This window comes from Ambystoma mexicanum, chromosome 9 (assembly GCF_040938575.1).
Source record: "Ambystoma mexicanum isolate Mex_15411 chromosome 9, UKY_AmexF1_1, whole genome shotgun sequence".
Lineage (NCBI taxonomy): Eukaryota > Metazoa > Chordata > Amphibia > Caudata > Ambystomatidae > Ambystoma > Ambystoma mexicanum.
This window is the reverse complement of record NC_090931.1, coordinates 666102932-666391289: the sequence shown is the minus strand read 5'-3', so window position 1 is coordinate 666391289 and position 288358 is coordinate 666102932. Positions and strand designations below refer to the sequence as shown.

Genomic DNA, 288358 nt, shown 5'->3' with positions numbered 1-288358 from the left:
CGTACAGTGCGCTGGGGTCTCTTTTTCATACTTAAGGCCCTAGACACCCTCAAAGGATTTTTGGTGAATGTACACGTGTGCACAGGATGGGACTGGAGGCAGCAGTTACTTTTTAAATCATTTTGACTCTTTTCAATAGTCCAAACCGCGTTTACTGCATTTGGCACAGGACAGTGGCCAGTACCTAAAATGGCCATGCCACTAAGTCAGTTGTTCTGTCCTTTGGCCATGTTGTCCCTTAGCCTTTCCCAGGTTGAGCCGACCCGGGAAATTCCTTATTTGGTCATGCAGGCTCCCGCACAAACCAAGGCTTTCGCTGGCTTCTGCATGCCTTGTGTGTGTGCGACCAGGATGTGGGCTGGAACTGTCTAGTTCTAATATACATCCTGGGTGCAAGGATGTCTGGTGTGCTAGGATGACTGGGACCACTGTGGTGCATGATTGGTCCACGTCTGGGACGGTTGAATGAGAGCAGATCTCCCATTGGTTGCCCTCCGGTTTGGTGCAAAGCAAACTTTGGATAAGAGAAGGCACTCTACACCCATTCTAGGTTGATCTTCTGAGTTCTCACCGAACTCAGTAAAGGAGCAAAGTATCCTGGACCAAAGAAGATCTGTGGACCCGCTTGAGACCCGCTAGAAGGTTCAACACCCTGACCCCGCTGTTGTCCCGTCAGAGCCCCTGTTTCTCATTGATCACAGAAGGCCTGCAAGGGCGCTTCGACCCTTTGGAGTAGTGGGACCAACTACTCTCGGCACCTCCTGCTTAACCTGCAAACGAGCCCCTTCGGAAGTGTTCCTGGACCCCCAAGTGAACTGACCAGCTTGTGTGGGACCTTTGCTCTGGAATCGCCTCCGTCTCGAGTCTTAACTTGAGACTTTGGGAACCGTAAGCTCTTGGTTGAAGACACTCTCCCGCCAACGTTCATACACCTAGCATTCCTAGGTCAGGAACTAAGAGAGTCTGCCCAAACCCTGAGCCTACACGGTACCCGTGTTGCCCCGCTTTGGTGACGAGCTTTGTGGGTGCCTTGCTGTTGTGCCCTTCTGTGCCCGGAGATTAACTGCAGTGGAACTGACCCAATCCTTTACCTAGAAGTGGAGAAAAGACCATTGTCTCACCACAGACTGAAGTCCCGGAATGTAGCCCCTGAAATCCGGAGAGACTCACAACTGCAGGACACGAACCTGCGAGTGAACTGGACTGGACAGACGAAGTTTGGTCCAGACTGCTTCATGGGTTGGTGAGTACTTGCATCACTTACCGGTGGCCCCTAGGTGCATTCATAGACTTTTACGCACAAGTGTCCCTCAAGGGCCACTCACCTTAGTTAGGGTAGCCTGAGCTACCACCCTGTTCCCGATTCCTGGAAATCACTCTGCCTTCTTGTGGAGACCCTCCTTGAATAGTGGAACTCTATTCTTCATCGCCTCACCCCTGTTCCTGAGACACCACAGCCCCTTGAAGAAGACCCCAGTTTTGTACTTTAATGCACGATCGAGACTGCCGCGCTAAACGTACTTTTGAGCACAAGGCTCCACACTTCATGGGGATTGGACTGCCTACTCGTTAGGGTTTTGGTTCCTGAAGAATTGCCTAAAGTATATTTGCACTGTCTGGCCCTCTTCTGTTACAGGTTGCAGATCCATACTTGCTTAAAATACAGTTAATGTATATATGTTCCCTACTATACGGTTGTGTGAGAATTGTTAATATTACTGGAGTATCATCTTGTGTTTGATTTAAAGGGCCTTTAATAAATGTATATGTATTTTTGATATATACACCTGACTGAGCGTAATTTGTCTTGTCGTTTACAGTGTGTGCTCATTGTGGGCCCTCGATCACTCTCGCCCCTCCTGAGACCTAATCTTGACCGCCTCCAATGCTCCCTTGATTGGTCTGGCTTGTCTAGAAGGTTACCCTGTTCCAAGAAACTAGGCTGGCCTTCTGAAGCTATGCCCATCAGCCCAGAGTTCAGAAATCCATCTTAACAATCATCAACAATCTTCTGTTATTTGTTAGGTCATAACCGGAGTATTTTGCAAAAGGAAAGGTACAGGGTGAAAACATGCCCTACTAAGTCCCGCCCATCTTCCTGTCTGTTGTGGATCAAAGGGTCTATCTGGCTAATTGAGCTCTCTCTGGTTCCTGATTAAAGGCAGGGCCCCCTTAAGGTTGTGACAAGAACAGACTTTCTGTCTCCATCAAATCACTTACTCCTACCCTCTGAAAGGGGTCCCCCTGTGGGGGTTGCCTACTGTAAACACATGTACCAGACATGATACTTCACTGCCCTTGATACTGAGGGGCGGGAGCTGGCTTCGGGTTGACACAGTGCATATGAAAGGTTGTTGGGGGTTTCCTGTCTTTTGTTAGCCTCTACAGCTAGGTCCCATGTGGGCCTGTTTGAAGTATACTCTTTTAGTATGCTAATTATTTTAATTGATGCCAACATTCTATCGGGCCAATAAAGGATAGGGCGGATCCATGGAGCCTTTGTTATTTAATTAGGCTGGCCATGGCAGGAGGAAGGTTTTGTCCTCCCCCTTTTGAGATGCCTTGATGTACTCCTGGGTGTCACATCCCAACTAAATGTGACAGGGAGGACTGCGCCTGTAGGCTGTGTCCACCCAGAGTACAGAGGTCTATGTGTATGTCGTGCGATGAGCGTAGGAAAATGTGTGCTGATTAGCCCCACCCATTTTCCAGAGGTTGATCTACCATCATTCAGTTTCATATAAAATTTCAAGAAGCCCAGGTGAGCGCACACCCACCGGCCGATGATCGAATTCCTCACAGCAGATTGGTCTTCTGCAACCACCATGGTCACATTATTTTCATCCCTCCTGGAACTGGGATGATTTTATCACAGTCTCGGGATTCCTCCTTCCAGTGCATGTACAGATGGGACAATAGGGGACTAATATGCAGTCGAGCCTATAGAACCAGGAACACCTAAGAAGCCATATGGCCTTAGATCTGTAGAAATTCCCCGAAGTGAAACCTGTGTCAGAGCCAAGAAATCAGATAGGGCCCTCAGGTGTTTGACTGACCTGTCCTCTTGTAACATCACATTATCCCCTGCTCTCCAGAAAATGCCCCAATGAATTTGAGATTGTGGGAGCTAAGTGGGGTATATCCCTGTTGATGATGAACCACAATGATTCCAGCATTCTGCATGTGACCTCCACTCGATGCTGATGTTGTTCCCGGGGAAATAGTCTGTGTAACCAGTTGTTCCGATACAGAAATGTTTGAATGCATTGCTGGTAAAGAAATGCTACACTTCACCCCAGGTTATTCGTGAAGATCGGAAGAGAGGAGTTCAGCCCAATTAGCAGGGCCCTGAACTGAAAATGGCACTTGCAGGGTTTGGAGCCTGTAATTACAAAATAAAAGATGTGGGCGCATCACAAGAAATGATAGCCATGTGCCCGCCTCTCCTTTTTTTCTTCACGAGATGCGTTAACCCCCTTAGGCATCCCTCTAACTCAACATAGTTGTGTAGTTAAATGGCTGCTTGACGGTTTGGCACTGACAGAAAAACAAGAGAAGTGGGCACACTGCTATTCCTCGACTGGGCAGGTGAAAACAGCAGATTTCATTTTGGGTGGGCGAGAGCCCATAAAAGTGAATGGACGCGCAAGGAGCTTGGTGGGTGAAAGAACTGATTCCATGTTGGGTGACACCCGCCAAAAGCGTGACAGTTGAGAGCTATGACCTTTTGGTGCTTCTGCTGCTCCATTTAAAAAAAATCTAAAACGCTGACCTGATTAGGCAGCCCTTCAACCATGCGGCTCTGTTGAGTGAAAGGGCTGTTTGACGGGGCTGGTTCCTCTAGGGTTACATGCTTCTTAACTCACACGCTTTTTGGCTGGTATCAAACACCAGGAAATAAGTTCACTCACCAGCCAAGCCCCTTTTCTGGCCATGCACTGCAATGGACTCTCACCCGCCAAAAACAAAATAGTGTATTTTCACCAGCTCACGGGTCTGAAAAGGTTGAGAAGTATGGGGCTAGCCAGGGGAGCCCAGCAGAGCCCCGGCTGGGGATCACTTTTGTAGTCGACCAGGGAACTGCCCTAGCTAGCCCCGGCTCACTTGAAGCTATGGGTTACTGATTTGGAGGTAAGACCCGCATAATTAAGTAGTAGGATGAGGAAAAGGTACATGACGATGGCGAGGCTACATCCAGCAAGAAAAAAAACTCAAACCTGTTGCCTTTTATTTTCAGAGACGTCGATCTCGCGAATGAACACCAGCTAATTGCTCGTTTTAAAAGTTTTTTTAAATGGCGGTGCTAGCACCAACAATCGTCAGGTATTTTGTGTGTATAACAGAAATCCCTGTCCTAGATGGCTCACACATTTAACGCATTTAGCCTCTGCAAGTGGAGCAAACAGATGCAGTAAAAGGCTAATTATTCAATGTAAGTGCAGTAATTATGCCAAAGACACGGTGTGGGAGAATAACAATATTCTGCTGACTGTTTAATTGAAGGAAAACACGTGGTAATTAGTTGACATTCTCATAGCTCTCAACCATTTGTCTTGCAAAGGCGGGTGAAATCACTCGATTTTGTTTTTGTCGGGTGAGACGCCCATTGGAATGAATGGGCGTGCAGGAGGCTTGGCGGGTGAGTCAGCCCTTTGCAAGGTGGGTGACACCCGCCAAAAGCGGGTGAGTTGAGAGCTATGCATTCTCTAGCTCAGCGGTATATTCCCACTCGGTGATGGCTGGCAAGGTAGAAGGTCCCTCGAGAGTCGAGACGAGAGGAGCGGCTGTTCACTTTCTAGAAGACATAGAAGAAGGACGTTATAGGCTAGATTTCGAATTGTCACTTTGCGCTGCGAAGACACAGCGGCCATGTTAACAGTGCGAATAGTAAATGTTTTAGTGCGAAGCAAATTGAATTATGCACGTTGATTAGTAGTCGTCTTTTGTAATATTATCAGATTTAAATAAATCGTAATATTTAGAAATCTATAACTTACTGATGAAGTAATTATAGGCTGAGAGCTATACATTATCTCTTGCTTATTCATGCTGTTAATATTTTGTATTGACATCTAATTTTTAAAGATGTCTTTTTAGTTCTATCAGTTCAAACATACGTTCCTAAAATTCGTCGACAAATCATTGCGAACTTTCATAACCTGCAACTCTGCAACATGGCGCATTATTAGTCACACAGAGAGCTAGCGCTTGGATCTTCGCCTCCTTGGAAATGGTTGGTTGCGTCCTGGATACCGGATTCAAAACATGGAGGCGCTGGAGAGAAAGCAGGTAAGTGCTGTAACGGTGCTGTTATTAACGCCACCCATCTCCTTTTAGAGTGTTTGTGATGCTACTAGAGTTTAAGTTTGAAAACAGCAATTTCCATTCTGTCATGATGACATATTCGTCGTTGTATCGGTAGTTGTGTGCGTTTTTATAAGATGTACATCTGCTGGGCACACTAGTGAATTGGACATTTGAACACTCAGTCGTACTGTATGTTCATGTTTTTGACATAACACCGAGGTTTGTTGTATGGATATTGCTCGGTGGTACACGTTTTTTATCTGATATTTAATTAGTGCTATTAGGTGGCGCTCTAGTGTATTAGAATACAGATAGGGAGAATATCATATGAGGAGGGACACATAGCATGTATGTGTTGTTTGGTTATTTGCCCACCCATTGACTGCCCCTGGCCATGCTAATTGCTATGGCCATTACCAGCCAGTTCCTGCTCATCCCCGCCCAAAACACCTCCTCATGGGAACTATTTAAACTCACTTTGATCAAGCCTTGCCATCAAACGTTGCACTCGAAGTGCCTGCAGGTTTTTTTTTAAATCAGTCTTCTGAGAGTTAATGACTTAATTGGAGCTGCAAATATGATAGGGTAGTAATAAAAATGTCTTAACCAGGTCTGCCTTCAGCCACTCAATGTATAAGCGTTACTATGTGTGTTCTTCACTGAAGTACTGTTAAAAATAAGCATTGGCAAAGTCAACAGTTTTGGCTTGTAAGTATTAGGCATCTGCCTAGCACTGCTATTAGATGCCCAAGTACTCGCACCGTTTTGCAGCTGCTACCGTCAGTGTCAATTAATACCTGCTGATTGTCACGAGTGACGTCCTTAGAGCACCAGCAAAGGCAGCATGTTACATGTGCACTGCACACTTTTAATGTCCAAATGAAAGGAGTATGTTTTGTGTCATAAGAATGCCAAATTGGGGCAGCTGCTCGGGCCCGTTCAACAAAAAAATGTGGAAAGGCCCCAATGCCATCCATGAGGAGGAAGACTTTACTGATTTTAAACTTCCCTTGTAAAAAAAAAAACTTGATGTAACCATGGAAACTAGGTATGTCTATTGAAATGTATTTGTGTGACCAACGGTCATAATGTCAACCACCAACTGTCCCCACCATTTTTGAACCGGTTCCACACATCTAGCGGGGACTTTGAATGCTAGCATGCCCGCCCTCAGATAGAATTATGAATATTAGCATGCCTACATTTAGATAGAATTGAGAATATTAGCCTGCATCGCATCTAGATAGGACCATGAATGTTTGCATGCCCGCACCTAGGTGAAACCTGAATGCCAACATGCCCACACCTAGATAGATTTCTGAATATTAGCCTGCGTCGCATCTAGATAGGACTTCGAACGTTAGCATGCCCGCACCTATGCGAAACTTGAAGACTAGCACAGGCCACACCTAGAGTTGTGGACATTGGCCTGTGTCGCATCTAGATGAGATTGATTGAAGGATAGCAAGCCCGCGCCCAGATGAAACTTGAATGTTGGCGTGTGCCACACTTGGAATTGTGAACACCAGCCTGCATAGCATCCAGATAGGGTTGCTAGTGATAGCATGCCCACACCTGGACAGATTTCTGGACGCTAGCTTGCGCCGCATCTGGATGGGACTGTGAATGCTGGCTTGCCCACATCCGGATAGAATTCTAAACATTGGCCCGCGCCGCATCCAGATAGAGTTGTGGGGGTCAACGGGTGCCACACTGGGACAGAACTGCAAATGCCAACATGCCAAAGGTCAGGTAACCCACTAACCAATATAAGCTCAAACTCTGCATACTTATCTCACTCAAAAACTCACACAACCATCTCTCGCACAACAAGCCGCACGCACTTCACAACACAGCAACAACACATAAGCCGGACCAACAGCACACGCGGCCTGTCACCGATCCAATACCCGCACCAAAGCTCAGCATCTGGTGTATACCGAGTTGAAGCTGCCAACAGAACACAACTCCTCTCGCTATCCCACTCCCTCTTCAACTTACTAACCCACCCCACCTTACCTTATCATTTGCAGATCCGCCAGAGCGCCTGGTGACCAATTCCGTTGGTGACGGTGCGCGATACAAATACCTTTAACATTTAACATAAAATCCCCGCAAAAATGTCGCCATACTAGAATGGCACTGTTTTTTTGCGGCAATATTACCATATGCAGAGCCCTGCAAACCCCATATTTTGTTAAAGGGAGCGGGGGATACCCCGCTCCCATTTACCCCGTATATTGTCCCTTTAAATAATGTTGCCTATGCCGTTTCCCGGCGAGACTATGTATGGCGACATTATTTATGGGGATAATATTACCTGATACCTCTTGAACCCTGCATCGGGGATAAGGTGTTTGTTTTAAAACTACTTAAGCTGGTTCTCATGGATAACTCTTTTTAAAGTTTGGAGAGAAATTGTATCTACAGGTATCGGGCACCAGTATGGGAGCCGCCATGGCACCTAGCCATGCCAACACATTTATGTTACACCTGGAAACAATGCATGTGCTCAACTCACCCAGATGGCTGCAACATCTCTGTGTATGTGAGGTACACTGATGATGTCTTTGGTATATGGACAGGCCCAGTAGATGAATTACATGCATTTTTTGAGATGATGAATGGGATGCATCCACGCATCAAATTTACGACTCAAATCAGTGACAGAACAATCAACTTTTTAGATGTGGAGGTGTACTACAAAGGGCAGGGCCCGAGTATGAGAATTTTCACTAAAACGATGGATAGAAATAGTTTGCTTTTGGCCACTAGTTTTCATCCGAAAAGTACTATCGATAGTGTCCCGTTGAGCCAGTTTCTACGGTACAGGAGGAACATCTCTGATGCAGAGGAATACAGTAGGCAAGCTGTGTCGTTGAAAAACAAGGTCCTAGAAAGGGGCAACGATGCAGCTGTCCTGACAGATATAGAAGAAAGAGTCAAGGCGACTACGCGGGAGACCTTGTTGATACCCAAACCTTTGAAGCCTGTTGGTGTATGTGGCGACACATTCAATGCAAAGCAACAGGATAAAAAAAAAGGTGATAAAGCGGAATTGGTCTATGTTGCAACTAGATCCCCAGCTACAGAGCCACATCTACCTACCTTTTGCGTACAGGAATAGCCAGGCTCTACGCAACACCATGGTAAGAGCAGAATTGCCCAGGAAACAAGGAGACAGAACACCACACAAGGGCACGATACCCTGTTACAAATGCCAACATCGCAGTAACATTAATAAAAAGGTACAAGCATTACTCATTCACATTCTGGAAAAGCTATTGATTTAAAACATTTATGTAGGTGTGACTCAACAAATGTAGTGTACGCACTTAAGTGCCCATGCAACCTTTATTATGTGGGCATGACGATGCGTAAAGCCAAAACCAGGTGGACGAAACATAAATCTAACATCTGTACAAGAAATCTGAAGTCCCCTGTAGCTACACATTTTATTGAAGCCAGGCACACTGTGGCTCACCTTAAATGTGTCATTTTAGAACAGGTGAGCTTGGGCTTTAGAGGGTGTGACCTACACAAGAAGTTGCTCCAGAGGGAGATTGTATGAATTCTTTGAGTCCACGGGGGATGAGTCACGACTATGACCTGATGTGCTTTGTATAAGAAGGGGGATACTTTCTTTTGACTCTCATTATCCCTATGTTTTCAATACTGAGTACTCAGTACTCTGTAATGTGTCTTGTTCTTTTTTTTCTGGGCTTAATTTGGTTCTATGCCCTGTTTGAGAGCGTGAGCTGGTGGTACGAGCCAGACAGTGGGTCAAGATGTACTAAGCTATGAATGTTTTGTATGTACTTGGTTTTGCAAAAAGTGGATATGAGTGCCTTGAGCATTAAAGTTGTTCGTATGTAGAATGGTCCATTCCTTTCTGAAGACTGTGAGCTGGTGACAGGTAAATCCAGACAGTAGCTACAGGGATGCCATGCACCTAATAATTCCCATCTCACCGTGAATGATGGTTCCCCCCAAAGGGCTTTGGAACACTTGGTTCCATACAGTGAGTGCCTTGGATGCAGTTTGTCTTTTAGATACAGATCTGGCCTCTGTGAGCAATAAGAGCTACATTCTCTCATGGACAGCGGTCCATACAGTTTTGGCGAGTGTGAGTTGGCAATGAGTTAAGCCAGACAAGTACAATAGGTATCTTTAAGCTCAGAGGAATGGCGATATCACTGTGCAGGGTTCATAACTCCAGGGGTTCTTAATATTAAGTTTCTTTTTTGCATTGGCATCTCAACTTAAGTCAACAGCTTCTTGCCTGGGTTGTTGCAGGGAGGGTCCTTACTGTCGCTATGCTCTGGCACCTTGAAACCAGTAAACTATCTATGATTATAGAGCCTTCTGCTCTTGGTTACTTTAAGGAGTTGAGCGACACTAGTAGCGTAGGTTTCCTGAAAGGAGTGGAGCCACACAAGTAGCATAGGTTTCCCGAATTGACCGCCCCTTCTAATGGGAGGGTGTTAGTGTGATCATCATTGCCATCTCTGTGATTGTGATTGCCATCTCTGTTATTTCTCACAGTTGGTTAGGCACCATGTGCCAGACTCCGTTGACTAGATGCAGGAGTGGGGTGCCAAGCTGGATGCCCGGCGTCCCGCATCACCCCAACCTGTCTTTATCCCCGCTCTGGGGACTGTTATACCGTCTAATAGTGGGGGTGACGATGGAAAGGGCCTTGACACAGGCGCCATGCTTCGCTCGCCCACGCTTTTTATACTTGGCTGGCCCATCGTGGGCCTGTGTACTTACCCACAACTTTGTTCCTCCATGCATAGATACAGACACTGCATGATTGCTGTATCTTTCAGAATCGAAGTGGGGTAAATATCCCACACCAACATGGTGGGCGCCGATGCTAACATGCGACTGCCCATGTATTGGAGTGTCCTAGCAACGGAATATAAACAACCGACCCATCCGCGCGCTGTATAGACGACCGGCACAGTGACTGATATGGGCATGGGAGAGACGCGGATGCAGTGCGTTGGGCATACCAGTGGACACTCGTCTTGGTAAGAACAATAAATATTTTCGGGGAATGTTGAGCTGTTTCCTCACGAAGCGAATATGTGACACAGCGGATACATCTGCCTACCGTATAGTTTGGAAGTGACTTACGAAACTCCTCCGCTTGCGAGGACTTTAGGCGATGGATGGTTGGTTCGGCGGGGACAGTCCACATGGGGTCCCCTTCCCCCCACCCCCTGTAGTAACCATTCACGAAATAAGGAAGACCTGGGGAACAGTAGCTTTCAGCGATTTAGTGAGGGACGGCCCAATCGCTTACATGCTATCTCTCAAGGTGGCTCTCTGATTTCTGTTCACAGAACGAGAAAGAGCCACAACAAGCAACAATCTAGCAAGCCTGTTGGTCGTCTGACTCAGTTAATTTTTACCATATAGGTTTCTCATTCTACTGAGCATCTTCACATGCGTATGCAGGTTAGTTTAATTATGTATGTTTACAAAGATTGCAAGTCATTTGTTGCTGATTACATGTGCTTAGTTATTTTTTGGTTGCATTATAGGTGCACACATGAATTTGTAATGAAATTGGAAAGGAATTTGTAATGACCTCAAAAAGGAAATGATATGAACTTGAGCTTCGAGCCCTGAAGATGGATTTGTGAATCTGAAACGCGTTGGCAAACTTTGCATATAAAATCAAAGCTTTTTTGTTGTATTATATTGTGAATCAACAATATGGATTGTAGTGTGTTAACCCTGATGTTTAATGAGTTGTTGGTGTTTAAACAATGCCACAATACAAAAAATGCCACATTAAATATGTTTAAGGGAGAGGAGTACTGGTTGACATCTCCTCTGGATTTGTATGAAAACTGTGTTTATTAGTAATATATATTTTGAGGTTCCCATCAGGGTTTATTCTGCTATGAGTGTGTTGTTCCATAGGGTTTGGACCTAGACAACACTCATACATTGTGCCGAATTTCCCTCCAGAAGTTAGTTCTTCAAAACAGTGTGATGTTTATTCTATTTGAGCGTATCTTTTGAAGATTGGCTGGTTGGTTGTACACTTCGTGATATCACCAACTGGAAATAACAACATCGTATGTAGGACCTTGGGTCCACCAGGAGTGCAACAGGGTTACCTGTTGGCCACAACGGGCTGGGTGTGTTTTCTCTATTTGACTGAGTCTCCATCGGTCTGGAGACAACACCCTGCTGCACCAAAAGTTACTTTACCCGCTTAAAGACATACTATACAGTACCCTCGGGTACCTGCAGAATTTATGTACATTGATTACACTTGTAGTGCCCCTTTCACGTGCAATTTCTAACCTCTTGAACCCTCAACATGTTCTCTGGTGACATCACCATAATTTCACCCCACCATTACAACATAACCCAGCTACCTAATTTACACAGCAAAACAGGCACCAACTGACACTATGGAACTCCATGCTGCCTATGGTTCTGAGACTTCTACCTTCCAAGAGAAACACAAAAGAGAGGAAGGGAAAGGGGAAATAACAGGGTTGCTGGATAAGTATGCCAAAACTCTTCACTGGCTCCTGTTTGCTTCAGGGATCAAATTCAAATCCCTCTGCATCATCCACAAGGATGTCTGGGGACCACACTATCTACAACTTGCTCTTACTAAATACTCTCCCTCGAGATCTCTACGTTCCTCTGGTACCAACTCTGTGTGTCAAGCGCTTCGCTAAACCGAGGGCTGGTGGCCGATCTTGCTCCTCCGCTGGCTCCCTCCTATGGAACAGCCTCCCCCTTCCTCTTTGTCTTGAGCCAGATCTCCTCAAATTCCAGAAGCCCCTCAAGACTTCCTTACACACCACCTCCCGCCTCTGCTAATCCCACAGTTGCTGAGATTGGTGACCAGGGTCCTTACGTGTTGTCCCTGGCCTCCCACACCCAATCACCTTCAGCCACCGCTCTCTCTCAGCACTTACTTGGCACCCACTGGCCTATGCCAGTGTGTGCCTGCACTTACTACTTACTTATTGTCCTGCACCTACCTATTTATTGGCAGAAGACCACTCGTTAGCACTTACTCCACTGGGAACCTACACCTGATGCTTACTCACAGGCATTTGCACCCCTAGCACTTACCCCCACTCCCTCGCCTCCCTCTTCCCCTCCCCTCTCCTCACTCTTCCCCTCTCCTCACTCTGCACTTGCATGTTCTGAATGCTCACAAGGACTCATAGGTCCGTCTTTATACTTCAGTGATTTTAATTGTTTTTTTTCAATCTCATGTTCCCTCCCTGTTGCCCTGTGGGCGCTTTGAAACACAATTTACTTGCTGTATAAGCGCCTTACAAATACCAAGGCACAGGCCACAGTCGACAGATTGGTCTTAGATAGGTAAGGCCTGATCTGCCAAAGCAGTTCAGTGATATAGGCGCATGAAGATCATACATGCGCCACGTGTTTCTTCATAGAAAGATTTGAGTCCAAATAGATTCCTAAGGTTTTAACAGATGACAAACACTTGAATGGAGCAGCCGGCAATCATATACTGCCCATATTTCTCATCCAGTTTTGTTAGACGTTGAGCTCAGCCCACAATGAAAAACTCAATTTTGCCGTCATTGGGTGCTAGGGAATTCATGGCCATCCAAGTTTGAATTAAAGCATAGGTTTGTGGCACCGAAATCATAACTCCCTGTCACCTTAAAGATTACCTGAGTGCCACCTGCGTAGCTTGTATATTTCACTCCAACACTGTCCAAGAGATCAAAGAGTGGACCAGTATAGATAGTAAAGAGTGTAGCAGATGGGCAAGAGCCCTTGGCACACCGCAGCAGAATTGCATAGCAGGTGCCTTACAATTACTGATCAAAATCCTTGAGGATCGAGGGCCCAGGAATGACCGGATCAAAGCCGTAGCTGTCGCAAAGCAGTTAAAAATCTTGGCCAGCCTTTCAATCATCAAAGAATAGTCAACAAGATTAAAAGCTGCTGAGAGGTCGAGCAGCATAAGCATGGCCAGCTTGCCTCTATCAACAATTTTGACAAGATTGCTTTTTAGATCAAGTATGGTGGATTCGGTTCCGTGCACGAAACCCAGATTCACGATTTCCAGGCAGAAGATGGTTATTATCAATATGCTCCTGAAGCTGCAGGTACGCAGTCGTGTCCATCATTTTCAATTAGAAAGGGACGTCCGTTGTAGGGCAATAATTACCCACAGCTTCAGGAACCAAAGTCTCCTTTTTAATAAAACGGACTTCCAAGTGTCTGTCAATTTTGGGTAGACCAGGTGGAAGTTTCAGAAGTGTATGAAGTGGTGTTCAAGAATCATCCTGACACACTTTCATTGCTAAAGAAGTGTTGTATACACTGCTGCAGAAGTGTATAATTGTTTCTAAACAAATATGTGGTTGAAGAATCATTTTGACAATGCCAATTTGTTAATTCCACTGAATTCAGAAATTGTTCTGATTTTAAGCAAAGAAGATTGTTTTCCATAATACTACAAGTGGAAGAGAAAGAAACCTTGTTGAACGATGCTGAACTGTTGGAACATTTTGTTGCAAAAGAACTGCATTGGAAATGTAATACAAGTCAGGATTTCCTTATTCTTTTGGAACTGTTAAACCAAACCCTGCTTGAATCTGAGGAAGGGGAATTCACCCAGATTATAAGGAGAGACCATTGTCTTATGGTGAATCTAACTGTTATATTTGTTGCTTTTGAATTGCCATACATATTACCAAATTGATTTAATGTATGTATAAGTGTGAGGGACAGAAGCCATTTGTTAGAGTGTTTTCCTTGGTTTATTATAGGCAGCGAAATCCTCGGCAAGGTAGGGATAGTGAGGCGTTTATCCAAACTTCTAAGTTAAATAAATGGCATTTTTTGAAAAACCTTCACAAAGTGGTCTGCCTCACATTTCTGACCCCTCATTTATGGTGTCAGAGGTGGGCTGCAACTCAGTTTATTCAATCTAGGAATCCACAAGAAAGTAAGTATAAGATTTCCTTATGAAATTAATAATACGCCCTATAGAGGCAGAGGACTTACTTTATTTTACATTTCAAACCACAAGACCCCATTTTCCAAATAAAACAAATAGTAACCAAAACTGGATTCCCTTTAGACCAGCATAACCTTTTTTTCCCCAAGAAGCCATTGTGTAATATTTTTTTTTTATTTTTTTTATTTCATTTAGTTTTTACAAACTTTTTGAAAACTTTTACTTTTACCATTCTTAATTCCTAATTTCCATAGTGACAGAAAAAGAACAGAGAAAGACGCTCAAATAACTTAAAAGCGACTGATTGGTCGTGAACTTGCACTTGACTCATCTCATTTAGTTCCTGTCTTATGGCAGTTGAGAAAGTTCATTTGCACACTTTCTTTAGTTGCAGTATTATTTGTTTGCTGAGTGTGTCTTTTCTGGCTTACTGGATGTGGCATCTATTGGGGTCACTCATTCTCCCCATAGGGTGTTGTCGCCTCTAGTCGTGTTTGCATTTGGTCAAGGAATCTCGTTGTTGCAATCACCAGTGATCGGCTCTCACCAATGTGAAGGTGCTTCCACCATTCCTCTAGATCATAAGTTTGAACTCTGCATCTTTCCTTTCCGAGGCATTTTTCGCGTTGGTCTTTAAATTTGGTGCACTGCAAGACCAGATGTTTTAGATCTTCTGTTTCAATTGCACAAAACCTGCATTTCGAATTGTTCATAGGAATCTTCCTGCGATGAATTAGGATTTCCTTGGTTTCGTAGATGTTCAAACGAAATTTCAGGTATAGCCTTCTTAGGCGTTTACAGGGTGACAATATTAAATAGGACGGAAGCGTATTGCGTCTTTTAGCTTCTGGAGGGGTATTCTTCATAGCTTTTTGTGATGACCTTTTGTCATTGATTTCAATCCAGTCCCAGTCGAGCAGTTTCCTCTTGACCAGGTCTGGATTCCACCACAAAGTTTTTTCGTCTGTGCCCAATTGTGCTAGCATCTCTCTGCACTGATGTTTCCAAATATGCAAAGCAGATTTTTCATGTCCTTTTTCTTCCGACAAGAATTTTACAGATGGGAGGTTTGCCTCCACGTATGTCTTCCTGAATAACGCCAGCTTATTCCAGGTGATTCTTGAATTGAGGGTAGAGACTCCAACTTCATACAATACACAGGCTGTAGGTGTACTTAAGGGAATCTGGAGAATCTTTTTCCAAAAGAGACTTTCACATCGGGCCCATACTTTATAATCACTCCCGAACATGTTCTCGGCACCGTAGACGAGAATTGGGGTCACTTTACCTTGATAAAATCTCCTTATCGGCTCGATGGAAAATTTGCCGTATCTTTGCTGTAAAATGGTACCTTGAGCTATCAGTAATTTACAGCTATTCAGGAGTTTTCTTTACCATTGGGGTGTCGTTAATGCTAGAGTTGATCGTGATCCCTAGATATCTTGTATTGTGTAATATAAAAAGAGTGTCAGATTATAATTTAAAATCTTATAGTAAACTTACTCTGCCTAGACACTCGTGCCTAGAACCAGAACTTCATTCTCCTTTTCCAAACCCCTATCTGAGCTTGTTGAAAATTAACCTTTATCCACCAAGTTAGCAGGATTAACAGAGGACATAGAAATAGATTCAACATCTGAACCAGAGGGCAGTGAGGAATTTCAAACCCCTCTGGACAAAGAAGTGAACCCTAACAGACAAGTTGAGATTTCAAACAGGAGTTACAATAGCTACTTTAGAAGTCCTTTTAACAAAATTACCAGGCTGAAAAATGTTTTCAAGAAGGGTTGGAAAGGATAGCAGCATCCTCTCAAAGACCAGCAATTCCAAAGGGAATATTTAAACCGTATAAAGAGGGGAAGGATCTGGGGAATTTCTTCCTGAACTTTGAAAGATTAGCTCACCAGCTGAATTCAAGCCCCAAATGTAAAACCTGCTTTAAAATTCATATCGTCTTCTGAATCCCAAAGGTATAACCCCCTTTTCTGAAATCAAAAAGGGATTATTGAAGAACGTGGGACACACAGAAAATGTCTTTAAACAAAAACTGAGAAGTATTAAATTGAGTCTGGAAGAAACTCCTATAGAATTAGCTGATAGAATACAAAAGACATAAGGAAAAGACCACTCGAGGAACTACTAGAGATGCTAACGATTGAACATTTCATACATTCGGTGCCCCTTTATTTGCAAAAAGCCATACTGCAGATTAATAAACCTAACTTAATTTTGGTTGTTGAGACCGCCCAACATTTTGTAGAACCTAACAGACATGTTAAACATTTCCAAAGAGGAGAGGGGGTTAAAAGAGAGCCTACAACTATACATCACCACCACCCCCAGGTAATGGTTAAACCCCAAAACTATTAACCATTTTCGAAATCAATATCCAAAGAAAATATAGGACGACATAGGAGAGGCAATTTCTAGAAGTAAAGAGATGAATCTAAATTGGAAGAAAATCGAAGTCAAAAGTCTACCTCATTATTATGCTTTTCATGTGGGCAGGCAGGACATTTGGCATGCCATTGTCCCTGCAACAAGAAAGAAGAACCCATGGAGATAGGATAAATGATGTGAAATAATTGGGAGGAAGAGGAAGGCCAAGAAAAAGTAGAAAGCATAAATCATTTATTTTTGACAAAGGGAAACTTTAAATCCCATGATACACCCCCAGTAAATGGATTCCCAGTTAATGCTTTGATCGATTCAGATAGTAAACAGCTACACGACCACAATCATAGTAATTTGTTTTACATGGGGACGAAGAAGTTTATTATAGAACCCCTGTTACTACCCCTGTTACTATTGTGATTCAGGGAAATACCACTAGAATAAACTTTGCCGTCATTCCCGGGTTACCAGAAGAAATAATTATACGGACAGATTTCCCACATTTTTAAATATTAAAAAAGAATATGAATCAGCCTTTATATTCTTTATATTGCCCTCAAAATTCTTTGGTCTTGGAAGAAATGTTTTCAGAGGACCACGTCTGGGAATGGAAAACATGTTAAACCACTATAAATGTGGGGAGGCTAGTAGTGGAGGAGGGAGAAAGGAACCTGGACCGGGAAGTCAGGTCTTTAGAGGAAGGGTATGTGGTGAATCCTGTGGATTATTCACTAAGACCTTACCTAAAGTCTCCTCCCAGGTGACCAGAGAAAGGCAGATGTTGTCTGATCCTGACCTTGTGGGTGGTGTTCTGCGGGTGGATCACCTGGGAGGAGAAAGGCCCCAGAGTAATAATAGGACTCAGCAGGTGCGACACAGTATTTATCTTCTTCCAGGGAAGATATGTTGGTATATCGCCCTTTCATCGACACCTGTTTTTACGATGGGTGTTTTGCCGCATCATTTTTGCCCAAAGAAACTTAAATTTTTTGCTGGGGTTTGGGGGGTGGGCAAGGACATATACAGAGTTGGAGGGCTTGGGAAATAAAAAGATATAGGTAAATGACAGGGGGTCGGGGGAACCCCCCAAAAATAATGTAAAAACGAATTTCAAAATGTTTTTCGGAAAAGATTCTGCTGCAAAACACCTGTCGTACAAAACCGGTGTCGATGTAATGACATAGTACCGATATGTCAATGATACCACAGTCGGTAATGGCTTGTTGCCAGAGAGAGCTTTTCAATTCCCCAATTGAACATCTGAATGGGGGTGAAAATATTAATTGACCCTTAGCCATTGGAAGAAATGAAAACCATTTTAAAAACAAAAAGACTCATAACATGAAATGCTTCCCTACACCCCAAAGGAATGGTAAGGAAAAGTCTGAAAACACTACCAATTTAGACTTTAAAAATCTTTATTCCTCTGTAAAGTCAAGTCTGTTAAATTATCCTTGTGATATTCCTTTAAGGAATATCAGTAGGAAAAGAAATAAGCATGAAAACAACATTTCACTTAGAAAAAACTGATTTTTGCATTATGGACTCTATAGCCCCCATGGCACTGAGACGAACAAGAGGGTCAAAGAGGAACAGAACTGCAAAGAGCAGCTTGTTAAGGAAAATGACCCACACGTGACAGAGGCTGGGAGGCTTAAAAGGCCCCCCTCAGGTGCAGGCCATGGGAAAGAAGGAGTAGAGCAGTAGTCGTAGGTGGAGGAGTTGTGAACTCTCCATGTTGCAGCAGAAGTAGAAACTGGAGGAGAAGGAAGACACCAGGACCACTGTCGCGTGCCGAGCAGTAGCTGGTCCTGAGAGGTTCTTCCCCTACAAAGGTTGAATTGCAGAGGTTGTGCAGCAAGGAGCTTTGGAGAGGGAAGCTTGCCGCATGGGGACCTGAATTGCATAGGCTGCGGAGCGTGAAGTGACGGTTTGAAGTTCTTTCCCCATGTTAAGGCTGTTTCCGGTGTCAGTCAAGCACCAGAGAGCCTTTGGAGTGGAGGAAGCTCTGTGTGAAAGTGGCATGGGCAGCGGTAGACAGGATGTTGCAGATTGCCAGACCAAGAGAAGCGCTGAGGAGGACCTGGGAGCAGCGAGGGAAACGGACGCGCACGCCATACCCGATGAGTTCACTAGGCAATTGTGACCCTGGAGTACTCTGTAACTGCTTGCATGCTCAGAACAGGTACTTGAACTATAAAAAGCAACCGCGTAGAGAGGAAACCGCAAAAGAAGGCAATTTTGAATACCAAACTGATGAAAAGCAGAGAAAAAATTAAATTATTTTGTAAAACAAACTGAATGTGTCTTTGAACAATACTGAGATTTCAATAATCACATATGCCGACAATCTGCTAATACTAGATCGGGCCCAGATAGGCTTACAGCGTCTAGTAGAGAAAATGCAAGAGTGCATGGCGCGGAATGACCTGACCATAAACAGTGAAAAAACAAAAATGATGGTGCTGGGAAAGAACAAAGGGGCCAGATCAAAAGGATTTGAATGGAGGATTTATGAGGAAATATTGGGAAAAGTAAACATAATACAGTATCTGGGCGTCATTTTCAACACCTCAATAGCTGAAAAGGCTTGGCAGGGCGAACTAAATCTAAAATTCGCCTAGTTAGCTTCCCAAAGGGCAATCCCGCACGCCCGTTTTGGGAAATTTTCACTATCACAGCTATGGACCTTTTACGTAAGCAAGGTAATTCCGATTTTGAACTACGGTGGAGAGGCTGTATTAAATTTATCATGGAAAGTGGGGGATGTCTTAGAAGGAACATTTTGGAAAAGAATACTAAGACTCCCTAAAAGCCTACCCATAACAGTGATTCGGGCAGAACTAGGGCTACAGTCCTTTCATTCAATAGTGGTATGGAATTCATTAAATCTACTGCGGAAATTGTCAGATGATCAGCCGGCGCTGGGGTACCTCCTTCTAAAACAATATGGGAAAGGTAAAAGCTCAAAGACTCTTGGAGAGTGGAAAATATTGTGTGGAAAACATCTGAAATCGATAGACGCCTCCCTATTGCAGTTGATTCAAAATCCAGATAAGGTAAAAGAAAAATTAAAGAGAATGGACTGGATTAAGACTTTAGAAGCAAAATCGACTCTTGCTTTGCAGAGAGAGGTACCCCTAAGCATAGAAACACTTTCCCAAGGTACTTGTATAAGTTCAAAGCAAAAAACATTGTGACTTATTGATGAAAATAAGAATAAACGTGTATTCAACTAACGAATATCACCACAGGACAGGACAACGTGGAATAAATAACAGGCTTTGTAGATTGTGTAATAATGAAAAAAGTCCAGAGACAGTAAAGCATTTATTAATGTTTTGTCTAGAAGCATCAGACAAGCGCTTACGCTTTTTAGCAGCATATGGAGAACTGTTCAATGCTTACCTCTGAAAAAAAGTGGCTGACATTTCTGGGTGGTCATAAGCAAGCAATGGTATCTGCAGGGATTGACTTTCTAGAGAAACTTAAAATTGACTTTGACACTCAGTAAAGAAATACAATACAATTCCTAAATAGTGACCGCTGAACATGGAGGAACAAAGTAATAGTTCAAAATAATCACTAGACCGTGATTTTAAGTGGAAGAAGACCACTGTGAAAATGGAAATTTGATTGGTTTTAATTGTAACAAGATGATGAAATGGAATAATGTGTATAACATTTATAGTAAACTAAACACAATAAAACATAAATAAAACTGAATGTATCTTTAAGCATACAGGGTTGTGTGAGAGCCAGCAGCAAGAGGTGACAATAATCATAGAACCCAATACAAAGGTTCATTGCCCAAGCTAAAAGAAAGTTAAAGCAAGGCACTTCAAAATTAAACCATATTGCCAAAGTCAAGAGAGGGCAAATAGGAATTCAAATGTATGTACAATTTTTGCCCATGTTTAAATAAGTGCATGAACAAAGCTGGTGAAAACCCACATTGCCAAAGAAGAGATAAAGCGAGAACATAGTATTGTCAGTATTCGGTTACTGAGAAGTGGGAAAGCAAGAGTGGCATGAAGGGTGCCATTCTGGTAAAGGAGATTCAGAAGGAATGGAGCATAGCTTGCCTAGGTCTTAGAAATTACAGAAGTGTAATAATGAGCACCAATATGAATCTTGTCTTCCCTGAAGAAATTCTCAAATGCTGTGTTATGGAACAAGAGACATTGTGAAGTTATTGTAAGCTGACCTTAACCACAGACGCCCTTTGTTATTCATAATTTTCTGACCTGGCAGGGCAGTATACCAGGTCAGAGGTTGAAGTTGTATCCTTTTCGGGCAGGCGATTATACCCAAACAAAGAACTTTGAAATAGGAGGCCTGGCATTGGAGTAAACCAGGTGTTATTGAAGTGGAAGTCCTGTTATGGAAGTAGACCAGGTGGAAGTTGCAGAAGTTCATGAAGTGGTGTTCACCAATCATCCTGACAAACATTCATTGCTTAAGAAGTGTTGTATAAACTGCTGCAGAAGTGTATAATTGTTTCTAAACAAATATGTGGTTGAATAATGATTTTTACAAAGACAATTTATGTTCATTCCACTGAATTCTGGAATTGTTCTGGGTTTATGCAAAGAAGATGGTTTTCTATAATACCACAAGTTGAAGAGAAAGAAATCTTGTTGAACAATCCTGAACTGTTAGAACCCTTTGTTGCAAAAGAACGGCATTGAAACTTTAATACAAGACAAGATTTCCTTTTTCTTTTGGCGCTGTTAAACTTAATCCTGCTTGAATCTGGGAAGGGGAATTCACCCAGATTATAAGGAGAGCCAGTGTCATATGGTGAATGGAAATGTTATAGTTGTTGCTTTTGAATTGCCATATATATTACCTTGTTGAGTTCATGTATGTATAAGTGTGAGCGTCCCTACAGATAAGGGGTGCATCGACCACATTTACTCCCAAAAAATAGGGAAATACTCCCAACAAAAAATGGGAAACAGACACATTTCACCTTGTGCCCCTCCATTCACCTTGCACAGCTTTAGGGATATATTTGTACCAGAAGTGCACGTAGTACCAAAGGAAGAAATTGCTATTGTTACTGCCTGATCAGAAGAATTAAACATGTATCTTTTATTGTGTATGAATAACTAGGTACAAAGAAATAATGATTACAGAAACATTTCCGTTTCCCATTGAAAACATTTTTACTTCCTCATAAAATACTCTCATTGTTGATTGAACTTACATTTTTACTCCCTAAAAAATCATTTTACTCCCAATGGGGAGTAACATACTTCCACTCCAAAATCTTATCTGGAGCATTTAGTGTGAGGGAAAGAAACCATTTGTTAGAGTGTTTTCCTTAGTTTATTTTAGGCAGGAAAATCCTTGTCAGTGTAGGGATAGTGAGGCGTTTTTCCAACCTTATAAATTAAATAAACAGCATCTTTTGAAAAACCTTCGCAAACTTGTCTGCCTCACATTTCTGACCCCTCACAGTAGTTGCAGAGGTTTATAGTGATAATTTCGAAAACAATAATGTCGAAAGTCATTATTTTGGAAAAAATGTCAAAAAGAAATGTCGAATTATTTTTTCAATAGGTTTTTTTTCGAAATGGGGGGTTCCCCTCCTCAACCCCCCTTTTTATGTTTTTTTTTTGTTTTACCCATTTTTTTTTTACTCCCGGACCCCAAAATAAATATATAATTTAAAAAAACGGAATTCGACTTTTTTTTCTACATTTCTTTTTCTACATTTTTGTCATTCGACATTATTTTTTCGAAATTATGACTGACCACCGTTGTAGCCACTGCTGGTGAGGTTGCAGACATTGTTCAGTCAGTAAAGAAGGCGATAAGGAAGAGTAGGACTCGGTGTAATGAAGATTACCTCACATAATCCGGGCATTGCCAATGTTCAGTAGACATAGGAACTACATGTGAACCATGGCACCCACGAGATGGAGGATCTTTACTTATTTGTCTGTATCCTCGTGACACAAAGGTGGTTGGCGAGGGGGCCTAACCACATGATCCAGCATGGTCCTTCCAATGAAGGTTCATCTTGGGTGTTGAATGGAGGGATCTGGGCAAGATGCTATCCATGAGTCCTTGTTGACTTCTTCATGAAGTGAAGCAAATGTCAGTCAAATGACAGAAGCAGAAATAGATTATGTTCTGGTTTTTTCTATTGTATTGTCTATTTAGCTTTTTGTGTATTTTTGATCTGTTTTGACCGGTTTGGAGTGGATGCACGATATCCGGTTCCTAGATCCTCCTCCGTGTCAGTTATGAATGGTGCATGAAACACAGCGTAGGCACAGGATGCATCTTTGTTTTACTTTCTTGCTCTTTCTTGTAGGGGTGGTACTTTTATTTTCTAGTCATTACGTCGCACACTGTGACTCTTGTTTGCATGTCTGAATTGACGAGGGCCAAGAGTGTGTATGAAGTGCGCTATACACACATAGTTTGTGGGTTAATTGAACTACTCTTCACATTTACTTGATAAAATGCTATTACCTAATAATTAAAATAAAAAGTCTTCATACATTTTACACATATACTGGAAAGTAGTTCTCTATTATCGCTGGCCTCTAAACAAGGGCAAATAACATTCTGGGGTGCTGACCACTTCTTTCAACTTAAATTCCTCAATAGGATTTTCCCATCTGCACACAAGAAAAAACAATTCATAGTTGTAGGCTCCAATATGAAAATGGCTAGTGCTTGCAGGATTTCTACTCCTTGAAATATTTGGACTGTTGCCTGAGCCAAGTGGCAATGTGTGCCCGCTGTCTACATCAGCCTGGCTAAGATTATTGTCCACCTAACTATTCTAAAGTAGCCGAGCCAGTCCCCCCTCCCCCTGCTCATATGCGATATAGCCTTCTAAATGGTTACCAGTACAGGACCTAGGTATTACTGCATTTACCTGGTAGCCCCCTGGGGGTTACAGGGCTATCTGCATCCTAGCAACACACAACCCGTCGTGTGCCTACCACAGCTAATTCTGGGCAACACGAGGGACATGAAAGCCTGCCTCATTTCTTAAACTGGCAGTGCTCAAATCTGCATTCACTATGGCGGCATGCCAACAAGGAGTAAAACAGGGGTACATATTTCAAGTGGCAAACTACTAGCCATTCATAAAAAGTCATTTGCTCCCTCAGTTCTCCACATGCACACAACACAACATTTCCTAATTGCCAGGAGTCAGTGATCACTCGCCAGTGGCTGGTGGGACAGTTTGAGGCCTGGTAAAAACATATGCCTAAATAATTACAAAATAGTAGAAGCCAAAACTACAAGCTCAAACCCCGAAGTCTGATAAAAGAAAACTAGCACCACCTGACGGTTAGCAAGGAATAGATACTTGGGCAAGATTATTATTTATTTTATTTGAATTTTTGTTTAGTGCTGGACCTAGCCAGAGGGTCTCGGAGCACCTTACATGGTTCAAAGTTTGAAAAGGTGGGAAAGGAAAAAGAAGTTACAAAATGTTTTCAGGCTAGGATAGGAAGATCAGGATAGACAAGGGGTAGCAGTGGAGGAGGTCAGAAATGATGTGTGGCAAAACAGTATGTTTTGAGACTCTTTCTGATAGTGGTGATTGAATGTGCAGTGCAGATGTGAAGGTAGGGTGTTCCAACGGCTGGGTGCCCAGTGGGTAAATGCTCGTTTTTGTGTCCATGTTTGTTTGCAGAGTGGAATGTGTAGATGGTGTTGGCTGACTTGACTGGTGTTTCTGTGGGTGATGGGTATGAGTTTTTTTAACGGTAAAATGGGGTTTTGTAGGTGTGTGGCTCTGAATATAATGCAGAGTCCTTTGAAGGAAATTCTCTGAGGTACACGGAGCCAGTGGAGCTGAACGAGAGCGGTGTGATGTGTGAATGTTTGGGTAGGTGGAGAATGAGGCTGGCTGCTGCTGTCACAGAGTTCCTCCCTTCTCACCTGAGACCGATCCTTGCTGGACTCCGTGGGCGGTGTCTTCTTGCGGACAGACCTGGACTTGAATAAGGCTGAGCGAGTCTCTTCCGACTCCAGCGTGCGTTTAAGATTCCGGGATGCAGCAATCCGGGGATCCGGGAAACGAAGAAGGCGTGCTGATGGCGCACGAGTCCAGGAAGCAAGAGGAACAGAGAAAGGGGCAAGGAAATGGATTAGAAAAGCTATGAACCAGGAAAGCAATACAGTGAACTACGGAGCACACGTCTGATCTCTACTTGGCAAAAACATTGAGACGCGCGGAGCCGCGGGGGTGCGGTCTATTAGTAGAATATGTTACGTCCAACGTATAGACCGCGGAAGGCGTGTCACGCTGGACGGCCATGTTGGGAGTGTCAGGGAATGCAAGGCCTGTTGCGATAAGGCCCAGGAAGACCAAAAGGGGCGCGTCCTGTGGATCATGACAGCATGCCTCCTCCGAAAACCTGTTCCTCCAGGTTTGCCTGGGTGTATGAGGGGGTATCTTCTGAGCAGTCGAGGGGTATTCAGATTAGAAAGTGGTTCCCAAGTTCTTTCACTGGGGGGATATCCTTTCCATTCAACCAGATATTGAAGCTGACCCCGTTTATACCTGGAGTCGCATATCCGGGACACTTCATATTCCAGTTGATTGTCCACCACCACAGGAGTGGGTCTGCAGGATTTCCGGGAGGATTGAATGTAAGGTTTCAATAAGGAGGTGTGAAAAACTGGGTGAATCTTTTTCCAGGATTCTGGTAGCTTGAGCCGGTATGAGACTGGGTTTATAATTTCCTTGATGGAAAATGGACCATAATACCGGGGGGCCAATTTGTTTGGTTATAGATGTCGGGGTAGTAATTTCGAGGACAACCAGACTTGATCTCCAATTGAATAAGAAGGCCCGGGTCTTCTTTTGGAATCCGCATATCTCTTGGTCTGTGTTCTGGCCTTCTCGTGCTCTTTGGTCTCCTTATGTATGTTGATGAGTGTTTCAATCCAGGAGTCGACAGTAGGTACCGGTGTGGGTTGTGGAAGAACTGAGGGCAGAACTGATGGATGGAATCCTTGGCTGCAATAAAAGGGACTGGTCTTAACTGCTGAATGATTGGAATTGTTATAGGCGAATTCAGCCATGGGTATCTGGAGCGACCAGTCATCCTGAACCTTAGTGGCAAAACATCGAAGATATTGTTCAAGAGTCTGATTAGCACGTTCTGTGGCCCCGTTGGTTTGAGGGTGATAACCTGATGAAAGAGCGCGTTGGATTCCTAATATTTGACAGAGGTGTTTCCAGAATTGTGAGACGTAGTGAGGTCCTCCATCGGAAATGTACTTGGAAGGAAGTCCATGAAGGCGGAATATGTGCTCCAGGAAGATTCCAGCCAGTTCAGATGAGGATGGTAGCTTACTGAGGGGTGTGAAATGAGCCATATGAGTGAACAAGTCAATGGTGACCATGATGGTGGTTTACCCTCTGGAAGGCGGTAATTCGACAATGAAGTCTGTCGCGATAAATTCCCATGGCCTTGTTGGCAGTGCGGGTTGTAGCAGAAGACCCGCCGGCCTCTTGTTGTCATTTTTATTCTGACTACAGATTGCACAGGCTCTGACGTATAGTTGTACGTCAGTCTTCAATTTAGGCCACCAAAATTGTCTGTATGAGGTGGAGGGTGTTGGTGATGCCACAATGTCAGGAGTGAAGGGTATCATGACAGAGGTTTATTATCCTTTGTTGTCATTTTTGTGTAGGAATGAGCAAAGCGTTGTCCTTGAACAAATATCCTTCCTTGACTCTCAGGTTCCATTGATTCTTTCTTGAAATATTCTTCCAGAGTTCAGAGGATTGGGTTTGTACTTGGATTTCTTCCAGGAGATTGACTGCTTGAGCTAAAAAAATTGTGTGGGGAAACATCTTAGGATAGGCCTTATCTTTGGTAGTTTCATAGTCAGGCCATCGAGATAAGGCGTCAGCAATCAAGTTTTGTGATCCAGGAACATGAGTGATGTGGAACTGGTACTGGGCAAAGAAGAAGGCCCAACGAGCCTGACGACTGTTCCGACACTCTAATGACTGTAGAATTTGAGGATTTCGGTGGTCCGTGCGGACCTGGACTGGATATCGGCTCCCAGGAGTAGATGTCGCCACTCAGTGAAGGCTTGGCGGATGGCTAAAAGTTCTTTTTCCAGGATGGAGTAGTGTGTCTCACTAGGAGTCAGGGTTCGTGAAAGGTAAGCAATGGGGTGTTCTAGTTTATCCTCAAATTCTTGCTTCAACACCGCTCCAATGGCGTAGTTAGAGGCATCCGTTTCCACAAGGAATGGTCGATCAATGTCGGGTTGGGCCAGAATGGGGGCTTGAGTAAATCTTGTCTTCAAGAGTTGGAATGCCTTATCCTGCGGAATAGACCAGACAAAGGGGGTGTCTTTCTTCAGGAGAGCCACAATCGGTTGATCAATCTCAGAGAAGGTGGGTATAAACTTCCGGTAAAAATTGGCAAGCCCCAGGAAGGATTGAACTTGTTTCACGGACGTGGGAGCAGGCCAGGATAATATAGCCTTTGAAGGGTCCATGCCAATTCCCTCTGGAGTAAGGATAAATCCTAGGTAATGAACAGAAGCTACGTGAAACAGACATTTCTCGGGTTTGGCCAAGAGTTTATGTTCACGGAGTCGTTGTAGTACTGCCTTTACATGCTCTTCATGCTTTAGAAGGTCCTTGGAGTAGATCAAAATGTCGTCCAGGTAGACGATGACGAAGAGGAATAGCATGTCAGAGAACACCCTGTCCATAAAACGTTGAGACTGCTGGGGCATTAGCTAATCCAAAGGGCATGACCAGATATTCAAAGTGACCAAAGAGTGTTCTGAATGCTGTTTTCCATTTGTCTCCTTCCCGGATACGAATCAAATGATAGGCACCCCGGAGGTCCAGTTTCGTGAAAATCACAGCGCCTCTGACCGCTTCCAGGATATGCGAGATTAAGGGTAAAGGGTACCGGTCCTTGAGGGTGCATTGATTTAATCCACGATAATCGAGGCAGGGTCTGAGTTCCTTAGTGTCCTTCTTAGGAACAAAGAACAATGAAGCTCCGGCTGGAGATTCTGAAGGTCTTATGGTGCCATTCTCAAGGTTGGTATCCAAGTATTCTCAGAGGGCCTTTTTTCAGGTTCGGAAAGGATGAACATCCTGCCAAAGGGAATCACTGCTGAGGGATCCGTGTCTATGGCACAGTCTTCAGGCCTGTGAGGGGATAAGGCCTGGACTATGGCAGTTGAGAACACATCAACAAATCCCTGATAGGCCCTAGGAACCTGCACGATATTGGAAACCATGAGAGGTGCTTGGTCTATTGGTGGTTCTTTGGAAGGGGTCAAGGAGGGATCCAGGATTAGACAGTGAGACATACAAAACTCTGAGCCGATGAATAGTGATCCTGCTGTCCAATTGATATACGGATTGTGTTTCTGTAACCAGGGCATGCCCAGTACCATGGGGTAATGAGCTGACTTGATAATGTCGAATCGAATCTGCTCTTGGTGGTGGTTAATTGAAAGCTGGATCTCTTTGGTCTGCAGGCTTATGGGCCCCGAAGTGAGTGGTCTTCCATCGATCGCTTCCACCGGCTGCATGATGCTTCGTGTTTCGTATGGGATGTGGTGACTAAAAACCCAATCTTGATCAATGAATATTCCCATAGCCCCGCAGTCTACCAAGGCCAAAACAGGATAGGTCTTATTCCCGGAGGTTGATACGAAGGCCTGTAGTATCACTAGATTGTTTTGTCCAGGAGAGTTCAAGGATGGAATTGATGTGGAGCAAACATCTCTCTCCCGAAGCCCTGCTCCATCTAGGATCGAGAGTTGGCGTTTCTCCGAGGAGGGGCCAGAGGGCATTCTCTAACCAAGTGTTTGTCTGAGGCACAATACATGCACAACCCCGTATTAATCCTTCTCATCCTTTCTTGCGGGGATATGGGTCCACGGAAGGCTCCTATCTGCATGGGTTCTGGTTCGGTGACTGATCCTGGGTTTGTGTCGGATTTGGAGGTACTCTCAAAGGACACCTTCGGAGGGTTTCCTCTAGATTTTTTTCTTCTCTGCCTTCCTTTCCTGGATGCGAAAGTCTATTTGCATGGCAAGGTCCATAAGAGCCTGGAATGAGTTCGGTCGGGCCACTCTGGCTAACTCATCTTTAATCTCCTCATTTAGTCCTCTCCTGAAAAGGGTAAAACTTGCCTCCAGAGACCAATCAGCTTCCTTGACCAATTGCTTGAATCGGGTTACATACGTGAGCACATCCTGGGATCCCTGCTGAAAGTGCAAGAGGTGTTCCTGGGCACTAAAGACCTGCTCTGGGCGATCAAACATGGTCTTTAGGGCTCGTATGAAACCATTGTATTCATCTAGGAAAGCTTCGCCGGAGTTAACTAGGGGTGTAGCCCAGGTTAAAGCATTTCCGGAAAGGTGAGAGATTATGAAACCCACCTTAGCCCTGGGAGTGGAAAAGTTATAGGGCTTAAATGTAAAGTGAACCAAACATGAGTCCAGGAATCCACAAAGGGGTTTTGTTGACCCATCGTATTTGTCAACAATGCTGCCCAATAACACACTTTCTTTTGCGGCTGAATCACGGGATAGAACTAATTGCTTGAGAGCTGCGTTTTCCGCCTTTAGATTCTGCACCTCAGTGGTTAATTCTTGCATACCTCGCATCAGGTCCTGGACGGCCGCTTCCATGCCGACTTTGAGTGCGGTCGGTAGGCGTCTCAAACTGTCACGGAGTTCCCCCCCCCCTTCTCACCTGAGAGCGATCCTTGCTGGACTCCGTGGGCGGTGTCTTCTTGCGGACAGACCTGGACTTGAATAAGGCTGAGAGAGTCTCTTCCGACTCCAGCGTGCGTTTAAGATTCCAGGATGCAGCAATCCGGGGATCCGGGAAACGAAGAAGGCGTGCTGATGGCGCCCGAGTCCAGGAAGCAAGAGGAACAGAGAAAGGGCCAAGGAAAGGGAGTAGAAAAGCTAGGAACCAGGAAAGTAATAAAGCGAACTACGGAGCACACGTCGGATCGCTACTTGGCAATAGCATTGAGACACGCGGAGCTGCGGGGGTGCGGTCTATTAGAATACGTTACGTCCAACGTATAGACCGAGTAAGGCGTGTCACGCTGGACGGCCATGTTGGGAGTGTCAGGGAATGCAAGGCCCGTTGCGATAAGGACCAGGAAGACCAAAAGGGGCGCGTCCTGTGGGTCATGACAGCTGCAGTTTGTATGGTTTACTGGGTGGAAAGTGTGCTGCTGAGGAGCCTGTGAGGAGAGCATTGCTATAGTACAGCTTGGAGAGAGCCAGTGCTTGGACTGCAGTGTGGAAGTTGTCCGGGGGAAGGATGTGTCTGATCTGGCGTCAGAGGTGTAGTTGTAGATTCCATGTTTTGTTGGCAGAAGCTATGTGGTGCATGAAGGAAAATGTAGGGGGGATGGTGAAGACAAGTGATTTGACAGAGGCAGGAAATGAGGCTGGGTTTGTGCATGGGGCAGATGAGGGGGTATCCAAATTGGATGGGTTGAGTTTGAGGACGTGGCTGGCCATCCAGGTGGTCATTGTGGAGAAGCCGCTTCTGAGGGTGTGGTGTTGTGAAGGGGATGTGATTTGGAAGTATATTTGTGTGTCATCTGCATATTGGTGGAAATGGATGTTATTTGCTAAGGGTCTGTCCACGGGAATCAACATATGAGTTGAAGAAGAGTTGACCCCATACTTGAATGGGGTGGGGTCTGCTTGACAAGGGGGCATGGAAACAAAATTTATTCTGCGACTGAGGAAGGAGGTGAACCAGTGGTTTCATGTAATAATGTCCCTGCAAAAATGTGGCCTGGCAAAGATGTCACCAAAAAATGGCTGTTTTTTGCAGGGACATTATTACATCGAACATGCGGGGGGACACCCCTGCAACACCCAAAACCTTTTTTTCCCCAAGGGGAGCGGGGGACACCCCCGCAACACCCACTCCCTGTGACCCCATATATATGATCTCCATATATAATGTCACCACAACCTTTTCCCAGCAACATTATATATGGCGGCTATATATGGGGAAAATATTTCTGGATACCGAACTAGTCTAGTAGGGATTTTTTAAAAAATTTTTTGGGAGAAGCAAGATTTGTCCAGTGTAGAGGGGATAGTACCATGATGATGTGAGAGATAGGATTTCATGATGTTGGGCTAGTGGGGACTGAGGGTGGTGATGTCATTGGATGCAGCATCAGGTGGGCATGCATTATCCATATAGTGTGCAGGTTTTGTTTTGAAAGCGTGGGTGATGAGGATGTCTGTGTCGATGGGGTGTAAGATGTCCCATGTGTTGAAATGTTTGGGATTGGGAGGTGGCAGTGAGGGAGTAGAGGGGAGGGCTTGACTGAGGTATATTCTAGAGTTGAAGTAGTCCATGAGGGAGTTACATACTGAAGTTGGTAGAGATGCAGAAGATGTGGGTGGTGGTTTGGGGAGGGACTTGACGATGTTGAATAGTTTCTGTTTACGGTTAGCAGTGGATTGGAGTTCTTGGCGGTAATGGGTGTCTTTGGCATTGCATATGGCTGTTTTGTATTTGTTGTGGCAGTGTCTGAGGGGTGTCCTGGCTGTGAGGTGGGGTTCTTTTTCAAGGGTCCTTTTAGGCGTCAGACTTCCAAGCTTGATAGCGCGGTGGGAAATGTTGAAGCATGGTTTGTAGTGGTTGCTGTGGGGTTTTTGTAATGTGAGAGGTGCAATTTTGTTGAGTGCCTGTGTGATGATGGTGTTGCATTTGTTGAGTTGACTGGAGGGATATGCGTGTGGGGGAGGCGGGCAGTGATAAGAGTGGTGCTAAGGCTATGTCTATAATATGCATGAGCGAATGGACGCCCAAAGGAAAGTGTTTAGATCAGGGCACAAAATGTGCACTGCACACTACCCATTGGCTGTGATAATTGTCTCTTGGCGAGTAGGAAATTGCGTTCTGTCTGTATAGAATTGTGGTGGCGAGTGACTTTTTATGGCTGGCTTGTAACTTGAAATTATGCACCCTGCGTAAATACCCAAAATACCCAAAGTAAATCAGATGTACTCCAACAGGAAATAGTTATAAACAGGAAATCAGTCTTCAAAAGAAGTGGAAAATCATAGAGCACCAGGAACATTTATGTATTAACACCCTTTTTAGAATGCTCAGTGATTCCGGCCACTTTTAATCGGTAGTTGCCCAGAATGCTTTCATGCATAACCCACTAAACATTCAGTTCTTTGCCGCTCAGACTACATTCACCTCATTGTCCTCAATCGCCACTGCCTCTCACTGCCAACCCTGGCTCTATTGTGATCACTTCTCTTTCTCATTCTCTGTGGGCCATGCACTGCTGCCACGCCGCTCCGCTGTCCTTGCCAGAGACTGGCAGATCGCTTTTTCATCATCCTCAGTTTGGCGCCATCGCATCCTCTACCTTTTATTTGCATGGTGCTAAATCACCCTGACAATGTTGAACCCAACATCCCGCCCATCACATATGGGTGCTTAATTCCTTCGCATCAGAGGGGACGGTGTTACTGGCCTTTGGGAGCACTCCACCCTCCTTAACAGCCCTTGCTCCTTATAGTTAGGAATGCTCCCCCCCCTGGGAGTGCTAATGCTTAATTCACACCCGAGAAGGGCCATAAACCAATCAGGTGGCTGGAACAGCCAGCGAAAATATACATTCTCCGCAAACTGTTACAGCCACCCAAGGCCCTTCCCCGGGTGGCGCCATTTTTGTTTTTTTTTATGTGGGGAGGCAACATGGAGCATCTCCCCCACCCTCCCAACTAAACCCAAATCTCTTCCTCACCCCCACCATCCCTTCCCACTTACCTGCAGGACCAGAGCTTTATGCTCTGGTCCGACGCACATCCCGCTCGAGCGGGTGCCATGGAAATGGACATAGTTCCTTTTCCCTATGGCAGCGACCATCTTGGTTTATATATATATATATTTTTTTTTTTTTTCGAGATTGGCTGGAGGAACAAAAAGAAAGCCATTTCCACCCTGGATGAATGCCGGGGTGCGAATGGCTTTCAGTCACAGGCGGCGGGTGGCGAACATGGCCAGTAATGCCCCAAAGCCCATTCCCGGCCAGGCTGCCCCCCCCCCCTCCCGCTGGGGCGCGAATTCCATATTAGAACATTGGAATGTCGTCTGCATCATTCCAGACAATGCACTGGTAGAAGGAATAAAACCTGGAATGTCCTCTGTCCTGACTTTTCAAAGTTTACTCTTTGTCTTTTTTTGTTTGAAACAAAACCTTGTAACCTCATTGCATCAAATGTTCAAGAACCAATCATTACCCTCCTCCTTGGGCCATTAACAGGTGGTAAAGTCCCTTGGCCCTCGTTAAAGGCCCGATCGACTTGGGCTGAATGTTACCACCTGTTAATAGTCCTCCTGAATGTGGCTTTATTGCTTCATTGCAGACATTCTAACTTTTGAATTCCAAATTGTTAATTCTGTTAATTAGTGGCATTGTGCTGTTAAAGAGAGTAAAGGAATAGCATATTGGTGTGTTATTCGATATTGAGTCCTTTGTGTGCTGTTTGGGGGTCTGTGTGGTTGTTGTTGCTGTGTGGTGAAGTGCGTGTGGGTTTCTGCGGCTTTAAGGGGTGTGGTTGTGTTTGGTTAGAGTGTGAGAGGTGTGTGAGGAATGGTGAGGTTTTTAGTATTTTAATTTTTAATTTTTTTGGGTTGGTTTGTATCCTTGTTGTTAGGAGTGATGCATATTTCTATTGTGTCTCATTCATGGTTTAGAGAAGGTTGTTTCCTTTCGGTGATTTGAGTTTCAGCGCGACAAGGCTGTCTCGTCTCTCTGTCATTATGCTAAGTTAGCGACTTTCGTCTTTCCATCTTTGTATTAGGTCAGCCCTTTTATCCCAGTTTGTCTTTGCTGTAACATAGTTTTTTGGATTGATTTACTTGCGAACTACACCCGTATCCTATGTCCTTCCTGAGTGGGTAAGGTTGTTGGTAGTGTTGGGCATGTATGCTAATTTCTGTCCTCATGGGGTTGTGCTTGTGTTCTATGCCACTTAGCGTCGTCCCTCTTGTTCTTGTAGGGGTTTACCTTAGTCGGTTCTGGGTGTTCTCTGTGCCATCGTATATTCTGTCAATCTGTTCTTTGTGTTTCCTGTTTGATTGTTTTAGTTGTTTCAATTTGGTTCTGAGGTGTTGAAGAGCCAAGTTTTCTAAAGTTTAGGTGGTCTTTGGTGTTTCTTATTTCTTTCGGGAGGTTGTTCCAGGTTTTTTCGGCTAGGTGGGAGAAAGAGGAGTCCCTAGTTTTTTCTTGACGCATGGTTTTGGTTCCAGGCGGATTTCATTGCTTGATCTGAGGAGTCTCGTTGGCTTGTAGATTATTTTCTTTTGTAGGAATTCTGCTCCCTGTCCGCTGATTGCCCTGTGTGTTATGCACATTGTTTTGAACGTGATACAATGTTTGATTGGGAGCCAATGTAGTATTTTTAGTGTGGGTTGATGTGGTCTCTTCTGGATAGTTTGAGGAGCAGACTGGCTGCTGTATTTTGGATCAGTTGTAGTTTCTTCAGGAGGTATTCTGGCATCCCGAGATAGAGGCTGTTTGCATAGTCAATTCTTGACATGATGAGGGCGACGATTGCGAGTGTTTTGTGGGTGAAGGAGAGGAAAGGTAAGATTCTTCTTGTTGTGTAAAGGAGGAAGAAGCATTTCTTAATTATTGCATTTACTTGTGATTCTAAGGTTAAGGCGTTGTCCATCTGGACTCCCATGTTTTTTACTACTTTTAGATGGTGTGGGCGCGGTTCCCACTTCCGTCGGCCAGGGAATGTAGGTGTTGTTCTCTTGGTTTTTGGATATACTCATGATTTCTGTCTTTCCTGGGTTGATTTTCAAGTTGTTGACGTTCATCCAGTCAAGGATTTATTTTGGGGAAATAGTAGGAACTTTCAGATTCCTAAAAGGCATACACACACAACAAGAAGCGTGTGAGATGCTAGTGTTTTTCTTCGAACAAGTACGCCTACAACTGGAGGTTACTATATTACTTCAGGGATTGGGGTGACATGGCTCAGGACGATTTCTTTGCAGAAAGGGTAATGAAGTATTATTACATTTTGGGAATGGTTATGCCTGTTGTCTACAGCCGGGGGCAACATTTCAGGTTGCAAGCTACTAACCTGGCATAAAAGGTCACTTACCACCTGAATTCTCTGCGTACACGCAGCACACCACTTCTTACTCACCAAGTGTCAATTATCACTAGCCAATGGCTAGAGGGGAGTGTAAATTTGAGCCCTGGTGTACAGAATTATGAATGGCACTACTGCAGCAACACGCTCTATATAAATGACTTGGTGTTGCTGTGATATAAATATTGTAGGGGCAGAGCCTGCAGAGCAACTTAGCGAATGTGCCCCATCTGTGTCTGGTGTACTCCACAGCAATCGGGAGTGTGGGTTATACACGCCCACAGCCGGACTTGCAGTTTATGATGACCTGAGTGGCCCACCATGCTGAGACTTTGGAAAAGAGTTGTCTCACTTGACCTGGCAGATTGCAAGACGGCTCTGTGCTCTTCTTAATGGCAGTTTCTTACTGGAGCAGGTGGCAACGATGCACAAATGAAAAAACATCGGAGAGTAGAGACTGCAGGATATTTGATCTGGTGAGCTGCAGTGTATCGGCAGCTTTCAACTGGGCTCGGGATGACACATACAGGACAGTAGGTGAGAACACTGTGCAACCTTGAGTGTCCCACTGGAAGCCAGCTGCCGGACCCCCCACTCGCTGGCCACTGGTGAAATCCATCTAATCTCTTCAACAAGAGGTTTATCGGCTTTCCATGCTGCATCACATTGATCAATTTTCCTGCTGTCTCCCCCTTTTGATAAACTTGCCGCCTAAAGAGAAACTGCTTGAACAGAAGAGGTGATCCCTTTTCCAGCTGCGATCTGCTGATGGGCAGGATAGGTGCTCCTAGGATGGCGACTGTCCACAGGAGAAAACCCAACTAAGCATGCATTTATCCTGATGGCAGTGTTTAGAGTGCTTGAGAGGTCCTCCAACATTGTAGAGAAGAAGCTCGCCACCCTGGCCTCTCATTTGGAATTTAATCGGGCACATGTTACGGCACTGAGAAAATGTGAAGGACCTCAAAGGTACTACTAGATCACTTGGACTGACTATACAATCGCACTGTGTGGACCTAAATCCATTGAAAGAGCTTCAAGAATGTGCTCTATCATGAATTTAGTGACACCTGTGGAACAATTAAAAAATGTAACTCCAGCTGCTAGACTCAGAAATAAAGATAAGAAAAGTCTATGAGGTTCAACACAATTAAGCAGTCCCTTCCCTGGATACATCCATTTTCCTGTTACTCCACAGACTACAGTTCTGCTGTTCAAGTGATCTCTGCAGAGGTTTATAGGCTCTCTGGGTTGTATATTTAGCTCCTCTGCTTCTTGTCCTCAACTCCTGGGAGACTCATTTCATCTGGATCTTAGGGCCCCGCATGCGCTGTTTGCTAATCTCATATATGTGCAGAAGCTAGGTCTGGACCCCACCAGGACAGGAACTGGCCAGGTTAGGTTTTTGCAAAATGGATGGGTTAGAGCTGAAGGGTACACGAACAGACCCCAAAAGCTCCTGCTAGAGGCTAGCCAGTGAAACTTCTCTGCAAACTGGATCAGGTGTCCCTCTCTTCCTCCCTGTGTAAGGGTACATATTCTAGTTCCCAAAACCCCAACCTCGCCGACTTCCTAGAACACTTGCAATGGTCTCATTCCTAAGAGGACCACATATTCTCCTTTCCTCCCCTTATAACTATGCTCCTGTATCTTCTTGATGATCCATCACATGCTGTGCCTCCACTTCTTAACTCTCTCCTTTCAGGGTTTTAGCGGAACTGTTTCTGCGCCTTCGCTCCTCCAATCTTCTCTCTGTTTCTCTTTTCTGTTTTTCTTTTCTTTTCTCTTATCTTCTGCCCCGTTTTAGTTGCCTTTTCTGATTGCCCCTGTTATATTCTCTGCCTTCTTTCTCCCAAAGTAATTTTGGGGCTCTCCTTAGCCGGCTTCACCTCTCCCCCGCAGATATCAACTCTCTCCACCTCCTTCATGCACTCCAATTTTCTCCTCAATGTACGTCTTCTCCCCCTCCTCAATGTTGCTTCCTCCTTCTCCAACTTTCTTAAATTCTTCTCCAGCCACCTCCTCCCTTATCTCTGAAACACAAATGCCTACTTTTTTCTATAAACGCCACTGGACTGGGCTGGATTTTCACCAACCTTTGGAGGCCCCTATATAATCCCTGCATAAACCTTTACAAAAAATGAAGCATTGGATTTATTGTTTTTGGAATTTCTTGTGTAGTTTTGTTGAATGGTGCCGAAGTTATTAGTATCTCAAGAGCCCAAAGTATGCATGACTACACAGTAACTGTCGATCACTCTAATTGTATAATTCATCATGGCTCGAAAAGTAGTTTTTATATATGCTAAAATGTTAAGCAGTTTTTATATATTCCTAAGAAAGAAAGATTACCAAAATGTGAACGGAATAACAATTTAAGTGTTTTTAAGTCTCTGCACCAAGCACAATATCCCACTGTGTTACCTTAGATTGAATAAAAATAACAATGGCTTCCTTGTTTTTGCCCTCAGGAGAAAAACTGTATTTGTGTTTTGAAATTGCAGTTGTATCATTATTCTTGTGTTAGGCGAGGGATTGAAATAAAGATTTGATGAGCCGAAGCTAAACACAACTCCTGTATTTTGGTCTTCAATCAGTGAGCCGGAGTTCCCTCTGGAGAACCACAAGCTAATAGATAGCATGCCCCAAATCTTATTTCCACATGAGAATTAAAACCGTTTTTTCAATATATATACTCCCCATTAGCACTTGTGGGAAAGGCACCAGCCAATCAGGTGCCATCTGTGCCTCTCCCACAGGTCAGCCATTTTCTCTTTTGGCAAGGGCCCTGTTACTTAATGTTTCACTTTCCCCCTTACCCTGCTCACACCACCTCCTCGCACTCATTGTACCTCACCCTCCCACCAGTCTTTACTTACCTGTCCTCCTGCTCATTCATTATCTTGATCTACGTTGTGGCCATTCGCCGCATGCCAATGGAAATAGTTAAGGGACTATCTCTCTATACTATTTTTTTTTTGTTGCCATCACTGTAGTTTTTTAAATGGGAATCTACGTGTTTCATTCGTGCAAAGCCAATTTCCTAGGATGCTATAATGTCATGCGTTCAGGGGCCTACGTTGCCGGACAAGAGTTGATGGCACATAGGCATGTCCAGTTGGCATCGGGTTGCCTGTGGAATATCGAACATAGCTCCTGCTAGTTTGTGTCAAACTGACAAGACTCTTCTAGGCTACAGGCGCGCCTCTGTCTTTCCTCCCTTGCTTGCAGCTACCTGTGGCGAGGACAGCAATGGCGAGGTAACGTTTAACATTCAACTTGAAGACGGGCGCTCACAGCACTAGGCTTTAAGTTAAGCTAACTGTGACATGAGTGAGTGTAATCTGTCAAAATGTTGACACAAAAAGTTGTAAGATGTCTTCATACAGGAGGTATTGAAAAATAATGTTTAAATAATTGAATATTTCATATTATTGCCTGTACTTTAGGCAGGGATACAAATGTCAGATTGCAAGCTACTAGCCAGTCATGAAAACTCATTTGCCCTCTCAATTCTCCACATACACACAGTACAACATTTCTTACTCGCTATAATTCAATCATCACTAGCCAATGGATAGTGGCGAGTGCACATTTGAGGCCGGCATGACCCCTGTCGACCTCAAGGCAGAACTTACAATGTATTGCTTTCATGTCATAAACATGCAGCTAGTCTTTCACTTAGGAAACCGCTTTAGTTAATAATATAACAAAGTACAATTTGACTGTTGTGCTTGTGAGAGGATTTTAGATGGAAAGGGAAATAGGTTGACAGTTGGTAAAAACAGCAGGGTGTGCGGGTGTATATACATGATGAGCGTGTTTAAAAGTGCGCAACATGTCTGCTCAGTGCTGTATGTGTTTAAGAAGCAAAGAGGGGATTACTGGAGGCTGTGCTTTCCAGAAAGGCTTCCAACTGCTTCACTTCTCTCTCAAGGGATCAGAAGGATATGTTCGTGGTAGCATTAGAGGCGCTCAGATAGGAAACCGTTCGGCCTTACGCCCTGCGCTCGGCTCTGGCGATGGGGAAGAAGCAAGTGGTGAGTGAGAATCTTCATTGACTCTGTAATCATGATGTGTGCGTTGCGATGTCGGCTCCTCTGTGTCGGGGCGCTAGATGGTTAGTGTAGCAGTTGCCGATTCACCCGGTCTTTGGGATTTTACAATTTGCAAAAGTGCAAGTATATTTGCTGTAAGACGCAGGGCTACTAGCATAAATATTATATAGGAGCTGGCATCATTAGCTGAGCCGATCACCTTTTTTGATACACACCCTGAGCAACCAGCACTAGCTCACAGCTGCTCAGAGCTCACACGGATCAAGTCCTCAAAAAGAAAAGCGGGGAACTCATTAACATGCTAATTGAATGTGACGTCAGCAGAAATTAGCCTATCAAGGTGCCCTCAGAAAAAAGTGGGGGAGACTTCGTCCATCCGCGTGTACCCTCGACTTGTGCCCTGAGTGCTCCCGTGTAGGTTCAACCGCAGCGTGCACCTGCACCGCCGGCCTGACGTCTGCGTGGGCTTTGCACGTTCTTTCCACATTTATTCTCCAGACACCACTACTGTCAAGGCTGTAGGCTTTGCGCACCTTTAGCTTGAACTGCGCACACACCCTCCAAAAACTAATGAGCAACTCCTCTGCACTTCAGAGAGGCATGCCATTTCTGCTATGGGAAGGACGGTTGAACATGAACACAAACTAACACCCGGGAGACACCCACAAAGGGAGTGTAAGCAGGGCGGCCTTAGCGGCGCAGCGCCCTGGGCGGCAAAACAAAAATGTGGCACCCCCTCCGCTCAAATGTGCCCCTGGTCATGTGGGGGGAGGGGGTGTGGCACCAAATTGTTCAATAGGCGCTGATCAGCTCCCTAGTGTTATTCTCCCTAGTTTTATTAAACGTCCTCTGCTCCCGAGCGGAGAGCATTTAATTTCAATAGGGCCTGCCACGACTTCTCCCACCAAGCCTGCTTGGGGGAGACCTTGAAAGACTCCTCCGAACTGGTGTGGCAGGGATCTAATGGCAGGGCGCCCCCAGGCGGCCCACCCCTAAGACTGGTTCTGAGCATAAGGGACCTGTTGGCGGCAGGGGCGTTGCTGGGGGGTGAGGGGGCTATAGCCCTGGATCTTTTGGTAGCAGCCCCGGATAGAAGCTCATGGGCTACAGCCAAAAGGCTACCCAGCCCCGAGCCCCAACAGCCTGGACATTAGCGTAGCCCCAGATCTTTTCCAGACCTAGCAACACCCCTGGTTCGCGGTATCAAGGAGGTGAGGGGGCTTTGGACAGTCACAAAAAAATGAAAACACACTCATAATTTCCTGCTCAGGGGAAGAGTCTGTTGGCAGTGAGAGATAGATTACAAAGGATGCTTTCCCGGTTAGACCCCATCCCCCGCTCACACAGAGATTAAGGGATCGGTGCAAGGATAAGTGTGCAGTACCCAGCCGCAGAAGTTTGACCTGAGTCTCGCCCGGGAGTGCTTTCAGCGCCAATCAACCCTGATAACTGGGAACAGCAAGCATAATCAAAACCAGTGTGTTTTGGCCGTTGTGTTTCAAGGGCACCATCAAAAGCTCCAATAAACATTATGCCATAACTGAACATCAATACAGTTTTCACCATTGAGTGAAAACACCCAATAAATCCTTAATACAAAGGAGCACACATTTCAAACGAAAAAGTACAAGTAAACAGACACTGTTCGGTCAAGCTTCAGACATTTGGGACTCTTTCCATTGAATTAGCAGCAGAGCAAATAATTCAATGGAAAGCACAAAGTTCAATTTTCTGCAAATCACAATTCTAGAAACATAGAAAAGGAGGCAATGATGACACATCAACAAGGCATATGTGTATTCATTCAGATGTTCCAGCTACCACTCCCCATATAGCTTTTGCTCCACTCGGTTTGGCTCCGATCCTAAACCCACAAAGCACCATGCCAGGTTACTTGCAGAGGTACCCGTAACTCTGAAGCATAAGGCTTTGGAACTGCTGGAACTTTCACTAGTGGCAAATCTTTAATTTTGGCTTAAATGAGGTAGATATTATGATTTTTTTTTTAGAGTGAAGGTATAGGACAGACATCTTTCTGGGAGTATATTGCTGTAAAGCTGGAGAACCTATTGCAGGTAAGCACTGACTTGCTAATTAGTGGATCCAATGCTGCACGTGAGGCATCACTAACAAGGAGACACAATAATCAAGAAGAGGTTTCACCAACCTGTCAGTTCAATACTTCCTGTGATGTGGTTCAGTGTTCTAGATGAGCCCTCGGTGATCATTGGACACAGTGCTCCAAGTGAATTCTCAGTAATGGTAGATACTATACTACAGATGAGGTGTCACTAATAATTGGACACAATACCTCAGGTGAGTTCAAACTATTTAATGGATAAAATGGTATCTGGTCTTTACATCTAATGCCATTGCATCTAATGCCATTCCAACGAATTTTTTCCATCTAAAAACTTTGCATCTAATGCATTTTTTGGGGGGTAAAGGGTTAATTTTTGTTTAGGTGCATTATAAAGGGTAAAAAACGTGGGTTCGGAGGGGACCCCCCCACCAAAAATAAAAATAAATAAATAAAACAATGCATTAGATGCAAAGTTTTTAGATGGAAAACATTTGATGGAATGGCATTAGATGGAAAGACCATAAACCGATAAAATGCTCCAGGCAAGCTCTCGGTTATGCGAAGAAGCCAGGTGTTCAATAACGAGTGCGCACAATACTCCCAGTGGAGGTCTCGCCTTAACATAGAACTGGACACCATACTCTAGGGCCCTCATGTTAGATCCAACAGATTATCCGTCAGAAGACGCGCCACCAGTACCGCTTCTGTGGTGTGGGTTTCTTCCAATGTATAATTGCCATTCAGCGCATGATGCAGTTGTAGACACTGCAACCCTGGCGTTTGCGCAGTGAACGTGCACTGATCACCTGTGCATGGCAGTGCTCAGTAATGGTGGCCACCATTGCTGCGGATCACCATGAGACAGCCTTTTCTTTTCGATTGTAAAATAGCAGTCAAAATCTGGAGGTATCCAAGTCTCTGCGTAAATTAAAATTGTGATTCAGGAAATTACGTGTGGATTCCCTGCATGGAACAGGGAACATTACGGGGCGGATTTACTGCTCCATACTCTTGGTGAGATTATACCATAATAAGTGGACACAATACTGAAGTGAGGTCTCGCTAATGTGTGTCTCCAGTACACTGCTCTTCTGAAGTGGGCCCACCAATGGGCTTGTAGAGAGGCTTCATCCGTTCCTCCAGGTATTTATGCAGCTAGCTAATTATTTAACAAAAAAACGTGAACACAAGTTAACTGAGACCTCACCATTTAAAATTCTGCAAAAATGTTTTTCAAGGGTAGACCAGCTAGTCCATCTATCTGGAGCTGATCATCTTTCCAGAAAGGGCAGAGTAGGCATGAATTGATTTATTTTTAGACATCAATCGCCTAGTGTGCAAAATCACCTGCATATCTCCCATTGAGGGGGGGTAGGAAACTCTGAGGTCATGGGAAGCCACCAGCCTAAGTATTGCAACCCCTTATGTGGGTCTATGGGCATCTCCCAGAACTCTCCCGGCCCTCCCTCAGGTGCCCCATGTGGGGAACAGGTAGCTCAGGAAACCCCCCTGATGTAATTAAGGGAGAAACAGGTATGTTATGTTATATTATGTTACTTGGCATTTATATAGCATCTTATATATCATTGGTATGACCTCAAAGCGCTGGTAGATTGAACGCCCTCGGGAACCGTAGTTCAGGTCAGTGGAGAGAGATAGTGTCGTATGGTGCGTGGGTGCACCGAGTATGTGTGCAGCTGTTGTAGTAGACGGATGATAGCTGCTTCCTAGCGATAGGTGAGTGCCGAGGATATCAGTTGGATGTGTGCAGTCTGGTGGGTGGACACCCAGGCTAGGTTCTGGCTGCGTTAGGCCTGAGGAACGCCTGTCTGAGCAGCTAGGCCGGAATGTGCTCAGCTAGCTGCATTTTATTAGGGTGATGAGGGGTCGTATTCGTATGTGAACAACTAGGCCGAATTATCAGGGGTATAGCTGTGTTCTAGTTGAATGATGATGTATAATAGAGAGTATGTGTAGTGTTGTGATATGGTGGTTATCAGTAAAGTGCCTGAGACCAGGCACATGAACAGGACGGTGGGGATGTACATAGCGACATACAGATATATAGCGATAGGGGTCGATACAGGTATTAATGGGGATACAGATATACAGATATATAGCATATAAAGGGTATATACATATATGGCAGCAGCACAGGGAACAGGTGCACAGTGATAGACTTTTAGTGCAAATTCATAGTCGCTTTGCCATATTATTTAGGGGTGATACCGTTTCAACACAGTGAAGCTTTTAGGGCACACTCAATAGCGCTTGAACCACAATATCTAGATGCAGAATGCAACACACTGAGATTTTTGGAGGATGCTCAATGTTGTTTGGGCATAATATCTAGATGCAGAATGGAACAGAGTGAAACTTTGGAGGATGCTCGGTGTTGTGTGGCCCCACTGATTGGAGGCGGGGATCTATACAGTAAACTTTTAGGGCACACTCAATAGCGCTTGACCATAATATTGTGAGTAAGGAGGCAGAGCACCCAGTATCGTGTCAAGAGGTCAGTCACAGGGGTAAGAAATCCAGAGAAAATCACCCTCAGCAAAGGTTTGGCAGTCTTATAACCTAAGAGGGTGATCTGCCAGGTGCTACAGGGCCTGTTCCTGGTTCCACGTGCAGAGAGGGACTTAGTAAATGAACATTGAGCATGAACTGGAGCCAAATGAAAATCCATGGCAACAAGTGAAAACAGACGATTGAGTGTCCATGTGCAGTGTGCTAGGATGCGGACTGTAGAGAAGCCAACGCACACATTGGGTAGCCGGAACATGGGGTCTGGTGGCCGCCATGACACTGCTTCCTGATCCCAACATGACCGGATCACTCATTGGGACAATTACTCCTAGAACCTAGTTATAAAAAGGGGCAAAAGCCTTCCGTTCTTGAGGGTTTTAGGACAGTGTTCCAAAGTGTTGGTTATTTTGCGTTGAGAGTAGTAGAAGACGAGCTAGGGAGCCAGAATATGCTTTGGTCTAGCCAAATAGACCAGATAGCAAGCAAGATACAGAAAAAGGGACAGCTAAACCAAGTGAGCGAGATTGTAGAACAGGCCAGGTTTTGGGGAAGGCTAGACTAGAGAACTTGCCATGAGCCTGGTCGCAACCTCTGTAGGTCGCCAAGCTTTGAGAAGAGAAGCTGGAGGGAGCCTGCCCATGGCTTTAGCTTGGATCCTGGTGGTAGCTGCAAAGCCACCAGAGCCAACTAAATAGGTTTGAATCACTGGGGAAACCCTTAGCTGGAGGTGGGGCAGTCATAATTACTGCAGCCTGCCAAATACTAGGTAGTTGCGAAGAGTATCCCATACATAAGAACCTCTAGGGCTTGTGGGGAAGCTGCACCTCTTTTCATCGGAAAGCATTCAAGCACCCCCGGGGCAAGAGTGGTACCATACAGGATTTTCCCAGATAGGTATTTCAAATATGCAGCATCCCAGGAAACTACATGATGCCAAGATTGCAGACAAGCCCAAGACAAATATGAGAAGTGTGCTGGGGTACTTAAAACTACCAACGAGACCGTGAGTTACCTGAAGCATACTTTTCCGTGACGGACACCACAGGGGCTTGTGATTTAGTTAGGCACTGAACATTGGACTCCATCACTAGGCCATTTTAGGCTATGCTCTACACTAAGCCTAATTTAGCCATTCTTCCTCCAACTGCTTCTGACTTAGAATCTCCATTTTGTAATGGTTCCCCGTAGGCGTTTCTCCAACCTCCTGTGAATGTGGAAAGCCATGTCTCAAAGTAATGAGTCCCGAACCTCATCACAATGCCTCCCTTTGTGTTCTGTGGGGTATAGGGATATAACTTAAATCTTTTCAGTTTGAGCTGCACAAGCAGGTTTATTCCAACTGCAGCCTCCTCCTCATCATACTCAGGGATGCTTGGAATTTGTAAGGACAGTGTTCTTGGTTTGTCAAGCTAAAAGTATATTGGGATCACACAAGCTAGGGTTATTCTGAGTTCGTGCAAACAGAATATACTACTGGGAATTACCTGAGATTTTGCAATCTGAGAACTCATATTATACTGGAATTGTGTAGACTGTGACATTGAACAAAATGGGGGAAATGCCATGACTGTATATTTGGAATGTACTGGCATAGGCCAAACTGGGTGTATACTGACACCTATAGAACAGGGAGTTTACTAACTATGTGTATCATGGGATTATCAGACTGGTTGTATCCTGGTGTTGACCAGATTAGGTTTATACTGGATTTTGCAAATTGTGAGCGATTATCCAAACTTCAGTGTAAAGTAGGAATATACTGGAATTGTACAGAACTGGACATGTAATGAAATTATAGAACTGGGAATATACTCTGGGTTTAAATACTGCTTTATACTGGGGTTCTTAAACTGGAAATACTCTTCAGTTGATAAACTGGCAGGCTACTGGAATTGCAACATTTGCAATATGCTTGTGCAAATTGTGAATGAACAGGCATTGTAAAAAAGTATTCTGAGATTGTCATAGTGGGATTGCCCTGCTGATAGTATACTGGTATTATGCAAACTGGGAATATGTTGGTATTTTGAAAACTGGATGTATGCGCTGATTGTCATATTGGAAGCATACTGAGATTGTCAAACTGCGAGTATGGATAGATTGGTAAAACTGTAAATATATTGAGATTTTGGAAACTAAGTATTGTGATTTTGCAAACTGGACTGCACTGTAATTTTCCAAACTGGAAATATAGAGTGATATTATAGTAGAACTCTGCAAACTGGACATTTACTTGAGTAATCAAACTCAAAGTACACAGAGAATGCAAAATCTAAAATACACATAAAATGAATATTCACAATCTCGCAATATACTTGGATTGTGCAAACTTGGAATACATACTAAGGCTCTAAAACTGGAAATGTACTAGTGTTCTAAAAACTGGGATTGACAACTTCAGAATATCCTGGAATTGTACAAATTGGGAGTGTACTGGAATTGATTAACTTGCAGTGTGTTCAGATTGTGCACAGAAGAAAAATACTGGGTTTTGTCAACATGGAAGTATGCAAGTATTGCCAAACTAGGACTAGGTGTAAAGTGTATTTGACGGACAGGAAATATACTGCAATTTCGCAGAGTTTCTGGTGTTGTCAAACTAGGACAATGTTTGGGTTGGTAAACTGGGAGAATAATGGGGTTAGCACATTGGGAACAGTGGGAAATGTCGCTAGGATCTGGGCAGGGAAGCCTCACACTGTGTTCCATCTGGTTTGACATGCTGCAGGAACACTGGTTATCACTGCTGGTCCAGTAAAAGGCCACTTGTCTGCACCGTGGGAAATGTCGGTAGGATCTGGACAGGGAAGCCTCACCCTGGGTTCCCTAGCATCCTGAAGGCACCTTCTGGATGATTGAAAGGAGTGGCTTGGAGGTAGCTGTGAAGACACTTCCTATGCCCTGTTTGGGAACAATGTCTGCACTTCCTTGAGTAATACTGAAACCTGTAGTTTTTAGTGGTGCAGTAGCCTGTACAGGGCTCCTGCCATAGTGCCCTCGAGAGGACTGTTGCAAGGTCCTTTGAGCCTCAGGCAGGACTGCTATATGAGCAAAACCCGGAAGAAGGTGCCTCAGCACCCTTTATCTCCAGGGCAAATAGCTAAGAATTTAAGCCCAACAAGACTGCCTAGAGAAGAACCCTACCCAAGAGATGGTGGGCGTATGGAACGTAGTTGCACAAAACCTTATGGAGTTGAAGACCTAGATGGCTATCATGGAGGACCGTGCGACTACATCAGAAAAAGCCTTGGGTGGCATTTCAGTTATGGTTGCAAAGGTTTCAGAAGAACTCCACTCCCTTCAGGAGTTAGCAGCCGACCTTTCCCACAGATGTATAGAGCTAGATAAATGCTTGCATGTGGGCAATGTACGCCTGAAATTTCTTATAGAGTAGAATGAGATGGATGACTTGCAAACTGCACTTCAGGAAATATTGCTGGATATGTCAGAAGATGATCTGGAATTGGGCAGAGCTCACAGAGTTGGTCCCATTAGGCAGAGCGAGGATAGCTGCCCCAAAGCCATCTTGTTTAAGCCACATCTAGATTCCTTTAAGTAGGCTCTTCAAAGTCCTTAGGTGCCATTGGATGCTGGAGTTATTAGGCTCACATATAAAGCTATTCCTTTGCCTCTCCACAACCACAGAACAGAAGAGGCTGCGTTTTTAGACCCTGGCAGATACATTAATGAAGGATCTCATAGGGTACCGCTGGATGTTGTTCCCCAACCGTTTGCAGTTTTCAATACAGGGCCAAAAGAAACATGTCACATTCTTGGACCAGTGGTTCACTCTGTTGGGTATCTCGCTCCCCAAAGATACAGCGGCTAATCAAACTGAGCATTAGAAATCAAGACGAAGAAAGCTGTGGGTGCCAGTGAAGACCAGGAGAAGAGTTTGAGTGTTGGGTTGGAAGGATAATCATAAATCAGTGAGATGGTCAAAGGAATGCGAATTGTGAATTTGGAACCACTGGAAGCCACAGGAGCTGATGCCTCTTAGGAGTAGGTTTTTGATATAGAGAGGTTTGCCTTGTCTGGCATTGTAAATTGGGACTGCATGCAGAACTACTACAGTTTGTGAGGATGGGGCATGGTTTGGGAAGTCAGGGCTCAGGACACTAAACAACTCTCTATGTATTGCCACAGGGATGGGGACTGGCCCTCGACTCTAAGGAGACCATCTCATATTTCACTCATAGTACCTAACTCTTGAAATGGTTGTTGAGTTACTGCTGGAATGGGTACAAAGGAGTCCATGCCCTGATGAGACGAATCTGTTATGAGTCCGAAATCCAAATTGGATCCTGGAGTTATGTAATATTTTGGGACCCACCCTAAACAAATGTACTCAGGTTTAAGGTTTGATTGCTTCCTCAATCCTAGTTCTGATATGTGAGGCATGACTTAAGTGGCTACTCTTAGTCTTCGTTTATAAATGTTGTGATTTGATAGTATGTGGGAATGAAATAAGGCTGTGAAGTTGGCTCCAGTGTCTGCTTTGAGAGTAGATGACTTTTTAGGGCATATTTTTGAAGCATACTAATTGACTTCCTATTGCTTGCTAATGAAGTGGGAGCTGACCCACACTCAAGGGGATATGAATTCAGTTGTCCCTCATGGACTCTGATGACATGAATCTGTGATGTGTGCAACATCCAAATTGCCTTCAGGAGTTATGCAGCCCTTTAGGACCCAATCTAAACAAATGCTCTCTAGTATACGATTTCACTATTTTCTAGACTGGGATTAGTAATGGCATCTGAGGGAGGATTAGCATAAGGGATGGTTGTGGTTTCTTCTTTCCTAATATTGTGATCTGTTGCAGGAATGGGCTATGAGTGGGAGGTGGCGAGCTCTGGCAATTATGCTACAGGACATAATCAATGCTATTGGAGCCCATGACTTTGTTATGGGTTTGGGGCTATTGAGGGGGTGAATTGTGTTGAAGGGAAAAGAGTGGGGTAGAGGGTAGGTTGTCTGTAGGGGGAGATCTGAGACCCTGTCTGGCCCTGTTGGCTATGGTTAATATCTCCTTAAATATTTGGGAGGGACAGCATAACTTGCCCGATAAATGGTCAAGGTTGATTTGTTCAGGCTGCCGGAAAGTTAGGTCACAGGGATGTTACCATGGTTTGTTACCATGTACACCAATTGTAAACAGGAAGTTGAATCCATCGAGTAATATGTTGCTGTGTTGTGCATGTTCACCATTACCTTCAAATTTGGACCTTTCCTCAATGAAATGACGAGGAACTAACTCATGATGCATCTCTCGGACAAACAGATATATGGGAAACCTTCCCACTGTAGTAACTCCATATTGGACCAAGCAATTATTCTACCAAGAACTGTGGAGCAGAGGAGGTGGAGAAAGGCAACACTTGTTCCATGTGGTCTAAGGTCCACGTGTAGTGGACGGTAAAGTAGCCACTGTAGCCGCACTCGGGAATAACAACTTTCCATGTAAAACGTTGGAGTAGCTCCATGTAGTAGGGGCAAAAACTTTGCCAGGGTGTACAAGACAGGACATCAAGAAGCCTGACCAGAGCAAGTACAGTTTTATCCGTAATCCGAATTACCATCCTAGTGTTGCCCTCTGTATGAGTTGAACAGTTTATGCAATTTTTGCCAGGCTGGTAAAACCAGACAAGATAGAACAGCCTTGTATTTACACATTTTCCAGGGTTGGGGGAGATGGATAAGGTGGTCCCTTTAACCAGTCGGGCCTCCTCCTGCCAGTGCATCTGTTCTATTTATTTTATTTATTTACTTATTGAACTTTAAACAAGGTCACAGCATTGGTGGGGAAGTCGGACTAAAGGTGCCCCTTTAGACAGTTGAACGTTCTTCTGCCATGTGTTAGTTGGAATTGAAATGTTTGTATTGAACAGGTGAAATTGTTTTCCAGTTTAACAGTATGACTAAGTGTAACGCTCCAGTTGTGTTGTCTCCAGCCAACACAGTGGAAAAAATCAACAGATCTACACTCTGTCATGAATCCTGCAGAGCCATTACTGATTCCCAGCTTAACGTCTCCTCCCATGTGGCAAGGGGAAGGCAGCTAGTACCTGATCCTGATCCTGACCCTGGGAGTGGTATTCTGAGGTTGGATCACGTGGGAGGATATGGCCGGCGGGGGAGCTGATGGCTCTGACAGGAAAGACGCAGTATTCTTCCCTTGACTGTGAAGAAGAAACCCTAATCGCAAAGTTTCTAATAGCCTGCTGTCATCATTCAGAAACCTTTAATTGTAAGGACTTGAAACCTTTTTCTGTTAAACATCTTAACCAGAGCTGTATTCATTCTTCATGTGTGCATAACCTCTCTAAAACTCATTTAACATCTTATGTTCATGATAATTGTTATGTAGACCAAAGTGTTCAACAAAATAACTTAAAACACTATGAAAATACTTTGCACTTCAATTCCCAGCAAGCTTTAGTACCGGGATGAAGAAGAGGAGTAAAGAGCCAATGAGGATCAACAGCAACACCAAGAGTAACACGCTGTTTAGTTTTTAGTCATTCAATCAACTATGCGGGACATTTAAATCTAAAAATCACTTGCAGAAGGAAAATGGTAAAGGAGAAGTCGGAGTGGGCTGTGGAGTACAGAGAGCTGGAAGCGGAGCCGCAGAGATGCAGACGCGTAGGAGTGCAACTGGCTGAAGGAGAGAGGTGCTCCAGGACTGCCTCTGCTCCTACCGACGCACTGGAGTAGTGGTAACCCAACGGAAACTGACGTGCTCCAGGGAAGTGCAGCAAAGGAACCGACAACCGCAGACAGGTTGTACACAGCTCTGTCAGACCAGAAAACAGCAACCATATCAGTGAGGAACCACAAAGTCGGCAGAGGACCTGAAAGGGGGTTTGACAAGTGGTGGATGTCACACCCGAGGCAGGGCTCTTCCATTACAGTGAACCATGAGTCGGAGATGCCTGGAGATACCGGTGAGTTGGACCCTTTGGTAGTGGTGACACTGGGGCTTTCCTACAGGCACATGGACAATTAAGTGGACGTTTTGAATACTGATCAAAAAGATTTACACAGAGAACAAGGGGGCAAACATGATTCAGTTGTCCTGATAAGAGATGTCTGTTGGGGGAAACCTGGAACCAGCATTGCTGTAAGCCAAAAGACATTGGGCCTCATTACAAGTATGGCGGTAAGGCAACAACGGCGCCGGTATTGCTACTGGCAACGTTGCTACCGTACCGCCATACTAGGAGTTCTGCTCGCGGGTGCCCTTGCAGTCACCAGGTCTGACCTGGTGGCCGTACTAGCACCCACGAGCAGAACATAGCACCGTTACCGTTGTTAATGGTACCGGTGCTACCACCCTCCCCATTCCCATTGAGCCCTATGAGGCTCAATTGGGAATTGGGATGTACCGGGCCCGGCACCCGCAAAAGGGCAATTACCGGGTCCGGCTGGGCCAGAATAGCCCAGTAATTGCCCATTCGCAGGTGTTGGACCCGGATGCGAATTTGGAGGTAGCCTTGCCGGTTTTACCGGCAAGGCTACCTCTAACCTCATAATGAGGCCCATTGTAAGAGAAATAACGAGGCACAGGCTGTACAATGCTCATGACATGACATGTCATTTTGGGGAATCCTGGAACAAGCATTGTCAAGAACCAAGAGACATTGGGCCTCATTACGACCCTGCCGGTCCGGAAAGAACGGTGGTGGTAAAACCACTGCCACCGTTCTTTCCGGACCGGCTGATTCAAAGTCCTGCAGGCGGGAGGTGTCACTCCCGCCAGGTCTGACCTGGCGGTTTTAACACCACCCGCCTGCAGGCGGAAATGGAAACACTGGCTCCGTCATAGACGGAACCAGTGTTTCCATTGTCCTCATCCCCATGGAGTCCTATAGGACTCCATGGAAATGTGGACTTAGAGAATTCTGCCTCCGGAATTACCGGGTCACCCGGGTCGTAATGCCCTGGTGATTCCGAGACTCATGGAGGCGGAATGGTAATACGGGTCCGGCAGTATCCTGCCGTTTTTCCGACACGGCTACCGCCGGACTCGTAATGAGGCCCATGGTAAGAACGGTTGACAGAGGGAGCTTGAACAAACCTTCATACAGGAGATGTCATTATGTGGGAAATAGGTGCAGGCGATTACACCAGAAAGTTCAGTGTTGTGTAAAAAAGAAGTTGTGTCCTATTAAGGCTTTGGTGAAATTGGATATTTCACTAGAGGAGTTCTTAGCAGGGGAGAACACCAGGAAATCCAATGTGTTGTTCAAAAGAAACTTTCTTATGTTAAGTCTTCTATTGAAAGTGAAAATGTTGCTTTGTCTTTCAATGTTTCAAACTGTATTGTAGAAAGAACATTGGCCTTGTCATCTTAAGGAGAAATACCCATAACAGAGACATTTTCATCACCTTTAATGGAACTTTGGTGAAACAGAGTATTTCAAATCCCTTTTCCTGAAACAGTTCAGGGAAAGGGAAGCTAAACCCTGGTGACAAGGATTGTTTTGCTGAACATTTTATATATTTTTTTTGCACAACCTGGTTGAAGTGACAACAGAAATAATATTGTGGAAAGGGTGGGTTTGGAAGGTTACTTGCTAGCAAGTATTCTCAAAATAAAACCAAAGCGGTCATATGTTGAGTGGTTTTTATTAGTTAAATACCAAAGATATTCTTTTTAGATGAAAAGGCGCCAACATACTCCTTTTCTAGACACGTTCATTTGTTTTGCCCTTAACCGGGCTTTCTTAGGGCACAGTTGTGAGTTGTACTGTGTGTTCTATCAGTATCGTTTTGTACAAACTTTACATACAGTATACATTTCACACATAGATCAATGTAGTCACATAATTGTCAGACATGGGTCATTCATGAATACAATTTGCATGAAAATCAGAGCAATTGTTTGCTAAGTAGACAAGCTTAGTGGCTCTGTAGTGAGATATGAGGGGAGGTAGGGTAGAGTAGTGTTAGTAAGGTATGAAGTCGGGGTTATAGGTATTTAATTAAAGAGTCAGTAACCAATTTTGTCCTGATGGGTCTTACCTATGAGTTTCGGATTGATTTCTATTCAATCTTCTTGGGTTTCATTTCCCTAGTCCTGATACAGTTAGTTAGGCTAATCCGCTGTGTTATTTAGTGTATCCCAATGAGTTAATGTATCTGAGTCCAAAGTCTATCGAAGTGAAAGGTGATTTTTTTGAATTGATTAAAGAATTCATACAGACAAAGCATATATTTATTTAGTGCACACACTGGTTCCGTGGTTTCCCAGTTTTTACCTTATTAAACTTTCAGGTCAGGATTTTTCAATGGGTTGGGGTCTGACTTTAATTGTTCCTTAGTATGTTTAATCTATAAGTGAGAAAGGGCCATGTCACTATAGCGTAAATGGCTTAATTTAGTTTAGTCGAGAGTTTAAGCCCTGCACAACCTATCAATGTCTACCTTAAGAAGGTAAGTTGCTTCCTGTTGGGTTCTGTTCCTTTCAAATCATTCAATTGAAAAGTAGTGAAGTCTGAAAAATAGAAAAATTCAGAATTACTAAGGGCTGTCCATTATTAGCCCCGGTATCATCTATATCAAGCCTCCCATCATCAGGTTGTTCAAATGTACCTGTTCAAGCATGTGATTGCACTGCTGGGGCTGGAATCTTTCAGGATGGTGGCGTTCCGTGTTTGTCACGGTCGCCGACATCCAGAATGTGAGTTAATAATGTCCACCAGCACGGCTCTGCCTTCTGAAAATGCATCATGACGTCATCCACGCTGGTCGGCATTTCCATTCTGACTGCGATTGTGACCGCATTGTATGGTAATACAATTGCGTTTGAAGTTGTCCTATTAAAGTCCTTGTTGGTCTAGATTCATCTATAATTATGAAATTTCTTAAGAATGAGAACAGTGTTAATTTACTAATTCTAATTCAACATGTGCAAAGTAACTTACTGTTCCTTATTTGAGTTTTATCAATAGCTTGATCCAATATGTCCATGTGTAAGTCAATTTAATATTCTTCTCGCAGGTGCATTACCAAGGTGCCATAAATGTACTTATGGTCGCATTATGGGGTATTCATTGGTCCTGTTTCATCAGTTTCCACAGTAATAATTTCATAATGGCCATACCGTCATTAGTTAGTTTAGGAATTTGCAAAAGTTACACATATTAAGTCACTGTTCTTGCAATGGCATAATTAGGAGTGGATTGATCCATTTTCTTGAATTGTTGTTGCCTTGTGACACATTCCTTAGAAAGTCTAGTTTTTCACGAGGTCTTGAAAATATAAGACTATTGCGGAAGCTGCAATATTATGTCAGTGTTTGATCATTTAAAAAAAAGGTTGAATCAATTATAAAGTCGGATTGAGCCAAGTTCTCAATTTGAAATTGCATTACAACATTTTGTTTTTTGATAGTCTGGTATTTCTAATTAGGAATCTTACTGAATATTCATGATCATCTTGAACTGTTAAGGTGTATATTTCAGAGGGAAACTTAGTTATATAATTCCTTAAGCTTTCTGTAGTCCTATTTGGAGATAACAGTCCAGTGGTTACAATTTTCCACACCGATTTGTGCTGTCATTAATGAATTGTCCTATGGTTTTTGTCAGGTATACTGGACAGTAACCAGTATGCTTATTAACTGAACATTCATATCTTGATTTTTACAGAAAGTAATGCATCTCATTATCTGTGTTGAGGCACTCTGTGACTGGTCTTGGTACACATATTAATTTGTATTCTTTCTGGCGCAAAGCTTTCTCTTGGTCACCCAATCTTGTATCCAGACTGATATCTTTTGCTCCGAAGAACTTGATGTGCTCCTTTCCGCCTTTAGTGTGCTCCTTTCGCCAATGTTCTGCTAGGCTATATTTGCATCCTGGTGCCGTCAGGTTTCCAAGGTGTTCCCTGATTCTTATTCTCAATTCGTGTATTGTGCTGCCAACATATATATTTTGTTACATACACATATAATCATGTAAATCACAAATGTTGTTCTACAATTTATGAATTAGTGTATTTTAATGGTTCTGCCATTGGTGGGTTTGTATGTCTGCATATCGTTTAGAGCATGTCTGCACATGCTTCAGTTACTGCATTTGTAAAAGCCCTTAATGGGATTTCCATTTAAGAAGTTAGTTTGGTGTTTGTGTTTAGTCATGTCGATGAAGCTGGGGCTCAATTTGGTCCTTAGTGTTGGCGCTTTAGTGTAGATTATGTCTGGTCTTTCGGAGACGTAGTTTCCTAAGTAAGGGTCCAGTTGTAGCAGATGCCTGTTTTTGGGGAAGCTCTTACAGACTATTTGGTTGTCCCTAGAGCATTGAGTAATCATTCTCACTATGTCTCTGTCCTCAGTCCTGTCTTTGTTTCAGGGCTTAGGTATTCCAACCGTTGCCTTTTATTGATTTTAGTTCTTGCTTTATTGATGCATTTTCTAGGGCAACCTTGCGATAGGAATCTATCCTCAATGATTTTACATTCTGTCTCGTATATGGTACCTTGCTGCAGTTCCTTCTTTCTCTAGTGAATTCCCCTATGGGGATATTCTGGATGATGCTCTTCAAATGGCAGCAGTCTGCGTGCAATGTAGCATTTACTTCGGGTCTCTTTGCGGTATGTCCTGATCTATAGGACCCCATTATCTACATAGATGTGTAGGTCAAGGAATGTCTTGCCGTGGCCCTTTCCCCATATGGTTCACTCCTGAGTTGAAGACCACTAAACGAATTTACAAATACCTAGAACGCAAATGGCAGACAGAGAAAACTCACGAGAGCAGGATCACCCTGGCCCGACACCTATATCAATACAAGGCCGAAATCCGGAAAGCAAAGAAAAAAGCTTGCGCTGGGTAAAATGGAGTACTTGCGCGAGAAGGGCAGGAGTGCACGCGTATAGAATACTTGAGAACACACGTGGAGCACACTAGCGAATGAAGGATAGACTAGAGCACGCATGGTGAACCAGAGCGCATGAGTGTGTAGTGCAACCATGAACGCCTGAAATGACCAAAAATGCATAGAACGAACCTGACCGCTCAGAATTGCACGACGTTCGTATTATGCCTTGGAATGCATTGGACCTCTGAAAGAGCATACCTCATATCACACCCCACGCTTACTCTCTCCTTACACCACCACTCAACTAGAACACAGAGATACTATGACACCATTCGGTATAACTATTCTCATATCAACATCTGCCGCTCACTCCCCATCACTCTAAGTAAACATTGCTGGTCTCAAACCCCCAGCCAGGCGTTCTCCTTGGGCTTAACGCTGTCACACTCGCTCTGGATAATTCCGGCCAGATCGAACACATACTCCTGATCTCCCAGCCACCACACCTACCGCTGGGAAGCAGCTTCCACAGGAATTCCACACCAGCTGCACACATACCTGGTGCGCACACGCACCTTTGGACTCTCTCTATTCTCTCTACTGACCCGAACTTCGGTTCCCAAGGGCGTTCCACCTACCAGCGCCTTCAGACCATACCAATGGTATATAAGGCGCTATATAAGTGCAAAATAACATAACATAACATTTCCATTGTGAATTGGAACCCAAAAGTGTTGTTATTTAGGTAATTGCAGAATTCATACATCTCTTCCTCATTTCCATTCCATACAATAAAGATGTCATCTATATATCTTTGCAAATTCACATTATTGGGTGTACAAATGCATGTTTACTCTCAAAGAGATTGGCCATAGATGGTGCGAAGCACGTGCCCATTGCTATGCCTTTTGTCTGTTTCTATAGTATATCATTAAACAAAACTAAAACATTTCGAAAGAATTGCTGGCAGATCTTTTAACACACCTATAAATAGGTAGTGTGAGGCTGAGACATTTTGCTTCGTGAAATCTACGGTTATAAGTGCCAGTGTGTGGTTTATAGAGTTATACAGGGCTTTCACATTCATGGTGGCTAGTATATATTGTTTTTTCCATTCCACTTTGCTAAGGTTTTGTAATACATGCATCGTGTCCCTAGTATATGATCCTAGTTTGTATACCTCTGGCCTTATAATGTTGGCAATATATTTTGATATGTTTTCAGTAGCCCAGCCGATGCTACTGACAATCGGTCTTGCCTCCGGGAGGTCAGTGTAATCTTTGTGTATCTTTGGCAGGAAATAGTCAGTATTCTAGGTTTGTTAATTACTAAGAATGATTTTACATCATCACTAAGCAGTTGGTTAGCATGCCATTTTTGTACTAGTCTCTGTAGTTCTTGTATAGTGTTTGGTACAACACTTTTGTGTACTTCTTTATAGCACTCTGGTGTTGAAAAGTGATCATTTGCCATCTTTATGTAATCACATCTATTGAGGATCACAATATTGCCCCCCTTGTCTGCCTCCTTGATTATTATTTCCCTGTCTGATTTTAAACTGTCGAGAGCTAATCTTTCTCTGGCATTGAGGTTGTTGGCATGCTCCCTGTGAGCATTGTGGGACTTGTCCATCCTTCTCTCTATATCTTTGGTCACTGCTTTGTGGAAAGCATTGATACAATTCCCTTGTTGTATGATGGGAATACATTTCAATTTGGGTTTGAGTTTACTCTCTCTCAATACACAACTGTGTATTCCCAGTTGGTTGATCACGTCTGTCTCAGGTATGTCCAGATTGTCTTCTAAGGATAGAAGTACTCTAGTGTTAGTCAAATTCTTAATAGATAGCATACTTATTGAAGTTTCACGTGCTTCTTCTTCCTTGATGAGTTCTAAGTTATGTAAGAATTATTAAAAGTTTTGTTTGCGTACACATTTAAAAGTATCAATCTGTAGGTTAATATTGCCTGGATCACCATTAGGTGCAAATGAAAGGCACCTGTTAAGTCCACTGATGTCTGTATCATTCAAGACTTTATTTAATAGGTTAAGAACAAAATTTACCTCCGTTCTACACCTTCGCTCCTGTATTCAGATCGTGTTCTCATCCCGGGTTTGGTCCCTCCTACTCCTCTTTCCTCTTCTTCCTCTCCCCGTACAGCCTATGGTGTGGGTCTTGTGGTTGAAATATTTTGAACCAATGGTTCCTGGAATCGTACATATTTCAAATTTGTTTGCCTGTTGCTGCAGTGGTATCTTTTTATTTGCTCTAATAATCTCGATTTAGCTGGTCTACAGTTGTCCATTTGGTTCCTATTTATTGCCGAGGTATTTTCACTTTCACTGTCTACAGCTGAGCTTGTTGGTGATGCCACTGGGGTGATAGAACAGGATGATGATTTATTTTTATCGTCATATTTCTATTGAAAAGTGTAGACTCTATCCTGTCGGTAGTCTCTGTGATTTCTGGATGTTTCACATGTTTTCCCCAGTTTCACTTCATCTTGATGGCATTTTAGAATTGCATCCATTGTTTTATAGTTTTTCTTTTTGGTCGCCTCTGGTACATATATTTCATGGATCTTTTTCAATTTTCTCGAAGAAATAATATCATACCGATTGATTTTGTATATTAGTGTGAGGGTCCGATAGGTTTCATAGGTATTTCCTTTGAATAGGGTGAGATGGGCCTTTTTCTAAACCCATTTTCTTTAATAAATATGGCATATGTTGAGAACATTGCAATTCCGTGTCCGCCTCTCATTGCTGACCCTTCACAACTCATATTGGGGACGCCAATACACTAAGTTCAGAAGTAGGAACTCTTACAGGACATACAATGGGGCCCTAATCATATGGAGCAGCAGGAATTCGATTCTTCCAAGGAAGGGCCTCTTAAGAGTGTCCATACACACCAATGCCATTCTATCACTACACCAAAAATAAAACAATGGTTCCCTGATTCAAACATCACTCAAATACATTGGTAAAAATAACCAGCCTTAGTGTAAGCCACTAGCAAATTAATGTAGTAAAGAGAATTCAACCAGAGACCCAAACCAAGCTGGGGATGAAATGATATTGTTACAACAGAGATACATAATGGAAGTACGGTTGATACAGTCAGGAAAGAGGGGCTTGCTGAGTCATTTATCGTGATCGATGTGGAGACCTCAAACATGTTCCATCCCTTACTTACATTAGCTGATGACAACCAACCCGTATTTAAGATTGCAGGGAACAACACAATAGAATTACCTTAGTAGGCTGTAATGCAAGCACAACAGTCGATCCTTTCCCAATAATTGGTACAACAGATACAAACCGCCTCCGGTTACCTACTACAAAATGAGAACTACAGGAAACCTTTGTTACTGTCTCTAATGCGGCACTGTAAAAATTTCGTGCAAAGAAAGGCCTGACTATAATCTGTGCAAATAAGCTTTCTAAATGTCCGGATTGCTCAATTCCAAGCACTTATATATTAACCGCAGGGCTTCAAAGCAAAATGATAAAAAGGTGAGATTTTAAATCTAGGCATTAAAAGAACTGAACCCCAAGCTGACCAAAACAGCGGGGAAGCTGAATCTCAAGGTAACGTCTGGGCCCAACGATGGTAAAATCAGGGTAACTCTGGAGAATACATTTCCTTCAGGAAAAGATCTTGAGCTCTCCGCAATAAAAATGGTTATAGCTAAACATAAATGAAACAACCTGCCATTAACTTGCAAATGCTTGAAGTGTCAGCTGTTAATGTACTAGAATTCAGAAAACTGGAAACGTACCCGGATTGTGAAACTAAAAATCTACCAACAGTGAAAAAAGGAAGCATACTGGAATTGTCAAACTTAGATAATATCAGTGTTGTAACTAATGGGGTTTTATTGAAGTTGTCAAACGCAGAATATGATGGGATATTGGAAACTAGGAACATGCTAGATTTGTCAAACGGGACATCCTGGGATTGTTCAAACTGAGAAGGTACTAGGATTGTCAAACTATGGATGTACACTTGATTTCACAAAACTGAGAGTTTACTAGATTTGTTTAACTGGTGTAAGGGGGGCATGGTATCAAAAGTAGACACTGACACAAGTGCTGGAAGTTTCAAAACCTTTATTGATGGTTTAAAAGGGGTTGGGAAACTCCTATCTTGCTCTGTAACTAAGCTGGGCGTATTATCGACAATCAAACTAAAAGAAAATATAGTGCTAGTCAGTCCTTAGTCAAAATAAAATGGCATGTACTAATAAACCAAATGCCTGCCCTCTTTCTAAATGTGTAAGGGGAATGTGTAATGCAAAAAAAGAAAATCAGTGTTCAAAAGAAATGTCAGTATGGTTGAGTGAACTCCCTTCCCCACGTTTTGTAGCCCAGGGTAAGGTGGGACACTTGGACCTTGCCACACACTCTGCCTCCAGACACAAGGATGAAGTTTGTTTCGTGGAGCAGGGCCCACTTGGCCTTCCACAAAAAGCCACTAGTGCATCCACTGGACCTCTTGGCTTTCTCTTCCTCCAGCCCAGTTCACCTTTTAGCATATTATACAGTTAAACAAAGTTTGTTTCCTTCTGGTTACCACAATTCAGTACAGGTTTCCCTCTGCTGGGCTCACACCTTCCAATCACAATGTGTGGGGGTTCCCTTCCCCAAATTTCAATCACACCTTCATAGGCTTCCCTCCGTCGGACTCCAGCCTCCTTTCACTTTCCTTCCACCTTTGAAGACTTTTGAAACTGCTAGGCTTTTGCTCTTCCCTCAGCATGATCACTTCCTTACTTTTTCTCTCCTACACCAAGGCCTCTTGGTAAATGTAGTTTTGAGCACAATACTTATTTCAAAGTTCAAAGATATTTCTCACATCCAGGTTTCCCTCTGCTGGGATCAAACCTAACAGTTCCAAGACATTTCTCACACCCGGGATCAAACCTAACCATTCCAAGACAGTTCTCACGTCCAGGTTTCCCTCTGCCGGATCAAACCTAACAGTTTAAATCTTGAATCTCAGTTTCTTTCTCTTCCCGTCGCTTATACGGCGTCAGACATTTCACAGAGACTTTCGACTGGGCAATCTTCTTCCGCTGGACGGCTCTGTTACTTTGTAACTTTAATTTACAGTTCTTTACAATGTTTTGCTTTCTCTCGTGTCTTCTCGGAACACGCGCAAACTTAATTAGTAGGATACTGTTGCGTTTAAGTTTCATTTAACACAGACCAGACTTTCATTGCTCTCATCAACTTACCGGCTCTGTTATTTCATATTCGTCTTTCGCAGCTTTGATCCTGAAGTCAAGACTGATACCACAACTGCTGCTGCACCTCCCCAACTCTTTGTTCACCCTTGGAGGGTGGCTGGTATCCTTGAAACACAAGAGGTTTATGCCTTCTCTTCAGCTAGGCTTCCTTGCGTCACCTTCAGGGCCCTTCAGAGCTAACAATCTCTCAAAGGGGTATCCAAGGTTTCTCCGTACCTTGGCCCGTCACCCTGCTCCGCTTGGTTCACCGTCACCCTGGAAGAACTGCTCCTTCTCGTGCATCGCCTTGCTCAGAGTGTGTCTCAGTGTTCCACCTTTTAACCATGTGGGGAAAGTTTATAGGTACCAGGTGTTTGCAATTAAGGTCAAGTGCCCGACACTGCCTGATCTTATTAGTGGGGCATGTCCAATGAATTACATGGGTGGTACTCCTTTCATCCTCAGATCTACTCTTCCTCGGCTCAGTGTTTGTGTAGAAAAGGGGGTGGGGGGGGGGTCTGGGAAGTTGTAATGTCCTATAAAATAGGACGGGACAGGGGTATTTGGAAAGGAGGGATACCATGTCTCGCCATCGGGCGTTACCCCCACTCCCTGAGGACCCCTCACCCAGGTGATTCTCCCGCACTTGTCCACCCCCAGGGTCTGGATCCAAAGACGATGGCTGTGCCCTGGCAACCTGAGTAAGGGATCCAAGGGGTCTAGGCAGTGAAACACCCTCTGGATTTTCACACTGGAAATATATTAAGTTTGTCAAACTGGAAATCTGCTGGGATCATCACGCTGGGGATATGATAGGATTGGGTAAAGTGGGAATATACTGGGGATTGTGCTCAGAAATTACTGGGGTTTAAGAAACTGCATTGTCAAACTGGGACTATATCTGGGCTTCAAATTGTGAATATTATATGGTTTTCGAATAGGAGCATACTTGGGTTATTAAACTCAGAACATATTGGGTTGTCAAACTGCGAATAAACCGATCGTCAAATTGGGAATATACTGGATTTGTGCAGATTAGTAATAAACTGTGGTGATCAAACTGAAGCATACTGGGGTTGTCACACTAGGATTGTACTAAGGCCGTCAGACTTGGACAAACTGTGAATAGATATTAAAGAGGACAAACTAAAACAAATGCAAAAGCATGGAAGTACAACAATTGAACAAACTCGTTAATTACTGCTAATGTGAACACTGTGAGTATGGCTGTATACTGTGTAAAATACAGGTATTCTCAAACTGTGAATGTACTTTGAGTTTACAATCTTAGAAAATGCCATGGTTGTCCAAATAGGAATATAGTAGCACAGTGAGGATATTCTAACTGGATTTAAAATGGCATGGCCAACCTCAAAATATACTGTTATTTCCAAACTGCGATTATAAAGAGATTGTTCAACTGGGTATATATTGTGCATATTAGAAATATACAGAGGTTGTCAAGCTGAGAAAGGCCTTGCAAATTCTTTAAAATCCTACTAGACCTGCAGGTCAAGTAACTTAGTTTACCTACTCCACCTAAGAGAAATGCACTCGACTCATGGCGACGGGGGACAAATATATCAGCAGTGCTTTTTGTAAAATGGAGCATCTCACCATAAGCCCAATTTATGTTTGGTGCACTGCTGCCACACAGAGTCCAGCCACTCACATTAAAACTGTTATTTGACATGTACTGCAAACAAAGTTTATTTACAGTAAATGTCAAATAAAAGTCTCAAACATGCCAGAATCTCATTGTATTTGCCAGCAAAGTCGTGCACTTAACCTTCATTAAAACTACTCGACTATGCAAGTGGTTGATTACATTTTGTAAGGCCTATGGGAGTTTGATCCAATAGGCCAACCTGTCAGTGTTCTAAAAATATATATATATATATACACAGTTCAGAGGGTCTGGGAAGTCATGACTCAGCCTCCCCCATTATGCCATTTTGAATGTCATTGTGAATAACTTCTGTGATATCGGGGTTCGTAATTGAGGGAAGCTTGGAGGTATTTAGCTCCTGGTGTAGCCCAGGAGAACCTGGTTGGCCACAAACCAACAGCTACCAGGATCTACATTTGGATCCACAGGCCAACTGGTGGCATACATATATATACATATGACATTAATCCTGTGCATTTAGGATTGTGCATAAATCAGGACTATGGCACATCCAGAAGACGTTTAAAGCATAATGGGTGATATTTAATTGAGACAAAGTTATAGTTTGCATTTTGGAGTTAAATTTGCAGCACACTATATAATTGCTCCTGGTTTCTAGAGGAATACCCTACTTATCCAGTGATGCTAGATACCCAGGAGCCTTAGCTCATGCTAATCCAATCCTTATTTCGATCCCTGATCATGTATGTGCTCAAGGGCTTTGCAATGGGGGAGGGAGGTGCCAAGTTAAAATGGTCATTACTTGCCAGACCCGCTGTTTTTCAAGGGTTTTGTTGCAACAAATCAGCTCATGTTAACTCTTTTAACTAAAGTTATTTTCAATGAAGTTGAGGGTTTTATGCTATATTTTCTTCAGGACTCCTTAGGCATGGTCTTCGGCAATGACCAGTGGCCCCGGCCTACTGACGAGACACATACCACCCTCCCTAGTACTTAACCAGATACCACAAACCATGTCCTACATCCATGGCCAGCGGCCTCATGCTCCACTAGCCTTTGCCCACTGTCAGTGTCCACTAACAATGTTGATCCCATCAGTGTAGGTTTAAAAGACTATGGCTTCGCCCGGCATCTATAGGCATAGGCTATTGGTTAGACCGCATCCATTTTTTTAAATTTCAGTGATTAATTTATTGCACTAACAATGAATTACCTCTTTGATGATTTCCTTTCTTCCTGCGGAAATAATTCCTGCGATAATACAGTCCACATTAAGGTAACGTTTATGGATTACAGCGGTAATGGGAACACACTTGAAAATGTAAGTCTTCCCTATCCTCACTGGCCCTCATAATGTGCCCCCTGCTCTTTCCTAGGTCCTCTCCCTCTGCTTCCATGTGTATTTTGCCCTGACCCTCTGCCATTAACCCCTTTCACTGTCTGGCTTGTGTGACAATTTTCTTTTATTCCGATTGCGAGATTCCCCCTATAAGCCGTACACATTCTCCCCCAAACAGACTCCCCAGCTCACCCTAGGTACCCCGCTGCTCATGTGCTCCTCATTCCCCCTCCCACCTGTAGCCTGAAATTAATACACACTATTTCCTTCTCCAAATATCATTTTAAGTACTTTCTTTTTTAAGTTTCACTCAATATTACCACAGGAATCAAAGATTTTCCATTGAATGGTTTAAAAAACGACTGGACGGATTTACCCCAAACTAGGAAAAAGGTACATCTGTGGTGCTTTGCGCACAGTTTCTTATTTGGTACAAATCCACCCAGTAGTATTAACGCTACAGGTATTCAACCAAAGCACTCTTTCTCTATTGGAAAATGAATGGGGCCAGGCCGAAAACATTGTTTTTTTGGTTTTCTTAATAACCTTCCCACACACATCTTCCCTTAAATGTCCAGTTTCTAAGTAAACGGGTTTCACCCTAACTATAGAATGTATATAAACACACACTGGGGATGGATGAACTCAAAATGTACTGGGATAGTGAAACTGGTAATATACTAGGATTGGGACTTAAAATGTCACAGTTACTCATTGTGTGGCCCTTCAGATGTTTTTCACTTCAACTCCTGTAATCCCTACACAGCATAGCTGGAGGTGAATGATCATGGGAATTGTGGTCCAAAACATCTTGTTGGCTACATAATAACATTGTTGGCACTTTGTAAACTGGTATTATACATGAATTATCAAACTGAACTGGCAATAATATGAACATGGAATATACTGGGGTTGTCAAACTTGAGCATACTGGAGCATGCACACTCCAATATACTTGAGTTAACAAACTAGCAGTATATAGGTTTTGATAAACTGAGAGTGTCAGTATGGGATGTACTGGGACTGGAAAACTGGGAATATACAGCAGTTGTTCTAATTTACATCTTGGACCAGTTCTAATGAAGACCCAATTTGTGGGTTTTAATGATGCCAGTACAATGACCAGATTTACACGTCCTTTGTCATTGTTGCGCTGAAAGGATTTACACAGGTGTATGGCACAGTGATCACCTATGCACTGGAGTAGGCAGTGTGCTAATTCTGGTAGAAATGTTGTTGTCATAAAGTTGGGGCTAGCCGCAGCCATAATCCAATTTGTGCAGTCTCTGAGTTGGAGTGAAGGTCGTAACTGTGAAGGTGTTAGGGAGGGGTCAATGAACAGTTTTGTGTTGCTAGCCCGTATAGCATCCACTAAGTTTAGGCCCTCTTAGGGTCATTGTCAATAGCTCTCAGTATTTTCTGCTTTTTAATTGAAGCTGTTTTCGTTTGTTTTGTTGTAGCTAATTGTGTTTGGAATGTCTGTGTGCCAAGGAGTGCACTGGATATAATTCCACTGTTAACTGTGTTGCTGAATCCTGATGAAGGCCTGTGCATAGAGATTTGGGAGACACCTTGGATGAGTGGATTCCATTGTAGTAGACCGAAACACATAGTGCTGACATTGCTTTCTGCCTTTTCAGTGGATTTTCATCAATGGGTGAATAAAGATGCGCCCCTCGGGGGTAATATGGGCACCCACCACCCTGAAAATGACGGGTCGTGGGTTTTCCTTAGTGTTCAGCTGGTATGCAGTGATAAAATCGCGGCAAAAATGTCACCTGTACAAAATATCACGGCAAAAATACTGTGGTTTGACCCGTTAAAGGTGTACCCCATTACACCATTTAAGGGGAGCAGTGGTTGTGGGGGTGTTCCACGCTCCCCTTACATGGTATAAAGGGTCCAGGGGTTGCGGGGGTGTCCCCCGCATCCTTTACATGGATTGCGGCAGCAAAACCACAGCCTTTTTGTCGCAATATTTTGTATCCACAGCCATTTTTGCCACGATTTTAACACATGGAACCAACCGTTCAGCCAGACTAATACTCAAATTTGATAATTGGCTTCCATCGGATACTCATTTATCCAGCAAATTCATCAGAGGTAGTGAAATTAAGATACATCCAAGGATGTCTGGCTACTTTTTCCATGACCCTTTTTCAAATTGTTGGATGTATGTGGTTGTAAAGCAATATGAAGCATGTGCACTCTCTGGTTCTAATGCACACTACTGCACTGTAGTTACTTGTTGAAATTAATTTTTGCTGTGATAATATGCATCGTTTTAAAATTGAATTATGAAATTAACTAAATTATTATCAACCTGTACTTGATTAAAAAAGCTTGGTGTTTGGAGAATTTATTGAAACAACAAGGAGTGTTCTGGCCTGATTAAATTCATGCTGTAAGAAACAATGGGAGAATGAGAGGCTCCCTGTTGCCTCCCCACAATCAAGAAGGAGCCACCCGGGGAAGGTGCTCGGGTGGCTGGGAAATGCAGGTGGTGCACTGTATAGTGTTTTGTCGCCCTCATTTTCAACCACCTGATTGGCTGAGCGCCCTTTCCTGGGTGCGAATGGGCATGAAACAGAAGTGAATGTGCTTTAAAATGGAATCACAGGCAAGAGAAATTATGGTCTTGACAGCTTATTAAACAGCTGGACCTGTTTAATAACAGAAGTCAGGAGTGGTATGTCAGAAATGCTTGTTTGCCATTTCCGCGACTCCCTGAAAAATTAGCAAGATATCTAACTTTCATTTTGGCAAAATGTTCTAGTTTTCTTCTTCTTTGTCATATTACAAACATTTTATGCTGTGCCAAATCCCCACTATAGTAGTCTCGGAGCACCTAGCCTTGTGCGTTTGTATAAAATGTTTAAGAACATGAGCATGTTTTTGGCTCAGTAGTGGTCAGGTCTATAAGCCTTTCACAGTGCCAGAGTATCGGGGTAAGCCTGGGCATGTTGAAACCATGCCCTAGAAAACAGGATTGCAATGTCTGTGTACTTACCCTTCCACTTTACACTGATCTAGGGCCCAAAGGCCAGGTTCTGTAGACAGTAAAGCGGGAGGATATATGGGCATTTGTAAATGAGTGTGGGAGCAAAACCCTACATCAGGCCTTCTCGTTTAGGCCTGCTAGGAACTTTAATGGGATAGTTATGCTGGTGTGTGAGTAAGGACTCCTCTTGGGCCGAGGCTGGGCTCTGCTGGGAGTTCATATGCATAATCCAGCTTTGTCTATCCTTCTTGACTAGGTCAGCAGTTACCTTGTCCTGTTAATTGAGGGTAGCATGGAGATCTGAGGTCCAAACACGAGTGTAGCGTCTGCTTTCCAGCTTACATTTACAAGTCTACTTCGGACGTTATAGCCCGTTAAAACACGTAGTGACGCTTCTGTATTTTGTTTTGTGGATGTTTTAGAGAGTGCTACCTGCCACCTTATGGCTGCTTCCAAACACTTGGCATTAAACTTTAATTTGAAATGACATAATGAAACAGAACATATTATGACCTGACATAACATGGCCTAACCAGCTAGTACAACAAAGGCAGCATCATGCCCCAACAAATTAAAGAACAAATACATACAAAATGAAAATGTGTTCAAATCCCTTGAAAACCGGAAATTTAAATTGAGTTACAGTATCCAATTGGAAAAAAGGAAAAAACAAGGGAATTACAGGGTTAGGTTTAGAAGCGGTGAGGCAGGAAGTGGAAGTTCAAACAGTGGTGTGTTGGGGGGGGGGGTTAGTGTGAGGTGTATGGGGAGGCTAAGTGTGAGGGGGCACCCCCTAAAAGGAAAAGTAAGGTGCACATCAAAAGCATACATTAAATTTACAAACATTGCAGAAGATGCCCTGCTAAAATTCTTTTGATGTACTGTGGATCATAGTTTTTAATCACAGGTTTATCTATGTTTTACATTTCAGTTTCCTCCACGAGCTCTTCCTCCATTGGAAAGGTATGTATTGCTGAACACAGTGAAGCATTCCGATAAGTACGGTCGGACGGGAACACGCGCACCCGCACTTTAGACCCCCCCCCCCCACACACACACACTTAGACACACACTTTAGACACACACCCCACTTTGGTAATTTCACAATGTTTGAATGTATTGCTTTTTCTGCATGGGCATTCCCTGTTCTAATCGTCTTTCCATACTTCACACGGGGTACTGGGGAGGCTTGTGTGAAAAGGCCACAAGCGCATAAACAATCCCCCCCCTCACTCTCTTTTCCCCTTCTTTCACACACCCTCACTCTCTTTCCCCTTCTATCACCCACATATCTATGTGCATTCTTCTTTTATGAAAGTATGCTTTAGTGCACCACTGCCATTCCCTATGATAAATATGATGCACCCATAGTACACGCCATAAGATCTAAAAATGTGGGGTTGCATTAGAAAATGGTTAGTAAAAATAAAACTAGGAGCCAGGCATAACAATTCTATTCCTCCGTTTATGGTTCATAGATATGGGTGATGGCTCTCATCCTACTTCAGTTTCTCTTATCTGTTAATCAGGCTCTGGTTCTGGGTAGTAAGTCAATGTATGGAACTGTTGTTCTGCACCAATTGTAAAGGAAAATAACAGGCGCTTAATCAGCAGAGGAAGATAGCACAGAGGATTTGTTAAGTTTCTTGTAGAAGTTACCAGGAGCTTACAGAAGAGGCTTCATCAACCACAAAAAAACGCTACAGATTCATGTGGTGGTGTATTCCGTTGCAGTGGTTCTAGTTCTTTAATTTCTATGGCTCAAGTGTGTGGACTAACACCAGCACACATACCCTTTGAGTCAGACACCTGCGCTATAGATCTGGAACCATAACTCAAGAGTTTGCATCTACAGCTGTCGAGAACGGGTCTAGTGCCATTGCCCTCACCCTGAAAAATAATTAGTCAGAACCCACAGCTCAGATCCACAGAAGCAGGGCTAGTCCGCACTCACAGCCCAATGCCATACATATTGGACCAAAGCCAGCACCTACACTACTGGTCATAAAAATAGACACATCACTCACAGACCAGTGCACAAGAATTATAACTAAAATCACCATCCCAAGTTCTTTGCCATATAAACAAGACTTAAGACAGTGTCCAAAGCCCGGAGCCATAGAAGATAGATATTTGCCAGCATCTGCAGTCCCATGTTTTGAAAACCAAGACTGCTTGGCTGTAGATCTAGGATTAGGGCACATGCAATTGATTAATAGAAAAGGGACTAAAGCCAGCTCATATAGTGCTTGATCGTTAACATAGGACCAGTGTCTGCACTGACCAGCCACAAAAAATGGAATTGGTGGCATATGCAGCTCTGAATTACCTAAAGAGGCAAGAGTCACCAGCACCCACACCCACAGTCATGAATAGTCTGAGTAGGACTGACACCAGAATCTTACATTGAGCAATAGAAATAGGACTAAAGTCACCACTGGGAATGCTGATCTGTTCAAACAGGACTGGACACAACACCCTTAGTTACTAACCATTGACTAATGTAGGCACCCACCTACTTGAGCCAAAAAAAAGAACTGGGAGGAGTAATATCAGCCCTGATATATAATTGTTCTTTTAATTTTGATCGTCTGAACTGCATCGACCAATAATAAGATTAATATTGAAGTGCTGGACTGTGCTCTAATGGTTATTTTATCTTTCTGTTGTGTTTTTCTTTTCTTTATCTTTCTATAACCTACACTTGGATTTGCTTGGCTGTGAAGTCCAATTCAAGGTGAGTCCGTGTTTCCTTGCTACATGTTTCTTTTCCATAACAACATTGTATTGGTTTTTCAAAAGCAATACAATCATTACAACAATGCAATAAATTATGTGTTGTGTTGTTTCAAAGTGGAGTGTCTCTCAAAATGTTTATAGGTTGAGGGGACCATTGCTGGCTGTTCCGTCATTGTCTGTGGTCCGTACTTCTCATAAATGGTTGCGAGCCCTGTCTTTGGTGTGCTTTGGGTAAGGTCCAATGTTCAGTAAAGTGGGCTGCATTGGAGCCATCTGATGAGTGGGGGTCTCTTTGTGAGGGCTGGGAACTTAGCCGCGTAGTCCAGGAATGGGTCCCATATGTTCGGGGTCCCACTTAGGGAACCTGATCGTATTGCCGTGATTTTCTCGGCCACTGCTATGTCCCAACCTTTGGACCACCATAACACTATCGAAGGGCCGCCTTCATCTTTCCACAGTCGGCCATTGCTATTTTTGCTGCTAGCAGTAGATGCGTGCATAGACGGGGTATTTGCCCTGAGATCGGAAGGGCGCCGTCTCATGTACCGCCCAATAGAACAATTCCCGGGTCCCAAGGTATGGAGCGACCGGAGATTTCTTTGATGTGTTTTAAGATTTCTCTCCAGTATGCCTCTGCTTTTGGACAAGACCATATCATGTGAAATAAAGATCCGGGGACTGGACAACCGTGCCAGCAAGTTCCGGGAATATCCGGGTTAGACTTATGAATTTGGACTGGAGTGATATAGTATCTATAGCAACGTTTATAGCCCCCTTCTCTATTAGTGATGCATTGCGAACTTTTGTGCAATCTGGCCCATATTTTCCCCCATTCTTCCCCCTCTATTTCTCGCCCTAGGTCCTTTTCCCATTCTAGCATATATCTTTCTTTTTTCCCGGGGTCTGATCTGTCTAGAAGGCGGTAGATGGTCGAGATCCTGCCCCTTCTGGTTGGTGTAGTTAGTGAGAGTTCCAGCGCTGTCAGTTCTCTAGAGCATTTTTTCCCGGGTTGTCCTGTGGGAATCCAGTGCGCCTAATTTGTGCGTAGCAGAATTTTTCGCGTTCCCCAACTCCCAATTTCGTTTTGCATCTCTCGAACAAGATGGGGGCATCCTCTTCTAGAAAATCGCTGGTTTTACCCAGGCCACCCTCTATCCATGGTTGGAAGTCAAGCGGGGGCTTACCCGGTGAGAAGTCGGGGTTGTTCCAGACAGGGGTCAGGGGGCCTAAGGCGCTACGTATGCCCCACTTCCGAGCTGCGGCTTTCCAGCAAAGGACCGTAACCGTCGTGGCTGACAGGGGACCACTATTTACCTGTGGCTTTATATTTGGTAGGTGTGGGAGATCAGATAATGGGACCGGACACCAGAATTCTTCAATTTGTTTCCATTTCGGGGGGTCTGTTTCTTGCACCCAGGAGAATGCGTGTGATTTTTGTGCAGCTAGGGTGTATCTGGCTATGTCTGGGACTCCCAGCCCCCCTCTCTTCCCTCTCAGCATAATTATTTTGGTGATTCAGGGTTTTTTCCATCACCAGACAAATTCTAATATTTTCTTTTGTAGAGCTTTTAGGGCCGGTCCAGGAATATGTATTGCTAGTGCTGTGCAGTGATACAGCCATCTGGGTATAAGGTTCATTTTAATGGCAGTAATTCGCCCGAACCAAGAGATTTCATGTTGTTTCCACCTTATAAGGTCATTTTGTAGGTCCCGGATTAGTTTCGGGATGTTGCTTGAGTACAGCCTTGTTGGGTCTTTTGGAATTTGGACCCCGAGATATTCGATTGAGCCCTGCGCCCAGGAGACGGGTGATAGGGGGCCTAAGGAGTCTCTTGCTTGTGCAGAAAGGTTGATGGCTAAAGCTGAGGATTTGGATAGGTTCACCTTAAATCCTGATAGGGCCCCAAATTCATTGATTTCTTCCCATAATACTCCTAGGGACGTTTCTAAGTTCGATGCTGTTATTAATACATCATCTGCGTATAACGCAATTTTGTATTCTTGGTCTCCCACCATTATCCCCTTTATATTCCCGTTCTGTCTGTTTCTAGCCGCAAAGGGTTCCATAGGCAAGGCGAAAACCAGGGGTGAGGGTGGACATCCCTGTCTAGTGCCCCTGGATATCTGTATATGTTCCGACCTGGTGCCATTGACCCGCAGTTGTTTTGTGGGGATTTGGTAATTGGCCATCACCCAAGTGGTAAAATTGGGACCAAAGCCAAAGTGCTTAAGAACCGCTTGAATGTATCCCCAGTCTACTCGGTCGAAGGCTTTGTGGGCATCTAATGATATCACGGCCATCCCTACCTTCATTTTGTGTGAGCTTTCAATTATATTTATTGTTCGCCTAATATTGTCGTGGGTCCCTCTTCCCGGAATAAGTCCTGTTTGGTCTTGGTTAATTAATAGCGGGAGAACCGAGCCCAGCCTTCTGGCTAGTATTTTGGAAAAGATCTTGCCGTCGTTGTTCAGGAGCGAGATTGGGCGATAGGAGACGGGTAGTTCGGGATCCTTCTCGGGTTTATAGATCAAGACTGTGATCGATTCGGCCATTGATCTAGTGACCGATCTTCCGGATAGGAAGGAGTTAAATTTAAGGCGGCCATTTGGGGTGCTAAGATTCTGGCATATTTTTTGTAAAAGTTTGCGGAGAGACCATCTGGTCCAGGGGCGGCAGATTTGAGGGCTTTGATGGAGTCTATAATTTCTTCAGTATTGATGGGGGCTTCCAGGGATTCCAGCTGGGTTGGGCTTTGGGGGGATGTTGCGCTCAAGTATTCCGGCAGCCTAGGATGTCCGGACATTATGGCTCTGTGATGCCCCATCAGTTTGTTGATTTTATCTGTCTCGGAGTAGTGCAGCTTTCCATCTTCTCCTCGCAGCTTAAGGATGTTGTTTCGGCTGTGGATCTTTTTTAGCTTCTGCGCTAGTACTTTATTTGCTTTGTTCCCTTTGCTGTGATAGAATTGTCTCGTATATGCTAATGATTTAGCTGTTCGGTCGGCGCAATGCATTTCAAGTGCTGTTTTGGCCTTTCTCAGGGATCTCTCCACTTTTCTGGTGTAACGTACTTTCAGAACTGCTTCTAGTTGGGCCACTTCTTTTTCCAGTTCAGTTGTTGCAATACCTACACCAATCAGTGTGCCTCTGACTACTGCTTTCATTGCGTCCCAAATGACATTGATAGGAGAGGACTCTGTGGTGTTCTCTTTGAAATAGTTGGTTATCGTGGTTTCTACTTCTATTCTGATGATTTCATCGAGTAGTAGGGAATCATTTAATTTCCAGTAACTCCGAATAGGGTTTCTTTGTCCTGATATGGCCAAATTCACGGAAACTGGAGCGTGGTCGGAGATCATGCAGATATGGATTTCTGCATTGTTTAGACATGGGAACAGCACTCCGGGGATTAGAATAAAGTCTGTACTTGAGTATCCTTTGTGGACATTGGAATAGTGCGTGTATTCTCGTGAGTTATCACTAAATAGCCTCCAGGCGTCGACGGTCTCTGTTTCCATAAATAGTTTAGCAAGGGATAGAGCCTGTGTGAAGTCCGCGTTTGTGGAGGGGGCGGGGGGAAATCTTGTCCATCTGTGGATTCGGCATGGCGTTTAAGTCCCCACCAATGATCAAGTGCCCTTCTCGGAAGGCTAAGATGGTTGGAATAAGATTAGCGATGAAGTTGGCTTGGGCCATATTGGGACCATAGATTGTGGAGATTGTGATAGGAAGCTCTTCGAAGAGGCCTTTGAGCAAGAGAAAGAGACCCTCTGGATCTCTTCTTATTGTGATCTTCATTAGTGGGATTTTGTCGCTTAGTAATATTGCTACCCCCCTTTTTTTCTTCCCAGCCGTGGCGAAATAGGCTATCTTATATCTCTTGAATCTTACGCAGTGTTCATCGCTTTCTAGTAGGTGGGTTTCTTGGATTAGCACTGATCTTCGCTTTCTTGGTGAGTTCATCCCTTGGATATTCCAGGATAGGATTCTTATCTCATTTGTTTCAGATATCACTTGTTGTTTGATGTTGGGTATGCCTCATATTCCCCCCCCCCCACCTGGGTCTATGAGAGCGCTAGGCAGATTCTGTAGCCGTGTTGGAGTGGTACGTTTCTCGTTTTTGTTGTGATTGCATGTTGTAATGCTGCTTGAGCTAACGTAACTTGCGATGGATAAAGTCCAGAACTTTAAATTTGTTCTTTTAAAACCCCCTTCCCCTCCCCCTGCCTCCACCCTCTCCCAATGTTGAGTTGGTAGGAGAAACGTCGTCCTACTGCCACTGGGGAACTGGTGGCACCAATGCGCTTGATGGTGGCCAACTGGGCTGCCGAAATGAGGTTTGGTGAAGCTTAGTATGTGCTCTCGCTTTATTCATATGCTGTGTGTAGCTTACTCTCTTAGTTTTTGCCTCATTCTTGGTCATGGGTGGCTATTGTTTGAGGATTGAGAGCCAGGGTTTCCTTGCGCCTTTGAAGGGTGTTCAACCCATGTCTCTGTCTTTCTTGGGGGGGGGTCCCCGGAGTCTGCGTCGTCTGCCAGCTTTTCACCATTCTTCCCCCAGGGTTTTGTTTTGGAGGAGGTGGGATGTGTCCTCGGATTCCGATTCCTCTTCTGCTCTACTTTGGCCCATGACCTTCTCCGCTTCTTTAATTGATTGAATTTGTCTTTGGGATCCCGCCCATCTGAATCTTACTGAAGTGGGGAATCCCCACTGGTATGGGATTTTCCTTTCACGTAACCAGACTGTTAATGGCGCATACTTTTCAGTTTTTGGAGAATTGAGTTTGCTAAATCCTGGTATAATAAAATTGTGGATCCTTGGAAGGTGATTTGTCCCAGCTGTCTTGCTTCACGCATTATATCCTCCTTTATTTGGAAAAAATGTATTCTTGCCAACCTTGCTACATTTTTTACCAAAATAAGGCACATCAGAGGGAGAAAAGGACAAGGGAAAGGAAGGAATGAGAAGCTGAGTGAAAGAGAAGAGGGGAGAAGGGAGTAAATGAAAAAGAAAATGAATTGTAAATAATTATGTAATGAAGAAGATAAAGAAGGTATCCTTGCAGGTTGGGTGGGGGCAGGGTGTGGGTTTAGGGTGGGTTAGGGGATGAAGGCAAGACGGCACCTGGAATGGTTCTATGCAGGATAGGAAAAGCGGGGATGTGTGCGGGAGGGGCATTCCTCCACCTAGCAGTGAGCAGGGCTGTTGAGAATAAATAGACACAACATATTAAAAATAATAATAACAACAACAACATATGGTAATATCTCACAGAACAGCACACACGAAGGAAAGGGAATAAGAGCAGTAACAAAATAAAATCAACAAGATGGGAATAGACGTGCAGAGAAAATTTAGAAATAGAAGGGAACGTAAAGATGACCAAAATTGATAAAGGATATGGCAGTGGCCTACAGATTATCATTAATCACAGAATACCTTCCTGGATATGATTTGTCATTGTAAAAGCGAGGCCAGACATCAGTCTGACTGGCTACTCCCAGATAGCTGCTTTGCCTATTATTCAGCACCACACCATCACTATGCTGCCTCTGTTACCTGGTACTATATGAAACTTGCTGCCACTTTTCCTAGGCCTACATCCATCCATTCACAATCTCAGACTGCCATTGTGACATTAGAAATGAAAGACATTTGACAAGGTGCTATACCACCATGATACAAGTTGGATAGATCCTGATTATCTATTTAACTCTTTGTTGAGGATGTTAAAACCTGTTAAAAGCTGCATTGAAGCTTTCGGGCAACTAACAAAGACATAATCTAGATGTTAGTTGTCTGGGATTCTCTCGAAGTAGTCGGTAGTAATCAGAGGTACAATAACAAGATTTCCGGTAGACTGTTTTTGAGGCTTATTCAGAGTTAGCGACCACAACGATTATGTCAGTATAAACCCGGGAGGGTGTTGAGTTATACACTCAACTGTAGATTTTTATAGGACCTTGTACACAGAAGGCTCACAGGCCGGGGGCTGGGGGTGGATGGCAGATGACACGTTTAGCCTGATTGATATGCCAAGCCTCACTAGGACACAGGTGGAGGAGCTGGATGGACACATCACTCTGATGGAAATTGAGACTGTTATACTGTGGCTCACCTGGGGGAAGACTCCTGTTGTAGCGGCAGGGGCTCTATAGCAGTCACCCCAATTACCAATAGAGAGACACTTGGGCCCATCAAAAACTGCCCACCGAAAAATGGAAGACTCAGCCATGGGGCAAAGTTTACTGTCTTTATTATCTAACAAAATGACAGGGATCACACTAGAATAACATGAATTCTCCAGGGTTCTCATCTTATGAGCGTGTGTCACCCAGTTTTATCCAGGTGTGACGTCACAAAACCAAGCTCCGTTCCGAAACCTATTGGGCATTCACATTGGTCTGTTTGGGCGACCTAGATATATGTCCTATAGGGGTTAATTATACTATTGGATAGCAATATCTGGTGGCTCCTCCTGGGACCACCTCTGCATGTTTCAATCTACAATGTTGCAGACTCGTAGGGAGACCATTGGCTCCTGCAACATATTATATCTTCACGTGAAAGGTGACTCTGGATTGGGTAGAGTGGATCATTCCGGCCCTGGGGCTCTGGACGATTTCCAGGCGGAGTGTACCTTCTCAAGGCAATGAGAATGAACATGGAGGGGCTGTGTGTTCCCTAATGTTGCCATCTCTGATCTTTTCAACCAATACCTGGCAACTCTCGCCCACTGCATTGCCATTTTCTGCTCAAATTTCCAGTGCTACGCTGACGACAATCATCTAATTTTCAGGCTGCCTTCGGCCACCTCCTCTCCCTCTCTCATCTCTGATTGCCTAACTGCCATTCAAGATTGGTGTGCCGCCAATGATCTTTGTCTGAATGCCAGCAATGCGGAGATCTTCCTCATCGGCACACCTTCACCATCCTTTCCCCTCACTCTCTGGCTGGCCCCCCTTGGCACTCCTCCTAACCCCAGCTGCGAGGCTAAGAACCTCAGGGTCATCTTTGACTCCACACTTTCCTTCTGCGCCCACAGCTCTGATATCTCTAAAAAGTGAAACCTTCTACTCCACCTCCTCAGAGGTATTCTGCCCTTCCTCTCCTTCCCCCAGAAGCTCATAGTCTCCCAAGCTCTGGTTCTCTCTAGGTTGGACTATTGTAACAGCCTCTTTTTAAATCTACCTGTCTCTACTCTCCGCCCTCTGCCACTAATCCAGAACAGGACTGCAAGACTTGTCCTTGGCCTCAAGCCCTGGGATTGTATCTCTCCAGCTCCGAAATCTCTCCATTGGCTCCCAGTGGATGCAAGGATTAAATTCAAAACCCTCTGGATTGTCCACAAGGCTTTCTGGGGCCTCGGTTCAAAATACCTTCCGCTATCCCTCTGCAAATACCACCCCTCTCGAGCTCTTCGCTCCTTTACCTCTAACTCCTTCAGGGTCAGTCGTTTTTTAAAGAAACAAGCTGAAGGTAGATCTGTCTTCGGCTGGGGCCTCCCTCTGGAACAGCCTCCCTACCACTCTAAAACCTGAGAAGAGCCTTCTCTGATTCCTGAAGCACCTCAAGATCTTCCTCTTTGCTTCTGCCTTCGCTCCCCCTCTCCCCTGCTGATCTGTTCTCTCTTGGCACCATGCACCTGGCCACCCTCTGTCCTCCGGGCCCAGGTACCTGCTGACCCTGCCACCCTCCCACACTGTTTCCAGGCCACCCCTTGCACTGGGGTCTGTATCTGTAGCCATACAGTCCCCCTCTTTTTCTTCCTGCACTTATCAGACCTACCGTGTCTGCTGCTTTAAACACAGCACTACCACTGTTTGTTGCCTTTATTATTTATTTATTTATTATTATTTATCTGTTTCTTCTTTGCTCAGCACTTTCCACTTCTCCCCCCTTCCATACACTTTTCCCCTCCCCCTCTCCCATGCACTTGCTTGTTCTCAGTGTCACTGGGCCTAGTAAGATAGTTGTTTTATTCTCCCCTGTTCCCCTCCCTTGCCTTGTCACGCTCTGAAACCCTTGTGTACGAACGCGCTAGAAATAAAATATCAATATCAACACTTGTATCTTTCCACCTCAGATTTGGTGGGAACAGCTTCTCTCCGTCCACCTCGATTGAATGGGCATTGTCTTGTTCTGCTCGGTCACGTGTGGTGAGACCACGGAATGGAGCTCTTTTGCCTGTAATTATGAGGATTTTAGTCTGAATTTCTCGCAGGTGGCTTATCATCTTGGTAACCAGGAACTTTCCATCTTCACTCGTCCTTGTCTGGGTGCATCATTTCTACTTGCCTCTGGCTGCAGCCATCATGCAAGCCCTTCCATGTACTCGAAGCTTATCTCCACTTCCTCATTCATTTCAGTGGGCCTCTAGCCTCCATATTTGTCCTTATGGCTTTTCCATGTTAGTGGCAGTCAAGCATGTGCAAGCTTGGTATAAGTATATTTTGGTGTCTTGCAGTTCAGTTTTGGCAAAGAATGTGACTATACATAGAGATATGTATGTGTGTCTGTCATCTACCTGCATGAGTCATAAGCATGTGTTTCGTGTCTATATGCAATAAGCTAATGCATGTTCGTGTAACTTCGTGAATGGATGGCTATGTACTTCGGTTTACTGTGAAATGATCGAAAAAAATTACCTACTGAAAAATGACTGCATTTCTTTTGATCACATTTTTAGAAAAATAATGCGGGGGGGACCCCCAAACCCACCTGCACTTCCCCCTACCTTAACCTATCCCCTAACCTCACCCGACATCTATTTTTAATAAAAATACCTAACGAATTCGACCAAAAATATTCAGTCATTTCTCATTAGGTATTTTTGTATTCAATCATTTCTGCAGATACCATGTACTTCATGTCTTAGTGCGGCTACGTTGTGATGTCAGTGATGATGTAATTGATTTCTTGATTTGCAGTCAGTCGACTTGTTCGATTGATGGCATCTCCATCTCCTCGACTGGATATGGCCTGAACGGCTGTCTGAGAGAGTAACGCTTCTCACATCTGAGATACATCGATGATGGCGGTGAAGGGCCCAAGAGGTGCATCTGTCGTGTCTCAGTCTTCGGCCTGAGAGTCGGGTGGAGGTCCATACTTGACCCCTGTCTTCACTCGGGGCCCGGATGGTCTTCTGTCCGAATTCTTCAAGTCATTTCAAGCAACGCTGTGTGGTACATTGTTGAAGGTCGTTATGTACGCTTTTGAGATCGCTACCTTACCCACATTGACGCGGAAGACCCTGGTGGTGCTGGTCTCCAAACAGGGAAATGGGTTTGTATTGCCTTTTGTCGATGTTGAATACGGATGTGAAGATTCTCAGTGCACTGGTAGTAGCTACATTGCAGAAAGTAGTGACGAGTTTAGTGTACCCGGATCAGGCTAGTTTTATGCCGCGGAGGAATACGTCACATAACCTGAGGCGATTACATCATGTTACAGCATTTATGCAGGATCGTGATATTCAATGTGCGGTGGTATCACTGGATGCCGAAAACCCCTTCAACACTGTGCGCTGGGAATGGATGTAGTCTGTGTTATGGAAGTTCCAATATGGTCCCAGCATTTTAAGATGGATTGATTTGCTGTATTCCTCTGTCAGGCAAGAGTGCGGCAGGGAAAGTGATCATGGAAGTTGGAGAATAGGAAAGGGAACGAGACAGGGGTGCCTCCTGTTCCCCATCTTGTTTGCGCTGGCTTTGGAACCACTGGCATGTATGCATAGGCGGGACAAGGCGGAGGCGGGTATTTTGATAGACAGCGCGGCACATGTAGTGTCTATGTATGTGGATGACATGCTTATGTACGTATAAAACCCAGGGACGAATGTACCCATATTGCTGGAGGTCTTAGACAACTTTGGGGGACTCACAAAAATAAAGATTAACAACTCTAAATTGTGTATATTCCCGTTGGGTTCTACGGTGTCTCTCTCTCCCACAGACCTACCTGCTTTATTGCTTAGATGGGACCAGGAAACATTCACGTATCTGGGTACTAAAATACATAAGGATTTTAGTGAGACACATTTGGATAATACTATAGGCACCATTGCAGGGATAGAAATGTTTATAGAATTCTGGAAGAAACTGCCTCTGTCGCTTATGGACAGGGTGGCAGTGGTGAGGATGGTAGTACTTCCCAGACTGTTATACTAATCAATTAATTAATTAATTATGATGTGCTAAATACTGGAAACCAGTCTCTAAGCGCGGGACGGTATTCAAACCTGTGTTGCTCTGCATTATCTTGCTTCCAAGGCAAGCACATAGCCCCTGAGCTATGCTCCCGGCCCTACTATTGAAGGGCTCTGACTCTGATAAATTCCCAATGTCTGGTGCAGGGACGTCATTTGGGGGTTGCCAGAGGTCGCAAATGCGACCTCTGAGGTCTCCCTTGAGACCTCTAAAAAAAAAAAAAAAAAAAAATGTTTTTTTGTTTGTAATGCAAGCTCATGGGTTGTGGCTCTTTTCTTCTGGGGTGGCTGGCTTACTTGTTCAGGCCCCTTAAAAAAAATAAGAACAGGAGTGCCACAAGTCTAACACTTTCAGCACTGACCCTAAATAAGAAAGAATAGAAATACCAAATAATGTGTCTTTCTGGAATTCTATACAATAATTGCTGGGCTCATTAAATGTTTATTTCGGGCACACTTCAGGGGGTGAGTCACTGATTTAGTCTGTTCTTAAATGCCTCACTCAGCCTTTCATCCTTATGAGGTTGATAAATGAGTACCAACACAGGTTGGGTGTTATTGGGTGTATATTTTTTTTATATAAAGCGCTTAAGCTAAAGCGTAAGTGCTATATAATAACAAATCATTATCATTTGGTCATGGACGTCTGCTTGCATACACAGTAATTTGGTAATATGGGCCTATACACACTGATTTTAAGGATAGATATGGCGATCCATTCTTGTCATTTTTTGTCAATGGGTGAAATGTCGTGTTCCATCGCTACACGCGATATCACTTTGGGCGGGGTCAAATGACAACACTTCCTGTTACACTTGGCTTTGGGCTTCAGGCGGATTCTCGTGACAGGGGCAAGGATATCCAGAGTATCAGATATAGAAGAGTGGAGTGTGGAGAGGGCTGTGTCAGGGTGAGAGTCATCCGGGGGGGAGACGGGGGTGAGAAGGTTGAGGCGAAAGCCTTAACTGACAAGCGCTTCATGGGTCGGATGACAGAGAAGGTGGGTGGCAGTGACGGAGGTGGCTTGGCCTACAGGGTAGGGAGGGTGAGGTGGGAGGATAGGAGAAAGTGGTCACTCCAGGAGAGAGGAGTGGAGAGAGGGACAGAGAGGTGAGGTCTGAAGAGACAGAAGGAAGTGGTGGGAATTAAGGAGCTGAAAGAGGAGGTGGCAAAGCAGGAAGTTAAAGGAGGTGTTGGCCATAATGGAGAGGGAGAACAGACAGGAGGAGGAGGTGAGTGTAAATGAGGCGGCAGGTGAGTTGGTAATATCACAGTAAGGGCAGATCCAGGAGGAGGTGATAAAAAACAAGACACATGCCTGGAGAGATGGTTTTAGGACACAGAGTTCAGGAGTAGGTGAACATATCGAAGTGTGGAAGTAACAATGACGAGAAGAACAGCAGAAGTTTGAGGTGGAAATATAGGTAGCAGTATAAGTGATAGGGAGATCACAGGCATGAATAAGGGAGAGAAGGAGATGCCCCAGAGAAGAGAGCATCATTGTAGGTGGAAGAAAAGATAAGAAAAGCAAGAGGTGAAGGAGAGAATGGGGAAGCCCAGTACCTAGATAGCCCGAGCAGGAAAGTTCGACAGTGGGAGAAGGAACAAGACTGGGACAGGGAGACTGTGGTCATTTCAGAGAGGCTAAGGGAGATGAATTGCAACAAATTCTCTGACATACTCAAGAGATCCGTCTGTAGCGTTCCATGCTGGCTACTTGCACTGACCTGTCTCACTGAACTTTTTACTAGAATTAGTAATCGAGTATGAGACCCGGAAAGCCTACAACTAGTTCAGATTGAGGAAATGGGTTTGGGCCACCCTAAAGCCCAAAACACCAAAAAGCTAGCGGGTGATGGAACCCCACCCCTTTGCTATTTGGGGAGCTTTGAACCTTCCTAAGAATAGACCAGAATCAACATCAGCTACCCTCCTCACTCTTCAGTGTAGCAACCTCTTTTAGGAGTGTCTGCCTTTTTCCATGTTATCTTGATGGGGATTGCAGAACGTCATACCTCCCGCACTCTATATGTATTGACCACCAGATTGGGTCACGTTGAGTACACATTGGCTAACTCAAAAATCTACTTGCAAGCTTGTTGGATAGGGTATAGCTCAATATTGCCATTTGCAGGGAAGATGTTTTAGGTCTTTCAGACATGCACAGTTCTCCTCAATTATGGGAAGAATGTGATTCCAACGAGTCTGACATTGAATAGGCCTCAAGTCAAAAAGAGGTAAACCTGACTGCCATTTCTATTAATGAACTCCTGAATCTGCCACTTAGGCCAGTGTGGATACTTTGTCTAGGGATACTTCTTCTGAGAAAGACTGCCCTACAGTCTGGTTGGCGTCCAGAGTGCCTCCATGATGACTGGGAATCATAAATAGGGAGTGGAAAATCAATACTTCCCCCTTTACAGACTGCTAGTGCACTTGCTTCCCTGCAAGGACTCTTAATCTGGAAACGCACACCAAGGCTAGGCCCGCGCTGTGCTGACAACCATTACCTTCTGCCAGGCTGCTGCTCAGAAGTGGTTCCTCTGAGGACAAACATTCCTTGGGCTCCTACAGACTTCATTGTGTGCTGCCATATAGTCGGCATAATACATTAAGGTTTGCGGTCTGCAGAACTGTAAAATCCACACCCTCCTTCCATTTTAATACTAGGCACAGCCTTGAGCGAATGGGGGCATTGGCCCTTGAAGTCCTGCTCAGATTTGTTGGTAAATTCTCTCATGTACAACCTGCAACAGCTGAGTATTTCTTGTTCAACAGGAAACTAAGTCTACCAATAGACTGACAACCTTGAAAGGAATCAATACATTCCAAGCCCAGTAGAGGGTGTGGGGCCTAAGGAGGGACAGAGGTTTAGAACTAGGTTTAAAGCATGTGAAGTAGGGTTCAATGATCATCAGGTCTGGTAAAATCTCAATATTTGAGTATTGTAATGTGGAAAAGCGACCAAAGGGTAGTGGGATTTCTCTCTGGTGTAGTGGATTATGTTATAACATGCTATGATATCTAATCCCTTTGTGGGGGCTACACTAGCTAGGAATCATACATTTGAATGTGTGTATGCTGAGTAACCTTGTTCTTTTTGTGATTTGCAGATGAAGCTCCACCGGGCCGTGCCAAAAGGAAGAAACTCAAAGCAAGCAACACGTTAGGTGAGATTCAGGGGCAGTTTGTGGCTTCATAAGAGGTGTAAATCTTGTTTTTAAAGAATGTTTAGATTACTCAAATTATATTATTATTTAACTCTTTGCATGTAAAATAAAGTTCACAGGTAAACACATTTAGATATTATCCTTGTCACGTGTCTTCACTGGATTCAAACACAGACGGTTTTTGTGCACATTTTATCAAACTGACTTTTAAGTGTCTTGCAACTTCATTACATTGATTCTGTCAGCACAATTGCTTCATATTTTCTGCAGATGTTGTGAAACCAAAAGTTCCACCCTAACCCTCTTGCACTAGTACCTGAAAGTTATTTTTTCCTGACTGGTGTAAAGGTGAGCCCTCATCTGTAGCCTAAGCAAGGACACAAATAGTGATTGCGTTCCTACGAGACCATAAAACCCCCAAGGGTCCGGGTGTCTCATAGGCACTGTTAATCTGTGCAGTTATCTTCACAGAGCATCATGTATGGACATCATTGGATGTGGCAGCCATTGTTTTATTCTAGTGTGGCTCTTTGCTGTGTGCCTACATGGCCCCTGACCGAGTCCAGAGGACAAACACTGTCCCTTAGAGAGTGGGTACGATAAGAATGTTGCCATGTATTGTTATAGCTACTGCCTGTGTCTGGAAATGATGCCAACATTTCCCAAAACATGATGTGGCCTGCTTGTGATTGGTGTCTGATTTCAAATCTGAGTCCACACCTGAGAGAGATCTGAGGAAAAAGCCTCAAGAGTTGATTGTGGCAGCTAACTAGTGCTTGGATGCCCACAAATAAAGTGAGACTGAGACCCTGTGATTGGGTGCTGAGGTCCCCCCCCTAACCCACATGCTCTAATCTCCCATATTACCTGAGGGACTGCATCCTTAATGTGCTGAACCAGGCGAGTTCCAAAGCACAGAAGAAGATACCAACCCAAAGAGGAATTGTGAGAACGCTCTTCTGGTCCCTGCACTATTCTAAAAATTGTGCTCACGGTCAGAGTTCTTCTTGGTATCTGCGGACACCAGTCTTGTAATGACCACAGAGAATCTCAATCTGGCAGTATCTTACCTTGACCCAACGTGCAAAACTATGTTGCAAATTCACTATTAACCACTGCTTTAAGGAAAGCTATTCTCCCAGGGCAGATCTGACATTGAGGTCCTCACTACAGCTTTAGGAGACTTCTTTGTACCTATTACCACCAGCAGTAACTGCAGTTACCAAAATAAGTATGGCTGGAGAGGAGAAGGAATTCGGAGGCAGGGAAGATTCCAAACACAGGAGGGTCAGAGAGGATAAAGGCATGGACAGAGAGGTCCAAAACAGACCCAGTATTTGCAAAGCAGGCCAATGGCTAAAGGAGGTGTTGGGAGGCAATTGGTGAGACCAGTGCGGCCACGGTGGAAGCCCTAGAGAAATGAATAGCTAAGCCAGAAAGGCTCATTCATAATCTGTGCAGGGGGCTCACTGGGAGCATGAGCCAGTAGAGTTGTGTGAGAACCAGGCCAATAGGGCTCACCAAGAAGCTAGAGCCTATGGTGGGTTCTTGATTGACCTGAGCCAGTGACTAGCTCAGATCTCTCCACACTGCCCTTGGCTGAGGTGCCATAACAATGACTGCAGCCTGAAAATCCACTCTGGGAGGTCATTGACTATTATCTGGAAGCCAAGCGACCACCGCCCAGTATAAGGAACTCATAGTGGCAACAGTAAAGACAGACACAAGTAATCACAGTTCCAGGGTGTTTATTAAACTGTAAAGGTAGGTTGGAAAAACGCCTAATCTAAACCTAAATCTAAGATGGGAGCAAGCTTCGACCATCAAACAAAAATAAGGCAGTCCTTGTGGCGTCTTGTCAAATTAAAGAGCCTATACGAAGAAAAACCTATTGCCAATCCTTACGCTAAATACAAAAAGAAGTGTGGGATGTAATGTTCATAAGAAAGAAGGGAGTGTTCACAAATGATAAGTCAGGATGCTGTAGTCTGGTCTCCCTTCCCCACATTTTAAGCACGGGTTAAGGTAGGATTCCATGGCACAGAGCACGCTCGAGTTTTCCCAGCACGAGCTAACAGTTCCGTTCTCTGCAATTGGTTGTCTCTTTTCTACGAAAAAGTCTCTTGCCGCCGTGGACATGATGTATTCAGAAATAATAAACAAAAGTACCTTTCTACTTGCACAGTGGGTGATGTCTTTCACCCTTGCATCCACCTCTTCCGGGTGCAGATCCCTTCTTGAATCTCAATATCCTTTTGAACAGATCACTGTGGACATCCCTCAGCCGGGTTTACTCTTGTCAACACACTGTACTTCGGGGCTTTAGTCTTCAGCCCCTCCTTATTGGCATCCCTCGTTCGAGTTCACTCTTGCCAATCTTGTCAATCGTACCTTTTCTTATTCAACTCTTACGATGCAGAATTCACTTCCCCTAGATTCGCAATCATTTGTCAGTCAAAGACTTTCGACTTTACTGAGGATTTTACAAGGCCCCTGTATGACCACTTTGACCCCTTCTCGCCTATCCCAAGCCTTCTGTTAATGGTAATGGTAGTTTCAACAATCTGGTAATTGCCCAGAGTTTCAAGGGCCATGGTCGGCATGGTCGCTTCTGTCCTTGTCACCCTCTCGGTATGCGCCATCTTTCTCCTCCTTTTGAACTGCCATGCTGAATTAGCTTTCACATCGTGCGGTCTGCCTTGCTCGTATTGCGCTCTTGTGGTCCACTTTTTATCTCAGTGGGGAAGGGAAAGGGTTGTCAGGTGTGTGTTGCTGGTCAATTGCCTGACTTTGCCTGACCCTGGTGTTGGGACATGTCAGGTAAATAGCTTGAGTTTTAGTCCGTCGTCCTTTGTGATATGCGGAAGTGTTCCCGTCGGAAGTGGGGGGGGCGGGTTAAAATTTTTGAGTATCTTACGTAGTAGGTTGGAGAAAATGTTATAAGAAGGGGAATACTGTGTCTCACACATCAGTGTCCCACTTCAACTCCCCAAGGGCCTCCCATCCAGGTGATCCTCCCTCATGGTCCACCCCCAGGAACTGGACCCAATAGCGATGGCTGTGCCCTAGCCACCTGGATGACAGACCCCCGGAAACTAGTCAGGGAGACACCTTCAGGTTTCTCACACCACCCAGGAGGGACAACATTGGCTAGCAACCTCTGTGGAAGGGTATGGGGCCTTGAAGACCCCACAATAACTGAGTGACTGCATTACTCAAGAACTGTAAATTACTTTGTGTGAAGCATTTAGGGCCTTGGAACCATGAATTTGAACTGAGTTGAACAAGAAAACTTGGATCCGGACCATGGTCCTACCTTAGACCAGGTTTTTAATATGCCTCAAAATGAAGTGTGCTTTCCTTGGACCTTGTACTATTATACAGAAATATATTAGTGTCTTGGTTAACCCTGTTGCGGGTCTCCTTGCTCCAACTCCAATGTTTTTAAATTGAGTAAAGTATTTTTGTTGCAACCTATATGTTTCTCAAGTTGATCCCTCGGCCAGCGACAGTCCCTGTGCAGACATTGTTCTCATGTAGTGAAGGGCAGTGCTAGTGTTTTCATTTACTACAGGAAAAATCTTTTAAAACTTCAAGGAATGTTTTTTAACATTTGACCTCAATGTCTTGGGACGTGGTAAACATTTGAGGTATTACATGGCAGTATTCCACATTTTCTTCAGATTGTGTTTACCCCCTGTGGTAGTCTCCCTGTAAATACCCTGACCTGGTGATGTGGTGGGTGGTATTTGTTCAGTTTCACCTGTTTTAACATTGGCACTCTTCGTGTATTGAAGCCCATAGAGGACATCAACAGCAGCGGCACTCGAAAGAGCCTGATGTCTGTGGGCGATACTCGAAATTGAGATCAAACTGCAATCCTGAAGAAATCCAAAAGCAATTTAGGGACGCTGAGGAATTCATCCCCTACCTGAGTGGACTCCACTGGACAACCACTGCATGGACCCAGCACCGGGCCTGCATCTCCAGCTAACCAGATAATTGCTTGGCACAGCAGCATCACCAATGGCTCTGCTGCAGCGTTTCTTGCTTGAAGACCATCAACTGCACTGAAACTGCCACTGGACCAATGGAAAACAGGAAAGGCTACTGTGAACCTTGCCAGGAGCTGAACATTGACAGGCAGCAGTTAGAACTTGCCAAAGATACCCAACTGCAGATTGCTGTCGCAAGAGCATCCAAGACACAGTCTTGTCTATAACATTGATCCTATTTCTAACATGGGGTCTTGAATACTACTGGGGATTGTGCAGTATTGGGGCCAGTATCCTGCACATGCAATCAGAAGTCTGTTATTCTACTATTTCCTATAGGAAACTGAATTCTGGTTAATCCAATACAAGTCCTAAAATACACTCATTGGTGAAGCTAAGGAAGTGCCTGGGGTGGTCGAAGTAGTGAAATGGTATTGAAGGTTGCCTAATGAGGAGCCCTTTACCCCCACTTGAACCAAAACATGTCCCTGCCACTCGGTATGCCTGGGGTACAAGCTGTAAAACTTGGTATCCCAAGGTCCCAGGTGGCCTTTGACTTTACAGTAGACATTAACAACTAGGGTTCTGTTCCAAGAACGCTCCCAGCTTTTTTCTGCATTTGAATTACTTAGCCTGTACCCTGCACCAACACCTTTCTTAACTTTGACACGTTATAAAGCATGTACTGTTATGTGGACAATCCGTTACTTAGAGCAATACTATGGTATGTGACGAGGCCTCACCCCAGGCCTTGTTAGGTGAGGTAGAGAGCTGACCCCCAACAACACTGTTGGTGCCGGAATGGGTGCCGGATCCTCTCCCAACCCCTCCTTACCTGGGGAGAAGGCAATTTGTGCCCCAAGACAAGAAGCAGAGGCAGGACTGATGGAGAGGCTAGAAACCAATGAGTAACATGCGACTCTGACTCTGCAGCGGGAGATACTGGCCGCTAAAGCCAGCTGGCACCACAGCAACCTGCTGGACGCTGCCGAGGAAGCCAGCGTGGACACTCCTTCAGCGGAAGGAGAGGAGGGGGCATAGCCAGCCCCAATGAGGCCACCACCAGAGGGTGCCAAAACAGGGCAGCAGGAGAGCTGCATCCCAATGCAATAACTAGCTCAGGAGTGCAGCTCCAGTAGACCGAGTCCGCTGGAGCCCACGCACCAAGAAACCCCACTAAACCATGAGGGAGGTGTCTTAGACAACGGCCTCAAGGGAGCCCACAGCTAAAAGGACACCACTAGGCCACCAGGGACACTAAAGGAAATAACCTGTGGGCACGACAGTCTCCGGGGGTCCAGCACAGTTATAGAAGCCCTACTACATCACGAGAAATGTTTTTTAATAAAGGCCTGCACGAAAGTCCTTCATGGCAGGGAGCAACAGTTCCCAATGGGCCATAACGTTGCCCATGTCAGAAATACGGCAGGACTGTGTAGAAAGGGGATAGGGCTTACAAGCCCTAATCAGTCCTCCCCAAGCCCTTCCCCATCGCACCCCCTCAAGCAAGTAAGTGATTGGCTAGGGTAAATTGGCCAATCCTGGGAGGGGTGGGATATTTAAGGGTGCGTGTGGGGATAGATATGGTGGGTTGTAGTTGGATCTCTGTGTGACCATTGGAGGAGAGCGTGGAAGGAGTGTGGACGTTATTGGAGAGGTGGTCTGTGGAGTGGTTGTGCGTGGGAGTGAGAAGTGAGTGTAGTAGTGGTATAGTAGGAGTAGAGAGAGGAAGTGGTAGTAGTTGTAAGTGGAGGTAGTGTTAGCAGTAGTGGTAGAAGTAGTAAGAGGTAGTCTAAGAGTGAATAGGGTGTGGTAGTAGATTGTGATAGTGAGAGTACAGAGAGGAGAAGTGGTAGTAGTGGTATAGAGGTAGTTTAAGTAGTAGTAGTAGAGGAGACAGATGTAGTGAGAAGCAGTGGTGGAGTAAAGGTAGTTGTAGAAGTGATAGCAGTAGTGGAAAGGCAGAAGTGCCAAGGAGGTGAGGTAGGAGAAGAGAGGGAAGAAAGGTAACATCGTAAATTAATAGTAGGAGGTAGTAGTGAGTGGAGAAATTGAAAAGCAGGATGGGAAGTAGCATCAGAGGGTGGAGGTAAGAAGGCTGAGTGTAAGATCAGAGGGAAAGTAACGTGGAGGGGAATAGAACATCTTGGGACCCATTGTGGGAGAGGCTCATGCGAGAGACTGCGTGCGCAGAGCAAGTGACACCGGAAAAAGAGAGAGAGAAAGAGAGATGGAAAGATACACACACACATATATATATATCTATATATAACACCTTGTACCTTAGCTAAGCCATAGGAATTATATTCAACTAGCGGTACCACCCAGCGTTGCATGGGTCTCTAGCTTACATTCACGTGGGGGTCAGCTATAGCCTTGCTTATGTTTTATTGTGTCATAACTTCCTATTTTAGAGAAATCGCAAAATCAGCAATCTCCCGAAATCGCCTATACTGATAGCACAGGGCCAGACTCTGCTCCCCCCCTGTGCAGGGCAAATGGGTGGGGTTGGTCAAATGTCACTATTGCCAGTACACCCCAGACTGGTATGCTGACCTTGGGCCACAATTTCAGCCCCCCAACTGTTATGGGGCTGGAGCCAACCCTGAGCATACAAACACATTTTCACAAATATATATATATATATATATATATATATATATATATATATATATATATATATATATATATATATATATTATATTATATTATATTATATATTACACGGCCACGGTAGTGGCCGTATAGTTCTGGTTAAGTTGCTGTTTCCATAGGAAGAGCACTTTTTGGGCGGCTTATAACTACGCTCCCCCTGGGCGAATCCACACCAAACTTTGCAAAAAAAGTGTGTGGGCCACTGTGAATTTTTTGTGATGTTTGGTCCAGGGGGGGGAAATTTATAGGGGAGTGGGTCCCAAAACGTCTTTTTTTCCTATAGAGTGAATGGGGGAAAAACTGTGCACTTCTACTGCCCAAACGGCTGGACGGATTTTCACAAAATTTGCGGCAGGAGCTTGGTCCCGAAAGCGTGCTTTTGTAAATTTGGTGCCATCCGTCCAGTAGTTTTCTTTAAAACGACCAAAAAGTACATCTGAAAAAATTAGTAATATATATGTCCACGCACACACTTCCCTGTTCGCTCCATGGACAAGATACCGATTGGCTAATCCGTAGCGTCATGTTCGCGGACATCAATGTCATTTCTGATGTCATCTTTGATGTCCTGGGTGTTAGTGTTAGCAGTGCACAGTGGTGGCGCGAGTTATGGTTGCTTAGCTTACCATAACTGGTGAATTTCAAGGGTTTTTCAGTTTTACTTCGAACCATAACATCCTGTTAACAAAGTTTTTTTAGTGAATTTCATAGGTTTTTAGTAGCGCAACTTAAGCATAACGTCGCTTTAACAAAGTTTTTTTTACTGATATATATACCCTTGACTCATCAATCCAAGTCCGAGGGGGTTCTTGAAGGTGACGTCCCATCACAGTTAACCCTTATTCTTGTCTGCCCCTCTCCCATAATAAGAGTTGGCCTTAACTGCTGTACCACAGCCACCACCGGGTGAGCCAAGGAAAACTTAAGGGTTGCCTCAGTCTGAGATGGTAACCACTCGACAGCCCGCAGGCATCTGGGCGCACGTAAACACAAAAGACATAGAGCACGGGACAACAAGGACCAACAACCGAATCAATGTTAGCCAAGCTTGACCAAGGCAAGCTATATCAGGAAAGCATCCCTGGTAGGGAAAACGATAGGGTGAGTTTATTCAATGAGGAGCATCATCAGCCTTTTTTGAAAAGCGACCAGGTGTTTTTCCAGCTGCAGCTCCGAAGGTAAGGCATTCCAGGCATGTGCTGTTAAAATAAGGAAGGAGCGCCCATTTCGTCTTGCTTGCGTACTACGTGGGATGACAAGGTACCCACAATTACTTGAGCGGAGGGATCTTGGGGGGGTCATACACTGTGCCACCGTAAATGCATTTGTGGGCCAGGGAGAGGGCCTTAAAGCATATTCTCTCCTTGACTGCCAGCCAGTGGAGATTCTTCCTAGCAACAGAGACATGGGGCCTCATTACAGGTCTGGCGGTAACCCTACCAGTGATACTGGCAGGTTGCCGCCAGACCTGAATAAAATCACTGCCGCCTGATCTCCCGGTAACACTGGGGGAATTACAACCCCAGCATTCAGGGAAGTCAGGCGCCGGTAATTTGTAAACGCCCATTCCCATAGAGTCCGTTAGGACTCTATGGGAATGGGGAACACGGAAGCACAGGCATCGTTATTAACGGTGCCGGTGCTTCCGTAAAGGTCTAGCTACTGTGGCCGCTGTGCCCGGCAGGGTCAGTCCTGCCGGGCACAGCAACTCCGGCAGGCAGACCCATAGTGTGCCGGTCTGGTAACAATGGTGCCGGCAGGCTTACCAGCACTGTTGTTACCGGACTGGCACACAGGTAATGAGGCCCATGGTCTTTTCTTGGACTATAACAGACCATGCAAACTGCTTCATTTTGAAGGACCTGGAGTCTGTTTACACAGTTTATGTTGCCACCAATCAACAACGTGTTACAGTAGTCCAAGCGGGACATGATAATGGCTCTAAGATCTTACAGTTGTTTGGTGATAAGAAAGGTTTGATATGCCATAACTCTCTGAGGTGGTATTGAGAGTTGAACACAATTCCGTCCACATGCGTTTCCGCACTTAGGGATGCTTCCAAATGGACTCCTAAAGTTTTAAATTTTTTTACAACTTTTATACAGTTCCCTTCAATTGCCATACTGGCATATTCAGGAGCAAGTTTGTCTCTGACCTGTGGAGAATTGAAAATCATCAGTTCGTTTTTTTACAGTTCAAACACATCCAGTGTTTTGACATCCAGGCTTTGACTAGCCCGTAGATGTGTTCTAGCCTGCCGGAATCATCTTTGTTCTAAGTGTTGTCAGCAAAGTTTGTAAAATGGATTCCCCCAGATGTCAACAGATTGCAGAGAGGTCTGATGTATAGGTTGAACAGTGACTGGGATAAGCATTCCCCCTGAGGGACGCCACAGTGTATTTAATTCTGGTTCTGAGCTAGGTTCACCCCAGCACGCTCTAGGCCACCTGTCTTGCAGAAAGGAACAGATCCAGTCTGAGGCATAGACTGAGCAATTTACCAGGGTGGCTAGCGATGCCAGCAGGCATGCATGGTGTAGCAGGTTGAAGGCGGCCGACAGATTCAGTAAAATCAACAGCCCTGAACCACTTTTCTCCAGCACATCCAACATATTGGTCTGACGATCTAGGAGAGCGCTTTCCGTTCCGTGGTTCCTCCTAAACACTGATTGATTTGGGTGGAGAATACCTGAAACGTCCACATGTTTTAGAAGTTGGGATGTAGCTATTTTATCCACGATTTTCAACAGAAAGTGAGTGAGTGTGATGGGGCGTAGATTACCTGGATCTGTCAGACATATGCCTGGTTTCTTGACCAATGGTGTGATAGCGTCAGGTACTAAATTCTATCTAAATGATGCGTTTACAAAACGCACCAAGAACGGGACAAAGATTTTGAAGTTAGCCAGGATCAGTTTCGAGGGAACAATAACACCCATACATGAGGTTGGGCGCATATTTCTCGTGAAGATTTCCATCTCTGTTTCTGTTATAGTGTTGAAAATGAAGGGAGAGCCTTCCATTTGTATAGACATCTGATATTCCAGCCAATTCTCGATATTGGCATTAGAGCTTATTTTGCCTGGTGCCTCGTCAATTTTGTCCCAGAAAGCAGATTGGATTTCCCTGCAATCTTCATCAGATGCCTTCTCGAGATTTCTATATATATCTCCCAAGAGTTTTCTGGAGTTCTTAATGTTGTAACTGATTCCAGGCTAGTTTATTCTCTTCTGATCTGTTCTTTTCTCAAACTTGCTCTGCCTGTCTTTTCTCCCTCTTCAGTGTGGTGAGGGTCGAGTTGAACCATCTCTGATGTTTCAAATTGTCTATAACTGCCTTAGATTTCATAGGGGACACTTTGTCCAGGACAGAGTTCAATTGTGAACTATAGTCCTGTACCAGTACGTCGGGGGAATCAGTGTCTGCAGTTCAGGCCATGATTCATTTAATACATTGGTCTAAGGGTTCTGGGTTGATTCTGTTCAGGTTACGACTAACTATTCTGTTGAGTGGATTATGTGTCCTCTCTATTTTACCAGGAAGCTCACTCAAACACTTTTTACAAAAGAGTGATCGGACCATATACATGCCTTGGTATCAGTGATTCCATTGCAATGTTTCTTGATACCACCCAATCTAGGATTTTTCCTCCTGAGTCAGTGACCTCAGTGTTATGTATGGTGAAGGCCATGTTTTTAAGTTGTTTTTCAAAGTCAAGAGCCTCTTTGTCAAGGTCGTCTTTTGACCAGCGATTTAGATCGGCCAACAGAATGGTAGCACTGTTAGGTTTGTTAAAGGGCGCTATGAGGCGGGCTCGGTCCTCATAAAACTCTGGCATACTGGACGGTGGACCATAGACCAAGACAATATTTATACAACTGTTGGCGTGAGGGGCAAGCTTTAGCAATAAGGTCTCACATCTTAGACAGTTTATGGGGGCTTCAAAGAGTTGTAGGTGTTTTTGTAGCCAAAATTGCAACGCCCCCTCCCTTACCCTGTTCCCAATGTTTGTAGAAGAGGTTATACCTTGGTGGAGTAGCTAAGCATATTTTGGGGCCACAGGATTCACTTAGCCAGGTTTCTGTTAAACACAACACGTCGACATCCTCTTCCATGATGTGGTCATGAATGTTACAAGCATCTTTGCAAAGTGAATGAGTGTTCAGGAGTACCAGTTTAAGTATAGATGCGTTATGAGGAGCTGTAATAGGACTTGCGTTATCGGGGACCTTTGTGAGGGGGATCGCTGCGACTTGCTAAAATGGTTGGAGTCGTAAAGTGTGGGATGGCGTGATTAGATAAGCTCTCAGACACCAAGCAGGGAATGTCAGCATGTCCATTTTCAGATTCATCCAAGAGGGTGTGTAAACAATAGTTAGTTTCAGAGCACTCCAGCGGCTCCAGATTCCCTGCCTCTGACTCCCTATGAATCTTAGTTGAATAATCGAGAGGTAAAGTATGAGATGGAGGGATTGTGGCTCTCATGGTAACGGTCTCAATGTTGCGGCCACTATTTTCCCTGACTCTAGTTAGTTTGTTGTTGGTGATAGAGGCCAGTGTATCGGAGATGTATGTTTGTACAATCGTTTTGCAGCCCAGTTTTCGGGCCGCAGGAAGCAGGCTCAGTTCTGTGGGAAATCCCATTATTCAACACAGAGATGAAGGTCTACTTGTAAGGAAAGAAAGTAGATGTAGAACCAAGAAACCTGTAAAATGTAGCTAGGAGCAGGCTCAATGTCAATATATGTAACTTTCCCTCGGACTGAGGAGAGAATGGGCACAGTATCAATTGGTCTGGTGGACGCGTTGGCGCAACGACGTGGACCGGTTTGGCCCAGAAGCGGCGTTGAAGCGCCTGATATTTCTTTGAGCAGCCAAGGGGAGCCTGGGAAATGTAGTTTTGAACGGAGCGTTCTGCTCTAGTACAAGAAGAAAAACAAAAACGAGAATGCTTTTTTCTCCACGTATGTCTTAGTCAATTTCAGGCAGTTCACAATAAGAGCATTTGGAACGAGAGGTACGTTAGTTTTAATCACACAGCATAAATTCTTTCATACAATGCAAGTACCTGGAAGCAATCAGGGCTAGGATACCATTCCTGAAAGTTGTACTGCTTTATGATGTGTATTTAATGTATTTCAGTGTCACAAAATGATGTTATCTTTCAGTATTAGTGAAACATTACCTGTAGTATATTGTCAGCAAGACTCCTACCCACTTAAACATGTATTATACAGCCATGGTTTTCAAGAGGTCTACCTGATAACTGCATTATTCTCTTTTATTTTGCTGCTGTTTTGCTCACCTTTTGTAATTGTGTCTTGTGGATACCATTCCCATGATTCGAATGTTACAAACTCAATATCAAAGACAAACTGCACATATAAAAGTTAAACAATAAGCTTTATTTTTTAGATTTCTGCTATTGTGACATGTGTCGCTCGTCTTTGAGCTGAGTCTTCACTGGCCTGAGTTTTCAATGTTCTAGGTTTTCATCTGGGAGCATACTCAGTACCAGGCATACAGTGTTTCAAACAATGACCAGTTTCTCGATTTTTTTCTAGAGTTTAAGACTTTGCTTAACCGTATGCAGTATTTCAATTAATGGAACGCTTTGCAGATTCCTCTAGACTTCTTGGCTCAGTTTCCAAGTATACAGTACTTAAGGAAATAATAGTTTCTCTGTTCTAAATGGGCTCTAAGACTTCCTTCTCCCAGCAGGCAGCGTTTTAAACAATCAGTAATATTTCCATTTACTCTGAGCTTAAGGACTCCCTTTCCCAGCATGCAGCGTTTTGAGCAATGAATTGTGGTTCAATTAGCTCTGGCCTTTACCACTCGCTTTCCCAGCATGCAGCGCTTCAAGCAATGATTATGGCCCAGTTCGGTCTGGGTTTTAGGACTCCCTTTCCCAGCATGCCGCACAGTTTCATAAAGACTTACGGATTTTTCTTTGACAAGGTGCTTCAGGTAATTTCTCCCACCGCAATATGCAGTATTCCACCTGGGCTCTGCTGACTCATTCTTGCTCTACTGGCTTTGCTCAAGTCTTCCCCATAACTTTGATTTCGGTCTGCATGCTCCTCCCTGCAATTCCTGCTGGTCAGTGATTAGCACCCAGGCACTCAGCCGCCTCCCTTACTATGTCTTCCAATAGGACTGGGGTACCATTTTTGGCTCTATGGTGCGCAGGGGTCAAGTCGTAAAAAAAAGATAGTGGGGTGCTCATTAGCATACCAATGGAATGTGGTGTCACAAGAAATTAGCATATCCAGGCGAAAAAATGTCATTCAATTGGCTTTGCATAACCATCCAAATTGCACAGGACGGATGGCATTTGCCTTCCATAAAATCAACATGCACAAAAAACTGAGGGAGGCTATTTGTCTTCTAATAGTGCTTTGAAAACGTTAAAAGGTGTGCATGTATTAAACTCCAAGAACCAATACCAATGTTTTCCCTGGAACAGGCATTTCACCTTTAGTTGTGTAGTGTATTTCATCAGGTTAGATGGTGCAGTGGTGAAGTACCTGGCCTGCGGACCTGGCGACAGTGGTGCGAGTCCTGAGTTTGGTGTAAAAAAGACAGTCAATCAATGTTTCTTGTTTTTTTTTTTTTTTTTTTTTTTTTTATTTGTGTCTGTTCAATTTGAACTTTACAAAAGACGAGAAATTTTTCTAGCGCTGAGAGACAAAAACCAAAGACCCGTGGCTGCACAAGGGTGGGACCGTCAGCCCTCAAATCTCTGCAGAGTGTGTTGCAGTATTTTGATTCTTGTTTTACACACGCCTCTAAAATACCTGGGTGAACTGCGTCAGCCCTCTGAAAAAAGTGGGCGGGGGGCTCCGTCCACCCGCATGTACCTTCGACTTGAGCCCTGATTGGAGCCTAATTCCTGCGGTGTTTGGCATGCTTGCTCAGGTAATGCTGTCACCCTCTTGAGTGTCCTTCGGGTTGTTCTCTGCTTGACCAGGTTAGTCACTTCGTCTTCCCCATCACTTGGATTTCATTCAGCAGGGTCAACCCTTTAATTACGGCTGGTCAGTGATTAGTACTCAGGTCCTCAGCCTCCTCTCACACTAGATCTTTCAAGTGGGAGTAACATTTTGGGCTTTAGGTTGCTTGACTCCTGCAGTGTTCTGGAAGCTGTTCCCCTGGTTCAATGTCCTTTGGGTTGTTCTCCGCTTGTCCAGGTTAGTCACTTTGTCTTCCCCAGAACGAATGCCCCGTATATCTGACATCAATGACTTGTCTGCCGTAGGCCTCGCTTCACGAATTACGTCTGCTCTTCCAGGAACCAGAATAACTGGGTTTGCACATATTGTCTGCACGCAGATGCTGTTGATGGCGCTCCTCTCCTGAGCTGGCGGATAAACAAATACCCCACCATCACTTCACTATAGGCTTTTTGTGGTGGCCTCAGTGCTGCTCACTGCACCAGCTTACTAACATCACAGGAATAAATAAACCCTTCTCCAGGTCTTCTTGTCGGCCATCTTGTTCCCATGATTTTTCACGGCATGAGTAGCCTGAACACGCCGCCCCCTCCATCCTACAACCTATCTACCCTGCATTGCCTTTCACCTCCAGCAGTACATGTTGGAAGGAAGCCTTGTCTTGACTGGGGATTGCTGCCAGTACTTGGTGATGTATGCCTGGTGGTCTCAGCCCAGATTGCATTGGGTATGCTCAGCCTGCTCATTAATGCATTAGTAAGCCCCCAGTTTACAGAACCACCTCCCTATATTAGTACATCTGGAAAGAAAAGTGGCGTGTTTTATGGAAAGAGCTACTAATACTGGGTCTGGGGGAATCCACATTCTTGCAGCCTCGTATCATAGGATGTTAAGAGAGAAGTCGGTAGTGCAACAGTAGCACACGTTAGACCCTACACCCTTTTGGGAAGGTTATTGGTTATTGGGTCCCAAGCTGCACAATTTGAAACCTCTGGTGTGAAAACAACACTCACACATTCTATTTGATGTGTGGTTTCCTAAAAAGCGGAGCTGGGACACACTTTTCTCACTTCAGGTTGTTGTGCACCCCTAAAAAGCATGGCAGAATCCTACAGCAGAGTGCTGCTACCTCTGCCACTTCCTTACTTTGGAGATCTAATACTACTTTCTCTGAAGCGGGTCTTTTAAGGTCATAATATTTTTTAATTACGCTCATTGCTAGCTGCCTATAAAATATGGGGAAAAGTACCCTCGTTTTATATTGGCCTTAAATGTGTTTGTAGGAGAAGGCAGTTAAATGCTTCAATGTGTAGGCCTGATAGATAAGTTGATTTTCATTTAGATCCCTGTAACACATTTCGGCTTGAGAATACATGCAATAGTCCTTTTACATTCATTGTTGCCCTTCCTGCCACGAGGGAGGAGGGGACAGAACACGGGGCACGCGATAAGTGGGGATGACACAGCTTCCTTCAGAGTTCAACACAAACTTGACCCCGGGTAATACGAACTGGTAGTCCTACAGTAAAGCAAAGGATGTGGCAGTAGTGGTGAATACATCATGGTTCTGAGGGGCGAAACAATGCGGGAGCTGATCCCTTCCTTACATATCCGACGATCAAGATTCGGGTGAGAGAACTCCTATCTTATATGATAACCCGCCAACAGGCGTGGGTGGAGAGACTGCCTCTTCAGCTGAGAGGACACATTGGGCCTCATTAGGACCCAGGCGGTAAGGGGTTTACGGCAGCGTAAACAGCGCCGACCCTTACCGCCTGATTCCGAGGTCCCTTAGCGCCATGGAGGATTTAACACCTGCTTTTAGCAGGTGTTAAAATCCATGGCGCTAAGGGACCATGTTGTTAATTACGCCACCGTAATTTACAGTGGCGTAATTAACGCCTTCCCCACTCCCATTATGCCCTATGGGGCAAAAATGGGAATGGGGAAGGGTAAATGGGGATTGGGGACTTACCGCCCCGCCAACCTCGGAATGGGGCGGTAAGTCCGCCAACCACCATGGCGTAAACGTAGTTTACGCCATGGTGGTAAAGGTACGACCCAGGCGGTAACTTACCGCCTGGGTCGTAATGAGGGCCATAGTGTTTGCACTGTTTTAGGTTAATGTCGATTCATCATAGGAAACGCGTTTTTACTGCCTTAAAGTGTTTGGAATATGTCCTCTTGTAACCTTGCTGTTCCTAGCTATTTAAGCTGATTTGTTTTCTAGAAAGTTGTGGCTCTTTTTATCAACTCCCATTAGCCAACTGTGTACCCCACCCATCCTTGCACCCACTGGTGTACCCTTCCCTCCCTTCTTTGCTTTATGCGTTGAGAAATTACTTGCTTGGATTTGTGCACTGTACAAAATACCAATCAATTACAATTCAAATAAACCAAAATGAAACCAGGGAACATCACAGCCAATTGGAGAATGCGAAACATCTGAATTCAGCAATGGAGTGAACGAAAATACATAGGAAGACAGTGGGCCCACATAACATTAACCACTACCGTGGCTTTCATCAACATCTTCAGGCTGCTTGTTTTCCTCAAGCAGGAGGCCCATGATTAGGGCTTTAGATGGGGCTGTAATGACATAACGTGTATGCCAAGATTGGATTCTTGTTCGTCCTGCACGAGAGAAGCCAACTAATGCTCCTGTACACGCAGAGGCGATGATTACAAATAAATTCGACCATGTGCACGCTCTTGTCTCATTTAGTGTAAACTAACTACTCAAGTACAATAGTTGCAGCTTATAGGTGGCACTTTAGAAGAGAGAACACTGAAAACAAATATGTAAAAGAAATAATAAGACCCCAATCGGTATGCTCAAATAAAAATAATGTAACTAACTAAGGAATTTCTTATATAGCGCAATCACTCACCCAAAGGTCTCAGGGTGCTTACATTAACATATACAAACACATAATACTTAAGCGCCAGAGAGGAGAGAAGAAAGTAGACGGCATGAATCATGAAGACTAACAGGTCCTGAGGGGTAGCCAGTGATCTTAAGGCACCATGTGGAGATTAGACATCAAAAAGAAAGGTCTTAAGGCGTTTTCTGAATTGTTGCAGTGTAGTGGACTGTTTGAGATGAAGAGGGATTGTGTTCCTGTTCTTTGGACCCCAGGCCACAAAACTTGCTTCACCCAATTTCTTCAGGAGGGTATGTGGTTGTGCCAGTAGTAGAAGACTGTTTGAGCCTAGCGTACGCTTAGGAAGCGCTATCTGGAGCCTAGTTTTTAGATATTTCGGGGCTTTGCCTGAGAGGCATTTAAAAACTATTACTAATCCTTTGAATTTAAGCCGCTGCTCAATAGAGAGCCAGTGTACCTTTTTTCTATGCTCTGTAATGTGAGTTTGACGACTTAAGCCGCATACAGCTCGGACAGCTCCGTTCTGTTTAGTTTGGAGACTCCTTATGTTTCTTTTAGAAGCTTCCTATCAGGAGGCTATTGCAGTAGTCTAACTTGGTATTAACTATAGCTGCTGCAATGGATGCTCTATTGGCTTCGGACAAATATGGTCGTATTTGCCATAGGAGATGTGTGAAGAAGCTGCATGATGACTTGAGGTAAGATACATGCTTCTGAAATGTCAGATGAGTATCAAAGTAGACTCCCAGCGTCTTTGCGTAGTCTGATACATGAATGTTGTTACCGCCAATTACGAAAGCTTTGTAATCTGAGTCCATATTTTTATGCCTAAACGGTGTACTGATAACCAGCAACTCTGTTTTTTTTTGTCATTTAAGGCGAGAGATTTAAGAGCCATCCATTTTTTAATAGTATCATAGATTTCATTTACAGTAGCCAATTCGTCCTTGTAGACCCCAGATAGTTTAATCACTATCTGCGTGTCGTCGGTGTAGTTAGCAAATTGTATGCTCATTGATTTTAACAAGTCACATAGGCATTTGATGTAAATATTAAAAAGTAATGGAGATAAACAAGATCCCTGAGGGGCACCACGTGTCACAGGAATTTTTAGAGATGTAAAAGATCCCTTCGCGACACACGCATTTCTGGGGCCCAGGAATGATTTTAGCCAGCGTACTGCTTCGGGAGAGCCTAGGCCGGTTTTTTGGAGTCTTTCAGCTAGTAATTCATGGTCGACCAGGTCGAACGCAGAGGAAAGATCCAGCAAGAGCAGTAGAGCAGAATTGCCCTCCTCAAGTATTTCTGTTATATTGGCCTTAAGGTCTAATAGCGCCGTCTCCATTCCATGATTGGCTCTAAAACCGGACTGTTCCCTGGCCAGAATGTTATTATTTTCGACAGATTTCTCCAGCTGGGCATAGGCTATTTTGTCCAATATTTTAAGTATAAAGGGAACGTTAGTAATGGGACGATAATTCTCAGGTATCAGAGGATTAAGGTTATCCTTCTTAAGTAGAGGGGTGATCCATGCCTCTGTTATGCTGATGGGAACAACAGCCTCCTGAAAAGAGCGGTTAACTGTTACCCACGGAGTAAGGGTGTTTGTTAGCAAATTCCTTAAAAAGTGTGGTAGGAAAGATAGGAATTTTTCAATTCTGTCATTGAGAGACAGTTGTTTAGCCTCCAGCACAAGACGTTTGTATTCTCTGGCTGCGACTTGATAGGTCAGTAGGGCTGAAGGGGATGGGTGGTTGTGCCACTGGCATTCACATCTCCGTTTATTTTTCCTGGCAGAGATTATATCGGGTGTGAGCTGAAGTTTAAAACCTTGCTTCTTCTTACTTCTTTCCTGTCGGAGAGGGGCAAGGATATCAAAGGCCTTGTTACTTGCATTTCTAAAGGCGATGGTAAAGTCTTCCAAGGATAGATTACCTCCTAGGGGGGTAACAGAGGCTGTATAGTATTTTTAAATGTATCAGCTGTAATATTTTTTACATTACTTGATTCAGTTATACTACTGGTTTTTATCGAAGTAAGGTTAAATTTTAGTGCTAGTGCAAAGTGCACCAGGAGGTGGTCGGACCATGGGCATGGATCTATGTTAGTTACACTGGGTGTAATAGAGGGCTAGCAGTTGTTCCTCAAAAAGAGGAGTTTCTCTTGGGGGTCTATAGATAATTATTAGGCTCAGAGAGTGAGTTGAGTCCGTATTAAGTTTAAGTTGGATTGCTCCGCATGAATGAATTTGAGGGGAGGATAAGATATAAAAATCTAGAGAAGATTTAAAAATAATCGCAACCCTACCTCCATGTCCAGACTTGCGGTCAACATGTAGGCACTTATATCCTGCTGGAGTAGCAAGAGCTATAGCATGCAAAGCTGTATCATGAAGCCATGTCTCGGTTAGGACAAGAAGATCATAGTTATTATCTATGATGTTGTCAGCAATCTCTGTTGCGTGCAGTACCATGGAAAGTGTGTTCAAGAGGCCGCATTTGAGAGTAGTATCATTTGTATGAGTTGGGGGATGTTGATTATTTACACTTGTTGGTGTGTGTTCCCCTTGTAGTGTGGCTGTGTTGGCACAGTCAGCTAAGTCAGTAATATGGTGCTCATGTGTTGTACTAGAGAGCGCATGATTGTTTACTCCGCAAAGTGTGGTGTGAGAGAAGTTTTCCATTTTGAAAAGGCAATTGGCTTCTGCCTGTAGCCGTAGTCTACGATTCCTTTGAATCATAGATACAAGTTCTATTTGAGTGTAGTGTTTTACGGGCATGACTAATATCACATAGAGGAAAGAGAGAACAGGGATATTGCTAGGCTAGGCACTCGCCTGTAGCGAACCGGAGCAAACCGGCCCCTACGCGCCGGCGCTTATGCGCCTGACATGAAGTTAAATACACGTCAGAACTACAAAAGAGATGGGATTTGTAGTTCTTTGCAGTTTCCTCTCTAAATACGAGTGGAAGCTGCTAACGCGTTTAGCAAAGATGCTAGGCGTGCTTACACGGCGAAAGGCACACGGAGCAGAACAAATTACAAACTTATTTCAATTTCACATCTAATTTTCAAAAGCACAGTTGAATTACTCAATTCCTAGAATTACTGAAGCATACACAGGTAAAAAGGGGTATTTTAAGAAAGGTTAAAACGATATAAAATTAGCAGCACTTCTCATCAGCCTAACAGATAAAATAAAGAGAATCTATGAACTGGTGATTGGAATCACAGTTTAAATACTGGAGCAAACTGGCCCCTTTTGATGTATGAATCAAAATGAAGTACCTAAGAAAGTGAAGTAAATTAGGCATCAGCAAATGAAAGCCAAAACTAGGAAGTCTCACATGCAGATGTAAAAGGTCTCAGAGTTCTAGCTCTTCTGTGTGGGAAAGTCTCAAAGTTCTGTTTCCATGATTCCCTGGTCAAGCTGGTGACCGGGAACTAGGTCCTTTCCAGTCCCACACAAGAACAGCCCATCAACAACTTCACACTAATCTGCAATGGAAAAAAGGCTTCTTCAGACAGTGCTTAGGCGCTTTCATAAGTGGAGTGCCACGCATGTTTTACCTGCACTGCCTCTGAAGCCTTGCCCCCAGAGAGAGATTGAAATTATTAATGTTACCTCTGGTGCAGTGGCTGCCCCTGAGGTAGTGAGGGCTGCGCTCCCGCTGTTCACTGTTGCCTAGAGCCTAAGGAGACACGTTTTCATTGTTCCCAGGTGCATGGTTCTTGAAACACCAATTACTGGGTGATTGGTCCCACTGGGGAAGCAGAGGATGCTTCTCTGTTTCTCCTTCAATGACTCGGAGGGTTGCGTTGGATCTTCTCTTCTGGTGCGTAGGGGGACAAGTCGTAGTCCTGCGACACCACACCAGAGGCTGACCAACTTCTCTCCTGAGTGCTGTTCCTGCTCCGATCAACAGCCTAGTACAGAAAATATAAGGCAGACCAATTCCACTTTGATCACTGTTGAAGCTGTCACTTGATGACTACCTGGGAACGACTTCCTTAAAGCTAGAAAGGTGGCTAGTTCCATGTGCAAAGATCGACATTCAAAAGTGAAATAGCCTGAAATGAGACTGCTAAAAGTCTGTCTTCCCAACGTCGACTTCCTATATTGTGTAAAGTTTTAGGCTTATGGTCGACTTCCAAGCCCATCTTGCCCTCTTTCTGACATCACCTTTTCCCTGTTTTTTGTTGTTGTGGAATGTATGCACTTTTCTTGATGGATTCCCTCGCTTAATCTTTTTTATGCGTCGTTTACCGTTTATGTCGACATTTGGACCTGAACAAGTTTTGGCAGGCTGTCTTTTGGCCTAATCATCATTTTATAGTCTCCTTTCAGGTTAACTCACTTTTGGATGTCAACTGTTGATCCTGCCACCGGAAGGTCAAACCATTGGCTGATTATCCAGTGGCTTGCTTGGGTGTCCTATGGATCTGGTATGGTTTCATTTGCCAGTTCTTAATGCATCTTCTGGTTGAAGTCCTTATCATTGTATCTCCACTGTGCAATACAAGAGTACAAGAGCTCAGTGAATACTATGGAAACTCAACCGGAACCTGCATTTTAATGGGACCTTTGGACACATGACCCACTGCCAGCAGCTCTGCAAGGAGTGTAGGAAAAGAGGTTCTGAATTGTTGATTTCAAAGTGGCCCCATATTACATCGTGCAAACAAAAATAGCATCTGAATTGTATGTTCTCCATACAGCAATGTATTTTTTTTTTTTAGTGATATCAGATAGTGGCCCACTGGGAAATCTCCAGACTTCCCTGTAGGCCAGTCCATCACTGGGAGAGAGGCAGTTGGGTGTGCCTAGGAAGGAACGATGCAGTGGAGGCACAGATGTCCATTATTATCTGCAATGCATAGCTCTGACACTGCTCCTGTCACTCACTGGCATTCATTGCATAGACAAGGTGACGTGCAGCGCTAGGCTAGCTCTCATAGAACATGGCGTCTCCTATAGACCTGTGCCACAGGTGCGAAAATATACATGCCCTCCAACCAAACTTACCAAGCCTTCCTGAGATGTATAAGCCCTAGGTTGCGGTGGTGTGCCACTTATCTAGGGGTAGGGGACAGACAAAAGAGACTAGCCCTATCTATTCTGGGCATGTGATAAGTTTCTAGTAGCACAATAAAAAACACACATCACAGGAGCACTAAATATTATACCCCAACGTGTGATGGAGGCCATACAGGAAGGTCATTCCTTTTAATACTCTTGTTTAGCGACACCACAAAAACTCTAAAACAACAGAAAATGAGCAAAAAACTAAACTTGATGCTAAAGTCACCACAGGAACCTCAAAGGCCTACCGGTTTCAGTGGCTTACATAAATCTACCACATTCTACAAGGCCTTTGTACCATATTGGGCATCGAAAAATGGCGAGCTCGGCTGAGAATGTTCACTACATCTGTAGATGGAGAGAGCGTGGTGGGGCATGGAGGGATAGAGAGACAGTATGTTCATTATATATCCTCTAGGTACTTCACAATGTGTTGTTTTGCCTTCTGGTACATTTTGTAGTAGCTTCTTACCCTACTCTTTCATGTTGTGCCAAGCTCCAACTCTATGGGCGTGTTTTTGCCTCTTTTGTATTAGGGACTCATTCGTAGACCCAGGTACCTGCAATTCAAACAATATATGTGATGCAGGCATATGTGGATGGGGAGATACTTTTCAAACATTCATCTTATTTAAATAGTGCTATACACAACATAGGTGTGCAGGTTTCAGGTGCGGCACAAGTGGGAGCCGAGGAAACCCTCCTGCTCCACTCTGCCTTTCTAGTCTTACTTTTGGAAATGTTCGAAGTCCAAAGGAACAGGAATCGTCGCAGAAATACATTTTGATTACTGCTGCACTGTTTTGTTTGTTCTTATCCCTTATGTGATCAAATTCCCGTTGCGCATGTGCGTAATTGACGGACAACGTGGCAGTCAATGGATCAGCCATCTTGAAGTGTGCAAATGTTGTGAATGATGAATGTCATTCTTGTGTTTTACCAGGTTTAGTCCTACCCCATATTGATGTAATTATTGTCTGTGGAGGATGAAAGCTGTTGTTTCCACCGTTGGACACATCTATGGGTGCACATGCATGTATAGTGCCCAAAGAAGTATTGTTGTACACACTGGCACTCCACTGTCTGCCAAAGTGTGTCTTGTTCGGATGTGTTTCTAAATGGGTTCCTAAAATAGTCACTGCAAAACGGGCATAAAATGCTGGTCTTCTTGGTGAACCCAGTGTTGAGCCAATTTGTTGGTGCCATTCACACACGCCTGCGTGCATGGGACTCCAGGGATGTTGTGGTGTGAGAATTTCTCACTTCCACACGTGTCTATTCTGGAAATCCACAGCAAATTTATGTGGCCTGCCTCATGTCAGACTATTGTACACAATAAATGTGCCTTTCTAAATGGATTCTCTGGCTTTTAAACGGTGTGCAGTACTGTTCGTAATGCAATATGGGGTGATATTTGCTGCTGTGGATTGAGTTTAAGTTTCACACTAATGCATACTTGCTCTAAATAGTTTTTTTTTATTTTTACTTATTATAGGGTTGCCAGAGTTTGCCAGCTTGTGTGTTGATTCAGGCCAATTTTGTCAATTCCCAATGGGAAAATCCATAGCTGCTCTCTTCTAAAGAGGATCTCATACAGGTTGGGTACCAGGACTTTTTCCACTATAGTCCAGGTGAAATCTGATAGAGCATTTCATATATAAAGGCCATGATCCAACAGAGGGGCTGCCACATTTTTATTTCTGATACAGGACTGGTGTTTACCCAGGCGAATTTTCACTGGGCGAGTAGTCATGCCCACATATCTTAAATTGCATCAGCAAGAGATAAAATAAATAACATTGCTACTATTGCAGTTCGTGAAATATTTCTGCGACCAGGGGTGCCGCCAACCTATATCTATGTAGGTCGACTGTTTAGTAAATGGGCAAACACTGCATTGTCCCCACGGGGTATGGCCGACTGGACCTTGTTGGTTCCACAGAGTATTTAGAGCCTGTTCTGTGGGCTGTTTGTGTGTATGAGTCTCGTAGATTGAACCACCTTTTTATTGCAAATCTTGGAGTGTCGATGTTTGACTTACCTACGTTCAGCAGTGGGCATCATTTTGTCACCTCTTTTTTGATTTTATTCACCAAAGGGGAGAAGCTTAACACTGCTGTGATTATGTCAGGAGCATCAGATCTCCGTTGGTGGTGTTCGAAAGTGATGTCTCTAGGGATGTTTCTTGCTCTCTTTCTTACATGTTTGGCTGTATGTTTGGGTTAGCCCTGATTAATTAGCTTGGTTGCTAAATTTGTAGATTGCTGGTCATAATCGCTTAGGGTGGTACAGTTCCTCCCTTATCTCAGAAACTGTTCAAACAGTAAGTTCTTTCTCAGTATTGGACAATTAAAAATGCGGAAAGCCTATGCAAGGGGGCATTAGCAAGTCTTTAGAGGACAAGAGGAGTAATGACACCCAGTGCAATTGAATCAAATAGCAGTAAATAGAAGGTCGAGATGGACACATTGGTGGTCTCCTCAGACGTGATTCAGAAGTCGAAAACAAGGGATATTCATTAAGCTTCAGATGAATATAATTGTGTGCCTACAGCCCTTAAAAGTCCCAGAATAAAGAGCAGGCTGCAAGGTCAACGATAAAGCAGAAGCCTTGGCTTAGGGCCGGACCGATGAGAGATGATGGATTAATTGGGAAAGTGGGGGAGTAGTCTAATGTTGTTCTCGGCACCTGGGTTTCATTTTGTTTACTTGCGGCTAACAAGCCGAATGCTTAAGGTTGGGAAAGCATGCCAACCAATCAGAGGGTACCAGCATGCTATACAATGTTGCAAAGGCCAACCTGCTTCCATTTTTCTTGCTATAATCAGTATTGTACGTATATGGAGGTAGTTCGAGGTATGCCTAACAGATAAGGGGCAGCCAATGGTGTCACTAACACTTATACATACTATAGGTATATATGTTCCGTTAACCAATCCCTCTCTTCCATAGATTTTACAGTTTGCCACGTAGTATGACTTGATAGTGGAAGTACAGTGAGGTATAAAATCTTTGTATAATCAAGTTTGGGTGTGAGCGTTGTTTGCCAGATTGCCCTACTTTATTTTATGTTAATAATAAAGTAGTACATATTCTTTGAGTCTGTCCAGTTATTTGGGTCCGAGATCTTTATTGGTAAGTCAATCCAGCACATGAGACGCTTCAAGGTGGTAGAGCACAAACATACCACTCTTTTTCAAGGCACATGTTTGGAGGACTGCCAAATCTGCTATGCATTACTCTCCATTGGTTTCTAATCCAAACATCCTGCCCTCAATAAACGCATAACCGACACCCCTGTTGATTGTTAGATGGTGGTCTCAACCAGGACCAGCCACAAGAGCCACAAATAGAAACTGCAGGTGTGCACATTTTCATCCATGACACAGTGGTTCCATGTAAAAGGGCAGAATCATTTCATAAGGTGAAGAGGATCTCGGGTTCCGGTCCATCCCTTGAAAACACGGTATTGTGTGGATCTGCTATTAGTCGCTCTTTCAAACGATTAAACCACCTACATTAGAAAAGAGTCTTTGTGGTAAATTGACAAAACGTTCCCACCTTCGGCCCGAGCCGACGCTAGTCAAGTACCACGCATGGTTTTCAGAGAGTAAATAATCTAACGCTCTCCGTGAATGAAATGTTATGTTATTGAGTATTTATACTGTGCCCATCGAATATGGTGATTTTATTAACATCCAATCATTCCCTATACGTTTGTTTTAGAACATTATGTCCCTAGAAAATATGCAACTTGTTTCAAGGAGTTTTTCCTCTTTCTCAAGTGCTATGACATGTTGCTCTCCCTATTGCCACAAGGTCTTGGACATGCTCACTGCACTGTGCAGTTCCCCAAGCCCCCACTAGCAGCAGCTGTCCTATGTATATAATATAGAACTTGCATGTAGGCGGGAGGCTCTTTTCTAGTTTGGGCTATTAGTCTGCACTTTAGCACCACCTATGGTTAGTTTGGGCTATTGGGGGCCTCCTATGAGCCGAAACTATTGCATTAGAGTACAGATGGGGAGAAAGGGCATATGATGGTGTGCCATCTTTCGGTGCAGGTGTTTTGGCGCTGGCCATTTCGACACAGCAGCGCTACCCTTTTAGCACACCCTGTTCAAAGCCAACAGGGTGCAGGGACCTAAGAGCGCTGTATTTCCCCTTAAGTCTCGGAGGATAGCTTAGGGGCAACGTGCTCGTCTTGGAAGCAAGACGACACAGAGTAACAGATGTGCGATCCCTGTGTCCGTGATTAGAAACCTCTGGGCATTAAGCGCGTTATAAATAACCTATCATAGCATATCATATCAAATATGGTGATATCCCGGACACTAAACGTAGTGGTTGGGATGACAATATATTTACAGAATGCTCAGCATTCTCTGCAAATAGAGCAACATTTTAAATGAAAACTCCATTCACACAGGTTGCTGTGTCTCGCATGTTATGTATGACATGCAAGACACAGCAACCCATCTATGTGTAAACGGAGTGCCCACTTAACATGTAGTGCTGATTTGCTGAGAGTACCGTGCATTCCTTAAATATACTGTCATCCTAACCACTACAGTTGGTGTTCAGGCTGACAATGTATTTAAGGCAACATATGGCTCTCTAAAGTCCTTGCGCCCTGTTGGCACAGGGCGCTCCAAAAGGGTAACTGTGCCAAAGGCGCCGTCTCCAAAACGTCCGGCACCCACATACCTGCTGCCAAATGTCCTACTTCAGACATATGAGGAGGCACACAAAGCTTGTCTGTGTGTTCGGTTATTTGCCCACCCATTGGCTGCTCGTGGCCATGCTAATCCCTATGGTGATTCTCACCCAGTGCCTGCACCTCCCTACACAAAACACTTACTCATGGGAACTCTGAGTTGCTTTATTCAAGCCTTGCCATCAAACTTTGCACTCAAAGGCCCTGCCGGTGTTTTCTTAAAACAGTCTTCTGAGAGTTAATGACTTAATTGGAGCTGTAAAACGCACTACAGATGTAATACAATGTCTTATCCAGGTCAGCCTTCAGCCACTCGATTTATAAACCCTATGCATGTCCTTCACGGAAGTCCTGTGTAAAGCAAGCATTGGCAAAACCAACTATTTTGACTTGTGTATAAGTATTAGGCATTTGCTAGGCACTGCTGTTAGATGCCCAGGTGCTCGCAACATTTGCAGCTAGACCATCAATGGGCAGTTAATACTAGATCTATTAGGCTTCACTGTGCTGATTTGTTTTTCCTTCAGATTTTATCTCTTTTTTTTTTTTACGACAGAAAGCGGGGGAGGCCCGCCGCAACCAACCCCTTCAACCCTCTGTGAGAAACCTGAGGGTATTCTCCCAGGTAGAGCCTGGGAATCCCGTATCCAGGTGGCCAGGACACGGCCATCGCTGTTGGATCCATTTCCTGGGGGTGGACCAGTGGGGGAGGATCACCTGGGTGAGGGAGACCGGGGTTATGCTAGGGGGAATATCCAAGGTGAGGCACAGTATTATACAGAGGAGGAAGGTGAGGGGGACAAAGTCCCTGAGGTTTTCCTTGGTTATTCCACTTCTACCTCCCATCCACCCAAAGAAGCTCCTTTAATAAAATCCAATCACCCCTATACCTTTGGTAAACTAACTAGGAGCCCAAATCCCGATACACCAGGAAACAATCTCTCTCTCAGAACCCCTTGTTCTCCTACATCCTACCCGAATACTACCAGTAATTTTTCTTCCTGTCCCTCTGATTATTTCCCGCACTCCCAACCTGCTCAGATAAAACACTACAGTTCCCACAATCCCCCTTGGTTATTTTATGAGGAAAGTCACGATCATTCCCATTCACTTCACAAACCCTACCAATCTCCCCCTTCCAAGGTCATCAAACCTCCTGACATGAGGGTTGTAATTCCTTATAACACCTCTTCCCCATCCTACCCCGCAGGATACTTTGACACCCCAAACCGCCCTCCCCCTTTCAACTAGGACACTTTTCCCTGACATGAAAACCAAAGAACTAACCCTAGAGTTGTGTACCTGACATGTCCCGACACAAGACTCAGGCAAAGTCAGGCAATTGACGAGAATCACACCATCTGACAGCCCTTTCCCTTCCCCACAGGGATAAAAGGTGGAGCAAGAGAGCACAGTACGAGCAAGGCAGACCACACAACGAGACAGCTATCCAGACCCGGCAGTTCAAGAGGAGGTGAAAGGCGGCGAATATCGAGAGGCTGATGAGGGGAGAGACAACCTTTTTCGACAAAACCCGGCAAACCCTCCGCTGAAAGAATTGTATGGCCGAGGACAATAGCCCAAGTGTGCTGCAGCAGATGTCAACGGTACACAGAGTGTATCGACACTGATAAGCCAGAGCGAGGGAGACTCCTGCTTCTGTGGTACCAGCCATGACTCCAGTAAAGAGGAATGCCAACCGGTACATCACAGAGGTGAGTCGAGGGGAGAGCCGATAAAAACCGGGCTGTGGTGAATGAAAGTCACAAAGTGAGAACTGTAACATTGTCAAGGGGAGACCAGCTGGAAAAGGGGACCGGTACCACGTGCGTGCTGCTTCGAGAAACCTTGGTCAATCCCCGTCTGAGTGAAACTACAGATACCAGAAGGCTGTAGGAGAGCTGCCAAGATAGGTCAAAATGGTCATACAGGAGGTCGAGCAAAATCACTGTACAATCGAAAGCCTTTTACCTAAGAACTGTAAAGAAAGCAAGGGAAGTGAATCCCGCAAACATTGAAAGTAAAACGGTATGTGAAGTTGGCAAGAGTGAACCCGGAAGAAGGATGCGGGCGAGAAGGGGGCAAGTCTAAAGTCCCAAGAAGCCGTGTGTTGATAAAGGTGAACCCGGCCGAGGGATGTCCACTGGAACTGTTTAAAAAGACATTAAGATTTTGAGTGAAGGAAATGCCATAGTGAACCCGGTGGACGGAGGCTGAAAGCAAAGAGGAGTCTGTGCCTGGAAGAGGGGGACCCAGTGGAGAGTCCATCATCTGAGAAATACATAAAACAGAACTTTGTATTTGTTTGTTGTTTTGTTATTTGAAAACCTATCAGTCCCTTGGAACCAGGAGACACAACCACTGAGGCCCTGATATCGATAGAAACTGTTTTAGGTTCCAAGCCTGGAACAGAGGTCAGTGTCCGGAAGAGGGGGACCCAGGGGTGAAGACACCTCACCCTAAGTAAACCAAAGGAAACAAACTTTAATTTTATTGAAGGAACTTTGATTTGTTATTTGAATACGTCAGACCCTCGAAGGCAAGAGACTTTTGAAAGTAAAAGAGACTTGGCCATCGAGGGGCCTGTTAAACTGGAACAGAACTGTCGACTTGTGCTGGGAAAGCTCGAGTGTGTGCTGTGCTCCAAGATCCCATCCTACCCTGTGCTCAAAACGTGGGGAAGGGAGACCCAAGCTACCGCATCCTGACATGTTATTTGTGAACACTTCTTTCTTTTCTTGAAAACTATCCCGCACCCTTTTTGTATTCGTTGTAAGGTTTGGCAGTAGGTTTCTTAGTGTAGGCCCTTTTTATTTGACACAACGTCACTAGGACTGCCTTATTTTCATTTTATGGTCGACGCTTACTCCCATCTTAGATTTAGGTATAGATTAGGCCTTTTTCCAACCTGCTTACAGTTTAATAAACACCCTTGAACTGTGATCACTTGTGTCGGTCTTCACTGTTGCCACCATGAGTTCCTTACACCTACCAACCCTTTATATACATTCCCATACTTACCATCTGTGCTAAAAAAAGAGGTACACAATTAATCTAAAAACCATTCGGTAAAGTTGCCACTCGGTAAAAGTCAGGTACGCCTTAATACCAATACGGCAGTGCCTTTCCCATACCTACACAAAAGCCCAAAATGTTGGCATTGCCTATGCTTGTTGCTTCGTTTTGTCCCCAGCAATGCCGTGCTGTCGCTCTCCACCTCCAGTGAGGCCCTGAAGGAAACTCCTCTCCACCCTCTTCCCTCGAGGACGAGCAGACTCAGCACTGCAGTTCCACCGGGGCCTCACGCACACTTTACTATTTAACGCTCTCTTTGTTTTGGCAGAGTGTTAAGTGGAAAGTGATTTTTAAGTGATGGTTCATTTGAGCAGCCATTGTTTTTGACAGTACCTTAATATGTTTTAACGTTTCTGTAATGTGAACTGTACAGGTATAAAGCTACAGTTAGCTATGCAAATCTGGGCATTCCTTCTAGAAACAATGTCACACAACACACACTTTTTAAACAAGTGTCCCTTATTTCCACATGTGCTTATTTGGTACTCAAAAGTGTTTTCTTTTTTGAGGAATGACAAATTTTCTTCACATCATATAGCAATATGCCTTTGTCAAACAATGACAACCGGTGACCTTATCACACAAAATCAAGGCAGGTTAAAGTAGATGCACTTGTTTTTGGCTAGAGAACGCCCTTTGAAGTCTACAGAGGGGACAGAACTTTCTATTCAGGGAACAGTGTCCAGTTCGGCTCGCATTAGATGTCTATCTTGAAAGTACATTTACCAAACTGAGAGACAATTTTTTAGTCTTACACCTGTGATGCTGGTGCCTTAAGGGCACACGCACGCGTGGAGTGACGTTGCACTCTGCCACGTGCACTACAAATAAAACGGGCGTTCCCGGCCGCGACAGTGTGACCGGGGAGCCCGAAACAGAAACAGTGTGTCTGTGTCCGCTGGGGGAAGGGGCTCACGCTACTCCGTGAGCAGAGACATCCAACAGTGGTGACGCGGATGCGATCACGGACCCGGGCCAGACGGTGAAAGCGGGAAAATTCCTTTCATAATTTTGATGCAAATTTCTCCGTCTTACATGCAGCGGAGAGGGAACGTAACACACAGTTTGGCCACCATCTTGGTATTGAAGCTCGGGATGGTCGCGGCTCTTTTGTAGAGTGCATGTGCACCATCCGGGCTACATTTTTGGACGAATTGTTGGCGGAAGAGCTAATGAAGCATGTGCTGTACCTTTGAAGTTCTTTTCTTCACTTTTACACCGAGTATGAGGTGAGGAGCTGGGGGAGGCCCACAAGTTCTTTTGATTGTTCCCCCTGGGCCCGCCCTGCTCAATTTCTGGAGCCACTGGAGTGGCTGGTTGGTCCTTACATCTGCCCCATCTGTGCACTGTTGCACTGGATGCATGCCTGGTGCCCCAATTTGATCCTTTTTGGATGCTTTTGGGGGCATGAGGGCAGCGCAGGTCTGCTGATTGCAAGGAAGAGTCACCAGAAGACCTCGGGAGCAGAGGCTCACCAACAGTGTCACACTCATCCGGTGTGCGACATCGTCAGTGCCTGGCGAACTGCGTCACACTCATTGGCTGAGTTTTGGGCGGTGAGTTGTGGCTCCATCTTATAGTGGGTGGGGTGCCAGTGTGCCGCCATTATGAACGATGAAGCAGTGGCACCACCTCTAGTGCCTCTCGCTCCAGCACCTCTAGCACTGCTTGTGATGAGACAGCAAGGGGTGCTCCAACCAATGCCCGAATTCGACATCTCAGGTGCCCATCCAGTCTGGGGCCACGCTGGAAAATGTGGATTGACAGGCTGGATATGTATTTCATAGCTACGGGGGAGAACAACGATGACAGCAAGGTGGCAACACTGCTATATTCTGCCGGGCCTCCATTACATGAGGTATTCCAGTCCCTACAACCTCCCAATGCATCCTATGATGCGGCAAAGACTGCTTTGAAGGACTACTTTCTGCTCCTCGCAAACACAGACTGTGAACGTTTTGTCATGACCTTCGCTCACCAGAAAGACAACGAGACCTTGGACACGTTCTATGGCAGGCTGCGCCTGTGTGGAACAAGCCTGACACGATGATCCGAAACCAGCTCATCCAAGGATGTGCGTCGGGAAAGCTGCGCACACAGGTGCTGCGTGAACTAGGAATCACACTGCCCCGCATCCTGGAGCTAGAACGGTGCTAGGAAGTGTCCAAAGTGAGGGCATCCCGAATGGAGGCAGGGGTACGCCCAGGGAAGTCGGAAGAAGTCTATGCAGTTGGCTGTGGCCAGGGTGGCAGAGGTGCTAGACGTCAAGATGGGAACCAACGTGACAAGGGCACAAGACAAATGGACTCATGCATGAAATGTGGGTCTGACCTCCCACATCCAGCGCAGTGTCCTGTGCAAGGGAAGTCATGTGGCCGCTATGCGGCATCAGACCATTATGCCCGAATGTGTAGAGCTCCACTGCCAGTTGTGATCCCCAGGGGACTTATGAGAGCGGGATTCTTCCAGCAACAACGCCCACCCAACATCGCCCAAGTCTAGCAAGGGGAGGAAGGTGCCCATCTGGATGATGATGACGTCATCTTCGTATCAAGCGTGGGCATCTCGCGGTCCAAGAACAGGAGGCAGCCACGGTGCCTGGTGCAGCTGAATGGATCATCGGTCCTGGTGCTGGTGGACACAGGGGCGTCAGTAAATGTCATGGCGTGGGAACACTGATGCTATGGAATGCCCGCCGAAGCTGATGAGTCCCAAAGCACGCGTTTTTACATTCGGTGGGACACAACCTATCCTGCGCGATGGGGCATTCATAGCCAATGTAGGACACGGTGAGGCAGCAATCAGAGCCTGCTTCTACGTCACTACTGTCAGCAGCAACACCTTGCTGAGTTGTGCGGTGGCAGAGGCGCTTGGCATTGTCAGTTCCGCCTACTCAGTATACGTGAGGATGTCCAGGAGCTGTTGGCGAAGTACAGTCGTCTGTTTGACAGTATTGGGCGCTTGGCAGGTGATCCAGTGAGGCTCTGCATCGATGAGTCCGTCCAACCGATTGCGTTGAAACATCGTTCGGTTCCGTTCCATCTGAGGGACTCGGTTGACAAAGAGCTGGACAATCTTGTCAAGCTGGACATCCTGGAAAAGGTGGACGGCCCAAGACCTTGGGTCTCTCCTATTGTTGTTGCCCGAAAACCGAAGCAGCCAGATTCGGTACGAATATGTGTGGACATGCGGCTGCCAAATAAAACCATCAAGAGGGAACGCCATCTTACCCCCACCATAGATGACGTCATTGCTGAGCTGCAAGGAGCCCTGTTCTTCTCAAAACTGGACTTGAGGGCTGGGTACCATCAGGTCGTGCTGCACCAGGAGTCACGATACATCACCACGTTTACAACCCACTGTGGTCTATACTTCTACAAGAGACTGAGCTTTGGGGTGTCATCAGTGGCTGAGGTGTTCCAGAACATTATCCGTGGGGCCCTTGCTGATCTGGATGGGCATGTTAAACATCAATGATGACATATTGGTGTTTGCGTGGTCAGAGCTGGAACACCTGGGCAGGCTGTCGATGACATTTGAGCGACTCCAATCTCTTGGTCTGATGCTACACCGAGACAAATGCGAGTTCCTGAAAACCAAGATAGAGTTCTTCGGTTTTGTCTTCAAAGAAGGGGGTGTGACACCAGACCCCCGGAAGGTGAACGATATCATTGAAGCGCGACCTCCGGAGAACATTTCTGAAGTTCGAAGTTTTCTGGGAATGGTCACGTATTGTGGCCAATTCATCAAGAACCTTTCGTCCCGGTCAGAACCGCTGCGAGCCCTGAGGAAGAAGGAAGTCGCCTGGCAGTGGGGGCCGCTGGAACAAGCTGCTTTCGAGGACGTAAAGGGAGCCTTGATGGCGGAGGATACAATGGCAGTCTTTGATCCACCCCTCCAATCTGAGATCGTGGTGGACGCCAGCCCATTTGGCCTCGGCCAGTGCTCACTCAGATCTGCGCCAACTCGGAGGTCCGGCCTGTCGCGTATGCCAGCAAAGTCCTGTCTGAAACGGAGCAGAGGTACTCGCAGATCGAGAGAGAGGCCTTGGCGGTCCTGTGGGGCTCTCAAACTTCCAGCTGTACCTTCTGGGGAGGCCCGTAACGGTGGTCACTCATCACAAGCCCCTGCTAACCATACTGGCGGGGTCATCCTCTAAGCCGCCGGCAAGAATTGAGCGATGGATGCTGGCCCTGCTGGAATACAGTGTCTCCCATGTCTATCGGCCTGGCACCAACAACGCGGCCGACTACCTGTCGAGGCACCCAAAAGGACAACTGGAGGGGCACCCAAACATATGTGCAGAAGAGGCGGATGAGCACGTTCGGTTGGTGCTGGAGGCTGCCACTCCAAACGTGGTGCCAATCTGGCGGCTGCTGCGGCAGATGAGTGCTCCATCATCCTGAGAGCGGCTCTCCAGCAGGGCTTGTGGAGGTCTGTGGCTGAAACATTGGCGGTGAGGACCCAGAAGGCGAAAGTCACGCTGGAGCAGTTGTTGAGGGTCAGAGATGAGCTAACGTTCTGAGTCTGGACTGCTGCTCAGGGGTGACCGGATTGTGATCCCGCAAGCGAGGGTCTCACAGGTGATCGAGCTTGCACACCAGGGACATCAGAGCACCGCCAAGACGAAGGTCCATCTTCAACAAAAAGTGTGGTTTACGGATTTGGAGAAGCGGGTCGAGGAGTTTGTGGCAGCGTGTGTGTGGTGTCAGGCGGCGTCCCCGGCTCAAAAGGAACCCATCATAGAGACTATGCAGTGAGGCACCAAACCATGGGAAGTTGTTCGCACTGACTTTGGGTACACTGGCCGGGACACACACTTTCTTGTGGTTGTGGACAAGTGGTCCAGATAGCCGGAGGTAGAGTTTGCAGAGTCGGTGGCTTTTGAAAATGTTGCCATAGCGATGGAGAAGATCTTTGCCACACATGGACTGCCTCAGGTACTGTGTTCAGACAATGGTCCGCCCCTTCCAAGGGTAGAGCTTTGCCAACATGATGGAAGAATATTGGGTCAATCATCGGAAGATCACCCCGGTCTGGCCCAGGGCAAACGGCGAGGCGGAGCGCCTAATGAGGACCCTGAACAAGGTCTTTCGCATTGATCAGGGGCAGGGTCACAGTCTGCAGAGGGCTCTCTACAAATTTCTAAGAGAGTACTGCGCTACCTCACACACCTCCATGGAGGTTGCGCCTGCTGAAGCACTGTTCAGGTGATGTCCAAGCGGTCTCATTCCTGAAGTGGGCGAGTGTGAGCCAGCAGTCATCAATGATGAGCAGGTGGAAAAGGAGAGGAAAGTAAGGACTGAGCGGGAGAACATCTGAAGAGGACTTCGGCCCCAGCCATTCGTTCCAGGCGATTAAGTGCTTGTCAGAAACCGTCATCCACAGGGCAAACTGTCGCTGAATTATGAGCCTGCTCCACTGGATGTCATAGAGGTGCATGGCTCGATCAGAACGGCATCGGATGGGACTTGCTTCGGTGACTCGCAACACTAGCTTCTTTAAGAAGCTGGGTGAATACAGGCCGGAGACAGTGCAGAGAAGGGACATGGCTGATATACCGGATGAGGGCGGTGGCCTGGTTCATTCCCCAAGCGCCCCAGATTGAGGGAGCTCCAGTGAGGAGGGCCTGATGCGGGAGGCGGGCAGGAGGTATCCCCAGAGGATAGGGAGGGGGAAGCCTGCTCACCTGAAGGACTATGGGCCTCATTACAGGTCGGGCAGTCCGGAAATAACAGTGGCGGTAAACCCGAGTCCTATAGGCGGGAGGTGGCGTTCCCGCCAGGTCTGACCTGGCAGGTTTACCACCGCCCGCCGGCAGGCGTACGAGGAAACACCGGCACCATCACGAGATGGTGCCGGTGTTTCCATGATCCCCATTCCCATTGAGTCCAATAGGACTCAATGGGAATGGGGATTTACACCATTCCGTCTCCGGAATTCCCGGGACACTGGGGTTGGAATGCCCCGGTAATTCCAGGAATCACGGAGGCAGAATGGTAATACGAGTCTGGCGGTAACCAGGTGGTTTTACCGCCTCGGTTACCGCCTGACTCGTAATGAGGCCCTATGTTTTGGACCCCTGAACTGGTGGGATCACCCCGTGAACTGGAAGTGATATGTGGGCCGGGGGTGGCTGTGATTAAAGGGGTCCGTTATGTTGTGTGCATTGTGTTCTTATGTTCTGTAGGTAGCCATCCTTTGTTCTTTGTTGTGTTATGAAAAAGGAGGAGTGTGGTGCTGGCCCATTAAGGGCACGAGCACGCGGCAGTGTGACGTTGCACTCAGCCGCGTGCACTATAAATAAAAGGGGCGTTCCCAGCCACAACAGTGTGACTGAGGAGCCCGAACAAGAAACAACGTGTCGTTGGGGGTGAGGCACTCATGGTACTCCGTGAGCGGAGACATCCAACAACACCTAAATGCAATCTGTTATAGCTTGATTGACAAGACCCTTATTAAGAATTAGCCAGAATTCCGAGTCCCATCTCATAAGGGGAGTACTTAACATGCACTGGCTATGCGTAATTAACATGAGGTGTTTGTGCGATTTAACTCAGTTCCTGTAACGTTGATTTAGGTTAGAAGCACAGCGAATATATAATCATTGGCTGCTTTACCAGTTCTTTTTAGCTGCAGTATTTCTGCTCTTTTTTTTCGACCAGGGCATCACGACAATGCATCTTATGTTTTTTTTCTGATAGTTGTTTTTTTATAAAATGTATTGGCACTTGTAGACATTGCATCTAATGAACCCATTAAAATTAAATGGGAGAAGATCATCGGCTATATCCAGCTGGTTGAAATGCAATTTTATGGAGCAAAATATGCATACCGCATGAGAAGTTGTAATCTATAGGTTTAAAGTGTATATCTGCAGGAGACACCTTTAACTTCCTGAGGTGTCCTACAGTAATCGTAACCTCGGTTGATCTATTTGTATTGGCTTTTTTTCTATTTGACTTTTTTTTTACTTTCGTAGATTTCTCTTGACTGGTGATTAATTTTGTTATATTTTACACAACATTTTTATACCCTTTTTTTCTCTGGTTAATGCAGGTATATTTTGTAATGAATCAAAAACTCGGCCACATCTGATGGGCACTATTTTCGTTACCAGGGTCACACGCCTTTGAAAGGTTCCTTATTTACTTGTGTGACTCGTTAAGAACCACTCCTTGATTTCTCATGCCATTTAGAGCACTGTTAAGATATGATAATAAAACTCAAAAAATGATATCCGAAGTGTGCTTCTGTGAACTGAAGCCAGCCTTTTTTAAAAAACTTTTATATTTCAGAAGATATTGTGCAGTCAGCTGTCCGTCGACCTTCGGAGAGCAGAGAGCCTCTGACCCCTGATACAGGCGATGCTCCTCTTCAAAAGAAAAAGAAGAAAAAGAGATTACCCCCTGGTATGTTATGTTATGTTAAAGGTACTTATATAGCGCACCATCACCATCGGAATTGGTCCCCAGCCGCTCTGGCGGATCTGTAAACAGGAAGGACAGGTAGGGTTAGTCGGGAGGAGGAGAGGAGGGGAGGAGGAGAGTGGGAGAAGTGATGTACTGTTGGCAGTTTCAGCTCGGTATACACCGAGTGCTGGGCTTTGGTGCTAGTATCGGATCGGGCGAGACCTCGAGTGCTGTAGGTGATGTTTATGTGTTGTTGATGCGCTGTGGTAAAGTGCGTGCAGATTGCTGGGAGAGAGATGGTTGTGTGGCTTTGTGTGGTTTAATTATGCAGAAGATTGAGTGTTGAGTTAGTGGGCTCTGTATCCTGATTCAGGTACTTCTGATTCCATTAGAGTTGTGTCCCTGTGGGTTGGTTTGATGCTGGTTCCTCGTGGGCTGGCTCGCTTTGTTGGTGCTGCGCTGACCTCGCTGTATCATAATGAGTATTGTTTGGATTGATAGGTGCGTCTGAACCTTTTCTTCGGGTCTGGGACTGGGTCGGTAATATCTGTTCGCTTGTTATCTAGTGTGACACTGGTGGGTTGAGGTTTTGAATGGTTCAGGGTCGGAGTGGTGTTGATTTATGAGACAAAAAAGTAATATGGCTGTGTGTTCCCATTTATTTTATTAATGAATGTGTTTTATCAAGCACGGCACGGCACCTTACAGTCACCAATTACATCAAATAATATTTCAGTGGATGAGTCCGGTACACCCCATTTCGGCACTGGCCTGTTTGGCGTGGCCTGGTAGCCGCAACCAGTCCGGCGCTGGGATATTTTGGTGCCAGCAAGCCTCACCACGGCAGCTCCATTTTTTAAATAAAATAAAAAAAATGAAAGATTGATGCTGTCTCGAACCCTGGCCTGCAGGGATGCTAGAACGAAGAGCTAACCACTGGGCTATCGAGATCTTAGCAATTTTAGATGCACCAGTTACTTATATTAACATGGTTCGTTAAGAACGCTCCTAAAGCTTTATATACGTTGCTGGTCCAGAAAAAATCGATAAGAGCTTTATCGCCTTGCAGTTAACTCTTCAGTCGCCCAGCTATGCAGGCCAGGGTTCGCAATGGCCCTAATTGTATATTTATTTTTTGATTTTATTAAAAGTGCACTGTTAAAAGTGCAATGTTATTAAAATTGCGACAAAGTGCCCGCACCGAACAGGTCGCGCCAAACTGGTTCCTGCGGTGAAAAGTCCACACCAAATCGGGCCTCGCCAAACTGGCGGTGCCAAAATGTCCTGCTCTGATTGAGTCTGAAACGTGTGTAAATGCTTTCCATAGCCCGCCATTTAGTGATTGATCCGAAGCATTACAAGATGTTTACTTCAAGAGTGAAAGGGCATAGACCAGAGGTCCTCAAACTTTGGGGCGCACCCCCCCAGTGGGGCTAGCCCGCATCCCCAGGGGGATGTGAGAGTCCAGCATGAAATGTAAAATCTTTTATTTTTTTTAGATTGGAGGAAATGGGGTCGGCCAGTTGACGTGGTCGGACTGGAGCATAAAACTGTCACGGGCACCAATGAAAAAGTGTCCCGACTGTTTGAATAGTACCCAAGGGGGGGGGGGGGGTTTGTTAAAATGTAAGCAAATTGTGATATTTAAATAATATTTATTCAGCAACAATGGTCAAAACTATTAGCTGCATAGTGAAGTAACTCATCAAACTGGCCCACATTGGCCAAAAAAGTGGCCCATTTTGACTGGCCCACACTAGCATTTTGCATTTTTGGTACGGGCATTGCCCTATTGCCCTATAGGCCAGCCCGAGCTTGGTGGCTCATCCATAATGGCCGAGGGGGCGTCCACCAGTTTTCCAACTGAGGGTGTTGTGTGCTCCTGGGCTGGCTCAACTGTCAAAGGGAAACAGCGTTTCCCTTTGACAGTTCAATTCAGTTCCCCAGCCGCACATGCTCACTGAGCCATGCAAGTCTGTGGGCGTTTTGCTTCGCCAGCCTTGCATAGCTCATTGGAAATTCTGGCTGGGGAACTGCATGTCTGGATGTGAGAGGGGAGCTCCTGCGCCTCCTTGCACATACGGACAGCACAGCCTGGAGTGGGGTGTTTCAGCACCCGTTTGTAGGCCCCTGCAGAAGGTACGTTTATGCTCATTTATGTTTTAATTAAATATGTGTATGGATGCGTGTATGCTTGTGTTATGAGTGAGTGTATGGTGATGGGTGCTCATGTGAAAGATAGTAATTGCTGTGTGTGTGTTTGTTTTGGTCCGTTGAGCTGATTTTGGCGAATGGCGGGTAGATGGGGGTAGGAGGGTTGTACAACAAAGGCATTTTAAAAATGCTTTTGTTGCGCAATCCCCCCCCACCCACCTGCCAAAATCGGCTCTCCTTCTGAGGTGCTGTGGAGCCCAGGGGACAGGGATGGTATTTTTATTATTGGATATCTATCATAGATGTCCAGTCAAAAATACCATGCTTTCCCCCTTGGACCCAGCGCCTTGCAAACTGTTTGGCTTTTTACCAATTTTTTTGAAAAAGTATGCTCTAAAATTCAACATTTTAACTCATTATTTTAAAATAAATCACGGGGGAAACCCCCCAAACTCCCCTATTTGTGGCTCCCTGATTGATTCGGGAGCAGGGTGGGGAAGCCCAGGGACTGTGGTGGGAGCAGGATGGACGGGAGCCATGGATAGTGGTGGGAGCAGGGTTTGGAGAGCCCATTGTCTTGATGGGGTGCGGAGAGCACAGGGACTGGGCTAGGTTGTATTGTTGCTGAACTGTCCTGCTCCCCTTCCCGCGTCCAATACCTGACATTAACTATATAAGCGCATGCAGACTATACCGGTACTGAACTGTTCCTACTGCCCATTTTGTAGGTATCACTGTAACCAAGTTCTCCAGTATCCTTGTAATGTTTGCGCCCGGCTACCTTCGGGTTTGGTTTTGCGCTATATAAAATAAACAAACAAACAAACAAACAAACAGGAGTGGGATGAGGGAGGCCAGAGACTGTGATGGGAGCAGGTGGGGGAGCCCAGGGACTATACTGGGAGTAGGTTGCGGTGATGGCGTGCAATAGTTCATAGCCATTTGGCATTTTGAGGGGGGGGGGGGCGGCCTGCCTACATTTTGCTTGGCGGGGGTGGGGGGAGAAGTCCCAGGCCTAAAAAGTTTGAAGACCACTGGCATAGACAGAGGTGTTCCTGTCACACTCATGCAGGCTCACTGGAACTAGGGGCCGACAGCAAGGGTGTGCCTGTGGTATGCTCATCAAAAGGATGATCTGGGGTTGAATTGTCCTCTTGACCTAGCTCCTCAACTTCTATAACCTTCTCGGTCTATCACTACCATACTTGTACTGGTACCCATGATCCTCCATGTGTTGACGTCCTTAGATAGTTTTTTTCCACCATCAGTTAATCATGCGAGAAAAGGTAGAGAATGAAAACTCATAATCTAACAGTTTGCTATTCTGAATGGCACTGAAGCTCGGCATCGGCAACAATTCTTGACTCCAGCAGACATTGACCGCAGCATGGCATGCAGTTAGGTCAGTGCGTGGGTTGAGAGCTCGGCATTACACAACATCGATAATGACTTCCCTTCCCCATACTTTTACATTTGTATTTTATTTATTTATTTATTGGACGTTTATAATGTGCCTATGCACAAGGGTTTGGAGGTGCAACAAGGCAAGAAGGATGGGGGGACAGGGAGGACAAAAAGGTAGTGATCCTAATAGGCCTTGTGACATTCAAATTGTGCAAGTGCAGTAACGAGAAGTGCAGTGGGGATGGAGGGGTGCAGGAACAGGGTGGAAGGGCCCATGAGAGGAGAGTGCCAAGGGAGGCCAGGTGGACAGGGCCAGGGGAAACAAGAGAGTCGGGGGAAGGGGGATCCACAAGCTACATGCGAGGTAAGGGGAATGGCTAGCCAGCCAAGTGCAGGTGGGGGGCCCTGTGAGGGCAAGTGCAGGATGAAGGCGGTGGGGGTCACGGGAGACTAAGTTCAAAAGTAGGCTGGGAAAGGGCAGGAGTGGTGCTCTGTATGACTCTGAAGGAACCGGGCCATCAGTCTAGGGCCACCTCCCCTGCTAATGTACTCACATTAGCTGGGAAGATGGAGAGGAAGGAAGAAGAGAAAGAGAAGGTCTTGAGGAGCTTCCGGAACTTAAGGCGATCTGGCTCAAGTCTGAGAGGGGCAGGGAGGCTATTCCAGAGGGAGGCTCCTGCAGAGGAGAGAGATCTACCCCCACTCTCTGCTTGGAAAAGCATCTAATCTGAAGAGAGTTAGAGCTAGACGAGCGAAGGGCTCTAGAAGGGAGGAATTTAGGGAGAGAGAGTTGGATGTAACGGGATCCCAAGCCCCAGAAAGCCTTGTGGATGATGCAGAGGGTCTTGAATTTGATCCTCACAGCAACCGGGAGCCAGTGGAGAGATTTAAGGGCTGGAGAGATGCGGTCCCTGGGCTTCATGCCAAGAATAAGTCTCAGTCCTAATCTTGATTAGTTGAAGGGGGCAAAGGGAGGAATGAGGCAGTTTGAGGAAGAGGCTGTTGCAGTAGTCCAACCTGGAAAGAACCAGAGCTCTGGAGATATTGGGCCTCATTACAAGTTGGGCGATATCCCGGCAGTAAATCTGATGGAATACCGGCCAACTGAATTACTTCTACTGCCACTTTGTCCGGCAGAATTACCGCTGGATTACAAATGGCGGTGGTGGTGTAATTCCCCATTATTTTTATGTCCATTGCACTCAATGTAGCTTTTTTGACGGAATTACTGCGGCCGAAATTCCACTGCGGTAATTCCGTAGATTCTGCTGATTTTTCGGCAGTGAGTGGCAGAATTTACCTCCAGAATTTTCCTGGATGTACATCCTCCACTCCAGGCCCAATCTTATAATTTGTCATAGTAGTAAAATTGGCAGTAACACAGTTAGCGCCAATTTGACCTCTTACCGCCATACTCATAATGAGGCCCATTGAGTTTCTGGGGGAGGGAAGATGAGGAAAGGGAGAATGCCTCTGAGGAGGTGCAGTTGAAAGTGGGCCTTCCTGGCCAGGTCTGTGATGTGAGGAGAGAGGGAGAGAGGGGACTCAAAGATGACACCAAGGTTTTTTGCTTCACAGGAGGGTGAGGGGACAGGGTCCATGGAGGGTGGCCAGAGTGAAGGAGGGAAAGAGGGAGCAGGTGTACCGATGATAAGGATCTCCTTCTTACTGGCATTAAGGCAGCGATCATTAGTAGTGCACCATGCCTGAATAGCAGACAGGCAATCAGGAATAAGTGAGGAAGAGGAGGAAGCAGAGGAGGGAAGCTTGAAAGAGAGCTGCATGTCATCTGCATAACACTGGGAGTTAGGAGAGACAGTGGAGGTCAAATGGGTTAGGGGGGCCAGGTAGATATTGAAAAGCCAGGGCGAGAGGATAGACACAGGTGGAGAGTGAATAGGTGGAGTCAAAAGTGCCCAGTTGAACCTAGGAAGGTCGGTCCGAGAGGAAGGAGGTCAACCAGTCCAGAATCAGGTCTGTGATGCCAAGGGTGTCTCGGAGCCGCTTTATCAGGGTGACATGATTGACCATATCAAATGCAGAGGAATGGTCAAAAAGGATGAGAATGGAAGGAGAGCTGAAGTCGAAATTAGTGAGCAAGTCATCACAGGTGTTCAGTAGAGCAGTTTTCCTGCCTCTGGCAGCTCTGAAGCCGTGAAGGCAACCAACAGTATCAGTGTGGTGGATAAGCTGGGAGATGGCCAGCTTCTCCAAGAGTTTGCCCAAGAAAGGGGTAATTGAGATAGGGCGGTAGTTTGCCTGACAGGAACGGTCGGCAGAGGGTTTTATGAGGAGAGGGTGCACAAGGGAGTGCTTGAGGAGTTAGAGGAACGATCCAGTGGCAAAGGAGTGATTGCAGAAATCGGCCAAAGCTGGAGCAAAGGAGACAATATTGTCCTTGATAGTTCTGGAGGAGCAGAGGAGCACCTGTTTGGACGAGACGTTCATAGAGCGGATTTGTCAAGAAACCTCATTAGGTGTTCTGGGAGGAAAAGTAGTGAGTAGGAGGGGAAAGGTGGGCCGAGGGAGGCCTGAGAGAAGGTGAGGGATAAGGGTGTGGGGTAGAGGAGAGTGAGGAGAGGATGTCCAATGGGTTTTGTAAGGAAAGTGAGAGGCCAGAGAAGTGCAGAGGGCCAGGGAAGGCAGGGGAGAAGTGGAGACTACACTAGGGTTGGCAAGTTCTTTACATGAAAAGTTCTGCAGTGTTGTTAGTGGCCCATGAGATGCAGGCTTGGATATAGGGCCCCTTCTTAGAGCAGATGGAGAGTCTGTATTGCCTTTGGAGCAGGCGGCAGGCCAGTTTGTCAGAGGATGTGCGAGAAGCCAACTACTTCCGCTCAGCCACTCTGCACTTGCGTTTCAGAGTGGCCAGGTCGGAGTCATAACAGGAGTTGCACTTAGAGGCAGGTTTCATGCGGATCCTCATAACAGGGGCAAGGATGTCCAGAGTGTTGGAGATGGAGAGTTGAAGGTTAGTAAGGGCTGTGTCAGAGTCAGAGTCGGTGGCAGGAGTAGGAGGGGGAGTGAAGGTGGCGGCAAAAGAGGTTGAATAAAGGAGAAGGAGGCGGGCAGAGGCTTAGCCGGAGGACCAAGGAGGTCCAGGTTAGAGGACAGGATAGTATGATCAGACCAGGAGAGAGGAGTAATGAGAGGGTTGGAAATGGGGAAGTCTGAGGAGATGAGTGCTTCCAAGGTGTGTCTGGCAGAGTGCGTCGGACCGGAGAGAAGAATGAAAAGGATGAGCGAGTCACAGAGTTTGCATAAGAGACCAGTGGCTGCATCGGGGGAGTCGACGTGAATGTTGAAGTCTCAGAGGAGGAGAGGCTTGGAGGAGGAGGTTCGGAGAGAAGAGGTGAGGTCAGCCCATTCAGAGAGGAAGTGGGAGACCTGGCCAGGGGGCCTGTAGATGTTAGCCAGAGTTAGAGAGAGAGTATGTATTGTGTAGTGCATGTGCACACCCTCCTATTAAAATAGTTAGAGTAACAAATAGTCATACATTTTTAGATAATTTGGGTGCAGAGGAGATAGCACAACCTTGACACAATGATGGATAGATACAATCATTGATAATGTATAGATGAATACCTGAATCGGAAGGAGGCACTCAAATAATGGTGCTGTGACCCAAGAAAATAACAAAAAAAGAATTTGACAAAATATAAGTAAGCAAGCCAAGTTGTAGCATGGACTAATATTGATGTTTAGTTTTCACCAAAAAATAAGGTCAACAGTACCTGCTTAATGGGGGTCAAATTCGGAACCATGTAAAGATTCTCATAAGACGATCGGGATCCCAGGGTAACATTGTCTAAATAGATGTGCGCGCCAGGCAGCATGGAATGTGTGGTTTATCTGTTCCGGCGATGATAGTTCTCCATGGAGCTGATCGGCGTTAGACGGCAAGAAGCCTGTTTCGCGCCTCCGGTTTATATGGTAGTCTTGGTAACAAATGTAGAAATAGAGGCCAGACACTATTGCGTCCCCTCATATGGCGTAAATCTGGTTACAATGGTTGCCATAGTAACCAGTAACAGAAAAGAATGACAGACTGACATAAATAATGTACGTACGTGCAGAGATGTTCCCAGCCCTGTAAAGGAACTTGCAGAAGATCATTGTAAAAAGGATGCAGTCATGGGGTTGTGATACATAGGCACACCTTGTTTGTCGTCATCAGATGGATGATGGTTGTGCGAGTAATAAAAAGTCGACGTTGCTGGTGTATACGAGGACCCGCTAGGGATTATGGGAACTGTAGTCTACGGGAACAAACAAATAAATAAGACAGCGAAAGTGTGAAGAGAATGAGAAAAGAGGGCGAGTAACCTAAAAGGCACCTAATAGTTGGAAAGGTACAGAAAAAGAAGCAGAGGGTGCCCATTCAGTATAACAAGAACAATTGTTTGATGATATTTATAGAACAACATACTATGGAAGTACTTGTTTGTTTGAAAAATGGGTCAGTCAATAATAGGCTATCAACTCGGCGAGTCTGTATTGTTTTTAATAGTTTGTCGTCGGAAGGGAAAGTACCAATATTGATGACTGTCCAATATCCTCAATGATCCAAAGATCAACCTCCGTTATCTTTCTCAGTGCACCAACTTATTTCAAAATTGTTAATGTCACAGGGTGTGCCAATTTCATTCCTATTTCTTTTATTGTTTAACTTTGCTTCCTCTTTAGGAAGATCAATAGACACAATTCCGCAAGAGGGTTAAGGCAACAAATGCAACAAAATGCAGTGAAGAGAAACGAAGAAGGGTAGATGGAGGCAGTGTCAGGGACTCTGCTGCAGCGCGGAGGACATGCAAGGCTGCATCAAGGGGGAGCGCTCTTCAGGGGGGAGTCAGGCAGACCAACTAAGGGGACCCTGTGCAGACGCTCACAAGAGTCAATTATATGATATAGCATTTATAACACGCCTGTACACAAGTGTTTCAAGGTGCGACGAGGCAATGTAGGGGGAACAGAGGGAAGACAGACAACGATCCTACTAGGCCAGGTGTCATTCAGATTGCGCAAGTGCTTGGGAAGGGGAAGGAGGAAAGTGCGGGGGAAGGGGGAGGGGACAGTGCAGTACATGGGGATAATAAAATAAATAACAAAGATAAAGTACGGCCAGCAGGTGGCAAAGCAAGTGGAAGTGCAGACATCAGGTGACAAGTGCTGGTAGTGGGACTGTAGGGATACAGAAAAACAGTCCCAAACTGCGGGGGTTGCCAGGAAGGTAGTGCAGGAGTGCGACTGGCGGGGGAGGGGACCTGGGCCCGAGATCAGAGGGTGACCAGGTAACCACTGCAGTTTCAGCCAGGAAGTCAGCAGGGAAGAGGAGGAGAAAAAGCAGAAGCAAAGAGAAGGCTTTGAGGTGCTTCCGGAACCGGAGATGATTCTCCTCAAGTTTCAGGGAGGCAGTGAGACTGTTCCAGAGGGAGGCCCCAGCCGAAGATAGAGATCTACCACCAACACGTTGCTTGGAGAAGCGACTGACCCTGAGGGAGTTGGAGACGGATGAGCGAAGAGCTCGAGAGGGAGGATATTTAGGAAGAGAGGGTTGAAGGTATTTAGGCCCCAGGCCCCAGAAGGCCTTGTGGACAATGCAGAGGGTTTTGAACTTAATCATCGCAGCCACTGGGTGCCAGTGCAGAGATTTCAGTCCTGGAGAGATACGATACCTGGGCTTGAGGCCAAGGACAAGTCTTGCAGTCCTGTTCTGGATGAGTTGCAAAGGGCGGAGAGTAAAGGCAGGTAGATTTAGAAAGAGGGTCTTGCAATAGTCCAGCCTAGAGAGAACCAGAGCTCTGGAGACAGTGAGCTTCTGGGGGAAGGAGAGGAAAGGAAGAATACCTCTGAGGAAGTGCAGCTGGTAGTGTGTCTTATTAGAGACTTCACACTGACAATGAAGTGGGTCAGAAGGAGGGCGGGGAGGAATGTTTTACCAGCTCTGAGCGGCGTGCTGGGGATCGCCGCGGATATGTAATAGATAGGGATTGGCGGGCAGAAGGTTAGGGACCCCTCCAGAGCCTGGACAGGCCCTGACAGGGCAAACAAAGGCCCTTATAAGTGGCCTTTCGTGGCCCAAGCTGGCTCCTATTTTGCCCACCCTTATGCCAAGGCCGGTCCTGACCACAATGGCACAGACTATTGAAGCAGAAGGAGCTGACTTCATCAATTGCTGCTTTGGGCAGACATGGGCCGCAATCCGGCAGCAGCGGGGGAGGGGGAATTGATTGTAGAGGGATGCAACCAGTTGCTCCCAGCCGCCTGATGTAACTACTTCCTCCGGCAGTAGCGCAGCACTCACCCTTATCCCAATGGGATGTCAGAGCCCTGATAGTTGCTTATGGCCTGCTCCACGCTGCCAGCCTCATGTGCCCACTATCTCCATTCCACCTCCCGCTCCATCGGGCCTGCATGGGTCCTTATCATGGGACTCGTCGGCACCATCACTGGTCTGCCGTCATGCAGAGACTCTGCCATTATGAGGAAACCACAGTGCTCCAGTCTCCTAACCGTGGTAGCAGCCTGCAAATATCTTGAGTAGCATTGGGGCTGCCTACAGCACTCAGATGGGTTGCCACAAGGTCCCAAAGTGATCTGCCCGTGGGTCTGCACCGTACACCCCCACTATGTGCTAGGAGTGCCTTTCCTGCACCGTGCACTGTGCCGCTCCTCCTGGATGGGGTTGCCGTCCCGCAATCCGACCAAGCAATTCACCCGGCCCAGCTTCCAATTCAGACTGTGTTCTCCCCCTGTCCAGATGTTCTCGCCAACCTTGTGAGTCCCGCTTTCCAGTCCTCCGGGTATCCTGCCACGGATCGGAAAGGCTCCTCGGCCCTACTCCGCCCTTTAAAGCCGCCTCCACCGGGGTCCGGTTCGGAGCAGTCACCCCTGCTCGTTCATGTCACCACCACCCGGGTCCTGCACTGGCGCCCTCGATTATCCTACACGTAGAGCCGGGTCCGCTGTTTCTGCACAATGGCCATCTCTGATTCCGCCTCCTGCAGCGCACTCCTCTTCGAGGAAAGCAGACAAACTTCACAATAGTGGCACCAGTTGTCTACCCTGTGTTGCTATCTCCTAATGGAGAGCCCTATCTCTAATGCAGCATTTCCCTGGATTGACACTCATTGGGCAGGGATACAAATTTCAAATTGCAATTTACTAGCCAGTCATAAAAAGTCTCTCTTCACCTCAATTCTACACAAACACAGAGCACACCATTTCTTACTCGCCAAATAATCAAACCCAAGACCCTTTAAGATTGCAATATAAAGCACTGTGCACCCTGCGTCATGGAGACTGAGCCGTCAGAGAATGGAGGTCATAGAAGTTGAAAAATTGGGGCAAAAGGACGATTCAAACACAGAACAACCTTTTCATTAGGATCCTGCAGGCACACCCTCAAAGGCAGCCAACATCTCCATTGTGCCCGCCTGAAGCCGGCTTAAGAAGACCTCCTCTGGTGTCCATGAGACTGCAACATTTACACATCTAAAGACATCTTCTAAATCTAAGACTCATGGCAAGGTCTCAAAGAATGGCACAGAGAGGCCAAACAGCAAGTTAAGTTCTGAAGACACGGGGTCCATACCAAAACGTGGAGTTGATCAGCCCATACATCTTCTAAGCACAGTGTTAAAACACTATTGCAGACTCTGGAAAAGGCCAAAGAGCGCTCAGACTACGCAACACACTCCTCAAAGGTCTCTCACACGTCAAAGGGGGTTGCATGTTCATGGCACACAAGTGTTAATATTCAATCCCAAGGGTCTAAGGCAATTCAAAAAACACATACACTCTAGTCTGGTGAAAACAGGCCCGTCCCACTGTGAGTCACCAATGCACATCTCTTCAATTCTAGTAGCTTCAACACCTCGAGTTATAGGCTCCAACAGCCTCGGTTTTCACAGACTTGACAAACTCTTACTTCGGCTCTACAGGTGCTATGTCTTTTCCCCTTCATAGTGCTACATGGCTCTACTGGAGAACGGGGATGCAGCTTGAGTCCTTAACTGCTCCTCTCTACAGGTGAATATTTCTCAGGACTATGCTGTTCCCTTAGATGTATGTTTTGTGTTTAAATACTCTGTGCCTCCACCTATTCATTGAGCCTGGCTCATACCCTGCTACATTGTCTAAGGTGTGTTAGATTTCCTCTTGTGGGCTCCCCTCCTTCACTTTATACTGGCACCTGTTGGGATATACAGGATTTCTCTAATAGAGACTGGATAAGTGGGTTAATCATCCTTACTAACATGGGGAACACTCCTTACTCTCTCACCTTTTGGGATGAGGGCTAAAACGAATCTGTTATGGTTCCATCTTTGATGCCTGTGGGGCACCACACCCCTCCACTCAATGGTGAAACACAGCACAGATGCCCATTCAAGGAAAGTTATTAGCTCCCACAAAACTCTCCTTTCCCCCAACTCACCACAGATGATCCTGTACTTAGTTTACTCTGGGAGGTAATTAAAGCCCTTAGTTACAGGGTGCCTGTCGTCCAACATGTCCTTTCTCCACAACTGTTAGAGATCTTTATTGTGTACAACATGCTCTACTTGTCGTTCTGCCATCAATCCATAATGATGTCCAATATCTTTCTTGGGAGCCTCACTCAAGCTTAAGCATGTGGGCTAGCCCCTCTCGAGGGACCACTGTCAGTATGGATTGGTCCACATAGTGACAGTTTTGCTGTCACTATGTGTTTGGATTCACCCTCTCCTAGGGGAGAGGATAATCCGACAACATCCTACATGGGTATCCTCTGAGTTAGGGAATCTGTTCACCGCACTACTCACTGAAAACAGTCTGTTCCCTTTCACTGCCTCACACATTCTCCCCACAGAGAGCTCTTGCTTCCCTGTCATGAGTCCTCATGGTCAATGGCCTAGTCATCTGTCAGTCATGCAGTCACTTTGATAGAACAACTCCATGCCAACATCCTTGGAGACAGCATTGTGCCACCTAATGTCAGATACCTGCCACTGCAGTGCAGAGCCACCCAAACAAAGAAGAATCAGCATGTCAGCACACCAGGAACCACTGATCTCAAAGCGTAACCCCTAATATAAAACAGATAACATTTTCCCAAGAGGTACAAGAGATGTCCTCCTCCGAGAAGGATCATGATATTGATTGAGCAGAGAAAATGCAAGAAGATGTTGATGATGTCGTTGGTGGTCTTTATATGCCTCATGGTTATACATAAAGAAACCGAATTTGTAAACACAAGGGGCCTCATCACGAGTTGGGCGGTATCCCGGCGGTATTACAGCCGGGATACCGCCCGTGCTAATAGCGTTACCGCCACCTGGCTCAAGGGTTGGGCGGTAATGGGTATTCCCCATTGGATGAGCATTTTCGGCACAATTACCACCAGCGGTATTACCGCGCAGTAATTGCGCCGATAATCAGCAATTTTCCTGCGCATTTACCCCCAGTTTACAGCTGTAGGTAAATGCTGCCAGACTCGAGATTGGGCGGACCCTTAAATATGGCGGTAATAGCGTTACCACCGCATTTAAGGGCTGCCGCCCAACTCATGATGAGGCCCAATGACCACAATCGTAGATGTTCAGCAACAAAGGCAGGATAGACTGCAAAGGAAGTGGCTTGTTCCAATAGAGGAACCTGCAGCAACCCCTTCTACAGTTCCTAGAAAAGATTTCCTACACCCTGACAATTTAGAAGAGGAAGAGGAGGACACTGAAGGTGGCATACCTTAAGAAGAAGAGCATCTTGAAGATCCCTCAGATCATCCATTGGACCATACAGCAGACAATGTGCATCCTATCACTAACTCCCCACCAATGATCAGTGCGTTGACACCGCCCTATTGAAGGGAGCTGTGACTAGATTTTCTATAAAGAACCAAGAAGATGAGGAGGTGACAGATCTTATAGAGGACACTTGGCAGAGCAGAAGCCAATTGCTCACTGTGTTTTTGGTCTTAATTTGATAACAAAACAAATGTCCACGTTCTTGCAGAAGCAAGCCTCCAAATGGCAGTTAATATGAGAATAGCGAAAAAATATAAACCTGTGCCATCTGACCCTGGTAATAGTCAGAGGCATCTCACGCTGGATTCCCTGATAGTCACAAGCACAAGAAACCGAGCTGCTGCCTCACTTTCCTATTCAAAACCTCCTTCAGAGAAGTAAAGCAAGAAGGTTTAAGCCATGGGCTGCAAAATAGCAACTTCGGCCGCCTATACTATACGTATGGCTAACATCATCACATTAGTAGCTTACTACAAACTGGCACATTGTTAGAACCTTAGTTAACTTATCAAGAACATGACTGCCGCTATACAGGAAAAGGATTAGTCTCTTGTTCATGAAGGACAGCTCTATGCTAACGCTCTAATCAAGAATGCTCTAGATACTGCAGAAATGGTAGGATGACAGGTTGCATGGGCAGTGGTTAGAAAAAGGCATGCTTATCTAATGGTACAGGGTTTAGCCCTGAAACCCAGACCTTTCTGATCGATAAACACTGGAAGACTCCCTCCTTTTTGACAAAGCAGTCGATGTGGCCCTTGAAACAGCAAAAAAAACACACAACTTTAGGGCAGATCTCAGGGTGACAATATCAATGTCGCAGAGCAAATTATGCTCATGCCTTTTTCATGGCCAATAATTCCATTCTTACGGTGCACAATGGTTCTCACATCAGACCTTTGAAAGTTGGGACTGCAGTGCAACAGGGGAACAATTAACAGTCCCAGTACAGATCACAGCATCATGGTAGAGCCCCTGTCATGAGAATCCGTCTGAAGCCTAATTACAAGTGCAACTCTTGGTATGACTCCGACCCCTGAAACGCAAGAGCAGAGTGGCTGAGAGGAAGTAGAGGACTTTGAGCACATCCTCTGCCAAACTGGCCTGCCGATTGCTCCAAATGCAATACAGACTCTGTCCTGTCCAAGAAGAGAGTCCACATCCAAGCCTGCGCCGCTGCGGCCTCTAACAACACAGCCAAACTCTTTAACATCTGCAAGGAGCTGGCCAATCCTTATGCAGTTCCTACCTCTCCTGTTCCCTCCCAGGCCCTCTGTACAGCTCTGGCTTCTCACTTCACCACTAAACCACTAAAACTCAGGACATCCTGTCCTCTCTCTCCTCTTCCTCTCCCTCGGCCCCCCTCTGATTGCCTCTCCCTCTCCTTTCTCCTCTTTTTCTTCCGATAACACCTGATGATGTTTCTAGACAAGTCCGATCTATGAAAGTGTCATCCAAACAGGTGCTTCCCTGCTCCTCCAGAACTATCAAGGACCACATTGACCTCCCTCGCTTCAGCCTTGGCTGATTTCTGCAATCACTCTTTTGCCACTGGATCCTTCCCCTCTTGCCTCAAGCACTTCCTTGTGCACACCCTCCTTAAAAAGCCTACTACCGATCCTACCTGTCCGGCAAACTATCGCCCGATCTCTATCACTTCTTTCCTGGGCAAACCCTTTGAAAAGGTGGCCATCTCCCAGCTTACACTCCACACTGAATCTGTAGGTCATCTCCATGACCATCAGTCTGGCTTCAGAGCTGCCAGAGGCACGGAAACTGCTCTCCTGAACACCTGTGAAGATCTGCTCACTAACCTTGACTCTAGCCTTCCTTCTGTCATCATCCTCCTTGACCTTTCCTCTGCCTTTGACACAGTCAATCACACCATCCTGATCAAACGATTCTGTGAGAACCTGGGCATCAAGGATCAGGCCCTGGAGTGGTTGACCTCCTTCCTCCTGGACCGACCCTCCCAGGTCCAACTTGGGTCCCTTCTCTCCACCACCTCTCTCTCCACATGTGGTGTTCCCCAGGGCTCTATCCTCTCACCCTGGCTCTTCAATGTCTACTTGGCCCCTTTGGCCCACCTGATCTCTACCTTCTGCTCTAACTTCCAGTGGATGACACTCGGCTCTCTTTCAGGCTCCCCTCAGCCTCCTGTTCTCTCTCGCTAATTCCTGACTGTCTATCCATGATTCAGGATTGGGGCACCTGCAATGATCTCTGCCTTAATGCCAGTAAGATTGATATCCTTCTCATTGGGACCCCTGTTCCCGCTTTCCCTCTCTCACCACCCTCCTTGGGCCCTCTTCCTTTGCCTTCCTGTGAGGCTAAAAACATTGATGTCATTTTCGACTCCACTCTCTCCTTCTCTCCTCACATCACAGACCTTGCCAAGAAGGCCCACTACCAGCTGCACCTCCTCAGAAGTATTCATCCTTTTCTCACTTTCCCCCAGAAGCTCATGGCCTCCAGATCTCTGGTTCTCGCTAGGCTGGACTACTGCAACAGCCTCTTTCTCAATCTGCCTTCCTCTACTCTCCGCCCTCTACAACTAATCCAGAAAAGGACTGCAAGACTTGTTCTTGGCCTCAAGCCCAGGGACTGTATCTCTCCAGCCCTGAAATCTCTCCACTGGCTCCCGGTGGCTGCAAGGATCAAGTTCAAGACCCTCTGCATCGTCCACAAGGCTTTCTGGGGCTGAGGCCCGAGGCCCGTACTACATCCAACTTTGTCTTCCAAAATACCTTCCTTCTTGAGCCCTTGGCTCAGCTACTTGAAACTTCCTGAGGGTCAGATGCTTCTCCAGGCAGAGAGTCGGGGGTAGATCTTTCTCCTCTGCAGGTGCCTTCCACTGGAATGGCCTCCCTGCCCCTCTCAAACTTGAGCCGGACCACCTGAAGTTACAGAAGCAGCTCAAGACCTTCCCTTTCTCCTCTGTTTTATCTCTATCCCCCTTGTGTCCTGCGCCGACTGGTTGCCTGTTTACCCTCAGAGTCTACTGGGTACCAGGTTCCTCCATGATCAGTCTCCCATGCACTGCCTCTGTGCCTACCGCGCACTTAGGGGCTGTAACTGTTACCCCCAGTCCTCTACCTCTTTGCACTTACCCAGAGCAATGCTGCCCTGACTGACCTCCCCCCCTTCCCTCTCCCTGGCACTCCCCCCTCCTCTCTTCCCCCTGTTCTTTACGTCGTAGCACTTGCACAATCTTAATGATACAAGTGGCTGTTCCGATGTCACCCTGGTAGTGGGAAGGATAACCTCATTCACCCACGCATAGGAGTGGATCACCACAGACAAGTGGGTGTTGAGCACAGTGAGAGAAGCTTACTGTATCAAGCCTGTTGCAAAACATCACCATCTAGTAACAGAGCTTTGACATGTACCCTCAGAATATCTCCAAATCCTTCATGCAAAATTGAACATGTTGCTACGAAAGGGGGCCATTGTGGAGGTACCATGTCAAGAGAGAAAGACGTCTATTTAATCAGTGTTTTGTTCTTGTTCCAAAAAAGATCTATGACACACGTATTAGAACTACGGCCAGCAAACACGTTTCACAAACCTCAAAAGTCCAGAATGACCACCTTGCAAGAGTTAATATTACTTTTTAAACAAGGGGATTGTATGCCGAGTCTGAACATGAAAGATTCACACTTTCATATTCCCAGTCTATCATCATTATCTCAGATTCAAGGTAGACGAATTATAGTTTCAGTTCAGGATTCTCCCTTTTGGGATAGCCTCAGCACCTCATGTGTTCATGTATATGCAAGCTGTGGTAATTATGCGCCTTCGGGGGATACAAACCCCTATCTAGACGACTGGCTTATAACAAGGAACAGCACTGATCAGTGTCTTCTAAACATACAAATGACCAATCTCCTTCAGAAATTAGGATTCTTGATACATGCGCAAAAGTGAAGTCTGTCTTGCATGCACATAAAAAAGTTCCTCAGGGCAATAGTAGACACTGCTGAATCAATGGCCTACCCATCGCAGGAAAGAGAACATGCTCTTCAGTTGCAAATTCCTTTTTATCAGCCAAGCAAGCACATAGCAGCGCACAGAGTGATGAATTTTATTGGGGTGATGGTGTCCTGCATTTACCTCATCCTGTTCGCTCATCTGCACATGCATCCCCCCTCCCCCAGGAGTGGCCCGCAGGTCAGTCGTCACGGGCAGTTGGGACGGTCTAGTGGTCATTTCATGAAATGTGGTACAGGCCCTAAAGTGGAGGTTACCCGCAAATATGTTAAAGGGACGTCATTTTGTGTACCTACAAATGCAAGTGACATGAATCAATGTTGGGACTGGTAGCTCCCTCCCTTCGCCCAGAACCGGGGCAGATGGACCCCTCAACAAGCATCCCCACATAAAGGTCCCAGGTCTACTAGCTGTCCAGCTAAATAAACCACACACACACACACACACACACACACACATGCGCGCGCACTGGAACCACAGGTTTTCAGCCCATGGCTCTCCCGATGTTTTGGACTACAACCCCCATTATTCCTAGCCCGCAAAGTAAATAGTGAGAAATCATGAGCAACTTAGTTCAAATCATCTAGAGAGGCACAGGCTGCAGACCCCTGCTAAGACTACACCTGGAGTGTGTGTGTATATATACATATATGCATATATACACACACACACTTACAATATATTTGTAATGCAAGTAATCACAATGCACTTTGTATTTTGTGATGTGCCATGCTAAAGTTGAGTTTAAAGTTCAGAGGATGTATTCAGTCAGAAACGTCCATTCATAAGTTTAGTTTAGTTTACTTGCTCCTCATGCTCCTTTAGATACAACTGCATAACATGAATTTAGGATTATTAGATAAAATGAGGCAAAAATATACACAGTTCTTTATTGTAATCCAAGATTGAGTTTACTGTCAAGAAAATTCATAGAGATTTCATCAGTGTTCTGCAGTTATATATGTGTGTTAGTTTTACAACATAAAAACGGCCAACACTTGTTTCACTCAGATAATGAGGTGGTTCACATTTCGACGAGACACTAACTCACAGCCAGAGGGGGGAACCAAGAGGTTCCTTTGGGTAACAGCCCTTAACTATTGATTCAGAGTTCCCAGAGAAGAACCATCATACACAAGACCATAGACCATAGACCACACACGATTCAAATATAAAATATGGGATAGGGCCAAGCAACATCCAGCATAACTGATCGATAGCTGGCACAACATTCTACTAGCTGAAAAATCGCCTAACAGAAATGAAGGTAGCAAAAGACCTATAGAATCACAAATGCCTTAAAAAAGAAACTATCACTGAGCTAAAAAGTGAACTCCAAACGAGAAAACAATTCCAGATTTAAGTGGCCACATTTTAAAACATTTGATCAATATTGATGTGTTAGGGATCAAAACATATTTGTTAAGCAGCAAAATGAAACATGTAAATGTTAGGGAGTTTTACTAAAGTCCACCTATGGTAGGACTGAAGAAGACTCACTCTTAGGAGTACAGGGCTTCAGTTCCTAGGTTTGACCTGAACTACCCAAAAGGTTTGGTAGCCATGGCTGAGCAGCCAGGCTTAGTCTAGGAGGGAGAAGGGCTGAAGGTAAGTACAAAGACCTCCTGGCACAGCTATCTATCTATCTATATAAAACGCTTGGATACGTTTCCCTACTCAGCTGATGTAATTTATCAGTGTTAGGTTGCCCTCTGCTGTCCAAATGGCAAAGTGCACCTCCTTGTGACCCTCCACTTCAACAACAGCTATCAGTTTAACAAACAGAATGAGCACGGTTCTACACGGTCACCGCCACCTTCCACTATCGCAAACATTCACAAACATGACTTCTTAAGGCCCCCTCCAGCCCCACTTCTCTTCACACAGGGCGCGGCGGTTCCAGTGTCAATGAACAGTTCATTACCAGCGCAACGTTTCAGTCTCTAAAGAGCGAAATGCTGTAGGATGAATGCCTCCTCACAAGCTAAAACTGAAAGTATGTGCTGTTATTATGCAACTATGCAATCTTATCCCATCACGGGGACTCTGCACTGGAACAAGCTTGACAATTACGCTTCTAGAAAGACACATCATAGAGGCCCGTGTAATCGATGGATTGAGCTTAGATACTGTTCTTATACTGTGCATACCTCTCATTCCATTTAATACAAATATGCCTTTCAAATTCAAAACAAGACAGTTTCCTATACGTTTAGCCTTTCCAACGTTTAGCCTTTTCAATGACCATTAATAAGTCACAGGGAGCTGCGCCCCCTTCCTGGAAGCTGTCAGTGTTAATTTGGATATTTAAGAAAGGGGGCAGAAGTGACCCTATAAATTACCGACCGATATTGACCTTTAAGATATAGTAGAACAGAGTATGTTACACCGGGAACAGCTAGTAGTCAAGAATACACTTATACACATTAGATTTATAAAAAAATATGGTTATTTGTTATAAATACTAAGGCAACTAACACAATATTAGAATCACAGGTAAGTAAACCTATTCACATTTATACAGTAAGATGTTTAAGCATTACTCAAGGCAATAGTAGACTTTAGATGAATACAGGTAAGTAGTCAGAGTAGTATTCAAGTTTAGCAAATCAGTTCTTGTCACCAACATTAAGTAACCCAACACAGATACTGGTAAGTACTTTTAGGCAGCCTACACTTTAAAACGTCCAACCCTATCTGGGGACAAGAGTCTCGGAGTCAGAGGAGGGACTGGGGAACCACGGCCCCTGGATGGCAAAAAAAACAAAGGGAGACACTGTCAAAATAGCATGTTTCTTCTGTGTTGCAGGTAAGTGAAATTTTTAGTTATAAAGTGGTTCAGGGAGGTCAGGTAGACCCTCTGAATAATTGTAGACCAGAGGACCAGTGGCCTTAGGCCTGGTGGAACACAGTTGGATTTCCCACCGCAAAGTGTGTCAGAAAGCTCAGGAAGAGTCTGATTCAACACAGCAAGCACCCAGGTGAGTACCTAGGAGCGGGCTAGTACCTTTTAATGAAGAAAGAAGACAATGCCACCAGCGGGACCCCAGGAGAGGCAACAGCAGCTCTTGTTCGGATTCTTTGCCTCGAGGCTGAAGAAGGAACTTTTGGCGGGAGCAGATGGTCAGCTTCTTGTGAAGTGACGCCCAGCAAATGATCTTCACGATGCTGGCTTGTTGGGAATCAACACAGGCTTTGGTTCAGCGACGGTTGCAGATGGCAGGCTTCTCTCCATTTCTCGGTCCCTGACTTGGAAGGGGAGATGTCGCCGAGCGGGAAAGAGTCACTGTAGGTCCACCAGGATGCCCACGAAGTTCCAGCCAAAACCGTGCTTCAGGAGACGATGCACTTCAAATTGGTCCAGGTCCCAGGGTATTGGAGAATTGCAGCCCAGGACGGTTGCAGCTCTTCAAGGGGTGCCTCAAAATGCAGATGGTCTGGTGACTGGTTAGGCCCACTAGTACAGGGGAGGAAGTCATCCGGTCTGAATCTTCTCTGTCAATCAGAAGAGGAGATTGGAGTAGCAACGATCACTCAGCAGCCCTTGGCGGTCGCTGGCTGCAGACGTCCTGCTTCTTCCTGCAATTCTTCATTCCATGGGTCAACTCTCCCTTGCTGCTCCAGGACCCTCGCCCTTATGCAGGAAAAACGGCTGGAGCATCCAATGACCATTCAAGCCTTACAAGTACATCTGGGGGCTGGCTTGTCCAAAAGGACATCCAGTCTCCCAGTTCGAACTGGATCCAGGCAGCCAGACTGCAGGACAACAACCAGGGGGTTTTGGTCACCTCCTCCACTTCCTGTCCTTTCAGGCACTCAGAGAGCCTTGGCAGGCTTTTGTAAGGAAGCCCACCAAAGACAAAAGAACTATCAAGACCTCCCCCACCCAGCTAGGTAGAACAACGCTCAAGAAAGGATAAGTCATCAAGAGTTGGTGAAAAAAGAAGACCGGTACCATTTTTGTTCAATGGTGATACATGTCCCTTTACTGCAGCTATGATAGCAGCCTGCGTGTAAGTTTCACTAAAAATCGGTAGAAAACTTCCACTGCCACCAGCCACTCAGATGAACATGTCACTGTATCTAGAAATTGTGTCCCCTCAGCACTCCACATAAGATGGGGTGTGCTGATTGCACAAAATAATAGTAAGGCAGGATAAAAAGTTTCCCCATATCCTTGGAAACAGTAGTTATCACATTGAAAATAAAAGGGCAGCTCAAAGAGATGCCTTAAAAGGTGGAGGAAAGCATTACTCCAAAAAGATACAACCAAAAGGGTTGAAAAAGATTCCCTGGAGAACTGATCAAATATCAAAGAGTCCAGCAAAAAGTGCTGGGGGAGTCACAAGTGGGTAGAATATTTCACCGGAATTAAATTCTACTCAACAGTAAAAAAAAAACACACGTATGTGAGTCATAATATAACTGTTTTCAGGCCCTGAGGAAGGTCATTGTTTGAGTGAAACGCATGTTGGCCCTTAATGATTAATTTGTTGGCCTACATACAGCTATGCTCCTGTTGAAACTCTATTCCTGTGAGTTTCAGGCAATCTGGCATTCCTAATTGCACTATTGAGTCTCTGGATCTGCCCCAGCAATTCCTTCATTTGTCGCCTTCTGCTATCAGAGAGGAAGTTCAACGTGCTCCTTTTTAATACCACCCACCACAGAAGACCCTAAGGAGGCAAGCCATTAAACAACTCTTTCCACTTTTTTATGCCTTTTGCTGAATTATATGTGTCTGTAGGTGTTTTGATTTTCCTTCTCTTTTCTGATATGGGAGTTCTTTCTTCTCTTTCTTTTGTTCTCCAGATGCTGAAACCTCGTTTGTACAGTCGAAAGCTCTTGGGGCATCTCAGTTCCCCAATGGCAACGTCGAAGATGAGTTGCCCACTGAGGAAGGAGCAATTCGTAAGCCACGCAAGAGAACTAAGTGAGTTACAACCACTGGGCTGTATGGTTGTGCTCTTGTCGAAGACCGTCACTGCATGTATTGATCTACCTGTGGTGGAGGGGAATCCGTTGCATATTTATTCTAATTCTAAAATGTGTTAGGGTAACTCAGCATCGTGGGTTTTTGGAAGTGATAATGCATTTTTGATTGATTACTTTTGCTTGTCAAGTTAGCATAAATCAACATATCGAAAGTAATTATACAAACTCTTTCTCTCACTAGGCCGTTGTCCTCAACGTTGTCCTTACTCTGAGTAAAACCATCGTAAATATTGTGGAGAAACCATGGAAAACCAAGGATAGTCAATTATCATATAAATCGAGTAGGGCCGTAATCATAGGCTCTGCGCTCCTGCCCTGCACGTGTACAGGCTCGACTGGTCTTTAGGGCAATAGTGGAATGCCTGTATAGCCGGTCCAACAAGCAAGTGTGGGCTTATTTTCCTGACCAATTAGGGCCAGCTACATGACTTGGCACAGTTGATATTTTTGACTACTGTTACTGGTAAATCTGCTTTGAAATGGACAATTGCCCACCATATTTGCCAATACCTAGCCCCCATGTACTACTTGAAAAGTAAACCCATGAAAAGTTGTGACCTGCAGTACACAAATGTGGTTCACATTTTTCGGTGCCCGGCAGACTTTCTTGACCCAGTCCAACCATGTTTGCACAGAAACAATGTTCCCCAGATGTCCGTTTTCTTGCTTTCTCTGCCATCACTATAAGGCACTGCAGACAGTGATTGGCTGTCTCATTGTTCTGAAATGAGGGGATGCAAGCTCTGAGCCTGGTAGGCACCAACACTATGTTGGACAGGTTTATAGTGCTTATTGGGAAATCTGCCCCTGGCCTGCATAGACAACAATGTTACTGTCTCAAAAACATCCTCTTCTACAAGTTGAACTAAAAGCAAGGAGATCTGTAGGTAGCAGTGACCTCTACAGAAAGGGTGGATGTGTTGGAAACCCTAATTTTTCACCATATTCTTTGTATCTTTCACAACAATAGAAAGACACGACCATCAGATCTGCAGTATCCCAATGAACTGGGAGTTGAGGAGGAAGACATCATTGCTGAAGGGCACATAGAGTCGCCTGAACCATATTCTGGGTTCAATGCGCCATCTGCAACTAGCCAGCCTATGGGCAAGTTGTTTGTTGAAAAGAATCGTAAGTGAGGATTCTCTTTTCTTGTTCATTTCTATGTTTTGTTTTTTCAAAAAGGTTTTTGTGATTTGTATGATTGTTCCTTTCATCAACTGCACCTTTGGGTGTTTCCCTTTTGGCATAAAATGGGCATCCTTGTTCTCTCTATATGCATCATTGGTATGTGTTTTTTGTGCTGCTATCACAGGGTAATAAAAAACGACACACAGAAACTAAAAAAGCAACAAACATAACATCAGATATTTGGGGTTGAAAAGGATGTCTTTATTTAGTATTCTGTCAGGCAAGGGTTTGGACCAAACTGGTACAGGAACTAGAGACATAGCTACAAATAATAAGGGTGTTCCTAAAGCGAACAGTGTCAAGTATGTCACTACACAAAATGGTGTTATCTCCAAGTGTCCAACATCTCCAAGAATGAGTGTACAGATCATAACGTTCTAAACCTGTTTTAAGATTTCTTGTCTCACCTGGGACACCATGCGCTCCAAAACAAGGTACAAAAGATTTGGTCAACAGAAATTTCCTATTCTGAATTTCAACAAGCCTTCGTTGTACGCTGTGCTCGAACAGAAATGTTTGCAAATCCTACTCTCAAATGTACAAACAAAACAAACATTCTCCTGCAATGGCTCTTCCATCATTTACTCGGTCTGAGCCATTCTCTGTTCTTCCTGCTTTCACCACACCGCTCAAGACCTTTCCCAGGTGTCAGGCTTCTTGGATTCCCCATCTCAGGTTTCAGCACAGCCTGTGGTTTCTCCAGCGTGAACATGGTTTCTCACAGCACTCCTTGCGGAAACCGTTTCTCTTCCCCAACCTTTGACACTTCAGATTATCAGAAGGTCTCTCCCTGACCTTGGGGCTCTCAGCATCCGCTTTAGTTCTCTCCCAGACCTTAGGTTACGCAGACTTCAATTGAGGTTTCAACCCAGACCATGAGTTTCTTCTGCATTCATTTTACGTCTTTCCCAGACCATGGGTTTCTCAGCATTCACTTATGTCACTGGTAAACGTTGTGTTTCTCAACATTCGTGTTTCACAGTGACAAGTATCCAAATAAAACGTATACTATAGCTTTCTAGATTAAACAATTTTTTATTTATTTAACAGTCAGTTTGAATAAGCCTTGTTTGGAAGGGAGCAAACATGTAACACTTAAATATTATTCAAAGATACACACTCAGTTTCAGTAAATCAGTAGGTATCCATTTGAGATGGCACACACACTTCCTACACCCTTAGGTGACTTCAAAGCTAGGACACTGTAGGCATTGATATATCACTGGTACATTTAGAGAAATACTGAGTTTGGTGTCAAAAGGAAAAAGGTAGGGGAAGAAACAATGGTTAACAAGTTTCACAAACAGGTAAGTACTTTTGAACCCTCCAATGCAATGTAGATTAACCCTTTCCCAGCTATACAAGTAAAAAAGGTAATACTATTTGAATGGACTGATTAAACATAAAGTCAGAGAATAGAAGAGTCTTCAGGGAGCCAGGGCAGCCAATGTCAATTGAGCAAAGTCTATTGGAGCTGAAGTTCTTCTTGAAGGTAAGTAAAAAGTCTTGCACAATGTTATAGAGAGTTTTTGTTGAAAAAGAAATCACTGTTGGGCCACAAGCTAGGAGGCTTGTGATGGGCAAAGCTGCAAGCAACTCTGCAAAGGGCAGCCAATGCAAGTCTCAACTGAGACCTAGCAAGCTATACCACAAGAGTTAGTTACTGCTTAGCCTACAGTACCTTAGGTCTGAGGAAATTGGTTCCAGCTGGCTTCTGTTCCTGTTGTAGGTCCTGCAGATCCTTTGTTCCTGTGCCTCAATCGTGGAGACAAGAGGGAGGATATCTGGGGACTCCTGCACTACGATTCAGACGTTGGCAACAGTAATGGGCAAAGTTCAGATCAGCGGCACTTCGCGGTTTCAGCTACTCAGCAATAGCACCACTGTGGTTCTCGGACACCTTCTGGGCTTTCCTTGCTTCTAGGGTCCAGCCCTCTGTCAAGGTGGCTCAGGCTTGGTCAGTCCTGCTTCGAGGGAGTCTGAAGATCTTCCTGGACGACTTAAAAACGATGCACTCTTTTCTGATGTTCCTCTCCCTGGTACTCGGTTCCTGCAGTAGCAGCAAGCGTCTCTTCCAAATTCTTCTTTGGATTCTTTTGTCCAGTGGTCGACTCGGCCTTCTTTGCAAGAAGCCTCTCCTTTTATGCAGGTTCCTCCGATTCATTCGCAGCCTAGCTGTCACTCACATAGCAGGGTGGCCGGCCAATCACCTTTGGGTGCATTCCTGTAACCAAGGAGACTAAGCACAGGGAGTTTCGGTATCCCCCCTTGCTTCCTGCCCTGCCAGACACGCTGGAGCCAGAGGCGGGCTTCACCAGTGAATCCTGCCAAAGACAAAAACGAACAAAGGGACCAAACCTGGTTTGGCGCACAGAGTAAATCTCAAGCAGGACCTTTCTAATAAGAAATGGTGAAAAAAGAAGACTGGGGCCATTTTGACAAAATGGGCACCCATTTTTTTATTTTTTTTTTATTTTTTTTATTTCATTTAGTTTGTACAAAACTTTTTGAAAAGAGATTTCCCATGGCCCACCCACAGTGTGGGGAGAAGTTCCGTGGTGTCAGCAAGCCACAAAGAGCAGCTGGTCTCTGGGGCTACTTAAAACCAGTTAGCAGCCGCTTCTGGACTCCCAGATCCCATTCGATCGGCAATGTTCCAAGATGCTTTTTTTTATCCTATTTCGCCTCACAACTTCTCCGGTACACCATCGTCTTAGGGCCCACTGTTTATCGTCTTTCTTATCCAACTTTGAGTAGTATTTCCAGTTTTTGTAGAAAATTTGTTAACCCAAAGATTTCTTTTTCCCTGGGATTGTGGAATTTGCGCCATAAGTCCTCTCCACATAATGTGTCATACTGTAGTACCAGGCTTCCTAAGTGAACAGATCTGAGATCTTTCAGACTTTCTCACAATACAGTGTGAGGTGTTTGAGAGTCTCATTTTGTTTCTCGCAAAAGCGACATTTAAGCATTGCTGTTGCTTTTCGTGCTCTTGTCGCTTGACTCACTCTTGTGTTGAATAAGCTTAAACGAAATTTCATGTAGGTCATTCTGTGTCGAGCATTGGGTGTCTTTATCAGGTATTGCAGCAACTGTTTACGGTCTTTGGCTTCAGTGGGTGCATCATCAAAAAGTTTATGACGATTTCGCGCGTCCACTGTTAGACACCAGTCCTGTTCCCATAGTTTTTTCTTAACATGGGTTGGGTTATTTTGCAGTGTAAGTTGGACCGTGCCAAGTTGCCTTAGCTGATTTTTACAGCCAGCTGCCCATCTGCACAGCACGGTTTCAGAGTTGCCTTTGAGCGCTTCCTGTAAGATCTTAAACTGCGGAGTACAGTCGTCTATGATTATTTTCCGATAGATGGATAGCATGTTCCATAGCACTCGTGCCTGCAGAGAGATAAGGTTTAATTCATATCTGACGCACGCACTCGAGATTCCTTTCTGTATGTGCAGGACTCGTCTCCAGTATTGGTTTTCCAACTGTGGCCACAGGGTTGCAGGGGCTCCTAGGGCGCTTTCCGCGCCATAAATGAGCGTTGGAGTGGCTTTTTGGTTATAGTGAGCTAGCACTGGTAGTAAGGAAAATTTTCCGAATTTTTTGTTTATGATGACCCCTTGGCATGCTAGTTGTTTGCATTTTTGTATGATGTTCTCCGTCCAGGGTGCATCATTTATGTTGCTGTTAAACCAGACTCCTAAGTATTTGGCCTTTTTCACACATCTCAAGTTGTCATTACACAGCCTCCATTTCGGTGTAATTTTGGGGTTCCGTTTGTTGTTTCTTGTGAGATCTTGGAGGATTATTATTTCCGACTTTGCAGGATTGATTTTCAATTTGTTTTCTTTTACGTAACCTTCTAGTGCAGCAAGCTTCCTAGATAGTCCAATTGTGGTTTGGTCCAGTATAGCAATGTCATCTGCATATAACAACCAGCTTACAGGCATCCCATTAATTTTTGGGGGAAATGATGTGACAGCTTCAAGGCTTTCTCCAATGTCAGACAGGAATAGGCCGAACAGTGTGGCTGCCAACGGGCAGCCTTGTTTCACACCTTGATTTGTTTTTATGGGCTGACTCAGTGTTCCACGAGAGTCCAGCCTTACTTTGAATTCTGTGTTAGAGTGCAATTCTTTTATTGGTTGGAGTAAGTTTTCCAGGCAATGCCATTTTTTCAACTTTGTCCATAACAACTCTCGATCAATAGTGTCGAAGGCGCTAGACAGATCAATGAATGCAACATATATCTTCCTGTTTTGACGACTAACTTCCATCTTCAGGAAGTTCAGGATGGTCAAGTTCAGCCCACAGCCGACCCCTTTTACAAATCCTGTTTGACGGGGATCGTATCTTTTGGAGTCTTTAATCCATTTGAGTAGTTGGATTTGAAGCTGTGTTGCAAAGATTTTCCCAATAACGTCAAGCAGGGCTATCGGCCTATAGTTCTTGGGGTCTGTTCGGTCGCCCTTTTTAAAGATCGGTACCACAATGGCACTCCTCCAAGACGCAGGTATAGTTCGCGACTGTAGTATTGATCTGAACAGGGAGTGACAAAATTCTGCCCATAAGTTTGGATATTGTTTCAAGTGTTGATTGGTTAGGCCATCTGGGCCAGGTGCTCCTGAGGTACTCAGTCGGACAATGTTGTTGTATATGTCTTCTTTCTTTATTACAACTGACCATTCCTGCTCTTGACATGGGGCTATTATGGTCTTTATTGAATTGTTATTAAAGGCCCCTGCGTAGTGGCTTACCCATGTATCTTCTGGGATCATGGATTTTGTAATTGCACCCTGAGGGGTTGAGATATTATTCAAGTAACTCCAGAAGTCGCTTGTGTTCCTGTTTGCGAGCGCTTTCATCATGTGTTCAGCATTTCTTTGCACCATTATGTGTTTATGACTGATTAGCCAGTTCTTGTAAGTCTGTTTCAGTTGTTTTGCCTTGTCTAGGTTGCTGCTGACTCTGTTATTTTTGAGCAGTTTTAAGGATTTTCGGAGATTTTTTTTCTTTAAATTAAGCTCTTCATCCCATGCATGTACCTGTTTGAAGTCTGCTTTAACATTGCCGGAGCACTTTTCTCTGTAGGTCTCTAGTAGAGTTGTGTATTCAATTTGTTCTTTCTCTGTTTTTTCTCCCAATGCTTTGCACAGTGAGCTCACTTTGTTCGCATTGAGTCTCAGTCGATTACGACCCGGTCCAACTTCAAGAGGATATTTTGACAAGGCGGTTTCACGTCCACTTTTATATGACTTCAAGTATAGCTTTAGTATGCAGTGATCGCTGAACTCCATTTCAGTAATGGTTAGATGGGATACTTCACGTCTCAGCAAATCGTCGGCAAACATATAGTCGATTATCGATCTAAAGTGGTTTCTTCGCCAAGTTGGTTGGGCGGGAATATCTCCTATTGTTTGCCCATTCAGCATGTGGAGATTCCACGCCTTCATTTCCGACAGCCAGCGCGTAGCGGCTAATAGGGCATTTGTTTCTTTCTTGTCATAGGCAGTATGGGTTTTGTCAATCATACAGTTTATGTTGAGATCTCCACATATAATGATGTGCGATTCTTTATCATTTCTTTTGCTGTTACAAATGAGTTCTGAGATGGTTTCTAGAAATCGATCGAGGTCTATAGCTAAGTGTTGCCAATATATGTTTATCAACATAAGTTGATTTGCTTTCTTTGTTGGTCTCACAGGCAATTGAATTTTGCATACCTGTAGGTACGCAGACACATTGGTTGCAGACAGTATGCGAACTCCACTTTCAATTTTTGCAAAAATTGCCATTCCTGACATGGGGCGTCCTTTGGTTCCTTTAATGGCTGTGTTGAAGGCGATCTCAAAGCCATCTGCAATGGGAGGTTCCGTTAGCCAAGTCTCCTGAAGACACAGTAAATCTATGACTTTCAGGTCGTTTGGGATTTCTTCAAACAAATGCGTATGCCCGCGTGTGTTCCATGACGCTATACATAAATTGCCATACGCATTTGACTTTTGGCGTTAACTGTTTTTTGGATTGTTTATGGTTTTGGCGACCCAAGACCAGTCAAGATCTTCATATCGTGAAGTGGGTTTCCTCCCGCTTGTAGAGTTGAGAGGCCCCATCATTGTTGTGATTGATTCGTCCGGTGTCTTTAGAGTAGCATCATCAGGTAGTCTCCTTAGGATGACAGGTTTAATCTCTGTGCTGCAATCTTCTGCTAGTGATGCGGGACTGCTGCTTGATGTGGTTTTGCCTCTTGATGGCAGTTGTTTATCTGGCAGATGTTCCGACTCTTTGAGAGTCTGAATCTCGTTTATGTCGAACCCCATCAAATTCATTGTGGCACCGGTGTTCAGAAGTGAGTCACGAATGATTTTTGACGCTATGTGTAGAATCACACAGTCGTTATTTTTTTCATCTTCAAATTCCACAATTTGAATGTCGTCGGACGTGATGGTTCGCAGTTGCGGAATGTGATGTAATAATCTCATCACATTTTTCCTGTTTAGGAGGAGACCATCTTGTTCTCTCACTATTCTTTCCAATCGCAGCATGTATTTCCCCATTTTCTTATTACTTCGCAATTGGTTACCATGATCTTTCCCGCCAGCGACATTAAGTCTTGCGATGGACCGTGTGTTTTCAGTCGCGAGTGAGCACATATCATGGAGGCTCTTTTTGGGTGGTGATGGGTCTTTCAACATTCGTTGGACTAAGAGATTGTTGTTTTTCCGGATTTCAGTTCCGGGTTTACTCCTGGTAGATAGGCAGATTTCAGATATATCAGCATCCATTAAGGCCATTTTAGCCTCCAGGGCTATGAGGTTTTGCTCGTATTTTAGGAGATCCGTGTTACGAGAGGTGCGAGGCATGTCAAGCGATTCACGTTTCTTTAGGGCTATGATTGAGGCTCTTCTTGCTTCTAGCGTGATGCACTCTGGGACTCTGTTTTCTGGACAAATTGGCCTGCTTCCAGCTTGACTCAGCATGTCCATTGTGACGCATCTAGGTTGGTTTGTTGACTTCTTCACAGCTATGTAGCAGGATTTTGGGGCTGATTTGCTTATAAGGTGATCAGGCTGATAGTGTTTTGAGGATGGCAATTTCTCTTTACTCGGTATTGAACTGAGGTCGATGTTTATAGCAGCACCTGGTGGTGCGTAGTCTTTATTTCGAGCCGCCTCGGACACAACGTTCTCGACTTCTGGATCATCCTCGCAGTCCTCGTACGTTGAGAGGTCAAGGAGATCCTCTGAGGAACTCTGAGTTTCAGTGGACGGGGATTCGGCTGGGTCCTTTGTGGTTCCCAAACCTTCAATTTGTTGTGCTTTGGTTACTTCCTGGCTGTTTAGTTTGTCAATTATTGAGGGAGTCTTCACGTTGCCAGAGATGGACTTTACTGGGACGCCGACGTTTTGCTTGTCAGGTATTGTTGTGCAAAAGCCTTTTATGTTCCTTAGAAAGGAGCGCACACTTGATCTTGTTTGGGTTTTTCTTTTCTTCGTGTTTTTCGATTTTTTTACCCATTGTGGGCTCTCTCGCTTTGGTAGCTGCATTGGAGTCTAATGATTTTGAAAAGATGGAAAACATTTCTTTGGAGATGACGGCCACATTGTTCATTTGTTCACTTCCAGAGCCGTTCTCATCCTTCTCATTTGATGGATTCACTAAATTTTGGTTCTGGACGGCCATACTAAGAACCTCTTGGGAGGCAGGTGTGTCAGGACTGGCGCCAGAGAATATGGAGGGCTCAGGTGTAAGATGGTTGGCAAGCCCACGATGCTCATCATGCAGTTGAGATGGGTTCATTTCCATGTCACCTTCCGGGTTTCGAGAAGCAGAGTCTGATGAAGCATTTCTCTCATTCAACGGTTCTTCACCGCTTTTCCTTGTAGCTTTGTCTTTTAGGGAGGTGACATCGTTAGGTCGATTTAGTTTTTGTTTACATTTCATGGGTACATTTTTTTCGCCACTCTCTTCACTCCTTGACTCTTTCATGTTACTCTGTCCGACATTCCCTGTGTCTAGAGATGTGTAACAAGTGTCTGGGTTGGGTGCGTTAACAACCTGTGTCACCTCCTCAGTCGCTACACAGGAGTCTTTGTTCTCTTTTGGAGCTAGCCACTTACAGGAAGTGTGTGACTTCTGTAGTTTTAGTAATCCAATGGCTTCACGAGCTACTTCTGCGAATAGTCGTTTGTCGGACGCACTGTTCTTAGTGTGCTCCGTTATTATCCTTACATTTGCTTCAGTTCTTAAATGTTCATCTAGCTTCGCTTGTTTCATTAAATTTAGTTCTTGTTCCACGTTTATCATTTTCGAGTTTAACATAGCCAGGAGCGTGGATTGGTCCTTGATGTTCTCATTCAGTTGTTCATATAATTTCACATATGGCAGCATCGATGTAGTGTGTGCGGCCATTATCAGAGTGTTTAACTCTCTTGTAATTTCTCTCGATAGACACTCCGCCAAATACTGTGTTGAAGCACTAGCCTTTTCTTGAGTGCTTACCTTTGATTTATCAGCTTTGTGTTTCCTTCTGTGTAGTTTGCATTCCTTTGAGCGCGAATCAACAGGGGGGGAACCAGCTAGGACTAAGGAAGGGGTACCATCATGTGTGGCTATGATTTGGAGAGCTGAGTCGCTTACATCCGCATGTCTTTTTTGTGAAACTGGCAGCTGATCGCTGTCATCGTCATTCATAGAGTCGGTTCTTTTCCTTTTCGTCAGTGGGTTCGCCCACAGGATGCTCTTTTGATTTTTTCCTTGTGTTGTGGTGGGGAGGGAGACAACGTTCACCTTCACGGGATTAGGTGCACAGCTCTCCTGTTCGTTTAGTTTTGAGGACTCATGAATTTCAGACAATGGAGGTTTGGCTGTGTTCTCAGAGCTCTGTTGGCTTCCCAATCTGATGTTAATTTCAATAAGGTCTTTTAGGACCTTGTTCGCAACGGCGATCGAGCTCCGCCGGTTAGAACTTGTCCCAGGGCTAGAGACTTGGTCCAAAAAGTTAGCCGAGCTGGGCCGGTCCGTTCTATTTGCGGTGCCGGATTCTACTTGCAAGTACCTTAATGGGTTCGCACTGTCGAGACCGATTCCACATTGTGGGTTCAACAGTGCTTTGGTTTCAATATGGTCATGCGCGATTGTGTCGTTTTCGTTGGCGTCCGCGGGGCTCGCCGTGGAACTGAGCCAGGCGGGGGGCCATGCTTGCGCTCCCGCGGTGTAGATCACAAGCCCCTCCACTATGTTGTGGCCCCCCGCTAGACCCTTCTTGTTATTTGCCACTGCTAGACCTGCCAGGACTTGTAGGGGCTTAACACATGGGGGCTCGCCTACGCCCTCGCTCTCTCGACTGTGAGTTGTGTATGTTTGTTGCACATTGTTGTGCAATCGTCTGCCAGCTTCAACATCAGTCTCGCCTTCTGAAAAGACGTCTGGAACTGTGTACCTATAGTGGTCACCCACCGGGATCAGGCCATAAGCTGCGTGCCTTAGCATTAGTGAAGGTACATTCATTACAGTTTTTGGGGAGTTTGTTGGGCAGCAGTCAAAGAAGGGTTCAGTGCTTATTGGGGATATGGAAGGAGTGGAGGCGCTTACCCTTTTGCGATGTTTGCCGTTGCTTGCCATATGGGGCGCCCATGGCTCAGTGGTCCCTCCTCCACCGGCTGCCAGGATGCGCCTCTGTTGTCTTGTAAGCGGGTGTGCTACGTCACCGCCTCCTTGAAGGATCGCAACTTCTTCCATAATCAACCCAGAAGGGCCGGGCTCCAGCGTGGTCATAAAGGTTTCCAGTTCCGACTGCACTGAGGGTGTACCCGTGCACCCCGTGCACCCCTGGCAACACTGCCAACACTCTGCTTCACTCCGCGTCGCTCCGCGACCGGAGCAGAGTCTTTAAAGCTGAAAAAAGGACTTCCTTGTAAAACGAAGCAGATGGGATCCAAAAGCAGCGTTTCCAACACTGCCAACACTCTGCTTCACTCCGCGTCGCTCCGCGACCGGAGCAGAGTCTTTAAAGCTGAAAAAAGGACTTCCTTGTAAAACGAAGCAGATGGGATCCAAAAGCAGCGTTTCCAACACTGCCAACACTCTGCTTCAGTCCGCGTCGCTCCGCGACCGGAGCAGAGTCTTTAAAGCTGACAAAAGGACTTCCTTGTAAAACGAAGCAGATGGGATCCAAAAGCAGCGTTTCCAACACTGCCAACACTCTGCTTCACTCCGCGTCGCTCCGCGACCGGAGCAGAGTCTTTAAAGCTGAAAAAAGGACTTCCTTGTAAAACGAAGCAGATGGGATCCAAAAGCAGCGTTTCCAACACTGCCAACACTCTGCTTCACTCTGCCATTTATTTATTTATTTATATAGCGCGCAGACAGCCCAGGGGCATTGTGGCGCTGTTACTTGCAGGAACTTAGTTACAGGGGGTACAGGATTGGTAGCAGTCATTGGCACATTATGATTGCTACAAACAGATTAGTCATTACAGCTCATGCATCTTTGGTTATTACATTACAGACAGTTTATTGGCAAACATGGTCCGCCGAGAGACCTTATGTGAAGAGGAAGGTTTTCATAGCTTTCCGGAAGGCAATGAAGGAGGGCTCACCTCGGATTGTGGGCGGTAGGGCATTCCAGTGTGATGGTGCAAGATAAGGGAAGCTGGATCCTCCAGCTCTGGCTCTTTTTACTAGTGGCCCACAGAGCATGTTGGTATATGGTGACCTGGTTGGCCTTGTGGAGGAGATGGGGTGGATTCTTTGTGAGAGGTAGACCGGTGCGGTGAGGTGGATGCACTTGTGGATCAGTGTCAGAGCTTTGAAGATGATTCTTTCCCTTATTGGTAGCCAGTGGGCTAGTTTTCTGGCCTCAGAGATGTGTTCTCTTTTCGTGATACCTTGGGCAGCGCGGAGGGCATTGTTCTGTATGATTTGTAGCCTTTCCAGGTTTTTGTTGGAAGTTCCTAAGAAGAGTACATTGCAGTAATCTAGCCTGGAGCCAGTGATTGCTCTGGCTATGTTTGTGCAATTCTCTTTGGAGAGGAAGGGTCTGACTGCGTTGATCAGTTTGGCGTGGTACGCAGCTGAGGAGGCTATTGCGTTGACTTGTCTGTCCATGGAGATGTTGGAATCCAAGTAGACACCAAGAGTTTTGACCAAGTCTGAGACAGGTATTTTAATGGAGTCAATGGTGAAATGACTGAATTGGGAGTCTAGATTTTTTTGCGTGTCGGGGGAGCCTACCATTAGGCGATCGGTCTTGTCGGAGTTGAGGCATAGTCCATTGTCTGCCATCCAGGCTTGGATGGTGTTGTAGAGGTTGTTGAGGGTCAGTGAGTCAGTGTCATAGTTGCCAGTGAGGGTGAGGAGGATCTGGGTATCGTCAGCGTAGTTGGTGTAGGAGATGCCCATGGCGTTGAGGATGAGGAAGAGGGGTCGTGTGAAGATGTTGTAGAGAGTGGGGGAGAGGCAGGAGCCTTGGGGCACACCACAGAGGATGATGGTGGGTGAGGCGGAGCCTAAGCCAGAGAATACTTGCATGGTTCTGTCTTGTAGGAAGGACGTGATCCATGCTGTGGCCTCAGGGGAGAATTTAGCGGTGGCAGAGAGGTGGTGGCATAGGACGTCATGGTCTACAAGGTCGAAGGCCGCTGATAGGACGAGAAGTAGGAGAAGTGCTGGTTTGCCCATGTCTCTGGCGTCATCCATCTGGTTTTTCAAGTTAAGTAGCGCAGTTTCAGTCCCGTGTTTGGGGCGGAAGCCAGATTGTCGGAGACCTACGAGTTTATTCTCTTCAATTAAATGCTGAACCTGCAGATGGGCTGCTTTGTTCAGTATTTTGAGGAGGAATGGGACAGTGGTGATGGGTCTATAGTTGTTAGGGGAGGTGGGATCAAGAGTTGTTTTTTTTAATAGAGGGCGGACCCAGGCTTCTTTGAGGGAGGCGGGGACTTTCCCCGTGGCAAAGGAAGCATTGACAAAGACTGTCAGGAAAGGAGCTAGTGCTTCAGTGCAGTCCTTGATGAGGGTAGCTGGGCATGCATCACCTTTACAGTTAGAGGGTTTGATATTCCTCATTATGTTGATGTCTTTTTGCTGTATGGGTTTGAAAGAGAAAGGTTGGGGGGGGTCGGAGGCTGGCGGGGGGACACCTCTCTGTAAAGCCTTTGGCTGTAGAAGACATCTTGATGGGCAGAAGGACATTAGGGGTTCTGAAAGAAAGGTCAACATAACCTAGACCTGGAGAGATGGGGCCGTATTCACTAACAGTTGGCAGCATCTTATGAGAATTCAGACAACCAAAGAAAAGATGACAATTTAGGCCTTCTGAAATAAAGGTGGGTAGAAAAAGAGGACAGCATGACTACATCACCCAACCACACATGCAGCCACTTGGCGAGAGTCCCCCTACATCCAATTTACCAATCCCTTCCCTTTCAAGCATGCCAGACTGATCCAGTGCTGGAATGTCTCTACTGTGACTTTGCTTTGATCAGCATTCAGAGTGCCTGTGTCATTACTAGACAAGAGGTATATCAGGAGAACATTAAACCAGAAAAAGTGGAATGCAAGTGGCCGATATACAAATGACCGAGGGGCAGACAAGACATTGAACTGGGTGGGGGTCTGTCGGGTTCATTTAAAAAATCTGCGTCGTTATTGTTGATAAATAGCCCTGAAGGCTGTGCAAGGATCATGTACGCCACAGCGAGCCAGTGGGATTTTCAAGTATTTAGGGCACAAGTCTTTTGGAGGCTAAGAGGGTTGTCTAGGAATTATTTTAAGGTCTTTTGGGATTTACTAGAGATTCTTGTGGGGCAATACATGAGACTATTGTGTAATATGGGAAGTCTAGTGTAAGCTTTTGGAGGGTCTTTTTGGAGCAATGGAATGATGTTTTGGGGGGTGTGGAGCTATATGAATCAATTGGAAGCGAGGCAACTTTTGGCAGCTATACAAGGTTCCTTTCAGGATTACTTCATAATTGGTAAGGCATTATGAAAGGGTGTGGTATGGGCTGTGTGCGTCTTTTAGGAACTATGTGTGGGTAAGAAGACTCATGGAGTGGAATCATCTTTGTCCCTTGACTTGACATACCCTCAGGTTGAGTTCAAGCCTTTATTCTTACATGCCTTTCCCTTTCCTACATACATTTATGATGTTCATCCTGTGAGTGGAGGTGATGGGGGTGCGGGGGAGAGGGGGCACTGGAGACTTTTGCATAGCAAAACAATCATTTAAAAAAATGTTCCTCCACAGAACCAATACAGCTTGCTCACACTGACTATACCCTTCGGCTTCGCCTTTCAATACTTGACTCTGCGCCGGTGGGAGCAGACGCCTCTGTGCATGGCAGCTTTCCTTTTGTTTTATTTTTGCTTTCTCTCCTCTTTTTGTTTCTGCTGGAAGCTCCCCAACCTCAGAAGCTTCCGTCCACTTGGCAAAGTAGGTTTATCTTTTATCATGTCTGTAAACGGCATAGCCCCACCTTGTTCGCCCGTGCTTTCTGCTTAGTGGCTGGGCCGGACTACTGCTTGATCCTTTACTACGCTCTGTGGTTTACCCATTGTTTGAACAGTTGGGAATGCCTCAAGCACTGAGAGAGGACGTTTAGTAGACCCTAGCATTAAGCATTTTATGAAATTCGGAGAGGGAACAAGAAACCGGAAAGTCCTGCTCCACCTTTATTCTTAACACCCCACCCCGGTGACACCTTCCTTGGAGTCACCGGGCTTGGGGGGGATCCCATGCTGATCTAAGGCGTCTGGCCACAATCAGAATGGGGGCAATCCCTACGATCTCCCTTACAGGGGCTAACTCCAGTCAGCGGGTTGAGGGTGTCATGGGAATTTGCACCGAAATAGCTTTAAATTGATGCTCCGGTATCGTAGGGCTGTAAACGGCATTCTTCCTGGTACTTGGGGGTCGGTCCCCAAGGTTCCCTACACCACTCTCATTAAGATTTATTCTGTGGGCACTTCTGAGCCTGTTGTTGAATGGTACAGGGGCATCACTTTAGATCTCTGCAAGCTAGGGTTGTGTCGCAAATTGAGTAGTACTCCAAATAGCTGCCTGTGAGAATCCCACTGAGGCATTTTTATATGCGATCTTGGGCACATCAACACTTAACACAGAGGAACAACCCAAGCTATCACTGTCGCTTTACTCCACAGAGATGTCTGGAAAGCAGTTTAATCTGAGTCTGTCTTTCATGCGCATAGCAGAAAGGAACACTCCTTCTAGTTCTTCCTGGATTCCTTCATCCTGCACTTTGAGAGCCCACAGCCATGTCTCCATTTTCACTAAGATTCGATCCTCATCATGTTGGTGAGGATGGCAGTGCAGATCCTGATTGCTTCCCAGGTTTATTGCACTGAGCCCTGGTCCAGAGGCTGATGATGTCTCTAGCCAAGAGGTCATATTTTCTAGATCTCATCTGGAAGCTTAATGCCTCAGCAACACCTTATCCCAATGATACTGCAGACTTCACCAAGTTTGGCACCCTCGTAGCTCCTGCATCTTCAGCCTTACCCTGAAGTGTTATTACTGAACGTCATGCATTGGAGTACTTGCCTGTTTTACACTTTGGGCGTTGTAAATCCATCTCATCAGAAAGGGGACTATGGACTAGAGGTCCACTAGTCACTTCTGAGATCACTCATTCTGAGGGACTATAAGTATTGTATTATGTTTATTTATATAGCGCTCCAAACCCTGAGGAATCTGGACACATTTCTTACAGTAACATAGCATAGATGATTACATTTACATAGAGGTAATATCTACATTGCATATACTATTTACATATGACATTGGGCAGGCATAGTACAGAATCTGGTTAACATTGCCGTTGGCCTAACACAAGCTTTTAGTCTTTATAAAAACTGCTTTAACAACAAGAACTAAACTAGAACAGATTGCTTAATATGCATTTATGATTTGTTTTGTATGCTGGCTAGTATTTTGTTAGCACTTTAAAATATTAACATGTTATGAATGTCTGGACTTTTAGTATATTGATTTTAACTGTGTTTTATCGATGATATGATTTAACTATCCCCAATTAGGACTTTTAACTCCTCTAATGTGCAATACATTACTTAAGGGTAAATATTGGTATACCTTTTGCAGATTGCACTATTGAAGGATAATTAATGTATATTTTTGGGACTTTGTGTCTATATTATAATGCTCTGCTTTATAAATGTGTTTAATGTATTTTTCAATCCGAATTAACAAGATGTGATGATGGTGATTAACTTTTGTTTCCCATTTTCTAATCACCATAGGTCGTTTCCAAGCAGCTGATCGCTCAGAATTAACTAGACCTTCAGAGCAAGTAAATGTTTACATGGATGTGAAGCCTTCATGGACCACTAAGGATGTTGCACTGAAAGTACATCGGGGGTATAGGTATGTAGGCAGGCTAGAGAAGGGATCTTTATCTGCATGTGTTGGCCGTAGCACGGTGTCCACGGGCATGCTGAAATCCCAAAATGAAGTTAATATGTGATTCTGGCCATAGCAACAAGGGTGAATCTGATACTTAGGTAAAGAAAGGTTTGTGTTCTTTATAATCATTTGGCTGGCTCCAAATGCATAGCAAGAATACACAGTAGCAAGTTCGAAATCTGCGAGCAGAAAAGTAATTGTTTATTATTCTTATTCTGTTAAAAAATAAATATATATGTACCTTACAACTGCCTTAGGTTATGAAGAGCCGTCTTAAATGGGAACACAAAAATGACACATTTAGGTGTATTTTCCTAAATTGTTGTCTGAAAATAATACATTGCTAACACGTTCTTTTTCTGCTCACCTCTGACTTTGCTTACTTGCCTATCTTGATGAATGAAATAACATTTGCCGCTTTGTGCCCTCACCATCTTCCTTCTTCATTTGGCACCTATTATGTGTGCCCCTATCTCATGCCCTGCTCACCCACCTCCTAACCTGCATGTCTGTCTTCTTCCTAATATGGGTGTTTGCTACCGCTGCTCCCATTTATTGTATTGTAGTAGTCATATATATATTGCCTTTTCCCATTTCTATGGCCTCAAAGCGCTTTGTGGTAGGAATGCCCTCGGGGACTGAAGTCCAGGTGTGGGAAGGTTTTCAGAGGAGGCTTACGATGCGTATGTGCATTTGATCAAGATTATGACTTGGGAGGGCTAGCTGGGCTTCAGTTAGCAACCTAAGAGGTCAGGCACTTGGGTGTGTGCTGAGGTAGGTCACGACAGAGCTCTAGTGCAGGAGACTTGATATGTACCCAGCTAGACCGACATTTTTCATAGGTTGTTGTGTATTCTAATGGCGGAGGTGTTAAGGGAAGTCTGGTGTTTCAGTGTGAAGCAGTTATGTGACCCGTTAGATCGAATTTGTCATAGTCACAGCTGCATTCTGGAGTGCATCGATTGATATCCGTGCCTGCATTTGATGTCCACCAAAGTAGTGCGTTTATACAAACCTTAAGCCCAGATGGAGCTTATCTTGGATGTCGCTGTGTCATCCGATTTTCTGTGGGGAAGAAAAATCCAGCTACCTTTATAGACTTTTCTAGGCACTATGGACAGGCTACTGTGAGAAACCTGAAGGTGTCTCATCCGCTAGTCCCCGGGGATCTGTCATCCAGGTGGCCAGGACACGGCCATCGCTATTGGATCCAGTTCCTGGGGGTGGACCAGCGTGGGAGAATCACCTGGATGGGGTGGGGGGCTCTTCGGAGAGTAGAAGTGGGACACCGAAGGGTGAGACACGGTATCCCCTTCCTTATGACACCTTTTCCCCATCCTACCCTATAGGATATTTAGAAACTGTACCCTCTCCTTTCATACACAAACACTTTCTCACACTGTGAAAGACAACGGACTAACACCAGAGCCGTTTACTTGACATGTCCCTACACAAGGGTAAGGCAGAGTCAGGCAATTGCCTATAACTACACACACCTGATGGCCCTTCCCTTTCCCACAGGAATAAAAGACAGAGCACAAGAGAACACTTTGAGCAAGGCCGAACACACAAGGAAGCAAACATTCCGGGACAGCAGTTCAAATGGAGGAGAAAGGCGGTGGAAACCGAAAGGACAACAAGGAGGGAATTGCCCTTGCCATTTTCAACCCAGAACCGCGAAGCCTTCGATAAAAGAACAGTAAGACCGGAAATTGCAGCTGGTGGTTGGTGTGGCAGATGTCAACGGTACACAGGACCCACCCACACTGATAGCCAGGGCAGGGAAAAGAGCTTGCCACCGTGGTACCGTCCTTGACTCAAGCAGAAGAAAATCCAACAAGTTCAGCACAACCGGTGAGTCGGAGGAATCTGATAGTGGACCTGACTGTGTTAAGCTCAAAGTTGCAGTAGCAACATTTACATAGAAAAAAAAGATGATAATAGACAAAGGTCTTTTGTGAACAAGCAAGGTATTAGGGTTAGAGTGGTCTGGCGCCGCGTGGGTGCTCATTCGAAAGACTCTAACCAATACCCCACTCCTGAACAAGGAGGATATGTTGAGTGAGAAAATTACAAGAACAAAGAGGCCCTAGGGGGAGGCCAGCGAGAGATGTGAAAGTGGTCATACAAGGATCGAGTCAAAACCCCTTGGACAGTCAAAAGTCTTTGACACGTTGAGAAAGAATTGAAAAGCTAAGTGAACTGCATTGTGGTGACAAACCTGAACCCGACTGAGGGATGTCCACAGTGAGCTGTTTGTCTGAGTCTGATTGAGGGAGGCTGACGTTGTGAAGGGGATTGGAGCCCGGCTGTGGGGGATCCTCAGGCGAAGAGTAATAGCCCGAAGTGAAGATTAGTAGAAGGAACTTTGGTTTGTGATACATCAGGCCCTCTGAAGCAAGAGACTTTGCATAAAAGAGACTTGGGCACAGAAGGCCCCGATATTGGAAAAAGGAACTGTAAACTCATACCGGAGAAGCCCAGAAGTGTGCTGTGCTCGAGAGTCCCACCTTGTCCCATGCTTCAAACGTAGGGAAGGGAGACCCCGGCCATAACATCCTGACTTATCATTTTGAGAACACTTCTTTCTTTCTTTGTGAACTTTATCCTACACTATTTTGTAGCATAGCAGTAAGGATTGGCAATAGGTTTTTCTTAGTATAGTCCCTTTTTTTTTTTTTTTTTTTTTTTTTATTTTTTTTTTTTATTTTTTTATTAGACTCCACTAGGACTGTATTATTATTATTTTATGGTCGTAGCTTTCTCTCATCTTAGATTTAAGTTAGGCATTTCTCTCACCAATTTTTACAGTTTAATAAACACCCTTGAACTGTGATCACTTGCGTCTGTCTTGCTTTGATACCATGTCTTCCTTACACTACCCTTAAGTCTACCAAGTGCAATAGACTTGGTGTCCTAGAACACAGGCTACCATATAAACTAGGCTAAAGGGATTCTCGGAGCGCAATAGACAGGTTACCTTTATATTCTTGCTACATATCCCCCACGTTCCACAAACACTAACCAAATCAGTCTAATAATCACAATATCAATGATACCTGCGTGTAACCATTGTGCGTTACAGTGTCTAACTTAAACAGTTATAAGTGCATGGAGCGTTACCAACATATATCTTCGAGCCTCATGGGCAGGCTACACATTGTAGGCATAGATGCTGTAAGTGTAGCACATGTGTTAACCTGCATGTGCTTTCTTCTAGTTGCAATACCAGGCTACCCGCATACTTAGGCAAAATCCCACAGCTGTCCTTACAGGTATTGTAAGCGGGCTAATATCAAACTGTCAAGTCCAGTACCAGTGCCCAGAGCAGTGGCAAGCTATGCCGACGGATTTTAAGCACAGAAGAACAAGTTACTTACCAACTGTAACGTTCTTTCGACTGGATGTTCCTCCCACGTATTCCTCATCTTGTGATAAATAGTTATCTCCAGCTTCGCTGCTTCGGAAAAAGAATTTCTCGGCAGAGGGCGCTGTGCTTGAGGTCGTGGCGTCGATTGTCCGTTGACGTACTCCGTACTCTGTCGACTTCACCGACGGTATAAGTAGCTCGAGCCACGCCCGATGCTTCAGTTCTGTTTTTTTGATGAAATATATATAGGAGGAACACCCAGGCGTGTCCCATGACCGATACATTCTTCGTGGGAGGAAAGTGTAAGAACACGTAAACTGTACTGTGGGGTTGGATGGGAGGGTCGATGAGGAATACGTGGGAGGAACATCCAGTCGAAAGAACGTTACAGTTGGTAAGTAACTTGTTCTTCGAATGGATTGTGTCCTCCCACGTATTCCTCATCTTGTGATAGGCTCCCATAGCAGTATCAATTTTTGGAGGTGGGAGTACCATTTCAGTTTTTGTGGACAGAATGCAGAACTGCCTTTGCAAATAAACCCTCATTAGAGGAGGCAGTGTCCAAACAAAAATGTTTAACAAAGATATGTATTGTTTTCCAGGTTGCAGCTGCACAAATGTCTGCTGCCGGGACTCCCCTCTTTAGAGCCGTAGAAGTAGCCATTCCCCTTGTAGAATGGGCACGACGCCCATCGGGTGGTTCTTTACCCGCTAATCTGTAGCATTCAACTATGGCTAATATGATCCAGCGGGAAATTGTCTGTTTTGTTACAGATAAGCCTAATTTTTGACCAGTGTAACCCACAAACAGTTGGTCATCTTGTCTCAATTTAGCCATCCTAGATATGTAAAAACTAAGAGCCCTCTTGGGATCTAATCTGTGTAATCTCTCCTCTTCTTTGCCCAGATGAGGAGGAGGATAAAACGTAGGAAGTACTATTATTTGTGACAAATGGAAGTCCGAGACTACTTTTGGCAAAAATGAAGGTTTAACTTTAAGGACTACCTTATCTTTATAAAAAATAGTATATGGTGGTTTGCATGAGAGAGCCTGAAGTTCGCTAACCCTGCGGGCTGATGATAGGGCCACAAGTAGGACAGTTTTAGAGTCAAAAGCCTCAATGGACATGAGTGCAGAGGCTCAAAAGGTATGCAAGTCAAGAATTTTAATACTAAATTTAAGTCCCAGGCTGGTACATGAAAAGGGACTGGAGGGTATACATTAGTGAGCCCTTTTAAGAATTGAATTATTAACAGTATTTTGAAATATGGAACCTCTTCCGAGGAGCGCTTGAAAATGGACAGTGCAGCAAGGTATCCTTTTATTGTTCCTATCTAGAGCCCCAGATTAGCTAGATGTAGCAGAAAGGAAAGCACCATTGGGGTGCCACACTCAAAAGGGTCCACATCCTTGTCTTTGCACCAGTTACTAAACCTATTCCAGCGACATCGGTACAAAGACTTTGTTGCTGGTCTTCTGGCCGAAAGCAAGATTTCCATTCCGTCATCCGGAAGATCCCAATCCTTGTATCTCAACCTCTCAGAAACCATGCATGAATGTTGAGTGTTTTGACCTCTGGATGGAGAACCCGACCTTCCTCTTGCGAGAGAAGATCCTCTCTTTGCGGAAGACGTATTGGAGGGCAGATGGACATGTCTAGAAGGTCCGGATACCACGTCCTCCTGGCCCAATCCGGGGCAATTAGGATCATGGTTTTCCTGAACTTTCTCAACCTCCTGATTACTTGAGGAATCACAGGGACTGGGGGAAACGCGTACAGCAATAGAAACTTTCACTCCACTATGAATGCGTCTCCCAGAGCTCCTCTTTGAGGAAATTCCCTTGAGCAGTACTGATCGCACTTCCGGTTGATTGCGGTGGCGAACAGATCCACTTGAGGGGTTCCCCAAAGGGCGAAGATCTCCAGAAGGACTTCCTGAGCCAGCTCCCACTCGTGAGAGACCGTGCTCTGCCTGCTCAGAGCGTCTGCTGCCGTGTTCTTCTCTCCGGCTAGGTGAATTGCCGACAGAGAGATTCCTTCTCGTATTGCCCAGAACCAGAGCTGCATTGCCTCTCTGCACAGTGGCAGTGACCCTACACCTACATAGTACATGGCCACTGTGTTATCCGTCATTATCAGAACATTCTTTCCCAGTACAGAGGGCAGAAAGGCCTTCAGAGCTAGTCTGATTGCCCTCAGCTTTAATAGGTTGATGTGTAGTTTGGACTCCGATGGAGACCAACGACCGCTGGCTGTCAGATCGTTGGTGTGTGCTCCCCACCCCATGAGTGAGGCGTCCGTCAATACCGTTATCTCCGGCCATGGTTGCCAAAAAGACTCTCCTTTGAGAATGTTGTCGTTGCAAGCCCACCATAGAAGATCCTGAGCAACTGCGCTCGGGACTTGCAGAAGATCCGACATATTCCCTGAGAACTGGGACCACTGAGTTCTGAGTGCCCATTGAAGGGATCTCATTCTCAACCTGGCCTCTGGTACTAGGAAAATGCAGGATGCCATGAGGCCGAGCAACCTGAGAAAATCGAAGGCCGGTAGACTTTGGGCATTCTGGAATTAATTACCATCTGCTGGATGTGGAGAGCTCTCACTTCGGGAGGCGAGGCTTTTCCTGATGAAGTGTCCAAGACTGCTCCGATAAACTGGAGTTTCTGGGATGGTATCATGTGGGACTTCTTGAAATTGAGGAAGAAGCCCAGTTTGTGGAGGAAGTGGCAGGTGATCAAAAGATGTTCCTGAGCTTGTTCTGGAGAACTTGCTATGATCAACCAGTCATCCAGGTAGGGATATATGTGAATACCTCCTTTCCTGAGACTTGCTGCCACAACCGCCAACAGTTTGGTGAAAACCCTCGGGGCGGAGGTCAACCCGAATGGCAGAACTCGAAACTGATAATGAGAATTGCCAATCGCGAACCTCAGGTACTTTCTGTGCTTTGGATGGATAGGCACATGAAAGTAAGCATCCTGAAGGTCCAATGATACCAACCAATCTTGGAGTTGGAGAGCCTGAAGGATCTGAGAAAGAATCACCATCTTGAACTTGTCCTTCCTGAGGAACTTGTTCAAGTTTCTCAAGTCCAAGATGGGTCTCAGTCCTCCGTCCTTTTTTGGGATGAGAAAATATGGGGAGTACCAACCCCTGTTCCTCTCCGCTACAGGTACCAGTTCTATGGCACCTTTCTCTAGCAGGGTTAAAATTTCCTGCAACAGGAGCGGATCTGGAATTTTGACGGAATTGGCTCCTGGTGGATGATTCTGAGGCCTTTTTAGAAAGGGGAGACAGTAACCTTGGGCTACTGTTTCCAGTGCCCAAGCATCTGAGGTAATGCCCCGCCATTCCTTCAGATGTTGAGAGATCCTGCCTCCCACTGGTGTTTTGTGTAACAAGGTCTCAGAGGGATTTGGAGGCGGCTGCAGGAGTGGCTGAGGGTACAGATGCCGCTCCTGAGGCTGATTTTGCACCTCTTCCCTGTGTTCCACGAGGGAAGTTCCTTTTGCCCCTTTGAGAGGCCTGTCCTCTTCCTCTACCAAAAGAGGAGTAGTATCGAAAAGAACGACCCCTCCAGGAAGATGAGCCGGAATAGGGTTTTAGAGGTTGGGCAAAGAGGCGCTAAGTGATTTAGCTGCCGCTTTCGAGGTCTGAAGTTTTTCAAGGCTTTCATCAGCCTTTCTGCCAAAGAGCCTCGAGCCATCAAAGGGCATGTTGAGGAGTCTAGCTTGCACATCCGGTGCAAATCCCGACTTCTTCAACCACGCAAATCTGCGTAGCACAACGCTTGCAGCCATGGATCTGCTGATACTATCAGCAGTATCCAGTCCAGACTGGAGGCATTCCCCCATTGCCTCCTTCCCGTCTTTGACTATATTCAGGAAGCCTTCCCTTTCCTCGCCTTCCGGAATATGATCAGCCGCCGCCGAAATACAGTCCCACAGGGTATGGGTAAACCTGGCTAGGGTACAGGTGACATTTGCCGACTTAAGTGCCATACTGCCTGCCGTGAAAACTTTACGTGCCCAGGCGTCAATTTTTTTATCCTCTCTATCTGGAGGGATAGTTGGATAAGCAGTTTGTTTTGAAGTGGATGCTGCTTGAATGACTAAACTCTCTGGAGTCGGATGTTTATTCAAATATTCAGGATCCGATCCAGCTGGTCTGTATTTTCTTGGAAAAGTGCTGTCTGCAGCAGCAATGGTTTCTGGTTTCTCCCAGTTTTTCTCCACAGTCCTTTGAAGGGCCCTGTGAAAAGGGAGAACAGGATCCTTCTGAGGTCCCTTGACGATAATATCCGACATGTCATCTTGTTCAAAAATGGGTGAAGTATTACCCCAGCCCATGTATTCAACTACCCTGGTCATAAGAGCACTGTACCCAGCATCTGCATGCTCTGCAGGATCAGGTTTGGCAAACTCTAATTCTGGGGATGTGTCAACTCCACTGGCAGAATGTAGAGTAGCACTCAGGTCTCTCATTCTGGATTCCTGGTCAATAAGTTCTTCAGGAACTTGTCTTGTACCATAAGTAACTTCCAAAGGAGTAACTTCGTCTTCTTCTTCTGAAGCAGACTCTTCATAAATTGTAGACATAGATTTGAAAAAGTCTGATCTGGGCAAAGGAGTGAATCTCCTTTCTTCCTCTTCCATCTGCTTCGAAGGAAAATGGCAAATCCCTCGAAGTTTTCGAGGGTGTCTTCGAAGTTTTCAAAGATGACTTTGATAATGGCGTCGATGACGCATGTGGTTTTGGTGTCGAAATTATCGAAGTCGTCGAAGTCTTCGACGATTTGTGTTTCTTGGCCGGCACTGGAGAGGTGCTCGACTCTCGAAGTTTCTTCGACGGTTTTACGTCGACTCGAGGTTTTTTGTATTCCTCGACGCTACTGGTGTTAGCCATAGTAGCCTTGGACTTCCCTTTGTCGTCCAATGGAGCGACCTTAGGGGTATGGCTTTTTCGAGGTTCTTTCGAGGGGGTCGAGGCTGCATTCTCGAAAGCCTCCATCATCTTTTTGCGGAATTCTTCCCACTTACTGGGAGAATCCGATTTAGTCGGACAACAAATTTCTTCGGTCGACTCTGAGGAAGAAGATGATGAGGGAGATCTATGTCTCCTCTTCATTTTTTTCGATGACGACGAAGAATGTCTCGATCTACTTCTAGATAGAGATCTCTTCGAGTGCCTATGGCGATCTGATCCCTTAGAATCGGTCGCTTTCTTATGTTTTTTTGACGAAACCTTTTTAGAGACCTCCCTCCCCACCGACAGTTTACCTCTCCTCTCACGAAGAGCTTTTTCAGTCATCGATTGGCAGGAGCCGCAGTCGGCGGTTCGGTGACTGGAACCGAGACACCAGAGACAAATCCGGTGGGGATCGGTAATCGACATCTTAGACCCACAATCCGCACACTTTTTAAACCCAGTTCTGGGTGTCGAAGGTGATGACATTTTCTTCACAGAAAATAGAAGCGCGCCGTTCTCGATAGCGAAGCGATCGGGAAAACAGAACTGAAGCAACGGGCGCGGCTCGAGCTACTTATACCATCGGTGACGTCGACAGAGTAGGGAGTACGTCGAGGGACAATCGACGCCACGACCTCGAGCACATTTTTTTTCCGAAGCAGCAAAGCTGGAGATAACGATTTATCACAAGATGAGGAATACGTGGGAGGACACAATCGATTCGAAGGGGCAATTTTAATACATCTTCTTCCTGATTGCTTTCTCCATCCCTTTCTCTGCCTAAGACGTTGACCCCTCACTCCCCTCTGGATACTTCCTGATTCCTTTAAACAAGCTCTGATTCTCCCCCTTGAAAAAAATCTATCCACGCAGACATTCCATGTCTTCACTTCCTTTTGAAACTTCTCCAACGTCTCATTTATCATCGATTGTCTGCACCAACTCCAATTCGAATGCTGCCCGCATGCTCACTGGTTTAGTCCTCACTTTAACTGCCAACCCTTACTTCTGCTCGTCATGCTGAATCCTTTCCCATGGGCAGTATTTTATACTCTTTTGCTTTTTGCTATGTGTGTGGGATTTCTAAATCGAAAAATAAAGCTGAAAAGTAACGGAGCACTGCATGTAGGAGATTCACCAAAGAGTTCATAGATAGGGAGCAGGGGTAAAAAAGACGGTGGTATGGCTTCAGTGGAGCAGGTTAGGTGGGAGGGAGCTCCATAGGGAGAGAAGTACGGTTGAGCGGTGCGATCAGCGAGATGTTCTTTGAAGTGTAGGGTCTTCAGGCCCTTCCTGACATGTAAAGCAGAGAGGGCCAGTCTTTATCTGCATTGGCAATCTATTCCGGAGGCTGGATGTGTAGCAGCAAAAGTATTTTTGTCTAGATCTTTCTCACTTCCAGTTCTTTGTTTCCAGTCTGGAGGTGCTGTGATTTCTGGTTGTGCGTTGGTCTCCAGAAATGGTAAGTTTCTTGGCCAGTGTGAAAAACCTAAGGGTATTCCCACTCCTACACCACTGGGATCCTCTATGCAGGTGGCCAGGGAAAGGCTATCGCTATTGGATCCCGACCCTGGGGGTGGGGAAGCAAGGGAGGATCACCTGGTTGGACGGTCCGTGGGTAATACAAGTGGGGTGCCCTTGGGTGAGACATTGTAGCCCCCTTTTCCTGTTAGTGACCAACCCAACACTTCTCACATCTTAATGGGCTGCTATAGGCTATACACCTGTTCCCCTAATTTCTCCATATTTGACACTTGTCAGTACTGAGATGAAGAAGAGGCAACTAGGAACAATGAAGACCACACTCATTCACACCCAGTCACCACTCTCGTACTGGGACAAGGAAGATGCCTGCTAGGAACTGTAAAGGTCCGGCATGTCCTGTTCATTGGAAATCTATACCTGCAGCCTGTCGAGGGGCTGCAGGTTTGTAAAAGGAGACCAGCGCAGCAGTATGAGAGACAACAGGGAAGCCTATGCGTGGAGAAGAGGCAGGAACAGCAGCAGGAAGGCAGGTGTAGGTGTGGCATGGGAGCTGGTCCTTTGTGCAGCAAACTGAATACTAAGAAGGGAGAGGCTGCCCCTTTGGTGTTTGTGCAAGATGCTTGTTCCCCTGTGCTGAGACGTGGACACAGGGGTATCTGAGGGGCAGGTCTGAGACCCTGATGTGAGGAGCAGAAGGCTGCATTATCCAGACTGGTGTGAAGCCTTTGAACACGACCAGTGGGTTCCTGTCCAGTGAGTAACCCGTTGCGCGAGTGTTAAACTGAATTATTCAAGGAATACTTTGTATTGGAGTGGTCGTGTGTTTGAGGAAACACATTTTCGAAAATCTCCGATTCAATCCATTGTTTAATACTGAATAACCAAGAATAATTTGTATCAGAGTAGTCGTGTGTAGGTGAAAACACATTTGTGAAGGTCTCCGAAGAGTATTCTTTACTAAAGTGAATTAAAGGAATACTACGCCACGGGTTGAACAAACGGTATTTTGAATACAAACCATGTACTTTTTCTTGCATATCAAACGGGAAAAATATTAACCAGTGCAACCCATGCTCATTGAAGACCAAAACATATACAAATTGTGTTTAATGAATACAAAACTTAGTGAAAACTCACAAAAGAGCAGAACTATTACCTACTAAATTCAGAAGTAAAACAGAACGTACATTTCAACTAAAACCACTAGATGCTGTATCTTAAAAATGAATTGCACTTTATCTACAAGTGAAAACAATTGTGCTGTATCCTAAAGTGAAAGGGACTTTAATTATTGAAACAAAGCTAAAAGATTATTTAGATACAGTCACAGTTTCAACATACAAAGAAGGCACAAGAGAGACAATGAACTTTAAAGAGACAAAATATATTTTTCTTGTGCTGAAATTAAGTCTTGTGGTAAAGGAGCCATGAGATTTGCTGGTGAACTTAAGTCTTAGGGAAGGGAACCCTGAGACTTTAACTCTTTATTGACTTGCAACCAATGTCCTTTTTGTGCTTGGAACTGCGTTACTTGGAACTTGGGGAAGGGAGCCCTGAGTGCTGGTTAAAACTATGTTATCCTGACCTCAAGAGGTAACCTTGCAACCTTTTGTTGATACTGCATTATACTTGGGGGAAGGGAGCTGAAAGGAAGCTGAGAGCTGGAAGAGGCTCAGAACTTTATGTTGGACGTGGTTTCTTTTTGTTGCGACATCCCTACACATTGTATAGTTTAGTGGTGAGGGCAAGATAGGTGTTGGACACAGACCGATTCTTCCGTTGAACTCTGACGCAGACCTTTCTTACTTTTATTTAGGTAGGACAATCCCACCTTAGCTTAGGGCAGGTTAGGCCTTTTTCCATCCTGACATTTAAGTTAATAAAAGTATTGTATGTAAATATTGAATCTGTTGCCTGTGTCTTGCTTCATGATGCCTTCACACCAGGCAGAGAAGGATTTGGTTGTGACTGCTTTGAAGGAGATGCAGATTTTCTTGAACACAATGCATGCTTGAATGGGTGTAGCCAGTGCAGCTTCTTTACAGTGGCTGTGATATGTTATGTTATGTTAGCGCACCGTTACCAACGGAATTGGTCCCCAGGCGCTCTGGCGGATCTGTAAACATGAAGGGTTGGTAGGGTTAGTCGGGAGGAGGGGAGAAGGAGAGTGGGAGAAGTGGTGTGCTGTTGGCAGCTTCAGCTCGGTATACACCGAGTGCTGGGCTTTGGTGATAGTATCGGATCGGAGGAAGGCCTCAAGTGCTGTGATTAAAGTTTATGTGTTGTTGATGCGGTGTTGTAAAGTATGTGCGGATTGCTGGGAGAGTGATGGTTGTGTGGTTTTGTGTGGGTTTAAGTATGCAGAACATTGAGGGTTGGGTTAGTGGGGTCTGTATCCTGGTTCAGGTACTCATGATTCCGTTAGAGTTGTGAACATGTGGATTCAGATGTTGCTGATTCTTCGAGGCCCGACTTGTTTTGGTGGTGATGCGCTGATCCACCTGTATCCTATTGAGTATAGTTTGGATTGGTGGGTGCGTCTGAACCTAATCTTCAGGTGTGGGACTGGGTGGGTGATATTTGTTCTCCGGTGATCTAGTGTGACCCTGGTCGGTTAAGGCTTTGAATGGTTCGGGTCGGGGTCGTGTTGCAGTGTTGTCCTTCTGTCCTGACCGGTTCTTTGATTTTCCTGGGGTGAGCATCCTTGGGACTATTGTTTAGTTGGTTTTCTGTGGTGGGGCATTGTGCTTCCTGCTTTGTATTGGTGGGCAGTGTGTAGTGTTGAAACATTCTGTTTCTCATCCATTGTAATGGGGCCCGTGATGCAGTGCTTCCTTTCTCTCTCTATGTTTTGTTCTTATGACCGTTAGGTAAGGTCATAGTTAAGGTCATGGTCCTCTTGATGATTTGTCTTAGTTTGCTATATTTACTGTCTTTGGTCGTATTGCGACTGTATCCCATTTGGTCCTTTCGTATGTCTTGGGATATTTACCTCAGTTTTTCCCACTGATAAATCGGTGTGTATCGCGGTCACTCTACGCTCATTGATGTTTTTAGTTGTGTCTGTGCCCCTTGTGGCTAGTCTTTTTAATTATGATGTGAAGAACCAGGTTTTGAGTAGTTTCCTGAATAATAGGTGGTTTCTTGTGTTGCGTATGTACTTCGGAAGGTCGTTTCAGGTTTCGGGGCTTGGTGAGAGAAGGAGGATCCTCCAAGTTTTCTTTTGTTGTAGGGCTTCGGTTCCAAGCGGATGTCCATGCTTGATCTGAGCGTTCTTGTTGGTTGATGTAGCCGCAGTTTGTCTCTTAGGAACTCAGCGTCTTTGTTGTGTACTGCTCTGTGCGTAATGCACATTGTTTTGAATGTTATTCATTGTTTTATTGGTAGCCAATGTAGTGTTTTCAGCGCTGGTGCGGTGTGTTCTCTTCGGGGTAGTTTCAGAAGTAGTCCGGCTGCGGCGTTTTGAATGCATTGCAGTATTTTTAGGAGTCGTTCAGGCATGCCTAGGTATAGGCTATTGGCGTAGTCTACTTTGGACATGACGAGGGCGATGATGGTGGTAATTTTGTTGGCGAACGATAAGAACGGTAAGATTTGCTTTGCCGCTCGCAGGAGGAAGAAGCATTTCTTGAGGAGAGCGTTTACTTGTGGCTCTAGCGTGAGATTATTGTCCATTAGAACCCCCAGATTTTTAACAATCGCTGAGAGTCCTGGGGTTGTCCCGAGTTCCCTTGGCCAAGAGATGAATTGGTTTTCTCCTCCATTTTTTGTGACTATCATTATTTCAGTTTTGCCTGGGTTGATTTTGAGGGAATTGGATTTCATCCAGAAGAATACATCGCAGAGGCAGTTTTCTACCGTTGAGTTTCTTTCCGTGTTGTCTTGTATTTTGAAGATTATTTGTGTATCATCAGCGTAGTTGTAGCAGGTGAGGCCATGGCTTTTGATGATTCTGATCAGTAGGTACAGGTAGATGTTGAATAGTAGTGGGGAGAAGGATGATCCTTGTGGTACTCCACAGGTGGAATCGCTTGGGCTGGATTTGAAGGGTTTCATCCATAGAGTTTCTGTTCAGTTTGTTAGGAAAGATTTGATCCATAGTAGGGCGGTGTCTGTTATTCCAAGTCCTTCTAATCTCGTTATGAGGTTGTCATGGTCGACTGTGTCAAATGCTGCCGATAGGTCTAGGAGTATCAAGGCAGTGCTGTTGTCCGAGTCTGCGTGGATTTTTAGATCGTCCCATATTGAGAGTAGAGCTGATTCTGTTCCTCTCAGTGGTCTGAAGCCAACTTGTGCTTGGTCTAGTAGGCGGTTCTCTTCTATAAACTCTTGGGTCATTTTGTATATGAACGTTTCGAGCAGCTTGGCTGTATACGGGATGTTGGAGATGGGTCTGTAGTTGGAGAGGTCCTCTACGTTTCTTGCTGTATCTTTGAGTAGTGGCCTGATGTATGCAGTTTTGAAGGCTTGTGGCACTTTCCCAGTTGCGATGGAATTGTTAAGGATGTTCCGGTGATATTCCATGGGCGTTCCTTGTTTAAGAATCTATTTGTATATGTCTGGTGGGCGTGGGTCTTCCGGGGACCCTGAGTTATTGCTTTCACTCACCAGTTTGACGAATGTCTCCACTGATATTTCTGGAAAGCTTTGTAGTTTGTTTGGGTGCTCCTCCCGGGTTGTGGTCAGATCAGACGGTCTGCTTTGAATGGTTTGTTGGATGTTGGTGATTTTGTTTTTGAAGTGGTCTGCAAGGTCGTTGCAGAGTTTCGAGGACGGAGTTGGTGTGTTGTTACATCCCGGAGGGTTTTTGATTTAGTTTATTATTTTGAAGAGCTCTTTTTGGGTGTTTGGCGCTTCGAAGATTCGGTTGTCGTAGTGTTTACTCTTTGCTTTTTGTATTTCCTTTTATGGTTGGTTGATATGGTTGAACATTTTTAGACTTTGTTGAGGTATGCAGCAGAGTGCTGGACAGCTTTCAGAGGGCCAAGGTGGCTTCTGGGACTGCTGCGGTTAGGACGGTGCCACCATCCAGGTGGGAGATGATCGGGGTTTAAGTAACTGTTCTGAAATGCGAGGTGAGGATTCAAGGTTTGACTTTGCAGAGGAGCGGAAGCTAGTACTATGCTTTGTGGCTCTTCTTGGTGATGTGTCTTTTAACTGAGAGGTGGCAATCAATGGAAAAGCTGAGAGATTGTGAACTGGGTGAGAGTTGAGGTGTCAATCCATCAGGCTTCATGTCCACCAGCCAATTCTGAATTCGGTCGTGCTTGTTGGGGTTTGTCGGGTTGAGATTAAGGGAGGCACTTGACATCCAGGCTTGGATCAGGGACAAACAGTGCTTGAGCTGAAGGATGTAGTTAATGCAATCGATCTTTAGGTAAAGCTGTGTGTCATCTGCTTATTGGTTTATCTTTATGTTGGGGTTAGCAAGGAGTTCCCCCAGAGGTTCCGGGTACATGTTGAAGATAACAGAATACAGGACAGAGTCTTGGGGAACTCTGCAGGTTCATGGCAGCACTGTGATTTGTTGAGGCCAATCTGGTAAAGTTTGTCTCTGTTGGAGAGCGAGGAGGCAAACCACTGCAGGACTCTTCCATTGATGTCTATGCCAGTGGCAAGGATGTTAAGGAGGGCTTCATAGTTAACCGTATCGCGGTGGCAGAGAGGTCGATTAGGACAAGAAAGCAGGGGTGCCCTTTGTCCTGTATGTAGAGAGGGGCATTGATAACATGCATTGTAGAAACTGTTCAACGTAGTCAGACACTGGATTGTGGATTATGCTGAGGCATCCTTTCATGAAACTGAGCAGTGACGGTCTTCTCCATCACTTTGTCCATGAAGGAGAGACGCGTGATGGGGCAATAGATGGCTAGGTTGTTTGGGTTGATTGTGGGTTTTAGCCAGGGAGGATCTGTTCTGTTTTTAATTGCATCTGGAAATGTGCCTTTTATGATTGGGTTGTGATGATATTGAGAAGTAGTGCGAGTGCTTCAACTCTGATGACCTTCACTGTAGAGGAGTGGAGCATGTCATCTTTGTAGGTAGTGAGTTTGAGGTGATGTTTGGTCCAAACACCTTTTATTCTTTCTGTTGGGCAGGACCAACTCCTCTTCCAGTGCAGTGTCACTATAGTTCCCCACAGGGATTGGTGTTTAGTCAACCCCTCTTCTCAATATGCACCACTCCATTGGCTTCTACCATTGCTTACTTTAGTCTATCCTGTCAAGTTTTACGCTGAGTGCTCACACATTTTTGTCTTTTTCCACCATCTTGATCTAACTCTTTTGCGTTAATTTCTGTACGTCTTTTCATTCCTTATTTGGTCCCAAACAAAACTTAAGTACTTTTCTTCCCTGCCTCTGAGACCAGTACTGATACTTTCCATTGGGTCTCATTACGAGTTTGCCGGTAAAACGGCAGTAATACCAGTCTGGCAGTGTTACCGATGGGGTGGCCGGCACAATTACTGCCATATTATGAGTCATCTGGCGCACGAACACATCCGTGCTGGAAACAGTAATACCGGTGTCAACGGCCATCCGCCAGTAATACCCGCAAAATATTGCCGGTATTACCTTCGTCGGTAATAGCATCATCACTGGAACGGGAAGCTCGGCGGCGGTCATCTTTAAAAACCCAATCCCTGAAATGCCCATTTCCTGCTGGCATCCAATCCCCAAAGTTGTGGCAACATAATGGCACAGGATAAAAAGGCCTGTCTGCCGAATCTCCTACTCCGGAGGCCAAAATTTGCAGAGGCAGAGCAAACTGCATTGGCAGATGTAGTGGTAGAGCATGAGAATGAGCTATTCGGCAGCAGGCACAGAAAAACCTCTGACCAGAGTAAGACAGCCAAATGGGCCGACATACAGGCAAGGGTGACAGCAGTGGGAACTGTACCCCGCAGCATCAGGGACTGTCAGAAGTACTGGGACGACCTCAAGGCGAGGGTTTGCAGCCTCATGGCCAGACAAAGGAGGGAGAACGCTGGTACATGAGGAGGCACGGTGGAACCCCTCCACTTCACACCCTGGGAGGCGATGGTCAGCTCCATCCTCCACATGGAGGGCATTGAGAGGATAGGGAGCGGGGATGCAGGAGCAGGGACCCATGGCGGTAAGTACATCTGACACCATTACATGTGAATGTAGTGTAATTGTTTATTTATTTAGCGCTTGTACACAGGTGCAGTGCTTCAAAGGGCTTCGAAAATAATGTTCCCCAGCAGAGATGCACACCATGGGAATGGGAATGGCTCAACACATGGCAGTCACAGCAAAATAGCCAGTGAGCGCACACACATGCCAGGGGAGGCGGGTAAACGTAGCAATGCACTTTAGTCGAAACGTGCATGCCAACACATGGACACATGAGAAGCACCGATGTGTGCCAAGATACTCAATGTCAGTAAATGACGCCCCACTGCACCCACAACAACAAGAGCCACCTTGGCAGGTCCACAGGCAATGTGCATATTCATGCACTGTGTAAACCCTCAGCAGGCACTACCATCACCTGGTAGTAGCAGCACTCAATGGAGCGATAACACAGGAAAGACGCATCTCTCGGGGACACACAATGTTGCATGAGTGTAATGCAAGCCCTCAGACATGCCTGCTTGCTGTAAGGAACTCATGGTGGCAACAGTAAAGACAAACAGAAGTGATCACAGTTCAAGGGTGTTTATTGAACAGTGAATGCAGGCTGGGAAAACGCCTAACCTAAATCTAAGATGGGAGCAAGCGTTGACCATCAAAAGGCAGTCCTAGTGGCGTTGTGTCAAATAAAAGGGCCTATACTAAAGAAAATCCTATTGCCAGATCCTTACAACTAATTACAGAAAGTGTGGGATAGGGTTTCAAAAGAAAGAAGTGTTCACACATAATATGTCAGGATGTGATTGCCAGTGGGTCTCCCTTCCCCCACGTTTTGAGCATGGGACAAAGTTGATGATCTGAGCACAGCACAAGTTGCATTTTTCCTGAGAGGACCTTTGGGGAAGAAAGTCTCCAAATGGAGGTGGAGATTCCTGTAGAAGAGAAGAGAAGATGGGAAAGTCTTGCCCCAGAATAACTTCTTCAGGGAGCCCTGGGGTTTGGCTGACGGTATTTTACATGTCTTTCCCTCGGATTTCTATGTGTACTAGTATCTTAGGATAGATTTTGTTGTCTCCATGTACACAAGCTACTCTGATGGCATGGTTTAGGTCTTGTAGTGTAACTAAATCGGACCGCATAGCAGTTTGTTTACTACCTGGGTCGATTAAGGCTTTTACCTGTTTCCCATTTACTCAAGTCTTTTCATTGTCTCGTGAGGATAGCTCAGCGGCAACGCACTCTCCTTGGAAGCAAGACTATGCGGAGCAACACGGGTTCGATCCCCCGGTCCGTGCTTAGAAACCTCTGGGAGTTAAGCACGTTATAAATAACCTATCATATCATATATCATAGGTGAACTCAGTAGGGGTTTGACATAAGCAGATGCTAAAGGTCTTTAGCTCGTCCTCGGCTTCTTCCCACTCTTCACCCTTCAAGCAGCCTATTTCCATAGGTATGTCTTTTACATTTTTAGGACATTGTCTAGCTAGATGTCTGATTTCTCTACAGGAAAAACAAACCAGGGGAGGTGGTTTGCTTCCTTTTACTTCTTCCCTTCTGCTCTCATCTTTAGGTGTTGGATCCAGTTTCTTTATCTCGACTCTTTATTGAGGCACCCCTTCCTTGAGTCTATATGACCCCCCTTGTTTATCTGTTCCCTGGGATGTGGGGCGATGGACGGGTTTATGATCTCTTCAATCTTCCCATCGATGGGCTGACTGGAAGTATTTAGCCACATACGCATGGTTTTGCGAAGTCTCAATGGCCATAGCTAGGGTAGGTTGATTTAATTGAAAGACAGATTTTAGGAGCAAAAAAAAGGGGTAGGGAATTTGTAAATTGTTCTAAGGTAATCATCTCAGTCAGTTCTTCTAGAGTTTATTATTAGTCCATAGCGTTACCGTGTTTTTGATCCGTCCCCCCATCTCTAAAGGAGTTTCTTCCAGGTTCAACCCAATGGCTCGAAATTTCTGCTGATAAAAATTGCAGCTTTGACCTACCCTTTTCAGCAGGCCGTCCTTGATGGTTAGAAAGGAGGCTCCTTGTGCAAAGTTGAGTAGTTAAGAGGTTTGGAGTTCCTCTTTTAGCAAGGGTCCCAAATAGCATTTCTTAAGGTTTTCTCCCCGCCCAAGTTGTTCGGCCAGGCGTTCGAAGTTTAGGGAAACATTTCCCAAATCCTCGCCTTTGAGATAGGGTTGAAGTACGCCTTGTGGTAGTGACGGCCTTGCTTGCATTCAGTTAGATTTTCCTGCAGTCTGTTTTTGGCTTGTATCTGATGGGCTGCCAACTGGGCGATGATATTGGTTAGATCAGCCATTTCGTCTGGGGGTGTAAGTATGGTGTCCACCGTGTGGTGTCTGAATCAGAAAAAACAAACTATCGACCCCTTCGGATAAGGTTTCAAAATCTTCGGAGTTGTCTGATTCTGAGTCTGTTAAAGGAGTGGACTGGGATCTATCCCAGGTTTTAATTATATTTTTAGGTATTAGGTTTTAATCCTGATGGTCCCCCCACCGACTGAGACTGTATACTATGAAGAAAGAGGAATCGGAGGCCGGAGGATTTAGAGCACTAGGCCTGATGAAAGAAAAGGCTGGTCGGATTTTTAGAATTATTTGGTCCCACGGATGTATATTATAATGAGAGAGTGGGAGGGCATCTAGTAAGAGTTGAGTATTAAAGAACAGATCCTGTTGACTAGATGGCATATGTACCTGAGAGGACAGTACCTCTTTTAAGGTGGATACGCGATCAGAGTCTAGGAGAGCAACTATTTTATTTTCCCCTTCTGGTGGTACCACAATTATTAGCATGGGTTTCAATTTTTATCAAAACAAAGGGGGGGGGTCCTGGGAGTCTCTCTACCAGCACAAACACAGCCCAATGATCTGTTCTTGGGTGGATGGCCCCTGGGAGAGACTCTACCAAGTCTTTAGCTCACTGTCCCTTTCACAGAGAAGAAATGTCCCCGCATATCAGTCTTTGTCCTGACCTGGGGCAGTCCAGCACCGAAATGCTATGCAATTCTTCTCAGAACAAGAGTACCAAGAGCAACCCCATACACGTGTTTCAGCCTTGTTGGGCATCATCCGTGAGGTGGAGCTGTGCCTCTCTAATAACAGTGAGCAAGGGGTCCATGCCTGGATCACCCTGGTAACTTAGGGTGAGACCCAAAGTTAATTTATGCAAAACAAAGGGGTGTCTGGGAGTCTCTCCACCAGCACAAACACAGCCCAATTACCTGTTCTTGGGTGGATGGCCCCTGGGAGAGACTCTACCAAGTCTTTATTTCACTGTCCCTTTCACAGCGAAGAAATGTCCCCGCCTATCAGTCTTTGTCCTGCCCTGGGGCAGTCCAGCACCAAAATGCTAGGCAATTCTCCTCCGAACAAGAGTACCAACAGCAACCCCATACATGTATTTCAGCCTTGTTGAGCATCATTTGTGAGGTGGAGCTGTGCCTCTCTAATAACAGTGAGCAAGGGGTCCATGCCTGGATCGCCCTGGTAACTTAGGGTGAGACCCAAAGTTAATTTATGCAAAACAATGGGGGGTCATAGTCCACGTAACGTACACGTAATCACGGACAGGATTAAATAAGAGCAGGCAGAATGTTTCCTTGAAGATGGACTTCTGTCCAAAATGCATTGGACTCAGAACGGCATTCTCTGCCTGTGTTTTTGGTAATTAGATTTTGCCAATGTGAATCTGTTCTCTCTACCATTTTATAATATACACCGAGATTGACTTAAAACCACAGAACTGTTCTGAATGTATTTGTCAGAAATATTGTACAAAAATACTATCTATTAACACATGAGTAACTCATAAGAGGTCCTGACTAAGTAGCCAGGACACTTTTCCTCATGCTTGATTTTTCCCATTTCTAAGTGCTGTGCTAATAGATGTTATTACCAAGATTAATTGTACTGATTTTATCAATCTTGGAAGGATGAAGAGCTGAGTTGTGCCAGACCGGGATTTGAACTTGCAAACTGCTGCCGACTGACCGTATGTCACAGGCTGACGCATCAGTCCCTGAGCTATTTTCCCTGCTGTCTATTTCTATATTATCTTGCTATTCTGGCTTCTCTTCCATCTCTGCCTCCATTTAATTTTCTCAGAATTGTTTTCAAATGCATTTATGACCCGGCCCCCCTCCTCACAACCTCGTCCCTTATCTCCTCTGTCATGTTTCTCTATATACTAGCCCACCCCCTACAGTGTACACTATGGCTCTTCATTCATGACCTGTGTCCAAACCTGCTTTGGACAGCTTACCACTATTGCTTCTAAATATTGGCATTACTTGTTCATCCATTAATCTGGACAAATGTTGCTGCGATCTCAATAAACACTTGCTCTTCCTGCTGCCTCTGGTAATTTCCATTCATTATAATAGTCTCTTCTTTTTATTGTGCTTTCATAAACAGCACTTGTAACCCTATCTTTATTAAAATCATATAATTGTCCTTAATGAAATGTGGTTTAAAGAAAAATTAAGTTGTGATGTATGACTAGAAAGGGAGCAGCTGTGGTCTCATCTGTTTATTTGATTCACCACTTCACTAAGTAATGTGGTCTAACAGCTTCTGTTCTCTTCAGGGTGATTGGCCTCTTCTCGAATGGCTTCCTTGCTGGTTATGCCGTCTGGAATATCATTGTGATATATGTGTTGGCCGGAAGTGCGCTTTCCACCCTCCCAAACCTGCTGCAGTTTTACAAGACCTTGGCATATCCTGCTCAGTCCCTGCTCTACCTCCTTCTGGCTCTGAGCACAGTCTCAGCCTTTGACCGGTAAGATATGTTTTTTGCTTTGTGTGATCCACTTTGCCTTTATCTGCAGAGAGTAGGTTCCTTTATGGATACAGTCTGTCTGGGATATTTGTGCACATTGATATTCTATTCCCCTTAGATTTCATGAGCTCCATCCCAGCTGGGGGGGAGAGGGGTGGGTGCAACAGTTATTCTAAGGTCTTGTTGCATTGCACCCCCCCAGCAGGCTGGGTTTTGATGAGAGATTCTACATCTCGAACGCATTTGATAATAGGATACTGTTTAATTTTGCTTAGATTATCATTTTTATCTACTTTGAACTACTATTTAATGTAATGGTCTTAAAGTGAAGCTGATTCAGAGTCACTAGATGAATGCCATATTTAATTGATATTTGAGCCTGTTGATCATAAAGAAGAAAGGATCTACACTTTCCCCAAATAAAAATGTTAGCTTGTATTCTGTACTGACTAGGACAACTGAGCACTCTACAGGGGTCTGCCCGAATTGCCGATCTGGCAGTTGTTTACTCTCTTCGAGTGTAGGACGACATACAGTAGTCTGGAGGGCTTTAGCAGGCCTATGGATAGTGTCTGTACACAACCTACATGTCCTGCACAATCCCCACAAGCTACCTGAGGGGTGCACAGGTCCAAATTCTTCTTAACTAGCTTACTGCCACTGCATTGGCTGCCTCTATGCACCACGCTCATAGCCGATTCATATTAGAGTGCACTGGAGCAAGAGGAAGCACTAACAAGTCTGCTTCATGGATCCCAAGAAAAGGCATGTAGATTTGAAACTCAGCAGCTGTGGGGAATGCACCAGTCATGTGAGGTCAGCAGAGGAAGATGTCCCCTCCCACCTAGGTTCATAGCCCTCTCCACTGGAGATGAGCTCATTGGAGGAGATAGCCAGGGGAAACTTGTGAGGCAGAGTTGGCCTGGGGATTTCAATTTTTGATAGTGCCTCACTTCACCCCAGAGTTGACTGGCTGGCTCTTTGCTGTAGGACATGGTCTGAAACCTGTGGCTCTCCAGTTGTTTTGGACAGTGACTCCCACAATCCCTCACCATTGACTATACTGACTAGGGCCAATGGGAGTTGTACTCAAAACAACTAGAGAGCCTAAGGTTGCAGACCTAGGTTATAGGGCTTTGGTTGGTTCTCTCTCCATCAGGCCAATCAGGAATTTCCAAGGTAGTCTGCCCTGATATTCATGTAAGCTTGGCCTTCAGGACCCATTCCCACCATCAGTGCCAGAATCCCCTACAGGGATCATTAGGATTCCCTGATGACAATGTTCTATTACTTCACAACCTCCTATTCCTAAAGAAATTCCTTAAAAAATTCCGAGGAAGTTCTACCTCCTCGGCTCCTTTTCTGGTGGTGCCATCACCAGTCTCCTCACCTTCCTCCGCCCTCCTGCAGGGCTTCTTGTTCTCATTCTTCTGTTCCTGCATCACCTCCAGCGGTTCCTACCATTATGACTCTGCTGCATCCTTTGGACCCTGTGATGCCTGTCACTCCTGCTGTCCAGGCACCATGGCCCATGCTGACCATCCTGTTTGACCGCTAGTGAGGGAGACAGTGATGAGGGTTTCCAGCCCCCTCTCTGCCCCTCCTCACCACAGGCATTTTATGAAAGGTTCATGGGTTCTGGATTTAGACCTCCCGCCCCTGATTCCACACCCCAGGTAAAAGGCGTTCTGGCCATACTTCTCTTGGCCAAAGCAGAAAAGACAGGCATCCAACTTCAATTGGATGTTTATGTGAGGCAAGGCAAAACTAGTGGCCCCACTTAACAAGAAACTGGATGCAGAACTTGGGAACCAAACATCTGAGAAACTGCATTTGGCCGTAACCTCACTCAATGTGTTATTTGTTTTCTGCTTCCCAACCCTCATGACTCTTTTGTGCAAGGAAGGTAAGACTCTGGATGCCTGGGGTAAAACCTTTTACTTCAACCGTGTCCTGTGCCTTAGGCGGTCAAACTCCAGTGCGATCCTGCTAGCGTGTAATGCAGAGCTTTGGAGGAGATCACAGAGTTTGCATAGGATCTACTATTGGACAAGAAGGATTCATTCCAGGTGGGCCAGTTGGAGGCATGGCAAGTGGTCCATGACTGCCTGAGTCTGCTGTTTGGCATGTTGATACTGTAGCAAAGGGCTTGTGCTTTGGATGCCCATAGAGTTGTGTGAGTTTTGTCTCACCAAGCTCATTCTAAAGGCACAGGGCACAGTGAATAGTCCTTCCTGTGATGGTCTCACTCTCTCCTCTCCATTTCATACAACAAGCTGTCCAAAACAGAAGGCAAACACCTTTATGATGAAGTTATCAGCCATCACAAATCCCTTGTAGAAGCCCTCAAAATCTTTGTGTCGGAAGCAAGATCATGCTAGAGCCTTAGCGGTCCTTCAGGGGCTTCTATAACCGCTCACACAGCAGCTGCAGGTGTGCGCCTCGTCAGGCATCTCACCCAGGAAGATGCAACGATCTTCCAAATCCGTTTTTGGCTTAATGTCTTACTCAATTGTGCAGTTGAAGAGCTGACAGCCTTCAGACCCAGTGCCTTACCGCCCAAGTACGAGGCTGGATCACTTTTGCTGTTCTCTGGGAACTATAGAGCAAGTTCCTCAGGCTTCCTTGTAGATAGGTATCTACTCTCACTTCTTCATGGTTCTTTAAAAGAGCAAGGAAGGACTGTGGTCCATTCTGGATCTCTCTGATTTCAATACATCCCCCCTTACAGGGAGGGTTAAGGTGGTTGCACCAGTGTAGATCTTGGTGGGACTGCAGGAGTTGGACTGGGTAAGTTCCCTACATACCTATTTGTGTTCTACATCTCATGTTTCTACATTTGTTCATGGGGTATCCACATTGCCATTTCACGGTCCTCCTCTTGGATCTCAGTTCAGCACCCAGAGTCTTCGCCAAGCTTTTGGTAGTTGCATTTGCTTTTTTGAAACAGCATGGACACAGATTTTCCGTTTACTTAAACAACCATCTCATTTAAGCCTCTGATCAAGACCCTCCACACTGGAATTGATTCATGCGCTGGAAGTCCACCTGGTATTGAAAGCATGACATTCAAGTGGACATCCTAAGCTGACTGAGCCAAACCTCTCACAAGTGAGAGCTTTCCGTTAAGCTTTGGTCCCGAATCTTCATGCAGTGGGGCTCAAAGCTGGTCGACCTTTATACAACTCTTTGAAATAAGAAATTTCCTATTTTGAGGGAACAGGGTACATATTCCCTGGGGGAGTGTGTTGCTTCTTCCATGGGATGGCCAGACGAGTAAAGGGTTTCCCGCTGTCCCTCTCATGGCCAAACTACTTCAGATGATTGACAGGATCCAACCACATTGTGGTGGTGCCGAGCTGAATGAACGTGATCTGGTTTTTGCAACATATGGATAGCTACCAATAATGCTGTTTTGAAATGCAGATCTCTTGTGTCAGCGGGTGGGGCTTTGTTTCCTCTGTAACATTTCTTGGCAGACTGGCCCATGAAGATCTGATTTTTTGACATGAGTCTCACTTAGCAAAGCCCAGACATTCTGAAAGCGGCTAAGAAGCGACTTCCATCTCAATCAGATAATTGTATTACTAGTCTATTTTTCTAATCCAGACTATGAGGCTGAGCAAACTCTCCACAACTTGAATGAAAGCAGGACTCTCAAGTTTTACTTGGAGTTTACCAAAGACATTGTTTGTCAGAACATCTTTTAGTGACAAATTATGGCACCACCCCTGGTCCTAACTCTTCTGAACTCTTTATTGCAAAGTGCCTTGTATTTTGGATTGCTCAAATATTTGGACAGTTTCACCACTAACGGTCTCCAGACTCACCTGCTTTAGGTAAGGCCAAACTTTTGTTAGCCTATCTTGATCGCTGTTAGCCGCGCGTGCTCCCTCGCAACTTAGGCCACACCACTACTTAGGCCGTGTGCGTGACCTCGCAACATAACCTGCATGCGTTCCTTGCTTCTCAAGCTGTTCGCGCTTCCTCGCATCAGTCCGTGCCACAACTTAGGCTGCATTCACTTCCTGGCAACTTAGGCCACGTGCGCTCCGTCGCATCGTAGGTCCCCGCCTCCTGTCCACGTTTTCCCTCCCAGCGTTTCCTACCTTCCTCTCGCATCTGCGCCCCTTCGCTGTCTGACCTATTGTTTTGTCATCCCCTTGCATGGTTTTTCCCTGACCATTCCATTCTTCTGTTTCACTACTATACCTTTGCATTATCTGCATTCCTCTACTTCCAGATTCTTCAGTTGTGTCTCTAATGTATTGACCTTGTTTTGTGCTCTACGGTTTTGGCTTTACATTGCATTGGCTACATTCTTTACTTCTAGGTTCCTTGTTGTGTATTGTGCTTTGTTGATGGTTCTGTATTGCATCTGATCTCGTAGGTCTGTTGTTCTTGTTCTGTGTTGTGCTCCGGTCCCTGTCGTGTCCCCCCTTGTGCCGCCCTCCTGTCTGCCACCAGCGTTACCCCCACTCCCCCTGCTTGGGCCCCTCCTTTCTGCCCGCACCCTCAATGGTGCTCTCTGTCCCACCTATCTTCTCCAACTGCTTTTCTATAGACTATTATTTATTAATGTGATATAGTTTAGTACAAACGTACAAACTTTACACATATTACATCATAAAAGAAAATAGAAAAAGTGAAAAAGAGAATGAAAAATAACTAGTTATCCATCATTAAAAAAAAAATATCATAATATATATATACAAATATGCAGAACAAATTTACAACTATATAAAACCATTATATGTACAAATAAACACCTTCATTCAGCTCAGATCCTTAACTGCAAATTAGAAGAATGGTTATACATATTGCATATTACATACTATATGACTCCAGGGGCCACTCTAGTACTCAGTTGCATGCAAACGAGAGCTTCACGCCACACCTGAAAAAGTGCTAAGTGTAATTTAGAGTTCAGAGTGTTAACACACTGTACCCAAAAATCTATCTGCTCAATGAATTCGGGGTTATGGACAAATCCCCCTAGGTGTTTAATGCGATTTGTTCTCATCCTAGAGCAGAGTGTTAAGACATGTCGAGCAGTTTCATTCTCATTGGGAAGTTCACATATTCTACAATACCTCTCAGTTTTGGCTAAACCCAACTCCTGACCCCTGGCCGCCAAAGTTGGCAAATGGTTGATGCGTAAGAGTAAAATAAAACGCCTCAATTGGTCCGACGGACAGAGGTTTAAGTAGGGTTGCGCCTTCTTAAAAGTATAAAGAACATGCGTAACAAAGCTATAGGTTTTCAGGCCTTCAAGGTTTGTATAATTACATTGCCAATCCCACAAATTTAGGCGGTTACGCAACTTGTTAAACAGGCATTCATTTTCTCGGCCCCATTCTGGTACCCAACTGATTTCTTCACACAAGTTATTCAGCTGAGTTGCGAATTTTTTCAGTCGCCCTGCCTCCATATCCCTGCTAATACACATGAGAAGGCTGTTAGTAGGATTATTCTTAAGCCGGATGTAAAATTCCATCCGCTTTTTCAGGACCATAGCCTTAAGAGATCTCATTCCTAGTTCCAGTCTGATCATGGCCATAGGGATGCATTGTGGGAGGCCGAGGATTTTCCTCCAGAATCTACCTTCTACAAGCTGTAGCCATCCCAAATTCATATTAAAAAGATGGTCAAGGCCATAGGTAACCATAGGGGCCAAACACTGAATATACAACTGGCGTGCCACCCATATTGAGAAGCCATTCTGTTCACGTGTAAATTTGTGTATAAGCGCGGTGAGTTGCGCTGCTTTTGCACTGCGCGCCTGAATGCATGTGAGATAGTTCCCCTTATGATCGAATTCTACGCCAAGATATTTATACGTAAGGGTGTATTTAATTTCAGTCACTCCTATCATCATGCGAGGCCTGGCTACTCTTCCTGCCGAAAACAGTAGCAGATTTGTTTTACTGGTATTTATCACAAGTTCATTGACCGCAGCATACCGCCATAGCTGCTCCGCAGATCTTAGGATCCGACTAAAGGTGTGATCTAGGATCACTAGGTCATCCGCGTAAGCCAGTATGGGGCAGTGACTAGAGCCAATCTTTGGTGGACAATTATTGATCCCCTGTAAACACTCTGGCACGTCAGAGACGAACAAGTTGTACAGGGTGGGAGCTGTTACACACCCCTGTTTTACCCCTCTAGTCTGGAAAACGGGTTTAGTCGCAGCGCCTAAATTATCCAACCGCACTTGTATCGTGTTGTTCGTATGCAATAGTTCTAAATAATAGAGTAGAGATTCCGGACAGTCCAGTTTCCTTAATTTCTTCCATAATAAGGATCGATTCACTGAATCAAAGGCTGCCCTGAAATCTATAAAGAGTGCACATAGCGGAGGATTGGCGCGAGTCAGGGCTTTACTTCTCAGTGCATTCATCACAAACAAATTGTGGGTTGTTGAATAGCCTGCTCTGAAACCACTTTGGAAGTTATCCAAAATGCCCTCACTCTCCACCCATTTTTGTAGCTCATTGAGTAAAAATGCTGCAAACAGTTTACCAGTGCAATCCAACATAGACAATAGTCGATAGTTCTCAGGTTCAGTTCTATTGCCCTTCTTGAACACTGGTATAAGGATTGCTGCCTGCCAAGATGATGGTATTTGGCCTACATCCAAGATCTTCCTAAATAGAATTTTGAGGAGACAAGCCCAAAACAGGGAGTTATTCTTCAAGACCACATTAGAGAGGCCGTTCGGCCCCGGGGCTCGAGAGGAATTTAGCTTTTCAATTCTACATTGTAGTTCTTCAATTGAGACCACGAAAGGCGGGATTTTGGGTTTCGTAGAGACAGGATAATCAATATTACTGCTAATCCCACCATTACGCTTTTCCAAATAGGTGGTCCATTCGATATTACCTATAGGGTTTACCATGTATGAGGACTTTTTCCCTTTCACCTCCCCTAGAATTGACCAGATTTTCCGAGTATTTCTACTACAAAGAGTGCCTACCGTATATTGCCAATTGGCAAGTTTCTTCAACCTTTTATGTGTTTTTAGCCATATTCGATATCCATTTTTCAATTCCCTCATTTTTTTTTGTGGCTGTATCCACTCTGGTGAGGGGGCTGTTTCTGACCCATCGTATATCGCTTCTAAGCTTACGCTTCCTGTCTCTAATGGCCCGGTCATAGGTAACCTCTTTCGTAGTCTTTCCCACCATCGTGCGCACCTTACAGGACCCATGTCGACCCGAGAAATCACTAATCCACTTCTCAATTTGCTCAGGAGACATTTGATTAAATTGATCGGTCAATTTTGGCCCCCATTCACCTGTGGCCATAGTGGCCTTTGATATATTCTTCTCCGACCAAGAAATGCGATTTAGGGAGTGATTACTTGTCAAGTGACCCAGGTTAACCCCCCTCTCCCCCCATCAACGGTTCAGAAACTACCATGCTCATGATCAGTGGATTGTGATCACTCCATTCAATTTCTTTTACCACCATATCGGAAACAATCGAAGCCACCTCCCCGCTAGCAAAAATATAATCAAGGGTACTTCCAGATCTTCCATTACTCCAGGTGTTCTTACCAGGCCTGTCGCTGCAGGTCCGCCCATTGATTATTTCAAGTTCCCAACACCCAAAAAAACCCAGCCAACAATCACCCTCCTTATCCGCAATTGGATGTTCCCATACACTATTCTTGAATAGAAGCGGGTTATTGCTGGTGCCTCCCCTACAATTAATTCGACAGTTTAAATCCCGAGCTGCAATAACAAAAAACTTCTCATTGTTTAATTTCCACTCAGCAAACAATTCATGTAGGGCTTCTTGAATATATTCTCTTGACTTTGCCCCTGGAGGATTGTAGATGTTAATTAACAGCATTTTTTCCCATAAGCCTTTTATACTAAGGGTCACTTCTACCGCACATATATGATTACTGTTAACCACTGGAATCTTTTTACTTAAGATCTTGTTTGTTACTCCAATGGCTAGGCCCCCAAATGGGCGCCCACAATCTCCTTTCTTTGCCAAAGTATGATGTATTGTATATCCATCCAAAACCGTAGGGGTCATCAACCAGGTTTCTTGCAACAGTATGAATGGATATTTGTTTATAAATGCCAGGGAACCCTTATCCGAAAGAAAGTGCTGGTGGCCATGAGTGTTCCAGCTCAAAATAGAGTAATCTCATGGCTGCTGAAGTACCATGGGTAACGAATCAGCCAGCCATTTCAGAGTGTTCTGAATGTCGGCCAGCTGAACCTTCTTTGTAGGTGGTTGGGGGGGTCTGCCATCCTTATTCTTGGGCGCCACATAGTCTTTGCTGGGAAGGGAAGGATCTTCCTTTTCTTTACTAGCATCGACTTCCATACCAATCTGTTTTAGGGATTTCTTGTAAGTCCGGATCAATTGCGCCGATGCTAGGACACAGCAATGAAGGGCTGTGACATTGGGGTTGCACACCTCCAGTGGTTCAACAAAAGAGAAGTCTTCCGAGCGTATTACACGCAACTGCGGAATCTTGTGTAACTTGGCCAGAACTTCAGATCTTGTCAACCACATGTCTCTTTTTTTCTGGTTAAGATTTTTGATTATGCAGATTTTACTTGCATAAGTGTCCTCGCCTTTGTTAGTGGCAAGAGATTCATATGACTCCTCATCCACAGCATCCCCATTTCTGCACGAGTAGAGCATTTAGTAGATTCTCCTATTCTGCTAGCTGAAAGCTCAGATTCCGCATCTTCATGGGCCGTACTTATGGAGTCGTGTGTTATGTTTGGAATAATCCAGTCATTTAGGGACCCTACCCCTTTTCTCGCTCGTTTCTTATTTTTCCGGGCCCTTTTTTTGCTTTTTTTGGATCGTGCAGCCGGAGGAATAGTTGCCGGTAAAGGGGAGGCCATTTCCATCACCGCGTTTTTGGCGGCTTCCCTTTTCTGTTGTCTACGCTGTTTTTTAGTCAGTGGTACTCTCGTACCCACCCCATCTCGTTCCTCTGGATTAGCTCCATCAACCGGGGCCTCAGGCACAGGGGCACCCTCCGTAGTAAACGGAGTTAACGTGGCTGACTCCATATTCCCGGTCGGGTGAGGCAGCCCAAGCTGGGTAATGGAGTTTGTGTGGATCCTTCCACACAACTTTAATAGAATTTTGAGCGCAAATTGGACAGACACCATAGAAGCCTGCAATTCTGCTATGGTTGTGCCATTTAAACCTTCAATCTTCCCACTGCCCCCCTCGCCCGAGTGTTCTAATTCTTCGGGGTCAATGAAGAGATTGGGGGAGGCGGATAATCGCCCCATCGTTGGCACAGCTGGCGAAATCGGTGTAGGGTGAATGGGGAGTATGCCTGATAGATTAGAGGACGAGTTGCCTGTTTGTTTGGGGCCAGGGATCGACCTATCCCTTTGGTAGTCCTTATAGGCAGGGTTCAAGACCTGCGCTTCAACCACTATTGGACTTTTCCCAGCAGACGTTGAGGGTCCGTTTAAAGTTGCCATTGATTTTTGGATAGACAAACACAAGTCCAGTAGAGAGTTGTTGTCAATGTCATTATAGTTGGTAGAGTCCAAAACACCACTGCCGTTATGAGAGGGGGAAAGAATCTCTTTTTCTGAGGCTGCATTGTCCACGGCCGGTGTTACTTTAGGGATATTCTTCCCAAACATGGCTGGGATAGTTCCTTTTTTTCCGGAAAGCCACACTCCCCATTTTCATTTGCTTTTTTTGCTTGTTTGGTGGGTTGCTTTACCGCTTTTTCAATGTTACCTTTATGCAGGTTATACCTAGATTTCTCTGATTTAGCTTTAGTCATTTTGTTAAACCATACCAAAGTACACTGGCCCCAGAAAAAAACGCTGTATATTACAGCGATGGCGTATACAGGATTTGCCGAGTGCACGTTCACACCCGGTGCACGTTACAGCCCACAATGAAAGTGAAACCACCGGTAGGGATCAAAGAGGAATATCACCCTCCGCAGTCTCCCTTCGCGGTTTCAGTCGCTGCAAACGTTACAGTTACGTTCCTTACCGTTCTTCTGATGCACTTTATATGCGTCCTGGTGGGGATATGATCTCCTGCCCACCGCGGCCCACAAGTGACCACAAAGGACCACTTGTCTTCCCACTTCTCCGCGCTAGAAATGATGTTATGTAGTGTAGGTTGCTGTTCGCTTCTGCAAGGCTCCGCCTCCAAATTCAGTCTCCAGTGAGAAAATACTCGCAGGCACCACAAAGGACCACTTGTCCTCCCACTTCTCCTACCCCTCTCACTAAGTCTGCCAGGAAGAAACTCAAAAGGGACATCTTGGTCTCCAACCCAGGCCTCCCTATCGCTGGTACCTACACCAGTGCTTCCTCCAAACAGACCCATACCAACATCCTCTTAGTCGTTCCCTCTCCAGGCCTATGGACCCTCCCCATATGTTCTCTGTTCTCTCCCTTTTTCCTCTTCTCCCATTAATGGTGGCAGCTGGTGGGAGGCCCTCCTGGCCCCCTTCCACTCCTCGAAGGCCATCATTAATGTCTACTTAAATGGCACCGTCTTGGTCCAGGGCCCTCAGGCCAATCTCCTCCTTTTTGATAGAAGCTTCCTGCACCTTATCGATTTCCTTCCTTCTCCTGCTATCCCTACTTACCCCTCTCTGGCTCCTCTGCCGCCTCCTTCCTCCGCCACCTCTGCAGCACTCTCTTCTTCCTCTCTGACTACCCTGCCTTCTCTTCCTTCCTCCTCTGCCCCTCTTCAGGCACGTCCAACACTTCAGCAGGGTGTCCTCTGGCCTGTACCCCTCCGCAGAATTCCTTCAAAGGTGGCAACCTGTTCCACATCGCTACTCTCAACTCTTGCTCCGCTGTCAAACACTCCTCTGACATCAGCCGTCTCCTGGAAGAGCTTCCTTTGGATGTACTCTGTCTCACCAAGACTTGGTTCACGGCCAGTTGTGTCACAAGTTTTGACACTCTCCTTCCCGATGGCTACAAGATCCTCTCTGAAACCAGAACCAACTGTCCCGGTGGGGGTGTAGCCTTGATTTTCCTGCAGTGGATCCCTGCTTCTGTCATTCCAATGCAGGACTACTACTCCTTTGAATGCCTGGTCTGCAGGATCTCTATGTCTCCTGACCTCTTTCACTGTGGCCACTATCTACAGGCCGCCTGGCCAGGTCGCCCTCTTCCTCTTTGAATGGGCCGAGCCTCATCCCTCCTTGCCTCTAGCTCTCAACTTCTCCTCTGAGACCTGAACATCCATCTGGATGCTAATAGCCCTACTTCAGGGCTGTTTCGCAACCTCTGCAACTCTCTCTCTCTATCTCGCGCTCTAGTCTTCCCTCTGGCCCGACTCACCCTTCAGGGCACACCCTGGATGTTCTGATCTTCTCAGACCTCCCCCTCTCTAACCCTCTCACCACTCCTCTCTCTTGGAGCGACCACTTTCTCCTTTACTCCCACCTTTTTCGCTGTACCCCACAGGTCAAGCCGACTCCAGCACTGCCACCTACTTTCTCGGTCATCCGACCCATGAAGCGTGTGTCAGTTGAGGCTTTCGCCACTACTTTCTCTCCTCGTTCTACACCTTTGGCTGACTCACACGCTGACACAGCCCTCTCCAACCTTCATCTGTCTATCTCTAAAACTCTTGACGTCCTTGCCCTTGTCATGAGGATCCGTTTGAAGCCCACATCCAAGTGCAACTCTAGGTACGATTGCGACCTTCCCACCCTCAAACGCAATTGTAGAGGAAGGGGAGAGCATCAGGCGCACCCTCTGACAAACTGGCCTGCCGCCTGCTCCAAAGGCAGTGCAGACGCTGTCCTGTCTAAGAAGAGAACCTACATCCAAGCCATTGTCTCTGCAGAATTTAACAACTCAGCCAAACTTTTCAAAATCTGCAAGGAGCTTGTCAATCCTGTTGCAGTCTCTACCTCTCCTGTTCCCTCTCAGACCCTCTGCATGGCCTGCCTTGGCTTCTCATTTCACCACTAAAACGCAGGACATCCTGTCCACTCTCTTCCTCTACCTCCTCTTACAGCTCCTCTACCACCCCTGGCCTGTTTTCGGCTGTTTCTCCTCATCCTCCTCCCTTCTCCTCCTTTCCCCGGTTCACCCCAGACGATGTTTCTAGACAAGTTAGGTCTATGAAAGTCTTGTCAAAGCAGGTTCTCCCCTGCTCATCCAGAATCATCAAGGACCACATCAACACCCTTTCTCCAGCTTTGGCTGATTTCTGCAAGCACTTGTTAGCCACTGGAACCTTCCCCACCCCCTTAAGCACTCCCTTGTGCACCCCCTTCTAAAGAAACCCTCTCCCGATCCTTCCTTTCCGGCTAAGTATCATCCGATCTCCATCACTCTTTTCCTGGGCAAACTCCTGGAAAAGCTGCCCATCTCCCAGCTTGATCTGTATACTGAATCTGTTGGTTGTCTCCACAACCACCAGTCTGGCTTCAGGGCTGCCAGAAGCATGGAAACTGCTCTGCTGAGCACCCGTGAAGACCTGCTCTCTAATCTTGACTCTATTCTTCCTTCTGTTCTCATTCTTTTCGATCTATCCCCTCCCCTGCTTTTGACATGGTCAACCATGCCATCCTTCTCTATCGCCTCTGTGACAACCTGGGTATCACTGGTCAGGCTCTCGCCTGGTTGACTTCCTTTCTCAGCTGTGGTCTTTCCTCTCTTCTATCTCTCTATTTGTGATGTTCCCCAGGGGTCTAACCTTTCTCCCTGGCTTTTCAACCACTACCTGGCACCTCTTACGCACTGCATCGCTACTTTCTGCTCCAACTTTCAGTGTTATGCTGATGACACCCAGATCTCTTTCAGGCTCCCTTCAGCCACCTCTGCTCCTTCTCTCATACCAGACTGTCTGGCCGCAATTCAGGAATGGTGTGCTGTTAATGATCTCTGTCTTAATGCCAGTAAGAATGACATCCTCCTCCTCGGGACACCTGCCCCCTGTTTTCCTCTCTCTGTCTCTCTCTGTCTGGCCGCCCACCATGGGCCTTCTTCCTGCTCCTTCTGTGAGGCTAAGAACCTTGGTGTCAACTTCGACTCCAGCCTCTCCTTCTCTCCTCACATCTCCAAAGCCTCTAAGAAGTCACACTATCAGCTGCACCTCCTCAGAGGTCGTCTGCCTTTTCTTACTTTCCCTCAGAAGCTCACTGTCTCCAGATCCCTGGTCCTCTCTAGGCTGGACTACTGCAACAGCCTCTTTCTAAATCTGCCTGTATCTACTCTATGACCGTTACATCTTATCCAGAAGAGGACTGCCAGACTTGTCCTTGGCCTCAAGCCCAGGGATCGCATCTCTCCAGCTCTGAAATCACTTCACTGATTCCCTGTGGCTTCAAAAATCAAGTTCAAGACCCTTGGCATCGTCTGCAAGGCTTTCTAGGGCCTTTGGCCACACTACCTCCAACTTTCTCTTCCTAAACATCTTCCTTCTCAAGCTCTCTGTTCATCCACCTTTAACTGTCTGAGGGTCAGAAGCTTCACCAAGCAGTGACTGGGGGGGGGCAGATCTCTCTCCTCGGCGGGGGCCTCCCTCTGGAACAGCCTCTCTTCCTCTCTCAAACTTGAGCAGAACTACATCCGGTTCCGGAAGCAACTCAAGACCTTCCTTTTCGCTTCCGCTTTCTCTCTTCCTCTCCCCTGCTGATGTCCCTGACTGCGTCACGCACTGGTCACCTGGCCACCCACTGAACTCTGGCCCAAGCTCCTGCATGTCCAGTTGCCCTTGCACTTTCTCCGGTCTCCCCCAGCACTTAAGGGTCGGCATCTGCAACCCTATAGTCCCCTCTCACTGCACTTATGAGCCACCCTCTGGCAGCACTTATTACCTGCACCTTTCCCTCCCCTACACCCTTGGCATTTCTCTCCTCTTCCCAGCACTTGAGCGATCTGAATCACACAAGGCCTAGTAAGATCGTTGTTTTGTCCTTCTGTTTTCCCCTCTTTGTCTTGTCGCGCCTTGAAACACTTGTGTACAGGCACGTTATAAATGACATATCATATATCTATCCCTATATCTGTACTTTATGCATGCTTTTTTTCCACCTGGAACTGCAGACAGAGAGTGATAGGGATAGTTCCTATAACCAAAACATCTGCAAGTGATTTCAACATTTTCAAGAGTCAGTGTGTAAAATTAATATGTGTTATGCAGAAAAATCTGCACATTAGATGTTGACTTTCTCTACTGATGACTATGTTAAGCCTGTTGGAACATCATGCCAGCCACAGGATTACTTCCACTCTATTGGGAAAGGCCTGCTAACAACATCTAAATGGCATGTGCAAATCAAGGCAAGGTGAAAAGAGCTTTCAAGATCCTGATCTATTGAATACTTAAACATCAGCCCTTCGGGAAATCACTGGGTTCCATAGATGTATTGAACAAGTGAAGAAGCTTTTCACATGCATTATGGACTGATGGTAATAATTTGGATGAAAACATTTAGTACTTATTTTACTGAGGTGGTGCTCATTATGAGTTGGCCAGTGCGGATTTATAGTCCCGATATTAACGTATACCGGCACGTTTCCACACCGGCCAACTACAAGTTTACAGGTGAGCCTCTACATTACCTCCAGCTAAGAGCTGGAGGTGAGTCAGACACCTTACCGGCAAAACATGGCAGTAATTCCAGCAAAATCCCACATGGCGTCCAATGGGACTCTATGGAATGGCGATTTACAACTGAGATTAGCACTCCTAATCTGGCAGTAATAACATCAGACTGAGTGCCGGTATTGGTATTTCAATTTGCCGGTATCCTGGCGGATTACTGCCAGGATCTCGGCAAACTTGTAATGAGCCCATATTATATTTCACTGTAAGCATGGATGATTGGTGGCTTAAATTCTCTAAAGACTCTTATATCTCTGTAGAATCGAGCAAGACACAGTCTGTATTTCCATTGACAATTAAACCTGTCTTTTCCTGTTTTATTCCTAGGATTAACTTGGCCAAGGCATCGGAATCAATAAGAGGATTTCTGACCCTAGATCCTTCAGCGGTGGCATCATTGTGTAGGTTTCCAGCATCCAAGGACTTGACTGTGCTAGAAAATATTACTTAGCATAATGTGTAAAATCACAGTTGTTTCATAGTACAAGGGGGTGCCTTGCCGACTTTTTGTCCCACAGTTCATCTGCCCATGAGTTAAGTCCCCTCCCGCAATATACAGGTCTCCCCTAGTGGTAGTTATTGTGCCCAGAGCCCTCTGTATGAATACCACTTGGCCTTGGTTAGGAGCATAAAGTGCCACCAGCACCACCCTCACCCCTTCCAGAACACCATGCATTATAAGCAAACGCCCCTTCATTAGTTCCACTGTTAAACAACTCTCCATCCGTCTCTGCTTATGAAATATAATTCCCCCCTCCCTGCTTCGATAGCCCAGAAGCCCAACACACCTGCCCAATACCAGCACTTCTAACCGCCTCAGCTCCCCATCCACCAGTCGGGTTTCTTGCAAAAACAGCACATCTAGGGATGCATTCCGAAATGCACACGCTACCAGGGACCTCCTTTCTGGGCAAATTCAGCCTTTTCACATTCAGGGTCCCCACTGCCAGACTCTTCCCTCCAACATTAGTCCCCATCAGCTTGTCGTCCAACCTGCAGCATCCATCACATGTACAAGTCTAGTGCCTCCCCATTTTTTTGCCAGATAAACGTGGTGCCTCATCTGTGAAAGTTCCCCGCTAACCTTTGCTGCCCAAAAAACTCACCCACTCACCCAAAACCTTAACTGTAAAAGCTGCATAAACTATAAATTGCAAACAGCAATGAATGGTTCTGAGATGCCCTACTTCCCACTGAGGGCCACCTAGAGTCGAATCAACCACCCTCCCTTCAGCATCCTAACCAAAACAAAGAACCCACGGAGTCTGCCCCCTAAGTAGCTACATGCCAACAGCAGCACATACTTCCGCCCTCATAATAACACTCAGGAAGTCTTTCGGGGAGACGGGCCATTTAAACGCATGTATTTGCACCCACTCTGCCTTTTCCTGCTCCTAGGGAGATTCAGCTGCACATCCTGCTTCCCTCTCTTCTTAGCCAGCCTCGCCTGCTGACATTGCTCTGCTTCTCTGTTGGATGTCAGGTGGCTCAGTGCCTGCTCAGCTTCCTCCGCAGACGTTACCCGTTCGTCTATTCTGTCGATCTCAAATTGTAGGGCAAGCGGGAAAGCCCACCTGTACCTAATCCCTTTTTCGTTAAGTCACTTCCTCAGCGGCTGGCAGTCCTTTCTGCAAGACGTTAGGTTGGACAAATCCTGGTAAATTGTAATGCGGGAGCCCTCGTACTTCAGATCTTGCCAGCACGTCTACCTTTTCTTTATACCTTGATAATCTGGTGACAATAGATTGTGTCCCAGTTCCATATGGCTTACCGCCTCTGTGCGCCCTTTCAAATTGCACCTCCTTGCCATTTCAGCCTCGAATAACTGATTGACAATGCCTTGAACCTTGCGCTCCACTTAGCTGGGGGTTTCCCTAAACCCCAGTGTACATATGTTATTCCTCCTCTCCATGTTCTCCAAGTCATTCATCTTCAAAGTAACTTCTTTCTCACGTAGATCTAGCTCTATCATCCGGCATCCAGGTACATTTCAACCATATTTGCGTTAAGTTGATTATTTTCCAGGCCCTCGATCTTGCTTTCGACTGTGCTCAACCTCCCGTTAGGTCTGCAAGAGACGCCTGCAAGTCTCTGTGAAGTACTTTAATTTCCACCAAAATACTTCCAATATCATCTTTCGTGGCAAAATTCGATACATCCTCTCCCGGCAGCAACCTCCCTTCCTGCGGTCCTCCCACATCTCCACCAGACCTTCCGGCAGACATCGCCCTCAACTGTAGTGTCCTTCTTCCCCTGCAGGTCCAAGCTCTTGCGGCACAGTCTTCCCAAAATCTCCTCGCTGAGTCGCCCTGTTTGTCTACTTCAGCATCCACAGTCACTGCCCACAGTCTCTCTCTGAGAGGGGCGGGCAGCCAATTCAGGTGCACACTCCCAACAGTGACCCCCTTTGCGCCTGCGTCCGTTGGAACCCCTTCACACAATTCACAACTCTGAGGTGGCCAGAGAGCCTGCCTCTCTTCAGTTCCTGGTCATCTCCTGTGTCCGCCTGCACCTGGGCCCATTAACACGGTGACCCACTCAGAGATTCTTCTCGGCAGGGTGAAGTCCCCCCGCAGTCAGGAGGCCCTCTCCTTAACCAATACCAAAGTCCTGTTCCTTACTCCACGGTCGAGGCGGTCCCCATGCAACAGGTCAGGGATGGCCCCACCTCTACCTCCTAACTCAGGCCTTCTCTTTGCCGGGCCCAGTAACTACCACCACGTTCCTGTTTTTCTCCCAGATCCCAGTGCGGTCCAACAGGGAGGGCGTCCTGTTCCTTTTATTGCCACACTTATCCCTGACCCCAGTGTGCTTGGCATGCTGTCCTTGCCTGGTGACCGCACCGGGGTCAGCACTGTTAGTTGTATAATTATCCCCAGCAAATAGTGCCTCTCTCCATACATAGTGCCTCTCTCCGGTCATCTCTATACTCCCCCGCGCCCCCTGGCCCGACCCACTTTGCAGGGCACACTCTGGATGTTCTGATCTTCTCAGACCTCCCCCTCTCTAACCCTCTCACCACTCCTCTCTCCTGGAGTGATCACTTTCTCCTTTCCTCCCATCTCACTCTCTCTACCACTCAGGCTAAGCCAACTCCAGCACTGCCACCTACCTTCTCGGTTGTTCGACCTATGAAGCGTGTGTCAGTTGAGGCTTTGGCCGCCACTTTCTTGCCCCCTCTTCCCCCTTTGGCTGACTCACACCCTGACGCAGCACTTTCCATGCTCCACTCTGCTATATCTGATACTCTTGATGTTCTTGCCCCTGTCATGAGGATCAGCTTGAAGCCCAAAGCCAAGTGCAAAGCCTGGTACGACTCATACCTCGTCACCCTTAAACGTAAGTGCAGGGTGACTGAGAGGAAATGGCGTGCTTCCGGTACATCCTTTGAAAAACTGGCCTGCTCCAAAGACAATACCGGCTCTCTGTCCGCACCAAGAAGAGAGCCCACATCCAAGCCCGCGTCTCTGCGGTATCCACCAATTCGGCCGAACTCTTTAAAATGTGCAAGGAGCTGGCCAATCCTGCTGCAGTCTCTACCTCTCCTGTCCCCTCCCAGGCCCTCTGCACGGCTCTGGATTCTCACTTAATCTCTAAAACTCAGGACATCCTGTCCTCTCTCTCTTCCTCTCTCCCTCCTCGCTCTACTCTCTGCTCTTCCTCTGCCCCTCTTTGGCCACCCCTCCTCCCTCCTTCTCTGCCTTTCCCCTGTTCTCCCCAGAAGAGGTCTCTAGACAAGTCTGATCTATGAAAATCTCTTCAAAACAGGTTCTCCCCTGTTCCTCCAAAACCATCAAGATCCACATTGATACCCTAGCTCCTGCTCTGGCTGACTTCTGTTACCACTCCTTTGCCATTGGAGTCTTCCCTTCCCCCCTGAAGCACTCTCTTGTGCACCCTCTCCTTAAGAAACCCTCAGCCGACCCCTCCTGCCCAGCTAACTATCGCCCGATCCCCATCACTGCTTTTCTGGGCAAATTCTTGGGAAAGCTGGCCATCTCCCAGCTTAATCTTCACACTGAATCTTTTGGTTGCCTCCATGATCTTCAGTCTGGCTTCAGAGACGCCAGAAGCACGGAAACTGCTCTCCTGAACATCTGTGAAGACCTGCTCTCGAACCTTGATTCTAATACCCCCTGTCTCCTCATCTTGCTTGAGCTGTCCGCTGCCTTTGACACAGTCAACCATGCCATCCTGCTCAACCGTCTCCGTGATAACCTGGGTATCACCGATCAGGACCTGGCTTGGCTGACTTCTTTCCTCGCCGTTCGACCCTCCCAGGTCCAACTTGGGTTCTTCCTCTCCTCTCTCTCTCTACCTGTGGTGTTCCCCAGAGGTCTAACCTCTCTCCCTGGCTGTCCAACCAATACCTGGCACTTCTTACCCACCGCATTGCTGCTCTCTGCCCCAACTTCCAGTGCTATGCGGATGACACTAAGCTCATTTTCAGGCTCCCCTCTGCCACCTCTTCTCCATTTCTCATTTCTGACTGTCTGCCATCCAGGAGTGGTGTGCCGCCAATGATCTCTGCCTTAATGCCAGTGAGACTGAGATTATCCTCATCGGCACACCTGCTCCCTCCTTTCCTGTAACTCTATGTCCGGCCTCTCTTGGCCCTCTTCCTGCTCCAAGGAAGCAGGAAGAGCTTCTTTGGAGCAAGAAAAAAACCTGTGAGGCAAAAAACCTCTTCGACTCCACGCTTTCCTTCTCTCCTCACATCTCCGTCGTCTCAGAGGTAGTCTTCTTTTCCTCTCCTTCCCCCAGAAGCTCCCTGTCACCAGAGCTCTGGTTCTCTCTAGACTGGACTACTGCAACAGCCTCTTTCTAAATCTTCCTTCTTCAAATCTCCTCCCTTTGCAACTCATCCAAAACAGGACTGTGAGACTTGTCCTAGGCCTCAAGCACAGGGATTGTATCTCTCCAGGACTGAAATCTCTTCACTGGCTCCCAGTGGCTGCGAGGATTAAGTTCAAAACCTTCTGCATTGTCCACAAGGCCTTCTGGGGGCTGGGGCCTCAATACCTTCAACTCTCTCTTTAGAAATATCTTACTTCTCGAGCCCTTCGCTCCTCCGCCTCCAACTCCCTCAGGGTCAGTCGATTCTCCAAGCAACAAGTTGGCGGCAGATCTCTTTCCTCGGCTGGGGCCTCCCTCTGGAACAGCCTCCCTGCCTGAAACTTCAGGAGAACCATCTCCGGTTCCAGAAGCACCTCAAGACATTCCTCTTTGCTTCTGCCTTCTCTCTTCCTCTCCCCTGCTCGACTCCTGGTTGAAATTGAAACTGCACTGGTCACCTGGGTTCTTTCTGATCTCAGGCCTAGCTCCCCTCCCTGCCAGTTGCACCCCTTCACTAGTTGCCCCCCTGGCAACCCATGCACCCTGGTCTGTGTCTGTATCCGTATCCCAGCAATCAAACAAAAAGTGGACCAGTAGATCGGGATGACACTAAATTAGTTCAATACATATCAAATTTTAATCAATAAACTCATAACAAAAAACAATCTTTGTATCATAAAATTCAATAAAACAATCAATTAATTCCTTCAGTCACAACCACATACAACACTCATTCAGACATTCATCTGTAAAACACCACAATGTAATTTCTAAACCAGTAAACATTGGTAATGTTGCTACTCCATTTATTTCGATTGTCACATTAATCAGTGACCCAGTCCAAAGTATCAGGTGTCGTTATACATCCGGTATTCTATTTGACCAGATGAGTCACACAAAAAAAGCGTTGACACGTGTTTCGGTCAAAGACCTTCTTCAGGACGTAGAGCATGGAGAAATCACCCAGCCCTATTCTCAACGTATATGGGCCAGTAGTCAGTCTAAAAAAGATAAAAACCATAGTGACATCCCTATTTCTTAAAACAGGTGACTAGTAATGTCATAAATGTGTTATGATTCAATAAACACACACGCCCCTACTCACCCCCAAGTTCCAACTCAAGGGATAGTGAACGGGACAGCGGAAATCAATCCTCCACTAGAATCTCTCAGCATTCTGGAAATACACCGAGTACTCAGTGTTCATTCCTATACCCAAGAAAATAGAGACACTAAAATAACTTACAAGCACCCATGGTGCAAAGTGGAGATCTTCAAGAGGCTATGACTGCCAATTGCCCCCTAGAGCCACACGTTGTTCTTAAAGGGATTGCCATTACTTCCTAGCATGCATCCGTCAGTGATATTTCACGAGGCTACAGAGAAAGCACAAAATAACTCCTTAATAGAGAATATTTCTCTTCACTTACATTTTCTGAATATTATGACTATTTGAAAAATTTAAAAAGAAAAAAGAAAAAGGAAAAAGAAGCCACATGCTCAGAAAGCTAGTATCTACTGTAACAAGAATATCAATGCGGCTAAGTGCGGGCTACCAAGGTGTGTGTCATACGCCACTACTGCACACGCACTGTGAAATAATACATATTCTATACACCTGCACCGTGACAATTCATTACTAAGAACTCCTACATTAGGAAATGCCTGCACGACACATGCGGAGATAGTCACACAGTGGACAGGCTGCCCACGTAATGTCCGCGACGCTATCACAACATGCGGCCAAATAACGCCTGCCGTCAATATGTAAATGCACCTCTTGTCGCCCATGGCGCAATGCTCGCCCCGTGTACCGCTCACCATGGACACTAGCATAAAAATACTCCATATTTTAGCATGCCTCTAACCACCAGTGGCAACATGCTCCCTCCGTGTGTGCCGCTTACCGTGGACAGAAGCGTAATGCCCTCTTCCGTAGGGAATACAGCCGCTGGCACCTTCGTGACTTGCTCCACTCCAATTACACATACATCAACAGACTATGCGAGCTCGAAACAAACAAAGGACTATATTTATGTAGTTTCCTAAACATCAAAGTCGGACTAGCCGGCTCAGCGTGGACATAAACACAAACAAGGGACACAGTCTTAGAGAAACTGCACGTGACTAATTCATCCAAATGATGTTGCGCATCCAGTTATGCGTGACTCGTTCCCTTCCAATACAAAATCTGCCGGAGAACCCGGCGGACTATGTGACATATCTGTATATTTCGGTCATATCTTTTTCCTTTATTTTCATTTTTTCACTTTTGCCTCGATTGAGCACGGGCAAATGTGCAGACCAAAAATATAGTTTCAAATCAACAGGCAAAAAAAGAATTGGACACACCTGCACGGACAAATGTCCAATACTGGTCACATACCCCTTCAGATTGTAAATACTTGCATGGACTCCCTGATATAAGGAACTGGATCAATGGGCCAATGCCACAATTTAACACAGTGTATCGATGTTATATACACATTATTCTTGTTCCGGGTACACAATCATTTCTAGCGCATTCCAGAAACATAGACTCTACAAATTGTTATTAAAATGATTACAAATGGGGAGTTCAAAAACACATCATCATGTGGACCCATTTAAACTTTCTTTTGAAGTGAATAAAATTGCATATTATTGTGTACATGGTTCAGACAATCATGTCATCACATCTTGGGACTCAGACTAACATACAAAGAATATTGCATATTATTGTGTGCATAGTTCAAACAATTATGTCATCACATCTTGGACTCAAACTAACATGCATCAAATACCAGCATTTTCGGATGGAAACATTTTTTGGATTGAAACATATTTGGCCGGAGAGATGTTTATAAAATATAGACATTCAATCTCAACACAACAATAGCTCATAGATACGGTATGGTTGTTGTGGCACATAATACATGTCCATAATGTTACATCAACCTTAGTTTTGACCAGTCAACTCATGTTACAGATCATTTTTTTGTGACCAAATTGTTCCATTCAACTGAAACATTCAGTCCCTTTCGGACTGTATCTAGAGTATGAATCCACTTTTGCTCAATACGATGTAATGTTATACCAATATCGCCCCCTCTCATATTGTTCTTAATATGTTGGAGTACGAACCACCTTAGGTCTGTATCCTTGTGCTGCATTTTAACGAAATGCTCCACAAGCGGTTTATCCGCCACTCTGTTTCTTATACAGCTCCTATGTTCTGATATGCGCTGTCTAACTTCCCGTGTGGTTCTACCCACATATAGAAGTTGGCAGGGGCAGCTGATAACATAGATAACATTTTTTGTCAGACAGTTCGTATGGCAGTTCATTTTCCAAATTCTTTGACCATAATGAAATTCCCGCTTAGTTTCGGTAACAGGGCATGGGACACATTTGCTGCATTTATAGTGTCCCACAATGGGCGGTAAACCCCATTGATCATTCATAGTTGTCTCTCTCGTTGGCTCTCCATAAGTGTGGACCAGTCTCTGTCTGAGATTTTGGTTGCGTTTGAACGCAAACATAGGTTTCTTCATTAATGACCCTGGCTGTTTGACTAAACTCCAATGTTTGTTTATGATCCTTTTTAAGTCCCCACTTATTAGGTTAAGTGTGGTCACACATACAAGGCGTTCATTCTTCTGTTTTTCTCGAGCAGTTAGACATATCTCACGATTGGTATTTTTAGCTCTTCTCATTTGTCCTTTGACCAGCCTTTTTGGATATCGCCTGCTCTCAAGTTTCTCCTTTAGCTGTTCTGCATGGAGCTTAAATTCATCCTTCTCAGAGCAATTTCTCCTAATATGTAAGAACTGCCCATACAGTAAATTCTGCAGTAAACTGGCAGGGTGAAAGCTGTTAAAGTGTAGTAGGGAGTTCTTATCGGTTGTTTTTTTGAAAAGAGTAGTTGTGAGTTGATTCATAGACTTTTTAATCAGAAGATCAAGAAAGCTCACCTGACGAAACTATATTCAATAGTGAATTTGATGTTTATGTCACATTGATTTACCCATTCATTGAACTCCATGAGAGATGTGACTGACCCCTTCCAAATTAAGAAAACGTCATTGATATAGCGATGCCATAGTTTCAGATGAGATTTCAGTGTGGGATGGATCATAAGCAAATTGTGTTGACCAAGAATAAACCTGTCCTCATAATCAGCCATGTACAGGTTTGCAACGTCATGACCCCTTTCTCCTGTTTATAGAGTTGTTTTTTAAACAAAAAGAAATTTTCGGTCATTGCTAACCTTATACATTCTTGGACAAACTCAGTAGGGGGTAAATGCGGTCTAGTTCTCTTGTTCAGATATTGACCCAAAACATGAAGACATTCCATCTGTGGGATAGCCATATATAGGCACTCGACGTCCATGGTGACCAGAATATCTGTCTCATCAATTTGAATGTCATTAATGATATTAATCATGTGCGTCGAGTCCCTAACATATGATGGCATCTCCAGAACAAATGGTTTTAGAAGTATCTCTGCATAGACAGATAACGGTTCCAACAGCGAGTCAATGGCAGACACTATGGGTCTACCGGGGGCTTTGTAGAATTTTTGTGAATTTTAGGGAGTCTGTAGAAAGCCGCCCTCTTCGATCCTGTTTTGTTCAGAAAGCGGCCCTCTTCAATACTGATCCACTGTTCATGTTGCATGATTGGTCAAACTCTTTATTTCTTCTTTTAATCTCGCTGTGGGGTCCCTCTCTAGTTTTTTGTACGACTTCTTGTCTCCCAATAATTGCATGCATTCAGCTTCATACATAACTGTGTCAAGTACCACAATCCCGATGCTGTGAATGTCGAGGCTATCACTTGGAACCCCTAACTCTCTATCCTCCATGTTTGACAGCAGAAGTATATTTCCTGTTTAATAACCCACATACACCTTAGTATACACACAGTTTAGCCCAGTAAAGAAAATTTGTATTTGTATTTTATTTATTTACATAGCGCACCTGGCCCAAGGACATCCGGGCGCATCACTTAGGTTACATGGTGGATTGACATACAAAAGGAAACAGGTTACATGGCAGCTTTAAAAGAGCATAGTATGCCGGTGATATACAGTAGAAGAGAAGCTAGCACAAATTTACAGTCATAAGGATAGCAAAAAAACTGGTGATAAGCAAGGGCTAGTCGCCAGACACAAGGTAGGTACAGGTAAATATGAGGACAGTAAGACTGCAGGTAGTATAAACAATAAATATAAATAAGCAACTTTATACAGTGAGGTAGAAGAGCACAGGTGGTAAGGCATATTCGTGCCGAGACAGGTCTTGGATAGACAGCCAAGCTTTGGCCTTGTTCTTGAAGGCAGGGAATGACGGTTCAGCTCTAAGCGGGTTTGAAGTGGGTTCCATAATTTCACAGTAAGGACAGGGAAGCTTATCCCTCCTGATTTTTGTAGCTTAAAGCGAGGTATGGAGAGGCAATTGGCCTGGGCAGATGTAATAGGTCTGTTGGAAGTGTGGTAGACAAATCTGCAGGCCAAGTAGTTGGGAGCTTGGTTGGCAAGACATTTGTGCGTCAGGGCTAGAGTTTTGAGAGAAACTCTTTGTGATACTGGATGCCAGTATGTAAAATGCTTACATATTCACTTTTTTATAATCAATTTTGCAGAAGCCCTGTAGACATTTGCACATTCCTAGTCTAACCCCAGTTTGCAAAATCACAGTACACAGTATGTCTGCACAATGCCAATATACTCCCAGTTTGACAATTCCAGTTTGCACACTGTCCGAATATTTCCAGCTTGTTTGAACATCTCAGCATGCTCTGAGTTGTCCGAACGCAGTATATTCACAGTTTGATAGTCCTGGTCTATTCCCAAATGTTCACATTCACAGTATGTTCCTAGGTTGCACAATTCCAGTATACTACGTTTTCCAAATCTCACTAAACTCCCAATTTGATATTGGCAGTTTGTACAGTACCAGTCTACCCTAAGTTGTACAACCACAGTATATTTTCAGCGTGCATAACACCAGTATATTTCAAATTTCCAATCTAAGGCAAAGTGTTGCCTTAACACATTTCAACATCATAACATTATACCAAATACCACACACATTTCGCAACCGTGACGATGATAGCAAGGCATGGATTCATAGGATAGACAAGAGTCACTCTGCTTCACCAGCATAGGACTAGATTTCGGGTCCCATGGCGTTGTCGACCCTTAATCACATTCATGATTTTTACTTTTTCTTTATTGATATTGATCAAAAACAAGATAATCAAGGGATATTCATGTATTACCTTTGCTGGTCATCCAAACTGTATATGATTAAGGTGACATTGGTGTAAATTTACAAAAAAGAGCAGGACATTGTCAGTTTAGCCTAATTCTTTGTAATGAATCTGAGCAGCACTGCATCTTTGTAAGAACAACGTGTTTTCCTTTCTTTCTTGCCATGTGCTTTCAGTTGATGTCTCTTGCACACAGAATAATTATTGGGGTTTTAGAAATCAACATCTGTTGCCATTTTTGTTACATTTAGTACATTCTTGTTAGATGTATGTATCAAAGTTAAGCTTTGAGTACATCTGCCGAAAACTGAAATATTCAGCTGAGTAATACCATATGTAGCTATTCAAATTGTTGAAGGAGACGCAGGGGAGTTGCTAGGTCTGGAAAAGACCCGGGGCTAAGCTGATGTCGGAACTGTTGGGACTGGGGGCTAGCTAGTCTTTTGGCTGTAGCTCCTGAGATTCTATCTGGGGCTACAACCAAAAGATCAGGGGCTATAGCCCCCTTGGCCCCCCCCAAGGAGACGTAAGTCAAACATTAATTTAGACTAAAGAGTGTAAATCAGAAATCAGCGTTTTGAAAATTAAAATCAAACTATTACTTGCCTGATAATTTGCCATTTTATGGCTTTTGAACTTCACTTACCTGCTTACCTGCTTAAAATAAAAGTGATTAAAGAAACATGAGATGACTGTCAGGCCTGCCCAGGAAGGAGATCAGTGAGGGCTGCTAGATCGCCAATGACTTAAAAAGGAACACCACCAAAACAAACCAGGACTTACCATAGGGGCGACCCAGCCAGATCATCCTAACACGAACTGGGACATTGAACCAAACAAACTGCCATTGTTGTTCTTCAGTGAACCCATGTCCAGAAAGGGGTGGGGCTTAAGGGGGTAGTTGAAGAATTCTTGTATGTAACCCCTCCCATGCAGGAAAACAGGGCCAAATTGGCCAGGCACAGGGGACCAACCAGAAGACCGGGGGGATGAGGGAGGGTTACAAGGGACCAGAGGAAGTTGTGGATTGTTCGAGTGAGGTCACAAAAGTTGGCAATCACATGTACCATAAAATCCACTTATATAACAGGAATGTCGGATTGTTTTTTTATGTGAAGTGTACTTATAAATAATTAAACTTTTGTTTTAAAAAAAACATTTTTTGACTAGCTGAATACTTGACCAGTCCTCAGTATTTGCTGTTTGGTACACCTCATATTCTGCTATTGATAGTAATTCTCTGTTGTCTGTTCTGACATCTTGCTCTCTGCTTTTCTCCAGTGTACTTTGTGGCGCTTGTCCTGTCATTGAGCCTACAGATGACAAGTGATCGGATCAACCTGTATACGCCCCCTTCGCAGAATGGCAGTCTTTGGTAGGATTTTAGCTACTCCTTTCGCCTAGTTTTATATTGTCTGTTTGGTTTTTTAATATATTGTAGAGCCCCCATTCCTTTGAAAAATGCCATGAAATCACACAATAGTCTGCTGGACTGCAGAAAGGACCGCTTTGTTTTAACTAACCATGGATGCACTGTGATCAACTCTTGCTTGACAATTGGGTCTTTCATAGGCACAGAAGCAATGGACACATTGCATTTAGGTGCTTCCGGAAATGGCATTTACAAATCCGGGGGCCACTGATAAGAAGGCATATTCCACTTTTTTTTGTGTTGGTGAGCATTCTTAGAAGATTATAGCTGGCCAACGTGGAGCACACAAGAAGTGTTTTTTCGGGGGGTTAGGTTTGTCTAGCTGTGTGTAGAGGTCAATAAGGTAAGTATATTGTGACAAGGGCAGTACCCTCCCTTGTCAAAATTGGATAGGCACCTCTCTGTCTGGGATTGGAGGCCTTCCAGGCAGAAATCCATAGCCAGCCCTACCACAGAATGCCCTTGACTCTCAGTGCTGGCCAAGTGTTCCCCTTTTTTTGCTGATGCTGACCCGTGGCAGACACTGTGAGAAAGTACCTGCAAGAGAGAAACTCAGCAGAGTCCCACACCACGATGTTGATACACCATGCCAGAGAGGAAGCCTTAGCGGAGAGATGAATAGAGGTGCCCGCACCAACTCTGAAGTTCTCCATGAGAAGCAGGAAAACAATGGAGGGAAGCAAACAACAGAGCAAAGAGCCGGAGCTCCTAGGTGGCTGCTCACAAAGCCACACACTTCAAGTCAGCTCAGGCCTGCCCAGGAAGGAGATCAGTGTGGGCTGCTAGATCGCCAAGGACTTAAAAGGGAACACCACCAAAAAAAACAGGGACTTACCTTAGGGGCGGCCCAGCCAGATCACCCTAACACGAACTGGGACATTGAACCAAACAAACTGCCATTGTTGTTCTTCAGTGAACCCATGTGGAGAAAGGGGGGGGGGCTTAAGGGGCTAGTTGAACAATTCCTTGTATGTAACCCCTCCCACGCAGGGAAAACGGGGCCAGATTGGTCAGGCACAGGGGACCAACCAGAAGACCGGGGGGGTGGGTAGGAGGTTACAAGGGACCCGAGGAAGTTGTGGGTTGTTCGAGTGAGGTCAGAAGGGTCACAGGAGGAGGAGGTGGCAGACCAAGAGACGTGCAGGGGACAGGATGGTGGGGTCAATTTCTGGAGCAGGTGAGGTTTTGGTTACAGAGTACAAGCAGCACTGCGTTGTGAGTGTGCTTAAGAGAGGACATGTAGGCAGTAGGTGAAGTGCTTGTGTGAGGGAAATGAGGGAGTTGTGTAGAGAGAGGCAGAGTAGTAGTAGTAGTGGTGAGTGGGGAGTTATAGTGTGGAGGAGGGAGTAGTAACATGAAATGGTGGAGACGACGCACAGAAGAAGTGAAAGATATTAGAGAGACAGAAGAAGGTGTAGGATAATAGGAGAGGAGTGGAAGCGAGGAGAGAAGTAGAGAGTAGTGATTGGGAAAGGAATATGTCGGCATGACAGGAAAAAGACTGAATTTGGCAGAGTGACATTGTGCCTCTGGGTCTTCACCTGTAGAGTAATTTAGAACCTAGACAGTAGGGGGCAATAATGGATATACACTAACCTGGGAAGTAGGGCCGTGTAGGTTAGGGAGGTGGTGCTTTTGTAGAGGAGAGAGAGGGCCATCCATATACCCCTAGAAAATCTAATAAAAATCCCTTACCCATCTCTGACACTCAGAGTATTTCTTGAACTGTGCATCTAATGAATGGTTATAAAATGTGACTGAGTAATTAGTGTTCCTCAGAACTCTAGCATTTACTTTTGTACTGCTGAAATCCGAAACTATTCAGAGGTTGCTTTGTGACATGTAGGGTTTGGGATCATATGATTATATATGACCCATATCATAACTTAAAGGAATAGAGCGGTCAGAAATATTATTGTCCCTATGGTTCGGCCATGTGTTTTTAACCATAAGTCGATCGATCATACAAACATTTCCAATGCACCTTAGCCGAGTTTTCGTCTCTTGAACACAAGCGAAATCAGGCAGCAGGGCGCGGCCATTTTGTCATAATCTTAGCACTTGCCGCATTGCCCTGGGTGACCTGCCTTTGCGGCACTAAATCATAGCCCCGCCCCTGAGCCTGACATCACCAAATCATTGATATTCTCCGCCTCTCTCCGTGACGTTACTGGGCAGCGTAGCCAAACGCGCCCAGTCGTCACCTACGCGACTTGACGCAGAACCCGGAAAACAACACACATCGTCCCACAGCATAGCACGTCACTATTAGGAATATGAAACTGTACTTTAAAAGGAAACAGCAAGACTGTACAATTGGTAAAGTACATTTATTTCACATTAAATGTTTCGATAACATTAGGCATCTGACATATTCAATCAAAATGGGGCTTTTTTTCTTTGCTCTCGATCCGCAAATCCGCAAATGTTTATTGTGAGTCACGCGCTGTTCATTTTTGGTACACAGGGTGTTCGTTTTGTCTAAATGAAGCACTTCGGTCTCACGGTGACTTGCAAGGCTGGTGCATCAACTTGGCAATAGACCACCGTAAAGGTTGTTATATTGCTCCTAATCGCTGGTACAGCGTAGGGGCAAATTGGCCCTCATCTATCGTCCCAAAAAATGGTCAAGTAAATCCAGTGATTGACATGTAGCTGCAGCTGGCGATTGAAGAATCCATCAGTCGGGGTCTGGAATAGATGACAATCACAGAATGGCACGATGTACCTGTTTGCAAAACATAAAAATAGAAATGTGTCTCAGTAGCCGATCGTTATTACAATTAATCATTTTTTTTATTAGCGCAGAGGAGACACACTGTGAACCGAGAGAAAACAACGTGGAATAACAAAGTACTCCACTATTTGCTTCCAACGTTAGTGCAATGGAGTATGTTGAGCTCTAAACGTAATGCGTAAACTGAGGCAACAAATCAAGGTGCACACACAATGTAATGATTTATTAGCGTAGAACCAGGGGGAAACCAGTGGTGGTCTACATGCGTCTCGATGCTGGCCTGCCCATGTGCCCGGTCGATAGCCCAGCACACAAAGGTTGTGCTAGCACTTCATTGCAAAATGCCACACAGAACGAACAAGTACAATGTAACCCAGCAATAATGGTCAGCTATTCGTATTTCGACTAGTTTTGGTATAAAATCGTCTAAAGAGAAACTTACATTTAATTCGGCATTTCCATTTTCTTGGCGTAATACAGACTCCTCCGTTCGTGTCAACAATTTATCATAAACTGAATTTACATGCAACTATGTCCAGTTTCGGAATGGACAACCTTATCATATCATACGTTATTACACCCCCCCTTCAATTCAATCCCTTTCGGAATGGTCCCTGTCTCTCAAGGTCAAAAAATAATAGAACCTTATACTGTATGCGGGTCGCGTGGGCCTCCCGGCTCCCAAGCAAAAATTCAAAGCTGGTGACCTTCTCACAATGAACATACATTCTTACTTTGCAACATCCCGTGTCAACGCATCCATGAGAACATGAATTTTGAAGCACGGGCCCTGGAGGAAAAAATGTGGGCTGTCACTGCCTGTTGTTCTTGGCGCTGCTGAGGTGTAGGGGAGGTATTACCCAAATTGTTCGAACACAATTGTTTGAATTACCTAATTGACCGAAAGTCAAGGGTCCGAATTGACCTTTGCACAATTGACCGCATACATATATCTATATATATATATATGTGTATATATAATGGGGGATTGCGGGGGGTTTCCCCCGCATATATGCAACAATTGACCTTCACAATTCGGTCAATTGTGCAAAGGTCAATTGTAATTCAAACAATTGTAGTTCGAACAATTTGTATACAACCGTAGGGGAAACTTGCCAATGACAGAATGCCCCCTACTCCAAAATTATAGTCGATGTAACACAAAAACGGAGTCAAAGTGTGTCTAGTAATAGTCCCACCTCTGCTTATCTCATGGCCTCCTACCCCATGGCATGTTTTCACAGTCAGTACTTCCTGCGTACCTAGTATGTTATGTAGACTAGGTCTAATCCCTTTTGTGTGACAAGCAGATAGTCAGCTGTTTGGGGAACTTTATGGCAAGGCAACTGCTAAAACCCAAAGATTCTTACACACTGTTATCCATTGGTCATTAACACGGAAAATGAAGGTCCCAAAGTAGCACGACTAAACTATGAAATGTGAAAGCAATCGTAATAATTGTACTATTATTTTAAAAAACGGACTAAGAGGATAGATTTCAAAAGACAAATTGCATACTTTATTTGGACACTTTATAAAAATATTTTTGGCAAAAATAAAAACAGATGGTAATCATTTGTACCGGGATTTGAACTGTTCAACAAGCTCTGCTTTGGGTGGACATGGCATGTTGGCAATGTTTTGTGGCAATGTATGTGTGCTCTGAACAGATTTGTGCGCAATTCCATGATTATGCATCTCTACGACATTAATAATAAGATGTTTCACAGAATCGAATTCCATTTCCTCATATACTCGTTTGACAACCCATTTTTTGCTTCTTTTCGTAAAGGCCATTGTGTAGGGAAGCACCCCTAAATTTCCTGCAGTTCTAGATTGTTCACGGCCTACATTCTCGTTATGCGCTAATACTGCTAGTAAAGTCCTAGATTTCATCCCTTGGATGCCGAAATGCAATCTCTTTGGCCTGTACTTTATACACATATTGTGGAACACCTCCAAATCTCTGGTGTGACAGAATTCTGTGAGTCCCTTCAGATCTCTTGATAGAGTTTTATCAAACACAATCTTCTCAAGGGCTTTGTGTGGAGGTGAAGATGGGATCAACCACTTCTTCTTCCGTGCCTGCTCTGGGGACAAAGGGCCATGTTCACATTGGTGGAAATGTTGGTTTTCTGTCCAGTGGTGAACGTTGGAACAGTGGTGCATTAGTGACCGCCATTTTTCCAGTAGAATTTCCATGGACCCATCACATGTTTTGGAGCTCCACCAAAGATGGTTGCTGAAAGACTGGGACCATTGTGAAATACTTTCCAAACCTTTTTTTTTCCCTGCAGCCGAGATTTTTTTATTGATTGATTTGGCAACATGCCATACATCAAATTGATGTTTAATATTTGGATACTGCTCTCTCATTGGCTTGGCTATTGAAACGTGTCTGTCCGTGGCTATGAGGTCGATTTGCATTCCCCTCGATTGTAGATATTCCAGTGATTTTCTAAAACCAAGTTTCTCCATGGCCACTGAGGTTTTACATTGGGACACCTGCACGACCACCAAACTCACAATTATTTTACTTTCCATGTCCTGAAAATGGTATGTGCAGTACTTAGCAGAAAATCCAGGGCTGTCACACTGTCCATCGCCGGCTAGCCTGAACCGTTTGTCGGAGAATGTACTTTAAATAGCCAATTGTTCACTTTTCCAAGCTTCACTAATGGCAGGGAATAGATACTCATGTTGGTATTTGTAGTATTGCGTTTTAGAAATGAAATGCAGTCCCACAAACTGAAATAAACTGGATAACTTCGTGAAACTAGAGCCACTGAAAACTAAAGCTGCTGTAGATTGCCAGCTGGCACTTTCCCCAGCATCGGTTGAGCGGACCATGAAAAGGTTTTATGTAACTTTTCACAGGTGGCATGTATTTTGAGGTTACTGCCTTGTGTTAGACGAGTCATGTTCACCAATGGCTTCCAACATACTTCCCCTCCCACTGAATGCACACATTTCAGCATCTTTATAATCTCCATCAAGCTGCTGTTGAATACTATGTATTTGGCCTCTTTTATTAGACTGTAATCCGGCAACACTGTTGTTTCGGACTGAACCGTTGTGGAAATATCAGCCAAACTGGACATACTGTAGTTGATATCTTTGTCTAGTTCGTCAGTCCATAGTGTTGATGCTTCAGTCTCTGTCATTTCAACATCTGTTACTTGACCATGGATAGGAGAAAACATCAATGTCGACTGTTTTTTGGGGGGGCATTTTTTTGGCGGGTGTCGATTGTGTCAAGTGCTCTGCGACTAATGTAAAACTATCTTCTATAAATTCAATTTCATCTTCATCTGGCGGAGGATTTGCATTGTAGCAATGGTCCAAAAACACTTTGCTGCATTCGCCGGTCACATTAAATTCTATTTCTAGCCATTGGACAAAGGCATCTCGAGTGTGAACACGCCGCGCCTCAATTAATAGTTCCTCCATGGTGAAAACAGTTTGGCAAGCAGCATCTGTCATTTGTATCGCTGTCTGTGTCTGCATAGTCCGTACTCCATCGGGCAACTACAGGACAGATAGGAAAAGGGATGTTCAGTGTAAATCCAACATACAGTGTTGTACAATTTACATTAAAAGAAAGCATACAATGAAGGCCTCAGCACAAAACAATTGCCAAAAATATAAACTGTTTATAACTAACCTTATTTTTCTTTCTTTTCTTTGAAACCTCCTTTACTCTAACATCACCATCAGCAAGCTGGCGCACCGACTCAGATCCACGTGCCCCCCGTTCAATATACGGATCTTGTATACATCCCTACAAAAAAGAGTATCCATTTAAAATAAGTCATTTGCATTACACATAAAATTAGACCGACTTTCTTTCATTACAGGGTACTGTCAGTACGCATTCCTCTGGCTCCGGATCAACTACAAGGTCTGGTTCCGGAACAACTAGAAGGGATAATGTAAATGTAGAGGACACTCCAGCATCTCCCTGAAACACAGTACTTGGATTAGTAAGGATTGAAATATTGGAAACTGGACACACAATTTGGAAAGACGACAAAGGTACATATCAATAGCAACGTACAAATGAAACATTGTGCAAAACAATGACACAATATGTAAATATGATCAGAGTATCTCGTTCAATTGAACTGTCAAGACCCATACCTCTGGCTCCGGATCTACTACGAGGGATGTTGTAATTGTAGTGGACGCTTCAGCATCTCCCTGAAACACAGTAATTGCATTAGTAAGGATGAAAATATTGGAAATTGAACAAACATATTGGGACACAGACAAAGGTACATATCAATATCAAACCACGAAAAACATTGTGTAAAGCAACGATACGAAAATATGATCACATTATCTCAAATTCCATGCATAAAACAAGTCTGGAACAGAATAGTTAAGTAAGATTACCTGATATGCGCTCGAAGTGGTTGATGACTCCAGGCAAGACATGGATGTTGAATCTTGTTGCTTCATATTCGGTGGATAGTCATGGAGTTGTAAAGGGAAAATATTATTCGATTTAGAAATGCCAACATTAAAAAGTGGCATGTAAGGAGACTGAATACGAGAAAATTATGCTTATGTAAATGCATAATATAGCATAGTTATCTGTACCCATAAATCAATTTTCTATGCTGGTTCTCAAAAACAAGGACTGATGTTTAGCAAAATGGTCATTATTTAAACAGCTATTCAATCATATAAATATCAAAAGTATTATAAATGACATTTACACCGAAAATACAGGCGTGAAGCTAAATCGGGAAGCTTGACTCACCTGTGGTGGCATTTTCACCAATAAAGTTGGAATAGCGTTTGGGAGCAATTTTTGAGTTCTCAGTCGATTCTTCTTTGTGGACAAGGATGTGTCGTACATATTCGGGGTAAAGTGCAGGCTGCAGATGCGGTATCGATGACCCCCTCTTGTACTACAAGACTTGTTTGACTCTACTTTCAAGCTCTTCCGGTGGGGATCCGCAATATCTGACCCATTCTCTTATTCGATCAACAGTTTTAGGGAATACATGCATTGTAATGCCTTCAGATTTGTCATGGGTCTTCGAAGGGCAACCGGAAATAGAACATTCAGACATTGTTGTAAATTCTGCAAAATAAAGGTCAACATTATTCGAAAATTATTTTGCATAAAAATGTGAGAAAGAAGGAATTGGACCATACATTGTTCATTGCACGCTTTCTTTGGGGTACCACAGCAAAACCAGTGCAGCGTGGGCAGCTGTATTATAGGATAACTTTCACAAACAACTCATTGATGTGTTGAAAATCAGAACATGTTACTCGTCCCTTGAAAGTAATATCGTGCATGAAAAGGAAACATGCTTATACTATAGACACGGTCCGCGAAGGATGCAATTTGATGCCAATTGACACTGATAAAAATGGATATATCGATAAAATAACATAAAAGAAACTCAAGTCAATAGCAATGAGACAAATTAACATAGCACTACTGAGTATGTTACTTCGAAATCGATATAAATTTACAAATGAAGGAGATATGATACAACAAACAGTTAGATTCAGCAAGCAGAGCAGTTAGTGGCAGGAGAACAGGGAGATGTTCACATGTAGCACACTGACGAGTTCACTCGAAGCGGTCACAGATAACACGACGAAGAGCAGATTAGCATCAGTCACCGGGCTTCTCAAGTAGCACGTTCACGAGTTGACTTGCAGTACTCAAAGATCTTCTCATGATAAATATCAAGTGGTTTATAAAGAATTACAAAAAGGGGTGTGTTTGTGAATGAATGACGTGTATATGTTGTGGTATAATGTGGATTGCACGGGTGCGGCCTGCTTGAAGGGGAGCCTGCCAGGCGACACGGGGTCTGAGGAGGCCTTGTGAAGAATGACCCCTGCCCGAAAGATAGCTTTGAAGTGTACATGGTGTTTGGCACCTTGGCCGTTCGCGCCCCTGACAGCACCCCTTGGTAGCGCGCATCCACTGGTGCGAACTGCCTTTGATAGTGGAGGGGAATGGATCGGCCTGGGGTGTGCAGACAAGGCACTGGAACACTGCTGAATGGAAACGCACTAGATTCACTTAAAAACTGAAACAACCATTGATAAAAAATATGTTGTGTTTTTATTTCTTATTTTGATGGCACAAAACTACTAAACATTGTAAAGGTCTGGTTGCAGCACAGCGAGGGAAAATCCCCTGTACTGACCGCTGTCACTGAGGAAAGTTTCTCTAATGGCAGCAACGACACAGGCGGGTATTACTCGTCGAACGCAGTGTCCAAGCCTCCCATGAAGCCACCATGTATACGAACGATAGGCCACCAGCCTATACCACCTGTGAAAAAGAAAGATAGAAACTGTTTTTAAATGACCAATATAAGTGTATTAAACCTTAGTTGTCAATGACAATTCTTGTATCCAATGGCATTTTTGCCAGGACAAATGCTAACTAGACACTGCACAATATTGAATGACTTTTATGCAACTATTACTAGAGAATTGCAAGACTAAACTGATATGACAATGATATATTGAAGTTACGAGAATACAGGAGACAACCATAAAATAGTAGTGGCCTAATTGACATCACAACCAGAGTATACTTACTTGTTACTTGGATTACGAGGGCGAACTGCGAAGTTCGTGCATAAGCACCATCAAAATCCTCAACACGGACCTTTTGAGGCAGGCTGCTCTGAAGTCTAGCAGCTCGGTAACGCATTGCGGCTGTGGATCGCCTTGCAAAATGTAGGACAAGCATCCAGAGTTTTTTCTCGGCAGCAGCAGTTCTCCTCCTCGGTTGGCATTAGCGCGCACCTATTGCAGGTACACCAGGTGGAAACACCGTCCATGCGACTAGGCCCAGGCTCTTCATCTGTTGAATCGTCCTCCCAATTGTCATCCGAAGCCCCATCGTTTCTGCATCTTTCTCTTTCCAGTAATTCCTCCTTGGAATACTCTGGCTCATACAGGTAGGGCATTATTTTTGCCATTGTGTGGTAAACAAACTAAAATAATTTATAGCGATGGTACTGGTATCTGTTTATACGGGCTACAAGCAACGAAGGTAGCTGACCAGAGTACAAAAACGAGTCACAGAATACTCAAAGAAATACAGTGAGAGGAATGGAAAAGAAAATCTGCTGTTGTGTGTTGTGAAACGGTCTGTTTATACTTATCGAGGAAAGAGGCTTCATGCCGTTTCCATGGTGACATGTCATTAGCTGAAGCGCAGAGAATGTTGACACGGGACATGCTTTGGCATTGTGAAATGGGCGGTACGTGTCTAGTGATGTCAGGCTTAGGGGCGAGGGCTATGATTTAGTGCCGCAAAGGCAGGTCTCCCAGGGCGATGAAGCAAGTGATAAGATTATGACAAAATGGCCGCGTCCTGCTGCCTGTTTTCGTTTGTGTTCAAGAGACGAAAACTCGGGTAAGGTGCATAGGAAATGTTTGTACGATCGATCAACTTATGGTTAAAAACACATGGCTGAACCATAGGGACAATAATATTTCTGACCGCACCATTACTTTAAGAGGGGCTACACGGATGATGCTCTCACGTGCGTATTGGTAAGTCAAGGAAATAAATTCTGTAAGAGCTTGTTTTCTATCAGAAGACTCAATAGGGACACCAGCAGTGGATTTCTAGTAGTTTAGTTTCCTTCTATTACTATTTCAATTGAGCAAAAAGGCTACAATATTTATTTTTTGTTGCTGATAAAATTTGGAAATCAGTGATGGTTTTTCCTGCTGTATGATTAAGAGACATTTTAATAGTCTAAATAGACTTTATCTGTCAAACCCCCTCATCCATCCTAAGACTTGAATGGGTTGCTTTCCTCCCTTATGGACAAGCCATTCAACCCCATGGCTTTTAATGATCTGAAATTTGTGACTTGAAGATGGCTTTCCTGTTATCCATTACAACTGCTCGCAGAATAAGTGAGATTCAGACCCTTTCTTCGGAGGCCCCTTTCCTCACCTTCCACAAGGATAAGTTGGCCATGAACACTCACACCAATTTCTTTCCCAAAGTAATAACAAAATGACACATTTATCAGGAATACACCTCACCGTCTTTTTTTTCTACACTCCAAACATGTAGGCGGAAAGAAAACTCTGGCTGTGAGCAGGGCACTGAAATTTAATCGGGAGAGGATGAATAATATCAGATCTTCCCTTCAACATTTTGTCCCTTAGGGTGTCTCTTCCCCAGGTCCTAAAAAGCCTAATAGTTCTATTGGTCGCTAGATAGTGGACTGCATGTTCAACTGTTACACCATGAGGGGGCTGACTGCCCCATAGGAACTTTACTCTCCCCTGGTAAGAGCCAAAGCGTCATCACTGGGATGTCATTCTAGAGGACATCTGTAGAGCAGCTACATGGGCTATTCCTCACACTTTCTGCAAGCATTTTGTTATGTATACCAGCTCTAGAGTTCAGGCACAGTTTGGCCAGGCGGTACTTCACAACATCTTTGACTAAGAAGTCTTTCAGCTGCTTTTTCTATGGCTCATTTGGTAACACTGACTTCCAACCACTTCCCAAGGTGTCATAGATATATCTCTCAAGTATAAAAGAAAGGGGATTGAAGTGTGACTGTGTACCCTTGCTGAACCTTGACGTGTCTGGCAAGCTGCCCATGCGGGCTGGGTGCTGCCATCCGCTTCATGATGTATGCTCCATTGATGGTGGGGGATCAATTCCTGGTCTCCTGCACAGCACCCAACAGAAGGCACAGAGGCTCCTTGCATATGACACACCTCTTAAACTGTCCATTTAAGAATTATGAGCCTAGCTCCACATTTCATGTGTATAAAAAATAACCGGAAGTCCCTTTACAGAAGGTCCGACTGATAAATACAAAGATTACCAATCTGATAGCGAAACACTGTGAGGACTTGCGTAGGACGTGCTGGGGAGAGCAGACTGCAGAGTGGGTTCACCACAAACCCTGCTGGTACAGGGCAGAGCTTGCAATCACATGAGTAGGAAGCATCTGAGAGGTAAGATAGCGGACCGATCGGCCTAGCGCAGGAGACCAGCACTTAACATTTGCGCACTTATGAGTCAATAAAACAATATATATCCAGCTAATCCCACACTGGGAGAAAGTCAGGCCCAAGGACCCTCACCCACAAAGCCCCAGGAAGAGACAGTGCGGTTGGTTAAAGGCAATGGTACAAGTTTGAGGATGGCTGGAGAAAGGAGAGGCTGTAGTCACAGAGTAGATTTGAGGTGAAAGGAAGAGGAGGTGGTGAAAGGAAAAGCAGAGATGTAGAGAAGGTGGTGAAAGGAAGAGGTTAGAGGTTGTCGTAGTGAGAGGATCAGCCACGAATGAGGTGATTAAAAGAATAACAGAGCAGATTATGTAGGATGCAGTGATGACAAGAGAAATACAGCAGGAGGTGGTGGTGGTAAGACCAAAGGAGGAGTAAAGAAGGAAGAGCTGGAAATATGATCACAGGAGGAGGCAGTTGTAATAAGAGCAACAGAGGAGCAGGTGGTGAAAAGGAGAGCTGGAGAAGAGGAGGGGTTTGAGGAAGTCCAGAGGAGAATAGAAGAGGTGACACATTCTACATGCCTACGGGGTATCAGAGTGAAATGGGAGGAGATACTACCATATAGGGGAATGTCAAGGAAGTTCAGCAGGATACCTGGAAGTAAGGAAGAGAATGTTGGGTTAGAAAGAGCTCCCCTGGTAATGAGCCAATGGCGAGCGGCCAGGAGGAAAGTGAGAGCGTATGTTGTCCCTATAAGTTCAGAACCCAAGGGCCAGAGATTATTCAGAAGCCCAGTCAATATGCTGCAGTGTCTCTCTCTGAACCGGCCTGTAGCTTGCGTTTAACCTTGCAGCTCAGTGACGATAAGAGGCAGTGATTTCCGTGGCAGGAACTTCGGGCCACCCATATTGAATCATGAAACAAGAGAACTGGAGAGGGCCTCGGCCTTGCCATTTGGGAGTCAACCTCAACTGAGACATTGACCACGCAGAGAGGGACCATACGACTTCGGAGAGACTGTGAGTAATGACAAGAAGACCCAAAGAGAGGGATTGTGCAAAGAAATTAAAGAACATAATTGAAACTAACAATCCTGGAACTGATTGCCCTACTGACAAGTGGCTGTTAATTTGAACTGAACTTGGGTCGGGGTTAGGTAACTCGACAAAGCTTAGCTGGACGGTTTATGGAGAGACCCCCCCGCTTATTGATGGGGGTTATTCCTTTTGTTTGTCTACCCCATTATTCTGTATCATTTATTTTCTTGGTCCTGACTGAATCCTAACTGTATTAAAGAACCTTCAATAATATCTACTTAGTGAAAGTCCAAATCATCATGCCCGGTTTTGGTGTCCGAGGTATAGTTGTTCCAGGCGTAGAAGTAATAATGAGTTACCATAGTGACTAGTATACTCCTAGTCCATAGACCAGTTTCCTCCACAAGGCCCTCCTGCCATCCCCCTAGTAAGATTCCATACGTCACTCTTTGGAACACATTTGTCACACGTTGGTCCAGGAGCATGCACGAGGGGTGGGGGGGGGGGTCTGTTGTGTGCTTGACCACTTCCACTCTTTTGTGTTCGTATTGATTCTGCTCTGTGTCATGCTTCAGTCCCATCCCCAAAGGGAACTATCTCCTAAACGTGTGGAGGAAAGGGGACTATGGATTTAGCTAACGTGAATGTATATGTGTATATGCCAACTTATTTATAACTTTCGCTGCACTTATTGTTAAAGTTCCTTGCTTGGCTAGTGTCCCTATGTAAAAGCTGTGAAGCCACACATTAAACACACGCCATATTTGGCTTTTCTTACTCTGTTAAAATGTGTCCACAGCAAATTACTAAATATTCCAGGTTGACTACATCTTCATGTGACTCCTGCATTATAAAAGAAGGGGCAACAATTCATAGCCAGGGAGCAGGGTGGAAAAGGATGCAGATTATTTACTTTGAACAAAGGGCTGTTCACTCTGAGAAAATATACTTAAAATAGATGGTGCAGGCTACAGGTAAATGATTCAGGTTCATAAAGTCTCTAGGAATCTCCAAAGGCTGAGCATCTCTGGTAGCCTGCGATCCATCAGAAGCAAGGACATATGCAGACTTAAACTCTGCTGGTGCAGGAAGGAAAAAACAGAAGACTGTCCTTCTCGGTCTTCGTCACCAGACTCTTGAACCCTCCCGCCCTCAAGACCAGACTCTTACCCTCACTTCTACATTTCAGGAAGGAGCTCAAAACCTTCCTCTTCAAGGAAATGTTCCTCCCTAACACTTAGTATTACACCCTCCATAACCCGAAACTGGGTGATCTGCTGCCCATGTTTCCTTCCCTCGTTGCTTGTAGATTCCTCCCTGCCAAAGTGCCGGCCCACCCTTATTCTTAGCTCCCCGCTCTCTTGTATTGATCCCCTTCCACTATACTTGCCTCGCTGTGTACTTCCCCCTATGACGTGCAAATCACTCTGTTGCTTTCTGAAGCTAGATCCGTGCTCAGTAAAGGTGCAGCTCCAGTACTGGAATATAAAGAGACGGCACACCAGAGGCAGTTCGGGTAGGAAATGGGCTGTTCTGAGTCTGGATATTACGTTTGTGTTTTTTGGGCTTGTAACTTCGTTTTGTGACTTGGGTAGTAACCAATGGATGCAGGCATTGTCTTTTGGCTATCTGGTGCTTCCGCCTTGGGTCTGCTGAGGAATGGGTAGCAAGGCTTCACTAAGTAAACGGGATGCTTTAAGACTCATCAGTGTCAAGGTCAAGGGAATGGATCACTCATTCTTGGGTTCTCTCTAGACAGTAGAAGTCCGATATCCTCAGATACCAGGCAGAGCTTCACCACCAGATCAATTCTTGGAAGGGTGCAGAGGCTGACCGAACTTTCTCGCGATTTCTTCTTCTGGTAGGCGACATTGTATGTTATTCGGGACTCGTTAAAAAATTCTGAAAAAAGTTATGATGCAGACCCTTAGTGAGTGTAGTGGTGTGTCTGCTTGCAATCACAGGATTGCATGCATGCTTTCAAGCTTTTGGTGGCCATACAACAACTGGAGGACCACATTCAAGTTGTGTGGGGTTCTTTACAGACTTACTCTCAAGAGTGTGTTTAGGTTTGAATCCTGAATCGAGTAAACAAAACCAGTTATGTTGTGCTTTGGCAACAATACCCCTCACTGTTTCAGGTAGCTAGCAGCAATTACCATATACAGCAACATCTGTATCCCACTCATTCTATCTGACTGTTGATCTCTGTATTGGATTCACACAGGCTTTCTTGTAGAGACACCTACGTGGCAGAATGTTGTATCACACTAAAATCAAATAGACTGCCACAAAGTAGTAGAACATTCACAGAATCTGTGTGAAATGACTTGGAGAAACAGAAGGGCCTTGGAGCAGCCTTACCCTGAGGCACTCACGGTCTCTTGGGGAGCACAGTCGGAGCCAACTTCCCGAATGAGGCCTCGGATGAGGGCGTGCCTGGGAAATGTCAGGTAAACCAGAGAAGGGAAAATTCAGGGTCAAGCAACAGAAGTGTAGGATTGACCTTTCGGCCTCACATAGGTGATGTTCTTTTAATTATGACAGATGTCAGATTCTGAGGATGAAATTCCTTAACATTTGACCTCTGGGTCATTGAGGCTTATGGCATGCTTCAAAAGCTCTTCTCGTAATCATTCAATTAGCCAAAATATACTACATGTTTAAAACTTGTAATGACTAAAGCCTTTTACTAAATAAACACATATTGAACACAATAACATGTATCTAACACGAGTGCTTCTTTCAGTGTTCAGTGCTCACATCCCATTGACAGATACTTGTCTCTTTTGTTCAGGACTGAAAATACAGAGGTCAATATACTGCAGCCATGGATTGTGGTGAACCTGGTGGTTGCTATCCTCGTTGGACTGTCCTGGTTTTTCATGTCCTACAGCCCAGACCTCGATCACACTGAAGGTACTGTGTGGAACTGCATGGAGACCATGACTGTTGTGTGGGTACATTGTCTTTTGTTTAGGGTAGGGCGTGCATGGTCCTAGATCAATAGCGTAAAATATAACATTATTTGTAACTGCGTTTGCGTTAACAAGAATTAGACTTCAACTCAACCACCTGCAGCAGTTCTGGGCAAAAACATACCCCAACCTTTAACTGACAGGTTTGTCATGAACTCTCCATAAAACATTTTTATATTTTTAGAGGTGGGTATAAGACTTAGTAAAGGCTCCCACCTTTGGTGTGTTTAATGTTAACACACTTGCAAGCAGCCCACCGACCTGTGTGCTAGGTCTCGGTAATGTCCAGCCATAGAGCAGAAGTAATAAATACATCCTCATTACAGTTTGCACCCAAAATCCTGCGAGTGGTGGAAGAGAATTCTTACACTGTGCTAAGAGTGGCCTTAACATGCAGATGGAGGATTGATCATGTCAAGTGTTTCCTATGGGGTGTGCCATTTAAATTTACGATGGAGCATACACAGTTACTTCATGACTTACAGAATATGCTAGCAAGATGGCTTCTATTTTTACAGGAATATAGCTTTAGCATTCCAGGGCAAGAGAAAATGGCGGTCACTGTGCAGATGATTGGGCAGTATTGTCCTAAAAAGAATTTAATTCAGTACAGTCCCAAGAAGAATCCAGACCAGAATGCTGTGATGATGAGCTGCGACACACAGAAGAGCTATGCAGTTGGAGGTTAGCCGGGCAAGGCCCGTCGCACATTTGGATATTCAAGGAGATTGTTTTCAGTGGGGTAAAGGTGGTTGGTTCTGCCAAGGGGTGCCAGGATGTCTATGTGGGGGTTTGCCATTCAAGGAGATTGATTTTCGGTGGGGAAAAGGTGGTTGGTTCAGCCAAAGGGGTGCCAGGATGTCTCTTTGAGGGTCTGCACATACAGGCAATTTGAGAAGAAACATGTAAAAAAAGATGTGCGAGAGAATGCGATTGGTGCAAGGAATGAATCGGGAAGTTGAGTTGCTCATGCAGGAATGTGCGGTGTGTGCACAAAGCAACACCATGGGTGTAATTTTAGGGGGGCAATGGGTGTTTGTTCCCCCCCACCCCCCAACTTTCATGGCACACTATTTTCTCCCCAATCATTTGGCTGGGGCACCTTTTCTTCAGATATCATGTCCCCCCCCCCCAACATTTTTAGCTAAGTTACTCCACTGCGCAACACATTGCATATTGTGTAGCATACCTTCACTAAGACTGAGGGAGAAGATTCCTGACCCTCCTTGGGAGAAACCGGCATCCATAGAAGAATTAGGCCCAGTTCGGCATTTCATTGTGGCACTGATTGATTATCACTTGAAATGGCCAGTGGTAAGAAGGGCGAGCGAAGCAACCGCAGGAGCTGCTCTTGCTTTATAAAATGAAGTGTTTTGTGCAAGGGGAGGCTTAGTTTAATTGTGACTGATAATTGAATCCAGTATGTGCCCGGAATGATAGCACCACTTTTGAATAGAACAGAAGTAGGAACTATACCTTGGCTCCCGTATTGTTCTCTGCAGGAGAGAGAAATAGCGATGAAAAAGCGTATGTATGAATGTGAGAGTCCGACCAGCTCACGTTAGGGGTGTCTTAACTACCAAGTCAGTAGTGTTCCCTCTACCAAGTCAGTTCCCGTCGTAGGCCCACTTAGGGTGGAGGTTAGAGAACGGTTGAAGAAAGCAAAGGTGTGAGAGAGGTGAAGATTATGATCAGTGATAAGGCAAGAGTTAAGAAACCCAGTCATGTTGCCGGATGGTACCACAGGGGTTCTGAGGAGGATTGTTAATAAAAGTCATGAGAATGAAGGCTAAAGCGACGATGTTGGCATGTTCAATGGGAGTGCGAGAAGAGGCTGTGCCATTTTATGGATCGTGGTGAGTCTCCTTAGTTGTCTACATGAGCCAAGTGCCAACACTCAAGCGATAAGGGAGGAAGTAGGGAATGGTCATCCTACCAGGAGTCCCAGCATAAACGCATCATATTAGAGTGCAAAGGGAGACTCCAGAACCTTGTGGCTCCCCCTGGACCTATGGAGCGGTATGACTTGTTCATTGTCTATAGTCACGTTGGTTTTATTTGGGAGGGGGCTTGGGGGCTTGAATACTGATTGTGTGGAATGTGTCTATGGAATGTACAGTTGGAACATAGAGTGCAGGTGGGTGGTTTTGGAAGGAGGGTTCTAATGTGGAGAGGGCTAGTTGGCGAAGCACTGGGGCAGTGTGCATGCATTTAGGGGGAACGTCATATGTACTGGAATAAATAAACTGTTATCTTCTTGTCTGTGTGAGTGCTCATTACACACTGATACATATTAATGAACTGCAGAACTGGTATTGGTTTGGAGCAAGACCAAATCGTTAAAAATAGCCACCGTGCATCTGTTCTATCCGAATGTTTAATTTTCGTATCCTTTTTTCACAGATTTAATGTTTCTTCCCGACCTCGATGAGTACCCTGAACAGGATAAAGGGATCAAAATCCTTGCATAGTGGTGCTAGAATGTCTTCTGGAGAGTTTCTCGGACGATTGTTTACATTGTTTGTGTTTTGTACAAATATATTTGTATGCTTTGGAGGATACTTTTGCACTTTGTATGATTCATTTTATAGTTATTTGTTGTTAAGATCTGATCTTTACTTTTTATTGACAGTGCCACAGTTCAGCATATTTTATAATATCTTTTTATTAGCAGACTCTCGAGATGTATATTTTGCTCAAATAAACCGAACTGTTTTGTATAACAAACTTGCTTTATTTTTGTCCAAAGAAGCCAAGGTTTCAGACTAAATCTTTCAAGGGGTCTCACATAGGTTGAACAGATTAAAAAAGTAAAAAACCAGGCGAGGGCAACTGACATAAAAGTAGGACTAACTCTTGAAAGTGGCTATCAAGGCACTACACTTCAGTAGCGTTTGGAGGAGAAGGGGGTTTAAGTGTTACTGTTCAAAGAAACACATATTATAATTAATTAATCACATAATAACACTATCTTAAGTTGTAAAATGCAGCATTTCTTCTGTGTGCGATTGTGCATTCCTGCCTGCCAGCTATGAAGATGTAATGGTTTCCACCATTTCATCACGCGATGTGTATGGCAATCAAGACTTTACCTGGTCTACGACGGCTCAGGCAGTATCGGGCGTTGCCGGTCTAGCTGTAAATACGTTCTCTACGTATCCACAGGAAGTAGTGGAACGTCGGGAGAACCCCGACACGCCCACAGCGAGAGATGTCAATGCATTAAAAGAGGGGAAAGCGGACTGCACGTCGCGTCACTACTCTGTTAGAGATTTCGAGACGCTCCGTGAGTACGCATCAGGGCTCCTTCTAAGTTTCCTTCTGGTTCTGCTCAGATTTGAATCCTGTCATCTTTTATAACTCTACGCTCCTCTTTCTGTCTTTCTTCAGGGTCGAGTACTTTCTTTCCGCCATCAGTTCTGCTTCATCAGCTTCATTTTCAAGTTCCGTATTTCAGCCTTCCGGTAGGCGCGGCGTAATCGCTTAATCGCATTAGCGATTCTCTTGGTTCTGCTATCGGTTAGACTTTGACAGGTTCTGTGGTTTCTTTCCTTTCCATTTAGGAAGCAGCATTGGTCACGGGATTATTACTTGCAAACCCAGGAACTACCATTCCCAGAATCCCCTTCAGAACTCTATTCGCAATCCTTCTTACTCTTGCAAGGCGGGGCGACTTTCGCCCTGTTCAGGTGGATAGGCTTTTTTCTACTTACTGATTAGTATCTGATAATTCTGTCAGCAGACGACCTTGCAACCTTTGTTCTGTTATCTTCATATTAGAAGGCTCAGTGATTACGAACTTCCTTCTCTGCCTCCGTCATTGATATTCCAGTCCTTTTTGCATTTTCGCTAAGGGGCGGGGTGACTCTTTATAGTATCTGCTATCCATACTCTTGCCAGTTCTTTAAGCTAATTTCTGTTCTTTAACCAATCTACAGCTGGGCAAAATAGAACACGCAGCTACTCCTGTAACCTGAAAGCAAGAAATATCCCCACTGCTTCCGAGAGAAGGAGGAGGAAACAGGAGGCGAAGACTGAAAGATAGCCATGAAGCAACAGACACACCCTAACATTGAAGGGTGTGAATAGACGAGGGGTGGAGGTGCGAACACATGGAGCATTGAGGAGAGATGGAAAGGAGATTAAGATGGTGTAGGAAAGGTGCCTTTGGGTACAAGACTGATTGAGAAGGCAGACAAGGAAAGGGTGTTGGGGTCTGGAACCAGGAGCACAAAACAGGGTGGTAAAGAAGGCACCCTCACCCAGCTTGTAGAGAAACTCTGGGGCTCAGTTCCAGCGTGCCCAACCATAACCTCTGCCACTACTCGGGCCCAACATGGAGGCTCACGCTCGGCCCGAAACCAAAATGAAGGCATCCCCCAGGAGTTGAGGACAAATAGCAGAGGAGCTGACTGGCCACGCAAGCCCTCCCCCCCCCCCAAGACTGTGAGAGACTGAGAAGGAAAGACATATCCAAGGAAGGATCCATGGATTGAGATTTACAAATCTAGTGCATCTCATCGCTTGCACAAAAAAAATGATGTTCCCTGTTCACAAACAGAATTTGATACCCTCAACCACCCCCTTTGTGTAATAAAGGGGAGCTTCTGCGCATTTAAATGTGCATCCTAAATTCAGAAACTGGATGTGCTTTGAAATGCACAGAAATCAAACACATTCCCCTGCACCCCTTTGGAACAGGGGCATTAGGATGGACAATGAATGACAAGGTAATGTCTGACCCATACGTGCATTTTTATTTTGGTACAATAGCAGCGGTATAAACTGCTTTAGGCCTACTTACATTTCTGTCCCTCAACTAGGGAAGGAAATGTGTTTTTTTTGTCTTTTGTAAGGGCCCATCACAATGAAACGCACTGGGTCCCAGGAGCCTGTGATATATCAGTGTTGGCAACATGCTTCCGACACTAATTTCCGCAATGAGATTGGCTATTTCAGGACAGCCCCGTAAAATGGACAGTTCACCTTAGAACATAAGGTCACCTGGCCATTTGCAATGCATCATTGCTGGTAGTTTGGCAGAAATTGCTGAGGTATCCAGTCATATTTTCATTGAGAAAAAACGAATTTTGAAAAACAGCAAAAAAGTTTCTTTTTTTTCAAAATGTTGTTTAGAAAAAAAGTATTGTAGGGTTTCACAAAGAAAATATTCCTGGATACGTAGGGTGGGGAAGGAAAGGGGCAGTAAGAGCGGTTCGCCCCCCCCCCCATAAAGTATATGAATACAATTCATTAAACAGATGTGATATGTGTGTGAAATGACACTACATATTGTTTAACTGTCTTTTTTATTATAGAAAAGGAAGAAGCCTAAAACCTGAAGCACAAATGCAATTCTAATGTGTTCGAAGGAATATTTTAAGCATATTCATAAATGTGATTAATGACCCTGAGCGAGCCCAACAAAACACACAACAATATATATATAAAGCAATATCAAATATAGTTTTTTAATGAAGAGACAATAATAAAATAAAATACAATTTGACAAACAACAAATAAATAAGTCAATTTCTCAATCATACAGGTTGGGCACACCATAGCTGTCCTGTATCACAAACAAACATTGACATAGAAACTGAAAAGTGAAAAAAACAATGGCAAAAAAGGTCACAATCAAGGCAATGCGGGGAAACAGATGAACATACAAATATAGAAAGCAATATTTGTAATATACACTGTATTGTAGAGTGTAGTCTAATCAAATAGTGACATCTGTCTACTTAATGTTGACTGCAACCAGTCTATTTTGAAAATGTCTCAGTCAGAACGGAGTAAGCTGGTAACCCTAAAGGTTGTATGTCGTCGACTCAAGAACTTGAGTTTCGGGCCGTTGGAAGGGTCAACACTTTGACAGACAAGTGGCGAGTGAGGGCAGCAAACGGTGGTGCATAAATCAATGCGGGTTGTCTGTGGTTCCCAGCAAGAATGGAGTGTTGAAAAAGACAGATCCAGTAGAATGAGTGTGGGTGTGGGTATGGGCTTGGGCGAGCACAAGTTCGATGTGCCAATGTTTAGCAGGCAGAAGCAGTTGGCAATGTACATAGGAATAGAGTAGCTGTGAATGAGGTCTCAAAGATTTAAGTCATTTTCTGTAAGATATGGGTGGAATCCCACCATCAAGTCCAACAATACAATAAGCAGAACTGCGTCTGAGAGTACGCCAGGGGAACTCCTATGGGTAGATCAAAATGTGCAATGTAGGTGGTAAGCAATGTGTGCCAAAAGCTGAAGGGGGCACAAACGTACAGAAGGGCGGATGGTTCAAAACTTTAACGGTGGAGTGGATCAACGTGCTAACCAACCCGTGGCTGTAGGGTGAATCGTAAGGGTAAGTGACTGAACAAGACAACATGTAAATACAGGCCAAAAGTGGAAGTGAACAAGCCAGAGGATGATGCATCCGCTGTGTAACCACATTTGTGGGTGTGTATACATGCCTGAGTGTAACAGGAGCAGTGTGTTAGTCACTGAGTGCTATGATGGACTGGTTAACGTGTTACTTGCAACGCAATGCATTGCCAAAATCCATAGTGTGGTCCCATAAAGACAGGCATCGTGGGGGCTCACCTGGTGGCTGTGGGGAATTTCTGTGAAAAGAACAGTGAGCTAAAGACTTGGTTGAGACTCTCCAAGGGGCCGTTCACCCAAGAACAAGTCAATGGGCTGTGTTTGTGCTGGTAGAGAGTTTCCCAGACACCCCTCTGCTGTGGGCACACAGTTCGCACAAATCGCAGTGTCCCATTGGTTAAGTTCACCGGAGATTGAACTGGAGCGACATGTAAGCCGGCAGTGTCACGCTCTAACGGGGTGTGCGCAGAGCTAAGAAAGCTTAGACATAAACAAGGGGGTAGTTCAAAATGGCTCTATTTGTGCAACAAGTCAGTGGCCATCATGGAAAGTGCATAAACCAGTGGGGGCATGGCTGAAATCAGAGTAAATCAGTGAAAGGGGGTGTACATGACACCGATGAAAGGTCATATGAAACAAAAATGGAAATGAAGGCGGAAAGACAGTTGTGAATGTCAGGAGTGGAGGCTGGACTGTGGGAAAATATGGGATCAAATAATGTGGGTAAAAGCAATAAGGGTAAAATACAGCTTATGTTTGTAGCAGGATAGGCCAATTGATGGTCTCATTCAAGCCGAAGTGGTTTGTATCTAATCTATGGATCCAATGCTCTTCCAATTTGTGCAGCCTGTGCATGATGGACAAATTGTTGATATCAGGGCGAGTAGCTTCCAGTATGAACCAGTATGAACCACTGGAGATCGTTTGCAGAGTGTCCTTTCTGAAGAAACTGCTTAACCAGTGGTGCATGGGTATGAGCCGTTCTGATCTTTGATCTGTGTTCGTTGATGCAGGTACTGATGTTGCGTGATGTCATGCCAATGTACCACAATTCACAGGGGCAACTGATGAGGTATATGCTATGTTTAGTCTGACAAGTGGTGAACTGTTGTGAGGTCTTTGTATGTAACTGGACATGCTGTACAGTGTCCACATGGATGGTGCCCGCTGGGTAACGTAAGGTAACAAAGGCATATGGTAATATTGGGTGGCCTAGCAGTGGTTTCAAAAGCTGAGCCCGCTCATTTGTCCCTCATGTTGTAACCCTGTTTGAGAGAAAACAGCATTTGGGAGCCAGTCAAGTTGGTAATGTCTAATGACGTCCAGTATTTGCGAACAAAATATGGAGACAGTAGTTACACAAGCGCATATCTGGTTGGTGCTGTCCTTTTTTTCAGAGTTAAGTCATCTTTTTATGCCACAAGATCCACCAGATGGCACAACATGACGGAGAAACTATATATGATACGAAATTATAAACGATAAAAATGTTCAACCGTTATTTAAACTAACCGAAAGTTTATTTATTTATTTTAAAAGGGTGTGTTTCAATGGAATTATAACGCTGCTTGATTTACCTAATACGATGAAAACATTAATGTTAATAAAAATTCTTAATATCGAAACCGGGAAACATACCTTATCTTTTAAGAATGGAATTGTTGTGGGCGGCCTAGGCCCCTTCATGCAAAGACACACGGACATGATACACGTCTTAACTCCTTTTATTTCAGGTACAAACTGGCTTCCCTCACTCTTTCCCCTCCCTTCCTCCCGCCCCTCTAACTCCTGTCCCTGGTTTTGCTTTCTCCTTAAAGGGGCAGGTGCTCTTTGGACCATAACACCCCCCCCCCCTTACTTATCATGGAAGTTCAGTGCCTACATTTCTTCAATAAGTCAGGTGGGCTTCCTTGAGAGTCGCTGGGGTCGGCCAGGTGGGTTACCTGTGTCCTCACCCCGTGCCTGTGACGTAGGGTCCTCAGGCGGTTCGGGAGGTGTCTCTTGGCTTTCCGGTTCTTCCTCTCCAAGAGGTGCATCTTCTTCCAGGTCCTCCTGAAACATCTTGCAGAAGAACAATGCATGCCTTGTTATTTCTCCTTGGTCTCCTATGGCGGTGATCATTGGCCCTTTGACTTCCGTCACCACTAGGGGCTCAGATCTGTATCAGGCATCAGTTTTCCTGTTCTGGACTTGTCTGACTAGCACAATCTCGCGTACTGGAATTGGGGTTCTCTGAGTCTGTTTCTGGTCGGCCCATTCTTTAGCTCTTTCTTTTCTTCGCCCTCCTGCTTTCTTATTTACGCATCCTCCTCTGGGGTGTAATCTTCCAGTTGTGGTAGTCTGGTTCGCGGTTTGTATTTGATCATCAGTTCCACTGGGGTCCGGCCGGTTGCTTCATGGGGTGTGTCTTGATAGCTCCTCAGCATTTGGGAGATAGCTTGGGACATGGATGTTTGGTTGACAGCAGCTTTTTGGCTTGTCTGCTTGATGGTAACCATAAAGCGCTCTACCATGCCATTGGCTTGTGGCCACAGTGGCGTGATCCTCTGGTGGTGGAATCCGAGATTCGATGCAAACTTCCCGAACTCATGTCCTTAGAAAGGTGGGCCATTGTCGGTCTTCACAATGTTGGGGACGCCCCATTCGCTGAACAGTTAATCTATTATGGCATGGGTCACAGTGTCTCAACGTGTCCTCGCCTATGGTGTCCATGTGCGGGAACCACACCTGGTTGCATAGTACCTTCTTTGTGTTGGCTATGCCACTGTGTCCCTTGTGCACAATCATGACAAGGGGTTTCCTGAGGCTCTTGGGGGCGACCATGCGGTTTCCTCTCAGTAGCATTCCTTGGTTTGTCGTGGCAAGTTCCCTTTATATCTCCGCCATTCAGGCTAGGTTTCTCCTGTCTGCTCCCCTGTTAAGCGACTTCAATTCAGTACTCCAACTAAGTCAGTGCCTAGTCTGGGATGCCCATAGAAAGCCCTTATTTATATATTTTTTTGACTAGTTCATAAATCTGGATGATAAACCCTTGTATAACGCCCCTCTCTTTGAATCCCCCTGACCTCACTGAGCCAAGAAGTAGGTTTGTTTTGCAAATTAAAAGATTTATTTTACAAATTAAACAATATATATATATATATCACACTTTTATAAATAAATTAATATTTGATAGCACACTTATGAATATGACAGTGATCAACAATGGATAATATTACACTAGCACATTTTTTTAATTACTTAGGAGTTGGTAGAGAAAGGATAAGGTAGCAGAGAATACTTTTATGGTTTCAAGGAAATGCAATGATGGAAAAGAATGCAGTGCAGGAATAAACTGATATGGTTTCAACAGGAGATAATATGATCACTTTTTCTTTTTTCAATTCACTCCCCCCTATGCATATAAGGAGATGGAAGGAGAGCACACAATTTTAAGGAATACAATCAAATGCAATACCAATTCAGTTCCCCCCTAGCAAGCTTAGAGCAACAGGGATGATTTTAAAACACAGGCAAAAATACTTTAAATGTGATTTGCAAAGAAATTAAATTATGCTAAAAATGATTTTAATTCCATATAGGAGATTCAGGGTAGGTGACAGCTACTTTGAATGAGTTCAGGTCAACACTAGCAATGATTCATGAGGGATTATCAGATTGAAAACGAATTTCAGCAATGCAAAGCAAAAGCAGCTATTTTTTTTACAAGTAGTGCAATGAGCGAGTTGCAATTCGCGGCACTTTTTCCGAATGCGTCGAGCGCAATTACGGAAAAACTATAAGGAATAGAAAGTCTGTTCTGGGTTCGTTGGAAAGCTCAGGATCTTAGCTTTAAAAATCTCGTTCCTAGCATGTATGGTTCAAAAGGATTTTGTGGAGGTAGATTTTCAGGAATAAAGTAAGATTCAAATGGCAAATGACACTTTCACAGGTTTGAAATCACAGAATGAACACACAATTTCTATGATGCAGTTCTAAATAGGTGGAAATGGTTTGAATTAGATTGTTTTAAACTAAGATTGGTTTTGCACAGTTCTGGCTGAGTACTCACACTATAAATTTGAAATAGGTCGTCAAGGTCTAGTCAGGTTTGGACTTCACTCGCCACGGACGGTCTCTGGTACTGGTTCTGCTCACAGCGATCTGGTCTGGGTCTGCTATCAGCACTGCACAGCGGTCTGGTCTGGTCTGGTCTCTGGTTCTGGCAAAAGTTCTTGGCACTGCACAGCAGTCTGGTCTGGGTCTCTCTGGATACAGCACTGCTTTCTGGGTTCTGGCACAGGGTTCTAGCCAGAATCAAACAGCTGGCCCGGCTGTTGACGAGTTTAATTAGGTTGCAAAAGATTTTGAGGCCTGCTGAAAAGGATTCAGCTTGTGGATCAGGCCTCTCTGCTACAAAGTTCTGGAATCTGGAGACTTCTGGCAAAGCGCTTCGCAAGAAATCAGTTTGAATGTGGAAAGTGAATGTCCCTTCCTGGCTCTCAGTGGCTCTTTTTATGTCTTTTGAAAATGGGTGTGCGCGTGGGAATAACTAAGCCTGCCCCTCACAACTTATCATTGGCCAAGTTCGCCTCTCTCCCTTAATTGGGGAAGGAAATGGATTGTCATCGTGATGAGGTATGTTTATGGGTCAGAGGAGCCTCCCCTTGTCTCTTTGCACACAAATCTATTTTTGATCCAAATGCATATTTATCTATGTACAATTTTTCTAATATTATATGTCCAGTTAACATATTTTCTGTAGCACCAAACCATCTGATCCCTGTCTTTGTAAGATGCTGTGTTCACTTCTGACAGAATTCTGCCCTTTTCATCCAGAACACAACCTCTAAACTTTTCCAGAATTTACACAAATGTGCGCAAGGAATATGGGCATCAGATGATGAAGTGTCAGATTTTTAACATACATACATTTGGAGTAATAACTTATTTTACGCTACTACCCCCCCCGAACATATCACAGAGTCGTAACACCTCTTAAAATGTGCACAGAAACATCACAGGAATCATGAGATTATTGATATAATTTTGACAATTATGTAATATGAATTATCCATCTTTCTACAATTATGCTCTGGCCCAGAGGGGTGTGGTTTAGGTTCCAAAGCACATGGGGAATTGCTGTCTGTCCCCGCCTCCAAGCTCAGCTGGCTCACAGGGGCAGGGCTCCTCCCAGTTTCTTCCAAGAGGAAGCCATTTACGACCCCCTGATTTAGAAATTGCTTGGAGCAAAGGGAAGTTCATTGTTCTGTTTCCCTGCTCCCAGGTGCTCCTCCCCTAATTCAATCAAAGAGGTGTGATCTCCTTTTGGTGGGAACAGCAGAAGGCAGCTAGGCCTGTGAATGCAGTTGCTGGGCAAGTTTCAACTCCTGTCGGGGTAGTTGCCGGGCAGAATTCAATCTCTTTAAGCCAGGCTTCAGCCAAATGTCACTTTTGTTCCAGTTTTTCTTCATTCAAATCAAACTTACAATTTTGACACATGCAGTTAGAACGCTGATTCTAAGTTCAAAACTATGACATTTAAACAGTTGCAACCTATGTGACACTCCAAAGTAAATCACTCATTTATTTTAAACATTTCAATTTTAGTGGCTTTAAATCCCATTTCACTTAAGCTACTGACATCCACAGCTCAGCCAGTTTTGTTATGAACATTATTTTAGGCTTTTCATCTTTCCAGATGTGGTATGCACACAAGACTTAATTCTACCAGACGTCTGCTGGTGTTCAGTAAGATTTTTGAATGTCTTGTAATGTTTGAATAGGCATTTTGAGCTTGCATTTCAGAGAAACAAAAGTGATTTCAAAGCGCTTTTTTGAGCTAACAGGCACTGCGGTTTTTCCTTTGGCACCACGTTTCACTCATGGCGCTTCTGGCCCATCACGCTTGCACTGGTGGATGGCAAGTCAGGCGACCATTTTGGTGTGCGCAAAACTGCGCGGTGTTCCTGGATTCTGGCACAAATGTGGGCTTTTCGGCAATCTTGGATTTTCTAAGCCCACAGCACCAAATGTTGTAGCATAATAATTCAAACGTGGGTCAAAACACCTGACAAGCCCCCCTGCCTGACTGCACTTTGATTTCGAGTCGAGGGGGAGTCGGGTGCAAAGGATGTTTTGATCCACGCGCTGGGATGTCCGCATCATCTTCTTCCGATTCCGTAGATGGCACAGTTCAGCATCTTTTCCTCCATCAGGGTGGATCGATCGCTTCTCCTTGCCGGTCCCGATGCAAGTTTCGGGCAGTACCTCGGGCCCCTCGGATCTTTGCTCACGGTCCCTGGGTTGTCCTCCTTGGTCAGTCTCCATGGTTTATCTCTCCTAGGATGACAAAGTAAAGCGGCAGAAACATATTCGTAGACATTTCCCCACCACTATTAATGGTGGGGCGAACATATACATTTTATACATCAGGAGACATTTGCATTCAAGAATCATAGGATTTTATAGGCTAGATGTGGAATATTTTAGGTTTGGACTTGTATTAATCTGGAGCGGTCCCCTCTGGGATTGCAGAGGGCTCCTCCAGTTGCTGCAAAGTGTGCCTGGGATGGCAACACTTTAGCTGATTAATATGGACCCACTTGTCTTCCCCTTCCGCCAAACTGCCCTTGGGAATGCGGATCCTGTAGGCGACTGGGGAGATCTTGTCTACAATTTCAAAAGGTCCCTTCCAGGTAGGCAGGAATTTCCGCTGTTTGGCCTGGTTCCTTTGGAAATGATATAGATAGACCCGGTCTCCCACATTGTATTCTTTCCTAGTAGTCTTTAAATCATAATGAGTCTTCATGCTATCGGCTGATCTTTCTAGGTTTCGCTGAGCATAGGCAAAAGCATGTTGAAGGTGTTTCCTTAAATTCTCAATATATTCATGAGTAGTGGAAGCATTGATCAGTGTCTGCTCTTGGGTCCTGTAGAGCAAATGCTGGGGAAGCACCATCCTGCGTCCAGTCATTAGCTCAAACGGTGACATCTTAGTTGCAGATGAAGGGGTAGATCTGATGGCCATTAGGACAAGAGGTAATCGAATATCCCAACTTGGCCCAGAATCTGCCACAAACTTTTTTAATATGCTCACAATGGTTCGGTTGTAACGTTCTACTGCCCCAGAAGAAGCTGGTCGGTAAGCAATGTGTAGCTTCCTTTTAACCCCCAGTATCTCCCACATCTTAGTCATTACTTCGCTGGTAAAATGGCTACCTCTGTCTGACTCAATCCTTTGGGGTAGACCAAAACGCGAAAGATGTGGTTTATCATCAGGGCAGCTGCTGTTTCTGCCTTGCAGTTTGGGGCCGGGAGACATTCCACCCATTTAGTAAATAAGCATGTCACCGTCAACATGTACTTATTTCCCCTAGAGGAGCGAATCACGGGGCCTATGACGTCGACTTGCAAATCTGACCATGGCAGTGTCATCCCCCTCTTTTGGAGAGGCGCACGGCGTGTGAGGGATGTTGGCTGAAATTGTGCACACACAAGACACCCCTTCAAGTATTGGTCGAGGCCCTGCCCCATGTGTGGCCAATATGCAACCTTGCTTAAGATCTCTGCATTGTGGGCGTGTCTTAACATCAGGCTTCGGAATGAGGTAGGAACCACCCACTGATCATGGCCAGCTTGGGATTTCCTTACCAACAAACCGTCTTGGGTTCGGAACATTTTTGGACATTTCATCAAAACACTCTAAGGTCCTCTTTCCCAATGTAATCGGTATCCGTCAGGGGAAAGTTCTGAGGATCCGCAATGTGTTTGTAAAACTTACCAATTATTGGATCCCCCTTCTGAGCTGTAATCAAATCAGCATCTGGGGTCTCCTTACTCCATTGTGCAGTTGAAAAATCATCGTGGGCATTTGTCTGGGACCTAGTGATAGCAGTGACCTGGATTTCCCCCAACAGGGTCTCAATCTCAATTAGATCCCCTTGGATGGCCCCGGTTTTGGCCAACTGATCAGCTAAGTCATTTCCAGTTTTGTCTGGTCCCTCTACTTTGGAATGACCCTTGATCTTCTTCCAGTAGATGGTGATCCCATTCACGGTGACCAGGTCATCAATGTTTTGAATTAACTTCCCATGTTTCAAGGGTTTGTTATTAGCACATAACATGCCTCTGGTTTTCCAATTAACAAGGTGCTCCACGAACCCGTTCCGTACATAGTCTGAATCTGTGATTATGACCAGTTCGTGGAGTTGATGTTGGACAGCAGTGAGGATGGCTTGATACACAGCCATCAACTCTGCCACCTGACTACTTCGGGGACCAATTTTGTACCCAGCGGAGGGTTCTGGGGACTCATTCACCCATGCATTCCCTATGCCGGCCACAAGTTCTTTTCCCCCGTTGTTGTCAACATGGTAAGAGCATCCATCCACATAGACAGTGGGCATTCCCTCACACTTGTCTTCTTCAAAGACTTTGTGGGGGGAATTAAGGTATGCCTCCATGTTGTCCTTGATCTTTAGACTTTTGTCCTCGAGACAGTTTTCTCTGGCACAATCATGCAAGTCAGCCAGACCTTGCGCAAGGGGACTCTTCTTGTTTTGACCATATCTGACCTCCACAGGAAAGCCTTGCATTGACAGAATCCAGGAAGTAATTCGGGAATTACTCACATTTCCGGCTCGGATTCTGTCACTTTGGAGGTATTGCAGAGGCTGGTGTGGAGTCTCCACTATGATGTGTTCCCCCTGGATAAACGGGCGGTAATTCTTCAATGCCCACACCGTTGCCAGGAGTGCCTTCTTACAATCGTTGAATTTTTCCTCCAGAGAGGATAAAGTTGTGCTCGCATAGGAGATTACTTTATTGACCTTGTCATGCTTTTGATATAATACTGCAGTCAAGCATGTATTCGAGAACCCTGTCTCCAAGAAAAACTCCTTGTTTCTGACAGGGTAAGCTAGGCAGGGCGCTTGTGAGAGGCTTCTTGTAAGCTGTCTTACTGCCTCGGATTGTTCTGGACCCCATTCCCACTTGACCCCCCCCTTCAAGAGATGAATCAGGGGTCTGGTGATCTCTGCGTAGCCCTCAATGAACTTTCTGCTGTAATTAGTCAGTCCAAGGAGGCTCCTTAGTTCCCGCAGAGTTGTGGGGTCTTTCAGTTTCTGAAGTGCTTCCACTTTCTTTTCCTGGGGACGGAGACCCTGAGGAGTAATGTCATGCCCCAAGAAATTAACACGGGTCCTACACCACTGCGCTTTCTGAAAGGAAAGTTTTGCTCCGGCAGCCCTCAACTGTGTCCTAACACAACGGATCTCCGCTATGTGTTCCTCCACAGATAAACCTTTGATGAGGACATCATCTACATAAGTCAGGTTACCCCTCGCACCCAGGTCGGGCATGGCCTTATGTAGGAAAATGTTGAATTCATTGCCGGAGTTGAGGTATCCGAAGGGAGTCCGGGTCCATGTGTACTGCCTACCCCCAAAGGTAAAAGCCAGTTTGTATTGGTCCTCCCTACTGACAGGCACAGTCCAGTACCCATTGGTCAGGTCTATTGCAGTGAATACCTGTGACCCCTGGATCTGGTCCAGCCCTTGGTCAATGTAGGGAAGAGGCCATCGGGAAGTATGGACCTGTTTGTTGAGCTCCCTAAGGTCGGCGCAGAGTCTCCACTGGCCGTTTGGCTTCAATATTCCCAGCACCGGATTATTGAAGGTGCTGTGTACTGGACGGATTATTCCCCGGGACTCAAGGTTCTTAATTATTTCAGTAAGGGACTCCATGGATGCGAGAGGCAAGCGATATTGCTTCACAAACACTGGAGTCATGGCAGGGTCCGTGGGAATTGTTGTTGTGTGGATGTCGGTGCGACCACAGTCATATGAGTCCACCGCAAAGAGATCTTGGAAATCCAAGAAAACTTGTTTCAACTTTTGCTTCTGCTCCAGAGTCACACAGGCATCAGCTAGGTTGACTCTCTCTTCAACCATCTGCCTGAAGCCTGGAAAGACTTCTGGTTTTGCTATCTCAGCGGCCTCCTCCAGCTGGGTGGAGAAGTCCCTGGTCAGAGTGCTGATTTGGACTGGAGGCTTCAGGTGGGAAAGGCAGCCCTCATGGACCTGGAAAATCACCTCATCCCTCCTGAAGTCACAAGTCACATCTTCCTTACCATAAGGGCAGGAAGTGTACACCAGGAAGTTCCCCCCATGCCGGGTAAAGATCCTGTCTGGTGTTGTATTGTCATCGCTATCACTGTCACAACAGTCCTTGGGGATTGGTCCTAACAGTTAATTTCCTAAATCAATGGAAAAATGTCGGTCATCAACCGCCATTCCAAAAATGGTGCCTGCGGCTAGAGTAATACTGTTTAAGTCGCTGTTATCCACCTCTATTGGAATGGTGTCATGTTCTATGTTGACTAATGGTGTTGGGTTTACCCCCAACCCTTGCTGTTGGAGAGAAGCATTTAGATGAATATAAGCATCAGGGTTTTTCAATTGCTGTCCTCTTTTAACTTTCACTTCCAGGGAGAATTGTTGGGGCCTTTCTGGGATGGTGATTTCCTCTTTAATCTGAATTTCAACTGCATAAGGTAGCAATTGAGCTGACCTAAATGCTTTTTCTGGATCATCAAAGCCCATGGGATTATCCGCTAATCGGGACCACGCTTTTAAGTTTATTAGGTCCAAACTAATGGCAAAGCGATTGAGAATGTCACTGCCTAAGTTAAAGGCGGCAGTGACGTCTCGCACGACCCAACAATTATGGACTATGCTCTTGTTGCCAATGGAGATTTTGAGCATACACCTGCTGGGCAGGAGATGTTTGGAATTGGGTGCTTCCAGGTCCATTTCCCATTTGTCTATCAGTTTGAAGGTGGGAATGGCAGGATCTTTTGGGAGTTGGCGGAACATGGCTTCGCTGATGAAGCTCTTACCGTTGTTCACACACACTCGGGCGAGAACCGAGTCCTTCCCATCATTTAACTGAACAGGGATGAACAACTGCTCTCCAATTTGCTGAATATCAGCCAGGCTCTGAGCCGATTTCACATCTTTCTGGACTATTGGAGTGGGAATGTCTGATTGTGGATTAGTAAAGAATTTCAGAGTGTTTCCTTCCAGTGTGGAGTACCACCTTAAACTGGAAGGAAGGTTGATTTTCAGAAATAGAGAGGACCCCCCCATCACCAGTCTGTTGTCCTACTGCTATTACTGTCACGTCTGGAATTTGGTTGGTCTGGAAGTGAAATTCTACTTGGTCAGATTTTTGTTCAACCATGTGGCATGTGCCGTTTAAACTAACATGGTTGACACTCTGTTTTAATTTTATTGGTCGGCTAGTCTGGGTCCAGAGGACCTTGTTTACGCAATCTATTAGGGGTGACAACCTTCTCAGGAGGTCATTCCCTAGTAAAGAGGGGGTGCCCTCTGGAGTCACTACTATGACTGGGTGTTTCACCTTGTGTCGCCCAATTTTAATGTCCAAATCTGCAGTCCCCTCGACGGGAATTTCCTTCCCGTCAAAGTTCTGAAGTTGTCCAGGAAGAGAGGTGAGAGGAATTTGGTATTTCTTCCCCCTACCTGAATTCAGTTCATCAAAGGCCTTTTTGGACAAAAGGGTAGCTTGGGATCCAGTGTCCACCAGTGCCAAAATTGTACCCTGCCCCTGTACTTGTACCGGGGCATAGTATCTTCCCTCCTTTTCCTCAAGGGGGCACAGATAATGCACATTTTTGGACAACTGGTGGGCAAATTTTCTGGTTTTGGACATTGAGAGAGAAGAGATTTGGGCAGAGTTCGGCAGGGAGTTTTGGGAATCTGAACGAAAAAGTTGGCAATTGGATATTGATGCAGTTTTGGGTTCCCCTGGTTCCGTTTCTGGGCCGCCCCCCCACCCCCGTTTTTGGAGGCAGTCACCAGGATGGGTTTGAACCAGGGGTTTTCGGTATTGTTGGTTCTGGGATAGAATGATGTGCGGCGACAGCTCAATCCCCACATCTACCCAGTCTATGGATGCGGTTTTGGGTTCCCCTGGTTCCGGTTCTGGGCTGCCCCCCCCCCCTTTTTGGAGGCAGTCACCAGGATGGGTTTGAACCAGGGGTTTTCGGTATTGTTGGTTCTAGGATAGAATAATGGGCGGCGACAGCTCAATCCCCCCATCTACCCAGTCTGGATTGGAATCCCTTGGGACCCATTTTTCCTTGGGAGGAGTTCCCTCATCTCTGAAGGAGAAGATCCTTTTCCCAGGATCCTCTGAGGATCCCTCTCCCTCAAATTGGAAGACCTGTACCTCCTCCACAAAATGAGTCTGTCTGGGTCCTTTGTTTCTCCTACCTCCTCTCTGCTCCTTGGGTGGCAGACTTTCAGGGGTAGGAGATTTTGTTTCCGGTTCCTGGGTTTCCATGGGCTGTTTACAAGTGGGGAAGGAAGCTTCCTCCAAGGCTTTACACCTCCCTTCCCCCTGTGCCTCCTCCCTGGGAACCAGTGGGATATCTGGGTGCTGCCCCCGTCATTGTTCTGGAGCACCAGGCCCAGAGTTTGGGGCATTCTGCGCCGGCATGCTAATCTGAGGGTTCTGTTGAATCCTCAGCATGTGAGCCAGATCCTGTGCCATATTTTGGACCTGGCGCTCTAACTGTGAAACCCGCTCAGGCTGATACGGGGTTCTATTTTCTCCCCTGGGCTGATCCCGGGAAGGGTAGCTATCCCTTCTCTGGTAGTACCCCGGGTTGGAAAGATTTGGGTACCCCTCCACCCTTGACCTCCCCTCTCCCGGATTAGGTGGTCTGGGCTCAGGGAATTGGGGAAAGAAGGATGGATGATTTTGGGGCTGGAAATTGGGTGGATACCTGGGAAAAAAGTTCTGCCCAGGGTTTGGTGAATTTCTGCCCTCCTGTGGGAAGTTAGGAGGGAAGTTCCCTGGGTTGGGTGCCTGGTTGGATCCCCCCCCTTGGGCCGGAGGAGTCCACACATAACCCAGGATGGGTCGGTTTCCCTTGTAGGGGGGATTTACATAGTCAGGGGAGCGAGGGACCCCATTTGTGGGACTACCTCCTTGACTCCCTGTCTGTGACTGGCCCGAGGGCCTTCTGGGCTGAGAATTATTCAGTGCAGGCAGGTTTTTAGGCCCCCCCATCTCCAAATCTGAAATGGGGGCAACCTTTACCTCTGCCACCTTGACAGCAGCAGGGGTGCTGGTCGGTTTGGGACTTTTCTGGGCGTTATTTTTATTTTCTATGGGCTTCTGCACCTCATAGATTCGGGTAGCCTGTTCAATGACCCAGTCTAGTGATCTTTTCTCGTGAAAATCTCTCACTAGCTGGGTCATGATTTGGGCAAAGCATGGAAAAACGTATTTACAAACTCTTGACTGTCTGTGCGCACCCTTTTGGTAGTCTGCGCAAAGACACGCTTCAATTCCTGCACAAATTCTTGTGGGGCCTGATCATCCCTACATTGCAAATTGTAGGCAGCCTTGCGAGTCTCTTGGGGATTCCGGTGAACAGAAAAATGTTTCAAGATGGCCGCCCTCGGACCGTCTTGAATGGTTTTGGTCCTCCAGCCCCGCAAAGAAACTGGGGTATTCTGGGGAGAATGTCCATTTGACATACTGAATGCAGCTACTGCTGTCCTTCAAATGGAAAGTCTCCATCATTTGCTCATAAAGCTCCAAGTGTTCCCAAACAGAATACTTGGCGTTCTTGTGATAAGGGGTGATGACACTCCTTATTGCCTTAATCTGTTTTAAGGGGTCCTTAAGCAAGGCCCTTTTTTGCCTTATTGGCCTTTTTGGTTCGGGTAATCCTGGTCCATTCATCCTCTGACTCAGAAGCACTGCTCCCAGAGGTGCCCGTCTGATCTTCCAGGTTTTCCCGGATTCTGCGGACCAGGGAATGGCCGGCAGAATGTGGGGACCTGGTCTCCTGTGTCCTGTGATGCTCAGAGGAGTCTTCAGATCCCTCCTTGCTGCCAGGATTTGATGGGTACCCCCCAACTGACCTAACTGGGCAGAGGTTTTCAGGATGCCCTTAGTGGGCCTACTCTCCTGGGGTTCCCCACTAAATTGCACTGTACTTAGGTGCCCATACCTGGATGCCCGCCCATCCATTCCTGGGTGGTACTGGCTTATGAGCCCCATACTTTTGGCTGGATAGTAATCTGCCATCCCTGTGGCCCTGTGCTCATGTGCGCCAGGGGACATGGGGGTGGCAGAGTCCAGGGACTGAGAGAGGTGAAGGCCTCTGGTAGTAGGGCTCCTGAGGTTATGCTCAGGTGTTTCCCTTTCCCAGCAAACATCATCTCTATCAGCCCCTGCTCCCTGTTGCCATGCAAGAGCCTGTGCTTTCAGTTCCTCAGTGAAGGCCTTACTAGACTCTATCAGTCTCTCCTGCATAGCTACCTGTTGCTGGAGCCTATCATTGTGCTGACAGAGAGCCTCATTTTCTCTTTGTGCCTCCTGGTTGGTCCTGGAATACTGGGCCAGTCTTTGCTGCAGGAGAGTTACCTCCTGAGTCCCATCCCTTCTGGCCTGTTCCTTTCTTGCCAGAGCATCATCCACCCTCCTGGTGTGCTCTAACAAGTTCTGATGCTCTTTCTGGAGGTCACCCAGTCCCTGGAGGGCCAAGGGAGTTTCTTCAATTTTTCCTTTTAATTGGCAGACTTCCTGGCCTAAGGTGTCCCTTTCCTGACTAAGAGCCTGCATAAGGGCTGCCAGGTCGTCCCTCTGCCTTTTAAGGGCATCAGCTTTCTGGCGCTCTTCCTCAAATTCTGTCTGGGTATTCAGGTCTTTCAGAATCAGTTTGTTGCTCTCTGCCTTCTCCCTATCTAGGTGGCTTTGCAGGGTGACTACCTGTTCTGCGCATACCCTATTGAAGTCCAGTTGTTGCTCCAGCTTTTTCTGGCTCTGCAGTAGGGCGTCCAAACCTTCTTGGTACTACTCCTGCAAGGCCAGAAATCTGGTATCCTGGTCAGACTTTTCCTGTTGCAGGATACCCATATCCTCTTTTATTTTAATGATATACTGCCTACTATCATTTTCTGACTCCTGGGTCCTCTGCAGCCTCTGCTCAGAAGAGACCAGGTCAGATTGGGCCTTCTCTAATGCCATCAGTTGCCTATTTGCCAGATCTTGGCCTTCAGCACATTTGTCCTGTATGGCTCCCATATATAAATATAAATATGCTTTTACAATGTAACACGGCATGGCGATCCAACAGGATTTATGTATCCTGTCAGCTAGCACACTATTAAGCTGCACAAATGGTATATCTAATCCAGACATCCCGGCTCGAGCCCCCACTCTGTTAAGCGACTTCAATTCAGTACTCTAACTAAGTCAGTGCCTAGTCTGGGATGCCCAATGAAAGCCCTTATTTATATATTTTTATGACTAGTTCATAAATCTGGATGATAAACCCTTGTATAATGCCCCTCTCTTTGAATCCCCCTGACCTCACTGAGCCAAGAAGTAGGTTTGTTTTGCAAATTAAAAGATTTATTTTACAAATTAAACAATATATATATATATCACTTTTATAAATAAATATTTGATAGCACACTTATGAATATGACAGTGATCAACAATGGATAATATTACACTAGCACATTTTTTTTAATTACTTAGGAGTTGGTAGAGAAAGGATAAGGTAGCTGAGAATACTTTTATGGTTTCAAGGAAATACAATGATGGAAAAGAATGCAGCGCAGGAATAAACTGATATGGTTTCAACAGGAGATAATATGATCACTTTTTCTTTTGACAATTCACTCCCCCCTATGCAAAGTAAGGAGATGGAAGGAGAGCACACAATTTTCAGGAATACAATCAAATGCAATACCAATTCAGTTCCCCCCTAGCAAGCTTAGAGCAACAGGGATGATTTTAAAACACAGGCAAAAATACTTTAAATGTGATTTGCAAAGAAGCGAAAATATGCTAAAAATGATTTTAATTCCCTATAGGAGATTCAGGATAGGTGACAGCTACTTTGAATGAGTTCAGGCCAACACTAGCAATGAGTCATGAGGGATTATCAGGTTAAAAACGAATTTCAGCAATGCAAAGCAAAAGCAGCTATTTTTTTTACAAGTGGTGCAATGAGCTAGTTGCAATTCGCTGCACTTTTTCTGAATGTGTCGAGCGCGATTACGGAAAAACTATAAGGAATAGAAAGTCTGTTCTGGGTTTGTTGGAAAGCTCATGATCTTAGCTTTAAAAATCTCGTTCCTAGCACGTATGGTTCAAAAGGATTTTGTGGAGGTAGATTTTCAGAAATAAAGTAAGATTCAAATGGCAAATGACAATTTCACAGGTTTGAAATCACAGAATGAACACACAATTTCTATGATGCAGTTCTAAATAGGTGGAAATGGTTTGAATTAGATTATTTTAAACTAAGAGATTGGTTTTGCACAGTTCTGGCTGAGTACTCACACTATAAATTTGAAATAGGCCGTCAAGGTCTGGTCAGGTTTGGACTTCACTCGCCACGGACGGTCTCTGGTACTGGTTCTGCTCACAGCGGTCTGGTCTGGGTCTGCTATCGGCACTGCACAGCGGTCTGGTCTGGTCTCTGGTTCTGGCAAAAGTTCTTGGCACTGCACAGCGGTCTGGTCTGGGTCTCTCTGGATACAGCACTGCTTTCTGGGTTCTGGCACGGGGTTCTAGCCAGAATCAAACAGCTCGCCCGGCTGTTGAAGAGTTTAATTAGGTTGCAATAGATTTTGAGGCCTGCTGAAAAGGATTCAGCTTGTGGATCAGGCCTCTCTGCTACAAAGTTCTGGAATCCGGAGTCTTCTGGCAAAGCGCTTCACAAGAAATCAGTTTGAATGTGGAAAGTGAATGTCCCTTCCTGGGTTTCAGTGGCTCTTTTTATGTCTTTTGAAAATGGGTGTGTGCGTGGGCATAACTAAGCCTGCCCCTCACAACTTATCATTGGCCAAGTTCTCCTCTCTCCCTTGATTGGGGGAAGGAAATTGAGTGCCATCGTGATGAGGTATGTTTATGGGTCAGAGGAGCCTCCCCTTGTCACTTTGCACACAAATCTATTTTTGATCCAAATGCATATTTATCTATGTACAATTTCTCTAATATTATATGTCCAGTTAACATATTTTCTGTAGCACCAAACCATCCGATCCCTGTCTTTGTAAGATGCTGTGTTCACTTCTGACAGAATTCTGCCTTTTTCATCCAGAACACAACCTCTAAACTTTTCCCGAATTTACACAAATGTGCGCAAAGAATATGGGCATCAGATGATGAAGTGTCAGATCTTTAACATACATACATTTGGAGTTATACCTTATTTTCCGCTACTACCCCCCAGAACATACCACAGAGTCCTAACACCTCTTAAAATGTGCACAGAAAAATCACAGGAATCATGAAATTATTGATATAATTTTGACAATTATGTAATATGAATTATCCATCTTTCTACAATTATGCTCTGGCCCAGAGGGGTGTGGTTTAGGTTCCAAAGCACATGGGGGAATTTCTGTCTGTCCCCGCCTCCAAGCTCAGCTGGCTCACAGGGGCAGGGCTCCTCCCAGTTTCTTCCAAAAGGAAGCCATTTACGACCCCCTGATTTAGAAATTGCTTGGAGCAAAGGGAAGTTCATTGTTCTGTTTCCCTGCTCCCAGGTGCTCCTCCCCTAATTCAATCAAAGAGGTGTGATCTCCTTTTGGTGGGTACAGCAGAAGGCAGCCAGGCCTGTGAATACAGTTGCTGAGCAAGTTTCAACTCCTGTCGGGGTAGTTGCTGGGCAGAATTCAATCTCTTTAACCCAGGCTTCAGCCAAATGTCACTTTTGTTCCAGTTTTTCTTGATTCAAATCAAACTTACAATGTTGACACATGCAGCTAGAACGCTGATTCTAAGTTCAAAACTATGACATTTAAACAGTTGCAACCTATGTGACACTCCAAAGTAAATCACTCATTTATTTTAAACATTTCGATTTTAGTGGCTTTAAATCCCATTTCACTTAAGCTGCTGACATCCACAGCTCAGCAAGTTTTGTTATGAACATTATTTTAGGCTCTTCATCTTTCCAGATGTGGTATGCACACAAGACTTCATTCTACCAGACGTCTGCTGGTGTTCAATAAGATTTTTGAATATCTTGCAATGTTTGAATAGGCATTTTGAGCTTGCATTTCAGAGAAACAAAGGTGATTTCAAAGCGCTTTTTGAGCTAACAGGCACTGCGGTTTTTCCTTTGGCACCACGTTTCACTCATGGCGCTTCTGGCCCATCACGCTCGCACTGGTGGGTGGCAGGTCAGGCGACCATTTTGGTGTGCGCAAAACTGCGCGGTTTTCCTGGATTCTGGCGCAAATGTGGGCTTTTCGGCCATCTTGGATTTTCTAAGCCCACAGCACCAAATGTTGTAGCATAATAATTCAAACGTGGGTCAAGACCCCTGACACCCCCCATCCCCCGGTTCAAAGCGTTCTGTGGCTATCTGTCACCACCTGTTGGTGTTCGTTAGTTGGACGGCCGCTCTTATCGTGGGGTCACGTCGGCTGCGTTCAACAAACTGCTTCGTAGTGATTGCTGGGGGAAGGGCGTTCAGGGACATGTAGGCTATGTAGTCCTCCGCTTCACCCTGCATTGCAGTGTCCGGGGGCTTGTCTGGGTGTCTTGACAGGTAGTCGGCTGGATTTGCCTCGCCTGTGGGTTTGTGGACAATGGTGTTGTCATATTCTGGCGGATGCCCCAGCGTTCGATGCGTGGCAGCATCTTTATCTTGGGGTTACTGAAAAGGGCTAACAGGGCTTGTTGGTCCGTAATCAGTACGAAGGTCCTGCCAATGATGAAGTGGTGGAATTTTTCGCACGCCCAGACTGCTGCCAGGCTCTCTGCCTGCCAGTAGGCTTGCTCGATGGGGTTCAGCGCCCAGCTGTCATATGCGACCACATGTGTTTGTGTTCTGTTGTGGATTGGTTTGGGCCAGTATGGCTCCTAGGCCCACATGGCTGGCGTCAACCGTTCTTTCCTTGTCCCACTGTGAGTTGAAATATGCTAGTTTGCAGTTGGTAGCCAGTTCTTGCTTGATTGTGGAAAACGCTTGTTGGCATTGTTCCTCCCAGGTGAATGGTTGGTCCTTCCTTAGCAAGTGTCGTAAGGGGCTGGTGAGTGCCGCGTAGTGGGGGAGATACCGTGCACAGTATCCTGCCATGCCAGGAATGAGCGTAATTCGGGCACGTCTTTCAGGCTCGTTAGGTTGACAATGGCGCTGATCTTGTCAGGGTCGGCTCTAATGACTTGGTCCGAGAAAATGTGCCCAAAGAAGCACAGGCTGCATTTGTTGACTTTACACTTGAGGCTGTTGAGTGTAAGGCCGGCTTCCTGGAGGATGTGGCATACCTGCTTCAGCGCTTCGTCATGTTGATCTTGTGTTACCCCGAAGACCAAGATGTCGTTGCTGCAGTTAAAGGCGTTAGTCACTGGGCTGATCAGCCTTCGGATGGTCTCTTGGAAAATTTCAACCGCTGATGAAATTCCGAAATTCAGCCATTTATAGCAGAAGAGGCCTTCATGTGTCGTAAATGTTGTTATGGGTCTGGATTCAGGGTTGATTACAAGCTGGTGGTAGCCTTGCTTTAGATCCAACTTTGAAAATCTGGTGGCCTGATTGAGTCTCACCAGCATGTCCTCTATGTTTGGTCCTGGGTGTCTTTCCCATTGGATGGCTGTGTTGGGAATCCTCATGTCGACGCGGAGGCGTCCGTCCACCTTGGGGACAACTACTAGTGGAGATACCCACGGGGTGGGTCCTTCTGCTCTCTCGATGATGTCATTGTCGAGTAGTAGCTGCAGCTCGTGTGTCACCTTGGCTTGTAGGTGAAATTCTATTCTTCTGGGGTGTTGTGGTATGGGCCACACGGAAGGGCCGATGTGTAGTTTGATCAGTGTCTTTTAACATGCCGACACCTTTAAACAGGTTGGGGAATATGGCTCTCAGTGTCTCGAGGTCGAGCACCTTCTGGGATATGGCCCGTATGGATTGGGCCATTGGGGGGAATCCTTGAATCGTCTCCGACTTGTGTGTCATCTTTTGAAGTCCGCTTATCTCACGTGTCTGTCCTGAAGATAGCCTGTGCAATTAGCTAGAGAATGCCTAAACAAAGTCATCACCCCCCCCCCACTTGAGACTTTAAGACATTATGGAGTAAATTGTACTTCCTTTCACATGTGCACAGTGGTGGACTACCACCAAGAACCTCTTCCCTCCCTACTATAATGTGTCACAGATGATTGGAATCTAGTACATAGTTACTCAATTGTCTCTGTCACTTGCTGTATTATGCATTTGCTTCTTGTCAATGTGATGTTAATATAGCAATAAACCCCGCATCGAGGGGTCGGGGGGCGTACCCAGGCCAGTAACGGCCCGCCACCCTAAGCTTTAGGCATGCCACAGTGAAGCGAGGGCCTCAGCAAATGCTCGGGCCTGGTACTCCCCCCCCCCCCCCACCACCCCTGACACGGGGGCGATAGCAATTCTCTACATGGGGTTCCATCCTGGGTGCAAATATGTTTTTTATTTTTACAGGAGATTGGCTCCATGCGTATTGCGTGAGCCCAATATCCCATTACAAAAAACCATGATGGGCCCCTCCTTAGTAAATAGAGTCCCTTTTCCGTTTGTATGTTGCAGGCGCTGAGGAAGGGATGGAGCACTGGGACCGTAGCTGCCGCTCAAGTCCAGCTAGAGAGTGGGTGGGGAGAGGTGGCACTGGATGCTTTGGGGTCTGGTGGAAAGGACAAGGAGGGGCATGGCCTCGAAAACAATGGCGGCAGATGGCGCGTGGTTGGCTGGAAGCACGCGGATGGGGAGAATGGCAGTTTTCGCCCGCGTTGCCATTCACCTGGTTGGCAAAGTACTCTCCCCCTGGTGCGAATGTGCAACATATGTGTACATCAATCATTCGAGCACACTGTTACTTTCAATTCTCAGCATCACCTGCTGTATTGCAGTTGTTGCTTGTCAATGTGGTGTTAATGTGCAACATATGTGTACACCCATAATTCACAGGTATGCTGCCGTAGTGTGGATTCAATCAAAGGCCGCCTAGAAAATCAAACGGGGTAGTTAGACTCATTGTTCTAAAAGCATGGCAATCATTTTGATTAATCGATTAACCAAAACACAGCATAGAGTACAATTAGCGCTGAATGCATTTGGTTATACTTTGTGAGCTGGACACTGTAAAAAGCAATGACCCGTGTTAAGCAGTAACCTCTGTTTAACGTGACACCTTCCTTTGCTTCAAATGTAAACGAGCCGTCACAAATAATCCTGGCATCACATTGTAAACTGCACTTTACGCAAAGCAGCAGTGAAAACACATTCTCCTTAACACTGCTGCAGGAGAAAAAATGATAAATGATAAAAAAAAAAAAATCTGTAGTTTCAAAATGAAAACAATTACTTTGCTTAATATATTCATTTTCAAGGAGGCCTTTCACAACTTAAACAGGCACATGAATGCAACAGCCTTAGCAAGAGGACAGTAGAAGCCACTTGGATCCTTTACAGATTCTCTTTAAAACACCAAGATTGGAACAATTTTCACAATCAAAACCAATCACGCCTTTTCGTGAAGAGGAAATAGAAGAGTGTGCATCTTAGAAGATGAAGACCAAATATTTGATGAGGGTAAACCTTGAGGGATGATTGCAAAGTTAAGTTCTAAGGTAATAAGAACAGGATGGGCTACTGCAGGGCTAAATTTGCTAGGGATCGCTCTTCACCTCCCTGCATATTCAGAGCCTGAGAGGCCGTGCCTTGGGATGGAGGTGCTCCGGCTTCACCGCACGTATGCAGGAGCCAGGAAGCACTTCCTGATTCCTGTTTGCTGTGTAGGAGCCGTAGGGCGTCATTGGCATTTTTTCACTGGGCATCATGAGTGAAGGCAGCATGAAGAAGGTCTACATTGGTGGGACCAGTACGGACATACTTCAAGTTTGTCAAGACTGGCCTCACCAGTGTTGGCCAGTACCACGTAATAACCCTCATCATGCAGCCTTGACCCTTGATGCCCAATAATAAATGCAGTGGCACAGTAAAGATGGCAGCATGATTAGTGTTCCTACATGGTACTGGCCCACATTGGTGGGGCCAGTCTGGACATATTTCTTTACTGTGGCATGGCATTTATTTTCTGTGTATTAAGTGTAAAGCCAATAGAAGTGTACCTGGCTAGACTTGTCTACATTGGTTCAGCCAACCTGCACATATCTTGTGAACAGAAAATGATCCTGAGCACTGTTGGTAACTTGCATCTATTGGCTGTTTTCTTGTGTTACCCTACAAAATAAATCGCAAACTGCGGCTTTTTACCCAATTGGTTAAAGAAAGTGTGCTTAAAATGCACAATCTTAACCCAATATTTCATACTTTCTCTTTGGGTTTTAACATTATGCACTCAGTGAAATGGAAACATTCAATTTCCAGCAAGAGAATCTCTTGCTGGTACAAAATGCTTCTGCAACTTTGTTTCTTGCAATGAATCCTCTGCTTTTGTGAAGTCACGGATTGGTAACATTGCATCTTAGAATCTGCAGAGTTAACTGAGGGTCCCTCGAGCTCCATGAAATAACTTCTTCGAAGTAGGGTGTGGAGCTTCATATGAACTGTATCTGAGCACACGCCATCATCATTGGGTGAAAGGAAAGGTGTAATTTTCCATGCAGGAGCTTTGAGTTTGCTCAGAGGGAGTTTCAGGCTCTTTCAATAGGGGAGTGTGTGGATTACTATTCCCCTCACTGGGGTTGTGAGCAGGGTCCAGGCTTTTTAGAGCTGGGCTGCCCTGATTGACTGTTGGAATGGAAGGGCTCCGAGAGACTGGCCTGCTCTGCAGCACTGTGATTGTCCCCTGCCATGTGATGGGGTCACTGGTAGGGTAAGCAGGGAACCCTTCCAATACCATTAACAAATCGAAAATGCACAGGCTAGACTGGCACCTGGCCCACTGGGTCAACACCTTAAGGGTCCTAGAAGAAGGCAGGGGATTTCATCACAGGTATTTATTTAAGATACTCATGACATATTTCGGATAGTATTTAGACATTACCCACAAGTCCCCGAGCTACCCTCCTGCCAAATGTGGAATTTACCTGGATTGTGGTTTGTAGATCACAACCAATTTACAACCTTCTCCTCATCCTTTGGATTTCACAAACCTGGCTCCTCCATGGTTTCCAGTAATGCAAAAGGCTGACTAAAAGAAAACAGTCTCTCAATGAAGCCAAACCCCTCAGAGTAGGAAAACAAAAGGCAAACGCGAAAGCCTCTCAATCTGGGTTTTAATCCTAGAGTTGTTTATCAAACCTCAGCCACTCACAATCAGGGGGTGTTTTAGTGGCCCTGGAGTACTTTAGGGTTGCATATTCTCTTCAAATGGAGGATAAGAGCCAGGCTTATTGGTACAGCTGGTCTGTTTGGTGACTTGTTGTTCACACTTAAACCTCAGTTAGTTAAGTTACTTATAGCATGTCCATTTGATGTGGAATGGGAACAGGAAACCCCTAATTCCACATGTTCAAATTCAATATCGTCGCAGGTCACTGGATTGACGGTAAGCCAAGAAAAACACGTCATAAACAGAAGTACAAAAATGCAAAAAAATACAAAAGAATCCAGGACATTGCGCCCACTAAAGTGAAAATATTTTTATTGTTAAAGCTCTAGGTTCGCCCTCTAATAACACGTGTTTCGGCCTTTGCGGGCCTTTCTCAAATCAGGGCTAGTCGTAATATTCTAATATAAAGTAATTAGAACAACACAACATTTATAGAAGGCCCATATATCCAATGCCAAACAAACATAAGTGGAAATCACCAGAACATTAATGTATTAAGTCGTAGAAATGCACATAAATATGAATCCATATTCATGTGTAAAACCAAAAAATATCAGAAACATAGAAAGAATAGATGGTTGGCATTGATACATGTGCATAAAAATTAATAAAGAACAAAAAGATAATTTAACACAATAAATTCAAAAATGTAGGGTAGCGGGAGAGAAAAGGGGATGGACAAACAAACACACAGAGACAAGAAAAGGATTTTACATTAGTCACGATCGTGTGAATCCAAAGTAACTTGTTAGAACTATAACTCTATAGCGTAATGACTTACCCAAGCAGGAGGTCCTTACTTCATCTTAGTCAGGTTGAATGTGTGGGGTCACATCCCATCTACGTGTGATCTAGTGCCATAATAATTGGGAAATAATCCATTAGTCCCAGTAATGTGGTCCCCACATTTGTGTTATGTCGTTACATTTAGAGTACAAAAAATGTGCCATGACCATTCAGTGGTACGTATTCTTTAAATTCTTCCAGAACGTGCAAGTCTTAAATGGGGCTAGTTAGTGGAGTACAAATCTACCGCGTTGGCTTCTCCCGATTGTCGTAATCATTCAGTGACATATATTTAAAGAAGCACTCAATCTTTATAAATCGTGGTCTAAATATAACCAGGGTTAATAAATGCGTGAAGCGCGAGAGCATTAAAGTGCACTTACTCAAAGAAACCCCAGTCATACGCGTTGGCTTCTTCCGATTACTAAGAAGGCAGGCGCCATCTTGGGACTATTTGTTAGGTCGTTCCCAAGGTGACGCGTAGCCAAATCCGCCGCTGCACAGTGTTCCTAGGCAACTGGCATGCGGATTCCTAGGTTTAACAAAGGACTAAAAATAGATTAAATAAGAGTCTACCTGCATTGATATGCATCCAAGTACATAGTACATGGCAATAGGGTTTAAACAACCACACAGTTAGGGATACGTGTTCCGTTACAGAATCGTATAGGTTGTCATAGTAACTAGAATACACTCATGATTTGTTAAAGGTATATCCACTCCAATAATGTTTGGCTGTATATACCATTGAATACATAAGTTCAAACCTGTTAGGGTGTCTTCTCACATACATTGTTAATAAATATCGGATTCAAGAACCTTGGGGAGTGTAATGGGGAAGATTAAAAAATAAAAAAGGTCACTAGCGCTCGCAATACTTTTCCCAAATGCAATTGTGTTCCGGGCACCTTATAAACAATAGCAGTGCGACATTATCAAGAATCCCATATGATTCAAATACATATACATGTAGCGATGTGTCTATCTAAATAGTATAGCACATTACTAGAACTTCTTACATATTCGTTCTATAGGAACAATGCCATTTCAGTGTCCAAATTCAAACGAAACACTGTTGTGTTGAAAAAACAAATCAGTCTCACCTCTGCTTGGCGTAATGCTTGGACTCTGTCTCCGCCCCTTTTATTCATTGTGATATGTTGTAGGCCGATGAATTGAATATTTGCCTCATCATCCATCTGATGATTCTTTTGCCAATGTACAGCTAATGGCAGAGACAGGTCCTGACTTCTAGTTTTAGCCAAATGCTCCCGCATTCTTATCCTTAGCTCTCTTTTGGTGCTACCTATGTATAATTTTTTACAGGTACATTTGATGGCATAGACAACATACATTGTTCTGCAATTTATCACATGTCTGATCATAAGCAATTTTCCATTTGGACCCTCAAGTTCTTTAGTTGTATCACCCGCAAATTTGCACATTGTGCAGAAACCACATTTCCTAAAACCTGGTTCACTTATGGTGAGCCAAGTGGCTTGTTTGTCTTTTTCTGGATTTGGTAAGAATGACGGACATTCTCTTCAAATGGTCCTCATTTTCTTCTTATCCTGTTTCTGATGGTTTCCAGATGCCTTCACCTGGGACCTCATGCCTGAATGTGCTTGCACTGTAGGCCTAATCAGCCAAGAGGAGACAGGTACACTTTTTCCAGGCCAGGCCTCGGCACTGCCATCAAGACATGGGTCAGGTTTGGTACTTTACTCTTCTCCTTGCTTCAGAAGTCTACCGCTGCTTCCCAACTCCCCGCACTGCCTCAGAGTTAGGACGATTGCATTGCTAAAAGACTATCTCCATCCTTTCCTCTTCCCGATTCCCCTCTTCTCTGCCCTGAAAGCTTGATGCTCGCCCCATGTGATTGCTCCTACTCCCTAACTCTTCTCCTCACTTACAGGATTTTAGCATGCCTGTCTCTTTCCTCCTACTGATCAAATTCCTTCTGGGAAACAGTGGGGCACGTCTTCTGCGTTGCAGGCTATGTCAACTTCCTTCAGTCATCGCCCTTTGTTTCCCCACAATAGATTATTCTTCAGTTCCTGACCTTTCTCCTCCTCCATAGATGTTGTCTTCTTTTTGTCTTTTTTGTTCACCTTTGGCTCCTCCCGCTATTGCTTAATGTCTGGTTTCCTATCCACCTTCCTTTGAACTCTTCCTAGTCCTTCCCTTTTCACTGTCTCTCTCTGCTCTGCAGCTCATTTGGCTCTTCTTTGGCCCATTCCAATGTTGCCTCTTTCCAGCTTCCCACACTCCATTCCGGATCCTCCACTTTCGTCGGCCTCCAGCACACTCCTGCACTGCAATCTTTTGTGTCCAACCACCCCACCCCTTTGAATGCCCTCAGTCTTCAAATAGGTGCTCACCCGCCTTCCCGGGACTACCACTGTGTAACTATGCTCAGGTGTATGGGAACTTGATGGGTCCGTCTGTTTGACCGCAGCCTGGCTTTCTCTTTACTAGCTGTGCCCGCTTTCCTTTCAGGACCAGACACGGAGCCTTTGCATGGGCCGGCCCCATCTTTAATTCTAGATCTGCGTATGCATGAAGAGAAGCAGGCGGAACAGATGTGTTCTCCTGTTCACAAAATAGATCTGACATCTAAAATTCGCTCTGCCCATAAGGTCTCACACATACTGGTTGGTTTTGTTTCTCATAATTGTGGGGCATATCTGAGGCCATGCTTCCAGTGTACCTCCAAATGGCACTACATTAAACTGCACAGAGGTTGGGAAGCGATTACAAGTTTGGAGTGCAGGCTGCCTTGTAATGCCATATAGTCATAAAAGACTGGGTTGCTATTAGCTATGTCCATATTATGTGAGCATGTCAAAGGACTAATGTCACGAGTGGGATTCTTGTGACAAGACATTGCCACATCACTGAGGTAACGGGGTGCAATCCTGGGAATCCTTACTGCTCAATCCCTTGGCCCAGCATGGTTTAGAGGGCATTGGCACCCGTCCCAAACCCCCATAGCTTCACTGCCCTTCACCCCAAGTGTCTGGCAGAAGACTTTGTTACACTGGCCAGTTCCATTATTGTGTGACACAGTTGTTTCAGGTTGACTTGACTATATGTGATTGTAAGGTCTCAACGTGATGTCTCTTTTATAAATTGTTTTTGGAATTTGGTAAATGTATAGTACTACTGAAGTTAGTTTATTCCAGGTTATTCAGTTGTGCAAGTGTGTGTGATGTTCTTACACATTACCTTCCTAAAGCAGCCGCCATCTTGTTATCATATTACGTAATTTGGGTCTTTGCAAACAGTTTTAATTTATAGAATCTTTCTGCTGCCTTTGTTATGGTGAATCGTTCCATTCTTTCATCACGACTCACTCATACACTAAGGATCGAGGGAGCACCCCAGCAATGGTTCCGTAGCTGGACGCTCACAAACTACTTTGATCCTGGACGCTCACAAACTACTCTGATCCTTTTCCTTATCCTCGGCAACAGTCACATGCAGTTTTCCACAGGGATCCTCTCTGTCTCCCCTTCTTTTCAACATTTACATCCTCTCACTTATGACTATCATTGCTAATTTTAATATTTGTTTTCACTCATATGCAGACAGCATCCAACTATACATTAAAGTAGCTGGACCAGAAGATAGCTTTTATCAGCTTCAGACCTGTCTCGATCAAATTAAACGTTGGTTGGCCCGGAAAAACCTTAAACTCAATGCTTGTAAGACAGAGGCAATGTTCCTTGGCCCCAAACACCACCTTCAAAATCCTGATTGGCATCCGTTACCACCTTCCCTGTTTGGTCTTCCGACCAATGTAACTGTTGAGGTGCCGCTTCTCTACGAAGCGTCCCCACAGGAAGGCCCTGCTTGCGCTGCAATGACACGCGGGAGCCGGGGTATGTTGCAAATCTTATTTATTCAACTCTTCGGCGGAACTGCCGAACCTGCCCTCGTCCCTCCCCTTCCCCTGACGTCACGTCCGGGACGTCATGTCCTTCGGGCCCCAACGGAGGCCCGCCCACACAACGATGTGGGCAACCTGACATCTCCCCCCTTTTTAACATGCGGGTTCAGGGGCTCCCCTCTTACCCCATCTCCTCAATGAGTCGTGTTGGCTTCATGCGGCTCCTCTGCGGTCGTGTTGCCTTAATTGGGGTTGGTCCTTCCCTGGCGAGTGTGGGGAGGTGCGCCTCGCCTTCTGACTCTTCCCCGTCTCCTTGGTACGCTTCTTCGCGTGGTCTGTCCTCATCGCTGTCTCTGTCCCATGTCCATTGACCTTCTTGAGTCAGTCCGACTCGTTTGAAGTGCGAGCTGTTCCTGGTTACCATTGAGCAGTCATCCCTTTGTGCTGTGACCATGGAGCCCTTCTTGTGCGTCACGACCAGGGGTGTGGGTGCAAAGGTGGCTTCTTCTTTCCGATTCTTGGGTTGCCTGAGCCATACTTCGTCTCCTGGTTGCATTATGTTCTCGCAAGCTCTCCTTTTCCTGCCTGTGATCTCTTTCGTCTTTGCTTTCCTCGCGGTGTCATTTGCTTTCGCTTCTTGTTCTAGCGGCGTCAGTTCTTGTGATCTCGGGTCTTCGGGTAATCTCGTGGTGATCGGTCTTCGGAACAGCAGGTCTGCTGGGCACACTCCCGTCGTGCTGTGGGGCGTGTGCCTGTATTCTCGTAGTAATTGATTAAGGGCCTGTTCGAATGGCTTGTTTTGCACATGGGCGATTTGGAGGGTCCTCTTTATGTTGGCCATGAACCTTTCGACCATGCCGTTGGCTTGCGGCCATCGGGGGGTTATACGTCGATGTTGAAACCCCATGTACTTTGCTAATTGCTGGAAGTCTTGACTTATGAATGTAGGACCGTTGTCGGACTTTATGATCTTGGGGGTGCCATAGGCAGAGAGCATCCTGTCAAGTGCCGGAATGACACTCGATGTGGCGCTGCTCTCTACTATCTGGGTGTCCGGGTATCTTGAATGTTCGTCCATAAGTACGACCACGTGTGTCCCGTTGTTCAGTGGTCCGAATAGGTCTACTGCTAGCTCCTCCCACACTTTGTTTGGCAGCGGTGATGGTTGTAATGGGTTTGGGTGTGGCGGGGGCGCCACTTGCGCACACAAGTGGCAACTTCCCACAATGGTTTCTACCAAGCGATCGAGTTGAGGGAACCAGACTTTCTGGCGAAGGAGGCGCTTTGTGGCGACTACGCCTCGGTGTCCTTCATGCGCTAGGTGCACTATCCTCTCCCGGAGCGTTCTCGGGATGACGACCTTGTATCCCTTTAGTATGATGTTGTCCTCTACCACGGTCAGCTCTTCCCGGACCTGGTCCAGCCACTTGACGTCTTCCCTCGTAGTGTCCGATTCTCCTCTGGCCTGATGTTTCATGAGGGTCGTCTTGTCCATCTGTAGGCAGTGTCGAGCGATTCGCAGCGCTGGGTCCGCCTCTGATTGTATCAATAGTTCCTGCCACCCTACTGGGAGTGGTTGCAGGTGATGTATGATGTAATTTATGTACGCGTCCACTATGGACGGTTGAGATGCTGTCGTGGACATGGGATGCCGGGAGAGGTAATCCGCTGGGTTTTCTTCCTTCCCTGGCCGGTGCTGTATTTGGAACCTGTAATCCTGTAGGCGTAGGCCCCATCTGGCAATTCTCGGCGGCATCCTGGCCTTCGGGCTGCCGTATATGGTGAAGAGTGCCTGGTGGTCCGTGATGATGGTGAATTCCTTGCCAAACAGGAAGAGATGAAAATATTCGCAGGCCCAGACGACCGCGAGGCTCTCTTTTTCTGCCTGTGAGTATGCCTGTTCCGTGGTCGTCAGGCTCTGGCTGGCATATGCTACCACATGTGTGATGTGTGGCTCCCTGGGATCTTTCTGGGTCAATATGGCGCCGAGTCCCACCGGGCTGGCATCCACTATTAGTTCGGTGTCGCGGCTGGCATCAAAGTATGCCATGTCTTCTGCCTGTGCGATGGCCTTCCTTATCGCCTCGAACGCTGCTTGACACTCTTTCGACCATGTGAATGGCGTGTCCTTCCGGGTGAGTAAGCGCAGGGGGTTACTGACTGTGGCATAGTCTTTCAGGTATCTGGAGCAGTAGCTGGCCAGTCCTAGAAACGACCTAAGGTCTGTGGTGTTCACGGGGGGCGTGGCTGAGTTGAGGGCCTCTACTTTTTCCGGGTCGGGTCTCATGCCTTTATCTGAGAAGATGTGCCCGAAAAACCTCAGAGATCCTTTCGAGAACTCACACTTGGATTTGTTTAAGGTTAGCCCTGCGTCGTCCAGTGCTTGGCATACCCTGCGTAGTGCCAGGTCATGTTCTTCCTGTGATTTACCGTAGACTAGGACGTCGTCCGAATAGTTCAGACAGTTGGGGACGTGTCTGATAACCTTGTGAATCTCCTCCTGAAAGATCTCGGCGGCAGAGGATATGCCGAAGCTGAGTCTTTTATATTGAAACAGGCCGAGATGAGTGACGAATGTGGTGATGTAGCGGGACTCCGGTGCGATTTCAATTTGGTGGTATCCTTTCGTAAGGTCTAACTTGGAGAAAACTCTCGCCCCATGAAGAAGGTGAATCATGTCCGTGATCCTGGGCGCCTGATGCCTTTCCCTTTCAATGGCTGTGTTGGCTCTGCGCATGTCTACACATAAACGTATGGATCCTTCTGGTGACTTCTTGGGGACGGGGACGATGGGCGATACCCATGGCGTCGGGCCCGACACAGGTTCTATGACGTTCATTTTGATGAGCTTGTCCAACTCTTCTTCCACCTGTCTCTGGATATTGAACGGAATGCCTCGATAGTGTTGGGCCACTGGTTTGACCTGAGGGTTAATGTGGAGGTGTACTTTTCTGTTTTGCAGTTTGCCTAGGCCAGTGAAAAGCTTTGGGAATGAGTGTTCGATTGCGTCCGGTTTTGCAAAGTATTTGTGGGCCATCAGCTGGTATAAGATGTGTACTAGTCCCATGTCTACTGCTGTCCGGAAGCTCAGTATGCATCCGCTGTTAGCTTCTGTGTCCAGAATGTATAGCGGGACCTTTGCGGAGTGCCCTTTATGTGTGCACCAGGCTGTGATCATGCCTTTGCATTGCAGGGGTGTCGTGGAGCCATAGGGATATATGTCTACCGTGGCCTTTCTAATTCTAGGCCGTGTGGTCAGGGACTGATATGCGCTTTCACTGATAATGTTGACCGCCGCTCCGGTGTCTACGAGAAATTTCAGTGGGGTGTCATTCACTTGAAGTGTCAATATGGGGCTGTGTTGGGTGGCCGCAGTGTTGTCCTGTAGGGCCCACACGTATCCTTTCCTCCTTTGATCCTCCTCTGACGATGGGGTGTCAGTGCTGGTGGGGGACCTGGTCTCAACGTACCTTACGAAACGCCGTCTGTGTGATCGTCTCGTGTCCTCTGATGAGCGTTTATCTTCGCGCGTGTATCGGCTTCTGCGGTCGCTGTCTTCTTTTCTGGCGCGCCTTCTTTTGCTGTCCACTGCGGGTCTGGGTGGACTCTGGTGGGTGGGCCGGCACCTTTCTTGGTAGCGATGTTTAGGAGGTGTGTGGGTTGGGGCGTTTTTGCACATGGCCCTGTAGTGGTCCATTCCCCCACATGCGGCGCACTTTTGACCTACAGCCGGGCATGCCCCTGTGTGTGGGTATTCGTAACCACATTTAAAACATGTGGCTTCGAGGTGTTTGTTGCCCTGATTGGGGTGAGTATACAGTTTGTTGACCGACTCAGTGTTTTCACTGTGTTGATGAATGGACACTTTTCCTAGGCTATCTAATTGCGAGTCCACCGCTGCTTCCATGCGGGCCAGCGCTAGGATTTCTTCTAGTGATCGTTGTTTCTGTAGGAGCTGCTTACGAAAAGGCTGCGAGAGGCACCCGGCGATTACTTGGGACCTGAGTGCCTCTTCATTGGAGTATCTATGGAATTCACAATGTTTTAGTTTGATGCGGAGGCGCATCACGAAATTGTCTATTGACTCCCCTTTTTCCTGTCTTGTAGTGTGGAACATGTGGCGTTCATAGTCTACGTTTGTATGTGGCGCAAAGTATTCAGACAGTTTGGCGTGTAGCTCCCCGTATGTGACTGTTTCTACGTTCAGCAGCTCCCCCGCAATGTCTCTTACCGCCGGTCCCACTGCCATGAACAGTGTATTTTTCAGTCTTGTGTCGTCCGTCAATCCTATGGCACCTGTGTAGAACTTGAAGTCCCGTAGCCATATATTCCATCTAGGCCCTAGATTAGAGGTATCTCTAATCTCGAAAGGGTTGGGCATGTGCATGACTTGGGATGCTCCTCCCTCCTGGTGTGCATGCTGGCTGTTGTCTTGTGCTGTATCAGCATTTCCAGGCGCTGCCACCGCCAATCCTACCCCTCCCGAGGAGGATGCTGGCATGGTCGCCGTGTCCGACATGATTGCGTTGCTGTGATGAGCCCGTGTGCCGGTGGACTATGGCACCTGTGACTGGGCTTGGGCAGCTGTGGCAGCGCTTCTGCTGCGTGTGGGGGATCTTCTTCCTCCCCTCACCTTTTTATTGCGGTGCGGCCTTGTTTCCTGGCCTGCGCGGCCTCACGCCGCTCGTGGGAGGGAGGTCGTGATTTGCGAAATGGCACGAGAGGACGGCTTCCTCTGGCGCCAATCTCCCGTTTGCTGGTTCCACGGGGCGTGCCTGCACTCCTTCGCGCAGGCGCCCGTGTGTTGTCCTTGGGCCCTTGTCACGCGGGAGGTGGGGCCACACAGAGTCAGCGCTCCCGTAATCGTGGGGTGCCCGTGTGCTGATCCCGGGCCTTTGTCACGCGGGAGGCGGGGCCGTGTAGAGTCGGCCGCCGTGCCCGAGGCGCGCGGACGCGCTGTACTGCTCGACCGCAGACTTCGGCACGGCGCCAGCAGGAGTCCGTGCCCGCTCGTCGCCAGTGTTGAGGTGCCGCTTCTCTACGAAGCGTCCCCACGGGAAGGCCCTGCTTGCGCTGCAATGACACGCGGGAGCCGGGGTATGTTGCAAACCTTATTTATTCAACTCTTAGGCGGAACTGCCGAACCTGCCCTCATCCCTCCCCTTCCCCTGACGTCACGTCCGGGATCGTCATGTCCTTCGGGCCCCAACGGAGGCCCGCCCACACAACGATGTGGGCAACCTGACACTAACCACCAAAATAAAGAACCTTGGGGTACTTTTCGACCCAGAGATGGCCTTACTCAAACAAATCAAATACCATGGTCAGGCAAGTCTTCTTAAGCATCCGCCTCTTGCGGCAGGTTCTCCCCTACCTCCCTCACAATGATCATGCCCTGGGGGTTGGTCTTCTGAAATACCTGATTCAGTAGATGCAGGCAGCTCAGATCGTGGCGGTCTGCTTAGTCATTAAGCTTGAAAAAGAGTCCCCTATCTCCCCGGCTAGGCAAAGTCTCCACTGGTTCCCTGTTCAGTCTGGGATCATGTTCAAAATCCTATACGTGGTATTCAAATGCATACACAGACTGGCTCCAACTTATCTTGTCGAACGCATTGAACTTAACCAGCTCTCATGCTCTCTTTGCTCTTCCAATTCCTCCCGGTTTAGTGTCCCTACTAGTCGCTGCATTTCCAGAGGAGATAGGCATTTCTCAGTGCTTGGACCCAAGCTCTGGAACAATCTCCCTCTTTCCCTGCGCTCTCAGAGCTCTCTTACAGTTTTCCGCAAACACCTTAAAACACTTCTTTTTACAAAGCACTTAGCTCTCGGCTATCATAACTTTTTAAACACCAAGCAGGTCCTCTGACACCTTATACAGTAGTCATCTGCTTTTCCACCTGCGCCCAGATGCAGTTCATTCTGCCCCACAAATCCCCCCCCCACCCTCTGCAGTGTTATGTGTATTTATATGCTTTCCTTTCACTTTGGGAAGCATATCTAGGACTCTTCCGTATTTTATCTTTGTGTCTTACGTGTTATGATACATTTCTTTATGTATCATGGTTTGGCTAAAATCACCTTTCTTTACTTGTAACAGGGTAACTAACATTTCCGTATGCGTCCTATTAGATGTGTGCATGTGAGGTATGGGCACAATTCATTTTGGCAGGTGTTTTGACTTAAAATGTTCGACACAGACCAAACATTGGGCCTCATCACGACCTCGGCGGTAACGCCAGCAGTATAAGCGCGGGGGCTATTAGCGCGACCGCCATAGCCCCCGGTGCTAATAGCGCGGGATCACGAGTTGGGCAGACTTGGAAGTTCCCATTCCCCATTGAGCCCATTCGGGAATGCCCCATTCCCCATTGGGCTCAATGGGGAAATTTCGCTCTCATACCGCCGGCAGATTTCCCGCCAGCGGTATGAGCGCGAATTCTCGGCGGATTTCACACCAGCTCAGAGCTGGGTTGAAATCCGTCGAGGCCCTGATTCGGCGGACCCTTAAATCCGGCGGTAATAGCGCTACCACCGGATTTAAGGGTTACCGCCGAGGTCGTGATGAGGCCCATTGTCTGCATTTTGTGCAGTGGAACTTTGCAGAATCCATCTTCAATCGCACTCATTGCAGCAGAACCCTCCACATGAAGTACTGTCAGTTTGCAACAAAAGCTATGAGTATTTTATTTTTGTTGTTTTGCTGCCAAATTATAAATTTAAATTTAAAATCATACATTTTGTTATGGTAAAATATGAAACATAATAAACTGCTTGTGTGTTCCTGTGATGTGTTGAAGCCCAGAACGAAACATGTTTTCTCATGGGTTGTAGAGAACTGGAGAAGCTTTCACTTTGCCCATGGTTTCTCTTGATTTGTCAAATCATGTTGTTACTTTTTCTCTAGGCGGGTTTGGGAATTTACCTCACCAACAAACACGTGACACAATAGACCAGGATTCTGCAACCTTCGTCTCTCCAGATGTTTTGGACTACTACTTCGATTAGCCCCAGCGAGAAAAGTAATGGGTAAGGGATCATAGAAGTTGTAGTACAAATCCTCTGGAGAGCCACCAAAGGTTGCAGACCCATGCCATAGACGTATAACACGAGGGGGCGTGGCCTGATGCGCATTGAGTGAGGACGGCGCTTCCTGTTTTTGGGCGTTACGAGTGCAGCTGTGCCACCCACTCTACGGTGCAGCTGCACATAAAGCGATTACCTGTCTATCGCACCTTTTTCCAACGAAAATCGGAGACCGGGCACTTACTGAATCGATCCGGCCCGGCCCCCCCTACCACCCGAGAGAAGTTCCCAAGATAGCGGCCGCATCGCGCCGATGACTCCGGAGCGTTCGGAGAGGTCGGGACCCAACAGTACCTCTGCCCGGCTGATCACGCGCTCCTCCCGCTGACGCTGCCACTCAGGGGTCCACGCCGTCCCTCGGAGCGGACTCATGAGGTCCTACGAACTCCTGCTAGGACCGAAGGACAACATCGGGGAAGCTCCCGCTCCGCGCCCAGAGTCGGTGTTCCCGTGCCGGACGGTGCGGGCGCGCACCCAGCACCGCTGGCGCGGATCGGACACTACCGGCTCCACAGACCCTGGGGACCATTTGCCGAAGCCCCGGCCTGGGGCACGCCCGACCCACTCTCCACCAGCCAGGGGGCGCGGCTGCCCACTCAAGCGGACTTCCACACCGCGGCCGCGTCCTGTGGCCTCTACGCGGGATCGACTCGAGGACACCCCGCCTGGAGTGAGTGAACCGCAGGCCCCTTCCGACCCCGTCACCCTATACGCTCATTGATAGCTGCCCCAGCTGAACCTTCTCCGGAGCGCAAACCTGATTTGCTGCGGGAGCCGCCCGCTCCACCCGAAGGCCAACTCCATTAACTTTGCGGGCCTCAGACCGGTAGCCCACTAGCCGCACTGCGGGGCCTAGCCGCCTCCCCCAACTAGCATCCACCTGCCCCACAGCAACCAGCATAGACTCTTCCACCATCACCCCACCTAAGTCTCGGGCCGCAACGATCCGCGTGCCCTCACCACGGGACAGCTACATCTCCTGCACACTCGACACAGGGGGTGCACTAAGACTGGCGGCACAGCACACTTAATTGACACGCGGCGGCGAGCCGTGTAAAGTTGCACGCTTACCCACCCTGCAAGAGGACATTGGACCCCTTGCGTCACCCACCAAGGCCAAGACACTCCACTATGGCGGCCGCAAGAAATAAGGCCAAAAATGCTACCATGGACCCTTTTGTCACATCTAAGTCTCAGCCCGCCTCCCAGACCACACCGACAGGCTCAGCAACGCGAGACAGCTCTGAGGAAGACACCAGACACAACCAGGTATTGGATGCGATCGCAGCCCTAAGATCATCCATAGAATCGAAGATAGGCGAAGTCAAAGCCGATATTCAACTAATAAGACAGGATGCCCGCAACTTGACGGAACGTGTCACCGCTATTGAATCTTCCCAGAAGGACAGGTCTGATGACACGGCGGTCCTAAAGTCGGAGGTTGCAGTTCTCAAAAACAAGGTGTCCCTCCTGGAAGCGAGGTCTGAAGAGGCGGAAGGTCGCGCTAGGCGCAATAACATTAGGATATTGGGTGTACCAGAGGGGACAGAGACTATGGACCCGACGGCCTTTGTGGAATCCTTAATACAACAGGAGATCGGGGTGGCGAACCTCTCCCAGGGCTTCGCCATAGAGAGGGCTCACAGGTCCCTCCAGAAGAAACCCCCCCCCAGGCTCCTACCCTTACCCCATCATTGCGAAGGTACTCAACTTCCGGGACCGGGAGGTAATCCTGAAATTCTCGAGAGAAGGTGGAGAAATAGAGCGGGGCAACTCTAAAATCACTATATACCCCGATTACACTCAGTCGGTTCAGAAAGCTAGGAACTCCTTCATCCCAATCAAGGCTAGACTGAGGAAACTAAATCTGAAATATATGCTACTCTACCCCTCTAGACTGAAAGTGCTCTATAAGGGAAGGGCAGTATTTCTGGAGACTCCAGCGGCGGCCACTATGTGGATGGAACATAACAACCTGGCCGAGGTACCCGCGACTCTTCCCACGGACAACATAATGAAGACAGCCAGGGATGACACACGGATACCCTGACTAGGGCACCCACGCCCTCCTCAATATACCTGAAATGGTAAAAGAGCCCCGGTCTATCTGAAGCAAAACTACAAAAAGAGTATGCTAAACGATTGCGCGGCCCGCCGGACCCCCCATGCATGGACACGGACCACGTTCCCGCGAGGGACCAGTGCAGGCCAGTTGCCAGCACATACCTACTCCCGCTAGACACCCGGATAGGGACAGGCAGCGCGAGAGCACCTGAGCACTGCACCGTTGTGACAGGAGCTGGGTGCACCAGTTATAATTGTTTCCTTCAAGTTGTTATTGTCCTAACTCGCCTACCTCTGAGAACTCTTACCCACACCAAAACGAACCCAAAATTAAATATCGAAACAGATCGCCCCTCACGGTCTGAACAGGTCATGGCTCGCGACAACATAGGATCAAGTCGCAATAAAGTGTGGGCATCCCTGCTGATAACTAATGTAAACATACAATGGCATAAAAACCCAAGGTGATCACGTGGAATGTCAGGGGGATGGGGTCCTACCTCCGAAGAAACCGGATACACTCCTACCTGAAGAGGAAGAAGATATAATTCGCTCTACTGCAGGAAACGCACCTCTCCACAGACTCTGCGGATAAACTGACGAAATACTGGGGCGGCCAGGGGAATGGCTCATCCCATTCGAGATATGCACGAGGGGTGTACACGTAGGTAAGCCCGGACACCCCATTTCAACGACTGGGCGTAGAAAAAGACAATGAAGGAAGATACCTGATAATGTGGGGTATGCTGGAGAACACTCGGCTATGCATAGTGAACTCATATTTCCCCCAATACGGTATTCCCTCCCACCTCAGCTATGCGCCAAAATTATGCTCCATAGAGACCACACTCTAATATGGGGAGGAGATTTCAACTGTGTCATGAACGCCGAATTGGACAGGACTACCACACCACGCACACCCAACAACCTTTCCTCCGAAGCCCTTCGCAGAGCGGTGGAGGATTTACACATGACCGACATCTGGCGGGACCTGCACCCAGTCGACAGATCCTACTCATTTTACTCGGCCCCCCACAACCTCTACACCAGGATAGACTATTTCTTCATAGACAATGAGCTAACCCCACAGGTTGAATCTGCGAACTACCTGGGTAGATCAATATCGGATCACTCCCCATTAATACTGCAACTCTTGTCTGAGAGGCTCCAGACCCCCTATCCCGATGTGGCGCATGCCAACAGAGGCCTTGACCGATCCCGCATTCAAAGAAACCCTAGCTGAGAAGCTTGAGGAATACATAGAGTTTAATAAGGGCTCAGTCGACAAATGGAGTACATTCTGGGAAGCAATGAAGGTGGTGACGAGGGGAGTGGTAATCGCCGAGGCAGGCGGGATCAGGAGGCAATTGAGACAGGAATTAGAGTCCGAGGAGGAAAAGATCAAGCACCTTGAAAACACTCTCCCCCCAACGATTGAGACGGAAACCAGGCTGAAGGAGGTCAGAGAAGACTGTAAAATCGCATGGGAGAGGCTCTCGAAGTTCGACTTTTCTGCACGATCTGCGAAGGCACACAAAGAAGCGGACAAACCAGGTAGGATACTAGCCTGGTTATGCAGGAAAGAACACCCGAGGATGGCACTAAATCTGATTAAGGACAGCAAGGGCACAGCCCACAGGACACAGCAAGCAATAAACAACACCTTTTCTGACTACTATGCCGATTTATACGCCCATACCAACCGAATACCCGAGGCAGACATAAAAGATACCTTGGAGGAAGTCGGTCTACCCAAATTGAACCAGGAGCAGAGAAACATGCTGGGAGAGCCTATCACGCCCGAGGACATATCCGAGGCGATCAGATCCCTCTCCACGAGCAAAACCCCTGGGACAGACGGCCTTACCCCGGAGTTCTACAAGGCGTATGAGGAGCTCCTATCCCCCATACTGCAAGACGTTTACGCGGAGGCATACGAAACCGGAATATTACCGAGTAGCATGAGAGAGACCCTCATAGTCCCAATGCTTAAGCCTGGCAAACCACCTGAAAACTGTGACTCATACCGCCCGCTAGCGCTCCTGAACTACGACAGCAAAATACTAATGACCATACTGGCAAAAAGGCTTTCGAGAGTAATAGGAACCCTGGTACACAAAGACCAAACTGGCTTCGTCCCAGGACGCAACACCACAGCCAACTTGAGAAGACTCCAGCATGTGATAGCACAGACGGCCGAATCCACCGACGACCTGGCTGTACTGTCGCTAGATGCCATCAAGGCTTTCGATTCGATTTTCTGGGAGTGGCTGATCGAGACCCTGAGGGAATTTGGACTTGGCGAACAATTTGTTCGTTGGATCGAGGTGCTCTACAACAACCGAGTTGCGAGAGTGAAGACTGGCGGCACGATATCGGAGGCGTGGGCCATCCAGAGAGGAACCAGGCAGGGGTGCCCCCTCTCCCCAATGCTATACATCCTCGGTCTGGAACCGGTGGCGATCTACTTCAGGAAACAGCTTTTTGATGCAGGTATCAGCCTGGGTGGAACGGACAATATCATCTCCCTATATGCCGATGATGTCCTCTTGTACCTGCGAGACCCCCAAAGAAACGCCCCTACAGCCCTGGATATCCTAGACAATTTTGCGAAATACTCTGGGATAAAATTTAGCCGCCAGAAATCATGTTCCTTCCCTTTGGCTGGACTCAGAGGCAGGAACACAGACGAACTCCCTGTGATCGGGATCCAATGGCAAGTGGAGGCGTTCCGCTACCTGGGCCTCACCATCAAGCACACGCCGGTCTCCACCCACGAATGCAACACGGAGGTGGCCATGTCCGGAGTATGCAGATCCATCAAATTCTGGTCGAAATCGCCGCTTTCAATGATGGGTAGAGTAGCAATATCCAAAATGATAATATTGCCTAGATTTCTCTACTATTTCACTAACATAACATACTATATTCCACCACCCTTCTTCAGGAAGTTAGAATCCCTGCTCAGGGACTTTCTTTGGGGCCGAGCCAGGCACAAGCTCACGCTGAGCATCCTCACACTTCCCCACGCCGAGGGCGGCGTCCAGCTTCCCGACTTTCAGAGGTATTACCTGGCGGCACAACTGACTCATATCGCAAAATGGCTATGTGACGACCCTTCGGCAGAGACGAATCTCCTTCGCCAACTAACTTCACCCATGCACCCTAAGGAGCTAATATGGAACAAGCAAGTTGGGCCCTCTGACCCACTCATGATAGCACAGTTGGGGCGACAGGTATGGACAAAAGTCACCTCTATGCTTGGGCTACGGCACTCATACGCACCTGAGATTCCTATGCTGGCAGACAAAACCCCCAGCGATTTATTGGCAATGAGGAGATGGGAGCACTACGGCCTTTACTCATGGGGAGACATGTTTACCGAAGGGCTGTTTAGGGAGTTTGAATCGCTGCAACAGATAGACGGACTCGCCCTAGGACAATTCTTATGGTACCAGAAGGTGAGACATGTTGCCAAAGAGAAATGGAATGTATGGCCTGAGGAGCCGAACACACACCCCCTTGTGCAGGAGATGTATGGTGTCAGTGATGGCTGGAAACCGACGTCGAGGTTATACATCCAAATAAACGACAGGCCCAACCCAAGAAGCGCACGTCTGAAAGAGAGATGGGAGTCCGACTTAGGGACTGAAATCACAGAGGGAGATTGGACGAGGGCCCTATCATACCCGAAGGAGATATCCCGGAATGCGAGGTTCAGGCTAATTCAGCTCAATATCCTCTATAGGACCTACATGACCCCGCATAGGATAGCCACATTCTCCGACAAGGTTGCCCGACCTGCCCATGGTGCACTTCCGATCATGCCGACATGATCCACATGTTCTGGACCTGTCCTAAAGCACAGAAACTCTGGTCCGCCGCTGAACAGACCTGTATGAGGGCCGGGCTGGAGATATACGAATGGACACCTAAGGAATGCCTCCTGGGCACCCATCCGAGGCTGAGTAAAATCAAACACTCGGTGAAGTTTATGGACATTGCATGTGTGCTCGCGAAGAGAACAATTGCTATGGCCTGGAAATCCCCGACTGGCCCCAGGTATGAACCCTGGATTAAGGAGATGCTAAGATGGACGGCAGCCGAAACCAGAGCGTGGGAGGAAGGGAATAGCCAAGGCGGAGAAGACCCGAGCACCACACTGGAGGCCTGCAAGGCCCTTCTGAGAGACTTGATTTTTTCAACGAGCCACAAACCTCCTTGAATCCACTCCTCTGAATCTCTATAAGTTCGACCGAGAAACTGCAATATCAAACTCGCACTCCCCCCCCACATTACGCCCCACCAAGATCAGCCAGACCCCACCAGACCCGAGACGAGGGTTCGGAAACGAAGTGAGGAGCCCAACAACTCAGAGGACACACGGACAGTTAGTGTTACTATTGTTGTTTGTCAGTTGTTTAACCTTACCAAAGCTTAAATTGCATATATGTTATACACTAGGTGACTCAACCCTCACCATGTTCATGATGTTTTTAACGCACATATATACATAAATGCCAATAAAAACATTTAAAAATAAATAGACGTATAACACTATCATTTAAGTTTTGTCAATTCATGGAGTAGGTAATATGGGAGCATATACAACATCACATTTTCGGAAAACATGGCCTTTTATGGTTGGAGTTTGGGCTGTGGGTGGTCCAAGGGTTCTTTATTACTGAACACGTTAGCTACTTTCTTGTGTAATTATTGGTGATATTGCATGGGTACTGTCAGGTGGGGTTTATGAGTGGGTTTTGTTAGGTCTATATGTAGTATGCTACTGTCTGTAGGACATCATGTGTGGTGGTTGTGGGTTGCAGGACTATTTAATTGTATATACGTTGTTTTCAAGTCACATGTGGACATACATGAAACCTGTCCCCTGGCTTTACTTGTTGGGAACACCCCTTTGCAAATGTGTTGACGAAATAGTCTATACCATCATTGTGGGCGGTTTTAGCTTGTTTTCAGTGGGGGATCTCAAAGTAGCCCCACACCAGGAGTGGAGGTTCCCCATTGGTATAGCCTCGGTCAAATGTGCAGGGCTGTGTTTTCAGGCCCCGACAGGTGGCGTTGTTGCGAGTATGGGCAGGGTTCTTTTTGTTTCAGTCGGTGAAGTGTGGGATGATTTACTGTTTGGTGACATGTGGAGAAAGTATGTCCTAAGTAAGTGTTTGTTTTTAAGAGGCAGTTTGTTGATGTGTCTGATTATAGGTGTAAGATTGATGGTGGTAGTAGTGGTGGCTGCTGCAGTAGTGGGTGTAGTGTGCATGTGGAAGTGTTTGTGGGTGTACTTGAGGTGGTTGTTAGATCTGTGCCTTTGTACTTGTGCTTGTGTGTGTAGTGGATGTTTGTAGATTGTGGACAGTGATTGATGGAATGGTTGCTGGTGTGGCTGTGGTATTAGTGTTTGCATGGTGGTGGCAATTGCTGTTGCATTTGCTGCTATATGTGTGTGATGCTTTGGATTATGTCAATGTTTGGTGGGCCTAACATGTTGATGGTGGATGTTTTGAACTTGGTTTGAGTCCGAGTCGAGGTCAAGTGATAGAGGAGTTTGTGATTTGTGTATGTTTCATTTTTTATTTTTACTTTACAGTTACATTTACCAACTTCGCCAGTGGTGAGGCAGTATCCGCTTCTGTGCGTTCGGCTGCAACTGAGCCTGACGTAAAAATGGTTCTGCAAAAGTATAAGTGCTTTGTGAAATTAGTTTTGTTTAAAATGAGCACACTTTAACATTACATTACAGAAATCTTTAACCTACTAACAATGTTACTTGGTCTTAAACCTTTTACATGTATGCGCTATTCTTAGTATTATAGTTTTTATTAACTACAATTGTTCTAGTTCTACACATTATTTCTAGTATTACTAATATAGTTGCTTTTACTTGTAGAAAGTAAAACGTTTGACATGTTCATCCCCATAGACGTTAAAACTGTTGACATATGGGGCGTGGCCTGGAGCGCCAGCACTGTGGCAGCTCCTCTAATGGCCTCCGTACGGGGCCTGCAGCTCTTCCTTTGATTCTCCCGTTCCTACGCTGTTCTTTGAGGCGCAGATGCCTGCATGCTGTGGCGTAGTACCAGGGGCTCAGGTGAGGGTGATGTGAACCCTTGGCGTGTGCTGGAAGCGGGAGGCGGCTGATGAGTTTGGTGGCGGTGGCCACCGTGTGCCTCCGAAGATGGCGGTTGACTGTGCTGCGGTGACCCATCAGTGATGTTCCTGATGCTGGGGTGAAACAGGAGGCCCCCGTGCCTTAAGACCACCTCATCACTGCGGTCAGACTCGGTGCCGGGCCCGGGTGACCGAGGTCTTGCTTGGGGCCCCCCTCGGTGCTTGCAGCAGAGGGTAGCTGCGGTCCGCTCTGGAGGGCGACCCCTCTCCCACCGCAGAGGTCTCCTTCCTTACTGCCGGCACTGTAGGCATAACAGAGGTCCCTGCTGGGCTGGGAGTGCCCGGCGGAGCAGCCCCTCCCCACATCCGCATCGGCACTTTGATCAGCCTGCCGGGCCGAAGATTATGCCGCAGCCGTTGCCGCTTCGATCCTGTCTGTTGGGGGTCTCCAGCCCGTGGGGCTTCTGGCGGGGCCCCCGCCTACCCCAGCAGCCGGGGGGCACCCGACTTGACTGCCTGGCTCACCGGTGTTCTTCCGGGATCCACTCTGGAGGGGGGGGGGCCCACATGAAACACATCAAGTTGCACCTCTGCCTCCATAACCCCCCCACTTATGCCTCACCCCCCCTGTAGTGCCTGACACGGGTGGGGGCACCAACACAACTTTTTGCCTCTGGGGGAGGGGCGGCGGCTCTCCTGGAAATCAGACCCCCGGCATCACCAACTAGGAGGGGTAACATCATTTTGCCCCCAGCTTGCTGCCATTATGTGTGTCTTCCACTGAGAACTGCCACCATCCGGGCTGCATTTCGCCACCAACATCTTATCCTCGTAGGCCTTAGCCTGCGTGCAGCTGGACCCCCGGCCCACTTGGACATAAGGTGGTCTTCAGACTTGCCTCCAGCCTGCCACTCGCATCCGGCAGAGGTACCCTAAGGCCCCTTCCTTCTGCTCTCTCTTTTCCGCCCATCACCAGCAGAGGACCCTAAGCAACGCACAGATCTCGAGGCTCCCAACGCCTCACCTATTTCTCGGAAGCTTCCCAGGCGCACCTTGAGTCCTCTGTGTCTCGCTGTGGGAGCCCTTGATCTGGCGGTTCTGCCCTCTGCCCGCCGTGGTTTCTGAAGACATGGCCAAGCACCTCAAACCTCCCAACATCACAGACATTTCAACCATGCTTCTCTCAGCAGATAGGGGTAAGAAAACAGAGCCTCCGAAACTTATGCCCCAAAAACTACCAGAAGACAGGGGGACCCTCGCAACTAAAGACCTCGAGGCCTTTATGTCTGATATTAAATCAGAATTTAGATCTTGCATGTCGGAACTCACTTCAAAATTGGAGCAGACGGACCAGAATCTCAGATGTTGAGCATACGCTGGGGGAGACGAAGGACCTGGTCCAGGAGCATTATACAACACTTGTGGGAGTGCAGCGGTCAATCCAGGCCTTGATGGACAAAACCGAGATCCTCGAATTTAAACAAGAGGACCTCGAAAACAGAGCCCGCCGCAATAACCTGTGGATTCGGGGGTTCCCCTCTTCGGTTCCTGATAAGGACTTAGCTGAATATGTGGGCGACTGCTTTCAGTCACTGTTGCAGCACTTGGACAAGTCTCTCAGCTTCTACTAGATCGCATTCACAGACTAGGTCCGCAACGAGGGATGGATTCGGACCCCCCCCCAGATGTGATCACGAGAGTCCACTTCTATACCACCAAAGAAGCTATTTATGCTATAGGTCGGTCTTACGATGAACTGTCGTTCCAAGGCTCCCCGCTCCAAATCTTTCAGGACCTCTCCCTCCTGACGCTGCAGAAGCGTAGAGCCCTCCAACCACTCACGCTTTTTCTCAGAGACCACCAAATTCGCTACCGGTTGCTGTTTCCAACGGCTCTGCAGTTCACTCACAATGGAACCTCCCGAACGATTAGCCAACTTGACGACGCAGCAGCGATCCTTTGCCCCAGCTCTCCTGGAGGTGCAAAGACTCCCTCTCCCGACCTCACTGAGAGTGAACCTGGCAGATCTCCTCCCAAACCAAGGCGCGCATCCTGGTCAAGGGTGCACAGAAATCGTAGAATCAAATAAGGACCGGGAGGGTCCCTGAAGCGCACACAGCATTGGAACGCAATCTACCGAAAGCTGCTGCGGGTCCCGTGCGGCCCATACCCAACTCCTAGGTGCATGTCACCATATTTACCTTGGAGTGAAATCCAATCTTTTTGGCTGGCTATAGCCCTGTTGGCTAAGGGGAGCTCCGATGAGACAAAATTGGTCCCCCAAGTTCAGGTTTTGGCCTCCCGTTGGAGGTCAATGTTGGAAGACCCTGCCTCCCGTTGAAGGCCACTTAAAAAACCCCAGCCACAAGATGATCCTGTTATGAATGTACCTCTGGACAATGGCTGACTCCTGCCCCCAACCCCCACCCCTGGGACCCACAACAACGCAAGTAGTTCCGCCCCTGCACCAGAAACTAAAATTTGTCACCTTAAACGTTAGAGGCCTGAACTCCCCCCTCCCCCCTAAAAGGAAATCCACTCTTCAACACTTACAGGATGGGGGAGCCTCAGGGGCCTTTCTGCAAGAGACCCACCTGATCCCAGCGGACTTTTCCCACCTTCGCAGTAGACTTTTTCCCCTGCAACTTTTGGCTAACAACAGCACTAAGAAGGGCGGCACGGCAATCCTCTTTGCAAAGTATGTCAGGCCGCAAATCCTGGACTCGAGGGCCTCGTGGGCCGCTTCATCGCAGTCAAATGCTCCTAATGATAACCAGGAGGGGTTCTACCGGGACCTAGAGGAGGCTCTCCTCCCGTTCATTGAGGGACAAGTCATTATTGGAGGGGACTTCAACGGAGCCCCCGACCCACTCAGGGACAGGTCACACCCCCGTCTTCCAGAGACTTAAAGCTGGCGAAGAGCCTTCTTCATCTTTTTCTGTCCCTGGAGGTCGTGGACGCCTGGAGGGTAATCTACCGGGATGAGAAAGACTTCTCTTTCTATTCGTACGTGCATCAAACTTATTCCCGGATCGACCGCCTGCTGACCTCCCCCCATATTCGGCCCTTTACAGACAATGTCACCATTGGTCCCAGGGTCCTCTTTGATCACGCCCCGGTCACGCTAACTCTTCGAGCACATGATCCCGATCCTCCTCCTCCTCGTCCTTGTCGCCGGTGGAACTTGTATGCCCCCATTTTAAATGAAATGGCGATAAGGCCAGGTCGATAAAAAATGTCTTCACGGAAAACCAGAACGAGGACACGTCCCCGGCTAACACCTGGGACGCCATGAAGGCTGTGGTGAGAGGGGAACTGATCACTCAAGGTGAAGCCTTCCACAAACGCAGACATGTAGCCTGCACTGCCCTGGAGAATGAGATCCTTGAAGCGGAGGCCACCCATAAGCGGAAGGGTTCGTCCCCGAAATTCTATCGGGCTTTACAGGCGGCACGAAAGAGGCTGGAGACACACTATGCTGAGGCCACAGCGCACTACTAACCAAAACTAAACAATGGTACTACGCCAAAAGCAACAAAGCAAATGAAATTTTGGTGGACAAGCTCACCCAGGCCCAGAAAAGAAACACCATTCTGGGCCTACGGGACCCCTATGGCACGGTCCAATTCGGAGAGCAGGACAAGCTGCGACTGGCAGTGGCCCACCTCTCAGAGATAATGACAGCATCACCCAGGGATTCAGCAGAGCAAAGGGACTACCTGCAGAACGCGACTCTCCCTCACCTCACGGCCACAGCAAGGAAAGCTCTCGAGGATCCAATTTCAGGTGAGGAAGTCGACGCGGCCATTAAGGCCCTCAAACCCAGAGACCCGGGCCCAGACGGGTACGCCACTCGATTTTATAAAATCCTCCACCCCGAGCTGGTGGCCCCCTTGATTCTCCTTTTTAACTCCATTGCTACCACGGGCGTTGAACCTGGCCAAAAATACTGACCTCCACTAAACATTTGGTGAAGGCCTGGGACTGGGCCTGGAAACATAGAGGCATTCTAGGGGCCTGGGCCCTTCCTCCTCCATCTTTCACAACCCAGCCTTTTCGCTGGGTTCTTGCCCTTCGAACTTTCGGAATTGGGTGGTGGGAGGACTTGAATACCTAGGGCAACTCTCAGAGAAGGGCCACCCTTGCTCCTTTGAACAATGCAAGGCTACGTTCCGATTAGAGGAAACAGACAGGTGTACCTATTTGCAATTGCAGCATTGGTGCTCCCACCCCCTGACGAGAGCAGCAGCAATTCGAGCCCCCGATCCACTGGAACTCACCATGAATGACCTGCCACCCTGGGGGAAGGTTTCCATTCTCTATAAATTACTGCAAGATGACCCCTTTGTCGCCAAGGCCTCCTACAGGAGGGGGCGCAGAAGCTCAGTCGCCTGAACCGGTGTCACCGCAATTCAGGCTGAATCAGGCGAAATAATACAATATTTATTGCAATTTTTCAGCCACCCTACCTCCATTTCTGCTCCTTGAACCCGGGGGCTCCTCCAGTGGTGATTTCAGCCGAAATCGGACTTGTTCTCCCAGTCTGAACTCGGCTGTGCGGCCTTCGCTGTGTCTGCCGGGGGACAGGCCGCCATCAATTTCCCACCGGTGCTTCCTGCAGACCATGGCCTGAGCATTACTTCTTCCCTGGACCCCCTCTGTGCTCCTCGGCTGAACCGCTGCCCGCCTCCACTCCTTCACGGGCTCTTCTCATCTGCGGTTCCCAGCTTGGCCCCGCACCCCGGCCTCCTCTGCCTGGTCCTCCTGTCTGCCGAGGCACCAGCCCGTCCCCCGCCGGGACTTCCTCTGTGCCGTCGTGCGCACTGTACGCCTTGCTTGAGCTGGATCCCCACGTTTTACATCATATTCTTTAGCCGAGATTGTCTGTTGTGATTGTCTGTTCCATCAGCGGATGCCGCGAGGCCCCCTACAGCGACCTCCTCAGCCACTGTTCTCCGAGTCCGCCGCGGAGCCTGCTCGCCCTCCACTTTGGACTGGCGCCTGGTGCTCCCTGCATTATACGGCGGGTGCCGTGCATCTTGCCTGTCCGTGGTTCCATCATTCCGCAGGGGGAGCTGCCACCTCTTCTTCCTTGGACCGGTGCTTGGTGCTCCCTGCAAGCTACGACGGGTGCCATGCCTCTTGCCTGGCCTGTGACACCTTTGTCCCGCAGCGGGAGCTGCCGCCGCCTCTTCACCACATCCCAGTCTGGTCTCCGCTGTAGTGTCTCTACCAGCCTATTCCACTAAGGCTGGCTCGAGCTGGATCCCTATCTTCCTCACGTCCCAGTCTGGTCTCCGCTGCAGTGCCTCTACCAGCCTATTCCACTAAGGCTGCCTCCAGCTGGACCCCTGTGAGACCTCTTCCAGCTCTGCTCCGACGCGGGCACTCCAGTCCCCAGAGCCCTCCAGTCCCCCTCAACGTCCTGTTCCCCGCTCTTAGACATCACAACCCACCCTTCTTCACGGCAGTGTTGTCCTGCTCTCTGAGGGCACCTCATCGGCTGAATCCCAACTCAGCCCCCACCCAGCCTCTTCCTGCACTGATCCTGCGCTGTCACCTAGACTTCAGTGCCTACCAGCTCTCCTCATCTACCACTCGCTACTGTGCTGCACTCTGAACTTCTGTGCCCACCAGCTCTCCTTATCTGCTGCCTGCTCCTGAGGGCCCCTCTTCGGCTGTTTCCCAGCTACCCCCATTGCAGTCTGTTCCCGCGCAGTCCTGCACTGGCACTCTGACTTCAGTTCCCTCCAGCTCTCCTTATCTGCTGTTCCCCCCTTCCCACAGAGTCACCGCCCGCCCTCCTCCTCGGGCTGCGGGTCCTTTCCACCGAGTAGCCCCTCTCCAGCTGATCCTTCCAGGCTTCATCTACATCCAGCTCTCCAAACTACCGAGTCTCTGCTCGTCCTCCTCCATGCACCGGGGCGTCCTTGCCACCTAGAGCCCCCACTCGGCTGTCCTTTTCAGTTTCTTCGTAAGCTCCCTGGTCCTCTCTGCCTACCCCTGCCCTTAACATTTGCTGACTCTCCGGTCCTCAGACTCTCTGCCCACCCGCCTCCACCGCCCTGGGCGTCCACTCTGCTGAGAGCCCTCCCCAGCTAATCCCAACTTGGCCCCCCCCAGTGTGGCCTTCGGTCCTCTGTGCCAACCAGCCTTCATCAACCGGCTCCTCGGTCCTCACTGTATCTGTCCGCCTCCCTGACCCCTGGTCCCTGCACCTACCAGCCCTCCTCTGCGCCTGCTCTCAGTTCCACAGGGTCACCCCCCGCCCTCCTCCTCAGGCAGATTATCCATTGACCGCTCAGCCTCCTGGTCTGTGCCTTCTCTAAGGCCCTTACTGCCTTCTCTTCCCCTGCAATGCTCTCAGCCACATCTCTTCCCCTCCGTCCTCTCTACCCTCCCCCCTCTTCCTTCTCTCTGCATCCCCTGTCCTCTCCTACTCTCCTTCTCCCTGCTCCTCATGTCCATTCCCCTCTTTAATCCCCTTCCCCACTCTTCCGGTACTACACCTTCCCTCTCTCACCGTCCTAATCTTCTCTACCCCCCCACTGTCCAACCCTCCTCCCTCATCAACATTACTCTCTGGAACGCTCGATCCCGCTGCAATAAGACCTCAGCAGTTCTTGACATGTTCCTCCGCCTCAAACTTCATTTCCTTTGTCTTACTGAAACCTGGATCCCTCCTCACAACACTACTGTCCCTGCCTCCCTTACCACCTCTTCCTTCTCCTTCTCTCATATCTCCCGTGCTACTGGCTGTGGCGGAGGTATTGGCCTCCTCTTTCACCCCAAATACCTTTCCCCTCCCTCCTCTCTATCTCTTCCTTCTTTCCCATCATTTGAGTTTCTTTACAAATCCTTCTCCTCTCCTCACCCAATCTCCTTTCTATTCATATATCGACCCCCTGGCCCTCTCTCTTCCTTCTATGATGACCTTGATCACCTCCTTTCTCTCATCTCTCCCTCTCCTCTAACTGTTCTCGGCGACTTTAATCTCCACATCCCTTCTCCCCCTCAAACCTCTCCCCTTTCATCCATCCTCGACTCCTACCTTCTTTGCCCTCTTCCTTCCTCACCTACTCACTCCTCTGGCTCCACTCTTGACCTTATCTTCAAATCTTCAAACCCCTAATCTTCAGTCTCTACACTTCCTGTCTATCTCTGCGATCATGCTTTACTGTCCTTCTCCCTTACTCCCCTTCCCCTTCCTTCTTCCCCTAAGCCTTCCCCTTCCATCTTCTCACGATGTGACCTTCATAGCTTTGTTCCCTCCCTCTTTCTCGAAACTTGCTCTTCCTCTCTCCCCCCTCTCCAAGATTTCTCTTCTCTATCGGCCAACAACGCACTTTCCACTCTCTCCTCTTCTATCTCCTCCTCACTCAATCTACTCCACCCCGTTTCATTCTTCCGTCCAACCCGGAAACTCTCCCAACCTGGCTCTCTCCTCATCTCCTCTCCATACATCATCTCCTCCGACGTCTTGAGAGACTCTGGCTCAAATCTCCTTTGCTATCCAACCAAACCTCCAACTTCTCTTACTCCCTTTATGACTCTTGCCTCTCCTCGGCTAAACGCTCCTACTACTCTAACCTTCTTCAAGCCCAGGCCGCCGCATCTTCCGAACTCTCTCTCGTCTTCTCTCTCCCCCTACCCCTGATCCCTCAACCTCCTCCACTCTATCTCCCTCTGACTTTGCAAATTTCTTCTCCAAGATTCTTTCCCTTCAACAAAAAATCAATTCCTCTTCTTTCTCCCCCCTCCCCCTTCTTCCTTCTCCACCTTTACCTATATGACTGACTTCTCCCCTGTCTCCCCGTCTGACGTCTCCATCCTCCTTTCCAAAGCCCACCCCTCGTCTGCTCCAACTGACCCTTTCCCCTCCCTTCTTATTCCTAAGATCTACCCTCTTCTTATTCCCTACCTAACCTCCTTCTTCAACACCTGCCTTTCCTCGGCCACCTTTCCCTCTGCTTTCAAGCATGCCACTATCATTCCTATTCTGAAGAAACCTGCCGATCCCCTACTCACCTCTAATTTCCGTCCTATCTCACTTCTCCTATTCCTCTCCAAACTTCATGAGCGCCTCGCCTACTCACAGCTCTCAACCTTTGTCTCTAATCTATCTCTTCTTCCACCTTTACAATCTGGCTTCCGCCCTAAACACTCTCCTGAAACAGCCCTCACTTACATCCTTAACTCCCCCTCTCCGCTCGACACTCTAAGCAATCCTCTGTCCTTATTCTTCTTGATCTCTCAGCTGCTTTCGACACTGTCGACCATCCCCTTCTTCTCAACACTCTCTCTTCCTTCGGATTCAAAGGCTCCGTACTCAACTGGCTATCCTCTTACCTCTCCTCCTGCTCTTTTACTGTTTCGAACGGAGTACCACAAGGCTCTGTGCTTGGCTCTTTCCTATCCTCAATCTACACCTCCCTCCTTGCCCATGTCATCTCCTCATTTGGCATCTTTCACCACTTCTATGCTGACGACACACAGCTCTTTCTTTCCTTCTCTTCCTTCTCCCCTGACCTCCACCTTAAACTCTCTTCCTGCCTTACTGCCATTAAAGACTGGATGTCTTCTTGCTTTCTTTCCCTTAGCCCTGACAAAACGGAGGTAGTTTTCGTCCCCTCCAACTCCCTTCCCCCTCCCTCTCCTCCTCCTTTCATTCACTTTCCTCCCTCTAACCTTACTTTCTCCCCCCATGCTCGCAACTTAGGCATTTACTTCGACTCCTCTCTTACTTTTTCCCATCATAGCTCTCTCACCTCTCGTGCCTGTCACTATCACCTCTATAATATTCGCAAAGTCCGCCCCTCTCTTACTTTTCATGCCACTAAACATTTAATCTCCTCCCTAATCTTCTCTCGCCTCTTCTACTGCTCCTCCTTACTCTTTCGACTACCCACCTCACATCTCACCCGCCTCAAATCTATCTACCATTCTGCCATCCGTACTCTCTGTCTCCTCTCCTCCCGCAATTCCATCTATTCCTCCCTTGGCTGGCTTCCCTTTCACTCCCAACTTAAATTTCACTTTCTCTGCTTAGTCTTCAAATCTCTTCATGATCTTGCTCCCCCTTACCTCTTTCTACACTCCCTCTAGTCCTCTTCGCTCTGCTGACCACTTCCTCCTCACTGTTCCTCCTCCCGTTTCTGCTCTTTCCACCTCCTAGCTCCCCTTCACTGGAACTCCTTACCTCTCTCAATCCGCTCTATTCCTACCTTTTCCACATTCCGCACGTCCCTTAAATCTCTCCTTCTCCACTCCCCGCCATTATTCCCCCCTCCCCCTATCCCTCTCTTACCCTCTTTCCCCGATATCAGCTCCCTCCACTTCCCCCTCCACTCTATCCTCTTCCCTTTACCCCTTCCATAACCCTCCTCCTTCCTTCCCATTCCTCCCAGTTCTACTCACCCCCCCTTCCCTTCTGTCTAATTGCTCTACCTACTGCTTTGTTGGTTTGATTCAAAATTGTATTTGCTTCTACTGTTACTGTTATTTTGTTATTGTTAAATGTATCCTGTTGTTAAAATGTACAGCGCTTTGGTGTAAAGTGCTATATAAACCTAATAAATACAAATACATGTTACAATGGGAGGCAGACCTAGGACAATCCTTAGAGGACCAAACCTGTGTAGATATCTGGTCCAGAACCCACGCGTCCTCCTTCTGTATTACCAATCGAGAGTGTGCCCATAAGCTGCTCCTATGATGGTACTATCACCCACTCCGCTTACATCACTTTCACCAGGCTCTAGATCCCCAATGTTGGCGTTGCTGTGGACTCCCAGGGTCCTATTTCCACATGTGGTGGTTGTGTCCAAAGATTAGGGAATTTTGGTCCAAGTGCCTCGCTACAATAAAAGACATTAGGTAAGTGGCAATCCCTTTGACCCCAGAAATCATCCTTTCAGGGGCCGCGGTCCCGGGCTCGTATCCGAGAACTGGAAGGAGGGCGGCCCTCATAACCCAACTTTTGCTGGCGGCAAAGATCACAGTAGCCCGCACTTGGAAGTCCGCAGAAGGCCTGATGACTCTCTGGTGGATTAAGCTTTGGGACATTTTGATAGCCGAGAAGGTTACTGCAGCCAAGGCAGGCACAGTTCACTGCTTTGCAAACATTTGGACACCGTTCTTGGACTATTATCGAAACTACACGGCACTGACTAATAAGCCGCACCTAATCGCGAGGGCCGTGCACTCCCATGATGAGCAATTGGCACACAGTCTAGTTCAGTCGGACTGAGAGTGAGGGCTGCACGCGGGTACAGGGGAGGGAGGGGGGAAAATGTTGATGCTTTGGGCTGAGGGTTTGCATGGTATTTGGATGTTAATTTGTATGATCACTTGTGTGCTGTCTTATAAATAAAAAAAAAACTTGACATATTCTCCCTATACACATTTAGTTATGGTTTTGTGTGTTAGGATGGTGCCTCCTGTGGTGTTTTCATTGCAGTGTCGTCGGCAACGATGTTGTTCGATCTGGGTTACTACCGGTATTTCCTGAAAGGAGAATAGTAAGAGTAGTGTGAAGGCTGTATGCAGAGCTTTGAGTGTGTGTGTGCTGTACAAAAGAAACATTTTATGTTTTTAATGTACAACTTGCTGATACCTGAAATCAATTTCCCTAGGCATGGGTGCAGTTTCCCCAATAGAGGGATGTGGAGGGCTGAGCATCTGCCATGTTGCATCACATTAAGTTAATGTTTCTATTGTATGAAAAGGTTGAATTGCATGCCCTTACCATTTACATTTGTGTTCGAAATTGGTCTATAGGTTCACAGAATTCCCAATACATGTAGAACTATTCTACTACACGCTCTAGATCCTCCTTCTAACATTGCATTTCCCTTACTGCTCTCCTGCACTTTAGTGTCCTATCCTCGAGAATTCACTACAACAAGTGGTTAGATTTCTGACTAAGAGTTTGGATTTAGATTCTTGTTGTGCAACTATTTATTCCTTGACCAACATTTATGTTTACTTGATTGGACTGATTCCAACACGTCAGTTGGGATAGACTACTTACCTGTGACAATGAGGATGATTTATCTAAGGTGCTGATTCAGCGTCGGATAGTTGGGCGTACCTCCCACCTTCAAAAATAAGCCATGGGGGGACTGGGTACGCTTTCTAGGGGGAAGAAACACAGGAACACAACCAAATTGTAGTCACACCCTGAACAAAGACTCTGCGGGGAAACATAGGGGTAAAATGAATTATGTGTACCATTGGCCCACAGTACTTTTCTATCATTACCACTAGGTGGGGAGAAAAGAAATCCCAGCAAACACATTCAGCAGGGATGCCCCTGGGAGCCCCACTCTGGATACATGATCGCCACCACACAGGCCAGGGAGGAGGAAGACAGAGCACAAGCTGCGCATCACGGACAGACTGGAGCAGCAAAGACAACGCTGGGTGATGTTAAAGCAAGGCAGCAAGCCAATCCTGCGGGCACTTGTGGGTAGAAGGGAAGTGGACCTAAGCCAGCAAACCATTCACATGGCCACGAGTGCCTATCAGCAGGTGGTTATGGGAATGGGAAGGCGAATAAAGTGGCGTTCCAGGAACGACCAATCAAACAGTACGTTTCTCTGTCCCAGGGAGGTAGCCAGCCTTCAGAGTATCCACTACAGGGTTTGCGAAGGCAGATATCTAGCAGGTGCCGTGTTAATGTGTCCCTTCCCACCAGAAGCTGGGTGTCTTGTGTACTTTTCTCAATGGTGCTGACCAATGGCAGTATATTTAAGTTCCGGCAATCAGCACAAATGTTATTTTACCAATTGCAAACTGTTCCTGGGAGGGGTGAGAATCAATGTGGCGCCACATGGGGAGGCGATGGGTTGGGATATTGTTCATCTCTTAGCTTCAATAATGTTCTACTAACATACGTTAGCTCTAAGGATATGACGTAGCATAGCCAATTAATTTGTTGGGAATGGTAAAAAATACAAACCTTCAAACTGCAACTTTGTCTAATGCCTTGACTATTGTATTCAGAGTATGAAAGTAATGCTTGCTGTATGAAAAGATGTCGCTCTCATCAATCAGTTCCAGTCCACTGTTCTGTTTGATATGTGCTCGCCCAGCTGTAATAACTTGACTACAAGTTTTATATGGTGGGATCAGAGGAACCCTGAGTACAATAATGACAGTGTTTCGTCTTCTTCTGGTGACGTTTCCTCTTCCCCCTACCAATGATGTGGACACCTGCCTTTTTTTTTAGTTTTGTTGGTTTATTTTCAGATTGCTGAGATTAAACCTTACACAGTGTCGTTCCAGGTTACCCTGATTCAGGAATTGCATTGGACATTGAGGGAATTTCCTGACCTATGCTGGTCTTCTGAGGTGTTGTGCGCAGAGTAAAAAATGCTGCAAAAATGATGATTACCTGTAATAAGGTTTAACTTTGATTAATGTCTTTTTAGTGTGTTGTCGCACACATGTGAGTGTGAGATTTCTTTTTGGTGTAGCGTGTCATGTTTGAAGCAGGTCTCCCATGCAGTTCATGATTGACTGCTATAGGCACAGCACCCAGTCATATGCATGCATGCAATGCAGTTCTCACACAGCTCACATGATTGGCGGCTATTTTTATTGCACAAAGTCAGGTACATCTATGAAATGTTATGCACATGATGTCGGGCATTGGAAAGTACTACAAGGCCAGTCGTATGCATGAGTATGTGGTTAGGCCATCCGCATACGCACGTGCATGTAGTCTGGCTGTTTCACATCGTAAATGCGTTTTATGATTGACTGGTATGTGCTATGCATGAAGTCACATGCAAGCATGCACGGGTTATGCATGTGATGTTATGCAATGGTATGGAGAGTGTGGATAATAACAAGCATTGGCTAATTGATGGTAAAGATCTCAGACATTTTCAAAACTCGATTTGGACCACAAGTGTCCTGCGAGAGTGTTGGTTCTATAAAGAATGTATAGCGGGGAGACCAGGTTTACTTGCGTCCTGAAAAATCCAGAATCCGCTAAGGCAGAGGTAGTTGTTGTCAGGGTCAACTATACTCAACCTTGAGATTGTCACAAGCGAGGGTTGGATAATGCTGTTTGGTTTGAATTGGTGGAGGCATGCTCTGAAAGGAACTCAAAGAACATTCTGGGCCTTAGTGCCAAACAGACCATTACACAAACAAAAATTAACAGGAATGGTAACAAATGTTGAGGACTGGGTTTGGGTGGATACTTTTTCAGCACTATATAGGGAAGTCTGAGCTCAGACATGCAGCTTAATCTTTCTGCCATAGAGTTTTCCATGTACGAGGAAACCCAGGCCATATTGAAGCAGGCACATTACCCTTCCCGAAGGTCTGGATGGAGTCCCAGATGACCTTTACAAGCTCTGACTCAAGTCTGAGTGCCTTTACTCACTATTAACCAATAATACTATATTAATAACTGGTAGGATTCCAGATTCTTGGCCACTTGCTGTAATTTTTTGAATATTTCAAAAAGGTAACAGTGCTAGTGTGGCGGCCTATAGGCCTGTTTCCCTACAAGATACTGGCTTTAAAAAGCTGGATCAATGGGTTGGCAAAAATTGCTTCTTGGCAGAGGTACAACTGGGTTTTAGTCCCAGCCTGGGGACTTGCGAAAAAGCCTCTCTACTTGGTAGCCGCACACTCTCTTCACATCAAGAAAGAGCCAATTTATTCAGCTTCATGGCCTTGAGAACAGGCTTTGACTAAGTCAATAGGTCTAAATTATGGCAGATGCTAAGATTGTTTGGTTTCCCAGGCGACATTTTGAATATACGTATTAGCATCAATCAAGAGCATAAGGCATGTGTGAGAAGTGATAATGGTCACTGCCCTGCCTCACAAATTCAGGAGTAAGACAGGGTTGTGTGCTGGCTCATTTATTATTTTCCTTATATATAAATGGTCTCTATGACACTCTGGTTAAGATTGGTGCAGATAGGATTGGGAGGAAGTCATTGCCAGTTCCAGCATATGCAGACAACACTGTACTTACAGTATGAACTCTGAGAGCCTCACAACTCTTGATCACAGAGTACAGGCGATTTATGAGCCACCTAGACTTACACATTAAAACGTCAAAATCTGCTACCATAGCTCGAAGTGTACCAAAATTCCTAAGATGTTCAGTAATAACTGCCATCCCTCCGATGTTTGAATCTGATGATATCAGCATTCGCTTTCGTACTGATCTAACTGGTGGCTGTCATATTGCCAAACAAGTCTTTAGAATGAAACAGGATCTGGAAGGGTGTCACAATTTATGAATATGTGCGAGTTCCAACCTGTAAATATGAGTCTTAAGGGTTATGCAATGAAAACAAAAACAGTAGCTAAATATGGTCCTACTTTAGGGGGGTTTGCAAAGCTATCTTCGCTACAACCGGTGGCAAATGGCTTTTTCAAGAAACTGTTAATACTCCCAAGATCTGCTTCCAGTTATGCAGTGCACACCGAGCTAGGTCAGAGCTACCTGGAAAATGTCATGTCCCTCGAACCTGTATATCATTGGTTACCCTTGCGATCCTATCACATGGCGGTCTTATCTAAAAGGGGTGCTTCACTGATTCCATGGTTTGACCACGCTAGCCATTTTTTATTGTGACGTTAAGCCCCCGTTCCAAGGGCTGGAACGGGGAGTAACGGCCCGGCAGCACAAGTTAACGGCCCGAGCGAAGAGCAATTGCTCCCACTAAGAGCAATGACTGCAGTAAGGGCAGGCCTTCCAGCTGAACAAAATTGTTTACTGTGCTCGGCAACATGAGAAGATTCGTTCCATTTTCTTCTTTTTTTTGTCGGCATATCTGCTTGTTAGAAAGAGAATGATTTCAATGGATTTTTACAGTGTTTTTCAGCCTTATGCAATCTATTAAGAGCGGATTCTCCACTTGTTGGTTGGGCGCTCATTTCGGATCTTTGCCCTAAACAATAGGAATCATCAACTTGCATTGTAACCTTTTTTCTATTATTATATATGTGATGTCTTTTTGGACCATATATTTTTAGAAATAGTTTTTATGGAATTTCGTTTCCATAATAAACATGATATAAATAAAAAAAATAAGCACTTCTGTCATCAGTAGTGCCTTGCAGCCATCTTCCCTCCTCATGTACTGAAAGATCAGACATTTTCTGTAGTGAGAAAATGATGGAAGAGTGTATGAGAGAGAGAGAGAGAGAGAGAGAGAGAGAGAGAGAGAGAGAGAGAGAGAGAGAGAGAGAGAGAGAGAGAGAGAGAGAGAGAGAGAGAGAGAGAGAGAGAGAGAGAGAGATCGATGTGCATCAATCATTACTGTGGGGCACAGTACCACACCATTGCACAGTAAATATGTCTTTGCCTTTTTGAGAGAGCATAACGATGTTTAACATTCCCCATTTGCATCATTGCATCAATGTCAGTCTTATGTTTAGTCCTGATAAGGGTACATTTAACCGATTATGTAATCTTAGCATTTATGGAGCCATTTAAAAGGCGCTGAATGTTATATTTCGTCAATTGTGTTTTGTTTTCCATTATTTCTATTAATTCTCGCATCAATTCCCTGCTTAGTGTGGATTGGCTCCAAATTTTGAACTAATTGTCCACGTGTCATTTGTAAATATACAGCTGTGTGATTGCGTTTCTTGACTGCTTTTGCCTGGTGGTGTTTGGGATGATTTATATTACGCCTTTGCAAGTGTGATCACTGCCTGTTGTCTGTTGTGCTAAATTGGAT

At 45.9% G+C, this 288358-nt stretch overlaps 1 protein-coding gene across 1 annotated transcript; it reads left to right on the top strand.

Annotated features, from left to right (window-relative positions):
• The first annotated feature begins 80700 nt into the window (after positions 1 to 80700).
• Positions 80701 to 225719, top strand: TMEM237 (transmembrane protein 237). The gene is made up of 11 exons (XM_069613942.1): positions 80701 to 80752; positions 82612 to 82668; positions 119331 to 119444; positions 141590 to 141710; positions 142743 to 142903; positions 158245 to 158368; positions 179938 to 180129; positions 195061 to 195134; positions 207108 to 207201; positions 222812 to 222933; positions 225396 to 225719. Exons 1-11 carry the CDS (start codon positions 80701 to 80703, stop codon positions 225461 to 225463), a joined length of 1179 nt encoding a protein of 392 aa, XP_069470043.1. The 3' UTR covers positions 225464 to 225719.
• The last annotated feature ends 62639 nt before the right edge of the window (positions 225720 to 288358 follow it).

Coding starts and splice junctions, on each gene's coding strand:
- TMEM237 (XM_069613942.1), top strand. CDS start 80,701: ATGGAGAGGGAGAACAGACAGGAGGAGGAGGTGAGTGTAAATGAGGCG. Junction 82,669..119,330: donor CAAAGCAAGCAACACGTTAG/GTGAGATTCAGG, acceptor TTTATATTTCAG/AAGATATTGTGCAGTCAGCT. Junction 222,934..225,395: donor AGACCTCGATCACACTGAAG/GTACTGTGTGGA, acceptor CTTTTTTCACAG/ATTTAATGTTTCTTCCCGAC.